Source organism: Chiloscyllium plagiosum, unplaced genomic scaffold, assembly GCF_037043375.1.
Source record: "Chiloscyllium plagiosum isolate Xiang-an unplaced genomic scaffold, Cpla_swu_hap1 HiC_scaffold_20, whole genome shotgun sequence".
NCBI lineage: Eukaryota > Metazoa > Chordata > Chondrichthyes > Orectolobiformes > Hemiscylliidae > Chiloscyllium > Chiloscyllium plagiosum.
In genome coordinates, this window is record NW_028270158.1 from 50,440,864 (window position 1) to 50,729,221 (window position 288,358).

Below are 288,358 nucleotides of genomic sequence, written 5' to 3' on the forward strand. Positions count from 1 at the left end.
CAAGCTCCTATATTACCAAACATATTGGAATGTATTGGTCAAGCAATTGGATGTTAACCTAACTGGATTTTTGAGTAAAGGTCTGTTTCCCAGAGAACACAATCATTCACATAAGATTAAGAAGGGTAATACACACCTGTGTTTCATTATCAAAGAAAGATCGAAGATCACTCAGTGAAATTTGGTTCATATATAATCCCAGATATTGAGCAAACCAGGCAGTGGAGTTCAGGACTGGATCATTCACATCATAGCATTTGGGTTTGGGACCTGTTATGCAAAAAAAAACTCCACATCAACTCTGAGTAAAACGGAGAGCTATACTTTTGAAAACATGCTACAAACTCTTCACCGGTACTGCTGACAATAGAGATTCTCAGCTTTCTCCTCCAGAATCAATGTAAAGTTTAAAACAATCTTTCTTCCTTCCTCATTTTAATGACTCTCAGTGGGGTATAGATCCATAGCTGTCTGCAGCCTCACACCATTCTGTCGTTTATCACGTATGAACCCAAACAGGGTGCACTGGTGGCATCCTGGCTGCTCCTGTAATTCTCTACTCACCATCCATCACCTCAGGTGTAGGTCTCAGTAAAGGTCTCTGGATATTAATAGGCTGCAACAACCCTGGCTGAGTTTTCAATTCCCTTGAATCAGACAAATAATAATCTGCTTATTTCAAAGACATTGAACCAAATGTATGTTCATGTCACCTTGTTGCAGATAAGCTTTGATGCCATTGTAGATTTCCTTCTGCTTGTTTGAGGTAAAATCCCTATAACGAGCACTCAGAGTTCGCACACTAAGGATAAAATACAACAACATTTCAGAATTTCATCTTCAGATAGACTTCAAATCCACAGAGTAACGTTAAAACAATGCATTGGAAAATGGAAGGTCTCATAACTGTACAACAAAAAGCAAGCAGCAACCTACAAGCTTTGTGAATTAAATAAAAAGGAAAGCAAACTTTGTTTAACCCAGGATCCTATGAACCAGCACTCTTGAGAAACCAGCAAAAATTAGATACTTGAAACACCAGAACTTTGGTGTGTTCTTGCAATTTCACAATATCTGGGCAATAATTTCAGGGTGTGAGTGAAAATGATCAGGCCGATAGGTTTAATTTGAGGCAAAGTTGCATTACTATTTGAGTGATTTATGCTGCAAATAAAGTATAACAGAGATGTGCAAACTCCTGCATTACATTTCTACTACTTAGTGTGTCGCTATACATTGATTCTGTAGCTCTCTTTATCAACCAAAGTATGTGGTCAACTGGGAGAAAGTGAGGACTGCAGATGCTGGAGATCAGAGTTCAGAGTGTGGTGCTGGAAAAGCACAGCAGGTCAGACAGCATCCATGGAGCAGGAGAATTGATGTTTCAGGCATAAGCCCATCTTAAGCACATATGTGATCAACTGACACACTTCTGGTCCCACAGGTGCCTGTTAATAAAAGGTTTGCTGTATGTCTAATATTATTCTTTGTGCACTTTAATCTACTATGCCATGGTCTGCATGAAATATAGAGATCAAAAGGAGATTTAGTTCAAGGCTTTTGCATTTTGTCCTGCTCGGATTATGAAGAATGATACAAATCAGTTCTGAATTTAGGAATGGAGGATTAGGTAACTATCCAGAAATCATGCAGTATAATTTACCGGAGTATTTGTTTTCACTTCTACAACATGAGCTCCCTAAAGCCTGATTTTTGAAGTGTTAAAGCTGATGTCTTAGATGATAGTATTAATGCTAATAAAACAAAGAAAACAAGAAGTCTAACATGTTTGTGCAGCTGTGCAAGACCACACATGTGTCTGTGTGTGCATCTGTGTGTCTTCATTCATTTCATAAAGAACAAAAATAATGCAGACTTTGGAAATATGAAAAAAAAACAGAAAATGCTGGAAAAATCAGAAGGTCTGGCAGTATCATCGCAAAGAGAAAGATAGTTAATGTTTCAGTTCAATGAAGTCATCCGTGATATGGTGCTGGACAAGGTGCTGAGGAGGGAAAATTACATGGGAGTATGTTTCATGGAACAGTGCCTTAGCGAGATTACGAACCCATCTGAATCATCTCGCCTTTTTTAAACTATCCCCATTGCCCTCACTCCTTACTGAATGTGGTCCACTGCACTGGACAAATGAGCATCAACGCAAGCTCGAAGAACGTGTTTTGTCATCCAATTGTACACATCACAGCATTCTGCACTCAACACTGAGGCTAAAAACTTTACACCATAGTCTTTAGTCCATTTCTGTTTTGTGTCTTTCTTTCTAGTCGCTTGGCAATTTCTCACATTCTTTCTGCACCAATTTTATTCTGAATTATGCTTCAGTTCTGATGAAAGGACACAGAGCTGAAATGTGAACTCAGCATGTTGTGCTTTCATCTCCCATCCCCTTCATGTCCACAATAGCTGCATGGACATTCAATGGTCTTGGTCATGTCAAGAATGCCATTTCTCAGACTTTCATCTGCAGCACTCTGCTGACATTATGAGCTCTCTAATCCAGGGGAACAAATGACATGGGGCATGATAGAAATTCCCTGCTCTGAGGATATATTCAGAACAAGTTTGACTGAGCTTACATTTTCCTGTAGGAAAGGCAGCCAACTCTCAGCGTGTTGTTGGAAGACAAAAGCCGGGTGGTGATGAATGGAAGATATGGAGATAGTCTGACATTAAGCCATTCATTCTTCTCTGTGTCATTAAGTACAGGAAGGTTGTTGATGAACTGAGGCCACAGACCCTCTATGATGGCAGCTCGATTAGCAGCTGGCAGATTACCCTGCAAAAGGGAAAAGGAAATAAAACTGAATGCTGCAAACACAAGATGTTGTCAAATATTTCCTCATTGTGATTCTACCATTGGATCCAGTCATGAAGATTAGCTTTCCTGAAGTGAAGATTAAGATTGAACACTGCTTACAACCACAATTAGACTTCTGAGGAAAGAAAGGCGTTGCATTCTGATTCTGAAATCAAACAGAAGGTAAATCTAATCACCACACTCTGTGATAGTGGATTCCATAGCATTGGACAAAAGTAATTGTTCTTCTTCTCTGCTGAAAGATCACTACTACTTGGGTTCAAACTATGATCTCTCATTTTAAGTTGCTCCACAAGAGGACACATCTTCTTTTAATTCCCTTATACCTCAATTAGATATCCTCTCAGCCTTCTAAACTCAAGAGGGTACAGATAGAAACTGCTCCCTCTTTCTTCAGATGACATACTCCATATATCTGGAATCAATCCACTGAACCCACTCTGAACTGCCTCCAATGCAAATATATCCTTCGACAAATAAGGGTGGGAAAATTGCATCCAACACATGAGGTGAGGATTCACTCATGCCTTCTACACTTGCAGCAATGTTTCTCTATTTTATGCTCTATTTCTTCCAATATTCCTTTCACAATGAATGCAAACATTCTATTTGGCTTCCTTCTCACCTGCTGTAACTCCACACTAGTTTTCTGCAATATGAGGACACCCTGATTCCTCTGCAATGAAGCACTCAGAAGTTAAACAATGAGTTCCATTTCTATTCTTTCGACTAAAATGGTTAACCTCATACTCAAACAAGTTCATTTCTAACTCCCACCTTTTGGACTATTCACAGAACCTGTCCATATCCACCTGTATATTTCTTATTTCTTTCTTGCAACTTACTCGGGTTTGTCGATTGAATTCATCCACAAAGACAGCCAGGTACTGAATGGGTTGGATACGGAGTAAGAACGCAGTCAGAATATTGTTGTTGTCAATGAAGCCAGGCATACTCAGAACATCAGCCACACCCCTGGGGTCAGTGACATTCAATACCTGAAAAAACAAACACAGTTCATCGTTTCATTCAGATAACCAGGAGCAGGTTGTGCACTGCAATCAAATGCACAAATTAAATCAAACTAAGTTTGCAAAACATTATGGAAAGCCAATAATTTGGAAGCTTGTCTCCTAAATGCTCAGACTCTCTCCACTGTCTCAATAGCACAAGTGAGGGTTGTGAAGGAATACTCTTCACTTCCCTGGATGAGTGCAGCTCCAATATGACACAAGAAACTCAACACAAAGAGGACAAAGCAGCCCACTTGATTGACACGCCATACGCCATCTTCAACAGTTGTTCCCTTCGCAAGGCAGAGTGGCAGCAGTGTGTTCCATCTTCAATATTCACCGCAGCAACTCACCCCACGCTGCTGCGCATGAACCTTTCCAACCCACCAGCTACACCACTTCAAAGGACAAGTGCGGCAGTCACATGGGAGTATAACACCTCAGTGCCACCTTATTCAAATGAAGCTTATAAGTCGCTTTGTCAGGAATATTGCCCACGTTTTACCTTCACTTTTATAACACCCATTGGAAAAAATGGAAACCTTACTTTACTTTTCTCAGTTTGAAACTTTTCATAAACTGACCTTAGACAGCTTCATATGTCTCTCTACATCTCGAAACAGCAGCAAAAAATGACAAAAGGCAAGTTAAAGATAGAATCTATCTGACAACTCCTGCCCTAAGCTGTGCTCAGAAATAAATCAGCTTCTGATCATATGGATTGTCAGCTGGAGGTGGACAAGCCAGCAAGGGTTATTCTGTCATTGAGAATAATTGTACTGCATTCCTTGGAATCTTCAGCAAAAACAGAGAGCCCATCAGTTACACAATGTTCGCTGACATGAGCAGGACTGGGCAGATGGTGGCGCTGTGTGGGCAGTGGGGCTTGGGCTGATATTGACATTGTATGTAATGTGCTATGGCCATTGGCGAGAGGGATTTAGAAAAGTCCCTGACACAGCATAAGCTCCAAGGCTCTACAAACAGGCTCCTCCAGCAGGACCTGACAATTGAAAGTGGTTGCCAGACAGTTATCTTCGCAATTTCAATGAGGTACGACACTCTGTGTATTAAGCCATCCATTACTGTCACGGATTATAGAGCTTTTCTGTTTATTTCATTGATGTACTATATCTAAACTGTTTGCGTTTTCATTAATTAACAAACTATCTTAAATTCCTGAGGAATGATTGACTGCCAAAATACATAACTAAGGGTCCAAATACAAAAATTGTACACCAATTCCTCTCAGGCTTCAAACAAAACAAAGACACACGTTATGACTCTCCAGGTAAATGCGATTACTGTAGTTCGATATTTGTTGGTTTGCATTAACATGGTGGGACAAAGGGCCTGTTTCTATGTTGTCGAACTCTGTAATTGTAATAGAGAAGGATACACTCACACAGCTCTACTGTCAGACTAAACTTGACAGTCATTGTAGCTGCTACTGTCATGTCAGGTAAATAATATTGACCAGGAAACCCAGAGATCCATTTGCATCCCACCCCAGAACAGAAATCACTTTGCTTTTACCTCATCAACACGATTGGAAGGAAGCAGAAAAATTGCTTCTGACAGAGTCAGCAACTCGCGAAATCTTTGGAAGTTGACGTCCAAGTACAGAACAAAACTGTTGTTTTCATAACAGCGAAGTTGGAATTCTGGGAGAAAAACAAAACATATTTGCAAATGTAAATGTCAACTTCTCATCAATTCTAACCAGGTGAGACATAATTACAAATCAGGAGAACACACCTTGAGTTATTTAGCACCAAGTCTCTGGAATCAGAACTTCATTTACTGTTCTGTTGACTCACAACTTGATTTACCTGAAGCGTTGAGGTAACCAAGAATCCAGACTCTCAGCACAGTCGCTCTTGTTCCACGTGGCATATCCCTGAATCCATTGCTCAGGCCTTTGGTGCTGGATGAAGAAACATTTACAACGTTAATTCTGAGATATTAAATCTACTGTTGGCTTCAAACTGTCAAGAGAACAATTTCAGAATTCCTCCCTAACAACAGTCGATGTTCAGCTCTACTGTCAGTCAATCCAAGCTGTTTCCAGTGTCTATATTATAGAAATGAACCTTTCATAATGATCATCACCAAAACAAGTTGATAAATGTCTTCTCGTTAAATGACTACCTCCTTCTCCAGATGGTCTAATTCCTACTGCAGTGCAATTCCATCAGTTATTTTCTCATACCTCAGGTGACTGAGAAAGCTTTGAGAGTTGCAACATTTCAATGAGTTCCAAGATCTTACTGTATTTGTAATTACAATGATAAAACACATGAGTTTCTGTCTAGAAGCATTGACACACTGATAGTCACCATCCCCTGGTCCTGATGTGAGAATGGTTCTTCAGATTCACCACCATGTGATCCTTTAAATCACATGTGCTCCCTTGCCATTTATAGTTAAATAGATTTGCTGTGGGTCATTGTTATAATTAAAAACAAGGAAATAAATTATTGTAATAGAGAAGGATACACTCACACAGCTTGGAAACCATCACAGGTTATGTTCCTCATCAGGAGGCGGTTCAGCACTGACTGGGAAATACCAGCAATGAAAGGCCTCAGTCTCTCTTGGAACCATTTCCTCAGGAAATCTGCATTGGTTAAGTTTTCATTGGTCTTCACAACCTCCCACAGAGCATTCATGAACGTGATCTTTGCCATCAATGGAATCAATGATGTGTTCAGGGTCTGAAACAAGCAATAACATGTGTTTAAGTTTAGTGACCAAGAAGATTCATACCACATTCCAGGAACAGCTTCAAAGCTCAGATGCTACTCAGTAATGCACCAATTCACGGTGTAGGGAAGATCAATGCCTCAAACAACTATTATAGTGCTCGGCAGCAGTTAAGAGCATACAGCTTTAGACTAACAAACAGTAACATGGCACGTGCCGAATCTCGGAAGTGGAGCTTGGCGTGGGAGCAGAGCGAGCCCAAGCTGGCCAGGGGCACGAGTTCCAGAGGTGGATTGTGGGCTGGAGCCTGGTGTGTGGAAGCAGCGAGGCCTCGTGCTCTGACGTCCGGCAGATATGGACTCAGTGAAAAACAACTCGAACATGAGCATTTTTAAAGATACTCTTTATTATCATTCTAGACTTTTAAAACTTTGTATTTCCATGCTTCCCTTTTTTAAAATATTTTAATTCTGTAACAACACTTAAACTATCTGAACGGAGGTACCCTGTACCTAAGATGACACCAAGAGACATTACAAAGCTTTCACTGTACTCACTGTCAAAGGCTATGTCTTTGTAAATAATGGGTGACTGGTGATGGGATGCCAGACTCTAAAGGGTTATTTCACATGTGGGGCAGTGATATCATTCCTATCTCTGAGACAGGGGACCTGGGTTCAGTCCCACCTACTCAACAGCTATATCACAATATTTCTGAACATGTTGATCAGAAAATAGGTGGAAATTTTAAAATCTACATCAAAGCTGAAAAGGCCCAGAATCCATGGGGTTTCCCATCATACTGACTGCACAGCGGTAGGAAGTGGGCTGTAGTTTAGGTTCCTGGGTCACTGGGATGAGCTGTGGAAGACATGGTACCTGTACAAGCCTGATGGGTTGAATCTGACCAGAACTGGGACTGAGTTCCTTGTGCAGCGTTTTGTTGGTGTTGGGTTTTAAACTGACTCAATAGCAGTGGGGCAGCCAGGAGAGAATATTGGCAAGTAACACCAGAGTGCAGAAACTGAGAGAGGTAGATAGCCCGAAAATAGAGAAGAATAAGTTAACAGGTGGTGTCGGAGAAAAGGAGCAGATATGGAAATCCACAACAGCATCGCTCTGCATGTATGAGAAAACAGTGAGTCTATGGTCAATTGGGGAGTTACGGTCAGTTGGGGAGTTACGGTCAATTGGGGAGTTACGGTCATAGATTGTCACATGGGAACAGGAATACTGCAGCAATAACAGCTGGCTGGAGAAACAGGAGGTCTAAGTGTGAAATATAGGAGGTGACAAAGCATTCAGAAAAGATGGGAAAGGAAGAAAGGTAGAGCAATGGGGTTTTTGATTAGGAGAGCATTGCAGCACTGGAGAAAGAGGACATTTTAGAATGTTCAAGGACACAACTGATTTGCCGATGGGAAGGAATGACAGTTACAGAGAGGTGTAAATGCCACCAGCACAATTATACTGGGTGTGGGGGGCTTTAACTCCATGTGTCTTCTCAGGAATAGTGGCAATTTAAGGAACACAGAAGGCAAGCTGTCCGAGATTGTGTTCATAAAAATTTCCCACATCACCATATGTCTAATACAACAAGAAAGGAGGCTGTTTCTCAAGAATACATTGGATCAAGTAGATTGAGTGACAATGGAGGAACTGTTGTGGATTTCCACATGTGGGGGACATAGATTGTTATATTTTTACAGTGCTATAGAGGCCTACTCATTAAGTATATTCAAGATTGTGATAGACACTGCTTTTGAATCAGTGCAGGAATCAAGGGATTTGGGGATGATGCAGGAAAATGGTGTTGAGAATTATGAAATCATCCATTATTTCATTCAACGGCGGAGCAGACTTGATTGGCCAAATAGCCGACCCCTGCACCGACACTGTACAGCAGTACGATCATAGAGGCGCCTGTTTTCAATGTAAAAGCGAACCTGAAACACAGGCCAGCAAGGAAAACCCAAACTCTTAATGAATCCAATAACAGTGCAGGCTGCATGTTACTCAAATCAGGAAGACCCCAAGTTGCAGCTTTGACAGGGCTCAGACACATAGGAAATACTGTAATGAGTCACATATCAACAAAATATTGCAGATGCTGGAAATCTGGAACAAAAACAGAAAATGCTGATCTGAAACTCAATTCTTTTGAACAAGAGTCATACGTGACTCGAAGAATTAACTTTGTTTCTCTCTCCAAAGATGCAGCCAGACCTGTTCATTTTTCCTTGCATTTCCTGTTTGTGTTTTGCATATTTCCACGTCTTTGTACAATACATTTGCTGGAAACGATTTACCTTGTTGTTGAAGTCGTCCAGTGCCTCATTCAAAGTGGCTCTGTTAAGTTTCTGAACAAACACAGTCAGTGCCATTTCATCTGACCTGTTCAGAGCCTTTGGACCAACAAAGCACTCAAATATACTTGTCAAGGCATCACTACTTAAACCTGAACGCAGCAGATCAGTCTGAAAAGAAACACATTAAAAGTAAAGCTTTTATTCATTGTATTTATGATGTTTTACACATACATATAGATATTAATTCACGGCATGTGAGTGTCGCAAGACTTGCCAGCATTTATTGCTCATCCCTAATTGCTAAGAGTTGAGAGTCAACTACTTTGCTGTGGGACTGGAGTCACATGTAGTCCAGACCAGATCAGGATGGCACATGTCCTTCCCAAAAGCACTGCACTGACCAGATGGGGTTCTAAAGACCAATATATCCCAGTGCAAGGGTCGAGATGTTAAGAGAGAGGTGACAACGTAGAATTGGATGTCATCAGGGAACATGGGTGTAAACAGTGTGCAAATCAACTCATTCAATTCAACAAGTCATCAATGTCATCATCATATCGACAAAATTCAGTCTTTGGTGGGAAAAGTTCTGCAATTCATTACTGTATTTGAATGTAAACTGACATAGACATTTCTGTGTAAAATGTGGAACATGACTGAGCTTACCTGAGCGCATGCGTAGTCTTTAATGTTGAAATCGCACAGTTGGGTCTTGTTAACATTAATCAGGAAATTATTCAAAGCAGAACTGCAGAGAAAGAAATAAACCTTCTCTTAGGAATCAAAATACACTCAGGCACAAACAACAGAACAATTGGATTGAGCACTCAGCACGACGCATTATTTAAAACCAATCAAACTTCTGATTTAAGTTTTCACATAAATGCTAAGACATTCACACTGTGTGCTCTGAGTTGTTGCACTGAAAACTGAAGGCATTTATCAGCAGGTTGAGCAGATCACTACAACATGGTCTGATTGGAGGAAAGGTGTTCTCCACAAATTCTCACCTGTTCACAGCTCGGCACAGCGCTGTTTCTGTTTGAAAAGTGAAAAAGACATCTTAATATGTAGGATTGATCTCAGCATGAATAACTGACAAAATTAACAAATTTACAAAAGGTACTCACCATTATCTGTGGTATTACCAGGCTAAGGAGAACAAAGCACAATTTTACTTTAGTACAGAACCATCTTAAACTTGTACTATGAATGCAGCTTGCAAACAATGTATGTATGTAAATACAATTGTAGGTCATAAAACCAATTTAAACCATTTCCCATAACCAATAATACATACAAGTTTAAAAACAAGCACTGTGCAATTTAAATCACAGCAATTCAGACAAAATGTTGGCTTTGCAGACACATGCTCCAGACCCATTTGAAAACAAATTATTGAGTCAGCCTTACCCTATCAGTAGGTCTCGGTTCTGAAAATGAAAGATGATTCTTGTTAAATGGTGTTACAAGTAATTTTCCATCATTATTAGTCAGACATCATTACATTCAATTCGGTGATAAATAATTCACCTGGCCTACAGTTGAATTTACAACTGATCCTGGAAAAAATGAAATCTCTGAAATGTTTACTTTGATCGGCTTCCTTATTTCCAGACTACAACCTACTCATTATTTTACACGTTTTTACAGAACTAATTGGCATAACAGTAAGTGCTGGCCCCTTAAACCATGGATCCCACAGCTTCGCTAAAACTGTTCTAAACGTATTGTGGAGGCTTTCACACACACAGCAAAACGCAACTGGTATTTGTGCAGGGTACCTCCTGACTTCAGTGAGGCCATTACCTGGTGAAATTTCAGGAATTCCGCCTGTCAATCCCAGTCTCCTGACTTCAGACTCAGGGTGTGCGGCCACCCAGACGACCACGACAGTTTCATTTGCGGCACGCTGAAGATCCCCAAGGTTAATTCCAAGCAGGTTAATCAGATCCTGGGAAGTCAGGTTCTGAAACAGAACCAACATGTGACATAATGAATCCGCTGGGAATCACTTACACCCCTTAACCATGGTGACTCACAGTAACTGCAAAGATTAGGGACATATCGTACAACCATCTGAGAATATTCTATTTTATAGTTAATAATGCAAGCCGTCCCAGTAAGTAGCTGTTGGTATTCTGCAGAAAGCCTGGTGGAGTAGAATAGAACCAGAGATAATCTTTACATGTATTTTTAACAGCAGATGTCCACAGGGATTCATATTCATTCGACTTCAGAACAATGAGGAGGGTTTGATTGAGAGATATAAAATGCTCAAGCGCAACGAAAAAAGGTGGATGCTGAACAGATGTTCCCAATTGTCGGACAGTCTCGAACAAGAGATGATAGAAGCAGAGTTAGAGGAGGTAGGTTCAAAACCTGGATGGGGAGAAACGACTTCTCTCAAAGGATTGTGAATCTGTGGACCTCACAGCCCCAGAGTGCAATGCAGGCAGAATCAATCAACAGGTTCAAGAAAGAAATTGATAAATTTTCTATTTTTAACATGCTTGTTAGCATTCAATCACAACTGTATTTGAAGATTGTCGCTGCCAAAGCATATGGTCCTGGGTGACAGCAAGTGCAGCCAGACTGAATGATCTAACAATGGGATCATCAGCTGGATCACAGCAACAGCAGCAATCAGCTGTATCCTTTCTGGCTCAAAGGGATACTGCACAGGAACGAAGATGAGATTTGACGAGACTTAAAAATGGAAATGGAATCACTGCCACACTAAAATATTATCAGAACAATACAAGCGTACCCTGACTTCTTCCGGATTCAACCCGATGAAAGTTTCAAAGTCCATGTTGATGCTGTTATTTGCAAGAAACCTCAGATCATCAGCTGTAGCACCACCTGAAGACAAAGAGACAATTTTTAGTTGCCCGGGGCCCAATGGCATGTTACAAAATTGGGAGAAAATTTCGACAGAGAGACAATTGACAAATGAGGAGAAAATGTAAAAAAATTCAGGAACAGAAGCTGAGGCAATTGCTTGGGATCAGGCCCTAACCGGAATGTGGATGTGTTTCCGATGGATGGGTAACTGCTGTCACTCCCCGTGTTCACGTACAAGTGTGGGAGAGATCACGGGATGCTCCAGGAGTGCAGACACAACACTGCATCATCCTGCTCACTCATTCCACACTTGATGGGTGCTGTATTGGTTTCTGCACTCAGCTTACTACAGTCTACAAAGACTTGGAAAAGTGATGGATTTGCTGCAACAGTGCATCCGGTTCCCTCCTGAAACAGCAGAGATGATTTCAGGCATCCAGAAGATCATAGGAAATAGGAGCAGGAAGACACCATTCAGACATCTGAGCCCACTCCATTATTTACACAGATCATTCCTGATTTCCTGATCTAACACCATTTCCCTGCACTGGCTGCACATCTCTTCACATTATTTCTGTTGATTGCATTCAATGTAAGAGCACTGTAACTAACTGATTCAAGATATAATCAACCCATCACAAACGTGTCAATTGAATGTCTAACCATCTCGGAAAGTTAAATTACAGTCTGACTTCAGTGAGAATGATGCAACATTCAAATAAAGTTCCTGCTGTTTTTGTTCCAATTCGACAAAATTTTCACCAATACATTTTGGTTTATACAATAAATTATTTTCCTCAAATCTCAGTTACAACATTTGACAATTACCAGTAATTAAAGACTGCAATCAATTTGGAGGAAATTATTCAATCTTATCTGCTCAGACAGAAACTGTGTAAACGTGGGTCCTGAAGTTCTGCCAATCTGAGCTCCTGAATTTCAGTGTGTTCCTGTGGTGCCAACAGTGAGCGAGAGTGAACTCCAGATCAGACCAGCAGAAACTCCACCCGTCAAAAGTCAGTGCTGATGAGGTTCCTCCTGAATCATTTTACTCACCAATATAGGCCTTTATCAGCTGGAAGTAGGCGATTGGATTATCTCGCTGAGACCTCAATGTTGAGAATGCTAATTGATAAAGCAAGTCCTTCTTAGACTGGGTGCACAGAGAAAGATCCAGAAATCCTGCATCCCTGTGGGAGGAAGGTTCCAATGTTAGTTTTCTTTCATGCTTCTGCATCGCCACCTGACAGTGCATTCCCAGCCCAAAGATTTACCCAGTCATTTATTGTGGTACAGTGAGGTGGGCCAATTTGGAAATCACATCTTCTGACATGACTCAAGGGGCCCTTGTGGCACTGTGGAAGTGACCCTGCCTCTGAGCCAGTAGGCGTGACTTCAAGTCCCGCCTACTCCAGGGCTGTGTAATAACATCCAGGAATTGGTTGATTAGAAAATATCTCCAAAATAATTCACACTTTTATTACATATTAATCATGTTAGAATGGGCAGATGAAATAATCTAGTGACTTGAGGGAAGAGTTGCTGTTGTGAGGCTTTTCATAGTTTAATAGCCTGTTGATTGGATTGTGCACAAAAGCCCTGTATGCCAGGAAAGGCCAATGACTTCACAACTACATTGCACAAGAGTTGGTTGTTTCAGCAATTTTGATACTGTTCGAATTGATCACATTGTACTCGACAGGAAACCAGCAATGAAAAGGTACAACACTCACGTCAAGTTTGAAATTGTCGACAGCTGCTGTTCATCCAAAGTGCACAAGTTAGCTCCACCAATAGCTTTCACAGAAACTGCATTCAGTTCACCTCCCAACTGGAGATATCGCGTAACAATGGATATGATCTATTGAAAGGTATATCCATAATGCATAGTTACAAAGTAGAACCTACAAACTTAAGGTGCTTGCTCTTCATTGCTCATTTATTCAAATTTAGAACGATGCAATATTCAAATAATGTTCCTGCAGTTTTTGTTCTATTTAGACAAGATTTTCATCAATAAATTTTGGTTTAGACGATGAATTATTTTCCTCAAATCTCAGTTACAACAGTTTGTAATTACCAGTAATTAAAGGCTGCAATCAATTTGGAGGAAATTACTCAATCTTATCTGCTTGGACAGAGGGGTCTTGCTTCAAGAAAGACTGCTATCTTAGACATTTGTGACAGTAACTTTCAGCTATCTTTCACAAGCTCGTTATCATATCTCTACAGATAACAATAACTTAACAGGGATGTTCTCCTCGTTTCAGTACCGTTGTGTTTTCCAGCTGTTGCTTCATTAATGCAGAAAGTGTCCCAACTCGAGTGATATTCCAGCTGCTGACTTCTGTCTCATTAAACACAGTCGATATGTTCCCTAAAAGTTGAATCTGCTTTTCGGGTAGTCCACTGGGATAAATCTGTGTCAAGCAACCAAAAATAATCAGATGTAGACAGTGTTTGAGAAGTTACTTGTAATCATCAAATCCAGACTCAGATTGCATTTCAGGTCAGAAACCTTTAGCAATGGATTGATTTTGTGTTAATCTCACAAAACCTTGACAATGATGTTGCTGAGTGGCAGTGCAGTGCATTTGGGACGAATGGTTTTGTCCTGCTCCTATTTTCTAAGTTTCCAGTGTTTCCACAGTTCAGGTTAAAAATAGGTTGAGACCTAATAATGACTCATTATTCCCTTTCCCTGTTCAAACCACACTGCAGAGACAAAGCTGATGGAAACATTTTTACAATACCATTTGAAGAACTGTTCTCCAGCCACATGCAGTTCATGCCAACACACTTTCTCCATTTGTGACACAAAAATAAAATATGTGGCCACCTTTCTCTGTATTGTAGATGGTCGTGGTCAAGTTCTTCAACTTTATTACATCACAACTTTTCAAAATGTTTGCATTTGCAGTTACACAAAGCACGCGACATATTAAGCGAAAGGGTTATTTTGTCACTGTTTACATCATGGTCACATACCTTTAAGAGTCTCTTTTTCAGAATTTCCAGCTGAGTTGGATCAAAGGCAAGAGCTCCCAGTTGGAGCACATTGTCTTTCAGTACACGGTCACCCAAACAGAGGTCTAACTGGGATGGGGCATAGATTGCAGGGGTCAGGTCATTAATGTCTTCTGCTGCAATTAAGCCCTCGGTGCAGTCTGGAGATACAAACCTCTATTAGATCAAATGGTTCTGTTTGCTGGAAATTTTGCTCTCAAAACATCAAATAGAAATCAGCAGTTTTCTATGGCAAGTCCCAGACTAGAGAAGTGCCATCAGGAAGACATAACAAGCATTACTGACCTGCAGTTAACAAAGAACATTTAAGTATCTCTTGCTAATATGTACAGTGAATAGAAACTACCTTGCTACCTGCAAAGTGATCACTCAACTCATAGTCACATGGAAGCACTCTCTAAGCATTCAGCAGATACCCAACTACAGAACACTGCCAGCACCACACAAATTGCTGCTACATCTTATGTTCTTCTCATGGGTTTGGCTCTGCAACGTTATATTCCAATCTAACACTTCAATGATATTATATCCCACAGACCACAGCATACTGAACTATCAGACAGAATGAAAGGCTTTTGAAAACCTCCCTTTCTATTTCATGCTCATGAACCTAAGCTGTAACACATTGTTCAAGACCAGACTTGTCCACTTCCTGCTGATTTACAAGTACATTTTATTTACACAGACAACATTTTATCAACATACTTGCTGTATTGTTCGATCTTCGCAGATTGAGCTGTTTAATAAAGATCAGGATCTCATATGGAGGTCTCAAACGTTTTGCTTTCTTTACAAATCTTGGAAGAGCTTCAAGAAGGACAACCTGCATTGGACAAAATGGAAACACTGTAGGATTTCTCCAGAAAACTCTCATATCACAGTTCATACTTCTCCAGCATGAACGTTATCAAGAATATATTCTTCAGTGATGAAAACACTTGCCAGAACACACTGAGGGAATGATGGCTGCAGGGTGAGGGGAAGTTCTCATCTCATAAACAAATCAGACTCTCTAATATCCCAAATTAATTTGAATATTCACTTGCTAACTTCAGCAAAAGAAATCTGCAGTGGTTAAAGCAGCTCCACTCTGTTCTGAATGAGCTTCTACAACTTTCACAGATACAATGATTACAAATCCGTAATGGATTCATCTCAAATTATGAATCTTCAAATACAGACCTGAAGAAAAGGATGAAGATCATTGTACAGGATGTTCTGGAGTACTGCGTCCAGTTATAGGAAGGGTATTATTAAGTTGGTGACGGCTCAGGAGAGATTTACCAGGAATACGCCGGGAGTGGAAGGTTTGAGTCATAGGGAGAGGCTGGATTATCTGGGACTTTCTTCACTGGAGCACAGGAAGTTGAAAGGTGGCCTGATACAGGTTTATGAAATCATGAGGGGGAGAGCTAAGGTGAACAAGAGATGTCTTTTCACTTCAATGGGGGATTTCAAGACTAGGGGCCAGATTTTAAAGGTGAGAGGAGAAAGATTCAAAAGAGAAATGAGGCAATCTTTTCACACAGAGAGTGGTTCATGTGTGGAATGAGGAAATGATGGGTGTGGGTATAGTTACAATATTTCAAAGACATCTGGATAAGTCTCACAAATTTAAGTATCTGAATCAACTTTCAACCATATCAACCATACCCTGTTTACTAGAGTCCATGTGACGGGAGTCAATGTCAAAGGAAGGTTTCCGAGATCTTGGATTGTCGATGAAGACCATGATGAAGGAACACTACAGACAAAGAAAAACTGAGTTAAGAAACATGTCACTGAGAGTGCGGAGAGAAATAGGAAGTTCTCAAACAAAAGATGGCCTTCTGCCATCCTGACCATCTCGAGACAAATCCACAACACAAGTGTTGGCGAAATACAGACCTGGATTAGAGATAATCACACAGTCACTGAGCAAATCACTTGGAACCATCAGTAACAGTCACCTTATTTTCCAAAGTGTGCATGTATGTCTGATATTAGAAGGTAATTGTCTGTTATTAATACATTCCATCTGCTTTCACTCGCGTGTGCATGGGGTTTGTTGCAAAGTCAGTATCTGCATTCCCCTTACAAATTCACAGCATTACAAGTGGCAAGAAATGGAGTAACCTGGGTGTCGTCTGTATGGAATTAGGTGAGCATTTCACACTCACCCGTATCTGCTAACTCCTCTCTTTAGGAGACCTTCAATGGCTTTCTTCTGATCGTCTGTATACGAGCGACATGTTTTCAATGGGTCCAAGATGGAAATATCAGATTCTGCGATGACGGATCCCTCAAGGTCACACACCAATTTACCCAGGATTGTCACACTCTCCTCTGTCAGATTCCTGCCAGAAATTCCCTGAATATTTGGAAACATGAGCAATTTCAGTTCAGCAGCATCACAAATAAATAACATTCAGTTCACCTTGAAGACTACAGAAGCTGCAGAAAGTAGCATGATGGTAATTTTCTTCACTTTGCCAGAGAGAGATTTTCCTTTGACTCTGGGGTTCTCTATTTGCAGACACTGTAACCTCAGCAGAATGAACACACACTATACTGATACTGATGAACAGTGGAGTGTTCATTCATGTCCATAACTCAGACTGGATAACTTAGATATAAAACTCACTGGGAAATTCAAGATTATGAGAAACTGATTGAAGATCAGCTGCTCTTTTATTGCAAAATTTGTTTGGCTCTGTCATTGATGTGGCCTTATCGGCGAACATGGGAGCAAATGTACACACGGCCCAGTCGCTCAGAGAGGTAGACAGGGCATCAGGTCGTTGCAGATAAATATCTAAATCCAAAGTGCAGCACCAAGCGTCGGAATGGAATATGTCTTCATTCCCAGAAGCCTTAGTCTCTCAGCTTCCCAGTACATGGGCTACGGCTCACAAACTACAAGAGATCTTCAGGAGCTTATCAGTTAATTGAAAAATTGATAGGTGTTGTCTGTCATGATGGTGTTGTTCACATCCACATCCAGCCAACTGTTTCTACGGTTGCTTAAGTAAGTCTTATTGTTGTCAGCTTCCCTTAACTCTATTGAAGCTACAGATATATTGAAAATGTAATGTGTACAGATATGTTGAAGGTGTATGTACAATCATGTCAGCTGCATCTCAGTTATACTTGGTGACAGTATTTCACTAACATAACAACATAACACCCTGAATGGTTTGTCCTACATTCGAACCAATGCACTGACGCAGAAAACTCAAAGTGAAGACAGACCGGTTTGAAAGGATTTAGCATTAGTAATTAAAGGGAAGAAGGTTCGACCAACCAGCAGAGCTAGTAAAGAGAACAATGTTATCAGTGATTTAATGTAACTATCATTTCGCCTTTAGTTTTGTTGAAGAGTTAGCTCTCAAATGGTCAGGTATTGCATTTGAAATTACATGGTCACAAGGTACAACTGGCTTCTCTTAGCACTTTCTAAGACATATCAGCATGTCATCCTTACCAAACAGGTCCTGGCATCATATAATAGATTCCGTCTTCTGCTTGATTCTTTTCTCAAGATGTCAATGTTTGATTTCCCAACTAATTTGAAGAATGTTTTGCAGTTGGGTGAATTCCTGAACCGTACAGAGCTACAAAGTAAACAGAAGTTTATTCAGGTTACAGTGAGGAGAATGAACTGCATAATCAACAACAACTCCTGTGCTAATTCTCCCAGCTTCAGTCTATTTACAAGTGACAGCACAGACACAAATGCAGATTCTGCCAAATGAACATGCATACACTTCCAGCGCAGAGATTAATAGGGACCGATCTCAGATTTTTTCCAGCATCTCATTCTGAAATGTTAATTGATGGGAAAATATTAAATATAGTCATGAAATATTTCCATTGAAATGTTGCTGGCTCAATCAGTCTTCAACATTATGTCTTGTTCTGGGTTCCTGTCTTGTTTCATTAAAACAGTTCATTCGCAGAGAAATTCATCAAGGATATACCTAAAATTACAAACGCCATATCGAAACAATTGTTGAAAAAGACACCCATACAGGTCACCTCCACATGGACGGCTGAGACTTAGCAGATTTCAATGTCAATGCTGAGTGTTCTCTCATTTGCTGCCACTTTCCAGCTCCTTCCGTAACAATTGTGTCTCACACATGATAATGTAACTTCATCTTTCCCCTCCATTTATTGTCCCAGTGAAATGAAGACACCTATAGAGCAACAAGGGCGCGAGGAAATTTCACAGTTTTGAAAAATGGTCCAAAATCTGCCTCCTCAGATGTTTGATAAATGGACTCTGGTTATATGTCTCTTGAAAGGCAAAAAGATCCTTCTACACCTGGGAAATAAGCATCATCAAAGCATATTCAAAAACCAATCGTGGAACATTGCAATGGAATAGAACATACTTGAAGAATAGAAGAACATCCCCAGGGAGGCTCTCTATGGCTGGTGTGGTTCCATTAGAAGTTAGTCTTGCAGACATGCAGCTCAGCTGAAAAGAGAAACCAGCAAAACATGCTGAGAACAGAAACACAACAAATTGATGAAATTTCTCTCTCCTTACAATTTTGGCTCGATGTTGGATAGGGGAATTCTCTTTGGTTACATTATCGGAACAGAAATCAGGTTATTTGCAACATCCAATATTGTACCGCCACACAAGCCAAACTTTGAATTCAAATCAGCTACTCATAGATTTCGGTCATTGAATATTTGGCTTAATTTCCACTTGAAAGTCCAGTCAGAACTTTTGTTAATATAAGTTAGTCTGACATTAGGCAGGTGACTGGGGAACTCTCATTGACAGCAGCTTATGACACGCAGAAATCACAACTCGTTATTTGGTCATGGCTGCTTGTCATACATTTCCTTCATCCCTTGAAGGAAACATTTCTGATCTAAGTGCTGATCTTTGGGGCAGGACATTCCAATCAGAATTAGTTTGCACAACATGGTCATTTATTTGAGAACAATTAATCCATCTGTAACAATGGCCACTGTATGGTCATACACTCAAACTAGTCTCCAATGTGATTGCTGTGGAACATCTCACCTGACTTTCATCAAACCTGGCCCCTTTTCCCTTCATTGCTTGAACAAGCTGAAGAAATGTTGGAAAATTCAGGTCCTTGACTGCACCACAACTGAAGCCTTGAAGGACGGAAGGTGAGAATCTGAAATAGATCATGGAATCATTCATTAATTTCTAAACACTTCACTTCCATCAAACTAAGGTACTGAGACAATATGAACAGTCAAAACAGACATGGATGGGGAAGAAGGACTTTCAAATTGACATGATTATCTTACTTGTAGGAAGATTTCTATCAGATACATGTTCACAAATGGACAACACATCCTACAAATCATGGTGTAGACAGAAAAATTATCAAGGAAACAGATATATATTCGTCAAGTTAAAAGCTTACTCTTTAAAACTGCTGTTGTTTTTGACCACATTTTCAAAGAACACTGCAGCCTGTGGGAGAAAAGTATTGAGATCATTAATACACACAACCGAGTCTAAATAATCAACCGAACATTTGCTGGGTTAGCCAAAATGAAGTTAGATGAAAATGGAAGGTGAATGAAATGAGAAGGAGAAAGCACACGAAACCTGATGACCAACTAATGATTTTAAAAATGCTTGTGTTAAGGTGGAGAAATGTATGTTTAGACTGAAGCATTGTAACTCAGCAGTAATGGACTGAACTGCTCCAGTAATTCTGGTAAAGCTGATATTTTGTTTAAACACACACAGTGAATCAGATGTGACAATGTGAGTATTTAACAGTTGCGTTTGTGATTGTCATGCTGTGAAAATGCCAAACTGATAACACGATACATACAAGTGATGAACAATGAGGACAAGCTCAAGTTTTACATCAAAAATCATAAAAGGCAAGAGATAAGTGTCTTTGCAAGGAGACATGAGCATGTCCTAATGAGTTGATTGATCAAACAAGTTGTGTGGAAAACATGACAAACTGTGATGTTGACTGTTGTCAAACTGACCATTTGCTGGAGCCTGGTTAGCGTCGAGCGTGCAAATGCAGACATTCTTTGTGAATACAATCTGCTTGACTCACAGTAAATCTTCAACTAGCTTGGAGAGGGGCACTGATCAGTGAGTAGAAGTTCAGACAGAACAGGCTGATCACATATTCTGCTCTGATCTTTGAACAAGTCCATGTGAAAGGGTAAACTTGTGATCGTAAGCATTGTAAGGGCAAGATGTTTACAGTATTTGTTGCTGCATGTTTTGCTTTAATGAAGGACATTGGATATATTCCATTGTTAGAACTTTTGGGGTTATTGAGATCCAGAGCAAACCAAATGGACCAGGCAAAATGGCAATATAATTCGACAGGACTTAAAGGTTTTTGTTAACATTCACACAATCTGACCGAGGGAACGTGCTATATTAATCTTTAAATTAATGTACATTTTTCATTTGCACGGTATCTCTAACTCCCTCAGCATTATTACTGAGTGTCACAGAGTCAAAATGATTACCTGACTGGGAACCCACTGTTTGTTATTGACATCACCGAGGCCTAAGTTTGAGTTTAACAGCACAGGTGGGACCTCTTTGGCTAGAACAGATGGAATGGTCTTCACCGTTTGGACAGGTTCTTCTACGTTCCGCAACACCTGAGTTACAATGAAACAGAACAGGTCTTCAGCCCAGATATACAAAACCCTGTCAGCAATATCGGGAGGTGCAAGCAATCTTTACAGAAGAGAATTAAATTTTAAATAAGTGGACATGGCAGTCAAAAAGAAACTGGATTTTGGACCATTATTACTTCAACTGACTGTATAATTGATATCACTCACCTGCAGAACACATATCGTTTGTATTGGCTGTGGTGCTGTTCCAATATTCTCAACAAATGTTGGATTTGAGATTATGTTGATGAACACTTGAGGATTGATATCTTGGAACACATCACTTGGAATGCCGGACACCAAGCTTCCTAGCCCCAGCAGGTTCTCGGGGTTATTAACCTAGTTAGAAAGCAGCAGTAAATCAAAAGCTGTCAATACACAGTCACAGGGTCAAGCCCGTTTCCTACCTTTCATGTCATTTTACAAAATGTGGAATCCCAAACCATCAATTCCAAACACATCCAGGCTCTCTCACATTTCAGCACAGCAATAAAAATGATTCTGCTCATTTAATAGGGTTTCTCAAATATTCGGGTTTCGGGCTGGGAATAAATCTGTTCTCAGCCACTTTACAGATGTCTTTAAAAGAAAATCAATAAAAGGTGCCAGAAATCCTTAAGTTCTCATCTTTTCCACGTTCTGCTCATATTCCCAGCTGAAATACACAACTTTGTCTTCCCAATCGAGGGAAAACAGATTTGATGAACGTTAACTTGTTTGTTTGATACATTATATCTTAAATATTTGTGGATTGTGGGAGAATATTAAACTGGTGCTCCTTCTATACCACAACCTCAAAAGGGTTTTTACAGAAAATTTCCATCCACCCAAGGACTCGAGATTGTTTCACAAAGGCAACATACTTTAGTTGCCTCTCAATCATTTCAAAAGTCTGACAGCGGAACTGAATCCAAAACAACGGGAAAAAAATTACCTCTAGTCACCAACCAAGAAACTAATCTCCTCTCAAATGTCACAATGATCTGTTTCTCGACATTGATATTCAGCCATTTATGAATATAATGCATTCATTTCAGATTTATCGAGCTCTTACCTGGAGGCCATTTCTGAGTAACCTGATGACAATCACATTGGCCTGGCCCACATTCCAGCCTCTGACTTTACTCAGGCTTGGCAGCGCATTCTGCAGAGTCTCCGCACCAATATTTCCAACCTGTGACACTGACAATCCAACAGCTGTTTGTCCCAGAGTATTCAAAGTGCTCACTGTGAAGTTGTCGATTTTGCTTACGATAGCAATCGAAAGCTGCAAAAAATACAAAAATTGCATTCATCCTCCATGTGTCTCTCTGAGTGTGTACTCAAATATTTTAAAGTGGCGATTCCCCGTGTACCTTCAATTGCTCATCAGTTGGATCTTCCGCCAGTACTGTTCCATTGGTAGTTGCATTCGGAAGCGTATTAAGCCCACAGACTTGGTTTATTCTTACTGTCAGAGACAAGACTTGCTGTGCATCCAACGACTGAAGCAGATTGGTATCAGTAATGAAGCAAAGCAAAGAATCTGGCAGCCTGCAAAAGAACATCAGTCATAAGATGTATTGTCTTTCAAGCCAACGATATTCTGTGCCTTACTGATACAATAAGATTAATTTTGGAGGATTTTTGCAGGGCATCATATTCCATTTTTGAAAGGGTGGAAATGATGATAGTGGTTATATCAACTGCATAATGTGAAACATTTTTGCAGGTCCTGGCATTTTAAAATGATGTACTCTGTCCTGCTTAATTGCTGAATCAACTGAAAGGTGATTTTCAAAGCAATGTCTTCTAAATGCATAGAAAACATGCCAGTGAACTGAATCTTATCAAAATGCCTAATATAGTGGTGTTATGTCTTTACGGCAGAGTTTCTGACACCTGCTTTGCAGATAGAATCTGTCTTCGGAAATTCACCTCTTAGTGTGTTCATGAATTTTCTTCATTCTCATTGGTTAAGTCTTTAATTAAATACATTTTGATTACCATCTACGGTTATTATTTATTGATTAAATTACTCAAAATCTAGCAATTTCATATTCTCCCCAATTACAATAAATCAACAAAAGATTCTACCCAAACATATTCGACAAGAATAAAGACTCTCAATCAAATTCGAAATAAACAAATTCAGTCTAATACTTCCAAAAGAAAATCTAAATTGTATCAATAAATCTCCATAATTGCACTCAACCTACAAATTCTACCAATTACAAGACTACCAAAAGAAATTTTAATAAATCAAATGTACCAGAAATATATCCAATCAAAGTCTGCTAAAAATCAATTCAATTGCAATCTACCATAAATTCCATCTATTCTAATTCCAGGCATATAAAAACGTAACTAACTTACCAACAGACAAATGCTTTTTCCACATACTTCCTCAAAGGGCACAGTACACCTCCATGAGTCTCTGATGATCTTGGAATTCAAGTACACCCAACCCTCCAAACCCCAGCTACATTAACACCCATAGATTTGATGGGCTAGTGTCATAGTCCCATGGTAAATACATAGCATGAGTCCATTCTCAATGTATTGAACAGTAAAGTTGACCATACTTCTCGAGGACCATGGAGCTGCGCTCTCATTAGAGAGTTGAATGCTGGTGGTCCAGGCAAGGGCTGCAATTGCAAAAAGCCACTACATAATTGGAACTCACTTGTGTAGAAATGCACACATATTGTTTGCAATCACTAGACAAATTTGATGTTTGACAAACAACAAAGAAAATCATATCACCAAATCTAGTCCCAACAGTTTTGTTTTCAAAGTATATTGTGTTACCAGTTAATGTTTGTAGTGAATTCATTGTTATCACTCTGAATATTGCAGAAAATAGGCATGTTGTTGAAACCATTCATCTCACTCTCATTAGGACAATTCAAGATAATTCGTGGCAATGTCTCCACCAATATACTTATATAAATACTGAATATTTACGTTTATATTAAATAAATATAAAACAATATTAATTAATTAATATTGTTTTTGTAAACTTTGTTATTTCTTGCAAACTGTCCTGATGAGTACAACATGAAAAACTTATACAAAATGTTTCTTTTCTTCAGCAATGCTTGATTCTTAACTACCAAATGACTATTTGCTATCACTGTGGCACTAAAAATGAGATGAGATACCTGTCTCATAATGCAACACCTAACTATGAGGTGCAAGGAGTTGTTATAAAAATGAGTGAGTTCACATTGCAGTTCACAGCTCAAAGGTGGCAAAAGGAACAGGCAAGACTAGCAGGAAGTCAGGACCACTCATATTTTAATGGATTAATAAGGTACTGCTGGAAGATGAACACTCAATGCTTAAATATTGAAAGAGCAAGAGAAAATTGCAATTAATATTGGCACATGGGCCATTCATAATGCACTTAAAATGATGCATTGCACATGCAGTACATTTTAATACTTGTACACATATCTGAAATACAAATTATTTCTTTTTATTGAATTTTTTCTCATAATGAACAGTAGTCGAAAGGTCCAACAGAAACAGAAAGCAAGAAAAACATCAATCATCTTAGATTACCAGAACAAGCATTTTAATAGAAGCAACCAGTATAAACACAGCCCAATGCCAGATGTAAAGGTAACAAAGAAAGGCTTACAAGTTTAAACAGAACTTACAGTGAGTGAAATTGTACTTCAGATTAACCTTTTGCAGTAAAGGATGCACCTTAGCTTTCCGGACATTTTATGCACACAATCGCCATAAACATATTGTATTTTGCAAGAATTGGTACAGAGGCTTCTTCTCCATTAAAATAAAATGGTGATTATTGACAGAAAAGTTGTACGATCCTCCTGAATGCACTTTGGTAACAGTGTGAACAAGATAATTAACAGTCTGACTGGCTGTGTTATGAACACTCCTTCAATGGCCATGACTGCCATTATTCCAGCCAACAGGACTATCGGTCCTATGTGGTTGTAAGCTTTAATGGGATCCCATATTACATTTTAAGAAAGGGAAGTGACCACATATTCCAAATCCAAGTACTCCACTGGATGTCAATCCAGGATTCGGATCCAGAGCTTTAATAACAATTGCATGTTTTCATTTAGGAGTCTACAGCAGAGAAAAAGGTTGTCCGGCCCAGTGAGTCTGCACCATTCAAAGAAGTCAACACCTAACTATTCCACTTGAGTAGAATTTTTCCCATGGGCCAATAGTTTGTTCTGTGAAGGTAGTGAGAAACGAAAGAAAGACTGCACAGTTCCCCAGCTTAATATCAGCCCCTATTGAAAAATCAAGGCAGAAGGGAGAAAGAGACAGATGTCGTTGCAGTGATAAAAACGAAGAGGTTGAAAAGGCACTCCAATCGAGACCAGTCAAGAACAAAATAAAAGGGTAAGCAAGGCCTGATGGAATAATCTGAATTTGTTGAATTGAAGTGCAACAGCAGGTAATGGAGAAACATACACATGCAAACTATTGACCAACAGAGGGAGATGAAAAATTTTTCAGCTTTCCATATCTTTCCCTTTCGGGAGTAGAAGAGATTGTTTCTGACGCTAACTAATGGGGCAAATTTAAAATGCAGGAATCATTTCATTTACAAGGTTCAGTTACTGAAATAATGTGATCACATAGAAACATGTTTGAGTTTCCTAATGGATTAATCCTTTGAATTAAAATAATTTGATTTTGAATTACTGCTAAACTGCAAATCAGAGAAATTTCAAATCTATCACAGTTTTAGAATTCAGTGTACTTATTTCAGATCCATTTATATAATGAACAAGATCTTTCATTTTACATATTACTCAAAAGCCAAATCATCGGATTCATACCTTGAAGCATTAAAATTTGGATTGTGTTCAACCAGGAAATTAATGTAGACTTTGGAGACTTCATTTATTAACGCTAGGTTTTCCAGAAGAGCCAGGTTTTCTTGATTTGCTGCAAATTCTCGAAGCTGTGCAGGTTTTGAGAGAAATTAGAAACACTTACTTCAACACAAATAATGATGAGTGAAATTTAAACTCGATTTGCCATACCGATAGGCAGCCAGACAGTTAAAGCAGAATGGGTTCATAACCCACTCCATGCCTGACTCATGATTTTTCTGATATAAGATGCTCATAATATATGCATGTGTGTGTGTATGTATATATATATATATATATATATATAGGATTATATATAGGACCATATCATTATCTAAGTCAGAAAAGATTGCTCTGGAAGCTATCGCTGATTATTAAAAAGACATTTAAACTATTATTTGAGGAAACATCTCAGAAGGACTTTCACCATTGACCATCCCAGAAGGCCTTTCACCTGTCCACACACTTACCTGAGGCCTGACAGATTTACTATCACTTCACACTGACTTCCTTTTTTGGACAGAAGTCAGTCATTGGTAAATTACTGAGATACTACTGGACTGGTTAACTATTCAGGGAACCACTTTCACACCACACTTCCCAAATCTCAACTAAAGGTCAGTCATGATTCATTTTTCTATTCACACAAGTGAACTGAATGGTGATTCTAACAACAGAGTAAAATGAAAGTACGTACAACTGCTGCATCGTCAGAGAAAGACTGAAGATCAGTCAATGACATTTGGGCTAAGTATAGTCCCAGATATTCAGCAAACCATGCGGTGGAGTTCAGGACTGGATCATTCACATTAAAGCATTTGGGTTTGGGACCTGTTATACAAAGTAAACAAAACACTGTTACATAAAGGATAGAACATTTTAAAATTCATCTGTAGAAAACTAACCTAAACATGTCTAAACATAAATGCATTTCATCTTTTGCATGCCATGTATTTAGCTATTCATCAAAATGATCCCTGGGGTATTTTTGCAGTGAAAGCAAATAGCTGGTCTGGTTAGAAAATTGGTTGAGCAGCAGAAGGCAAAGAGTAAGGGTAATGGCCAGGTAATCAATTTAACAGAATGTTACGAGTGGTGTCCATCAATAATTTGTTCCAGAACCTCTGCTATTTAATACATATATATAAAACAGATGATGGAATATAAAGATATTTGATTTTCCAATTACAGAAAGAAAGCAATAATAGATGGGTATAAAACATTAAAAAGAGACATTGCTAAATTGATGGGCAAAGTTGTGGTAAACAGATTTCAATATGGGCACAAATAAGGTCATCCACTCTTTACTTCTAGATAGTGAAAGCCTAGAAACAAACTTGTGGCAGATCCAGGATTATTAAAACATCATGGACTTAAATGGAGCAATTCTGCATGTCACATCTTAGGATTGCTGGAGTGTTTGTAATTAAACACAGTATGTTCAATCAATATGATACTTAGAGCTTGTAGATTCAATTACATGGAAAAATTACACAAAGTACATTCGTATTGCTTGAAATTTAGAAGGATTGAAGTCAATTGATTGAAGAGTTCAAGCTATTAAGGGGAACAGACAGGGTAGACGGAAGCTATTTCCAATGGTTAGTGTGTCTGGGGGATATAGTTTAAAAATTAGAGCTAGACCTTAGTGCAATTGTGGAAATAGTAGCTCACTACTTAAATATAAAGAAGTTCCCATTCTTAAGCATTTTAAGCATTCAGTGGTGCTGTTGCAACTGATTCTAAGGTGACTGATCCAAAAGAATGAAAAGAAATCTTATGCTCATATTTATAATTTGGTAACAGTGTTTGCATGTCCCTCGCTTCACTTTACACCTGAATAACAATGCATAGTTCCAAATTGTATTAAATGTAGTCGTAAGTGATCACACAACATAATTACAATCTATAATTGATGGACAAGGTACATATTCTATCCCTCCCATCTCCAAACCCACAAAGATGGACGAGGGAGATTCAGTAGATGTAGTGTACCTGGACTTTCAGAAAGCTTTTGATAAAGTCCCACATAGGAGGTTAGTGAGCAAAATTAGGGTGCATGGTATTGGGGGCAAAGTACTAACTTGGATTGAAAGTTGGTTGGCTGGCAGGAAACAAAGAGTAGTGATAAACGGCTCCATTTCAGAATGGCAGGCAGTGACCAGTGGGGTACCGCAGGGATCAGTACTGGGACCGCAGCCTTTTACAATATATGTTAATGATATAGAAAATGGTATTAGTAATAACATTAGCAAATTTGCTGATGATACTAAGCTGGGTGGCAGGGTGAAATGTGATGGGAATGTTAGGAGATTACAGGGTGACCTGGACAAGTTAGGTGAGTGGGCAGATGCATGGCAGATGCAGTTTAATGTGGATAAATGTATGATTATCCACTTTGGTGGCAAGAACAGGAAGGCAGATTACTACCTCAATGGAATCAATTTAGGTAAAGGGGCAGTACAGAGAGATCTGGGTGTTCTTGTACATCAGTCAATGAAGGTAAGCATGCAGGTATAGCAGGTAGTGAAGAACGCTAATAGCATGCTGGCCTTCATAACAAGAGGGATTGAGTATAGAAGCATAGAGATGCTTCTGCAGCTGTACAGGGCCCTGGTGAGACCACACCTGGAGTACTGTGTGCAGTTCTGGTCTCTAAATTTGAGGAAAGACATTCTGGCTATTGAGGGAGTGCAGCGTAGGTTCACGAGGTCAATTCCTGGAATGGCGAGATTACCTTACACTGAAAGACTGGAGCGACTGGGCTTGTATACCCTTGAGTTTAGAAGACTGAGAGAGGATCTGATTGAGACCTATAAGATTATTAAAGGATTGGACAATCTGGAGGCAAGAAACATGTTTCCGCTGATGGTTGAATGCCAAACCAGAGGACACAGCTTAAAAATACGGGGTAGACCATTTAGGACAGAGATGAGGAGAAACCTCTTCACCCAGAGAGTGGTGGCTATGTGGAATGCTCTGCCCCAGAGGGCAGTGGAGGCCCAGTCTCTGGATTTATTCAAGAAAGAGTTGGATAGAGATCTCAAGGATAGTGGAATCAAGGGTTATGGATATAAGGCAGGAACAGGATGCTAATTAAGGATGATCAGCCATGATCATATTGAATGGTGGTGCAGGCTCGAAGGGCAGAATGGCCTACTCCTGCACCTATTGTCTATTGTCTATAACGTATATTGAAATTGCCAGTGAATTGTAAGGATCTTATTGTATTATTAGAGCTTAGAGGAAGGTTTATAAACATGTCTTGAGCTGAGATGTAATCAACAAAGTTGGTTCCATGATTAGTTGACTAATGTGCTCAATATTGCTAAATCATTAACACTAAAATTTTATTGCTTCATTTCCCTTTCCTAATTCCAATCACAACTGACTGAGCCACAATATTCCTAATGATTTTCAATTGCCATAAAATACAAATACTATTTTTGAATTCCATTAAATATTCCTTTTCTTGTATGATTAATAAAAACTATTCTGTTTATATATAATGCACAGAGTTACATTAAAAGTAACTCAGAAATAACAGATATTCCAGAATTCTTGAGCAAATGAAAATAGAAAGCCTCTAGTTTTGATATTGTTCCTAAAACTTCAAGGGGTAGAGGGACGAAGGAATAGGATCTATTCAATCTAATACAATAACCAGATATAAAACAGTCAGTCAATCATCAACACACTGTGCCTCTTATCAAATTTATTATTCTTTCCCTCCATCAATTTAAACTTTGAACATTAGCTTCGATCATTGCCAGGTGCATCTAATGTTGCAAAGTGCTGGCCAACAGAGAAAAATGATCCAATAAATATGATCACATTCACTTATGTATTTCTGGACTTTGTGTTTAGAGATCTCAGGAAAATTGCTTTGAATTCCATATACTGCAATAGATTAGATTACTTACAGTGTGGAAACTGTGGAAACACTGTTTCCACACTGGTTTTTATTGGTTTTTATTAATAGGTATTTATAGGTTTTTATTGAGCCCATAGCTGCACCCCTTTGATTCACCATTAGGTTCAGGGCAGTACATTTGATTTAGGAGATGAGACGTCTAGGAAAAGCAAGATCAGTATCAAAACAGCAAAACTGACAATGTTTAGTGCCAATTTCAATTATCGCATGATAGTTGTTCACCCTCGCATAGACACGAACATACAGAGAAAGGCTTGCAACAAAAGACTAATCACTTGGACACTAATGCAAGCAACCAAGTGTGACAAAATGTGTTCTGCAACCCAGTTCCATTATAAATATTTGCCACAAGAAATTCAATTCTAAGTGCTTTCAAAGGACGTGTCTCTCTGAGATCTTGACACAGGAAGTAAGATTTGTCGATCAACTCACACCCATCATTGGACATGTTTCCAATTACTTTTCCAATTTTCTCAGCTCCTCAAAGTGATTTGTTTATTTCATATAGTTTATTTGCGATCAGTTGCCCTAATACGTGAGCCTATGTGTCCAATACCAGCAGAATATTCAACTGAACGATGATTCACAATCACGACACATCCTTCACTCACCAGCATCCACTCTTGCAACAATTCCAGCAGAGTTCACTGGATGGTGACCAGCAGAGAAAGCCCTGCCTTCTCCTTTCCCCTTTTATCATTTACGAAGGTAACAGCAAATGTAGTTTTCCCATAACTGAAACTTTCAAAGGTTTACCTTGTTGTAAGTACGTCCTGATCCCCTTGTAGATTTCAGTCCGTTGTTCAGCATTTAAACGTGTGTAGAGGGTGTTCAGTGTATTGACACTAAAAGATTAAATTTAACAAAATTTTAGAATTGAATTTTCATATCTAGTTTAATTTGTGAAGATAATTTTAAAGCAGAATAGAAATGGATATTTATATGAAACTAAAAGCAGAAACACCTAATCCCCCGTTTCCTCTATATGCTGCACTTCCTCTCATTTTCTCACACACACATCGGTTCCAACACACAGAGAGAAAATGAAAGGTGACAGAATAAAGACTGTACAGGCATTACATCACATTGTGTGGCACTATCGCTTTGAACAGATATGGCAATTCAGAACTGGTACGCTTGGCAATCAGCATCAGAACTGTACTTCGACACAATCTACAACTACATGGCCAGGCATATTCCCCATTCTACCAATACCATCAAGACAGCATACAACCCTGGTTCAATGAAGAGTGCAGAAGGGCATGCTAGGAACAGCAACAGGTATACCTAAAAATGACATGTCAACCTGGTTAAGCTACAAAAAAATTGTGTACCAAACTGCAAGGGCAGAATTTGATAAACAAAGCTAAGTGACTCCACAAACAACAGGGATAGGGTCTGCAGTCCTAACACATCCAGTTTTGAATGACAAACTGCCACCTGTGCTTCAGACTTTGCTCTGTGCTGAGCCAAGTTGTTCCAGTACAGCTGCAACACTGGCATCTACTCGACAATGTGGAAAACTGCCCTTGCATAAGAAGCAAGATAAATCCAACCTGATTAATTACTGCCCTATTAGTCTACTGTCAATCATTAGTAATGTGACAGAAGGTGTCATCAATAATGTTATTAAGCAGCATTTGCTTAGTAATAATTTGCTCACTGATGCTCAGTTTGGGTTCTGCCAGGGCCATTCAGTTCCTGAACTTAATATGACCATGGTTCAAATTTGGAGGCTAGGAATCTTGCAAGTGACTCACCTCCTGACTCCCCACAGCCTGTCCACTATCTACAAGGCACACATTAGGAATTTGATGGTACACATCCCACTTTTGTGGATGAGTGTAGATCTAGCAACATTCAAGAAGTTTGACAACACCCAGGAAAAGCAGTCTGCTTGATTGGTATCGTATCCACAAATACTCACTCCCTCCACCACTGTCAGGAGCAGCAGCGCGTACAATCTACAGGATGCACTACAGGATGCACTCTGGGCTGTTTAGACAGCTCTTCCCAAAACCACAACAGCTACCATCCAGAAGGATAAGGGCAGCAGACACATGGGAGCATCACCAACTACAAGTTCCCTTCCAACTAGGGATGGGTCATGAATGCTGGCCCAGCCAACGATACCCACATCCCATGAAAGAATAGAAGTAAGCCATTCCAGGTTTTTCTGAAAAACTTGAAATAAATCAATTTTTTCACAATCCTTCAAGCAATATGAAACATGAAGTGCCTTTGCCACTCTCAGTTCTTCCTCAAATTTAGAGGAATGCCTTTTCAGTGTGTGTGTGTGTGTGAGAGAGAGAACATGACTTGATGTCATGAGGATTTTCATAGAGCATAGAATCAATGTCGAGGATTACCAGGACAACCCCTTCCTAACTATATCACTGCGCTGCCAACTCTAGTGGGTCTGTCCTGTCAGTTGGAGGATATACTCATGAATGGTGATGGTGGTGTCTGGAACATAATCATACTCAGTTATTACACTTTACAGAAATTGCCAAGCTGTTGTTTAGCTAGCCTAGAGGATGAATTTCCCAACTTTAGTACAAGTCTCCAGATGGTGGTAAGGAAGACTTCACAGAACGGTGTTTGCCATTGGCCTTTACAGTGCTTAGGTAAATGCTAGGTGGTCTGTCGAGTTTCATTCACTATTGTTACTTCTGGGTCACAGTCTGGTGAATTAAGTGACTTGCTGAGCCATTTCTGTGGGTATTTGAGAGTCAACCACATTGCTGTGGTTCTGGAATCACATGAAGGCCAGGCTAGGGAAGAATGGCAGGTTGCCTTTGATAAAGCTAAAGAGCATTGCTGAACCAAATGGGTTTTTAATGACTGTCAACAGTGGTTACATGGTCATCAATCAGCTAGCTTGGAATTCCAGCTTTTCCTCAATTCAAATTTCACCATCTGCTATGTGCAACTTAAACACATGTCTCGAGAACATTAGCCTGGATTCCTGGATGACATTGTCACCATATCACCACCTCCCCGAATACTTGAGAATACACTTGGTCAGCCTAACACATTTTGAAAATATTCTCAGTATTATGATGATTCTGAATAAGTGAGGCTTAAGAGGTTGCATCTTGGTCAACACTTTATCAACATAATGAACAGAATATGGCCCAGGTGACTGCCCAGCATTTATATCTGGAAGTGCAGTGGACAAACTCAAAATTAAATGAAATTGGTAGATAACAATGTATAACATATGTATTCTGGTTGTTAGACAGTGGAAACTTGTATCACGCATCTATGCTGCGTATATTGACTGACATATGAAATTATAACTATTTCAATAAGATAAGATTAGGAGTATAGTTACATTTTCCTGTAGGTAAGGCATGGAATTCTGAGAGTGCTGTTGGAAACCAAAAGACGTGTGGTGATAAATGGAAGGTATGGAACCAATCTGGTATTAAGCCATGTATCCACCTCTGCATCACTGAGTTCAGGCAGGTTTTCAGTAAACTGAGGCCACAAACCTGCTATGATAGCAGATAAAATATTGCTCTGAAATGGAAAAGAGAATAGATTTATTTTAAAAGTAAATATCAAATTGATCACTTGAGCACACTAATTCACAGAGCTGTCAAAAATGTGTCTCTACAAATTAGGTACAGGAGTGAACTATTTGAGCATAAAACATTAATGTGGTCAATTATGAGCACAGCCCAGTACAGGTAACAGATCTAGGAATTGGCCGAAAAACTATTTGGAGCAAACTGCCAGTTTTCCAGTCAGCAAATTGACCTGAGGACCATGATGTAGGAGCAGAAGTAGGCCATTCAGCCCACTGAGTCTGCTGCACCACTCACTAAGATCATGGCTAAGCTGATAATCCTCAACTCCACTTTCTTACCTTTTCTCCATAACCCTTGATTTCTTTACTGATTGAAAATCTGTCTATCCTCAGCCTTGAATAAGCTTAATGACTGAGCCTGGACAGCCTTTTGCAATAAAGAATTCCACAGATTCATTACCCTCAGAGAAGAAACTCCTCTTCATCTCCATCGTAACTGGGCACCCCTAATTCTGAGCTTATGTCCTTTGGTCCTAGACTCTTCTGCAAGGGACAACAACCTCTCTGCATCAACACTTGTCAAGTCCTCAATCTTGTATGTTTCAATTAGGTCAATACTCATTCTTCTAAACTCCAATGAATCAAGCCCAATCTACTCAACCTCACCTCATAAGAAAATCCCTCCATAACTAGGATCAGCCTAATAAACACTCTCTGAACTGCCTCCAAACAGTTCACAATAATTCAGAGTAGAGAGTGTTTGCTGGAAAAGCACAGCAGGTCAGGCAGCATCCGAGGAGCAGGAGAATCAACATTTCATGCACAAGCCCTTCAGCAGGAAGGGTTCATTCCTGATGAAGAGCTTTTGCTCAAAACGCCGATCCTCCGGTTCCTCGGATGCTGCCTGACCTGCTGTGCTTTTCCAGCACCACACTCTTGACTCTGATCTCCAGCATCTGCAGTCCTCACTTTTGCCACAATAATTCAGGTATGGTCTTTCTACTGCCTTGCATAGGTTTGGCAAGACTTCCCTATTTCGAGACTCCATTCCCTTTATTTCAGAAGACCAACATTCATTTGTCTTCCCTGTTACTAGCAGAACATCAATGCTAGATTTTAGTAAATCATTTGCAAGGACTCACAAATCTCTCTGTGCTGCAGCTTTCTGCAGTATTTTTCCAGTAGTTACAGATTGCCTTCCTGAAAATGTGTCCTTAATGTCAACTCTTGTGGAAATCCAAATAAGTTACATTCACTGCTTCCCCTTTACAATCCTGCTTGATACCTCCTTAAAAGAATTCTAATAAATTTGTCAGGCATGATTTCCCTTCATGAAGCTATGCTGACTCTGCTTGATCATATTATGCATTTCTAAATGCTTTGCTTTTACATCCAAAAACAGCTAACATTTTCCCAAACAGGCACTAAGGTAACTGACTTAGAGTTACCTTTTTTCAACTCCTTCCCATTTTGAATAGAGGTGTCACATTGACAATCCATTAACACATTTCTAGAATCTAAGGGTTCTGGGAGGATTACTATCAGTGCATCCACTATCTCGGTAGCTCCATTTAATAGCCTGGAATTCCATCAGGTAATCGGTTTTATTGATCTTTAGCCCCATTACTTTCCCTCTAGTATTTAGTTACCTCTTGTCTTTTAGCCCTTTGATTATTTGGTACTTTTGGAATGTTGAACACTAAAGTTTGTCTGTGTTAATTCTTGCAATCCCTAAAGTATAAGTAATATTTTGAGCTCACATCTTGGGTTGCATTGGTGAAAGCATCTATAAATGCAGCCAAATTCTGGATGGGTTTGATATTCAGAAGTACAATGGTTAGAGTCCTGTTGTCATTAATGAATCCAGGTATTCTCAACCGATCAGCCAATTCACTTGGAGCGATGGTACTCAGCACCTGTACAAATACAATAGAGAATTTCAAAACCATGTGCATCAATGACTAACTGTTATTTGCTGGATGGAATAGATGTATGTATATATACCACTGAGCCAAAAATTAATTTGTCCAAGTCAGAACAGATAAAATGCTTGAAAGTTCATTGGGACGCGAATATGAAAGGAATCCATCCGAGTGTAAAATCTTTCTCAAATGCAGATCAGTGATGGGAGAGAATAGGAAATTTCACACCTGCACCTGCATTTGAGCAACAGACCTTGCAACACTCAACAAGGTCATCTGATCTTCTATTTTGACAGTAAACTCCCATTCTCCTTCCATAAGCTTTATTTACACTTCTAGCCTCAAGAAACCTATTTCTTTCTTCGATATATTCAATGTTGTGACCTCCAAAATCCTCTTTTGTGGAAACATTTACAGGTTCCAAATCTACAGACCAAAGCTCCTTCACAGCACCTTAATTCATTTGTAGGATGAGGGTGACATTGGCTAGGCCAGCAATTATTGCGCAATCGTAAGGAAAGCTATGAATCAACCACATTACTGTGGGTCTGGAGTCACGTGACCAAATAAGGATGGCAGTTTCCTTCCCTAAAAGGTTACCATCAAGACTCCTAATTTCAGATTCTTTTACTGAATTCAAATTCTACCATCCACCATTGTAGGATTTGAACCCAGGTTCCCAGAATATTTCATGGCCCTTTAGGTAAATAGTCCAGTGATAGTACAATCGGTCCATCACATCCCCATATCAAACCCACAAACACAACATTACCACAGGATGAAGGAACACCACCTCCAACAAGTTCCCCTCTAAGCCACTCACCAGCCTGTCTTGGAAACACATTATTGTTCCTTCAGTGGGTCCGAAACCAAGAGCTCCCTTCCTAATAGCACATGGGCATACCTAACTTATAGCAAATGGACTACAACCGTTCAAAGAAAGTAGTTCACCATCAGCTTCTCAAAGACAACCAGAATGGTCAACCAGCAAAGCCCACATTCCTGGTGAATAAAAAATAGTTCAATGCCCTTGAATTAAAACATTTCTTCTCATCTCGGTCAAAAATGATCTATCGGGTGTCCTAGGAATGTGACCCCTGGTTTTGGCCCCCAAGCCAGAGGAAACATCCTCCCTGATTCAGCCTGTTCAGCCCCTTCAAACTTTTAAATGATTAAATATGATCCCTTCTCAGTCCTCTCAATTCCTGTGAATACTGGCCAAGTCAACCCACCATCCCCTCATCCAAACATTTTGTCAGCCCAGGAACCAGTTCAATGAATCTTTACTGCACTCACTCCAAGGCGAGCACAGGTTTTCTTGGATAAGGAGGCCAAGACTCCACACCCCTTATTCAAACAGGAGCAAGGCAGACAGTAGAAAACCACTGACTAGTCAGTTTAACGTCTGTCATCGTGAAATTGTTACAAGGCATTATTAAGGAAGTAATACAGGACAATTGGAAAGTTAAAACATAATTGATCCGAGTCAGCATGGTTTTATGAAAAGTAAATCATATTTGATTAATTTGCTAGATTTCTGAAAGTTGTAACGAGTGAAATGGATAATGGGGATCCTGCAGCTACAGTTCATCCTGACTCCAGAAGGCATTTGATAAGGTGCTGCTCATAAGGTTAATATGTAAGCTAAGATCACATGAAGTTAGGGTTGATACATTAGCTTGGGTTCAGGATTCAAAAAGTGTGGCGCTGGAAAAGCACAGCTGGTCAGGCAGCATCCGAGGAGCAGGAGAGTCGACATTTCAAGCATAAGCTCTTCATCATTCAAAACGTCGACTCTCCTGTTCCTCGGACGCTGCCTGACCAGCTGTGTTTTTCCAGCGACTCTAATCTCCAGCATCTATAGTTCTCACTTTCTCCTGAGTTAAGGATTGGTTCACTAATAGAAAGCAGAGAGCTGGAGCAAATGGATATTTTTCTGGTTGGCAAGATGTAATTAGTGGGAATGCCACAGGGTTCAGTCCTCAGGCCTCAGTTACTTACAATCTATATTAAGGATTGAACGCAGGGATAGGAAATACTTTAGTCAAATTGGCAGATGGCGTTAAAACATATGGGAAAGTAAATTGCAATGAAGAGATTTTAAAAAGTGGATAGGAACAGACGAGGTGAATGGGCCAAAATTTGGCAGATAGCGCTTAAAGTAGATAAATGCAGGGTCCTAAGAATAGCAAGGCAGTTTACTATCTAAATGGAGAAAAATGTCACAGTTCTTAGGTGCAGCTTAATCTGGGTGTCATTGTGCATGAATTGCAGAAAACTAGTAAGTAGGTATAGCAGGCAAACATAATCTTAGCAACTATTGCTAAAGGGAAAGAGCATAAAAGTAGGCAAATGTTCCTGCAACTGTACAAGGCATTAGCGAGACCACATTTGGAGTATAGCTTTGGTTCCCCATACTTGAAGGATGTAGTTGCCTTGGAGGCATTTCAGAGGAGGTTCATGAGATTGATTCTAGAGATTGAGGATCTGTTTTATGAAGAGAAACAGCAGCTTAGGGCTGTACTCTATAGGTTCAGAAGAATAAAAGGAGATCTAATTGAAAAATATAAGATATAAGTCCAAAGATGTGCAGGTTAAGCGAATTGGCCATGCTAAATTGCCCACTGTGTTCAGGGATATGTAGTTTAGGTAGGTCAGTCTTGGGAAATGTACAGTAATAGGGGATAAGGGGAATGGATCTGCGTGGATTACTCTTCAGAGGGTCGGTGTGGACTTGTTGGGCCAAATGGCCAGTTACCACACTGTAGGGATGCTCTGATTTTATGATTAAAGGGAATTGACAAAGTAGATGTAGAGCAGATATTTCGTCTTATATGGTAATCTAGAAGGAGCGGTCATAGTTTTAGAATAAGGGGTAGCAGATTTAAAACACATGATGAGGAGGAATTACTTCTTCAAATACCTATAAAGGAAGAGAGAGGTCAAAGTGAACACAGGTCCCTCAGAAAATGAATCTGGGGTGATAGTTACAGGGAAGAACAAAATAGCAAGAGGGGTGAAACAGATATTTTGCGGTGAAAGATATTTCAAAAGTCCAATGAGAACAAAGGACAGAGTATTATTCAAATGGAGAAAGACTGCAGAAAACTGAACACAAAGGGACCTGGGAGAATTTGTGCATCAAACACAGAAAACTAGCACACTGAAGCAGCAGGGAATCAGGAATATTGACCCTTATTTCAAGGGGGTTGGTGGTACAGTGGTTAGCACTGCTGCCTCTCAGCGCCAGAGACCCGGGTTCAATTCCCGCCTCAGGCAACTGTCTTTGTGGAGTTTGCACATTCTCCCTGTGTCTGCTTGGGTTTCCTCCGGGTGCTCCGGTTTCCTCCCACAGTCCAAAGATGTGCAGGTTAGGTGAATTGGTCATGCTAAATTGCCCGTAGTGTTAGGTGAAGGGGTAAATGTAGGGGAATGGGTCTGGGTGGGTTGCTCTTCGGAGGGTTGGTGTGGACTTATTGGGCCGAAGGGCCTGTTTCCAGACTGTAAGTAATCTAATCATAAGAGTAGAGAAGTCTTACCACACCTGTACAAGGTCCTGGTGAGACCACATCTGGAGTATTGTGAGCAGTTTTGATCCCCTAATTTAAGGAAGGATATTATTTCATTGGAGGCCATTCAGAGAAGGTTCACAAAGATGGTGCAGATTGAAATTGGCAGGTATAATGTGTATGTGGTTGCAAGGGGATCAGGACTGGGAACTAAATATCCAAGGATATACATCCTATCAAGAGAGTTGCCTTATTAGTAAGAAATGAAATTAAATCAAAAGCAAGAAACAATGTAGGGTCAGATGATGTAGAATCTGTGTGGATAGAGTTAAGGAACCACAAAGGTGAAAAGTCCATAATGGGAGTTATATACAGGCCTCCAGTAGTCAGGGTGTGGGGCACAAGATACACCAGGAGATTGAAAAGGCGTGTAAGAAAGGCAAGATTACAGTGATCTTGCGGGATTTCAATATGGATTGGGAAAATCAGGTTAGTAGGGGATCACAAGGAACTTGTGGAATGTCTACAAATTGGCTTTTTGGAGCAGTGTGTTGTGGAGCCCACTGGGAGACAGACAATACTGGATTTAGTGTTGTGGAATGTGGCAGACTGGATAAGGGAGCTTAAGGTGAGGGAACACTTAAGTGGCAGTGACCATAACATGATGAATTTATTCTGCAATTTGAGAGGGAGAAGGTGGGAATCAGTGGTAAAGGTAATAGTTGAATAAAGGCAACTAAAGAGGCATGAGGGAGGAGCTGGCCAGAATTGACTTGGAAATGGGCCTAGCAGGAAAGACAGTAGAACAGCCATGGCAGGAGTTTCTGGGAGTAATTCAGGGGACCCAGCAGAGATTCAACGCGAGGAAAAAGAGACATGGTACAGGGAGGATAAGGCAACCATGGCTGACTGGGGAAGTCAGGGATGGCATAAAAACAAAAGAGAAAGCATATAATGTGGCAAAGGGCAGTGGGAAGCCAGAGGATCGGGAAGCCTACAAAGACCAACAGAGGAATACTGAATGGCCTTGACAGAGTGGACGTTGGAAAGATGTTTCTATTAGCATAAGAGACGAGGACCCCAAGGCATAGCCTTCATGTAAAGGGATGAACTTTTAGAATGGTGATAAGGAGAAACTTCTTCAGCCAGAGAGTGGTGAATCTATGGAATTCACTGCCACAGAAGGCTGAGGAGGCCAGGTAATTGAGTATATTTGGGACACCCGGACCAACCAACCCAACCACCCTGTAGCTCAACATTTCAATTCCCCCTCCCACTCCACCAAGGATATACAGGTCTTTGGACTCCTCCATCGTCAGACCACAACAAAACGACGGTTGGAGGAAGAACGCCTCATCTTCCGGCTAGGAACCCTCCAACCACAAGGGATGAACTCGGATTTCACCAGTTTCCTCATTTCCCCTCCCCCCACCCTGTCTCAGTCAAATCCATCAAATTCAGCACCGCCTTCCTAACCTGAGATCTTCTTCCCGACCTCTCCGCCCCCACCCCAGTCTGACCTATCACCCTCACCTTGACCTCTTTCCACCTATCACATTTCCGACACCCCTCCCCCAAGTCCCTCCTCCCTACCTTTTATCTTAGCCTGCTGGACAAACTTTCCTCATTCCTGAAGAAGGGCTTATGCCCGAAACGTCGATTCTCCTGTTCCCTGGATGCTGCCTGACCTGCTGCGCTTTTCCAGCAACACATTTCCAGCTCTGATCTCCAGCATCTGCAGACCTCACTTTCTCTCCAAAGATATGCAGGTTAGGTGAATTGGCCATGCTAAATTGCTAAATAATAGGTGCATTTGTCAGGGGTGTTGCTCTTCGGAGGGTCAGTGTAGACTTGTTGGGCTGAAGGTCCTGTTTCCACACTGTAGGGAATCTAATCTAATCTAAAAAAAAAGATTAAACAGGTGGGGACTCTACTGACAGGAGTCTAGAAGAATGAAAGGTGATCTGTATAAACCAAATAGGATTCTTAAGGAGCTTGACAGGGTAAATGCTGACAGGATATTTCCCCTCATGGAAGGGTCAAGGACCAAAAGGCATAGTGTTGGAATAAAGGGGTGCCAATTTAAGATTAAGATGAGGAGGAATGTCTTCTCTCAGAGAGTTGAGAGTCTTTGGAAGTCCTTGTCACAGATGAGCTGTGGGGGTAGAGTCCTTGTGGACATTTAAGACAGAGATACAAAGGTTGTTAATCAGTTGGGTTATGGGAAAAATGCAGGAGTCCTGATGAAGGGTCCTGCCTGAAACACAACTCTCCTGTACCTCAGGTGCTGCCTGATCTGCTGTGCTTTTGCCAGCGCCACAACTTATCGATTCTGACTCTTCAGCACCTACAGTCCTCACTATCTCCGTGGCTACTCCACCTAACCTAAAGAGCCCTCAACACTACGGGCAATTTAGCATGGCCAATCCACCTAACCTGCAAATCTTTGAACTTTATGTGTATGTTATCTTAAAAAAAATGCCATTTACAAGTTCGCTGATAACACCACCAAAGTCAGTCAAATCTCAGATGGCAATGAAACAGACTACAGATGGGAGATGGAAGACCTGGAAAAATGGTGCACTGAAAACAACCTAGCTCACAATGCCAGCAAAACCAAGGAACTCATTATTGACTTTCAGTGTTGCTCATGCCCCCCTACACATCAACAGCACAGAGGTGGAACGACTGGAGACTATCAAGCTCCTGGGAGTGGTCATCCACAACAAGCTTTCTTGGACTGTTCATGTGGACACACTGGTTACAAAGGCTTAACAACTTCTCTTCCTCCTCAGGCAGCTGAGGAAATTTGGCATAACGGCAAATATCCTCGCCAACTTTTATAGGTGCTACATTGAGAGCATTTTGTCTGGATGTATTACTACGTGGTATGGCAACTGTATCATTCAAGATTGGAGCCACTTACAGAGAGTGGCCCAGACAATCACAAATACCAACCTCCCATCGATAGAATCCATCTACCAGACCTGCTGTCACCAGCATTCTCAAAGATCCATCCCGCCCTGGCTATGCTTTTCTATAATCTCTACCATCGGGGAGAAGGTACAGAAGCCTGAACACACGCACCAGCCAATTTTGAAACAGTTTCTACCCTACTGTTGTTAGAATACTGAATGGACTCACAAACTCTTAACATTCGCCTGTATCTGTGTTTTTGTTTTTGCCGCTGTTTACCTATTATTTACTTATCTATGCTACTTAACTCTGTGATCTGCCTGTATTGCTCACAAACCAATCTTTCCATTGTGCCTCGATACACATGACAATAAATTCAATTCAATTCAATTATAGTAACAAGACTTCAATGTTCCTTCTAGTAATATGTTGCAGAATAATCTGGACGTTTGGATTCCTATTTCCTAGTGAGTTCACTGTGTCACTTAGATCATTGAGGAAGGTGCCAATTGAACACTGTTTATGGTTAAAGTTGATCTGCAAAAAGATAGCCTTCTCCATTCCATTTCACAGATTACTTTCATTTACCTTAGCCACACGGTCAGGAGGAACCAGTAAAGAAACATCCTTCAGTGTTAGAAAGACAATGTAATCTTGAAAATATGTTTCCAGGAAAAGGAGAAAACTGCTGTTGTTATAACAATAAAGAGGGAATGCTGGAAACAAAAACAAAAAATATTCCATTAATTTCAATATTTTTATTCACACAAGAAACATCTTGAGTTGACATGAATAAAGGAAAGCCCAAATCATGCAACAGAATGAAACAGATAATTATTGTGGATTTGTCATCATTACTGTCACAGAAAAGGATCATTAGCCTGGCAACGACTGCTTTTGAACACACTTTAATATATGTTGTCTGTTTGCCAGATTTGTTTTATACAGTGGTCGACATTAAATGGCAAGTATCAAAAAGGAGATGTTTGATTTGAAAGACAATCATGGAAAAATGTCTCCTGGTCTGCTGTAGTCATGTGACCTCTACTATGAGGCGTACATAATTTAGTTCCCTTCACTAACCTTCTCATCCTACTACCACATGATTACGTTGTATACTCAAAACATTATCATACTGCTGCTTGGAGGGATTTGCTGTATGTACACATTGGCTGTTTCATAAATGAATGGTAAGTCTTTCTTTACCTCTGTGTTTGCTGAGGCCACATACGACTATCTTTTGGTTTTCAACTTTGTTTACAAGCTTTGTTTGCAATATGTTAAATGCACATGTGAAATGCAGACCTTTTCCTTTCTGTTTCAGCAACTATTCTCATATCTTGGTGCAGGCAAACTTGATGTTTTTTCTCTCGTGTCTTTTGAGTGTCCAATCTACTTCAATTCATACACTCATCCTTTCCTCCAGAATTTTTCTCTAGCCAAAATGATAAAGCGTTGGATGCTGTAATATGTGGACTATCTGAAAGTTTTTAAACTCCTTTAATAGGGGCAACTCTGCACCAAATAGTCACCAGATTTCTGACAAGGACTGATGCACATGTTAAACTAGCCAAAAGCACCAGTCAAAAAAATGTCTTTATTCTGATTTGAGACATCAGTTGAGGTTTAAATCATATTCTGTTGAGATGTTTCCATTGAGTTGGTTCCTAGATGTGGCTTGATGTTTTTAAATATACATAGGAATAAGGCATTATATATCAATTACCTTCAACTTTTTTCCACAGGATGAGGTGTCACTGGCTAGGCCAGCATTTACTGCCTATCCCTAATTGCCCAGAGGGCAGTTAAGAGTCAACCGCACTACTGTAGATTCAGAGTCACATTAGGCCAGACTAGGTAAGGATGGCAGTTTCTGTCCCTGAAGGACATTAGTGAACCAGATGGGTTTTTACTGATAATTGACAATGAATTCATGCATTAGACTCTTAATTCAAATTCCACCATCTGCTGTGGCAGGATTTGAAACCGAGTCCCCAGAACATTATCTGAGTCTCTGAATTAGTAGTCTAATGATAGTACCACTAGGCCATCACCTCCCTTGTGTTCAGGAAATTTAGAGATCCAGATTTTGGGTCGCAGTTGGATGCGCAGAGACAGAAGAATTCCCAGCTCCTTGAAACTGACCTTTAAAAAGGCAGTCCAGACCTGTGATTGGCCTGGGGTATCGGCCTGGATAAAATGTTGGGACAGGCGACTTCAGAAAAACTCATAGCAGATGGTTGTGGAATCAGTCATGCAATTGTAATCCAATGATGGAAACTGGCAAGCTTAGGTTAACAGACCCTTTCTAAACACTGCAGTCATTACTTTTTCAGAAAAACAATGGTTAGGCCTTTTATGTGGGTTGATGCTTTACGCATCTCCCTTTGACAGCTCCTTCTGACAGTGTTGACATCTGATTTTGATGAGTCTGTCAACTATCAGCTTGACTGTATTGAGTTTATACACTTTTTAAGTACACTTATGCCTTCTTTCAACAATTGCACACAGTCCCTTACTTCCCTAAAAGAACATGTGACCATCCTCAAAGATGTCCCAAGACCAGACTTAGGGCACCATAGCTCTCCAAATAGCTCTTAATTGTACATCCAAAACAAAACACCACAAACTTCAGACTTGCTCTATTCTACAAATTCCAAGTTTCATCTAAAGGGGTGCCAAAATCCAATTTCTATGGAGGCAACTGTTGACTTAATGTGGCCAGTTGCCTCTGCAATCCCCTTCTCTGTTGTGGCGAAAATCTGGGATAAAGTCAACTACATAAGGTAGGACCAAAACGATCAGTAAACCAGATCACGTACGGCTGACAGATCTCCTTTCATGAAAGGCATATTCCACCTCATATCAAAACATTCACCATTAGTTGAGCATGCAGATTTTTAACAAAAACATTAAAGTCCAAATAAACTTTAATTTGAACAATATTTGTTGGAGGCAAGTGGTCTAACCTCATTCAACACATCTCTTACCTTTAGTATCTTCATTGGTCAAAACAGGATTGAAAATGCTGCAAGTTAAACCAAAAGTCTAGAGCAAAGCTTAAGTTGTTAAAGGGGTAAATCTACCCTGCACTGATAGGAGCCAGTTTAAGACTCAAATGGCAAAACCCAGCCTTGTAAGAAGCATATACTCCTCTCTTTAGAGATGCTGGTAGTACGAGCACAAGAGAATATCTCGCAATGTCCTTTAGTTTCTAAAAATAGGTTTGAAATTGCAGGCATGTAAACACAAAATCATTTGAAGCAAAACTGGACAAAAATAAGAAGATTGAATTATTCTGAGATTAGAAAAGTATTAACGAGGACATCATAGATATGAAAATTCACCTATTAATCAAACCACAAGATGATTAAATCACTGAACAGGAACAGCTATGTTTATATAAAAGATCAAATTTTATTTCATTACCTTTATGGTATGTTAATAAGTTTTTATATACAGCCTCTTGATCCCTGATTTTCAGACGACCTTTGAAATAGCTCAGTAAATCAACTCTGTACAGAAGCAAAAGGAACATTTCAGATCTACAGATATCCAGAATTAATGATATCATCTTCACAGAGGAGGGTGAAATTCATTCAAATTGTAATTCTTAAAAAAAAGGCTATAGACTTGTGTGAAAGTCCTGTAAACTATTTCACATTCTATCAACCTGTTAATTTGAAATGAACTCAAATAGTTTAAAATATTCAGGGTGAGAATTCATATAAAGGGTAAGGTTGTTTTTAGCTCCTCTGCATGCACAATCAAACAGCTGGTAAACATGAAGTCACTACTTAAAAGTATTGCGAGAGACCCAGCAACACAGTGACTGTATTGCCCAAGGTTTATCTTCTTTCCTGGAAAGTTAAAATCCCACAGCATTACCACCCTACTCTTCTTACAGATAACTGAGATCTCCTTACAAATTTGTTTCTCAACTTCCCACTGACTATTCTTACTTCTCAGTTCCACCCAAATAACTTCCCTGGACGTACTCCCCAGAATATCCTGCCTAGATACAGCTGTAATGTTTTCCCTTATCAAAAACACCACTCTCCCTCCTCTCGCCCCCTTTTCTATCCTTCCTGTAGAATCTATACCCTGGAACATTAAGCTGCCAGTCCTGAATATCCCTGAGGCGAAAGTGAGGACTGCAATTGATGGAGATTAGAGTCGGGAGTGTGGAAAAGCACAGCAGGTCAGGCAGCATCCGAAAAATGAGCAGGAAAATTGTGTTTTGGGCAAAAGCCCTTCATCAGGAATGAGGCTGGGAGTATCCAGGATGGAGAGATAAATGGGAGGGGGGTGGGGCTTGGGAGAAGGTAGATGAGAGTGTGAAAGGTGGATGGAGGTGGGGCAATGGTGATAGATTGAAGGGGAGGTTGGAGCAGATAGATGGGAAGGAAGATGGGCAGGTAGGACAGGTCATGAGGACAGTGCTGAGCTGGATGTTTAGAACTGGGATAAAGTGGGAGAGGGAAAATGTGGAAACTGGTGAAATCACATTGATGCCATGGGGTTGGAGGGTCCCAAGGCAGAAAATGAGGCGTTCTTCCTCCAAGCATCAGGTGGTAAGGGAGTGGTGATGGAGGAGGCTCAGGAGCTGCATGTCCTCAGCAGAGTGGGAGGGGGAGTTGAAGTGTTCGGCCATGGGGCATTGGGGTTGATTGGTGCAGGTGTCCTGGAGATGTTCCCTAAAACGCTCTGCGAGAAGGCATCCTGTCTCCGCAATGTAGAGGTGACCGCATCAGGAGCAATGACGTGTAGAAGTGCCGATGAAGCTTTGATGGATGTGGAAGGTTCCTTTGGGGCATTGGGCGGAGGTGAGGGGGGAGACGTGGGTGCAGGTTTTGCAATTCCTGCGGGGGAAGGTGCCAGGAGGGGAGAGTGAGTTGTTGGGGGTCTGACGAGGGATTGGCCTTTCCAGAAAGGGTGGGGAGGGAAATATATCTCTGGTGGTGGGGGCCATTTGTCGGTGGCGGAAATAGAGGAGGATAATGGATGGAGGTTGTTAGGGTGGAAGGTGAGGACCAGGGTTTTGTGTCTTTGTTGCGGTTGGAGGGGTTGAGTTCAAGGGTGTAGGTGCGGGAAGTGGATGAGATGCAGTGGAGGGCACCTTCAAGTATGTGGGAGGGGAAATTGCGGTCGTTAAAGGAGGTGGCCATCTGATATGTTCTATGGTGGAACTAGTCCTCCTGGGACCAGACATGGCGGAGGCAGAGGAATTGGGAATAAATATCCCGGTCTCTGTCATGTCTCTATAATTGCTATAATATCCCAGTCCCATATTCCTAACCACGCCCTGAGTTCATCTGCCTTACCTGTTAGGCGTTTTGCACTGAAATAATTGCAGTTTAATTTATCAGTCCTACCTCGTTCTCTGCTTTGTTTCTGCCTACCTTGACTGTTTGACTTGCTCCTTTTCCCAACTGCACCAATCTCAGGTAGTTCTCTTTTCTCACAATCTCCCTGGGTCCCACTCTGCAACCTTACTAGTTTAAATCCTCCCGAATATCTCTAGCAAATCTCCCCACCAGTATATTAATGCTTTTATTGGTCATTCATTGAGAATAAGAGTTGGAGATCATGTTATAGCTGTATAGGACATTGGTTAGGCCACTTTTGGAATAATGCATTAAATTCTGGTCTCCCTGCCATAGGAAGGCTGTTGTGAAACTTGAAAGAGTTCAGAAAAGATTTGCAAGGATGTTGTCAGGATTGGACGGTTTGAGGTACAGGGAGAGGCTGAATAGGCTGGGGCTATTTTCCCTGGAGTGTTGGCAGCTGAGGGGTGACCTTATAGAAGTTTATAAAATCATGAGGGTCATGGAGAGGGTGAAGAGTTAAGGTCTTTTCCATAGGGTAGGGAATTCCAAAACTAGACGGTATAGGTTTAAGGTGAGAGGGGAAAGACTTAAAAGGACATCAGGGGTAACTTTTTCACAGAATGTGGTGCGTGTATGGAGTGAGCTGCCAGAGGAAGTGGTGGAGGCTAGTACAGTTATAACATTTAAAAGGCATCTGGATGGGTACACGAACAGGAAAGGTTTAGAGGAATGTGGGCCAAATGCTGGCAAATGGGATTAGATTAATTTAGGATATCTGGTCAGCGTGGACAAGTTGGACCAAAGGGTGTGTTTCCATGCTGTACAGCTCTATGGCCATATTACACTATCTCTGAATAAATGAGTTGGGGCAATAATTGCAGGGTTGCCGATGGAAACCACTTTCCAACAACAAAAAAGTGTGACGCTATCAGTCCATCAGAAGAATGGACATCATACATTCTTCCCCATATGGTATAATATCCTTTCATAATTAATACCTTCCATAATATCTTCTGGAGATGGTCACCTTATACTTAAAAATGTGCAGAAAGGGGTCAAGAGGCAAACAAGCAGAGCCAAGCAAATAATACTTGTGAGGATAATGATTCATTAGAGCACTATGGCCAGTTTGAGTGGGGAGGTTCAGCTATATATAGAACAGGATGAAAATTGGCAAAGCAGCAAATGACATTGGGTTCAATAGTTGGGGAAACAATGATGAGCTTTTATGTCCCATGGACACGAATAATGTTTGAGGAATGAAAGATTGCTTCTTTAGTGTGAGGCTAATGTTGTTGTCAAATGGCTTTGGAGCTTTTTGAGGAATGAGTTTGAACAACCAGAGGTAATGAATTATGTCAGTTTTCTACATAGGTAGAAACAGGGATAAGCAGACGCTGGAGGAGTAGGAAAGTGACCAACAAGCAGCTCCTTAAATGGTAGCAAGCTCCACATTGGAGGATGGGTGGTTAGCTCAGTTGGCTGGACAGCTGGTCTGTAACGCAGAATAATAGCAACATCAAGGATTCAATTCTAGCACCAGTTGAAGTCACCCTAAAGGGCTCTCTTCCTCAACCTTATAAGATATAGGAGCAGAATTAGCCCATTGAGTCTGCTCTGCTGTTCAATCATGGCTGATATGCTCCTCACCTCTGTTTTCCAGCCTTCTGTCCATATCCCTTCAACCCTTTACCAATGAAAAATCTGTCTAGCTCTTTTTTAAGTTTATTCACTGTCCCAGCACTTTGGGGTAACGAATTCCACAGGTTCACAACCCTTTGGGAGAAGCAGTTTCTCCCCAACTCTTATAAATTTGCTGCCCCTTATCCTAAGACTATGACCTCACGTCCTAGCATGCTTCACAAGAGAAAGCATCCGCTCCATGTCTATTTTATACACACCTTTTATCATCTTGCATACCATAATTTGATCTCCCCTATTCTTCTAAAACCTCTCCCTTACTTGAGGTATGGTGAGCTGCAGGTTAAATCACTACCAGTCAACTCTCTCTCATTAGACAACAGCCCCATGGTCTGGGAAGATTATGGCAACTTTAAGTGACCTTTACTTTAACTTCCACATTACACCCCAGCGTCATTTGACAGTGAGCATCAACTAGAACAAGAGATACATGGCCTGACAGCTAGTGCAGGTAGGAAAGCATTTGACTCACAAGGTATTTGGACTAATTCTAATGGATAGGGACTATAAAGACCAGAGGGGTTACACCTCTACAGAATCAGAGCCAAACATTCTCTTGGGGGAAGGGGAAGGAGGAGAAGGGGGGTTGCAAGTGCTGTTGTACTTTGGCAACAAAAAACAAAATATAGACCAAGAAAACAACTCTGTGTGGGAATGACCTGGGCTGATTTGCTCTTGCCAAGAGCTAGCATGGAAACGGCAGGTTGAATAGCCTCTTTCTCTGCTTCTTCCAAAGCTGCAAAAAGCACCATGCCGGACTCAAAACACTAACTCTGAGTTTTGCTGTCCACAGATGCTGCCGAATCTGCTAAATATCTCCAGCATTCCCCGTTTTTGTTTCAAAATTAACCTTGGGGGTCTTCCAATTTACTCCTCTCATGTCCTACAATCTATGGGGAAGGGGAGAGGGAGGGAAGAGAGATGCAGTTACTTGGCAAAAGCCATCCATGCTAAAACTGTCCATCTGATTCAGAGTGCTACAGTGTCTGGACATTAAGCAGTCCTCATTTAAAAGGCAGATATGGCTCCACTCCAAGAGAGGAAATTTGATCATCTCAGACTGGGATAAAAGAGAACAGTTACTGGCATTATAGTCTTCTTATTCCTAATATTTGTTTATGAGAATGGGAAAAGCTTAAAAAGATTCCCTCACCAATACTTATTAGAGGGTGCATCTCAGTCTACAGCTCATCATAACGGAGACTGTGTGATCACCCAGAGATGTTTCTCACAATATATGTTTAGAAGTGAAGAGAAAAGAAAAAATGGAAACAAATCAAGATGATTGCAACAGTTCTGAGGACCCTTACATATTACATATATGCTCCAGTTCCATGTGATGCGTGTTCTCATTGGACAGAAGTTAATTACAGAGGTGTTCAGCTGAATGGTTACTGAATCATGCATGGAGTAACATGAAATTGTAAGCATTTCAGTTGAAGATGCATTAAATTGTACTTACATTCGTTTGAAGAGAGGACATGGGAATCTCCGGCTGTCATTGGAAGCCAAAACAGTCTTTGTGATTAATGGCAGGGATGGAATCAATGTGTTATTGAGCCATACGTCCACATCTATATCACTGACTCCAGACATACTTCGGTAAAACTCTTTCTGTAACTCTTCTACCACATCATCAAAATATTCACTCTGAAAAACAAAACAAGACTTTTTTTTTTAAAAGACTTAGGTAAAACAAATTCTCTCATCATGCCACATATTGCCTTTCAAATTATCAGACTTATTTATGAAAATCAGTTAACTTAAACCAGAAATAATTCTGAACATTAGTCACAACTAGGAAAAGATTTTGGAAGGATTTAAGTTATCTTCTGGTATTTTATGCGCCAGTTATAATGATAGCCATTACTATACATCCCATCTCCTCTCCTTTCCAACATGGCTCAGTGGTTAGCACTGCTGTCTCACAGCATCAGGGACCTGGGTTTGATTACGACCAGAAAGACTGTCTGTGTGGAGTTTGCACATTCTCCCTCTGTGTGCGTGGGTTACCTCTGTGTGCCCTGGTTTCCCCCCACAATCCAAAGATGTGCAGGTCAGGTGAATTAGCCATGAGAAGTTGCCCATAGTGTTAGGTGCTTTAGTCAAACAGAAATAGGTCTGGGTGGCTTACTCTTCAAAGGATCGGTGTGAGCATGTTGGGCCAAATGGCCTGTTTCCATACTGTAGGGAATCAATCCTAAGAGGCCACTTAGCCCATGGTGTCCATGCTGGTCAACAAGGATCTGACTATATTACATAAAAACAGAAAGAATTGTGCATGCTGGAAATTAGGAATTGATGGAATTCTGAGGAAAGATCATTGAACCCAAAACATTAACTCAGATTTCTCTCCACAGAAGTTGCCAGGCCTGCTGAGCAATTTACATTTTTGTTTCTGACGACACTGCACATTTTACAGCTCTTAGCCCTGGATCCTAGGGCAAGACAAGTGAAGATCTAACCATTGCCAAAATGTTACAAGAGTTTATGACTCAACCACCCTTTCAGATAGTAAGCTCTAGACTCGCATTCTGGATGAATAAAGATTTCTACAACTCTTCTCTTCTTTCACTTGAAATTTATGTCCTTTGGTTATTGACATCTGTACTGATGGAAAAGATGCCTTCACATCCATCTTATGTATGCCTCTGATATTCTTGTACTCTTCTATCTCTTTCCACCTCCTCCTTCAAAAGAAAGCGACCCCAGCCGAGCCATTCTTTCCTTGCAGCTCAGACCCTCCAAGCCCAGGTAGTATCCTGGTCAATCTCCTCTGCACCCTCTCTAGTGCAATCACATCCTTCCAATATATTCCTGGTTGCCTCATCAAAAAAAAAGTCAATCAGGCTTTTCAAACATGACCATCCCTTAACAAATTCATGCTGACTATCCTTGATTAACCTATGTCTCTCTAAGGAGAAAGTGAGGACTGCAGATGCTGGAGATCAGAGCTGAAAATGTGTTGCTGGAAAAGCACAGCAGGTCAGGCAGCATTCTGTGTTCCTGAAGAAGGGCTCATGCCCGAAACGTCGATTCTCCTGTTCCTTGGATGCTGCCTGGCCTGCTGTGCTTTTCCAGCAACACATTTTCAGCTATGTCTCTCTAAGCACAGATAGAATTCTGAGGGACAGGACACTCCTAATAACTTCCCCATCACTGAGGTTAGACTGACTGCAATTTCCTGGTCTATCTCTTCATCCCACTTTTAATAAAATGACCATGTTAGCAGTCTTCCAGTCTTCTGGCACCATACCTGTGGCCAGAGAGGATTTGAAAATACCGCCAGGGTCTGCTACTACCTCCGTTTTCCCTCAATATTAATTGCTTCTCATAGTTCACAATCATTCACTCGTATGCCTGCACCTATATCATTTTTTTCCACCAACGCGATGTACTCATTGAGGACTGTGCCCACCACTTTCAGGTTCACACACAGATAGCCCAACAGGCCTTACTCATTTCTTCACTGGTGTCTTATTCTTCATATATTTTTAAAATCCCTTTGTGTTTTCTTTATTCTACCTACCAATGCTTCTTCATGCATCTCTTTGCTTTCCTAAATTCCCCCCAGCACTTTTTTTATATTCCTCCCAGGACTCTATCCTATTGAGACCCTTTATTTGACACAAGAGTCTCTTTCTTTCTTCACCTTAACATTTATGTCCCTTGACATCCTGTGTTCTCTGGCCTTTATCCCACCCTGTTTGTCTTTACAGGAAAAGCAATTGCCCTGTTCTTTCACTATTTCCTCCTTGATTGCCTCCCACTGCTCTGACACAGTTGCATCTGCAAGTAGCTGTTCCCAGTCCTGAAAACAAAAAAATGCTGGAGATTTGCGAGCAGGGGGATGGTGGTATAGTGGTGAGCATAGCTGCCTTCCAAGCAGTTGACCCGGGTTCGATTCCTGGCTATCACAGTGTTGTGGTTTCTAAACTGATGACACAGTGGTTAGCACTGCTGCCTCACAGAGCCAGACACCTGGGTTCAATTCCCGCCTCAGGTGACTGACTATGTGCAGTTTGCACATTCTCCCCGTGTCTGCGTGGGTTTCCTCCGGGTGCTCTGGTTTCCTCCCATAGTCCAAAAATGTGCAGGTCAGGTGAATTGGCCATGCTAAATTGCCCATAGTATTAGGCAAGGGGTAAATGTAGGGGAATGGGTCTGGGTGGTTTGCGCTTTGGCGGGTCAGTGTGGACTTGTTGGGCCAAAGGGTCTGTTTCCACACTGTAACTAATCTAATCACTGCGGGTCAGGCAGTTTCCATGGAGAGGGAGCAAGCTAAAGTTTTGAGTCTAGATGACTCTTCATCAGAGCTGAAGGGAAGCTCTGATGAAAAGTAATCTAGACTCAAAACGTTAGCTTGTTTTTTTCTCTATGGATGCTGCCATTATGATCTCCAGCATTTTTTGTTTTCAGTACAGATTCCAGCCCCTCAAGTAATTTGCTGCTCCCAGTCCACTTGGGCCAAATTGTGTCTCATCTTAATAAAATTTGCCTTTGCTCCAATTTAGAACTTTCATTTCCTGCCTATCCTTATTCTTTTTCATGAGTATCTTATATTTAATTCAGTTATGGTCACTTTCTCCAAATTGGCTGCCATATTGTTAAATCTTCAACATGTCCAGGCTCACCTTCTGACGTCTATTAGGACCAGAACTGCCTTGTCATTTTTTTGGCCGGCTAAATACTGTCCAAAAATGTTCTCTAGGATGCAATCTTAGAATATTGTTCCCTTCCTACTTTGCACACTGCAATTACCCCAGTAAATATGTCGGAGGTTAAAATTCCCTACTATTGCTGCCTCAATATTCTTACTTTACTCTGAAATTTAACTAAAATTTGATCCTCTATAATTTTTGTTTCTACCCATATGGCCTCATTTGGTGATTCTTCCAAGATATCATTCCTTCTCCCTGCAGTTGTTGATTCCTTGATTAATATTGCCTCATTTCCCCACTCCCAACCACTCCTTTTCTATTCCTCTATCTATCTTGGCCCAATACTCTACAACCAGAAGTGTTGACAGACAAGCCTCAGTCATAGCTATAACATCATACTCCCACTTACCTATCTGTGCTTTCAGCTTGTCTGCCTTCGTTTTCAGTCTCCTTGCATTCAAACAAATTCCATTCAGCCTTGCTAAACTCACGTCTTTCTGAGCTAGTTTACATTTCCTCCACCTTCCAGACTCAATCATATTCTACCTTCTAATTCCAACTCAGTTTCTCACCTCTATCAGTTACTTGCTAGGATCATATCTTCTTGCTGAACTAGTTTAAAATTGCCCAACAGCACTAACAAACCTCCTCGCGAGGATATTGATCCCATTCCTGTAGAGATGCAACTGTCCAACTTGTACAGGTCACCTCACTCCTCAAAAAATAATTGCTATGTCTCCCACGCACTGTCATTGAGTTTTCCTCTCTGAATGTGGCTGTGGATGTGATTATCATTAATGTGGTATATCATAGCCATTATAATTATGGGATCATTGTGGAAGAGAGTTAAAACTGTGCATTAATCAGAAAAAAAGTGAGGGAGTTGCGGATCTGAAACAGGTAGAGAAAGGCAAATTTCCAAACACTTGCGCCCAGCAAAATCTTCCATTTACTCGTGTGCAGGTAACAGATCCATTTGCTTACACTCCAGGTCAATTCGACACTTAGACATCAGGCACATTGCTCTGATGTAGTGGACTCTATTTTGGTAGAACCACTACAGTTTATCTGCATTACATCCTACGATCTCAAAAGTAGAAGTAACATTTGCAACTCACGTCTTGGATGTTTTTGAAAAATTGATCAATAAGTATCACTAATTTATCGACGGATTGGAAGTGGATCAACACCCTGACTAGAATCACACTGCTGTCAATGAACCCAGGCGTGCTCAGCACATCAGCCAAATTTCTTGGGTCAATACTATCCAGGACCTGTAAAACACAACACAGAATTATTCAGCTATATGCATATCTGGAAGCAGACTCCAAAAAACAAATAAATGCAGACCTACCCCTACTGTGTCAAAAATACAGAGATGCTGTGCTGGTTTATCAATATTTAGTTACCAAAGCGCAATAGACACACAAACTCCAGGAGAGATAATGGGGCAAGAAGCATTTAAATCTAAACAGTGCCAGTACTCATTTCAGGGGATAATTTCTCTTCTTCCAATTTCATTCTCTGAATCTCTCTTACTCTGTTTCTCTCTGATCCTGTATCATATCTGTATTCTGCTTTTCTCTTTCGCACCTCCCCAAGAGGTGGCCCTCGACTTTTCAGATGTCCTTTTCCTTCAATTCTCTTTCTCTCTCCTTCCATGTCTCAAGTCCTTGAGCCGGTTCCCTCTCTCTCTGCCCCCTTTACCAGTCACTGTGAAGTCTTCTGCTTCTTTAATCTGAACCCACTCCAATCCATCAAAGTATCTGTTCCTCATGCATTTTCAGTTGCATTATTCACATTAACAGTCCTAAGCATGGCTCTTTTTTTTTAAAGAAAAGGTCACCCTGGTCTTCAAGGTGAATTTATTTTCATATTTATTTTTATTAAAACAGATACAAAACTCAGAATGCATTTGCCAAATAGAATTTTTGTAAAGAACAAGTAAAATGGGTGTGACTCTGAAATCTATAAAGGACTGTCTAAACATGTAAAAACAAAATTACTGATAAGTTATTCGCTTGCTCATCTTTCGTAAATTAAATTCAGATATTGTTTAAAGTTTTCAAAAAAATCTCTATTGCACATCATTCAAGTTGGTGAAGGTATGTCAAAAGTATAATAGCTCAAATTAACTTTTCTTTAGTCTTCAGGAGTTACAAGTGAATCCGAAGAGATGGATATGGATGAGGATGAGAACACTGAAGACATGGCAATGCATTAGTTATCGGTTTACACCTTGCCAGTACTTAGTTCCATTGATTTCAGTATAACTGAATACCAGGCACATTGCTTTATGGGTGGAAAATACAATGCCACAGATATTGTGATCCTGTGCACCCACAATTTAACCAAGGATGCTCTAGGATTAGAAGTGGAATTGTTTTTGATATAAAATTACCAGATTGAATGGGCGGATTCTTCCCATTTTCAGAAAGATGATGGATTTAATGACGAATTTCAGAGAAATACATGTCAGACCAATGGTTCCAAAGATCACGCAGTGCTGAATAAGCACGAACCGAGCGGTGACATGATATGCAGAACAAAGTGTCTATTGTGCTTTAATTGGACACTTTGCCACAGTTTTTCTGGTGGCAACTGAGTTCCCCTCAAAGGTGGCACCTTGTGACTGGCAGGTCTGGGGAATCCACGAGGCTATGTGATTCCCACAGGAACTGCAGCCATCGGTGAGCTACACTTGTAGCCACCTGCCAGCCTGTGGAGGAATTCTACTGCCAGAGGAATGGCCTTGCAGTCATTTCCTTACTCCATTAAATACTTTTACAGAAGGTGCCACAGAACGCTCTTTACTGTCCTCCCTCCAAATATGGCAGCAACCAGCTCAAATACTCAGGCAGCATCCTTTCACGATCTCAGGCTTAAGCCTGTAGCCTCAATCACCCTTATGATGTTCTAACTGGACCTCAGACCTGTCTGGTCTCATAATTGGTCATTGACAAGAAGATTTCCCAGCAGCAAGAGCATGCTCAGAGCTGAAAACTCACTTCTATGGCCGAAGATTCCACTCATTGTTCTAGCAGCAGGTGGCTAAGCAAACAAACTTGGTTTTTAAATACACGTTCACACCCATCTCAGTTGAGCAAACAATTAAATTGCTTTTTACCTCACGTTCACGGCCAGGTGGAACCAGTGAATATGCATCACTTAGAGTGAGAAAGTTGGAAAAACCTTGGAAATAGTCCTTCAGGTACAGAATGAAACTGGTGTTTGCAAAACACATGGCAGTGGACACTGGAGATAAAAAGCAGTAAATGTTCAGTAAGTTTTTTAATAACCATGTTAAAAAAAGTTAGTTACCCATGAACATAGAAAATAGGAGCAGGAATAGGCCATTCGGCCCATCAAGCCTGCTACATATAATCGTGGCTGATCACCAACTCAATAGTCTATTCACGCTTTCCCTCCTATCCCTGATCCCTTTAGCCCCAAGCCAACATCTGTTTGATATCACAAAATGTGTTGGCCAGGTCTGCTTTCTGTGGTAGTTAATTCCACCATTCCTTGGGCGAAGAAAGCTCAAATTGTGCAACAGGATGAAACTAATGGAACTATTTAATAAATGGTTCTTAAATTTCTAACAGCCATTATCAACAAAGTTCAGCTAACCAAAAATATCAGTCAAAAGATTACTTCATTCTATTTCGAGGCCTGAAATGAGGCTAAATGCTTTGGTAATATTTTCTGTTGTATTAGTTGTTAGTAATGTTTCCCATGTTTAAAAATGTGAGTACTGCATGCTGCTTATCCTCAGTTATTTTGAATGTATTAGAAGTCAATCATCAGGCATTACTTTTTTTGTGGGAATGGGCATCCAGTTTAGATAAAGTAGAGTGAGAGCCCCAAGTCCTGTTCCTGAACCTAGTACTCATGAGAGGAAGGGCGGGGGACAGGATTGGAAGAATAGAGTAGATTTTGCATTTTTCATAGAGGGAGCTACAAACTGCAATTGTCTTTTAGCAGATCTGATTTTTATTCATGATGTGCCCTAAATATGACATGAAATCTAAATCTTTGATAAAAAATGGACCACAGAATTATTTGAAGAGGTCTAAAGCTGTCAGACTTATTTGACTACCCTTTTGGATAAGTCCAGATACCCCTTCAGAACAGGTCCATGTAAGACTTTATAAGATGGAAGAGTGCCCCAGTACAACGGTGACAGTCGACATGAATGCGTGTGGAAGTTAGATAGGTTCAGTTAAACTGTCAAATATTTGAGATGTTTAAATTGCTCTTTAGTTTAAAAAGAGTTTACAATTGAAAACAAATCACAGACTTGCTATTTCACTGTCTGTTAACATAAGCCTGGAGTGTTTCAAGGGATGTGAGCAGCATGATTGATTCAACAAACTGTCGTTAGCACAGTGAGGTATCTGGTAGTTCACAGTTAAATTGACAGCTCCAAGTTGTTACAAATTCTTTGCAACAGGGAAATGAATACAAAACCTTATTTTTGAATAGGTAATAAATACTTGAATTAAATATTTACTTTCATAAGGGGTTAAGCAATTGAAAAAAAACATTCTTTATAATGAATGATTTTTTTAAAATAAAGTCACAACTGACACATAGAAGGTTTTTTTTTCATCTCAGCATGTCTCCCAAGGTGGACATTGGATGAAGGGTGTAAAGACAAAAGTTAGCGCATAGGGCCATGGGTTGACATGACTTGAAACCAAGATCTCATAATGACTATGAAGGGACGGAATAAGAGATTAGCTATAGGGCAGTCGAGAGGGGAATAGAGTTGGCATGGCGGGCATGAGAGACCATGATAGAGTGGTGGTGGGGGGGGATGCTTGAAGTGCCATTTGTTGACATGGTTAGGATATGCAGAGTGGTGTGGTTACCAGGGTTTTGGGTAGTGAGAACCAGAGGCCTTTTTGTTTTGTTGCTATGGTTATAAATAGGACCAAATCCTGGATTACCAAGGCCAGCACCTGACATAAACAAACTCCTGATCCAGCAGACTATATGGCTTCCTCTGCACTGTATTTAAAAGGTGGCGGGTCAGACTCCACTTGGCATCCACCCCATTGGAATGAGAATCTGACCATATAGGTGCTTTCTCCGAAGTTAGGCTTTGTGGAGTGGGGACTTACCCTGATACTGCCCTCCCTACTCAAGAGTACAAATTCAGGCCAATGCACGGGGCTACTATAAAATGCAGAAGAGATCAGGTCAGAGTCTGACAGATCCCTTTCTAGAGGAATATTTTATATATGTATCAGAACATTTACAAGTACTTGCTGATGAAGATTATTTTGGACATTCTATTAATGAGTAAAGTTTAGTTGGATGCAGTTGTTGAATGTAAATTATCTACCTTAACTCAACTCACCAAACCGTTGAGCTTTTGATGCGACTCTAATTTATAAGGAGACACAGATTATACTTATAAGAGAGGCCAGTTTTGCTACGCATGAGGGAATGTCTTATGTAGACCAGCATTTTGCTACATTGTTTTTATATGTGATAAGTGTCTTAGCTTAAAGATATTTTAAAGAAAGCAACACTTAAAAACTGATGTTTTTGTTATGGCTGTTCTGATGGAACATAAAAAGTGCTCTTTGGAAGAGTTACGCACATGTTTTGAAAAGCCATTGAACCACAAGGTGTCGTAAACTACTGAACAGAAACAGCTATCAATATTAATGTATTTTAATACCTTTAGCTCTAAGCAATAATTTTCTATATATGAATTCTTGATCACTCTTACTCAGCAGATTTTTGGCATAGCTCAATGTTGAGACACTGTAGAAAATAAACAGAAATACATCAGAAACAGGTTGCTGAAGTTAACCATCAAAACATGCCAAGTTGAAATGGCTCTCAGGTCTACTTCTAAGAATTGTGTAGGAAAGTTGTTGTGTAATTTAACTCTTTAGATACCTGTTAATCCATTTACTCTAAATTAATTTGTGAACTGATCAAAACAACATATGATGAAATTTCAAATATAAGGTCTGTTCAAAAATGAATATTAAGAATGCCTCAGCCACACACAAGCACACTGTAAACAAATCTGAATTTTCTATCCTATACTAGTGGATGTTCAGGGAGAAGGTCTATCCCTCTTTCCCAGGAGAACTGTGGACAAATAGTAAATACAATGCTAGTCACTTCCCAATAACAAATAAAAATTATGCACACATTGATTCATTAAAAAATGAAATATTACATTTTCTCTCATACTGATGTAACATTTCATAACTAACATTTGAATTGTGAAAATTCATCAAACATCTCTAAGATTTTTCAGTATCACTCAATCTATTATTGTCTTGTCAATATCATCCAGTGCAGTTGCCATAGTCTTACCAGACCATAGGGCTACTGTCTCATTAGAGAGAGATGACTGGTGGTGGTTTAACCTCAGGGCCACCATGCCCGAATGATTCTAATGAAAGCACATTCTGAAAAGTTAGAAACATGTGAATTACGACTTTATCTGAAACCTCTTAAGAACAGGAGAGGTGAGTGTCAGCACAAAGTCAACCCTGTACTCTTGACTTGCCCAGTGTTCAACTGCACAGCAATCCTCAGACCAACACAACTTGCAGCCCCACACATTACTCTCTCTGCTTAAAGGCATCTTCTACTCTGCCTTCATTTAATCAGCCAACATTCATTATCACTCCTGTCCATTTATCACATATTGACCTCGAAGAGAAAACACTATTCTGTTACAGGTATTACCTTTTCTCATCTATTTGCCCTCATTCATTCCTAAATGTTCTAACTCTTTGGCTGAATTTCGTTTCCAAAAGGTACAGAGGTCCAACTGAGCATTTTTGATGTAAGTTTATTCACTCAATGTTGACAGGTTATTTGAGAGATCGACTCATGGTAAAATATTAATTTTGAGATATTGAATGTCATTAAGAAATAAATGGAAATATTCTCACTTCATTCCCAAAAATACAATGGGTTAACCGAATTCTTGGATAGTAAACATGAAAATGCCAACTAGTGTCTAAACCAACAACGTATTTGAATATACGAGTAACCTACCACTGTATATGTGTGTGTGTATAATATATATATATAAAAATAAATAAAAACACATATACAGATACATATGTATGCGTGTGGAAAGGGAAATGCAAAAGTTTCTGTGTGAATGTTGTGACCAATATGTATGATCTGATTTCAATGCAGGAATGCAATAGAGGTGATCTTGGAGTGTATGTTGATTGTGAGAGATTTGTACTGTTTAAGATTATTGAATTCAACAACAAATTGTAAGGATTTTAGTTCAACATAGAAATAACTTGCATTTCTCCGAAAGAGGAGCATGGGATTTTCAGGGAAATGTTGGAAGTCAAGACGGTTTCGACGATCAATGGCAAAGATGGAAGTAGTGTTTCATTAAGCCATTCTTTCACATCTATTTCACTGAGTCCAGAGAGGCTTTTCAGAACTTCAGACTGCAGACCGATTATGACAGAAGTTAAGGTATCAATCTGGCAAAGAAGAAGACAGTTTTACTTTACAGCAAAATATTACAATTCTACCATGATAACACAAATTCCCTCAAATTGCCATATGCTTTCCTTCTACTCATTAGATTAATGAGTGATCAGTTTTCCAAAATAGGGAACTTCAATTAAGTACTTGTTATGACCAGTTTTAGGTAATAAAAGGGTTGAAACTACATTTTCTTGATTTTGATGGTGAATTTTAACCATTTTGTCCCACCCACTGCTGTTCCCTTAACAGGACGTGAGTTCAATGCCAACACTATGGAAAAAACAGCTCAGAAAATCACATCATGGATAAGTAAGGGCAAGGTTAGTTTTCACAGGGCAGTTAATAGTTGGAAAAATGATACTTGGAGTCAGCTTTTTTTGGACAGTCCCAAATTTCAGCCAACTTAGGGGCTCGTGCACCTGAAGTGGGTCAAGAATAACAAGATCCCACAATCCTTGAGTACCGAGCAAAATCTTTCATATGTTAGACTATGGGCAACAGATCCATGCCTTTGTCTTCCTTTTAATAAGACACTTAGTCCTCCCAGGTACTCTCGCACTATGCACCCCGTATGCTCAGCTCCAATATAATGGAAATAATTTTGGAAAATACGTTACAATTGATCTGCGAAGTGCCGTGATTTCAAAAGTGAAAAAAAACATTTCCAGCTTACATTTGGTATTTTGGTGATGAATTCTCCTACAAATAAATTCAGATCCTGGATGGAATGGATGTTGATTAAGATATTGGTCAGGATCTCAAAGTCATTGATGAATCCAGGCTTACTCAGTAAATCAGCCAATTCACTGGGACTAATGCTGTTCAACACCTGTAAAATATAACGGGGACATATTCATCTTGAGTATTCAACAGATGAACATTGGGTGCTTCTGGGGCAAATCTTGTTAAATGAGATTTCACATGGAAAAAATACATTTTTCAAATGTAAAAGTACACCAAATGTTCATGGGGTGCAACTTCACTCTGCCTCTCTGCAGGAGCAGGACATTATAGAAGTCAGAAAGAAGTTGGGTAGCTCTCCACATCATTCCAGGTCACCAACGTTTGGACACAGATCAAGAAAAATCCATTCCATGCATTGCACAACAGGCAAAGTAGGGCTGAAATAAAAGTTCAAAGTCACACTCCTTTGCCACCAAGCACAACACATTACACTTCAATTTCAAATTCCAATGCTGTATGCAGTTTTGTACTAGCTTTCAATATTGGTGGGATTGGAGGATTAGTTTTCCAGGAACTCCTGCAGAGCTGAATTTGGAACCGCAAATCACGGAATCACCAGACATTTTGCTATCCCGTTTATGATGTTATTTTATGATTTTATACATGCTTTAGTCAATTTTATTGTTGGTTTGTCTGGACGGGACCAGATGGATGAGAAGTGGCACAGCAATCACCATTACCTGGGCCTGTTTGACAAAAAAATTGCAGAGAGCGCCTCGAACATACAGGGCCCTATCAAAGTGATTAACTTCATAGCCCTAACAAAAGCAGTAACACAGGAGGTCACACTTGCCCAACAGGCTGGTGCAGACTCTAACAACCTTAATACTTCTTCCTCCGATTTCCCTAATCTCTCTCCAGTACCTCTCTCTCATTTACCTAACACATAAAAGCAAAATACTGCTGTCACAGAGAAACTGATGTATAAACTAAGAACAATGGAAATACTCTTCAGGTCTGTCAACTCCTTTTGGTAAAAGAACTGCATTAATGCTTCAGGTCTTTGACCGTACATTTCTTTCTCGCTTCCCCACCAGCCGGCATCCCATTGTTCCTTTGGATAATTGTGTCTGAGGTCCACAGTATCGTTCTATCATTCCTATAGTTCAAGATGGCAGTGGAGTAGATGGGCTAAGCCTGGAGCTGGTCCGCTCCTGTCGGTTTTATCCTTTTGTGTTTAAGCTCTTCCTCTTGTATTTTTCATTTTTCTTTGATTTCTTTGACGTCTGGAGAGCAGCAGGTGAAGGAGGAGGCCTATGGCGTTGCGGAAATGGCACCTACACCAGGACAAGCTGTCACGGCTCCATCCAAGTCCAGGGTTCTCTGGGTTGACTGCCTAGGCCAGGATTCACAGGCCGGGCTAAGGCTCAAAATGCGCGGCTAGGCCCAGGTGTCCTGAAAGAGGAGGAGTGGCGGCCTCAGCACAGTGTGGTAGGTTCCTTGTGGTATGATGTTCTTGTCACCTTGAAGAGGTTTTCTTCTTCTTCAGCTATCTTTGGATTTCCAAAAGATCTTTGATGAGGGCACTTACATAACAGACATTCAGTGTGTGGAGTCAGGAAAAATTATCGAAAAGCTAACAAGCTACCTACAGAGCAGAAAACAGGAGCTACTGAGACTGGCAAAAGATGCAAAACTTGAAAGGGTTCAGAAAAGATTTACAAGGATGTTGCCAGGGTTGGAGGATTTGAACTATAGGGAGAGGCTGAACAGCCTGGGGCTGTTTTCCCTGGAGCGTCGGAGGCTGAAGGGTGACCTTATAGAGGTTTACAAAATTACGAGGGGCATGGATAGGGTAAATAGGCAAACTCTTTTCCCTGGGGTCGGGGAGTCCAGAACTAGAGGGCATAGGTTTAGGGTGAGAGGGGATAGATATAAAAGAGACCTAAGGTGCAACTTTTTCACACAGAGGTTGGTACGGGTATGGAATGACCTGACAAAGGAAGTGGTGTAGGCTGGTACAATTGCAACTTTTAAGAGGCATCTGGATGGGTATATGAATAGGAAGGGTTTGGAGGGATATGGGCCAGGTGCTGGCAGGTGGGACTAGATTGGGTGGGATATCTGGTCAGCATGGATGGGTTGGACCGAAGGGTCTGTTTCCATGCTGTACATCTCTATGACTCTATGGAGGATTTGAACTATAGAGAAAAACTGTAATAGGCTGGGATTGTTTTCCCTGGACTATCCGAGCTGAGTGGTGACGTTATAAAGGTTTATAAAATGATGAGGGGCATGGATAGGATAAATAGACAAGGTCTTTTCCCTGGGTGGAGGAGTCCAGAACTAGAATGCATAGGTTTAGGGTGAGAGGGGAAAAATATAAAAGGGACCTAAGGGGCAACATTTTCACGCAGAGGTTGGTGCCTGTATGGAATGAGCTGCCAGAGGAAGTAAATTACAGCATTTAAAAGGCATCAGGATCGGTAGATGAATAGGTAGGGTTTAGAGAGATATGGGCCAGGTGTTGGCAAATGGGACTAGATTAGGTTAGGAAATCTGGTCGGCATGGATGAGTTGGTCCAAAGAGTCTATTTCCGTGCTGTACATCTCAATTATTCTACGACTCCTATATGGGTAACAGTGAAAGCCAACATAGTTTGCCTTCCAATAGATATTCATGACTACTACCATGAACCCTACTTACTTTAAGGGTTGTGGGAACCCATGAAACACTTCCACTATAATTCCACGGCCAGAAGACTAACCACTCTGGAGAGTGATATAAAGATTGCAAAAACAGCAAACATATGTTAAAAGTGAAGAGTAACAAAATGGTCTGGAAGGTGCACGTGAGTTTGAACTAGTCTATTAAATCTGAAGTACAGATTCCAGGAAGATGCAGAAGAGTAGAAAAGACCCAAGAAATGTGACTGTCTTGTTAATATATAATCATCCACTCTAATTTGTAATAATCACCATAAATGTTGCAATACCCAGTAATGGAGAGTAGTGTGATCTGTACAAATTTGGTTCTAGAGAGTTCAGAGGTGACCTCAGCCATAAACAATGAGCTCCTTTGACACTAAGTAAAAGTTGTAGAGTCATACAGCACGGAAACAGACCCTTTGGTCCAACTTGTCCACACCCACCATAATCCCAAACTAAACTTGTCCAATTCCGTGCTGTAAATCTCTCTCCTCTCACCTTAAAAATATGCCCCCTAGTCTTGAAATCCCCCACTGTAGGGAAAAGACAGGTGCCATTCGCTCGATCTATACCCCTCATGGTCTTTTCACCCTCTATAACATCACCTTTAAACCTCCTACGCTCTGATAAAAAGTGTACCAGTCTTTCAAGTCTCTGCTTGTAGCTCAGACCATCATCCTCGGTAACATCCTGGTAGATATTTTATGAATCCTCGCCAGCTGAACAATAGCCTTCCTTTAACAGTCAAGCAGAACTAGACACAGTATTCCAGAAAAGGCCACAACAAGATCCCCCATACAACCTCAATATAACGTTCCAATTTCTATATTCAAAGGTCTGAACACTGAAGGCAAGTGTGCTAAATGTCTTCTTAACCACCTTATCTATATGTGATGCAAATTTTAAAGCATTATACAGTCAGAGATGTAAAGCATGGAAACAGACCCTTCGGACCAACCTGTCCATGCCGACCAGATATTCCACACAATCTCGTCCCACCTGCCAGCACCCGGCCCATATCCCTCCAAACCCTTCCTATTCATATACCCATCCGGATGCCTCTTAAATGTTGCAATTGTACCAGCCTCCACCACTTCCTCTGGCAGCTCATTCCATACATGTACCACCCTCTGCGTGAAAACGTTGCCCCTTAGGTCTCGTTTATATCTTTCCCCTCTCACCCTAAACCTATGCCCTCTAGTTCTGGACTCCCCGACCCCAGGGAAAAGACTTTGCCTATTTATCCTATCCATGCCCTTCATAATTTTGTAAACCTCTATAAGGTCACCCCTCAGCCTCCGACACTCCAGGGAAAACAGCCCCAGGCTGTTCAGCCTCTCCCTATAGCTCAGATCCTCCAACCCTGGCAACAACCTTGTAAATCTTCTCTGAACCCTTTCAAGTTCCACAACATCTTTCTGATAGGAAGGAGACCAGAATTGCATGCAATATTCCAACAGTGGCTAATCCAATGTCCTGTACAGCCGCAACATGATCTCCCAACTCCTATATTCAATACTCTGACCAATAAAGGAAAGCAAACCAAACGCCTTTTTCACTATCCTATCCACCTGCGACTCTACTTTCAAGGAGCTATGAACCTGCACTTCAAGGTCTTTTTGTTCAGCAACACTCCCTAGGACCTTACCATTAATTGTATAAGTCCTGCTAAGATTTGCTTTCACAAAATGCAGCTCCTCGCATTTATCTGAATTAAACTCCATCTGCCACTTCTCAGCCCATTGGCCCATCTGGTCAAGATCCTTTTGTAATCTGAGGTAACCCTCTCCGCTGTCCACTACACCTCCAATTTTGGTGTCATCTGCAAACTTACTAACTGTACCTCTTATGCTCGCATCCAAATCATTTATGTAAGTGACAAAAAGTAGAGGACCCAGCACCGATCCTTGTAGCACTCCACTGGTCACAGGCCTCCAGTCTGAAAAGCAACCCTCCATCATCACCCTCTGTCTTCTACCTTTGAGCCAGTTCTGCATCCAAATGGCTAGTTCTCCCTGTATTCCATGAGATCTAACCTTGCTAACCAGTCTCCCATGAGGAACCTTGTCGAACGTCTTACTGAAGTCCATATAGATCACATCTACTGCTCTGCCCTCATCAATATTCTTTGTTACTTCTTCAAAAAACTCAATCAAGTTTGTGAGACATGATTTCCCACACACAAAGCCATGCTGATTATCCCTAATCAGTCCTTGCCTTTCCAAATACATGTACATCCTGTCCCTCAGGATTCCGTCCAACAACTTGCCCACCGCCGAGGTCAGGCTCACCGGTCTATAGTTCCCTGGCTTGTCTTTACTGCCCTTCTTAAACAGTGGCACCACGTTTGCCAACCTCCAGTCTTCCAGCACCTCACCTGTGACTATCAATGATACAAATATCTCAGCAAGAGGCCCAGCAATCACTTCTCTAGCTTCCCACAGAGTTCTCGAGTACGCCTGATCAGGTCCTGGGGATTTATCCACCTTTAACCGTTTCAAGACATCCAGCACGTCCTCCTCTGAAATCTGGACATTTTGCAAGATCTCACCATCTATTTCCCTACAGTCTATATCTTCCATATTCTTTTCCACAGTAAATACTGATGCAAAATATTCATTTAGTATCTCCCCCATTTTCTGTGGCTCCACACAAAGGCCTGAAAAATGTGTTGCTGGAAAAGCACAGCAGGTCAGGCAGCATCCAAGGAGCAGAAGAATCGACGTTTCGGGCATAAGCCCTTCTTCAGGCCTTATGCCCGAAACGTCGATTCTCCTGCTCCTTGGATGCTGCCTGACCTGCTGTGCTTTTCCAGCAACACATTTTTCAGCTCTGATGTCCAGCATCTGCAGTCCTCACTTTCTCCACATAAAGGCCGCCTTGCTGATCTTTGAGGGGACCTATTCTCCCCCTAGTTACCCTTTTGTCCTTAATATATTTGTAAAAACCCTTTGGATTCTCCTTAATTCTATTTGCCAAAGCTATCTCATGTCCCCTTTTTGCCCTCCTGATTTCCCTCTTAAGTATACTCCTACTTCCTTTATACTCTTCTAAGGATTCACTCGATCTATTTTGTCTATACCTGACATATGCTTCCTTCTTTTTCTTAACCAAAACCTCAATTTCTTTAGTCATCCAGCATTCCCTATACATACCAGCCTTCCCTTTCATCCTGACAGGAATATACTTTCTCTGGATTCTTGTTATCTCATTTCTGAAGGCTTCCTATTTTCCAGCCATCCCTTTACCTGCGAACATCTGCCCCCAATCAGCTTTCGAAAGTTCTTGCCCAATACCGTCAAAATTGGCCTTTCTCCAAATTAGAACTTCAACTTTTAGATCTGGTCTATCCTTTTCCATCACTATTTTAAAATGAATAGAATTATGGTCGCTGGCCCCAAAGTGCTCCCCCACTGACACCTCAGTCACCTGCCCTGCCTTATTTCCCAAGAGTAGGTCAAGTTTTGCACCTTGGTAAAAACAATGACTGCAGATGCTGGAAACCAGATTCTGGATTAGTGGTGCTGGAAGAGCACAGCAGTTCAGGCAGCATCCGAGGAGCAGTAAAATCGACGTTTCGGGCAAAAGCCCTTCATCGGGAATAAAGGCAGAGATCCTGAAGCGTGGAGAGATAAGCTAGAGGAGGGTGGGGGTGGGGAGAAAGTAGCATAGACTACAATAGGTGAGTGGGGGAGGGGATGAAGGTGATAGGTCAGGGAGGAGGGTGGAGTGGATAGGTGGAAAAGAAGACAGGCAGGTAGCTCAAGTCATGGGACAGTGCTGAGCTGGAAGTTTGGAACTAGGGTGGGGGTGGGGGAAGGGGAAATGAGGAAACTGTTTAAGTCCACATTGATGCCCTGGGGTTGAAGTGTTCCGAGGCGGAAGATGAGGCGTTCTTCCTCGAGGCGTCTGGTGGTGAGGGAGCAGCGGTGAAGGAGGCCCAGGATCTCCATGTCCTCGGCAGAGTGGGAGGGGGAGTTGAAATGCTGGGCCACTGGGCGGTGTGGTTGATTGGTGCGGGTGTCCCGGAGATGTTCCCTAAAACATTCTGCTGGGAGGCGTCCAGCCTCCCCAATGTAGAGGAGGCCGCATCGGGAGCAACGGATGGAGGTGAGGGAGGAGGTGTGGGCGCAGGTTTTGCATTTCCTGCGATGGCAGGGGAAGGTGCCCTCCAACGCATCTTTAAAGATGCCCTCCAACGCATTTCATCCACATTCCGCACCTCCACCCTCAGACCCCACCCCTCCAACCATAACAAGGAAAGAACGCCCCTGGTGCTCACTTTCCACCCTCCCAGCCTTCACATAAACCAAATCATCCGCCGACATTTCCGCCACCTCCAAAAAGACCCCACCACCAGGGATATATTTCCCTCCCCACCCCTTTCCGCAAAGACCGTTCCCTCCGTGACTACCTGGTCAGGTCCACAACCCCCTACAACACACCCTCTCATCCTGGCACCTTCCCCTGCCACCACAGGAACTACAAAACCTGCGCCCACACTTCCTCCCTCACCTCCATCCAAGGCCCTAAAGGAGCCTTACACATCCATCAAAGTTTTACCTGCACATCCACTAATATCATTTATTGTATCTGTTGCTCCCGATACAGTCTCCTCTACATTGGGGAGACTGGACGCCTCCTAGCAAAGCGCTTTAGGGAACATCTCCGGGACACCCACACCAATCAACCACACCGCCTGTGGCCCAACATTTCAACTCCCCCTCCCACTCTGCCGAGGACATGGAGGTCCTGGGCCTCCTTCACCGCTGCTCCCTCACCACCAGACGCCTCGAGGAAGAACGCCTCATCTTCCGCCTCAGAACACTTCAACCCCAGGGCATCAATGTGGACTTCAACAGTTTCCTCATTTCCCCTTCCCCCACCTCACCCTAGTTCCAAACTTCCAGCTCAGCACTGTCCCCATGACTTGTCCTACCTGCCTATCTCCTTTTCCACCTAACCACTCCACCCTCCTCCCTGACCTATCACCTTCATCCCTTCCCCCACTCACCTATTGTAGTCTATGCTACTTTCTCCCCACCCCCACCCTCCTCTAGCTTATGTCTCCACGCTTCAGGCTCTCTGCCTTTATTCCTGATGAAGGGCTTTTGCCCAAAACGTCGATTTTACTGCTCCTCGGATGCTGCCTGAACTGCAAGTTTTGCACCTTCTCTAGTCGGTACATCCACATACTGAATCAGAAAATTATCTTGTACGCACTTCAGAAATTCCTCTCCATCTAAACCCTTAACACTATGGCAGTCCCAGTCGATGTTTGGAAAGTTAACATCCCCTACCATAACCACCCTATTATTCTTACAGATAGATGAGATTTCCTTACAAGTTTGTTTCTCAATTTCCCTCTGACTATTAGGGGGTCTATAATACAATCCTAATAAGGTGATCATCCCTTTCTTATTTCTCAGCTCCACCAAATAACTTCCCTGGATATATTTCCGGAAATATCCTCCCTCAGCACAGCTATAATGCTATCCCTTATCAAAAATGCCACTTCCCCTCCTCCCTTGCCTGCCTTTCTATACTTCCTGTAGCATTTGTATCCTGGAACATTAAGCTGCCAGTCCTGTCCATCCCTGAGCCATGTTTCCGTAATTGCGATGATATCCCAGTCCCATGTTCCTAAAAATGCCCTGAGTTCATCGGCCTTCCCTGTTAGGCCCCTTGCATTGAAATAAATGCAGATTAATTTATTAGTCCTACCTTGTCCCTGCCTGCCCTGACTATTTGACTCTCTTCTGTTCTCAACTGTACCAGTCTCAGATTGATCTCTTTCCTCACTATCTCCCTGGGTCCCACCCCCCCCAAACTTACTAGTTTAAATCCTCCCAAGCAGTTCTCGCAAATTTCCTTGCCAGTGTATTAGTCCCCTTCCAATTTAGGTACAATCCGTCCTTCTTGTACAGGTCACTTCTACCCCAAAAGAGATTCCAATGATCCAAAAATGTGAATCCTTCTCCCATACACCAGCTCCTCAGCCGTGCATTCATCTGCTCTATCCTCCTATTCCTGCCCTCACTAGCTCGTAGCACTGGGAGTAATCCAGATATTACTACCCTTGAGGACCTCCTTTTTAAATTTCTGCCTAACTCTCTGTAATCTCCCTTCAGAATCTCAACCTTTTCCCTTCCTATATCATTGGTTCCAATGTGGGCAATGACCTCTTGCTGGCTCCTCTCCCCCATGAGAACACTCTGCACCCTCTCTGAGACATCCTTGATCCTGGCACCAGGGAAACAACACACCATTCTGCTTTTTCTCTGCTGGCCACAGAAACGTCTGTCTGTACCTCGGACTACAGAATCCCCTAACACAATTGATCTCTTGGAAGCCGATGTACCCCTTGTTGCATTAGAGCCAGTCTCAATACCAGAAACTTGGCTGTTCGTGCTACATTCCCCTGAGAATCCATCACCCCCTACATTTTCCAAAACAGCATATCTATTTGAAATGGGTATATCCACAAAAGACTCCTGCCCTAGGTGCATACCTCTCTTACCCTTCCTGGAGTTAACCCATGTATGTGACTGCATCTGAGACTTCCCCCCCCCCCCCCCCCCTTCCTATAACTGCCTCCATCACATACTGTTGCTGTTGCAAATTCTTCATCGCTTCTATCTGTCTGTCCAACCGATCCATTCGATCTGATAAGATTCGCATCCAACAGCATTTATGGCAGATATAATCCGCAGTAACCCTTAAACTCTCTTTCAACTCCCACATTTTACAAGAAGTACATATCACTGCAAAGGCCATTTTTGCTCCTTCACAATCTACAGACCCAGAAAATAATACCATCTTATTCCTCTACAAAACACTACACCAGGTTAAATTAATAGCTATGGCTTATATTTTAAGTTTAATCAAGAGACTTATCTCCAAAAATATATAATCAAGAAAGAATCCACTGTACTCACTACTGTAGCCTTTCTCTTGGACAGACTTAAAACAACAATTAACTTATCTGATTTTGTGCTGTGAACTTCGCCCAAACCGGTTCCTCCAAGATTAGTTGTGAAATTCACTGTTTGTTCATTTTCCCAGATGCACTCCAATGTCCAGCGACACATGAATTCAAAAACAGCAAAGACGGTAACTGTGCAGGTTCTCTCTCTCTCTCTCCTGCACTGTCCTCATCATGTACCTGAACCCCTAGTTTTCTCTGTTCTACAACATTACCCAAGACCCTACTTTTAATTGTATATAGGTCTTGCTTTTGTTTGTTTTACCAAAATGGAATACCTCATATTCATCCAAATTAAACTCCATCTGCCAGTCATAGAGTCATAGATTCATAGAGGTGTACAGTACTAAAACAGACCGTTTGATCCAATCATCCGTGCCGACCAGATATCCTAACCTAATCTAGTCCCATTTGTCAGCACTTGGCCCATATTCCTCTAAACCCTTCCTATTCATATACCCATATAAATGCCTCTTAAATGTTGCAATTGTACCAGCCTCCACCACTTCCTCTGACAGCTCATTCCATACACACACCACCCTCTGCGTGAAAACGTTGCCCCTTAGGTCTCTTTTATATCTTTCCCCTATCGCCCTCTAGTTCTGGACTCCCCCATCCCATGGAAAAGACTTTATCTATTTATTCTATCCATGCCCCTCATTATTTTGTAAACCTCTAAGAAGTCGCCCCTCAGCCTCTGACGCTTCAGGGAAAACAGCCCCAGCTTATTCAACCTCTCCCCATAGCTCAAATCCTCCAACCCTGGCAACATTCTTACAAATCTTTTCTGAACCCTTTCAAGTTTCACAACATTTTTCCAATAGGAAGGAGACCAGAATTGCACGCAATATTCCAACAGTGGCCTAACCAGTGTCAGTACAGCTGCAACATGACCTCCCAACTCCTGTACTCAATGCTCTGACCAATAAAGGAAAGCATACCAAACACCTTCTTCACTATCCTAGCTACCTGCGACTCTACTTTCAAGGAGCTATGAACCTGCACTCCAAGGTCTCTTTGTTTAGCAACACTCCCTAGGACCTTACCATTAAGTGTATAAGTCCTGCTAAGATTTGCTTTCCCAAAATGCAGCAACCTCGCACTTATCTAAATTAAATACCATCTGCCACTTGACATAACTGATCAAGATCTCTTTGTAATCTTAGATAATCTTCTTCACAGTCTACTATACCAACCATCTTGGTGTTATCTGCAAACTTACTAGCCATGCCTCCTATATTCTCAACTAAATCATTTATACAAGTGACAAACGAAAGTGGAGATAATGAGTAGAACTAGGGTTGATATGTCCTCTTTGTTGATATATTTCACAGGAACCGGAGCAGGTATCTCTTGTGCTATCTTAGAAAATAGCAAATCTGACAGAACACCAAATTTCAGGCAAGACTTTCCTTTTCTTTTTGTGATACTGATTGAATTCTGGGGTTGAAACTAAAATGGATATATTGGAAGTTCCCATCACTGTACTGACTATATCGTGAACAAGAAATAGATGTTCACCCAGAAAGATAGACACTCAGATTCACTTAGTTTCTTAAGAAAAATAATTTTCTTCTTACCTCAGTTAAACGGTCAGGAGGAATAATTGAAAATGCATCCTTCAGAGTTAGGAAGTCAAGGAATGCTTGGAAATAATTCCTCAAATAACTGACAAAACTGTCATTTTTATAACAGTGAAGAGGGAATGCTGGAAAATAATGGAAAATATTATTATTCAACTATCCTATTCATACATAAAATGCTAATTTAGCTTGGGCATTTGAGAGCCCAAAGTTGCAACAGGATGAGATGGATCAAACTATTTATTCATAACTCATTAAAAGTCTAACACAAGTATCAAACTAATCAAAGTTAAAAATCACACAACACCACCTGATGAAGGAGCGTCGCTCCGAAAGCTAGTGTGCTTCCAATTAAACCTGTTGGACTATAACCTGGTGTTGTGTGATTTTTAACTTTGTACACCCCAGTCCAACACCGGCATCTCCAAATCAAAAATAATCAAAAGCATTGCTAACAAAAGTCTTTATTCTGTTTGAGACCTCAGTTTAACTTACAAATAATATGGATATTTTGGTGGGGTTTTATTTGCTGTTTTGTCTCTACTGATGCTTAGAATTTTTAAAAGTCACTTTTGAGATTGCTTTGAGATGTGGATAAGTGGATAGTGTACGTTACATAGATTTAGTTATTTGAAGTGTATTAAGAGTGAAGCCTCTGGGGCTGAATTTTCTTGGCCAAAGGGAGGCATGAAGATCTGGGGGAGAAAACAGGCAAATGGTTTGTTGATCAGCCAATTGACTCATGCCCATCTTCGAGAGATAAAGTCATGGAGCCATACTGCACAGAATCAGGCCCTCCAACTCAACTCGTCCACGCCAGGTTTCTCGAAAGTGAACTAGCTCCATTTGCCTGCGTTGGCCCATATCCCCCAGGGTTTTGCAAGTAGTCAACACAGTAGGGGCAACAAACCCCAGGCAGAGATGAATAATCAATTCAGCCTATCTCTAAACCACTCCAGAAGGCAACTGCACATGTTGTCTGTTGGTGGCAAGCCTGGACCCCTCCCCCAGCTGAGGCTAGAGTCCAATGTTGAGGGGAGGATGCTGCTTGGTTGAAGAACAGCACACTTTTCCCCCAGCATACTGTGATGCGATGGCCGTAGGCTCAGCCACCTCATGAAGGGTCTACACACGTCATGGCCATGCATTGTTTTCAATAACTCCTGTTGATGCAGTAAGGTCCCACTGTTGTTTCTTGCTTGTGTGTGCAGTATCTACATCTCCTGATGAGCGACGCCAAGTGACACCCTGTAGGCCCTACTACTGGGCCTTCCATTGTGCTGCTCTTAATTGTTGTTAATTGGATTGGACTCCCAGAAATAGATGATATTCCATCCTGGCCAACTATAGGTTCCTGACACAGAAGTAGTGTCTACCTCAGGATTATGATCCCAAATATGCGGATAGTGTAGGATTGTAGTCACAAGCAAACCAGTTTGGGTAAAGATAACATGTCCCCTTCCTGTAGGGCAGCTTGCATTTGATGTCAGAAAATCAACATTAATTGCAATAAAGATTTTTTTGGAAAATATTTGGTTGGTAAACCTCAAAAGTTGGATATAAATAGTCTGACCCTTTATAATTGAACATTCCTTTAGCTTAAAGGTGCTCATACAGTCTGCATTTCAGCAATCCTGTCAGGAATGGTGGTGGATAACTAATCTCATTGGATGAGAGGATTCACAAAGTGGGGGGGGGCATCTAGCATATCAATGCAAAAGACCAGGCTTAAACATTTATACCTATCTTCAGAAGAAGTGCCATGCATAACCTCAGTCCAGTTCCAAGGTCACTAGCCTCACAGACACTAGCCATCCATCACTGTGATCCTCTCTTCATGGTACTTAGAAATGGTAGAAGGCACTGGATACTGCAAAGGCTATGGGTCCTGACAATATTCTGGCAATAGTACTGAAAACATGTGGTCTAGCCCTAGCGTGATTACAAGCCAAGCTGTACCAGTACAGTTGTGACAGTGGCATCTACCCAGTAATATGGAAAACTGCACAGGTACGTCCTGCCCATGAGAAGGACAAACACAATTTGACCAAGTACTGACCCAACCCATCCTGACCAGCAGAGTTCAGAACAGGGCAGTCTTCCATTTTACCAGACGTTAAATACATGTAAATAAATTCATGGAAAATCTGGTATCATGTAACAAGGATGGCTTTCACCTTTGCCACTTAGGTAGTGAACTCGCTCAATATCGAGAACAATAGCAAAGTAGTTTCATTGCTGGATGAGTAAATCAGATGCCTGCATCTGAATACAAGACATGTGAGCTCAAATCCGATCACTGGATTTTTTAGGTGTGGGAAAAGAAAAAAAAGTGGTTAAGACTAAAACTGGGCCCTTGAAGACACAAACGGGTGAATTTATTACGGGGAACAAAGAAATGGCAGAAGAGTTGAATTGGTACTTCATTGGGGAAGACACGAGCAATCTCCCAGATGTAATAGCGGCTGAAGGACCTGAACTGAAGGGAATTTATATTAGGCAGGAAATGGTGTTGGAGAGACTGTTAGGTCTGAAGGCTGATAAGTCCCCGGGACCTGATGGTCTACATCCCAGGGTACTGAAGGAGGTGGCTCTAGAAATCGTGGATGCATTTTCCAATGTTCTATAGATTCAGGATCAGTTCCTGCGGATTGGAGGGTAGCTAATGTTGTCCTACTTTTTAAGAAAGGAGGGAGAGAGAAAACAGAGAATTATAGACCAGTTAGTCTGACCTCAGTGGTGGGAAAAATGCTGGAGTCAATTATAAAGGACGAAATTACGACACATCTAAATAGCAGTAACAGGATAGGTCAGGGTCAGCATGGATTTATGAAGGAGAAATCATGCTTGACTAATCTTCTGGAATTTTTTGAGGATATAACTCTGAAGATGGACAAGGGAGATCCAGTGGATGTAGTATACCTGGACTTTCAGAAAGCCTTCGATAAAGTCCCACATCAGAGGTTAGTGAGCAAAATTAGGGAACATGGTATTCGGGGCAAAATACTGACATGGATTGAAAATTGGTTGGCTGATAGGAAACAAAGAGTAGTGCTAAATGGCTCCCTTTCGGAATGGCAGGTGGTGACCAGTGGTGTGCCGCAGGGATCAGTGCTGGGACCGCAGCTTTTTACAATGTACATTAATGATATAGATGAAGGTATTAAAAAGTAATATTAGGAACTTTGCTGATGACACAAAGCTGGGTGGCAAGGTGAAATGTGAGGAGGATGTTGGGAGAATACAGGGTGACCTGGACAGGTTAGGTGAGTGGACGGATGCATGGCAGATGCAGTTTAATGTGGATAAATGTGTGGTTATCCACTTTGGTGGCAAGAACAGGAAGGCAGATTACTACTTAAATGGAGTCAAGTTAGGTAAAGGGACAGTATAAAGAAATCTGGGTGTTCTTGTACGTCAGTCAATGAAAGCAAGATTGCAGGTACAGCAGGTAGTGAAGTCAGCTAATAGCATGCTGGCTTTCATAACAGGAGGAATTGAGTATAGAAGCAAAAAGATGCTTCTGCAGCTGAACAGGGCCCTGAACCTGGAATATTGTGCGCAGTTTTGGTCTCCAAACTTGAGGAAAGACATTCTGGCTATTGAGGGAGTGCAGCGTAGGTTCACGAGGTCAATTCCCAGAATGGTGGGACTATCATATGTTGAAAGACTGGAGCGACTGGGCTTGTATACGCTTGAGTTTAGAAGGCTGACCGGGGATCTGATTGAGACATATAAAATTATTAAAGGATTGGACACTCTGGAGGCAGGAAGCATGTTTCCGCTGATGGGTGAGTCCCGAACCAGAGGACACAGTTTAAAAATAAGGGGTACGCCACTTAGAACAGAGTTGAGGAGAAACTTCTTCACCCAGAGAGTGGTGGGTGTATGGAATGCTCTGCCCCAGAGGGCAGTGGAGGCCAAGTCTCTGGATACTTTCAAGAAAGAGTTGGATAGAGCTCTTAAGGATAGTGGAATCAAGGGTTATGTGGATAAGGCAGGAACAGGATACTGATTGAGGATGATCAGCCATGATCATAATGAATGGTGGTGCTGGCTCGAAGGGCAGAATGGCCTACTTCTGCACCTATTGTCTATTGTCCCTAGGGAATTTTAATTCAGTTAATTAAATATCGCTAAAATAAAAAAGCTAGTATGAGTACCAGTGACTTTGTAACAATTGGATTTTCATTCAAATCCAATTGTTTCCTTAGAAAAGGAAGATTGCCAATTTCACTCCATAGCCTCCTGAGTTTCAGAAATATAGATGAATATTGCCCTCTGAAATAGTCTAGTTGGCTGCTCTTTGTATGTAGGAAGTTAGTTCACATACATCTTCTCAAGCACTAATGGGGATAGACTTGACAATCATTCTCATATTCTGTAAACAGGGAAAAACAGCTAATAGGAGGAAAATAATGTGCGAACTATTTACTTAGGTATGAGGCACAGTGGAGCTTAACATGAGAAAATAAAAGTATAGGACCTGTAATTTTCAGCAAGAAGTTTTGGAACATGTTAGAGGTGTCTTAAACTATAAGACATTCTGAAGAACAGGGAGAAATCATAGAATTCTCACAGTGCAGAAAGAGGCCATTCAGCCCATCAAGTCTGCATTGACCCTCCAAAGAGCATTTCATGCAGAACAAGCTCCCTGCCACCCTGTACCCCTGCATTTACTATGGCTAATCCATCAACCCCGCACATCCCTGGACACTATGGACAATTTAGCACATCTTCAGACTGTGGGAGGAAACCAGAGTGCCCGGAGGAAACACATGCAGACACAGGGAGAATGTGCAAACTCCACACAGACAGTCACTCAAGGGTGAACGGCCTGGGTCCCTGATGCTTTGGGGCAGCAGTGCCAACCAGAAATATATTTATGATAGTGGCTCTGGGACAGGAAAATGAAAAATGGTACTGGGAGCAAATACACATCAGTTTGAAGATCAAATACATGACATGAAGTGAATAGGCAGAAAGTTTTGTTTATATCATTACCTTTGGCATAATGTAACAAATTATCAAAAATAATTTCTTGGTCATCAGTCTTCTGCTGCTGTTTGAATAAACTCAATGCCATAACACTGTGGAAAATAAACAGAGGTTCTTCAGATACACAAACCACTAGAATTAACAATGTCCCCAAGTATTTAGGAACTAAAATGATTCTCAGTGGTATTCTGAGAAATGCCTTCCTGTTTGTGTATAACTTGCTTATACAATATTTCACTTATTTCAGAAGGAATAAGCAATAGTTGCAGCACTGCTAGAGGTATTCACTACCGAAGAATAAATCTAAAAATAACCCACACATTCAACCACCTATCAGAAAATTGTATGTTACATATTACTTATCAAATCAGAAATAACCTTACATAACTAATAGGTCCCATAATAGAGGTGTAATAATTCATCACATATTCCTAAAGGATGTGAAATGCTCTGCCCCCATTGCTACCTTTGTCAACACCATCAAACAACACACATCTCACATACAAATTTAACTAACATATACGTAAGGGTGTTAGATAATCTGAGTATTAAGGGGCATACGCAGGGCTTGGTGCAGCAGTGTATGTAAGATACTGATAACAATAACCCTTTTTTGGTCTTTTTAAAATCACATTAATTCAACTGGTTAATAGGAACACTGAACTGAGTAAAAGCCGAATGAACTGCTGATGCTGTAAATCAGAATCAGACTCGCTCAGCAGATCTGGCACCATCTGTGGAGAGAAATGGACAGTCCTGAAGAAAGGTCACCGGACCTGAAACATTAACTCTGATTTCTCTCCAGAGGGTGGTAAAAAAGGAGGGGGGTGGCGTTGCTAATTAGAAATGGTATAACGGCTGCAGAAAGGCAGTTCGAGGGGGATCTGCCTTTGGAGGTAGTATGGGCTGAAGTCAGAAATAGGAAAGGTGCAGTCACCTTGTTGGGTGTTTATTATAGGCCCCCCAATAGCAGCAGAGATGTGGAGAAACAGATTAGGAAACAGATTTTGGAAAGGTGCAGAAGCCACAGGGTAGTAGTCATGGGCGATTTCAACTTCCCAAATATTGATTGGAAGCTCTTTAGATCAAGTAGATTGGATGGGGCGGTGTTTGCGCAGTGTGTCCAGGAAGCTTTTCTAACTCAGTATGTAGATTGTCCGACCAGAGGAGAGGCCATATTGGATTTGGTACTCGGTAATGAACCGGGACAAGTGATGGGCTTGTTAGTGGGTGAACATTTTGGTGATGGTGACCACAATTCTGTGACTTTCACCTTGGTTATGGAGAGAGCTAGGTGCGTGCAACAGGGTAGGTTTTACAATTGGGGGAAGGGTAATTACTAAGCTGTAAGACAGGATCTGAGGAGCATAAGTTGGGAGCATAGGCTGTCAGGGAAGGATGTCGTGGAAATGTGGAACTTTTTCAAGGAACAGATACGACGTGTCCTTGATATGTATGTACCCGTCAGGCAGGAAAGAAATGGTCGTGTGAGGGAACCTTGGTTGACGAGGGAGGTTGAATGTCTTGTAAAGAGGAAGAAGGAGGCTTACATAAGGTTGAGGAAACAGGGTTCAGACAGAGCAGTGGAGGGATACAGGATAGCCAGAAGGGATCTGAAGAAAGGGATTAGGAGAGCTAAGAGAGGGCATGAAAAATCTTTGGCGGATAGGATCAAGGATAACCCAAAGACATTTTATGCGTATGTGAGAAACATGAGAATGACGAGAACGAGGGTAGGTCCGATCAAGGACAGTAGTGGGAGACTGTGTATTGAGTCGGAAGAGATAGGAGAGGTCTTGAATGAGTACTTTTCTTCAGTATTTACGAACGAGAGGGACCGTATTGTTGAAGAGGAGAGTGTGAAACGGACTGATAAGCTAGAGGAGATACTTGTTAGGAAGGAAGATGTGTTGGACATTTTGAACAACTTGAGGATAGACAAGTCCCCCGGGCCTGACGGGATATATCCTAGGATTATGTGGGAAGCAAGAGAGGAAATTGCAGTACCGTTGGCAATGAAATTTTCGTCTTCACTGTCAACGGGGGTGGTACCAGGGGACTGGAGAGTGGTGAATGTTGTGTCCCTGTTCAAAAAGGGAATAGGGATAACCCCGGGAATTACAGGCCAGTTAGTCTTACTTCGGTGGTAGGCAAAGTAATGGAAAGGGTACTGAGGGATAGGATTTATGAGTATCTGGAAAGACACTGCTTGATTAGGGACAGCCAGCACAGATTTGTGAAGGGTAGGTCTTCACAGGGTAGGCATGTGGATGAGGGTAGAGCAGTGGATGTAGTATACATGGATTTTAGTAAGGCATTTGATAAGGTTCCCCATGGTAGGCTTATGCGGAAAGTCAGGAGGCATGGGATAGAGGGAAATTTGGCCAATTGGATAGAAAACTGGCTAACCGGTCGAAGTCAGAGAGTGGTGATAGATGGCAAATATTCAGCCTGGAGCCCAGTTACAAGTGGAGTTCCGCAGGGATCAGTTCTGGGTCCTCTGCTGTTTGTAATTTTTATTAATGGCTTGGATGAGGGAGTCGAAGGGTGGGTCAGTAAATTTGCAGATGATACGAAGATTGGTGGAGTTGTGGATAGTGAGGAGGGCTGTTGTCGGCTGCAAAGAGACTTAGATATGATGCAGAGCTGGGCTGAGGAGTGGCAGATGGAGTTCAACCCTGCCAAGTGTGAGGTTGTCCATTTTGGAAAGACAAATAAGAATGCGGAATACAGGGTTAACGGTAGGGTTCTTAGTGAGGTGGAGGAACAGAGGGATCTTGGGGTCTATGTTCATAGATCTTTGAAAGTTGCCACTCAGGTGGATAGAGCTTGTAAGAAGGCCTATGGTGTATTAGCGTTCATTAGCAGAGGGATTGAATTCAAGAGTCGTGAAGTGATGTTGCAACTGTACAGGACTTTGTTAGGCCACATTTGGAGTACTGTGTGCAGTTCTGGTCGCCTCACTTTAGGAAAGATGTGGAAGCTTTGGAGAGGGTGCAGAGAAGATTTACCAGGATGTTGCCTGGAATGGAGAATAGGTCGTACGAGGATAGGTTGAGAGTGCTAGGCCTTTTCTCGTTGGAACGGCGAAGGATATGGGGTGACTTGATAGAGGTTTATAAGATGATCAGAGGAATAGATAGAGTAGACAGTCAGAAACTTTTTCCCCGGGTGCAACAGAGTGTTACAAGGGGACATAAATTTAAGGTGAAGGGTGGAAGGTATAGGGGAGATGTCAGGGGTGGGTTCTTTACCCAGAGAGTGGTGGGGGCATGGAATGCGCTGCCTGTGGGAGTGGTAGAGTCAGAATCTTTGGTGACCTTTAAGCGGCAATTGGATAGGTACATGGATGGGTGCTTAAGCTAGGACAAATGTTCGGCACAACATCGTGGGCCGAAGGGCCTGTTCTGTGCTGTATTGTTCTATGTTCTATGTTCTAGATGCTGTCAGACCTGCTCAGCTTTTCTAGCAATTTCTGTTTTAGTTTCACAATCAACTGTGGGACTGACTGATGATTAAAAACTCAGTTTTGCTGCATATGTGGCAGAATGTAAAGTTCAGGAACATACTTGTTCAGTTTGTTCAATCCTAAAACTGCTGCGAATATTGTGTTTGTGAATCATAAAAGTGGAGCAGGAGTTTAAGACGACACATCGTTAGAATGAATGGACTGTGGTCAAGAGACTTCACACCATTTACATTTGAATGAGGTCAGCAAAGACAAAATGGAAACGCAATAAGGCAATGGTGAAAGTTGCATGAATGCTAATGTGAAACATACGTAACCCAGTTTTATCACAATGAATACGATATCTTCCAGTGAGATATAGTCTAATTGCTCTTTAGAATCCCATTTATGATCCTTTTGCACAGAACAATATACATTGCAGTTGAAGATAGAATAGAAAAAAAAACACTTACATCTTTTCAAATGCAAAACATGGAATTTCAATGCTGTTATTGGAATTGAAAACAGTGCTGGTGATCTCAGGCAGAGCTGGAACTAGTACAGTGCTAATCCATTCTTTCACATTTAGATCATCAATTCCAGACAGGCTTCTGGAAAACTCACGCTCCAACCCTTTTATAACATCAGCTAAAAGATCGCTCTGAAAAAGGAAACAGTTGCTAAAATTATGCATTCAAACTTTAAGGTAACACAAATTCCTTCAGCTTGCATTCATGATATTTTTCCACCAACTAGAGTTATGAGGCAAGATTAGGTTCTCAAAATGGGAAACTAGACCTGAGCATTTGCTACACACACATTTGAGAAGGGACTGAGGTTATCATTCTGTGATTCTGACACACCAGTTTAAGTTGCACCTATCTACCACCAACCCACTGTGGATGAGTTCTTATCTGAGTGCAGTCTTGCTATGAGTGCTACAGATAAGATATCTAGTCCAATACAGAGTACAAGAACATGGAGGTTCTGAACTTATGCAAGACACTTGTTAGATTAGGCTTGGCTTCATCTGGAGGCTCACTGAAGATGTTACCTAGTATGGTGACGTAACATCTGAAAATGAACCTTCCAGCTCAGCGAGCAAACCTACATCCACACTTGTTCGATGTCAATCGGAGTACTGTATACAGCTGTATGCGGTTCATTACAGGACAGATGAGAATGCACTGAAGAGAGTGCAGAAACGATTTACAAGAATAGTTCCCAGAATGAGAAACTTCAATTTTGAGAATATACTGAAGAAGTTGAGACTGTTCTCCACGGAGAATTGAATAGTGAGAGTATGGAACACACTGCTGGAAATGTAGTAGAGTTACTTCAATTGAAATATTCAAGAGGGGGATTGGATAATTACTTGGATAGAAATGGTATGCAAGGATATGGAGAAAAGGCAGGACGTTGGCACTCGGTAATAGAATAGGGGTAGGCAACTCGAGCCAAATGGCCTCCTTTTTCACTGTAAAACTACTGTGCTTCTGTGACTGAGTCACCACATAATTTGTGGTGCAAAACATTGAGGTGGCCCAAAAGTTACGACCAGTTGAAGTAACCAAGTGTTACTTGATTTTGCAGAGTTAAGGACACTACATGGTTGGAAGTTTGAACCTTGCAGCTAATTATTGTCAGCCAGCTGGTTTGTGGATCTGAAATGGAGAAAAGAACAATTCTTCCTGCCCACCAGATTATCTGCTTATTTTAATGTGCAAGCAATACATCTACTTGCTTGTTTGTCCTCCTGTTACTGAAGCAGTCAGACTTCAGATAAATGGCACTGCAAAATGTTGGTAAACTGCTCTGATATCATTTTGGGAGACCATTACAGCTACTATACATTTTTTAATGATTTCTTAAAACTATAGGTAACACTTGTAGCTCACATCTTGTGTTTCGATGATGAATTGATCGATAAATGCAGCCAGATTTTTGGTGGGTTCGATGTGGATTAAGACGATGGTCAGTAATCTGTCGTCATTAATGAATCCAGGCCTGCTCAGTGCCTGAGCCATTTCTCTGGGATCAATGCTATTCACCAACTGTAAAATCACAATACAGTTATGTTATAATTTTATCTAAACAGAAGCAGACTGGATGAAACATTGAATGTTAAAGAGACAAAAAATAAACTCTTTATGAGCCTCATTGGTTACTTGCTACAAATCAATATAAAGAGTTTGGAGACACTCTAAAGAAAGAAATCAGGAAGGCAAAGATGGGGTATGAGATAGCATTGACAGATAGGATTAAGGATAATCCAAAGAGATTCTACAAATGCATTAAGTGTAAGAGGGTAACTAGAGAAAGGCCTCTTATAGATCAAGGAAATCATCTTTGTGTTGTATGCCAAGAGGTGGGAGACATACTAAATAAATATTTCATATCAGTTTTACTATGGAGAAAGAAATGGAACCAAGAGAAGGCAGGAAAATAAATATTGATGTTTTTAAAAACAGTTCACATTACAAAAGAGGAAGTTCTGGAGGTCTTAGAGAATATAAAGATGGATGAATCTTCCATACCTGATTGAATGTATTCTAGAACATTGTGGAAAGTTTGGGAGGAAATTGCAAGGCCCTGAAGAAATACTTGCAACATCTGTAACTACAGGTGAAGTGCCTGATAACTGGAGGGTGGCTCATGTTGTACCTTTGATTAAGAATGGTTGTAAGGAGAAACCAGGGAACTATAGACATGTGAGTCTAACTTCAGTTGTGGGCAAATTGTTGGAGATGATTTTAAAAGATAGGATTTATGGACATTTAGAGAGGCAATAATTGATTACAGATAGTCAGCATGGCGAAGAAAATTATGTCTCACAGATTTGATTGAGTTTTTTGAGGAATTTACCAAAAAGATTGATGAAGGCAGAGCAGTAGACATTGTTTACTTGGAATTTAGTAAAACATTTAACAAGGAACCACATGGTCAACTAATTAGTAAAATTAAATCACATGAGATTCAGTGTGAGCTTGCCAATTAGATGCATAATTGGTTTAATGGCAGGAGACAGAGTGGTGGTAGAGCGTTGTTTTTCGGACTGGAGGCTTGTGACCAGCAGTGTTCCACACGGGTCAATTCTGGGCCCTCTTTTGTTTGTCATTTATATAAATGATTTGATGAAAATATAGAAAGCATGGTTAGTAAGTCTGCAGACGACACCAAAATTGGTGACATACTGAACACTGAAGAAGGTTTTCTAACATTATGAAGGGATTTTTGATCAAGTAGGTCAATGGGCTGAGAAATGGCAGATGGAGTTCAATCTGAATAAACGTGAAGTGTTGCATTTTGGTCCAACAAATAGGGGTAGAACTATGCCTAGTTCCAGTTAATGGTAAGACCTTGCGTAGTGTTGCAGAACAGAGGGATCTATGGGTTCAGGTACATAAGTTTGCATCACATATAGACAGGGTGGTTAAAAAGGCTTTTAGCACACTTGCCTTCATTGCTAGACACTTGAATGTAGGAAGTAGGACATTATATTGGCAATGTATAGGACATCATGAGGCCTCTTCTAGAGTACTGTGTCCAGTTCTGGTTGCCCAGTTATAGGAAGGATATTACTAAGCTGGAGAGGATTCTCAAAAGATTTATCAGCATGTTGCCATATACGGAAGGTTTGAGTTATAAAGAAAGGCCTTGTTTACTGGAGTGTAGGAGGTTGAGAGGTTTATAAAATGAGAGATATAAATAGGGTTAATGGTGGGTGTCTTTTCCCTCGGATGGAGGATTTCAAGACTAGGTGGTACATTTGTAAGGTGAGAGGAAAGAGATTTAAAAAGACATGACGGGCAATGTTTTGCACAGAGGGTGGTTCACGTGTGGAATAAACTTCCTAAGGAAGTAGTAGATGTGGGCACATTACAACATTTTGAAAAAACACTTAGATACGTACATGAATAGTAAAGGTTTGGAGGGATATGGCCCAGGTGCAGGCAGGTGGGAGAAGTTAGTTTGGGATTATGTTCAGCATGGACTGGTTGGACCAAAGGGTCAGTTTCCGTGCTGTATACCTCTACAACTCTACCCATCCCAACTCTGCAAAGATGGCATAGTGGGAGGGTGGAACTGGGCAACAGGGACATCAGTTGGCCGGGCTGTTCTTATACCATACTTCCAATCCTGGCAAGGACCCTCATTACAATTATCCTCATTGAAGAAAAGAAGTATTGCCTGAATCATTTGAATATCAATGTCATCCAGACAATGCAGCTTGAATCCTCTCAGTGCGATCTCATTGCACACTAAGAGCTCATAGTATAATGGTCATTTAATGTCTAACAGAAATAATCGCCTTTGAATCATTTTTCATTCTTTTCCACAAAGGTCTTTAAGAAAGTCAATTACTCCAATGAGGTCCTCTCCTAGTAGCTTGCATGGAACTGACTGGTGATAGGGATGGTGGTGCTGATTATAGTAGAAATACTGATGTTAGCCAAACTGCAACTAATAAGACAGTGAATGCAAGCAACAGGCAAAGTGAAATCATGAGTGGAACTCAGAGTGCTAAGAGAACTGAAAATCTCTTTACGTTCAAGTGGTTGCAACTCTTTCCCACAAGGCTGAGGCCAGAATGTGGCTCTACGAAGATGATTAAGGAAATTCCCCGCCGCTGATTTTTCCTTTGCTAGTGCAATACTATCTTGAGTGTTACAATGGTAAAGACGCTCAGGAAATACTGAGATTTGCATTCTCCTGTTCCTCAGGTTCCAGATAGTTCCATTTTGGTTTCTGCTTCAATGTTTAGCGAAGATGTGTTTTCTGTGTGCTTTACTCACATTAATAATCCTCTGCTTGGCTTTATTTAAAAACTGTTGCAGGCATTTCTGAAGGGTATTTGCATATTTATTTTACTTAAATTGATACAGAATCTCTGAAATTTCTTATTTATCAACCCCAGAAAAGCCAATAAAAGGATAGCATAATTTTAGTAACTAAGTATAATTAATAGGACTTTGTGTTAGTTTTTTTATAGTGTCAACTTTTATTCCACTGATATTATTCCTAACTGAGTCATACTCTGACACAACGACAGGAGACTTGGCTCAGAATTCTAGGTGTAATTGTATTCAGCTCATGAAATTATGCTATGGCCACTCACAGGACACTGAAAGATATGGAAAGGAAATATTTCTTTTTGGTTTGTAGCACAGTGACCAAATGCAGAAAGATAACGTCTGGAATGCGAATATAGGCACATTGAAATTTGCTAAATTAATTATAGCGGCTCGAGGTAGATCAAGGAATCAATGTTGAAATGGAATAACTAATCAACAGTTATATCCATCTGATTTACTCAAGAGAAATCATTTTTTAAAACTGTTTTTACCTCATTTACAATGCCAGGAGGAGCCAGATTAAATACATCCTTCAGAGTTAGAAAGCTGGCGAACTTTGGGAATGACTTCTTCAAGAACCGAAGAAAACTGTCTTTGTTGTAACAATTAAGAGAAAACGCTGTGAAAAGCAGAAAGTATTCAGTTACTTTTCAATTATATTTCTTGGGCAAACAAGAATAATTTGTCTTCAACTCCTGACAGCCAAACTAAAGCAAACTAAAAGAGGTAGAGCCATTCATTACCCAATCACTAATTTCCTAACAAATGATGACACGATGGTGAAAATAGCCTGGAGCATCAAACAAGATTTTCTAAAGTTCTGTTTCAAGTTCTCCCCTGAGACTATTGCATTTTGGAGCAACAGGAGTAGGACTTATACAATTAATGGTAGGGCCTTGGGTAATATTGTAGAACAGAGGGACCTATGGGTTCAGGTACATATTCAGAAGCAATGTTGAGGCAATTATTTCAGCTAATTTAGCTGTTTTAATACTTTTTATTAAATTTTACCTTTCTTGGTTGGGATTTGTCGTTCATCTTTAACTATCTTAAAGGACGTTCTGATTCAAGCACGTAAGTCAGCATTTACCCTCCCGAGGAGAGGCAGGTAAGGCAATTTATTGGACAAATCAGCAGCAGGGAGATACCAAACCCTTCACCACCTTAGCAATTAAATTCTGGGTGAGATCTGACTGGACTTTCTGACTGTATTGGCAGGTAACTGCTTTCCAGATGCTCCACTAACTAAGGTTAATGGTTAATATCATTCACATCACCACACGGATTAACTGTGTTGCCAGTAGGTGGCAGCTCTCTGGACAATTAAACAGAGTGAAACATATACAGAAATTGCTGGAGGAACACAGGCATCTATGAAAAGGAAACAGAATTAACATTTTGAGTCCGGTAGGACTCTTCTTCTCTGCCTTTATGAAACAGACTGGCCTCAATCTCCACTATTTTAAGTGCAATTAGGTGCAAAGGTGAGGTGGTCATCGAAACTCTCCAACCATCCTGTGGGCGGCACGGTGGCACAGCAGTTAGCACTGCTGCCTCACAGCGCCAGAGACCCGGGTTCAATTCCCGCCTCAGGTGAATGACTGTGTGGAGTTTGCACATTCTCCCCGTGTCTGCGTGGGTTTCCTCCGGGTGCTCCGGTTTCCTCCCACAGTCCAAAGATGTGCAGGTCAGGTGAATTGGCCATGCTAAATTGCCCATAGTGTTAGGTAAAGGGGTAAATGTAGGGGAATGGGTAGGTTGTGCTTCGGCGGGTCGGTGTGGACTTGTTGGGCCGAAGGGCCTGTTTCCACACTGTAAGTAATCTAATCTATGGTGCTACCCTCCTCCTCTCTCTTAAGTCCCCACCAGCAGCCCCAGCCAGTATAAGAGCCCTGCTACTCACCATAGCAGACAGCATCCGGTTTACCTGCATCTTCAGGAATGGTAAGATAACACTATCCAGGAAGCAATGTACAGAAAACTTGTAGATGAGCATTTGATTCGGTGGGCTGTCTCATTAGTGTTAGAGGGGTGTATCCCACTCAATGATTTCCACCCCCACATTTCAACTCAGCAATAAAAAATTCCCAGCCCCAATGTGGGACTGGGGACACAGTGGAATATGCCATTTAGGACCCATCCCTGGCTTCTTTTTGAAGGAGTGTCACTATATTCAAAGTATTAACTCTGTTTTCTCTCCACAGATGCTGCCAGATTTGCTGAGTTTCAGTTTCTGTTTATTTCAGATCTTCAGCATTCGGAGATCTTTGTTTTACTTGAAGGTACAAGAAGTTATAAGGGGATACTTTTCTTTATTTGAGTGACTGGCCTTAATCTGCTCCAGTCTAAGAGTGAGAGTGGCAAATGGCACAGAGTATCAGAGCTGGGAGGAAACGTTAGAATTACTCTTATTAGTTCTTTAGTCCACAGCTAGAATATTGCATACAGTCCCAGTCACTGCATTACAGGACAGAAGTGATGATATCAGCAAAAAGAGATTTACAAGGACGTTGCCAGGATGTTGTGTGACTTCTGACTTTATAAAATTATGCAGGGCCTAAATTGAATGAATTGGAATGACCTCTTTCTCTGTAGTAGAGGGATCAACAACCAGGTGCAGAGATTGAAAGCAATTGGTAGGAGGATTGAAAATGTGCTGGCAAAGTTGGGGAGGGATAGTATTTTCTCCCAGAAGGTAATTGGGGGTGTGTCTGAAATAGTGGTAGAAAAAGGAAACTCATCACATATATAAAAAAAACTACTTGCACACACACGCAACTTGGAGAGACAGAATGGATAAAATAGAATCCTTCTGGTTTGTGATTTTTCTAATAATATCCTTCAAAATTCTTCTTATAAGAAGATCAAATGACTGTGAGGACTGAGGCCAGTTTGTTTAATATTGAACATACTCATCCTGTATCTTATGCAGTAGAAGCTTTTCAAAATTATGGCTCATTTTGACAACAACTATTGGCACCATGCTCTTTATATACAGTTGACCTTCATACTTACCTGTGGTGTTGAGAAAATTAAGAACCCCCTCTTGCAACACTGTCATTCTTGTTTCTGGTGGCATTTCCCTCAGACCATAACTGAGTCCTTGTACACTAGCGCAGGAAAGAAATATTAAAGTTTTCGATTAGATGTCAAATCTATAGCAATCCTACATTCTTGTAAGCAACCAGTGATGGACACTTTGAAGCTCTGCATAACTTTATTTCAAAACTCCTGTATTTTCAGTTATTGAATTATTCTTCATTTTAGGGCAAAAAGGTTGAATTTTTCAGCAGTATCTGGTAATCTGTTCGCCCGTGAATCGACGTTCTGCATTTCAAAAGTTTCTTTTCAAGGAGGCAAATGACAGACACCCGAGGGTCCTTTCTTACTGAGTGGAGTTTCTTTTATACACAAGCCTCACATTATCATGTAAGGTATTTATCGTAGAACTGAACAAAAACAATCCAAACAACGCTACTGATTTAAATGCCCTCAGAATAGCACTTTAAAATGAAATCATCTGGAATTTAATTTCAATTTACAACTTCTAATTGTTTGAAGCGATTAATTGATTGGCAAAGCCCAAATATTTGAGAAGATTCTCCAGTTCAGAAGACAGCCAGATTTTCCATCATAACCACAATTCTTTAAATGGAAAATCTAGTTGTGTCAACTGGAGCTTTATTTCTTGGATTTATAATATAATGGCAATAACATAATATTAATACAAAGCAAAATAAAGAAGGTATGGAGATAGGGCTCCAATGCTTCAGCTTACATTTCTAAATATAATCTGAATGACCAAGTATTAAAACAATAATATTACAATTATATTGTACATCACTTAATAATAAGTTAAAATGTTACGACATGGTTCTTCTTCCCATTGACTATATTAAGATGAAGTACTGTAATGGAGAATGATACACTTACATAACCTGGAAACCATCACAAGTTATGTTCCTCATCAGAAAGCCGTTCAGCACTGACTGGGAAATACCAGCAATGAAAGGCCTGAGTCTCTCTTGGAACCATTTCCTCAGGAAATCTGCATTGGTTAAGTTTTCATTGGTCTTCACGATCTCCCACAGAGCATTCATGAATGTGATCTTTGTCATCAAAGGAATTGATGATGTGTTCAGGGTCTGAAACAAGCAATAACATGTGTCCAAGTTCTGAGTCAAGAGAGTTCTTTAAAAATTTCAAGACTGATTGGGTTTTTTTATGCATCAGAGGCAATTGGCTTCACTAACATTAGCAATCAAGTACGATCTGCCCTATGATCAACAACAATAACTTGTATTTAACTGCAGAAAAAAACGTCCCAAGGCACTTCACAAAGTTGTGGAAGCTGAGCCAAAGCTGGTGACATTTGGGTAGAGATGATGATACACTTTCATTGGGAGCAGGGTCCCCTGGCTCCTGAATGGTGAAGCCTGAACTAACTTGAATACTGAGGGTCTTGATTCAATGCAGCCAGCAAGCTATGACAGTGAAGAATAATTCAAGATCGTGTGCATGTGTGCCTGTGTCTGAATGCATGCACGTACGTGTAAATGTATGTTTTGTGCTTGTATGTGTGTGTGCATTTACAGATGTTATGCATGTAAATTTGTGTGTTTGTGTGTCTGTGTATATTTGTGTGTGCACATGTGTGAGAGACAGCGAGCTAGTGACAGAATGGGTGCTTAAATAATGGAGGGTGGGATAGGGAAGAAATTGTTCTGGTGTAGCCCTACCTCTATTACCAAAACCTCACATCTAAGAGAAAATGGCAAGGGACAATTAACATCAAGAGTTAAATTCAATAATGTCCTTTATGGAAGAAAATCTGATAACCATATGTGATTTGGACTACATGTGACTCCCTATTCACAGCTATGTGGCTAACTCTTAACCGCTCTCTGGGCAATTAGGTATGAGCAATAAATGTGAGTATAGCCATTGACACCAATATCACGTTGACAAATAACAAAAAAAGTTGATGGCACCAATAGAAATAAATGAATTTTACTTAATAGCTATTGCTGAGACACGTTTGCAGAGAGACTGGGACTGGGAACTCAATATTCAAGTATATCCAATATTTCAGAAAAATGGGCGATAATGGGGATAGTGTTGTTAATGAAGGAAAGTCTCAGTGTGGTGGTGGCTGCTGATATGGATGAAATTAATCACAATGTGGAATCAGTTTTGGTGGAAATAAGGAATGATAAGGGAAAGAAGTCATAGGTATAAGTTGTCCGCAGCCCCCGAAGAGTAGCCTCAATGTGGGACAAAATAAATCAGGAAATAATGCAGGCAGATAAGAAAGGCATTACAATTGTCATGGGTGACTTTAATCTGTATACTGACTGGACATATCAAATGTGCAAAGGGAAAATGGAAGTTCAATTTGTGGAGTGCATCAAGGATTACTTATTTCTTGCACAACTTACACAGGAACAGATTATTCTAAATCTGGTAATGTGTAATGAAACAGGATAAGTAAGAGATCCTCATATTTAAGGATCCATTAGGAGGTAATGAGAAGGACATGGTGGAATTTGAAATTCAGTTTGAGGGAGAGCAAGTCAGTTATAGAGTCATAGAGGCATACAGCACAGAAACAGACCCTTCGGTCCAACCAGCCCATGTCAAACGTAATCCCAAACTAGTTCCACCTGCCTGCTCCTGACCCATATCCCTCCAAACCTTTCCCATTCCTGTACTTATCCAAATTTTTTTTAAAGTTGTAAATGTATCCACATCCACCACTTCCTCAAGATGCTCATTCCACACATGAACCACTCTTTATGTACAAAATTTACCCCTCATGTTTTTTTTAAATCTCTCTCCTCTCACCTTAAAAATGTGCCCTCTAGTCTTGAAATTCCCCACCCTAGGGGAAAGACAGCTAACATTACCTCTATCTATATCCATCATTATTTTATAAACTATTATTATTATTTTAGGGCAGCACGGTGGTTCAGTGGTTAGCACTGCTGCCTCACAGCGCCAGGGACCCAGGTTCGATTCCAGCCTCGGGCGACTGGCTGTGTGGAGTTTGCACATTCTCCCCGTGTCTGCGTTTCCTCCGGGTGTCCTGGTTTCCTCTCACAATCCAAAGATGTGCAGGTTAGGCGAATTGCCCACAGTGTTCAGGAATGTGTAGGCTACGTGCATTAGTCAGGGGTAAACATAGGGGAATGGGACTGGGTGGGTTACTTTTAAAGGGTCAGTGTGGACTTTTCTCTGAAGGGCCTGTTTCCACGCTGTAAGGATTGTAATCCTAAAATAAAATTCTGTAAGGTCCTTCTCAACCTCCTATGCTCCAGTGAAAAACGTCTCGGCCTATCCAGCCTTTCTTTATATGGCAACATCCTGGTAACTCTCTGCTGAACCCTCTCCAGTTCTCAAACCAGTGTCCTCAACTTAAATAAGGACAGTTACAGAGTGTGAAGAAAGAGTTGGCTAAAGCAAACCACAAGAATGGACCACATAGAAATGTCAATAGATGAGCAGAGAGAGACAAGTTAAAATAGGATGTTCAGCAAAAATCATCTGGTCAACAGAGTGGCTTTGATGAAAAGGATAAACAAAGGCAGTAAACGCGAGTTTCCAATCAAAACCTACGGAATACCAAATGGTGAAAACTCGTGATAGGCAAGAGGATTGGCATTCTGTTTTAGAAACCAGCAACAGATGACTGAAAAGCTAATAAAGCGGGAGAAAATTGGTTATGAAAGTAAATTGGTAAGAAATGTAAAAACAAACAGCAAGAGTTTCTATGGGTATATGGTAAGAGAGTAGCTAAACATGACTATAGGACTCTTGGAGGATTAACACTCCAAGATCCTCATCATCACTGGCTCTCTCTGACACATACTGGTTCCAAACTCAGCTTTCTTAAAAGACTGACCTAACTCTTTCGTATACCCATAACAAAAATAGACCGAAACCCATGTACTCCTGATTGAAATCCAAACTCTGAAAAGGTATTTATATACTATCATACATTATATTAGTATAAATAAAATAAATCACATCTTTAATCACATGACTTTTAAAGTTTCTGGCATTTTCTCTAAAAATTCATAACTATAAATTGCAGTTTACAAGTTTACTTTATGTTTAATACTATTCTATTTATCAGTGCAAAAATGCATGTTTAAGCCTCTACTTCATGTATTAATCGATCCCCCATTTACAACTAATACATTTACTTCATATTAGACATTGGCCCCAGCCATTCAGCTCAGAGATGTGTGTTTGGGGTTATATTCACCGGATACAGCACGTGTAACTACTGACATACTGCCAGCAAGCAGGCTGTGTTGCCAAGATGTCTGGGAGTTTAAAACATGTACAACCATGAGTTTGTGCAATGCCAGCGATGCAAAATCATACTCAGTGTATTCGTCAATCCCTGCCTGTTTTTGGTTTCAAAGCTTATCTATCACAAGCTATGCTATGTACAATGCCTTTTCGTTAGCTGCCAAAATATATGGAAACATATCTATCATTTTTAATACTACAACCACCTTTTTGGAGCTAATGATAAAATCCCTTGTTTATTATTTTATTGTGATCATCAATATATGTGGTTTGGCTAATGGGAGTGTTGAAATGCTGCAGCATAACGAAATCAAATTGTCTAGATGTCATTACTTCAGACATACTGTGAAATGTTGATGGGTGTATTCTGTATTTATCAGCACACATTTAACAGATTGGTTTACAGAGCTCACAAGATAAAGAATGCAGGTTCACAATTATAGTCCAACAATACGGATTGTCTCTTTCAGGCAGTTATGAATCTGAATATCTGAGTGGGTGGTGGAGGCAGATTTCCTTTTGGTTTCAAAAGAGAATTGGATTACCATCAGGCGAAAAAAGAAATTTGCAGGGCCAGGCGGGTGAGTGATATGAGATGAATTGCTCCTGCAGAAGCTAGTACAGATGCTAAAGGCCCAATGGCTTCCTTCTGTGCCATACGTTTCTACTTTCAACAAATGAATTGTGAAAATAGCATATTTCAGCAGCAAATTCAGAAATAATACTGACTAAAAAACAGAAATTGATGGAAAATCTTAGCACACTTGGCAGCATCTGTGGAGAGAAATCAGAGTCAACATTTTGAGTCCAGTCTCCTTTTCTCTGAACTCTGCTATGTTAACTCTGATTTCTCTCCACAGATGCTGCCAGATCTGTTGAGCTTTTTCCAACAATTGCTGTTTTTGTTTCTAATTTAAGCATCTGCAGTTATTTCAGTTTTTACAATACTAACTGCACTTAGATGTATAATTTGCAAATGATTAAATACACCATTCAATCCCACTGAGCCTGCTCTGCCATTCACTTAGATCATGGTGAATCTGCACCATATTTCTATTTACTCTTATTGACTCGCAACATATTGAGACTCTTATTAAAAAACAAAAGAAAATGCCTTGAAAACTCTTAAAAGTTCCAGAACATGTAGCCTCAATAGGTGAGGGAGTTGAAACATATTTGTTACCCTCTGTGTGGAAAAAGTGATTCTTAAATTGCTTTCCTAAATAGCCCATGACTAATTTAATGATTACATTCCCTCATTCCTGACTTTGTATGAGGGTGTATGTTTCTGCAGCGATTCCAACAAATATTTTTAACACAGTAAATATTTTGATCAAATGAGTTATAAGGACAAGCTGGAAAAACTCGGGTTGTTTTCTCTGGAGCAGCCGGGACTGACGGGAGACTTGCTAGGAGTCTATAAAATTATGAGATGCATAGATAGGGTTGATGGTCAAAATCTTTTACCCCAGAGTTGAAATGTCTAATACTCGGGTCATGCATTTAAGGTGAGAGGGGGAAGTTCAAAGGAGATGTGAGGAGCAAGTTTTTTACATAGAGAGTGGTAGGAGGCTAGAACATGCTGCCAGGGCTGGTGGTGGAGGCAGATACAACAGGGACATTTAAGGGACTTTTAGATAAGCACATGAATATGCAAGGAATGGAAGGATATGGACCAAGGACAGGCAGAAGGGACTAGTTTAATTTAGTGTCATGTTCGGCACAACATCATGGTCCAAAGGGCCTGTTCCTGTGCTATACAGTTCTATGTTATATAATCGAATCTTCAAAGCTCAAGTGATTAGATATCAAGTTTATGCAAGCAATAATTAGTTACCCTGTTGTTGAACTTGTCAAGTGCTTCGTTCCGTGTGGTTTCCTCAAATTTCTGAAGGAAAATGGTCAGTGCTATTTCATCTGAGGTATTCAGAACCTTTGGGCCAGTGAAGCAGTCAAATATGGAAGATAAAACTTCACTGTCTACCTGTATCTTCAGTAGATCAGTCTGCAAAGTAATCAGATATGAAAATTGAGATGGATTGAGGCATTACATCACAAAAAACAAAATTCTTGATTGGATCCAGCAGTGGCTACAAGGACTGACATCGTTCAAGGACAAAGCTCACTACCTTCTCAAGGGCAATAAGGGCTTTGATAACCAACCACTGCCAATTCCATGATCAAACTTTATAAGAAAAAATTAACAAGTGAACATTAAAAAAAAAGTACTGCTTTATCTACAGTTCATTGAACCTTCTATTTTCTCCTCAAAATAACAGCCTTCATTTTGAGAATTCAGTCAATTCTTGAAATCTGAACATGTTCCAGAATGTAATGGAACACCATAAATTCACTGGGGTTGAAAGTCATTGCCATTTCCAAAGTCTTTCCATTGTAGGTCTAACAGGCTTGTAGTAATAGGGCCACAGACTAATTGAGTACCCAGCTACAATGAATCCTGACATTGCCTGGTGTTTCCTGTGGTCTTTGTTCAGTTCAAGCCTGATGACTTATGCAGATGACAATGGTTTAAGGAGGAACTTCAATCGCTGTGATTTGTAGCTCCTATCTTTGAAGGATCTGGCAAATACCAGATAGTTAGTTTGGCAATTAACATGACAAATCAAGGGACAACTTGTAGAGCACAAGGATGGTATTATAGCCTAACCCTAACTGTGAATGGCGACTTGGACCCTTTTAAAAGAATATTGAAAAGATTCACCTTTTCTTCCTTTCTGATGAAGTTCAACATTTTCCATCCTAAAACTGACTGCAATAGAACAGCCTTCCACTCTCGAAATGTTGGAAACCAGTACTGCCAACATATTATAAATGCTGGTTTCTGTCAGTATCAACTCAGATACCTTGGCTAGATTGTCACCAAGAACCCACTCATCCTGTGTTATTCTACTTATCATTTATTAAAACGAACATTCATGGTAACAGCACATTAATAGTACATTAATGGAGTCATTAGCAGGGTCCTATAATCTATACAAGGGGTTGTCAATTCAACAGATATCATACTGTGATAATATTATGGCTTTAAGACGTGTATTTTGTCCTGTCTTTTTTAACAAAGCAAGTTGAGACAGAGGTCCAGAATGCTCAGAGTCAATAAAGTGAGGCCTTGGGGCTTTCTTTAAAGATGGATGAATAGAAGCAACCTGAATGGGTAGAGAAAGAGGATTTTTAGTTTTAGCTTTCTAGAGTTGTTGGGAGTTTGAAGATGGATGTGGAAGCTTTTATTCCTCTCTCTGTTAGAGCTAACAGCTGGAGATTGTCTTCCTGCTGCTAGAATTGCATGTGAGACAATCTATTTTACTGACTTTGCCTTTGCCAAGGGTGTGCTTATGGGATGTTACTATCTTGGAAGTTAATTGTGATTGTTAATATATATATTGTGTATAGCATTTCTATAGAGTCATAGTTAAGGCAATTATTTTCTTTTATTTTTATTTTGTCTGTATTTTAATTAGAGTTCATGAATAAAGTGTGTTTTGTTTTAAACCTAGTAGTTGTCCAATTAAGTTGCATCTGGAACACAACACCTTACACTTACTTTTAAAATAAGCAAAAATTAGGGTCTAGACTATCTTCTTAATATATTTTGAAGGGGTTTGGTCTGGTCCATAACCCATGCTAATAATGAAACAGGGCTTATTATTTCAATATCGGCACTAAAGTTGTTGCATCAAAATTCAACAGATCATTCTTTTTTACTTAATCATCTCGAAATTGTTGATCACGCTCAAGAACAAATTTATGAATGAATGAAAGACAGCTCACCCTGCCTTTCTGTGTGCATTATTTTTAAACACTGTTAACCCACTACCTTTAACTCATGTCCTTCACAAATTGAAATACATATCCAGATCCTACATTTCCATCTGAACTCTGAATTATGACACATCTTACCTGAGAGCATGCATATTCTACAATGTTAAAATTGCAGATTTGATTCCGTTTAACTTCAATCAGGAAATTATTGACAGCCGAACTATAAGGAGAAAATTAAAAGGATAAACTGAGACTTTTTTTAAAAAACACTACCTCAGAAGTAAAAAGTCTGAACATCTCATTAACAGAATTTCAAGTGAAATGTAGGGATTCCATCTTCAAATAGCTATTTGCATTGTCAGCTCTTTTGGATAAAGTTAAAAATCACACAACACCAGGTTATAGTCCAACAGGTTTATTTAGAAGTAAAAGCTTTTGAAGCACTGTTCCTTTGTGATTAATGAATCGAAACCTACAACTCATTCTACGTGATTAAAGACTTAACAGCAATCTAGGTTTGTTGAAAACATTGTATCAGTTTATAACACTGATTTTTTTACTATAAATTCTGTGTCCTATGACTAGCTACCTGACAAAATAGCAGTGCTCAAAAAGCTAGTACTTCCAAATAAACCTATTGGACAATAACCTGGTGTTGTGTGATTTTTAACTTAGTCCACCTCAGTCCAATACCGGCTCCTCCACATCATAGCTCTTTAGGAGAGAAAGTTCTCCGTGGATACTTGAAGATAAATGATGTTAGGCTCCAGTTTCAGTGACAAAACTTTATTTGATTGGAGCATACGTCGTGGCATATCTGAACAGTGCTATTCTCACTATACCAGTGATTAAGTTACATGAAAATATTTGCACAATTACTATTTTATCTATATCCACAATGACAATCTTTCTGGTACAGTTTTAGTGGCATTATTTTGGCCAATTGCATGGATTGTTCTACAGTGTTGAGGTAGTTGATTTATGACAGCCACTAGACTCTTTTCATTTTGAATCAATATGAGTCATTGAGGACCAAATCAGAAATTGCTGGAAAAGCTCAGCAGGTCTGGTAGCATCTGTGGAGAGAAATTAGAGTTAACATTTCGGGTCAAGTGACCCTTCCTCAGAACCAAATAGTAGCTAGGAAATGTCAGTTTATATGCAGAAGATAGGGTGGGGAAAGGGGATGAGGAGTAAATGATAGGTGGGGATAGAGCCCAAAGAGAGAGAAGAACAGTCAGACAGACAAAGGGGTGGATAATGATCTGGCTAGGAGAGTGAATAGCTATTAAGGGATACTGTCAGTGGCTAATAATGGGTCATGTGTAATAGCAGACTATATGACAACAAGGCCTTGTGTGTGCGGATTGGGGTAAGGACATGGAAGAGCTGAAACCCTAAAGTTATTGAACTCGATATTGAGTCCTCAAGCAGAAAAGGAGTTGTTGTTCTTCCACCTTGCACTGAGCTTCACTGGAGCACTGCAGTAAGCCTGAGACAGAGATGTAAGCCTGAGTGAGAGATGTTGGCCAGAGGACAGGGTAGTGGAAGGCAACTGGAAGCTTTTTGCAGACAGAGTGTAGGTGTTCAGCGAAGCGGTCACCCAGTCTATGCTTCATTTCCACAATGTAGAGGGGGCCACATTGTGAGCAGCAAATGCAGTAGTGTAGACTGTGTGAAGTGCAGGTAAAGCGCTTGCTCCACCTGGAAGGTGTATCTGTAGTCCTGGATAGTGAGGAGGGAAGAAGTAAACAGGACAGGTAAAAGAGTCATAAGAGTAGTAGAGATGTACTGCATGGAAACACACCCTTCGGTCCAACTCGTCCATGCTGACCAGATATTCTAAATTAATCCAGTTCCATTTACCAGCACTTGACACATATCCCTCTAAACTCTTCCTATTCATATACCCATCCAGATGTCTTTTAAATGCTGTAATTTTACCAGCCTCCACCAATTCCTCTGGCAGGTCATTCCATACACGCACGACCCTCTGCGCGAAAAAGTTGTCCCTTAGGTCCCTTTTAAATTTTTCCCCTCTTACCCTAAATCTATGCCCCCACCCCAGGGAAAAGACATTGTATATTTACCCAATCCATGCCCCTCATGATTTTATAAACCTCTATAAAGTATTACACCTTCTGCAGTTGCAGGTATTAGTCATTCAGGACATGTTGGTAGCTTTTGTTAGCACTTGAGTTACCCTAATATAATACTAATCTGCTTCATTGAAAATAAATATGTTCCTTCAGTTTAAGCTCACAGGCAGAGATTGAACAGTCCACAATTTGTGACCACAAAATGTACCTGTGCACATACTCTACCAGCACAAGAGGAGCTAACTTATAAAAAGATACTTAAAAAATGGTGAATATTTAGGAATTTAATGTTGACCAAATTTTTCTCACAAATTATATGCCAAACATCTTCTCATTGGGAATCACTAGCAAACGCATTGACAGTGGGATCGCTGTCTTAGAAGTAAAATAAATTGCCTTAGCGCTTACCTGTCTTTGTCAGCACAGAAAATTGATTCTAAAATATAAAAGAAAACAAAAATGAGATATGCATACTTGTGCTGCTGGAATAAACTGGAAAGATCAAGACATAAAAATAAACAACTGCACTTAGACTAGAAATAATTAAAACAGATTATTTAGGAAAATCTAATAATCATAAAAGAGCATGCAGTCATGTTATTCAAAATAACTTAGAAGCCAAACCTTCACTAATTATTATGGATTGGGATCCCACAGAATATATGTCTATAGTACTTCCTTTTTGTTAAGTAAGACACATACCAAGGGTAGGATCTGGAATTCCTCCAGTCAAACCCAGTTTCTGGACTTCAGATTGTAAGTGTGAGTTCACCCAGACCCTCACTACAGTTTCATTGATTCCACGTTGAAGAGCTGGAAGATTATATCCAAGCAAGTCGATCAGATTCTGGGCACTCAAATTCTGAAATAAGAAAAGTAAACACCTCATTAAAATCAGTCTCCTGATGATAATGTGCAATTGCCATATCTTAGACTAATCTTTGTAAATTCAGCAAATATATTCAAAGGAATAAAATGTTTCCTGGATGCAAATAACAAGAGAATGGGACACTTTAACGTGACAACTGAAGCACGTCTACAAAAATGTCAATTAGCATCAGTTCCAAGTGACAATCTTATGCTATCTAGCAAATCTCCAAACTTGTGTACTGCACAATTTTCTTCGTGTGTTTTATCAGCATCTTCCAGAAATGGATTGTTGCTCTCAACTGGAAACGGGAGGCAACATTAAATTACCCACACAATAGAAATTAAATAGATCAGCAGTTAAAGTGTCTCGAGATAATTTTCCTCTCTGGAACTTCCAGCATCCCATTTTTACAATGTTATCCAACTCTCCTTTTGAATTCCCTTCCTAAAAACACTATCAGACTGTTTGCACCCAAACAACTATAGCCGTTCAAGAAAACCGCTCAGCACTACCTTCTCAAGGCTAATTAGGAATGAACAATAAATGCTGGCTTAGTCAGCAACACTCAGATCCCATTAATGAATAAATAAACCAAAAGGTCCCAATCATATTAATGGAACCCAATTGCAATTATATTTAAGGCCTGGCGAGAGAAGGACAATGAGTTTTCTATCCAGTCAATCCTACAACAGAAGAGGATCAAATCCAGAAGAGGTTAGGAAAGATGCTGATTTTCACTTGGGCACCTTCACCGACCCAGTTTCCAGCATCTCAGTCCCATCACCTAGCTGTGTCAACTATTACTTACTTCCCTCCAAATCTGGCAGAATGGTTAAAATCAGATGGAACTCACAGTGATATTGTCAGTCAGAGAATTAATTTGTCAACACATTTTCCCATAAAAATCTTGCCATTAGTTAAAATACTTTTCAAAACAACCTTGGCAATCAAATCTGAATCGGCAAACTATACCTTTACTTCCTGAGGATTCAGGCTTATGAAGGTTGCAAAATCCATATTGACTGAGTTATTTGCAAGTATCTCAAGATCATCCCGTGGGATACCACCTTAAGTAAAAGAAATACCATTCGTAAGAACATCAGAATGTGACATGAGCTGAAGAAAGCTATTCAGCCCCTTGGGCCTGCTCTACCATTCAATAAAATGAGGCCTGATCCGACTGTGGCTTCAATTCCACTCATAACACTTGCACACTAAAAATGTCTAACTCAGTCTTAATCATATGCAGTGAACCAGCTGACACTGCCCTCTGAGTTGACAAGTTGAATAAGTGGGCAATTGCGTGGAAGATGAGATATAACATGGATAAAATGTAAGGTTATCCACTTTAGTAGCAAAAGCAGGAAGTTAAATTATTATCTGATTGGTGATAGTTTAAGAAAGGCGGAGGTGTACTGAGATACACCAGTCACTAAGAACAAGCATACAGATGCAGTGGGCAATGAAGAAGGTAAATGGTATGTTCGTCTTCACAATGAGAAGGTTCAAATACACAGCAGGGATGCCTTGCTGAAACCACACCTGGAATACTGTGTACAATTCTGATCTCCTTATCTGAGGAAGGATATTCTGGTTATGGAGAGACTGCAACAAAGGCTTGCCAGACTGATTCTTTCAATGGCAGGACTGACGAATAAAGAAAGATTGGATCAGTTATGACTAAGTTCACCGGAGTTTAGAAGAATGAGGTGTGAGCTCATAGAAAGCTAAGGCATTCTAACAGGACTAGACAGGGTAAATGCAGAAAGGAAGGTCCCAATGACTGGGGAGTCCAAAACCAGGGGTCACAGTTTTCGAAGACAAGAAATACATTTAGGACCAATGAGGAGAAAATTCTTTATGCAGAGGATGGTGAGGCTGTGGAATTCGCTGCCACAGAATGTAGTTAAGGCAATACATGGAATGTTTTCAAGAAGGAGTTAGATACAGTTCTTATGACTAAATGAATCAAAGAGTTTGTGGAGAAAGCGGGAACAGGGTAGTGAATTGGACAATCAGCTATGGTTATATTGAATTGCAGAGCAGACTGGAAGGGCTGAATGGTCTACTCCTGCTGATTTTTTTTCCCATGTTCCAATGAAATCACTTGGAAATTGTGGGTTGCAAGCACCAGTGTCCTTGCTTCTGAGGCAGAATCTCTGTCCTACTCCACGACTTGATGGTCAAACAAGGTGCATTCATAACCAGACAAATAGGTTCAGTATTAACTTGCAAATATTTTCAACACAGCATTGGCAGGCAGGAAGAACAAGAGAGATTTCTGGCCAATGATGCGATGGAAAGTATTTGAAGAGTTTTTCATCACTATCCATAGTTCTAGACCATAAATGCATGTGAAAGCATATGTTGCCAAAGCAACTCTGATGCTTTGCAGGGCTGGGTGGCTCAGTTTAGATAGATAAGTAGATTAGATAGATCGATAAGCAAGATTTAGGTGATTTTTTAAAATTTGAAAATGCTATAAATAATCCCTATAGTTTAAGACAATGTCAATATTTGCAAAAAAACTGGAACTTGGACATTGACATTCTTGCCCAAAGGTATTGCATTATATGCTAATATTCACTTCAGGCAAATGACTACTTCTGGTACAACAGAGGAGAAAGGAATGTACCTAAGCATTACGAATTGATGTTGATTGTCATTTCTAAGTTTAAACTTGAATGACACACAAGCATGTGTTCATTTACCTATATATGGACTCAGCAGGTGAAAGTAAGGGATAGGATTGCTTTGCTGAGATCTCAATGCAGAGGATGCTTGATTGTACAGCAGATTTTTCTGTGACTGCATACATGTTGAGAGATCCAGTGCTCCTGCATCCCTGCAAAAGAACATTTACAGCATTAGACTTTATTCTAGGCTCACATGTTTTTAAGCCATGTTCCACATTAAATTCAAACACATTAAGGTACCACTTCCTAAGCAATGTATGGCAAATCAAGGATGACAGATTCAATACAATATATGCCATCCCACCAAATGCCTGCAAAATGGATACATTGATTGTCTGAAGAAGCTAAAACAAAACTGCCCAGAAAAGTGAATGCCCATTATAATTTGGATTAATAAACTTTCCACTCGGTTGAATTGAGGGATATAACGATGATGGTTTTGCTTCTTAAGATGCTTCGTTGCATTGATATTTATCAAGGAGAAAGACGTGGATGATGGTAAGATGAGAAAGGGGTTTGTTAATATTCTAAGGCATGTCACTACGAAGAAGGAGGAAGTATTGGTTATTTTGAAAACATTAAGATCGATATGCCTCCACGACATGATAGGGGAAGGGGCAAGGATTGTGGAGGCCTTAAAAGAAATCTTTGCATCACCTTTAGCCACAGGCCAGGCTTCAGAAGACAGGAGAATAGCCAATGTTCAAGAAAGGCAACAGGAAATTAAAGACTGATAAACCTTACATGAGCATAATTAGAATCCCTACAGTGTGAAAACAGGCCCTTCGGCCCAACAAATCCACACTGACCCTCTGAATAGTAACCCACCCAGACCCATTCCCCTACTCTATCATCCTATATTTATTCCTGACTAATGTCCCTAACCTACATATCCCTGAACACTATGGGCAATTTAGCATGGCCAATTCACCTGACCTGCACATCTTTGTACTGTGGGAGGAAACCAGAGCACACAGGAAACCCACACAGGATACTTGAGGCTGGAATCGAACCCAGAGGTCTCCGGTGCTGCGAGGCAACAATGCTAACTACTGAGCCACTATGCTGCCCCTAGTGATAGGGAAAATATTGGAAAAGATTCTCAGGACAGGGTTTACTTCTATTTGGAGAGGAACAGGCCTATTAGGATAGTCAGCATGGCTATATGCAGGGGAGGTCTTGTCTCACAAACTTGATTGAGGTTTGGAGGAAGTGACGAAGATGATTGACAAGGGTAGGGTAGTGGATGTTGTCTACATGGACTTTACTAAAGCATTTGACAAGGTCTCTCATGGTAAGCTGATCCAGAAAAGACTCCGGGGTGAGATGTGGTAAGTTGGATAGAAAATCAACTATGACATAGAAGATAGAGGGGTCGGGGTGCTTTTCTGACTGGAGGTCTGTGAATAAGGATGTTGCGCATGGATCAGTGCTGGAATCTCTGTTGTTTGTAATATATATAAATTATTGGGATGAAAATGTTAGTGGTCTGATGAGTAAGCCTGCAGATGACATGGAAATTAGTGTAGTTGTGGACAGTGAGGAAGGATATCAAAGGATACAGCAGTATTTAGCTCAGCTAGGAAGCTGAACAGAGAAATGGCAGATGCAGTTAAATTGGACAAGTGTGAGGTGATGCAAGAGGAAGGTACACAGTAAATGGCAGGACCCTTGGGAGTATTGATATCCAGAGAGAACTTGGGGTGCAAGTCCATAGCTCCCTGAAAGTAGCAACACAAGTGGAAAAGGTGTTAAAGGAGACATATGGCACACTTGTCAGTTGGGATATTAAGTTTAAAAGTTAGAAAGTCATGTTGCAACTGTTTAAGACTTTGGTCAGGCCACATTTGAAGTATTGTGCCCAGTTCTGGTCGCCACACTGTAGGAAGGATGTGGAGGACTTGGAGAAGGTGCAGAAGAGGTTTACCAGGATGTTGCCTGGTTTGGAGTGTATTACTGAAAAGGAGATATTGGACAATCTTAGATTGTTTTCTCTAGAGGGTTAGAGGCTGAGGAATGACTTCATAGAAGCATATAAAAGTATGAGCGGCCTGTATAGGATGGACAGTGAAGTTGCTTTCCCAAGGTGGAAAAGTCAAATACAAGGCAGCATAGGATTAAGGTGAGAGAGGAAAAGTTTAGTGGAGATGTGCAAGGAAAATGTTTTTTACATAGAGTCTGGTAAGTGCTTGGAACTCACTGCCAGGGAGGTTGAAGAAGCAGATATGATAACAAAGTTTAGGAATAATTCAGACAGATATATGAACAGGCAGACAATAGAGAGATACAGGCCAATGGGATTAGTTTGCAATAGTATCATGGTTGGCACAGTCATAGTGGGCCAAAGGGTATCCTGGACTGAATTGTTCTGTTTTATGTTTCTTTGTTCTAATACTCAACACTATCAATGTGACTTGCAAACTGCAATTGTGAGAGGCATTTATTGTATAATATGTGGAGCAAGAATTGCATTCCAATGCAAAGGCAGTACGGGCACTGCAACGTGCTGTTGTAAGGAGAAAACGAAATTGTCAAATCTGGATACCCCTTCAGGCAATTACTTGATGCTATTTTTGGGGAACTTAAAATGACCCATTTATCCCAACTCTCTGTTTCCTGTTCATTAGACAACCTTTGCTCATATATAACTGCAATAATATTTATCTTATGCAGAAACATTTTATGAGGAACTTGATCAAGAGTGTTTGGATTTCCAAAAGATATATCTACTGATGCCTTTTTATCCACCCTGCTCATTATGTCTCAGACAATTCTAATACATTTGTTAAACATGGCTTCACTTATATAAAACTATGTTGATTCTATCTGATTGTATTATAATTTTCTAAACAACCTGTAACAATTTGTTAGAATAACTGGTGTAATTTCTTTCTTTCTCCTCCCTTGAACATGGGTGTTACATTGCAGTTTTCCAAACTGCTGACTTCTTTCCAGAATCCCAGTAAGTTTGGAAAATTAAAATCAATTCATCCACTATGCCCTCAGCCACTTCCTTTTATTTCATAAGAAGCCCATCCCAATGGTACAACTCCCTCTTTACACTGTACTGGGTTTCAATTACATTCTCCATCTCAATCATGCATTCAACTTTCTGATCATATTTATTCAACACCAATTTGTTCATGGTTCAAGTGGTGACTCACAGACTGCATGTGGTTCTGCTTTTTAGTACCTGCTCCCTCAGTAGAGCCTCTTTCTTAGTCCTTCCTATGTCTTTGATACCTACATTTACCATGACAACTGGATCCTTCCGATTCCATTCTAGCCTCTTCAGACCTGAGGAGGTAACCTTATCTGTGGCAGTGGGCAGACAACACAACCTTCAGAATTCACGCTCTCAGCTGCAGAAAGCATGATCTGTCCATTCACCGTACTGGCACATTATCCCCTATGACACATCTATTTACTACTTCCACCTTGACTACCACATTGTGCTGTGGTCAGTTTGCATGCTCATCACCCTTACAATCTTTATTCTCATTCGCAAGAACATTGAACCTATTGGGAAACTGCAAGGGCTGAGACTCCGCTGTTATGAGCTTCTGGATGTCCCATTTACAATCACAATTCCTGTCCCTAGCTACAGGCCAAATCCGAAGTACCTGGTTAAGAGAGATGACTGTCTACTGGAACAAGGTGTCCAAGTAACTATGGTGCTCCCTGATGCACTGCAGTTTCTGCAACTCCAGCTCATCTACTGTGAGACGAAGTTCTTTGAACGGCAGTCAGTTGTGGTTGCCATGGAACACACTGGTGTTCACTATTACACACAAGCAACAACTGCCCTGCAGTCTTTATTGTGTTTCATTGAGCTAATTTAGTTGCAATCTGAGAAATTTCGCTCAACTGTTTATTGTAGTTATTCCAAGTGGCTTAACTGATTAAGTATGGATTTCAACTACTGCTCACATCTAGAGGATTAAATCTTTAATTTTCAGCAAACAATCACCGACCAGCTGACTTAATTAGAACCTTTGAACACTTAGTGGCTGAATAAGATTTATGTAAAGTAGAATCTTCTTCCAGTTCTACACCAAATTCCCAGGTTAGCACTTGTACCATGTCACACTCGGGCCTAGTCTCAAACTGTGCTTCCAGGCTCCTTATCTTCAAAAGCCTTCATGGCCTTGTAACTTATAAATTATTTCCAGTCCTACATCCTGTTTCTCATTTTCCATTCTTCTGGTTCAGATCAATTGTGAAATCTCCAAATAAATAATGCACATTGATGGAAATCAGAAATAAAAACAGAATATGCTGGAAAAACTCAGCAGTTCTGCCAGCATCTGTAGGGAGAGAAACCTTTCAAGTCCAATAAGTCTCTATTTCAGAATCTCTTCATCCAGTAATTGTAAGCTCCTCTCCACTTCACTCCACAATCAATGGTAGACTACTTGTCCTCTTATCCCAGTTCTTTCCCTAAACCTCTCCATTTTATCACATCATTTCCTCATCTTAAATGTTTTCTTAATATGCATTTTCTTGATCTAGTCTTTAATTATCACTTTAGTTCCCTCAAACCTCTGCTAGAGTTTGAACCCCAACTGTAAAATAGCTTGTACGATTGCATTCAATGAAATCTGTCCAATAAAATGGAAATAGTTGCTATCAGTAAATTTGCAAAAAAAAATGCAACACTTACGTTAAGTTTGAAATTGTTACCAACAGGCTTTCATTCAGAAGGCATAGGTTGGGCCCACCAATAGCTTGTACAGAAACTGCATTTAGAACTCCACCCAACTGAAGATATCTTTCAATGATGGCTTTCACCTATTGAAAGAAATTTTTAAAATTCAGAAGGCATATTACCAAAAAGATTATTAAGACAGCCAAGGACCAATACCGATCCAAACTAGACATCCAGACAGACACCCGGCGACTATGGCAAGGACTGAAAGACATTACAGGTTCTAAGAAGAGTCAGTGCAAGATAGCAGATGATGACACATTCCTCCCAGATCTCCTCAACACCTTCTATGCACGCTTTAAGTAGAATTTCAGTGGAGAGGTAACACTTATTCCAACAAATCCTGATGAACCTATCCCAACAGTCACTTCATCAGAGGTCAGATCAGTTTTCCTTCGTGTGAATCCAAGGAAAGCAATGGGACCAGATGGAGTACCAGGCCGTGCACTCAAAGCATGCACAGATCAACTGGCAGAGGTCTTCTCAGACATCTTCAACCTCTCCCTGAGCAGACACTGTCCCTGCCTGTTTCAAGAGGGCCAACATCATCCCTGTGCCTAAGGCGGCTCATGCAGCATGCCTCAATGACTATCGCCCAGTAGCCCTAACTTCGGTGGTCATGAAGTGATTTGAAAGGCTGGTCACATTAATCAACTCCAGCCTCCCCACTACTCTTGACCCACTCCAATTTAGCCAAAAGTGAAGACTGCAGATGCTGGAAACCAGAGTTTAGAGAGCTGGAAAATCGACATTTCGGGCAAAAGCCCTTCATCAGGAAGAGAGGCAGGAAGCCTCCAGAACCTCTAGATTTTCCAGCAACTCGGATGCTGTCTGACCTGCTGTGCTTTTCCAGCATCACTCTGATCTAAATCCACTCCAATTTGCCTATCAGACTAACAGATCCACATCAGATGCCATATCACTTGCTCTTCACTCCTCCTTAGAACATCTTGACACCAAAAACAGCTATGTAAGAATCCTACTCATTGAGTACAGTTCAGCCTTCAACACTATTATCTCTCGAGACTGATTACTATACTCAGACTAAGCTCCACTCTCTGCAACTGGATCCTCAGTTTCCTGACCCACATGCCACAGTCAGTGAAGACTGGGGACAATATTTCATCCTCACTAACACTCAACACTGGAGCCCCCAGGGGTGCGTACTCAGCCTCCTACTGTACTCATTGTATACCCATGACTGCGTTGCCAAATATCAGACTAACGCCATTTACAAGTTCGTTGATGTCACCATCATAGTCGGTTGAATCTCAGATGGCGACAAAACAGACTATAGACGGGAGGTGGAAGACCTGGAAAAATGGTGCACGAAGAACAACCTAGCTCTCAATGCCAGCAAAACCAAGGAACTCATTATTGACTTTCGGCGGGATGTTACTCATGCCCTCCTTATACATCAACAGCACAGAGGTGGAACGAGTGGAGTATGTCAAGCTCCACTCTATGCTACTTAACTCTGTGATCTGCCTGTATTGTTCGCAAGACAAAGCTTTTCACTGTGCCTCAGTACACGTGACAATAAATTCAGTTTAGATTCAATTCAATTCAATGTACATCATTTTTTAAGATTGTTGACCTTTCCCAATTATATATGTGAACAAGATTTCAATATATTCCTAAAATTGCATTTTGACTTCAATCTCAATAGAAGTGCTAGAGATGTAAATTGAAGAGATATCAATTTGCTGGCATTCCCACACTTTCGCAAAGTCAAGAACTAACTCATTTTGTTTAGAACTACACACTGACAGAGAAATTAATTCTTCAAAGCTCTGTTTGGGCTCGATTCAAATCCACGTCCAGAGATGAAAGACTTATACAAAATAAAAACAGGAATAGATCAGATGCTCTTTGAGATCACTCTGCTATTCAGTAAGATCACGACTGAACTTTCAAATGTGCTCCACTTTCCCCTCCTTTTCCCATTTGCATGTCTGGCTAAATGTTCTCGTCAGTGTTGCCTTAGTCTTAAAAGAAACCCTCAATGATTGAGCTTTCACAACCAAAAAGATCGAAAATTCCAAACATTCATAACCCTCTAATTGAAGAAATATTTCCTTATCTCATCCCTGAAGTGGCTGACCACCTAACCTAGCAAATTGAGGCTTTATAACTATGACAAAAAGCCTTTCAGCTTTTATCCTGTTAGGAGCTCCTGAAGAATTTTGTACAATTCCATGGAGCATTCTCATTTTTCATTTGCCTGAAACGTTGATTTTCCTGCTCATCGATGCTCCCTGACCTGCTGTGCTTTTCCAGCACGACACTCTCAACTCTAATCTCCAGCATCTGCAGTCCTCACTTTTGCCATCTTATTTCATTAGTCCATTCATGCCACAGAATAATAGAACATTTTTTTATGAATGAAAGTAAATCTTTCCTTAGATAAGAAGATCAAACTGTGCACATTACTCAAAATGTTGTTTCACAAAGCCCTATTTCACTGCTTGAAGCTTCCTTGTTCTTGTATCCCAGCCTCCTTACAACCTGTTTCTGCATTGCTTGCTATTTCAGTCTCTCACTGGGAGTTGGTTAGCTCAGTTGACTGAATAGTTGGATTATGTTGCAAAGTCATACCAATTGAATTGAACCCACACTGGCTGAAGTTACTATAAAGGACTCTGCTTCTCAACCGTTCCCCTTGCTGGAGGTATGGTGACGACCCTCAGGTTAAAAAACCACCAGTCATCCCCCTCTAAAGAGAGAGCAGTTCTCTCGTCTGGTAGGACTATAGCGACTTTACCTTTAGTCTCTCATTCTATTTTCTCCCTCATTATCAATTGGCCATTCTTTGTTGATTTTCAAAATGACCCTAAGTCTCCTGCCTACTACTTTCTCAAACAACACGATAAACACCTACCTGTAATACAATATAGTCTTAAAATGATGCTTATTGTTCCAGTGGGGTATTTACTGCTTAAGGGAATGTATATTCTCTTAGGAATCTGACTTTTTTTTCCTTTAAATAACTGCCACTGTTTTTCCATCACAATAGCTTTTAAATTTGTCACATCAGTCTACACGAACCAATTCACCTTTATTCCTGTGTAATAGGCTTTGAATTTACAAACCTAGTTTCAGATTTAACCATGTAACTCTCAAATGAAATTCTGTCAGATTATGAATCCTCTATCTCAGAGGATCTCTTATGATATAAGATCACAAATTAATCCAGTCTTATTGCACTATAGTTACAGTATGCAAAATACTCAAATCTCACTGCTTTATTGAGTACAGTAAAGTGCTATATTTCTTGGATTATCTCAATGAAGTGAAATGCTGGAGGTTATAACGAGTTTGCAAACTGAGTGCAAACTACAGCTTCGTTATTTTATTATTAACATTGATTTGGTAAACTTTAGAATTAATATCACAATAAAAGAACACTGACGCTGGCAAGGACCGAGTCCAGAAATTGCATATGGTTTACTTCTCCAGCAGATGGGCTGCTAGGCAGGAATGTCTCCTTTTCTGCATTCACCCAAGATTTCAGGGTCTTTACAGGGTCAAGAAGCTGTCCGCTAGAGACACGTAGTCTGTGGGAGAAGCTCATATGATATTCCAATGGGGATGAGAAAAATGGGCCAGTGTGGGCCACATGTCCAACGCCAACCTTTTACTCTGCTCTTGGTCCCATCTTGGTGTTATGTTCTCTAAAGGGCAATGGGAATAGCTGGTATCACAACCCCTATGTCAGTGAAACTTGTGGAATTTCCTAGGATATCTAATGTCCATCACGGTCATCTCCAAAATGACAAAATAGCAGAAGTGAGGGTTCATACCCACTTTCAGGCTTACCCCTTGAGGCCATAAAGGAATGCAATGCCTATTATAAAAATTCTGCTCCAATTCCTTAATGCTTGCCCAAGTTATATTAATTCTGTCCCCAAAACTAGCTGGAGTCAAATTTTCTTTAGAACAAAATTCTCAGTTGAGCCAATGATCATCATTTTACTTAATAATCTCCTGGTTTCTCCTACCATTGGGCTTTCCAGTTTCTGCATCATTAACGCGGAAAGTGTCACAACCTCAGTGATATTCCAAAGACTGACGTCTGCCACACTAAACACAGTTGATATGTTCCCCAGCAGTTGAATCTGGTTTTCCGGTAAGCCATTGGGGTATATCTGTTTCAAGAAATACAAAATAATACATTTCAGCCACTGAGTGAGAGAAGTCCTAAAAAATTAAAACTGGTTTATTTTTTGTTGCATTTATAAAGCTCTGATGCCAGATTTACCTGTTTGTTACGCTATTTGTAAGTACCTTGACAAATGAACAGATATGTAAGAGATGGTGCATTTTTGTTGAAATATTTACTGAGGCACACAACTAAACAAGGAAGCGTGCACTGGGATATTTAATTCAATGTAAATTCATAGATAAAAGATAAACACAATAAAGATGAATTCCACCAAGGAAGACAATGGAATTTGATTCAATACAAATCTGGATGTGCGAATCTGATGATGACCATGAATGTTATGTCAATTGTCAAGAAAACACCATCTGGTTCACTAATGTTCTTTAGGGAAGGAAACTGCCATCCTTACCTGGTCTGGTCTAAACGTGACTCCAGACCCACAGCAATGTGGTTGATTCTTAACTGCCTTCTGGGCAATTAGGGATGGGCAATAAATGCTGGCCCATCCAGCAATGAGTTTGTCCCATGAATTAATAAAACAATTAACGAGTGGAAAACAAGGGAGAAATAAAAGAGACAGAATGTAAATATAGAATATGTAATCATTAATGTAAAAATTCTTCCACGGACAAAAATGAGATGTGATCCTTAACCTTTTGTAAAAACAATAAAGGCTGGGAAACAACAAAGAAAGCATTGGAGACATACTCTAACATAGTGAGAAACACGTGATATTTTAGAAAGTGAGAAATAGAGACAAATGCAGGTGACTTTACAGAAGTTTTGAAAAAAATAAATTAGATTGATATAACAGGCAGGTACAGGGCTGAACATTACACCACAGCATTGCAATTCCAGGCTATGTCTCAGTGAGGAGGAAGATGAAGTTGAGACTGGCTCTTTGCATAATTGCTTCCATTTTGCAAACATGAAAATGGAAGAAAGTTTAGCTTGTAGATGTCTTAATGTTAGAGAGGGAGCTGGAGATGGTGGCAGCATTTGTCACGTTAACAGAGGAAGTGGAGGGAGAGAATTGGATGTCATCGACTTAATACAGGATTCCAGAGAGCAACACTAATAAGGGAAACACAGATGGAACACCAGATACAATAGAAGTGATCATATGGATTGGACCACATCTGCATAGAGAAAATGATAAACAGTGCAATAGATTGCAGTGAGGTAACAGAGTGCAAAGTTTAATGGATACTCTGTAAAAAATAAACATTTTAAAGAGGATAATAATTGACAACCAATCAGTTCGGTTTCTGCCTCTGCCACATCACTGAAAAGCCATTACCAAAGTCACAAAAAGTAATTTGTGACTGTGAATATGACAGTCCCCTCGATCCTCTTCAATATGGTCTTTAGCATAGTTACCAAACCATCCTCCTCTTAATTGCCCACCATTGTCAAAATGGGTGGGACTGTGCTCATCCTGTTATATTCCTATTTATCAAACTATAAATAATCACTTGCAATGGTTTCTCTTTCCACTCTTCTCCATTGCAACCTCTGGATTCCTCGGAAACCCTGCCTGTCCCCTCTTTGATTTCTCACTGTAACACTGTCCCTTCAGTGGCATAATCTGAAAACACATCACATTCCACAACTCTGACAATACTCAACTGTGGCTCCATCTTCCTATTGCCTCCGAATTGTCGGACTGCTTGTCCAACATCCAGCAGTGGATGACTAGAAATTACCTTCAATTAAATATTGGAAAAACTGAAAGCAAACTGCCATTTCTCTCCACGCAAACACTGTTCTCTAATCCCCAAAATAATTCTGCTAACTGGCCACTGTCTGAGACTGAACCAAAACAATTGCAACCTTAGCATCCTGTAGACCCTAAGCTTCACTTTGAACCTTCTCCATCATCAAGACCATCTTCTTCCAACACCATTACTTGGCTTTCCCCATGCCTCAACACTTGATTATTCCTATCTTCTCTGTGTGTTTACCCTCTTGAGGTCACCATAAACTTCATTTCACCTAAGACTCTGCTGTCAGTATCCGAATTGGTTTCAAGTTATATTTATCCATCACCTTATGTTCACTGACCTACAATGACTCTTATTCAAACAATGCCTCAATTTACAAATCATCATTCTTGCCTTCAGTTTCATGGCTCTTATCTCCATCACCTCAGTTAATACAGTTAATGGAGTTAGGGGCCAGAGTAAATAGAGGAAACACTTAAAAATGCATGGAGGTTTCCATTCCATTTTAGTCCTTATCATAACATTTAAATAATTCATACAAACCTTTTCAATAATTGTTTTATTTTAAATCAGTCATTTTGTTTTCTGAAATATGAATTCACCATAATTTATAAAATGATTATGGCCACTTTGCTATGTAAGTGCCATGCCACACTTGTTACCTGTAATAGTCTCTTTTTCAGTATCACCAGCTGAGCAGGTTCAAAGGCAAAAGCTCCCAGTTGGAAGACATTGTCCTCCAGCACTAGGTCACTCAAACATACATCTAACATGGATGCACCATAGAATGCAGGTGTCAGATCATCAATGGCTTCTGCAGATAACATTGTACAGTCTGGAAGCAGAAAGATACAATATTTCAGTTTACTGAATAAACTTAATACGAAATTATATTCCTCAGTGAACAAATTGTTCAGGAACTACAGAAGAAAAAAAGATTTGCATTTATAGTGCTTTTCATGGGACAAGACATCCCAAACACTTTATGACCAATTAATTATTTTTGAAGTATACAGTAATTTGGAAACACAACAGCCACGTGTCAATGACTAATCAATCATTCTTTTTCCCAGATGTTGATTGAACAGTAAGTGATAGTCAAGGCAGCAGTGATAACTCCCTGCTCTTTTTCAAAATATTGTTATGGGATCATTTAGGTCCACCTAAGAAGTTAGATGGGACATTGTTTCATATCTGCACCAAACGTAGTTACTTGATAGGGCTGAGATGCCATGAAATAAATGTAAAATCTTTCCTCCTCCTCTGTACACAAGTTGATATGGGTTTTTGCAAAGAGTGGAAAATTTATGCTGGTCACCATTAATCTCAAAGAAAGCTGTTTACAAAGATGTATTGGGCATTGCAGTAAAGAGTTAATCTTTCCCAACAGTAATGTAATCTGAAAGGTAAGAAAACAACTCTGACAGACAGCTAACCAGGATTATCATTCACCTTCTATTATATTACAATAAGTTGATATTTCTTAAACAAACTTCTAATAAACATGATTATCATTATAATAAAAGGTAGAGAAATTTTTTTATCATAAAATGGAGAAATCTAACAGTCCACAAATGACAAAAATGTAGCTATTCAGGAGTAAGGACATTTTTCAGCAGTGTTATGACTTTGTATACTATTCAAAATCAAATTGTATTTCATTTAGCAAGGCGTAACATTTTCAACAGTTTTGCAGTGGGACTAACAACATAAAACATTCACATCAATTCAGTAATCAGAAATCTGATTAATTTCCATCTGTAACAACTTCAACACATGCCTTTTGGAGGAGCAAGGATCATCGATAACAATCTATATCCTTGCATTTAATCATATGTGTGAGGACAGAAGAAGATATTGTAAGTTTCACACAGTAATGTTGACAGTTTCAGTAATGCTGAAAATTCCAAGCCACTGATAAAAATCCATCCTATGTAACTTGGTTTAGCACAAAGTCCACAAAGCGTAAATAGCCAACAAAATTATTTCAGGTTATAGATTCACTCACAGCACCAAAGAAAACCATTCAGTATATCAATTTTACTTCATCTCGCTTGGAGGAACCCAGTCTGTACCATTTCTTTGTTCTACCCCTATAGCTTTGCAAGCTTAATGCTCATCCAAATTCCTTCCAAAATCTCTGATCGCGTTTTGCTCCGCCACCTTCACCTGTTGTAAGCAGGAGGTCACTAAACTCTTCTTTACCTGTTTTTAGATTAGATTACTTACAGTGTGAAAATAGGCCCTTCGGCCCAACAAGTCCACACCGACCCACCAAAGAGCAACCCACCCAGACCCATTCCCCTACATCTAACACTACGGGCAATTTAGCATGGCCAATTCACCTAACCTGCACATTTTTGGACTGTGGGAGAAAACCAGAGCACCCAGAGGAAACCCACGCAGACACGGGGAGAATGTACAAACTCCACACAGTCAGTTGCCTGAGGTGGGAATTGAATCCGGGTCTCAGGCGCTGTGAGGCAGCAGTGCTAACTGCTATGCTACCGTTTGTCTGCTCTAGCCTTGCACATACAGCTAATGGGAACAGGTTTCCCTTGTCTACTATCCTAAATTTGAAACCTCCTCTCAGACTTTTTGAGCATGGGAAAATAACCACATCTTCAAAGGCTTCAACATTAAAGATAGAACATTTTCCTACCCCCAAAATAATTTCTAATTTCTTACAGCTAGTGCACCTGATGTGTAGCATAAAAATTCCTAATAAATACAATTCACAATGGACTCTACCAGACTGATGTTGACTCATGAATTTAAGATTGACAGCATGGAAATATTGATCCATATGCATGCTTAATCTCTATATAGATAACACCAATTTTTCAATCACTTATACACATGGCCTGATTACGTACTTGCTCCTTTGTCTGAGTCTCTTAAGTTGAGCTGATTTATGAATGCCAGGGTTTCATTGGGTGATATGAATCTCTTCACTTTCTTGATGAATCTTGGGAGAGCTTGTATTAGGATGTCCTGCATGGAGCACAGTAATTGAAAAATGTTCCAGAATTAATACCTAGGCATGGGCACCTCCTGATTAACCAGTGATACAATTTGCTCGGAGCTTTAATGAAAATTGTACCCAAGGTAATGAGCTACTGTTAAACAGTTATTTTTTCCTACTACATACCCAAATAATATCATGGCTTGTGGTGGGGAGCAACAGGGGTGGAAAGGGGTGTGTGGGAAGAGACTTGTTGGAAGATTTTTGGGTTGTCTCACTTAGGGAGTCATGCCAAATGTGGCTCTCTCTAACAAATCCTGCCTAAGCCTTTGCATCTAGCACAGCTTCATACAGAAACTAGCAGATCTTTTATTGCCAAGTAGTAAACTGCCTGGAGGGAGGTACCAGTTTGCCATGGATATTGAAATGAGAGTCAAGCACAGAAATTCCACGCAATTTTCGAAGTTGACACTATCTCACCATCCATGGCATGCTAAACATTTAGTCAAAGTTACTGCTTGTCAGTAAACTGAACCTTTAACAGATTATGTATGTTGACCTTTCATACAGACAGGGAAAGGACCAATGGACTCCATACACTGGGGTCATCCGGCTTCATCCTTCTTAGCTGGTGCAGCTATTACTGTCAGGTTCAAATTAACTATCCACCTAAGGCTCAGATGTGACCTGGAGTCAGGATAGTGACTTGATGTCTTAACATGTGCTGTGGACTTAAAGGGAAACTTAATGTTACTTCAGGAGAAAGGAAATCTGTATGCAGGCCACTCTGTTCAGCAGCCTTACCAGGCTCTTTTCTGGGTGAGAGGAGGGATCAGAGCACAGTTGGAATGCTGGAGGCAGGGAATGATAGTTTGCAGGCTTGTCTGCTTGTGGTCTAGCTGAAGCTGATCCTGCCTCAAAGGTTTTTGGAATTGTGGAAGAGTGAAGGTGTTTTTCAAAAACAGTTTGAAAACAGAGTACAAATCTATATTTTTCTGAACTACCTTTATTCATTGTTCAGCTTTAGCATAATGCTTAATGCACACAAATCAGAAAGGTCTTTCAAATAAAAGCAAAATATTGTTTAATGTTGGAGACATGAAATAAAAGCAAAATGCTGGTGAAACTCACAGGTCTGGCAGCATCTGTGGAGAGAGAAAAACAGAGTTAACATTTCAAGTCTGATTGAAAGAAGACTTGAAACATTAACGCTATTTTTCTCTCTCCATAGATGCTGCCGGACCTGCTGAGTTTCTTCAGCACTTTCTGTTTTTTAGTCCAGAGAAGTCTTTTTCTGATATTAGAATCTCTTTCAATAAAAACCTGACAATGTGTATTCCTAAGTGTGAATCAGTATTATTTTCAGTCTATTTTGTGTTTATAGGCAAAATTAGTGCCTATAAAGCATCAAAAATGACTCAAGGCACTTGAGATGCAAGGAACTCAGAATCTGAGGCAAATGAGAGATTAGAAGTCCAGTAAATTGCAAATGAGCTTCATAGACTCATGAATTTAACTTCTGACTTGATTTTCAACAACCACAGCATACCCTGTTTACTTGATTCCAGATTTCAGTAAAGGCTAAAGGAAGATTTCCAAGATCTTCTATTGTAGATGATGACCAAGATGAAGGAGAGCTGCAGACAAACAACAAGTTCTGAATTAGAGAACACATTTATAGGGGTGGAAGTTTCATATTGAATGCCCTAGTGGAGATATCTACCATAAAAATGGCTCCCTATATAAATTTTCTTGAAATGCTTCTTTCAGAATTGCAGTATTATTCTGGCTCTGTGAAATGACCACAGAACTGTGTCACATAGCCATCTAAATTAATTCAGGAAAAGAGATCACAAGTTGGCGAATAATAACTGAGAACCTGAGGCTACACTATGGCATCACAAGGCACTCATTTTGTTTTGCTCTCTTGATAGCTTGGTAGAAGAATTATGCCCATATTCCATTCTTGCAGTTCACAATATTATTTGAAACAATTAAGGAGGAAAATTGAAATCTTCCATTCAATAACATGCAACTGAAGGATGATGGGAAAGGAAGTCAAATCAATTTCAACTGTGCTTGAAAAATGGTGAGCCATGAGTCTCAAATCAATGGATACCTCAACCCATGTCACTGAGGACCAAGTCGTGCCTGATGCCATATTCTGATGGGGAGTAAATGACTGAGAAACCTACATCCATATGACAGCTAGCAGTCTATTTCTCCAGGTAAGCTAAAACTAATGCCAATTAGTAGCCTGCTTTGTAAAATTAAAGTCAGAACTAGACAGAACTTAGACATTACAAAGTCCATTCAGTTTTCTCGAGGCATGGAGTAAAGCCACCACTGAAGATCAATCAAAAATCTTCAAAAAACTTCACTTTAAGCCGAATTTCTGTTAAGTTGGAGTTCCCTTGTTCACGCCACAAAAGAACTGTGGGCTGCTCTTGACCTCATCTTGCTCCTGTGCCAATCTATTCCCGAATTTGCCTTTCACCCACCCCCAACCAGTAGATCTTCCTCCACTGCAACTCATCAGGCCATGATCAGTAAGCGACATTGGGAGCATTTGGCACACAGACTTCAATTCCAAAGAGATCCAATATACAACTACCCAAATCGATGCTAGGCAGCATAGACCAGGGCAATTACTTTGCTGCCATATTGCCCATTTCAAGGGCAAGCCCAATTTCTTGTCAACGCAGTTTCAAACTCACCCATAGATGCTGGCTCCACTTTGAAGCAGAGTTTCAATGGCTTTTTTCTGACTCCCTTCATACGAGATACAATTCTTCAATGCCTCCAAGATGAATAGATCAGATTCTTTGATGACTGAACCCTCAAGGTCACACACCAATCCACCTAGTATGGCAATACTCTCCTTGGTCAAATTTGTGCCAGTAATTCCCTGCAGTTGATTCAAGAAAATGGAATTAATCCATTGGTGGAAGAGTATTTTTTCCACACAAATGCTTTTGAATTTTATAACACTGAAGAGGACAATATTTGTTTTAAATAAAAAGTCCACTGTTCACTAACGTTAAGAAGATAACAGAAAGCTAAATTTTCAGAGAATGGAAATTATGCTTGCTAGGTTACCACTGAAATTCCAATGATCAAGCTATGTTTCAGTTTTAAAATGATTTATTTTAGGAGTTTGGACATAGGGTTATGGGTAAGGATTCTAGCAAAAAATGAATTGAAACATGGGATTGTGTGACTTATGTTCACTACCAGTCTATATGATACCTAGGCAATTGTCAGATAAATTCTCCAACGTAATTCAATGGACTGAGATTGATGCATAGTAACAAAGGTCAGGTCTTATCAAATTCTAACCAGAAATAGGATGGACAATGTACACTTTGCTTAAATAACTATTGGGTAAACTGTTCTTTTCTCAGAAAGCCAAAATTATCTTCCTCACATCCAGAAGGAAGACTGAGAGAGAGAGAGAGAGTGGGGGAGGGGGGAAGAGAGTGTGGGGGGAAGAGAGAGAGAGAGAGAGAGAGAGAGAGAGAATGCATTTCTATATGTTTGCATTGATGTTTAGGGGATATTGAGAACAAAGTGCATTTATATGAGTTTTGAGAAGATTTGAGGCATTTATACCTCTACATTACTGACTGTGTAGGTTAACCAACTATTCCATCTTAATTGAATAACATTTGTTTTGATAATCAACCAATACTTGTCTTTATTAAGAAACTTGGCTCCTACATTTTGATCTTTAAAACTGGATATAAGGTCATAAAATGTTGGAGCAGAAGGAAAAAACAAACCAAAACCCAACTCTAAGTTCCCTGTAGATTCAGAGTTAAAAGCTGGGTCCAGGAAAGCTGATGCATTTGAGGTAACAGCACCAGATTTAACCTTGGAAGAAGAGCAGTGTCAACCAAATGGTGAATCGATGGAATTAGCAAGAGTTTTTCACTGTAGATGAAGCAGGTTGCACTAGAAAAATTTGAACCCAAGAAAAGAGGACTCCAGTCAGAAAAAAAAAGAACTCTGCAGAGGGAGCAAAAAGAAATGGAACCTTCACTTCAGAGAGAGAAGAGAAATCAAATAGAATTTATGAAGTTAAAAGTAGAATTTAAAACAAGTGAAAAAAAGGTTATAGAATCCCTCCAGTCTGGATGCAGGCCATTCAGCCCATCGACTCCACAGCAACAGCCCAAAGAGCATCCCACTCACACCCACCCATCCTTGTAACCCTGCAATTCACCTAACCCACACATCCCTGAACACTGGGGGCAATTCAGCATGGCAAATCCACCTAACCTGCACAGCCCCAGACACTACAGGCAATTGAGCATGGCCAATCCATCTAACCTGCACATCTTTGAGCTGTGGAAGGAAACCCACATAGACATGGGGTGAATCTGCAAACTCCACACGAATAGTCGCCCAAGGCTGGAGCTCAACCTGGGTCCCTGGCGCTGTGAGGGAACAGTGCTGACCACTGAGCCACTGTGCTCCCCTTAGTTAGCAAGAATACTAACGTTCTGGGGAATGCTCAGACAAAAAAATTTAAAGTCTCATCCGAAACACAGTTGGGAGCTGCTGAAATGGTTGCAAGCCCTCTTAAAAATTGATGAAAGAAACAATGAAATTTTTGAAATTTATTTTAAACAGATAGAGCAAGGGGACAGAGAGGAGGAGGACTTTTATTCCTCTCAGAGAGTAGCGAATCTGTGAATTTCTTTATTGCAAAGAGCTGTAAATGCTGGGTTAGTCAACACATTCAAGGCTGAGACAAACAGATTTTCAATAAGTAAGGGAATCAAGGGTAATGGGGCAGAGGTAAGAAAGGAGAAAGTGAGGACTGCAGATGCTGTGAGATCAGAGTCGAGAATGTGGTGCTGGAAAAGCGCAGCAGGTCAGGCAGCATCCGAGGAGCCGAAGAATTGAAATTTCAGGCATAATACCTTGATCAGGATTCCTGCTGAAGGGCTTATGCCCGAAAAGTTGATTCTCCTGCTCCTCAGAGGTGAGACAATCAAGTGTAGAATTATCAGATCAGCCACAAATTCACTGAATGACAGAAGAATTGAGGGGTTGAATGGCTACTTCTTTCATCGTATGGTGTTACAATCATCTCAGTCTCAGGACATCTCTGCAGGAGTTCATCAGGGTTGTGTATTAGGCCCAAACATCTTCAATTGCTTCATCAATGACCTTCGCCCCACCATAAAGTCAGAAGCAGAGATGTTGACTAATGATTGCACAAAGTTCAGCACCATTCATAACTCCTCAGCTGCTGAAGGAGTCTATTTCCTTATGTTGCAATACCTTGACAATATCCAGGCTTGCACTGACAAATGGCAAGTAACATTCACTCCACACAAGTGCCAGACAATGACCATCTATCTTTGATGTTCAATGGCATTAACACTGCTAAATCCCCCACTATCTACATATAGGGGGTTACGATTGACCAGAAACTGAATGGCACTAGCCTGTATAAATAAATTGGCTACAAGGACAGGTCAGACGTGAAGTGTTTTGCAGTGATTAATTCACTTCTTAACTCTCAAAAGCCTGGTTACTATCCACAAGACAGGAGTGTGATGGAGTACGCTCCATTTGCCTGACTAAGTATAACTCAGCCTCAGGCGACTATCTGTGTGGAATTTGCACATTGTTCCCGTGCCTGCATGGGTTTCCTCCGGGTGCTCCGGCTTCCTCCCACAGTCTAAAGACATGCAGGTTAGATGAGTTGGCCATGCTAATTTTCCCATTGTGTTCTGATATGTGAAGATTAGGTGCATTAGTCAGGGTAAATGTAGAGTAATGGGGTAGGGGAATGGGTCTGGGTGGGTTACTCTTTGGAGGGTTGGTGTGGACATGTTAGTCTGAAGGACCTGTTTCCGCACTGTAGGAATTCTATTCTATTCCAACAACACCTGAGATGCTTAATACAAACCAGAAAATGTAGCATTCCAACCATTACCATCAATATCCACAGGACACAATGTCAGCGGTGTGTGCCATGCACTGCAATAACTAATGAAGGTTCTTTCAACGGCAACTTCTAAACCTGCAAGCTTGACCACCTAATGGTCAAGAACAGTACATGCATGGGAGAGCAGCTGCCTGCAAGTTCCCCTCCAAGCAACACTCCATTATTAGAACATAAGAACATATGAACTAGGAGCAGGAGTAAGTTAAAAGCCCCTCAATCTTGCTCTGCTATTCCATACAATCTTAACTAATTTAACTCAGTCTCAACTCCACTTTCCTGTCTGCTCCCTATAGTCCTTTAAATTATTACTAATTAAATATCTCCCTTACTTAAATGTATTCATCCCCTGCACTGAAGGGTAGTGAATGGCACAGATTCATGACCCTTTGAGAGAAGTAATTCTTTCTCGACTCTGTCTTAAATCTGCCTCCTCAAGGAATTGTACTGCTGTTCCTTCACTATCACGCGGTCAAAATCCTGGAACTTCTTTCCTACAGCACTGTATAACAGCAGTTCATGAAGGTGGTTCACCAGTACCTTTTCCAGGACAATTAGGGAAGGGTATGAAATGCTGGTCTAGTCACGTCCTGTAATGTCATAATAATGGCAATTTGTGACTGACTGGAAGAGTGAAGCTATTATCCATCAGTCACCCAGGATATCAATGCTGTCACTCCTACGTTGTGCCTGCACAGCACATTTTCCTTACCAAACAGATTTTGGCGTCCTCCAATAGATTTTGTCTCCTTAACGATCCTTTCGGTAAGAGATTAATGTTTGATTTTCCAACACCTTTGAAGAATGTCTTGCAATTTCGAGATGTTCTGAAGTTCTTAGAGCTTCATGGTGAAAGATTTGAATTACATTTATTACACATATTCAAAACATTGTTTTTTAAATGTTCGTGACACTCAGAATTACTTTATATCATAATAAGAGGATGTCAATTTAAATTTTTGAAAATTAAAGGTAAAGAAGGTTTCCACAAAAAGGTTTCAAATTCACATATCAGGAACAACTGTAGACTGCTAATTGAATTATACCATCAAGGAAATCTTGACTAGACTGTGAAATAACTTAATATGCATACATTTGTTCCATTTCCTTTGATTTTTGGTTGACAAAAATTTATGAATCTGATTTAAAATTGACGTGGCATCAAATGTCATTTTCAGAAGAGAGATCTAAACTTCTACAGACATTTGTATAAAAGAGGCTTCCTAATTTCAGTTCTAAAAGTTCTGATTGATATTGTTGGCTGTGTCTGCCCTCGTCTTCAGCTCACAGGCCAGTGTACATAGTACAAATTTCTATTTCTGTTTGTACCCTTTGATATCTTGAAAACTTATTTCTGTGCACCTTCTCTGCAGCTGCAGCATTGTGTTCTTCACTCTGATCTATTGCCCTGATGCACTTTGTATAATATGATCTGCCTGTATTGCATGCGAAACAAAGCTTTTCACTGTACCTAGGTGCATGTGACAATAATAAATCAAATCAAATCACAATTAAATCACCCATAATGTTCTGAATGCCATGGAATAAACCCCAGTTTGTTAAATATCTTGTTGTAGCTTATCATTTGGGGTCTTGGTGTTATTCTAAATGTCATTCAAATCTTACTTGCTGTTCCTCCAAGACCAATAGATCCTCTTTCCAGTACAGAAGGACCTCGATTATCCAAACGACACAGACGGACAGTATTTTGCTCGGATAATCGAACGTTTGGCTAATTGAATGCCGGATAACACAGTGTAGTCGAGCATCTTGCAATCTTGTTTGGATAATTCGAAATTCGGATAATCAGTGTTCAGATAATTGAGGTTCCTCTGTATTTAGTTATCATTTCAAAATGGGATCTGCCAGGGCTGAGCTAACCTTTAGAAATCCACGCTAATTGAAAAATCTAAGCTGTCAGTTGCACTCTTCAATATAGACACAAGCAATCTCCTGACAACAAGTGAAGGATAATTTGTCCGTAATTTCCAGGTTTCCCTCCAGAAAATATCAGGGGGATATGGTCAATTTTTAAATCTAAGGAATGGTTCATGAATTAAGAAAATGTTGCAGTATTACAATTCCCACACATCGCACGCTATCCACATAACCTAGTTTTCCACGTTTAACCACATCTAGTTTGCAAGATTTTATTATTTTTCCACACATTCGTGTGCATAACATAATGGACTAAAATTTTAATACATACTCCTCATGTTTCCACTACAAATATTTCAAAGCTAAGATTAATTACTGGCTAAGGTAGGAGAATCAGACTGCAAACAGGATAACCTTGACAAGTCTTTCACCTCCTGGGCAATATGCAAAAATAACAACTTACTTAAAATAAAGCAGAACATCTACAGGCAATGTTTCTATGGCTGGAGGCTTTCCTTTTGAAGTTAGCCGGAAAAACATGCAACTGAGCTGTAAAACAAAATAGGGGGTTAATATTTACCAAAAACACAGTACCGACCAATTAGACCGTCCAACACTGACCCAGCAATCCAACTTGCACCTTCTCCTTATTATATGGAAACCAATGACAAAACTCTTGGCTTCCTGTAACCTAGCTTGCAGGTGATGCTGTTTCAAGCGTTTTGAATGGCAAAGTTGAGAATCAGAACATTTAACAGTGTAACGTAGTTATCTGAGCAGTGATACTGGAAAAATTTGTCAATTTTGCAATTGATCTACTCAAAGCACAATAACATTTTTAAACATTAATAGGGTCTTGTAAAGAAAGCAATTTGGGCTGTTAAAGGCTAATGTAACTTCACTTTAAAGTTACAGAGTCACAAAGTCATACAGCATGGAAACAGACCCTTCTGTCCAACTAGTCCACGCCGACCATGTTCCCAAACTGAATTAGTCCCACCTGCCTGCAATTGGCCTATATCCCTCCATACCCTTCCGATTCATGTACTTGTCAAAATGCCTTTTAAGTGTTGTAACTGTACCCACATCCGTCACTTCTTCAGGAAGTTTATTCCATATGTGAACTCTGTGTAAAAAAGTTGCCCTTCATGTCTTTTTCAAATCTCTCCCCTCTCACCTTAAAAATATGCCCCCCCCAGCTCTGAACTCCCCCACCCTAGGGAAAAGACCCTTATCATTCACCTTATCTACACCCCTCATGATTTTATAAACCTCAAAAAGGTCATGTCTCAACCTCCTACGCTCCAGTGAAAAAAACTCCCAGCCAATCCGTGGAGTGCCACAAGGATCAGTGCTGGGTCCTCTACTTTTTGTCATTTACATAAATGATTTGTATGCGAGCATAAGAAGTACAGTTAGTAGGTTTGCAGATGACACCAAAATTGGAGGTTTAGTGGACAGCGAAGAAGATTACCTCAGATTACAACAGGATCTTGATCAGATGGGCCAATGTGCCGAGAAGTGGCAGACGGAGTTTAATTCAGATGAAAGCAAGGTGCTGCATTTTGGGAAAGCAAATCTTAGCAGGACTTATAAATTAATGTAAGGTCCTAGAGAGTGTTGCTGAACAAAGAGACCTTGGAGTGCAGGTTCATAGCTTCTTGAAAGTGGAGTTGCAGGTAGATAGGATAGTGAAGAAGGTATTTGGTATGTTTTCTTTTATTGGTCAGAGTATTGAGCATGGAGGGGTTGGACCGAAGGGTCTGCTTCCATGCTGTACATCTCTATGATTCTATGACTCTATCCAGCCTATTTTTATAACTGAAACCTTCCATTCCTGGCAACATCCTGCTGCATCTTTTCTGAACCTTTTCCAATTTAATAACATCCTTTCTATTACAGGGTGACCAGAACTGCACACAGTACTCCAGAAGTGGCCTCACTAAAAACCTGTACAACCTCAACATGACATCCCAACTCTATACTCAAAGGACTGAGCAATGAAGACAAGGATGCTAAATGCCTTCTTAACCACCCTGTCAACATGTGATGCAAACTTCAAAGAATTATTTACCTGTACCCTGAGGTCTTCCTGTTCTACAACATTTCCCAGGGCCCTACCATTAATTGTATAAGTCCTGTCCTTGTTGTTTTATCAAAATGCAACAACACACATTTATCCAAATTATCTGCCATTCTTCAGTTCATTGACTCAATTGATCAAGATCTCTGTACTGATCCCTATGGAACACTGCTGATCACAGGCCTCTAGTCCGAAAAACAACCCTCCACCACCATCCTCTGTCTCCTATGCCAAGCAATTTTGTATCCAATTGACAAGCTCATTCTGAATCCCATGTGATCTAACTTACTAATTGGTCCACCATGCAAAGTGTTTCTCCAAGGGATTTCTTACAATGCTCCTAAAGATAATGCTAATTGAGCTATATGTAGGGAGATATTCAACAATTATATATACCTTTTAATCTTCAAACTAGGAACAAAAAGTACTGGAAGACCCTTGCAATTCACAACAATTTACTGGATCGAACTTTTGTCTCAGAGTGTCAATTTGATATTTTGTATTTCATAGGTTTTGGGAATTAAAATTAGATTTTAAAATTGATTGGCAATTGCCTTAATATCATTTGAGCATAATGTTCATACATTTATTGCTAAATTCCAAGAGGTAGGAGGAGATGGGCCTCTAATTGTGATGAACAGACATTCCCAAGTACATTAGTATTTATTGTATGACCAGAAATGACTTCTAATACTGAATATGCCCATTAGTATTTTAATAGAAGTGGCTACACCATCTGACATATTACTTGCAGTCAAAGTCTTAGCAACACTTGCAATCTTCATAATATATTGGAGGGTTTGAGTGCAGAGGAAATGTTAAACACCCACTTTGTTCCAAAAAACTAATAGTAATAAGGGTCAATATTTTATTGTTAAGTATAAGAATATGGCTGTATGGAATTTTCAGTACTGACCAGACTTAGCAGGCTGAATATTGCTAACAATTTACATGCTGCACACACGTCTGTGCTTTCACTAACCCCACCTTTCCAGTTTCCAGGAAAAAATAAGTATTTGCAAGAGAAGGTCATATGGCCCATCAAACCTGTCACTTCATTCAATATGAACATGAGTAATCATCTAATTTAATTCCAGTTGCCTATTCTATCCCCAGATCCATCAAACATACCATTTCATGCCCATGTGCAGATCTCACTTTATTTACTTTTACATTTAAATCAACTCAAAGTTAATGGTCAGTGAATAGGAATAGAATTGAGCTTTTTATGAATAACCTCACCTGACTTTCATCAAGCATAGCCCCTTTCCCCTTCATTGCTTGAACAAGCTGAAGGAAGTTTGTAAAATTCAGGTCTTTGACTGCCCCACAACTGAAGCCTTGCAGAACGGAAGGTGAAAATCTGAAACAGACAAAAACATTGTCAACCTATTTGAATATTTCATTTCCTTCAAACAAGAAACAGCTTGTTTTGTCTTTAGAACACCAGCACTCAAAGTTCGTAACTTAGGAATCTGTTGTCACATTTACTGACTTTTTTTTATTTACTCAGGAGATGTGAGCTTTGCTGACTGAGCTGGCATTCACTGGCCATCCCTCGTTGCTCTTAAGAAGGTGGTGGTGAGCTGTCTTCTTGAACCACAGCAGTCCATCCGGTGTAACTAGATCCACAATGACGTTAGGGCCGGAGTGCCAGGAATTTAACCCAGTGACACTGACGGAATATTAACATATTCCCAAGTCCGGATACTGGGTGCTTTGGAGGAGAACTTGTAGGTAGTGATATTCCCACTGCCCTTGTCCACCTAGATGGTATTGGACATGGGCATGGAAGGTGCTGTCTGAGAAACCTTGATGAATTTCTGCAGTGCATACTGTAGATGGCACACACTCCTGCCACTGTGCATTGCTGGTGGAACAAACAAATGTTTGGACTGGTGCTAATTAAGCGGCTGCTTTGGCCTTGACGGTGTCAAGCTTCACAACAATTGCTGAAGCTGCACCCATCCAGGTAAGTGAAGATTATTCCATCATACTGCTGACTTGTGCTTTGTGGATGGTGGTCAGGGATCAGTTGAGTTATTCACTGCAAGATTCCTAACATCTGACCTGCTCTTGTAGCCATTATACTTGTATGACTAGCCCAATCAATTTCTGTCGTATGGTAACCACCCCCCACCGCAAGATGTTGATAGTGGATGATTCAGCAATGGTAACACCATTGAATGCCAAGGGGCCATTCTCTCTTTTTTGGAGGTGGTCATTGCTTGGCATTTGTGTGTTGCACAAGGCACTTGCCACTTGCCAGTTGAAGTCTACATTTGGGGCATGCACAATTTCAGTGTTCTCACTTTCACATTTTATACATATTACGTGCAATTACACAGACATACAACACAGAAACAGATTTTTATGGCCTAACTTATCAATGTTGATATTAATATGACACACAAGTCTCTTCCTATTCCATCTAACTTACTTCATCCTTGCAATCTCTCTCTCTATTCCATTTTCTTTCATAACTTCCTTTAGAGATATCTAAACCAGGGTTTCCCACATTCTGGGGTCACCGGCTAACTCTTTTGGGGGATTTCAAGCTTTGAGGCAGCAATGTCTGAGCTAATGCCAGCAGATGCACAACAACATTTTAAGAAAATGTTTAACATGACCCAACTGCCCAGTGGAAAAACCATGTGCATGAAGCATTCCTTGCTCCGCTGTGCCTAAAGGACTCTACCCCTACCCACTTGCTCTGCTTTCTCAGTTCTGGGGTGTCAGCAAACTATGGGCAACAACAGGGGGCACAATCAAAAACAGCTTGTGAAATATTAACCTGGCTCAGCAGTAGCACTGCTGGGTAGTACTTCAACAGAATGGAGGATGGTGGGTCAGTGGTTAGCACTGCTGTCTCTTAGTGTCTGGGAACTGGGTTCAATTCCACCTTCGGGTCACTGCCTATGTGGAGTTTGCACATTCTCCCTGTGTCAGCATGGGTTTCCTCCCACAATCCAAAGATGTGCATTTTGGGTGGATTGACAATGCTAAATTGCCCATTGTGTCCAGGGATGTGTAGACTAGGTGACTTAGCAATGGGAAATGTAGGGATAGGGTACTTAGATTAGATTACTTACAGTGTGGAAACAGGCCCTTCGGCCCAACAAGTCCACACCGACCCGCCGAAGCCCAACCAGCCAGACACATTCCCCTACATTTACCTCTTCACCTAACACTACAGGCAATTTAACATGGCCAATTCACCTAACCTGCACATTTTTGGACTGCGGGAGGAAACCGGAGCACCCGGAGGAAACCCACGCAGCCATGGGGAGAATGTGCAAACTCCACACAGTCAGTCGCCTGAGGCAGGAATTGAATCCGGGTCTCTGGCGCTGTGAGGCAGCAGTGCTAACCACTGTGCCACCGTGCCGCCCACTGAGGTGTGTCTGGGTGGGATACTTATTGGAGGTCAGTGTGGACTTGTTGGGCCAAATGGCCTGCTTCCACACTGTAGGAATTCTATTTATTGCGACCATTTCCCATCAAAAGTTCTAACTTCTAACAACTATGGATAAAGAAATTAGATTCATTATTAACTACGTTGGTCTTAATGCCTTTAATTTTGCATTTTCCCAAAAATAGAAACATTCTTTCTGCATCTACCTGTCCAATCTCTTCAAAATGTAACAGTCCTCCATCAGGTCAACTCTACATCATTTCTCTATGAAAGACAAGCCCAACTTTTTAATCATTTTCATAATTTTAATCTCTTGATTTTAATGCTCTTTTAATATCTTTTCTGTCCTTTTATTAATTCTCTAAGTCTTCTTTTTTCAAAGATGGGAGATCAGAACTGTCCACTATTCAAATGTGGCCTGACCTGAGTCCCAAAAATGTAACATAAACATCTATTGCAAGGAAAAGAGTTTAATTAATTTCTCCTCAAAATTGTAGTCTTAATTGCTGGTATCCCTGAACTAACCTCTTCTATACCCTCACCATAACTTTGAAATCTTTCTTAAAGGTGCCCAAAACATTTGGACTGCAACATGACCAATGATTATGTAGATTTAGCATCAGCTCCTTTTTCCTGTACTTTTTAACTCCTATTTACATAAACTACGAAGCCATGATGTTGACTGACATGCAATCTATTAACATGTGTAAATATTACTCACGTGTCATAATTATTACTGCTTTTCACAACACTTTCAAAGAACACGGCAGCCTGAGGGTAAAATCGTAGAAAACATTAAACTGCTACTGATGAACTGCTTTAACACATTAGTACCTTTTGCATGCTGAATACTAAGACATCTTTGAGAGGCAATTTCACTTGATGATTAATTCCATGTTTTGAACATATACATTCCATGCTGCTACACAGATGAAGCCTGTAATGTCAATATCACAACCAAAAGCACTGAAGCTCCTGAGGTCCCATGAGACTGGGGTGACTGAGACAGTGCAAGGGATTTCCTCAGAAGTCTCCACCTGTTCACATAAGTGGAGGTAAATCCATTGGCAGTGCATTAAAGATTTTCCAATAAGTTATCTGCTGTGTCAGCCTGGATCTGTGTCATCTCAGGCTAATGTAGTAGTGGATTAAATTCTCACTCCAGTGACCTGGACACAATCTAAATAAACATAGCAGTAAAATGTTGACTGAGTGCTGCATTCTGTACTGAGGGAGAGTTGTACTTTCTGAAGGATAGATATGAAATTAAACCAAGGCTTTTTCTGTTCTCTAAGATGGACATAGAGGTTGCTACTATCTTGAAGAGGAGCGGATGGGTTTTCATGATGTCCTGGCTAGTATTCAGATCCCAGAAGCAGAAAATCGACATTTTGGGCAAAAGCCCTTCATCAGGCTTTTGCCTGAAACATCGACTCTCCTGCTCCTCGGATGCTGCCTGACCTGCTGTGCTTTTCCAGCACCACACACTCGACTCTAATCTCCAGCATCTGCAGTCCTCACTTTCGCCTAGTATTCAGATCCCAGTCAACTAATTATCTGGTCATTATCTGACTAATGTTTGTGGGATGTTGGTGTGTGGAGTTTGCATATTGCATTTCCTACATTTTAAAAATGGCCACATACTTCAAGAGTATTTAAGGAATAGTAAAGCATTATACAAATACATCGTTCTTCTACTGTTGTGGTATATATAGTCTTCCTTTCTAACTTTGGACACTCTAGCTCAGTCATATCTGCATTGGCCGACTTTTTTAAAAAATTGTTTGTGGGATGTGAGTGTCCCTGGCAAGGCAGCATTTATTGCCAATCCCTACTTGCCCTTGAGAAGATGGTGATGATCTGCATCCTATAACCACTTCAGTTATTGGAATGTGGTGACAAACAGTGCTGTCAGGTAGGGAGTGCTGGGACTTTGCCCCAACAATGTTAAGGGGGACATAAAAAGAAATTGCTGGAAAAAAATCAGTGGGTCTGGAAGCATCTGTGGAGAAATTAGAGTTAACATTTCAGGTTGCTTGACTTATCCTCAGAACTAAGGAGGTATATTTTCAAGCCTAGATGATGAGTGGCTTGCAAGGACACTTGCAAGTGGTGGTGTCCCTATGCAACTGCTGCATTTGTCCTTCTAGGCGACAAAGATCATAGGTCACATTTTTCCACATTACACTCCATTTGCTAGACTTTTGCCAACATGAATCATCATTTTAGCTCAATTTAAAAGTAATTATGTATGTGTATTTCCCTTATGTACTGCCTTTTCTACTTTTAGTGTCCCTATGTCTCTTAAGTGTAGAATTCAGCTCGAGTATTTTTACCCTGATTTTACGCATTAATATGGGATTGGTAACTCATCATTTGGTCTTCCTCTCTTTACTACCTCTTTGTGACTGTTCAGCAGGAATTAGAGTCATAGTGTCATTAAGTCCTACAGCACAGAGACAGGCCCTTTGGCCCAAACCAGTCCATGCCAAACAAAATGTCTATCCACACTAATTCCATTTCCCTGCACTTGGCCCATATCCTTCTCAACCTAAATTGGTAAATTATCTTTGAGGAATTGGCTGAATCTTTAAAATGGAACATACAATTATCAGTTATTTTATTCTTCCAAATCAGCATCATTTCACATTTCAAAGAAAATCATAATTTACCTGACTGGGAACCCACTGTTTGTCATTGACGTCACTGAGGCCTAAGTTTGAGTTTAGCAGCACAGGTGGGACCTCTTTGGCTAGAACAGATGGAATGGTCTTCACCGTTTGGACAGGGTCTCCTACATTCCGCAACACCTGAGTTATAATGAAACAGAACAGAACTTAAATGCAAATACACCACATCTGGTGAGCGACATCTGGAGGTGAAAACATTTTTGACACAAGAGCATCAGCATTTGAAAAACGTATGTTGCAGTAAGAAGAAAATTACATTTTACTGTCCTTTCTGCTATTATGCGTGTTTTGTCAATGCAAATTGTATATAACACGATTGATTAATAGGTGAACACATTGTAAAACGTGAACTTTCACATACATGTGTTGGCTATAACACGATTCCATCCCCAACACATGTTCAGTTGACTCGCATGCCTTGTTATGAAGTACGTTTTGAGAAGTATTCCATAACTTTGTGTTAAGCTAAATACAACTTTTTTCTCGAAATTGAGTAATGTTTTGGTGCTCTGCCCCAACCATAATTTTTCTAGAAGCCCTGTTATTTTTATTGCACGAGTTTCTATAGTGCAAGGTCACACAAGAACACAACTATTGCATTATCGCAGAAAGGACTGCACATTGATTTTGACACATCTAATTATGCGTTCCTTGTCACTCACCTGCAGAACACATATGGTTTGTATCGGCTGTGGTGCTGCTCCAATATTCTCAACAAATGTTGGATTTGAGATTAAATTGATGAACACCCCAGGATTGATACTTTGGAACTCATCACTTGGAATACCAGCCACCAAGCTTCCTAGCTTTAGCAAATTCTCTTTGTCATTGACCTAGTTTTTGAAAATAAAACAAGGAAAACTCAATTCAAAAGGACAGTGGACATTTTTCAACTTGTAATTCCAAACATTTTAAAAAGAGGGCTGATAGAGCCAAAAATGACTATGGATGTAAATTAAGACACTGCCTAGAGACCGAGAACCATAGATTTTCACACAATGGATGTGACAGGAGATTCAAACGACAGATGTTTAAGTGAGGGCTGGGGAAAAGGTGAGTCAAATCAGAATGAACGATGATCTCTTTGGACTACAAATTCAAGGAAAGGCCAATGGACCCCTGCTCTACAGCAAGGCACCCACTGTGGATTACGTCCCACACTGCTGACACACTATATTTTTCCCATTGAAGAATACAAATGGACAAGCGTTAAAAAGCCAGTTTCAACTCTGCTGCTGTGTACATTAGCACACTGTAATTGACAGTTACAATTGAAGAACTATCCCCAAGTTAACCTTATGTTGCAGAACATTCGCTAGCTCTGTTCTGCAAACCAGTTGCAAAGGAAACAGTTTTTCCCACGTTGAATGCTGGAATTCAATCACAGGTGAAAAGAATCAGAATTATAGAATCTCAACCAATCTGAAAAACCAAGTATCTTGAAATCAAGTGGTCAACTTTCCAACATCAATGCTACCAGTAATCTCCACGGCAACAATCACAACAGTCAACTATGTGCTCTTCGTAAACAAATCAAAGACTGATCAGCATTGTTTTTTAAATAAACATTTTATCCTTTAGGATTGACTTGCGTGTGTGTTATAGAGTCCCTACAGTGTGGAAGCAGGCCATTCAGTCCATCAAGTCCACACAGACTCTCCAAAGAGCATCCCACCCAGACCCAACCACCTACCCTATCACCCTGTATTTCCCATGATTAATCCATCTAGACACTATGGGCAATTTACCCATCAAGTCCACACTGAACCTCCAACAAGGATCCTACCCAGACCCACCTTATCCCTATAACCCGGCATTCCCCGTGGCTAAGCCACCCAGCCTGCACATCCCTAGACACTATGGGCAATTTAGCATGGTCGATCCACATAGCCTGCAGATCTTTAGACTGTGGGAGAAAACTGGAGCATCCAGAGGAAATCTATGCAGACACTGCGAGACAGTCATCTGAGGGTAGAATCAAACTGGGGGTCCCTGCACTGAGCCACAATGCCACCCTATTGTGTGTGTGTTTTGCTAGTATTTCTTGTGCATGCAGAAATTAATAAACTCATTCTTTTTGCAATTCAAGAAAGCCTGGTTAAATTGGCTCCTTTTCGAAAACATAAAGTCATTTTGTCTGGGAGGAAGGTATCCACAAGGGAAGGAATCCTTTCTAACGTTCATGCAGCCAATTGAGGGGGTGGGTGAATAAAGAACAATTACACTTCATTCGCCCTCAACAATTACTTTACCAGTTTGGGGTATCCTATCTGGAACCATAACAAATTGAGGAATCTCACCTGGTCTCTGGTCAGAACACTAAACATTAGAACAAGAAGGCATTTTGAACTTGAAAGACAATAAATAATTATAAGATCATCTGAATTGGTTATAAGAGTTTAAGTCTAAAATAACAAGTTGTTTTTACCTTCAACTGGTTGTCCTTATTTTAAATTAGATTCAGGACAGAAAGGTATGATTAGTCTCCAAGTCACATGCTATTTACACAAGTAACCATCAGAAGAAATGGGTTCTAAAGGGCTACTGCAAATACAGTGAAGGGCATTGCCACAAACAAAATAAGACAATGACTGATATTAAGGAAAGGAAATCCTGAGTCTCCAAATAGATGCACAAAACAGTGTCTAAGATTTCATCTCTTAATCAAAGCTGTTTTAAAGCAGTTTTGGAATTAGGAACATTGGATCAGGAGTAATCCATTCAGTCCCTCAAGCCTGGTCCATCGTGATCTGTGGCTGAACTCCAGAAACATGCCTTCGGCCCATATCCTTTAATAAGTTTGTTTAACAAAAATGAATCTATCTCAGTTTTATAATTAACAACTGATCCTGCATCCACTATCACCTGTGCAAGAGAGTTCCATACATCTGCCACCCATTGTATGTAGAAGTGCTTCCCAACATCTCTCCTGAACAGTCTGTTCCCCAATTCTCAGACCAAGCCCCTAGTTCTGGAATTGCTGTCCAAAGGAAATTGTTTTTTTTCTTTATCGACCCTGTCATTTCCTGTCAATACCTTGAAGGATCCAATCTGGTCAATATCTAAATTCCAAAAAAAATCAGCCTAATTGGTAGAATTTTTGTTTAACTCCTGAAGTTCAGGTAACATTCTTGTAAGACTACATTGTACGCTCTTCAAGGCCAAAATATCCTTCCTCAGGTGAGATGTCCCAAGTGTGATCTAACCAGGGTTTTGTACAACTACAGCATAACCTCTTTTCCCTTATACTCCAGTCATCTAAATACAAAGACCAGCATTCCAATAGCTTTCTTAATTACTTTGTGTGTCTGTTTGTGATGTTATAAAGATCTACATACCTGAAATCCACTGTATTTAAATTCATACCATCTAGAAAGTACCCTGATGCGTCCTTTTTTTTTGGTCCAAAACAGATGACCTAACACTTGTACACATCGAACTCCATCTGTCATAATTGTACCCTTTCACTCAGTCTACCAATATCGCTTAGTAATTTTACACTATCATCCAGACTGTCTGTGATGTCACCTAATTTTGCGTCATCAAATTACAAATTAATCTGCAAATTGGATGCTTTTGCAAATGAGCAATAGCGATTGTGATGATGCTGCTTCTTTAACAAGGTTAGGTTGCCCTTGGTTTTTCTTCAGAGGTGTCGTAAAGGCACAGATTCCGAAAATGTCTGTGTTTATCTACTCGAAGAAGCTTTTAAGCTTTCAAACAAACATTTGTACAATGAGGCTGCTAGTTTAAGAAACAGCTCCATGGAAGAAGGTGTTCCACGCTGAATCTCTCCCTCTCCTGTCAGACCTTGTGTTGGATTTTACCTTTTTGCCAAGGGATGTTTATGGGAATTGTTGCATGAATTTGAAACAGCATCATTAAGTTGGGATAGTCTGTTGGGTTTTCAGATAGGTTAAGTTATTCTATATTCTGTTCTCTTCTGTTTGTGTTTCATTCGGTAATCTTGCAAATAAATTCTGCTTTGTTTAAAACTAACTGGTTGGGCCAACTGCGTCACTCCTGGAATAACCATGTTACACCTGCTTAAAACAACCAGCAATGCTAGGGTCTGGGCTACTTTCTTGAAATGTTTTGAGGGAGTCTGGCCTGGTCCACAACACTATTTAGAATATTGTCCCTTATATCCCTTTAAACATTAGACATCTATACGAGGCAGGTACATGTAACAATGAACCAGCCTGGTTACAGACTGAGAATATACTCCAAGTTTCTGCAAACATCACACTATGTGTTATAGCAGTTCCTTGCTGTATGATTACCAATGCTCATGATTCAAGTATTACTTTTCCTGAGAGTTTGTTGCATGTCATTAGTCTGCGGTGAGAAACAAACGCGTCAGATTTCACACAAGGCTTGTTAGTTTCAAACATGTGTCTTCTAATAATCCATTCCAATTCAGTCATAAAGTAATTAATATTGTCATTGGAAGAAAGCACATGCTTTCTGTTTTAAATTTTCGTGGGATAGACCAAGCACTCAGTCAAGCAATAGCAAAACAATTGTATCATGCAAGATTTACACCAACATATTGCAATTGCATTCCCAGATCTGCAGATACTCCTCAAAGTTATGTGCCATCTTTTAGAAGAGGTGATACTTGACTCACTTCTAATACAAACCATGCTGTATGTCACATTGGAGAGGTTCTCACCAGAGGTTTGCTTCAACAAAGGATTTTACACAAACTATTTATTCCTACTGAGACCACCCGAAAGTTTCAAACTCACAGAATGTGCATCAGCAATCTGTTCATTTCCATGCAGTTATATAGAAAAGGTCTTCCTTAGAGACAACTATGTGGTTGTATTATAAATACAATCTCTTTCTATTAATAGCCCCTGCTCTCCTTCCAAATATAGACAACTTGAATTCTTGATGGTGGTGTAAAATGAGTAACTTTCAACCATTCTTAAAAATCCTATCCAGTGAAGGGTCCTTTCCAGTGAAGTCATTGAAAAGGAAAATCAGGCAAGGTGGCAGAGCCAAAGTCATAATTTTTCTGCCATCATTCAAATTTAAAATTACCCCAAGGAGTTATAGCAAAGCAACACGCAATAGATAGCATAATTATATCAGACTCATTATTAGACAACTGGTTATTTTCAGTCATTATTCAGCTCATTATCCAAGCAATATGTTCTCTTCTGTTATTTTCAACCATTACCTGGAAGCCATTTTTAAGTAACTTGGTTATAATTGCTTTAGCTTGGCCCAGATTCCATCCCTTGACTTGACCCAAGTTTGGCAGAGCTTCCTGTAGAATGTTCGCATCAATACCTCTAATCTGGGACAATGACAGCCCGACAGCCGTTTGTCCCAAACTATTCAGAATGCTGAGTGAGAAGTTGTCGAACTTGCTGACCAAGAAGATTGCGAGCTGAAAGAAAGGATGACATTAAGACATGAAGTCTTGCAAGGCAAATTCTGTGAATGGGCTAGCCATATTTATTTCATATTAGTCAACCTTCCGTGACATTGGTCCTAATAAATCGGAGAGGATACTGTTTTATAAGGACATAAAAATATTGCAAATCTGAAGGATAATATGTCTATGTATAACTTTAAGGCTAGTTTTAATTTCTAGGAACTCACAACTTGAAAGGGTAGGGGAGACAAGCACTCAGTTCATTTAAAAAATATACACTTCAAATGCCACAACCTGCAGGGCTACGGACCAAATGCTGAAAAGTGGGATTAGACTGGGTGATTTGACTTTCCCCAGCACATTCACAATGGGCCAAGAGAACTCTAAGTGGACTGTTACATTCTATGCATCTGTTCCAAAATTGTTCAACATTAATTACAGCTCAAGTTACAGTTAGAACTTCTGCACTTGTTGGGTACAATTATAAAATTTATTTTACATCTGGATGGGTACAGGAATAGGAAGGGTTTTGAAGAATATTTGCCAAATACTGGCAAATAGGATTAGATTAATTTAGGATATCTGGTCGGCCTGGATGGTATTTTGCCGAAAAGACTGAATGGTCAAGAAACTTGAATTAAGTAACTGTAAATTAAGAGAAATATAGAGGTGGGTCAGTTCATGTAATTCGACTGTGATGGAGAATGATGCCAATGGTGTGGGCATTGGATGTGATTATTAAAGGAAGTATGTCTTCTTGCCTTACAATCAATGTGGACTGCTGCTAGTCAAGCTACACAACAGCTTTAATGAAGAATGATCCTATGGTTATTTGTGGATGATGGCTGATTACCTAACCAAATTAAGAGGAGTAGGTTTCAGTCTTAGAGAGTTGTTGAAACCCCCAAGAACCAACCATTATAGCAGGAACTGAAGTGGGCAACACCAAATCACCTACTGAATACAATCAAATAGAATATCGAGCAGAGAGTAATGTGTTTTGCCAATTTATATTAGGCATTCTGCAACAATGTCACAGACTAATTTCACTTCTGCAACATTTAACATTGCTTTACAAAGTGACACATGCAATCTTTATCAAACAATTGAATGCTGAGTACTATTACATGATACATAATATGGAGGCCTGGAATTGAGGGTGATTTAGTGGTTTGGATTCGACGTTGGCTAGCTGAAAGAAGACAGACGGTGGTGGTTTATGGGAAATGTTCATCCTGGAGTTCAGTTACTAGTGGTATATCGCAAGGATCTGTTTTGGGTCCACTGTTGTTTGTCATTTTTATAAATGACCTAGATGATGGTGTAGAAGGATGGGTTAGACCATAAGACCATAAGACATAGGAGAGGAAGTAAGGCCATTCAGCCCATCGAGTCCACTCTGCCATTCAATCATGGCTGATGGGCATTTCAACTCCACTTACCTGCATTCTCCCCGTAGCCCTTAATTCCTTGTGACATCAAGAATTTATCAATTTCTGCCTTGAAGACATTTAGCGTCCCAGCCTCCACTGCACTCTGTGGCAATGAATTCCACAGGCCCACCACTCTCTGGCTGAAGAAATGTCTCCGCATTTCTGTTCTGAATTTACCCCCTCTAATTCTAAGGCTATGTCCATGGGTCCTTGTCTCCTCGCCTAACGGAAACAATTTCCTAGCGTCCACCCTTTCCAAGCCATGTATTATCTTGTAAGTTTCTATTAGATCTCCCCTTAATCTTCTAAACTCCAATGAATACAATCCCAGGATCCTCAGCTGTTCCTCATATGTTAGACCTACCATTCCAGGGATCATCCGTGTGAATCTCTGCTGGACATGCTCCAGTGCCAGTATGTCCTTCCTGAGGTGTGGGGACCAAAACTGGACACAGTACTCCAAATGGGGCCTAACCAGAGCTTTATAAAGTCTCAGTAGCACAACAGTGCTTTTAGTAAATTTGTGGATGACACTAAGGTCGGTGGAGTTGTGGATAGTGCTGAAGGATGTTGCAGGTTACGAAGGGGCATAGATAAGCTGCAGAGCTGGGCTGAGGTGGCAAATGGAGTTTAATGCAGAAAAGTGTGAGGTGATTCACTTTGGAAGGAGCAACAGAAATAGAGTACTGGGCTAATGGTAAGAATCTTGGCAGTGTAGATGAGCAGAAAGATCTCGGTGCCACTCAGGCTGATAGGGTTGTTAAGAAGGCATATGGTGTGTTAGCTTTTATTGGTAGAGTAACTGAGTTTTGGAGCCGTGAGCTCATGCTGCAGCTGTACAAAATTCTGATGCGGCCACACTTGGAGTATTGTGTGCAAGTCTGGTCACCGCATTATAGGAAGGATGTGGAAGCTTTGGAAAGGGTGCAGAGGAGATTTACTAGGATGTTGCCTGGTATCGAGGGAAGGTCTTACGAGGAAAGGCTGAGGGACTTGAGGCTGTTTTTGTTCAAGTGAAGAAGGTTGAAATGTGACTTAATTGAGACATATAAGATAATGAGAGGGTTAGATAGGGTGGACAGGGAGAGTCATTTTTTCCTCGTATGGTGATGGCCAGCATGAGGGGACATAGCTTTAAATTGAGAGGTGATAGATATAGGACAGATGTCAGAGGTAGTTCCTTTACTCAGAGAGTAGTACGGGTGTGGAACACCCTGCCTGCAACAGTAGTAGACTCGCCAACTTTAAGGGCATTTAAATAGTCATTGGATAAACATATGAATGAAAATGGATCAATGTCGGTTAGATGGGCTTCAGATTGGTTCCACAGGTCGACACAACATCGAGGGCCGAAGGGCCTGTACTGCGCTGTAATGTTCTATGACCTATAAGAGGCAAATTACTTACACAAAGAGTGGTTCGCGTTGTAATGAACTTCCTGAGGAAGTGATGGATGCAGGCACAATTACAATGTTTAAAAGACATTTGGATAGCTAAATAAATAGGAAAGGTTTGGAGGGATATGGGCCAGGAGCAGGAAAGTGGGACTAGTTTAGTTTGGGATTATATTCGGCATGGACTGGTTGAACCGAAGTGTCTGGTTACATGCTGTATGACATCATAACTCCATGACTTTATGAGAGTCCTTTCAGATGTCTGTATGAATTCATCTGTCAATTCTCTGAAAATAGACCTATTCTCTCCACTCTCCATAGAGAGTGCTTAAGGGCTCCACTGTATATTAGGTAACGGATAAAAATTAGATGTGTTTTCTTTAAGGCAAAGATTCAGCATCTTGTAAGAGAAGCTGAATTTTCTATGACCCTTCTCTGGCTGTGTCTCTCGGTAATCAGGGTTTCTACCACATTGCTGGTAAATTGGAAAAATGTCAAGGGAACTCTTGGTTAAAAACTCTGAATATACGATCAGCCAGAGAGTGGTGAATCTCTGGAAGTCGTTGCCGCAGAATGGCTGCAGAGGCCAGGTCATTAAACATATTTAGGACTGAGATAAATAGGTTCTTGAGTATCAAGGGGATCAAGGATTACGGGGAGAAAGTGGGAGAATGAGGGTGGGAAACGTATCAACCATGATTGAATAGCTGAGCAGGTTCGATGGGCTGAATGGCCTAATTTCTCGCAAACGTCTTATGGTCTTATGATCATATCGGTTATTTCCAAGGACTGAGATTTTTATCAATGACCTAATGGATGGCCATTTGACCTGGTTAATGGATTAGTAGCACTTGCGGTACACTCTTATATATCAGTGCAGACAATCCTTTGAAAAAAGTTGCAGGAATGTGATACTGAAAATCTGGAGGCTGGTTAAGAATACCACATAGTCAGTTTATTCACAGACATCCCAAGTTAAATATTGCGACAAAGTTGACCACAACAGCTTTGAAAATGGTGTCATGGCACCTCAGAACACAAGACAGTTGGTCTCAAGAATTAGGGGTACAACATCAAAACTTATGACCGTCACAAATCTTGGGACGTGGTGAGGGAGAACTGTTACAAAATACAGGAAGTCATGTATAAACTCGCTGAGAGAAAATGAACTTCGATATAAGCTTGAGGAGGTACATGTAGTATTTTAGCAACAGAATAAAGAGGCCAGATAGTTCGTGGAAAACAATCTAAATGAAGCAGAGGACAAACAGATCAGTGATTTTGACTCCCAAATCACAAAAGGTAGCAATGTAGGTTCATAAGGCCATCGAAATGTACAGCTGTGGATACCTTCTTTAAAAGCGATAAAACTGAAAAGCAGAGTTTTGCTAAACATGCATTATTAGACTGTATTGCACACAGTTCTGATCTCTGTGTTATATTGAAAGAAAAGAAGCAATGAAGACAATTTCTGAAATGCAAAACTGATTTATCAGCATGATGCCGGAACTGAAAGGTTATGCCTATCAGGAAATAATGAACAGATTGGGGTTCCTCTTCCAGAAAGGAGGGGGGAGGTTGAGAAGTGACCTGTTTTGGCTTCTTCGTAATTATGCAAGGGCTTGATCAGGTATAGAGAAAATGTCATAATAATGACGGAGTGAAGCTTTCAGGGAAGGCCAGAAACATGGACCTTAACTACAAAACAGTCACAAATAATTTCAAAAGGGGACTCAGGAGAAACTTCTTTACCTAAAATGGCTGTAAAGCTGGTGCTGCAAACACTTAAATGTGATTCTATGACTATATCATGTGGTCACCCTAAATCTTGGGAATGGCTATGAATGACTGAGTATGCAATGTAATAATTTAATAGAAACCACCTCAGTCTGTACTACATTACTGAAGTCACATGTTAATAACATTTAAAATACATTTAAAATAAAGGTTACAACAAAATAACCAAAGGAAAGCTAAAATACTATAATGACAGCATAAAACAAGATTTCAGAGTAGATCTGCTTCAAGCTTAAAAATGGATTTCCAGTTTACAAATGAAGGTCCTTAACCATGGACTATCTTCTATTTTAATATAATACAGGCAGACTCATTCAAATTAATTTTTGCAAAAACTTTTTTTCTAATTTACCTTTCGTTCTTCATCGCTCAGAAAAGATCCATCCCCAGTTTTGTTGAATGGAGAAGTGAGTCTACAGACATCATTGACCTTGCTAATTATAGCCAGAATTTGCTGCACATTCAAGGACTTAAGTGCATCAGTACCAAGAATAAAGCAAACAAGAGAGTCTGGCAAACTGCAAAAGAGATCCATTATAGGTTAGGTTAATTTGTCTTCAAGAACGCTGGTGCACTACATTTCTGACAGAGATATAAAAGACCTGCAGTAAATTTAATCAAGTTTTCAGAAGTCAAAATGTATTGTCTTAAAAGCTGACTTTAGATAGCTCACATCATTTTCTAAGATGAATCTCTCTGATCTCTACCAATCAAATTCTAGAATAGGTGACTAGGTCAATTTTCACATTATACAAGGTAAAGTTTAGGCAAAGATTCCATAGTCCTACCAGACCTTAGAGCTGCTCTCTTATTTGAGAAAGATGACTAATGCTGTCTTATTTGGAGGGTCATCACGCTTCAGAAAAAGGATAAGGTTGAGAAGGTGGGACCTCCAAGGTAATCTCAGCCAGCATGGGAATTGAATCCATTCTGTTGGCAAGACTCTATATTACAGTTGCCATCCAGGCAACTGAGCTAACTAACCCTCACATCTGTCTGTCTGGCTGGCTGGCTAGTTTGCAACACAGTGACAGCAACAGCACAGGTTCAATTCCTGCACCACCTGAGGTTACCATGAAGGCCCTTTCTTCTCAATCTTTCCCCTTGCCTGAGGTGTGGTGACTTTCAGATTAACAAACTCTCTCTCTCTCTCTCTCTGGAAACAGCAACCCTATGGTCCTCTGGTATTATGGCAACTTTACCTGTTACATTCTACAATGTCACCTGTGAGTACTTACTATAACCTTGGAGGCAGGCAATGAGATATTCATGTGAAATGGTGTTACCTGACTCTGAAGGTTAATATTAGTGATAGGATGGTGATCCCTCACAGTTGAATATAAAGAAGTTTAAGACACTTTATAGTGCAAGGAATATAATTTGATGGACTATCCTCCAATTCAACCTCAGTCACTCTCTCATACACATGCATGGTCTCTCACACATGCGTGCGCGCACCCCCTCTCACAGGTATATACCCAGTCACTCTCATGCACATGGTTTTTCAAGCAGGCTAACACACACACACACACACACACACACACACACACACACACACACACACACACACACACACACACACACACACACACACACACACACACACACACACACACACACACACACACACACACACACACACACACACACACACACCTATGGGGTGAATTTGCATTTGCAGATACATTCTATTTTGTTCAAAAAACACACAATCTGTAGGCAGTCAGTCAATGTGATATGTTATAGATTACTACTTTAGAAATAAAACCAGTCTGACTCAACGTTGGGCCACAGATAGACTCTAACTTTACACCTTTAATGCACTGTCTGAACTGAGATGTCACCTTTTTATTATATACTGATAAAACCTTAAGTTATCTCAGGCAGCAACACAAAAGACATTCTGGGATTTACATATTAATCAATTGAAACCTGCATCTAAGTGATTAAAGACTTAATAGCCATCTAGGTTTGTCTAATACATCATATCAGTTTTATGACACTTTGTTTTTTACTTATTAAATTCTGTGTCCTATGTATCCTGCCCCACTAGCTCCCTGATAAAGGAGCATCACTCCGAAAGCTTGTACTTTCAAATAAACCTGTTGGGCTATAACCTGGTTTCGTATGATTTTCAACTTTGTCCACCCCAGTCCAACACCAGCACCTCCATATCATTCCTCTATGAGTTAAGGATGTAATTGCAGTGGTCATATTGATGAGCTTTTCAAAGATTGTGGGGCAAAACTTTATTCACAAATTCCCTTGGGGTAGACATTGCTGGTTTGATCAGGCAAGTAAGAATTCTACCAGATTGTCCAGATTTATTTCAATTGGATCAACTTATCATTCGTCTTCAGGCTCGTTAAATCATTTTCAGGCGTCTTGTAAGACAAGACATTTTAAGATAACTTTTATTAGATTGAGCTAATTTTGTTTTGCTCATTCACAGGATGAGGGCATCGCTGCCCAGGCTAGAATTCATTACCAAGAGGGTAGGTAAGAGGCAACCATTTACTGTGGGTCTGGAGTCACCTGTAGACCAGGTAAGGATGGCAATTTCCCACCTGAAAGGAAATCAGTGAACATTTTTTTCAACAGTTTCATGATCATCTTAGACTGTTAATTCTAGATGTTTATTGAATTCAAATTCTACCATCTACCTCAGTGGGATACAAACCCAGGACATTGTCTGGGTCTCAGTATTAATAGTTCAGCAATAATACCACAAGGCCATTGCCTACTAAGGATTAATCTGCATAGCTTCAGCAAAAACAACAAACTAAAGATAATACAGATACATACAGAATGGTGGCTCAGCAGTTAGCACTGCAGCCTCACAACACCAGGGACCTGGGTTCGATTCCCGCCTTGGGCGACTGTCTGTGTGGAGTTTGCACATTCTCCCCATGTCTGCATGGGTTTCCTCTGGGTGCTCTGGTATCGTCCCACAGTTCAAAGATGTGCAGGTCAGGTGGATTGGCCATGCTAAATTGTCCGTAGTGTTAGGTGCATTAGTGAGAGGAAAATGGGTCAGGGTGGGTTACTCTTCAGAGGGTCAGTGTGGATTTATTGGGCTGAAGGGCCTGTTTCCACACTGTAGGGAATCTAATCCAAGAGGCCTTTCAACCCATTATGCACATATCAGCACTTCGAAAAAGTTATTTAGTTAGTCCCATACCCTCATTCCTCCCCAGAGTCTTGCAATATTTAACTTTATATGCATGTATCCCATTCTATTTTGAAGATTAGCATGGAATCTGCCTCCACTAACATTCAGATTGTAACAATTTACTTAAATTTTAACAAAAATCTGCTTCAAGCTTTGACATTCATCAATATTCTGTGTCTTACATTTACAGATCTTCCTGCCAATGAAAAATTTTCATCTATCAAAGTTGTTCATAATTTAGAACACCCCTATTAAATCTTATCCTGAACCATCTCAGCTATAAGGAGAAAACTCCCAGATTATCTAGTCTCATTGCATTCTATTTCAATAAACCTCCACTGCACCTTGTCTGAGTTGGCTTTACGTCACAGTGTTTTCAAAACATCACTTTATTTTTACTCTGGAAAGTTAGTGCTCAACATACCTTGTAGCATTAACAAGCGAGTTGTTTTTCAACAGCAAGTTAATAAAGAATTTTGTGATTTCAGTGGATAACATCAGTTTCCTAAAAAGCGCCTGGTTTTCAGGGTTTGCCACGAAATCTTGAAGCTGCAGAGTTTAATATAAATGACTTATCAAATAATGCACTATTTACATTCCTTACTGAAACTGATGCTTCAATATTCACTGCGCAACAAAATGTTTTACAGTAGCACTGAACAGAAACCAAGGGTTCAACTTTTGTGGAGTTGGGGAAATGCAGAAGAACTGTAAAAATGGCAAAATGGGAGCCAGATCCAAAGGTCACACTCTCATTCTGGTACCCATCATTTCCAAGGCAAGGGAAAAGGGGGCAGCATGTGAAGAATACCCTGAAAAATGTCAACACCATTACAGCCAGTCACATTTCTAATGGCTGCATCTCTGAATAAAGGGGTTTATAAGACTGAAAACTGAACCTGTCAAAGAAACTTTGATTACTGGTTGGATACATATTATCCAAAACATAGAATCCCTTCAGTGTGGCAGCAGGCCATTTGGCCCATCGGGAGAGAGCTGAGAAACATGAAGAGAAAGATTAGAGGATTTTGTAAATGGCAGATCTCCTAACAGATCATAACAAAAATAACAATAGCCCCCCACCCCAGAAATTCGACTGAAGCAAATAGCTTGGTCTGCACTGAATTAGAACAGGGCTATCAAAGCACAATACCCAAATTATTTTCTTGGTGGCGATCTCTTGATTACCAAGTTCTGGGTTTGAGGCCACCTTTCAGTGATACCTAGACCTGTTTGTAAAAGTTCTTGATTTGACCTAATGCATGTTGGTAAATTTTCATGATTAATGACTTAAAAAATACATTTGTATGATTGTATCATTTAAGCACTGAGGTATGAATACTAAGCTAGCTAATGGTCTCAACAGCAGGCTGGTCACACATTGGCATCTTGTTGCAACTGAGCTCTGACAGCAAATCAATTTTTCCAAGAGTCAGTCACATCTGTGTTTATATTAATAAGCAAATAAAACACTTACCTGTGTCTCATCATCAAAGAAAGACTGAAGATCTGTCAGCGATATTTCATTCATAAACAGTCCCAGGTAGTCAACAAACCAAGCAGTGGAGTTCAGAACTGGATCACTTGCATTGTAGCATTTGGGTTTAGGTTCTGCAATGTAAATATTGTTCGAATAAATACAATCTTTGAGGAGAAAGTGAGGACTGCAGATGCTGGAGATCAGAGCTGAAAATGTGTTGCTGGAAAAGCGCAGCAGGTCAGGCAGCATCAAGGAACAGGAGAATCGACGTTTCGGGCATAAGCACTTCTTCAGGAATGATTCCTGAAGAAGGGCTTATGCCCGAAACGTCGATTCTCCTGTTCCTTGGATGCTGCCTGACCTGCTGCGCTTTTCCAGCAACACATTTTCAGCGAATAAATACAATGCTTTGGATCCATTTTTAGAAAATAAAATAGCATTAACTTAATGCAGTTATGTCACAAAGTTTAAAATACACTTCACGTTTTTCATTTTTGTGTCAAGTCAGCTTCTCATCTTCCCATTGCCTTCAAACTGGCAGCACAGTGGTTAGCACTGCTGCCCTCACAGCACCAGGGACCCGGGTTCAGCCTCAGACAACTGTCTGTGTGTAGTTTGCACATTCTCCCTGTGACTGTGGGGATTTCCTCTGGTTTCCTCCCACTGTCCAGCAACGTGCAGGTTAAGTGCATTAGCCATGGGTGATATAGGGTAGAGGGAGTTGGTTTTGGTGCAAACATATTCTATATAGGTCACAAAGCAATTCAAAGATTATGGTACTTTTATTACATAAATAAAATGCTTTAAAAGTGAAAAAATACTTTCATTACCTTGTTGTAAATAAATTTTGATCCCATTATAGATTTCTCTCTGTTTACTGGAAGTTATGTTACTGTAGAGGGTGTTCAATGTTCTCACACTAAATGTAAAATTTAAGAATATGTTAACATTTAACCTTCTCTTCAGGTATTATTGCAAGTCTTTTTTTTAAAAAGACATTGAACAAAATAAATGATTGTGTAACATGATGAAAGAGAAAAGCAAATTACAATGTGGAACCCTATATTCCCCCAAACTTACACTTCCATATTTTATACATTATTTATAAATACATTAAATATACAAGTGTGAAAAACATAATGATAGATAGAAGATGCATCCCAGATTTTAAAACTTACTGTGCACCATACCCCAATTCCAGGCTTTCTTGGAATTTCAGAACACAATGTTCTTGGCACTATATCAGAGCTACAGATTTATAAAATTTGACATCAAACCTACCAACAACTCTAGATGGGGTACTAATGTGTTTTCATTATTTAGATAAGGATCTGGATTGAACAAGAAAGACAATTTCAGCTCCATTTGTCCAATCTGTAAGGCTATTTTTTACTCTGCAACCAACATAATCAAAGACTCTTCCCATCCCTGGTGCGGCACAGTGGCTCACACTGCTGCCTCACAGTGCCAGAGACCTGGGTTCAATTCCCACTTTGGGCAACTGTCTGTGTGGAGTTTGCACGTTCTCTCCGTGTCTGCGTGAGTTTCTTTCGGGTGTTCCAGTTTCCTCCCACAATCCAAAGATGTGCAGGTCAGGTGAATTGGCCATGCTAAATTGCCCATAGTGTTAGGTGCATCAGTCAGGGGTAAATACAAGGTAGGGGAATGGGTCTGGGTGTGTTACTCTTCGGAGGGTTGTGGTGGACTTATCGAGTTGAAGGGCCTATTTCCATACTGTAGGGAATCTAACCTAATCCAAGTCATTTTAACTTCCATCCTCTTCTGTTGGGCAGAAGATATAAAGATTAGTACTGTATACACATACGAATAGATTCAAGAACAGCTGTTACTAGACTTCTGAATGGATGTCTCAAATTTTATATTTAATGTTGATTAGGTAGATAAAAACAATGACTGCAGATGCTGGAAACCAGATTCTGGATTAGAGTCGTGCTGGAAAAGTACAGCAGTTCAGGCAGTATCCAAGGAGCAGTAAAATCGACATTTCGGGCAAAGGCGTTCATTAGGAAAGAGGGCTTTTGCCCAAAACGTCGATCTCCCTGCTCCTCGGATACTGCCTGAACTGCTGTGCTTTTCCAGCACCACTCTAATCCAGTATTTAATGTTGATCGCATTGTCTGTGCACCATCTCTGCAGCCATAACATTGTATTCCTCGCTCTGTTCTATTACCCTAATGCACTTTGTATGGTATGAACTGCCTGCACTGCAAATAAAATAAAACATTTTACTGTATCTGGGTGCATGTGACAATAATAAGTCAAATCAAATTAAATTAGAAGTCTTTTCGAAATATCTTACAGTTCAATTTAAAAACAAAACAAGTCTCTTCTAGCATTTCCCCACAACTTTAATTTTCTTTCTCTACAAATACAAACAAAAGCAAACTTCGACCCACTTTCTACTCCTTTGCTGAGTCTGACAGTGAAGACATTAGGAAATTTCATGATATTAAATTATGTCACATTGATATTTATGATCCCATTTTCTTTTTCTGGTGCTTACATTGTTATAAGTGCAAGCCAAGAGTCCAAGTGGGTTGCACGCTCTGAGGCAACAAAGGTCACTTGTGGAGCTCTCTGACTAAGTCACCACAGCTGTACAGCTGTGCTCCAACTCAGACAGTTCTCACTGAGGGATCACAACAATTTGCAGGCTTCAAAATGGGGGTCACAGTGGGTAGAAAGTTTAGGAGGCACTGCTTTGGTGCCATTTCCATAAATACCTCAATGTCACATCTACCTTGCCTTGGAGATTCTGTAGTGGGAATGATTTGAAAATCAAAGTGACAGGAATTAAGTTTTTTCTGCACTTTTCACTTCTTTCTTCCTATGACTTTGGTAATTGGTTTTCTGATGGAAATTGTCTAACATAATTATTTTTAGAGAACAAAACACATAGCCAAAGGATAACAAGCTGGTCAAGATATACAGGAATGGGTGCTCTTTTGCACACTGAGTATGGTAGCATAGTGATATGTTACTCATTTAATAATCAAGGGTTCTGAACTAATAATCCTAACCACAATCCTCTTTCTTCTTCCATTAATATCTTTGGACTAAAATACAATGCCTTGCTTTAGCAGAATATTAGTTCCTGTGAGAGCTGAACAATAAGGGTTTATATTAAACAATCTGGAGTTCCAGTTTTATCATTCAAGAGTTACAGCTGAAAAAGAGAAACTCCAAGGAATTTTAGAAATAAGGTTGCTGATTGTAGTGAACTAAAAGGGTATTAGTGCATTAGTATCCCACAGGCATTAGTATCCTTCAGGAAGAAGGGCTCATACCCGAAACGTCGATTCTCCTGCTCCTTGGATGTTGCCTGACCTGCTGCGCTTTTCCAGCAACATTTTCAACTCTGATCTCCAGCATCTGCAGCCCTCACTTTCTCCTTCAGTTATCTGGGTCCTTAGAGCTTGGGAAGGGAGGTGAGATCTATGAGACCCAGAAGCTGAGTGTTGTTTTCTTAAAGAAAACACTTTGTGACCTAGGTAGAGCAGGATGTTCCTTAAGGAAGAATTTGGCCTCCTTCTATAAATCACACCATTTGCCTCACTCTCTCTGACTCACCCACCAAATCTGTCATCTGCAATCATGGACAACAGCCTGTTCCCCAAACTGCAGCCTACTGTCCTTTTGATTTCCTAGAACTATTCTACACAACTTTCTGCTTGTTTATCTGTCCAGCAGCCGACCAGACAGGCAGCTGGCTAGCTGAGAGAGAAAGAATGGAAGGAAACAAGTCAAGTGTGTTTCTGCTGTTAAATTCAGCAAAACATTCACATTTTTGGAGTTTGGGTTTCCTCCATTGTTTTCAACTCCCTGCACATAATAAATAAAAGGAAGACTTTTTTTTTCAGATGAGGGTTATATGAATTTTCCTCAATCAACAGTTCACATAATTGGGGATGATGATTGTATTACTCTTACGTATTTAGCAAGTGGAAACAAATAAATTCCAACTTGAACTAGATACTGTCAATGATAAATGTGATGTAGATGCTGCAGTTCCCAGATACACCTGAAGCAGAAACTGATTACAGTCCAGCGTTGCCTACTTGGAACTGAAGTGAGTTATACATAAACATTCAACAGGAAGTATTGAGGTTGATGCAATATCCAAACTAGTACTGAGCAAGAATCCGGCAAGGAACGTTTCTATATAATTAGAAATTAATGTGGGTGTATTTACATTTTCCTGTAAGGAAAGCACGGAATTTTCAGGGTGATGTTGGAAGCCAAGAGATCAGTTGTGATAAAAAGCAGATAGGGTTGCAGTCTGACATTAAGCCATTCATCCACATCTGTGCCATTGTTTTCAGACAATGCTGTCACAAAGCGGTACCAGAAAACCTCCAGGAGTGCAACTCGATTATCATCTGTCAGACGATTCTGCAAAAGAAAGAGACATTGTTTCGCTTCAAAAAATGAAACACTCTGCTTGCTGTATACAGCTTACTTTATTTCAAAGTGCAACACTTCTAAAAGAAAAAGCATGTGATAACGATTACACTTCAAATTCCAAATAAGATTCAGTGGACCGCATGAAAAATTCAGATTTTCAGTTTATTGTATGAAAATCAAATGCAAGCAGGTTGTTTGCATAGTGTGAAAGGAAGCACTTTCAAATATGCGTAAGTTGTCAAAAACCAGTTCAACCAGATTCTATTCCATCACAAGGCTGGTGTTACTTTCTCATTATCTGCAACAATATAAAATTTGCAGCATGAATTACAACTCAGTTTTGGATTTAATGCACTGTGGAATATGAACGATGCACCTTCTCTCATTTGCTGCAGCAACCCATGGTTATGCCTTTGTTATAGAATTGTAGAGATATACAGCACAAAAACAGATCATTTGGTCCAACTTGTTCATGCCAACCTGTTATCCGAATTTAATAGTCCCATTTGCCAGCATTTGGCTCATATCCCTCTAAACCGTTCCCATTCATATGCCCATTCTGATGTCATTATTGTATCAGTCTCCATCATTTCCTCTGGTAGCTCATTTCTTACACACACCACCCTCTGTGTGAAAAAAATTGTCCCTTAGGTCCCTTCTAAATCTTTCCCCTCTCACCTTAAATCTACACCTTCCAATTTTAGACTCCCTTACCCTTGGCTATTCACCCTATCCATGCCCATCATGATTTTATAAACCTCTATAAGGTCACCCCTCAGTTCTTCACCCTTCCTGTCTTTGTAAACTTGAGACTTTATCTTAGTGCTAAAAGTGCAATATAATTGTTGCAGTTATGTTCTCCATCTTACCAGTGCTGTTACTATCTTATAGTGTCAGTTTAACAGGCAGCTGGTACCCTGCAGAATGTCATGTAGATAGAAAGTAGGTTAGAGCAGAGAAGGTGAAGGTGAGATTTATTCAGGGGGTTCAAATAACTGATTTTAATAGAGTAGGTATAGAGAATCAGTTTCCACTGATAGGAGAGAGTAACCAGAGGACAAATTTAAGATAGTTATCAAAACACAATTATTTTTACATAAATTGTGGTCTGGATTAAACAATGTGAAAGGGTGCTGATGCAGGAACATAGGAACAAGCCATTCAGCCCATCAATACCACTAGTCAATATAATCATGGCTGACCAATCGCTTCAATGCCTTCTGTTCATCCCATACCTATAACTCTGCACACCACAGGTATTGAGAAATCTATCAACTCTATCTTTAATATACTCAAAGCAGATTCAACAGTACCTTTCAAAGTAAGATTATAGATGCAAATAGAAAGGAGAAACTTGGATGACTGTGAGGAAAGAATGCGGGTATGGGATTAAATTGACAGTGCTTTCAAAGAGTATGTAGAGGGATATTGGACCAAACAATCTCCTTCTGCGTTACATGATTTTATAAAGGAAGCAACTTGCATTTAAATAGCTCCTTACACAACCTCAAACATTCCAAAACACTTGACAAGTAATTAAGTATTTGCAGTCTGCAGTTACCTCTGTTGAAGTAAATACATTCACTAATGGGAATACAGTAAGGTTCCAGAAGTAAAAATGAGGTTAACGACCAAGTCATTTGTTTTAATTATGTTGGTGAAGAACATACATTAGACTGGACATCAGTGTACACTCCATGCAACAAAGATTCACAAACTTTATGTATCCCAATTAACCTGTCTACATGTAGTTTTAGATATTTTCTTCATCAACCTGTTCAGAGATGTTATTGCATGCTTCTGGAGCAGATGGGGATTGAACTGGGGTCTCCTGGCCGTAAGGTAGGGATTTACCACTGCACCACAAGAACCCATATGCAATTTTTAAATTCTTTTGTACCTTACACATGTGTTCTTATGCCCAAGTGACTATTTTTTACCCATCACCAAATCACCTTTGGTATTTTGTCTCCATCTATTAAGCACCACCAGTAAATCACCTAGGTTTTCCAATTGATTAACTTACATGTAAAGCCCTTTAAGGGCAATGCAAACAGTGGTTCAGTGGTTAGCACTGCTGCCTCACAGTGTCAGGGACCTAGGTTCAATTCCAGCCTCAGGTCTGTGAGGAGTTTGCACATTCTCCCCCTGTGTGTGAGTTTCCTCCGGGTGCTCCGGTTTCCTCCCACAATCCAAAGATGTGCAGGCCAGGTGAATTGGCCATACAAAACTACCCAAGCAGCAGGGGAATCGAAGTTTCGGGCAAAGGGCTTATGCCCAAAATGTTGATTCTCCTGCTCCTTGGATGCTGCCTGACCTGCTGTGCTTTTCCAGCACCATACTCTCGATTCTGATCTCCAGCAACTGCAGTCCTCACTTTCTCCTCCATGCTAAACTACGCATAGTATCCAGAGCTGTGTAGGTTGGTGGATTAGCCATGGGGGTTGTAGGGACAAGGTGAGGGGTGGTGAGTCTGGGTGGGATGCTCTTCAGAGAGTTGGTGTGGACTTATTGGACCAAATGGCCTGTTTCCACACTGTAGGGATTTTATTCTATAAAAACCAACAAAGGTAGAGAGAGGGCGCTAAATGAAGTTGGAATGGGAGATAAAGCAAAATTCCCACTTTACAGTGTCCACCCCTCTCCAAAGGCTACATGCAGTTAGTGGTGTAGAAGCACCTGTACATATCCGTACCTTGTCCTCCCACTAAGAGGCACTTAAAGCTGCGATCAGAACTTCAGCTTGCACCCAGTATTATAACAGACACTGTATTGAAAGAACTTTTATAACTTGTCTGCACATCATATAATCAGGGACGTAATATTTGAAACTCACATCTTGGACTTTTTGGTTGAAAACATCAATAAATGTAACTAGATTCTGAACTGATCCATAAGTATTTAACACTGTGATCAGAATCTTGTTGTTGTCAATGAATCTCGGCCTGTTCAGAAGATCAGCCAATCCACTGGGATCAATGGTTTTCAACACCTGTAAAAACAAGAGGAAAATTCTCAATTTTATATTAATAGTGTCATTCACTGAAGGCTACTGAAAATTTTAATAAATTTGTAATGACAGCTGCATTTATTTTTACACCTGGGACAATCAAAGTTGGCTCAAAATTTGGTGTTTTCATTTTTTTGTTTGTTTGAAGTTTGGTTTGGTAAGGAGAATTTTGCACGATCATCATCAATATGTTTACTGAGCATGAACGGGGCGGGGGAGGTGAAAGCAAATAGGGGGCTCAGTGTAAGAAAATCAGATACTTCATCCTTGAAATGATCTGTCCAGATCCAGTCATTAAGAAGGTGAATATTGCTGAAAGAAGACATATTGTATCGAAGCTTTGTGTTGTGCACTCATCAGGACATCTCTCAAGAATACCATTGTAAGGGAACAATGATCTTGTGCTGTATGAGAGCAGATAGGTGTTTGATTGGCCGGTGGGGTTGACAGCATCTAACAGGAAGTTGCCATCAAGTCAGAAAGACATTCTGCTTTATCATACAATTGAGTAGTAATGTAATCTATGAATTCTCATTCTTACTCCATTGTTGGGTATATAGGCTATAAGTTACAAAGTCTAGCAGATAAGATCAAAAGTATGTCTCTTCAGCTATTCACAGAAACCAAGCTACTGCCTACATCCATGGTTGCAAAATCAAGACATGGTATCCAACATTAAATATGATTCAGCAATTGAATAGCATTTGCCAGATAATCCAGATTGTGACAAGAATTAGCACAACACTTACTGATAACAACATGCAAACACATGGCAACTGTTCCAACTTTTAAAACAGGCAACAGCCACTCTTTGATTCTTCAGAGTCAGAATCAACTTGCTTCATTTAACTAGTCACAGTTTAGCATTTAACGTCAGTCATTATTAACTGCAACATCTCTATCACCACATCCACATGTCAACCAATCAGCACACATTTTTCACATGGTACTAAATGCTGTTCCCCAGTGCGTTGGCATTCTTGCAAATCACAAAGTTGGCAAAACCAGTTTTATCAAACATTTAAACAACCATTCGGGCAGCACAGTAGCTCAGTGGTTAGCACTGTTGCCTCACAGCACGAGGGGCCTGAGTTTGATTCCAGCCTCAGGCAACTGTCTGTGTGAAGTTTGCACGTTCTCCCCAATTCTGCGTGGGTTTCCTCCAGGTGCTCCGGTTTCCTCCCACAGTCCAAAGGTGTGCAGGTGAGGTGGATTGGCCACGCTAAGTTGTTCATAGTGCCTAGGGATATTCAGGCTAGGTGGGTTAGCCATGAGAAATATAGGGACAGGGTTTGGGTCTGGGTGGGATACTCTTTGGAGGGTTGGTTTGGGCTGAATGACCTGCTTCTACACTGTAGGGATTCTATGATTCTATAATTTTGCCTTGGCCATTGAATAGTTAAAACATGTTGACTAGTCTCTATTAGGAGTCAAAGCATATAATTAGGTTAGATTAGATTCCCTGCAATGTGGAAACAGGCCCTTCGGCCCAACAAGTCCACACTGATCCTCCGGAGAATAACCCACCCAGACTCATTTCTCCCTGAATAATGCACCCAACATCAAGGGCAATTTAGCACAGCCAATTCACCTGACCTGCACATCTCTAGGACTGTGGAAGGAAACCGGAGCTCCCGGAGGAAACCCGCATAGACACTGGGAGAATGTACAAACTCTACACAGACAGTGGCCCGAGGTCACAATCGAACCTGGGTCCCTGGTGTAGTGAGGCAACAGTGCTAACCGCTGAGCCATCATATTGCACTCAATAATAACATGGTGATTTACAAACCTTTTAAATGTGTAATTTCTATACAGAAGTGATTGCTTTCAGGTGCGGATATTTCTCTGTACATGATCTCAAAGAATTGGATAAAGCTTTTCGGTTGTTATCATCTTATTTTAATCAAGACATATTGGTACATTAATGTAAAATGATAATACAAAAGATGCTGGGGATGCAAAATAATAAACAGAAAGAGCTAGAAAACACAACATGTCTGACAGCACCTGGAGAGAGGTGAAGTGTAAATCTTTCAAGTCCAGTAGGACTCTTCTTCAAAACTATTAGTTCATTAATAATTTTTAAATTATCATTTCAGATTATTATAATCCTTTATTATTGGGCTTGAGTGATTGCAATCAATCAATGAGATGACTGAGCATGTTAACTCACTTATAGAATGATGCAATGGTTACAGCACTGAAGGTAGCCATCAAATCCATGCTGGCGCTTTACAGCAATTCATTTAGAGCCATTCCCCCCAAAAAAATTCTTTATAACGCACATCAATCTTAAAGTTTCCTACTTCCCAATAAGCAAGTCTGCCACAGTCCTCTGGAGAATTTTCCTTAGCTCCAGCTATTGGAGGTAAAGCTTCCATTTACCCTCTCTTTATTATAGATGCTTCAAATCCCTTGTTGTGGTTACTTATCCAACACTTTCAAGCTCATTTGTTTGTTGCTTCCTTTGATAGGACATGGAGACATATCTACTCATTCCACCTCAATTTTATCCCTCTGTGTCCTCACCTTAATGAATTTTGGGTACAGCATGACATTGAACCCTTCTTCAGTTGCCTTCACCTCTGTGCCCATTTCTTTGGGTTGCCCAATCCCACAGACCCCTTTGCTCACCTCCAACACTCTCCCTCCACCTGGACCCCTCCCTCTGACCCTTTACCTGCACTTGACCTATGCATTTAGAATTGTCGATGTGATATCGGGTTCTGAGGAAGGGTCACTGGACCCAAAATGTTGGATTTTATTTCTATCCATAGATGCTGCCAGAGCTGCCGAACTTTTCTGTTTTTGTTCCACTCATTTCAGAATAGGCTTGCAGCTATTGTTTCTCACAAAATTCGAGTGGAGATTAAACTTTACCGACCTCCACATGATCAATCATGATGTAAGGGTTTTGCTCTGCTTTCAGCACATTTTATCTTGTTTGAATGTTAGTCAGCTATAAGCCACACCAAGTCCAAACTACAACTAAACATTCTCTCAGGAAACAATGAAATAAACTGAAACTAAAGAAACTTCCGAAGCTCTACCCATCACCATGACAATGTAGCCTCCTCTGAGCTATCCTCAAGCTGACTTTTAAGTTAATTATCCTTCACTTAGAATTTCTTCAACTCCACTTGAAACATCCCATCAGTCCAAAAAGCACCCAACGTTTCCTATCACTCAGTCAGTAAATTTTGGATCCACGCTTTAATTGGTTTTATTCCACAACTTCTAAATTTGCTTACAGGTCTGATGCAACTTTATTGAATGCCCTTTGGAAGTCAAACTAGACCACACCAAAAGCATCTTCCCCATTAACTCTCTGCTAGCTCATCAAAAATCTCAAGCAATTTGTACATGATAATACAGTACTGGTTTTCGTTCATTAACCCACTTTTGACAAGCAACTCTCAACTTTGTCCAAACTGATCGCTTCTAAAACTTCCCCAATACCATGCTCAAACTATAGTTGCTCAGCTTATTTTTCTACACTTTTGAATAAGAATGTAACATTTGCAATTCTTCAACCGCCTGATATGAACCCAGAGTCTAAGGAAGACTAGAAAATTATGGCCAGTGCTTCTGCAATTCCTATTATCATTTCCTTCAGTATTCATGGATGAACTCTACTCCTTGTCCTTGTTTCTAATGAATGTTAAGTGCAGACAGCATATATATGTGGCTGAGTGACTTGCTGTTTCATCGTGACCTAGGTAGCATCTTCTTCCTTAGTAATGGCAGGATTATCTCTTTTTCTTTTAACTTTGTGACAATTCTTACAGAGGATGTGGGCTACACTGGCTAGGCCAACTTTTACTGCCCATCCTAAATCACCCATTCTTGAAGAATGTGGTGGTGAGCTGTCTTCTTGAAATGTTGAATCCTTTGACCATGAGAACCTTTTTCCACGTATGGAGTCAGCTATTACGAGGGGATGGTAGGTATAGGACAGATGTTAGGGCTAGATTCTTTACTCAGCGAGTCGTGAGTTCATGGAATGCCCTGCCAGTAGCAGTGGTAGACTCTCCCTCTTTATGGGCATTTAAACGGCATTAGATAGGCATATGGAGGATAGTGGGCTAGTGTAGGTTAGGTGGGCTAGGATCGGCGCAACATCGAGGGCCAAAGGGCCTGTACTGCGCTGTATTTTTCTATGTTCTATGTTCTAGGTGCAGGTACTCCACAAAGCTGTTAGGAAGGGATTTGCAGAATTGCTTCATCTTAACCGTTATCTTTTACACCATCCGAGGGCTTTGGATTTATTTGTTCCATCTTTCCCCTTTGTGAAAATATACTTTGACAAGGCCAAAACACTCTATTCTTCAAATCAGTCCATTGTTCAGTTACTGTATTGCATGACAATCATTTGTTCCAATTAATCTGGGCCAACTGTTCTTCTTCCCAGTTCATTCATATTTTCTCTGCATTGTTCCTTGGCATTGCCCACAGCCAGATTAAACCTGATGATACAACGTTCACTGCACCATTTTTTTCCCCACTTGGCCTTATGCCCTAAAACCAGTTCTCCTGTATCTGTTCTTTTATGAGGTTAGAAATTAGAGAGGAGAAAGTGAGGACTGCAGATGCTGGAGATCAGAAATGAAAAATCTGTTGCTGGAAAAGCGCAGCAGGTCAGGCAGCATCTAAGGAGCAGGAGAATCGACGTTTCGGGCATAAGCCCTTCTCCAGGAGAGTCATAGAGTCATAGCAATGTACAACACGGAAACAGACCCTTCGGTCCAATACGTCATGTCAACCAAATATCCTAGCCTAATCTAGTCCCATTTGCCAGCACTTGACCCATATTCTTCTAAACCCTTCCTATTCATTTACCTATCCAGATGACTTTTAAATGTTGTAATCGTACCAGCCTCCAACACTTCCTCTAGAAGCTCATTCTATACACGCACCACCCTCTGCATGAAAAAGTTGCCTCTTAGGTCTCTTTTATATCTTCCTCCTCTCACCCTAAACTTTTGCCTTCTAGTTCTGGACTCACCCACTCCAGGGAAAAGATCTTGTCTATTATTGTATCCATGCCCTTTATGATTTTATAAACCCCAGCTGTTTTCTTTTCCCCAGTTAATTCTTCTTTTCTCTGCATTGTTCCTTGGCATTGTCCATAGCCAGAATAAACCTGATGATACAATGCTCACTGTACCATCGTTTTTTCCCCCCACTTGGCCCACCTTATTTCCCCAAAACCAGTTATGCTGTACCTGCTCTTTTACAGGATTAGAAACATGCTACTGCAGAAGTTTCTCCTGAATACATTTAAGGAAATCTTGACTCTTCTGGTGTTGCTATCCCAGTTAATTTATACTGATGATTACGAGCTCCATGAACTACTATTCTTGCACAGCTTTGAGATTTCATTGCAAATTGTTCCTTGACGTCTTTGCTCATATTTGATGGTCTATAGGCTATGCTGAGCAATAAAATTGAACTTTTTCTGTGATTTAGCCTGAGCCAAATAGATTATTTCCTTGGCCCCTTTGGTTATCCTCTCTCTCCACCACTTCAATGTTCTCCCTAATAAATACTGTCACCTTGTAGTAATTGGAACCAGGTGGATGTTATTGGCTACGAGAATCTTGATTGGGGTTGTTAACCTGAGCCAATCAGGAAGTCCTGGCTGAGCAATATAAACTGTGTAATGTACAACTGTCATTGCTGTTGTCTCTTTATAAAACTGGGATTTGAGGTTTGTCCTTATGTCCCTGTAAACTGTTTGAATGGTAGGGTTTGGGGCCTGGCTTTGCTGCTCCTCTCCTGTGTAAAGTTGCTGTCTCTTGTATGCAGCTGTAAATGTAACTGTTTGTTGTAAACTGTTTTTGTAATTTGTTTAATAAAATAATATAAACAGGGGATACTGTGTAATGTACAACTGTCATTGCTGTTGTCTCTTTATATCTTTGCGAAACTGGGATTTGAGGTTTGTTCTCCTATCCCTGTAAACTGTTTGAATGGTAGGGTTTGGGGCCTGGCTTTGCTGCTCTTCTCCCTTGTAAAATTGCTGTCTCTTGTATGCAGCTGTAAATGTAACTGTTTGTTGTAAACTGTTTTTGTAATTTGTTTAATAAAATAATATAAACAGGGGATGGGTGCCGCAGGGAGTGGAGTGCACTATTTCCCCCTCCAACTCTATTTTGATTTAGTCCCTACCCTCCCCCTCACTGTTTTGATCACACAGCACTGTCCTTTGATGTGAAGGGCAGTGTTTGTCACTGGCCACCCGGGTGTTTTCCTATCTTCCTGGTGGTGGAAATTGAATAAAGATTCGTGCACTTTGTGTCTTTCACTGTGTCACACAGCATGGGTGCTGGGGATAAAATAAGCACTACTGCACTTAGGTGGTAGTGTGGGATAAAAAAAAAAGGGACATTAGAGGTGGGCACCGCAGGGAATGGAGTGCATCATTTCTCCCTCCAATTCTATATTAAAAAAAATTTTAAAAAAATAAAAATATATATATAAACAGGGGATGGGTGCCGCAGGGAGTGGAGTGCACTATTTCCCCCTCCAACTCTATTTTGATTTAGTCCCTACCCTCCCCTTCACTGTTTTGATCACACAGCACTGCCCTTTCATGTGAAGGGCAGTGTTTGTCACTGGCCACCCGGGTGTTTTCCTATCTTCCTGGTGGTGGAAATTGAATAAAGATTCGTGCACTTTGTGTCTTCCACTGTGTCTCACACCACACACACACCATGGGTGCTGGGGGAAAAATAAGCACCGCACTTAGGTGGTAGTGTGGGGGTTAAATTTTTTTAAAAAGTAAACCGGAGATTCAGAAAAAAAAATAAACAGGAGGGTCAGAGGTTCTGAAAAAAAAAGAAAAAAATAAATAAACAGGGGATGGGTGCCGCAGGGAGTGGAGTGCACTATTTCCCCCTCCAACTCTATTTTGATTTAGTCCCTACCCTCCCCTTCACTGTTTTGATCACACAGCATTGCCCTTTGATGTGAAGGGCAGTGTTTGTCACTGGCCAACCGGGTGTTTTCCTATCTTCCTGGTGGTGGAAATTGAATAAACATTTGTGCACTTTGTGTCTTTCACTGTGTATCACACCTGCACACACACAAAAGGAAGAGAAAAAAAAACAGGACTGTTCACACCTGCACACACACACACATCATGGGTGCTGGGGAAAAAAAATAAGCACTACCGCAGTTAGGCGGTAGTGTGGGGGTTTAAAAAATAAATAAATAAACAGGGGATGGGTGCCGCAAGGTGTGGAGTGCACTATTTCCCCCTCCAACTCTATTTTGATTTAGTCCCTACCCTCCCCTTCACTGTTTTGATCACACAGCACTGCCCTTTGATTTGAAGGGCACTGCTTGTCACTGGCCACTCAGGTGTTTTCCTATCTTCCTGGTGGTGGAAGTTGAATAAAGATTCGTACACCTTGTGTCTCTCACTGTGTCTGACACCTGCATATACACACTATGGGTGCTGGGGAAAAAAATAAGCACTAAAAAAAAAAGAAATGGAAAAAAGAGAAAAAAAATAAACGTGGGATGGGTGCCGCAGTGAGTGGAGTGCACTATTTCCCCCTCCAACTCTATTTTGATTTAATCCCTGCCCTCCCCTTCACTGTTTGATCACACAGCATTGCCTTTTGTGAAGGGCACTGCTTGTCACTGGCCACTTGGGCATTTTCCTATCTTCCTGGTGGTGGAAATTGAATAAAGATTCATACACCTTGTGTCTCTCACTGTGTCTCACACCTGCACACACACAACATGTGTGCTGGGGAAAAAATAAGCACTACTACAGTTAGGCCGTAGTGTGGGGTAAGAAAAAAAGAAATAAAAGAAAACAAAAAACCAGGAGATTTGGATGCTGGGAAATAAAAAAAAGAAAAAATAAACGGGGAATAAAATTCACTCGGAATAGTTGTCTTTAAGCATTTCTGGAATCATGCATATTGGGAAAAAAAAGAAAAAAATAAATAAATGGGGGAATGAGAAAGGCACTGCTTGTCACTGGCCACTTGTATGTTTTCTTTCTTCCAGTTGGTGGAAATTAAATAAAGATTGATACACCTGTTGTCTTTCATTGTGCCTCACACCTGCACACACACAACATGGGTGCTGGGGGAAAAAAAGCACTACCGCAGTTAGGCAGTAGTGGCAGTTTTCAAAAAAAAGAAAAAAAATGTAAGCAGGAGATGAGAATCTCCTCAGGTCTGGAGACTGATCCCGAGCTGACTGGCCACAGCCAGTGTACTGTGAGAAGGGAGTAGAAGAAGAGGAAAGTTCTCTGAGCTAAGAGACATTTGACTTCTGGTTTTCTTCTTTATTGGTTTTTTGTTTGTTTTCTTTTCACTGGGCTGCAATTGGATTCACAAGCAGTTACTACTATTGCTGCTGCTGCTCCTGTTGCAGCTGGGGCCTGCTCACATTGCTACAGCCTGGGCTGTAAATAAACAGGGGATAGCTATTCATGGAGAGGTGGGCACCACAGGGAGTGAAGTGTTTTATTTCCTCCTCCAACTCTATTTTGATTTAATCCCTGCCCTCCCCTTCACTTTTTTTTATCACACAACATTGCCCTTTGATGAGGAATGCATTGCTTGTCACGGGCCACACAGGTGTTTCCTTTCTCCCTCATGGTGGAATACAAATTAAGATTTGTACACCTGTTGTTCTTCACTGTGTCTGACACCTGCACACACACACACCATGGGTGCTGGGGAAAAATAGGCACTACCGCTGTTTGGCGATAATGTGGGGGTAAGAAAAAAGAAAAATATATAACCAGGAGAAAAAAAACAATATAACCAGCAGATGCAGAATCCCCTCAGCCTAAGGGACTGACTCTGAACTGGCTGGGTCACAGTCAGAGTGTTACTAAAAAAAACAGAAAAAGAAATATAACCAGGAGATTAGAATCTCCTCAGTTGTGAAAAAGAACAAATGTTCATTCACTTTTCTTTGACCACAGAACATTGCCCTTGGATAAGAAGGGCACTCCTTGTCACTGGCCACTCAGGTGTTCCCTTTCTTCCTGGTGATGGAAAATGAATAAAGATTTGTACACCTGTTGTTCTTCACTGTGTCTCACACCTGTGCACACACAACATGGGTGCTGGGGAAAATATAAACACTACCACTGTTTGGTGGTAGTGTGGGGGTCATTTTTTAAAAACAGGAGAAAAGTAGGAAAATATATATATACAAACAGGGGATTTAAGAATCTCCTCAGTTCAGGGGACTGACTCTGAGCTGGCTGACCACAGCCACAGTACTCTGCACAATAAGTAAGGTGTGACTTGGTGACAGGATACCGGCTTTTGTGCAGTTATTTCATGCCTGTTCTGCTTTCCTTCTTTCCCTATCTTTTTTTAACTCCTGGAATATTTAATACTTAGTCCTGCCTTCTTTGATCCAGGTCTCTGGTTTTATCACAAATTATATTTCTGTGTAACTGTATGCAATAGTACCATAACACACCAATTTTATTTAATGCAATCTGTATGTTCAAATACCTGCACAGTAAACCTAGTTGAGGACTTCATTATCCTCCCACTTGTGCTGTACCTATCCAATAACTTACAATTTCTGTTTCTCCAATTATGCTGCAGACTTTGCTGTTTCTCTCTAAATGACCTCCTGGTTTCCACACCCTGTCGAGTTTAGTTTAAAAACTGAAAGAACCGCAGATGCTGGAAATCAGAAACAGAAACAGAAGTTGCTGGAAAGACTCAGCGGGTCTGGCAACATCTGTGGAGAGAAATCAGAGTTAACGGTTTGGGTCTAGTGGCCCTTACTCAGAAGTTTAGTTTAAATTGGGTTTATGCTACCACTTTATATTTTCTGAGTCGCACACAAACACTTTTGAAATTCACTTTGTTTTACCTCAGTAAGTTGACTGCGAGGAATCTGTTGAATTGTATCCTCCAGTGTGAGAAACTCTGAGAAATTTTGGAAACGATTGTTGAGATAATCAACAAAGCTGTTGTTCCCATAGCAACGAAGGGGTGAGACTGTGGGAGAAACAGGAAAATATTTGCTAAGTTTTTCAAAACAGCATTCCTTATACAACAACGGTTCAACTTGCTGGTTAAGTAAAATTCATTCTTCAAATATGCAAGACATGTAAGGCAAATACTCAGCACTGATGACACAATTAAGTTTTTAGCAATCTTACAGTTTTGCATATTTGTGCATGATTCATCAAGGAGAGAAAGATGAGAAAGTCAGATGGGCAATGATGTAGACAAGTGGTCAGCATGACCTTGAAATGACACTGTGATATTAACAAATTAACATTTTGCCTTGATGTACTTTTAACATGTTCCTATCTCCACCCCATTTGCCAGCATTTGGCCCATATCCCTTTAAACCTTTTCTATTTATATACCCATCCAGATGCCTTTTAAAAGCTGTAATTGTGTCAGCCTCCACAACTTCATCTGGCAGCGATTCTATACACATACCTTCCTCTGCCTGAAAAAGTTGCCCCTTTAGTCACTTTTAAATCTTTCCCTGAACCTATGCCATCTAGTTTTGGACTCCCTCACCTTGGGGAAAAGACCTTTAGTATTCACCCTATCCATGCCTCTCATGATTTTATAAACTTCTATAAGGTCACCTCTCAGCTTCTGATTTTCCAGGCAAAATAGCCCAGTCTATTCAACTTCTCACTATGGCTCAAACACTTCAACGCCAGCAACATGGAACCAAAAGTCTTAAGTCAGTAACTACACAAATGTTGACTTACTTTCTAAAAACAAATCTACAATAATCCTTTCATATGAATGCTCAATCTCATAAATCTTCAGATATATAGATGTTAATGAAAATAAAAACAAGGTAGACTAAGATAAATGGCAGTAGCCAATAAATTGTGCAGCTTTAAGGATACCATATAATGTAAAGTCACTCTCACTTACAGTGATTAATCTCAAATATATGATCAAAAAAACCATTAGACCAAACATAAATAAATTGATTTGAAAGTGTATTATATTTATGAAGAGAACGTGTGTCTGTAGTATTTACTTATTATCTTTTAATGTAGGTATCTCCATTGAAAACTTCCAATTCCATCCCCTTGACCCACTACACCATCTCAAGCCCTCTTTTTCCAGGCTACCATTTGCTAAATGAAGTGAGTGACATGTAACTGCTTGATTTATCCTCCCAGCTACACCAACAGAGAGATACCAAGCCTTCAGTTTCCACCTCTCTGAGCAAGATAGCTGGAATCTGGACCTCAGGTGAATTGGCAGCTGAATACATGTCTGTCTATCCCTCTGCACTGTGTGCTACAAGTGTGTGTCAGGTCATCAGAATTAGTCAGACATCAGATAAACAATTAATTTCTGCTTCAAATGCTTGAAGTCAGCTTTCTCTACTAATACACAAGTAAAAGTTAGCAAATAATACAAATCATTGCATCATTACCATTATTGAAAGTTAATATATTTCTGTATATGGCTTCTCGAACAGCGGCATCTAGTTGTTGTTTGATTGAGCTCAATATGGAGATACTACAAAAGATGAACAGATGCATATTAGAGAGACATCACTGCAATTAAAAGTGATGCTTTGTTTAGACCAATGCGACCCAAGAGTGCAAAATTTCACTTTGGAGTCAACTATCACAGCCATTTTCCTGAGTAGCCTCAAACATTTTAATGTGGACGGCACGGTGGCTCACACATTAGCACTGCTGCCTCACAGCGCCAGGGACACCGGTTTGATTCCAGCCTTGGGCAACTGTTTGTGTAGAGTTTGCGCATTCTCCCCATGTCTGCGTGGGTTTCCTCCGGGTACTCCAGTTTCCTCCCACAGTAGAATGATGCGCAGGTTAAGGGAATTGGACATTCCCATTTTCCCACACTGTTCAGGGATCTGTAGGTTAGGTGCATTAGTCACAGAAAATGTAGAGTAATAGGGTTGGGAGATGGGTTTGGGTGGGATACTCTTCAGAGGGTCGGTGTAGACTCGGTCCAAATTGCCTGTTTCCACACAGTAGGGATTCTATGATTCAATGAAAATTTTGGCTGCTGCTTTCAGAATGTGTGAATTTCCTGAAACCAATCTTCCCAAGACACATCCATTCTTCCCCAGGTATTTTCAGGGATTCTCTCCTCTGTCTCTTCATTGAAGATAACATGGAGTTCTATACATTGATCTAAACTTTCACAGAAACTTACATGCATTTCTCCCCTCCCAAAAATACATATCCAATCCTCCCAAAAAAACTCATACAATCCCTACAGTGTGAGAGCAGGCCATTCAGTTCACACCAATCCTCTGAAGAACATCCCATCCACAACCACCCATCCTTGAAACCTTGTGTGCTATGGCTAACCCATATAGCCTGCACATCCCTCGATACAATGGGCAATTTAGCATGGCCAATCCATCTAACCTGCACATCTTTGGACTATGGGAGGAAGCCCATGCAGATTTAGGGAGAATGTGCAAACTCATACAGTCACCTGAGACTGAAATCGAACCGGAGTCCCCAGTGCTATGAAGCAGAAATGCTGACCACTGACCCACCGTGCCACCCTATACATCTGTGTCCCAGCCTTGCCCTGTGGTTTCTTTGCAACATATGCAGGCTCATCCTCATCTGCTCATCTCCCCATTAGTACTGGGGCCCCATGTCGGGAAATGGAAAAGTGAAGATCTACTCAGTGTTAAAAACGGACTCTTTAGATTGACTGCATAATTTTCATTTACCTTCCCAATCTACAGACAGCTGACATCAGCTTGAGTATCTGGCCCATTATTGATATAAACATTGACTTTAAAAAAAGTAACTCAAAACCATTTTTTGATCACAAAGAAAGTGGTGCAGTTCAGTAACGTTTTCAGTATCAATCATCTAACTAGATTAGATTTTTTTAGATTCTCTACAGTGTGGAAACAGTCCCTTCGGCCCAACAAGTCTACACCGCCCCTCCGAAGAGAAACCCACCCCCTACCCTATATCTACCCCTGACTAATGCACCTAACACTGTGGGTAATTTAGCATGGCCAATTCACCTGACCTGCACATCTTTGGATTATAGGAGGAAACCGGAGCACCCAGAGGAAACCCACGCAGACAATGTGCAAACTCCACACAGACAGGCAGGAATCGAACCCAGGACCCTGGTGCTGTGAGGCAGCAGTGCTAACCACTGAGCCACCATTCCGCCCCAACTAAAAACGCTCTTTCTTGTAATCAGTGCAAAAATACAAAGTTTTTTTTATTTCAATGTTGATAATGAACTGAAAAGAAGTCTGTATTAAACTTACATGACTTGAGATCCATTGCAGCTTTCAGTGACAAATAATGAAGGTACCATCGTCTCATTGAGTCCAGGTAGCAGTGCTTGCAGCCTTATCCCGAACCACAAGTAGAGCTCAGAGACATTGCCATTTGAAAGAATCGGTTCAATGAGGTTCAGAACTTCCCTTAGCAAAGCTGTTCGGACGCCAGGAGAGAAAATCACTTTGCTCTGAAAAGGTCAGGGGTAAAACAACTTTCAATACAAAGTCAGGGCAGGAATCACCTCCAAAAAGATTGACACTCTTCCAATGGACAATGAAGGAATGACATGCCAAGCACCTACAAGTCTGGTGGGTGCTGCTCAATGTTCAGGCACGGGACATGGTACCACACAGTTTTTAAAAATATTCAGGAAGAAAAGCAAGGTATAGATTTGGATTTTTGTGGGACAAAGCAAGGCAATATCATTTGGTTTCTGATAAAAGGTTATCAGCCTGAAATGTGAACTCATTCTTTCTCTACAGGTGCTGTCTCAGTGTTACTGAGCATTTCCAGCATTTTTATTTGATTTTTTTTGTACACTTTGTTTTTGTCATTATCCACACATATGGCCCATACAGCATCTGAAATTATTATACAAATTATAATTTGCAATACTTTAACTACCTTTAGGATTTCAAATTTGGAGCATCATGTGAATCATTAATAAAAGTGGGCTTAATAACTTAGAATAGAATTCCTGCAGTATAGAAACAGGCCATTTGGCCCAACAAGTCCACGGTGACTGTCCAAAGAGTACCTCACCCAGACTATTCTCTACTCAATTACTCTACATTTCCCCTTGTTAATGCACCTAATCTACATACCCATGAACACTGGGTGATTTAGCATGGCCTATTCATCCAATCTGCACATCTTTGGGCTGTAGGAGGAAACTGGAGCATCCGTTTGAAACCCACGCAGACACGGGGAAAATGTGCAAACTCCACACGGACAGTCACCAGAGGTTGGAATTGAACCTGAGTCTCTAGCACTATGAGGCAGCAGTGCTAACTACTGAGCTACCATGCCAAAATTAACTTATTTGGCATTAAATTGTTAACAGTAATGATCACTTTGGAAGTGATATCAATTGTCTGGAGAAATTGCTGTGTGGTGGTGTTTATGAACAGAGATTGATCTCAAACAGAGTGATAAGGTTTCCCACCTTGTTAACAGCAGTGCTGAATGCATCAATGAACTCAACAATGGTGCCATTATTGATGATTCTGAAAATTCTCTGCACATCGTTGCTGTTCCTCAGTGTCCCATTACCAGCCAATTCCCCCAGTTGTGAAACAGACAATGATTCCAAGGCATCAGTCTACAAAAAATAAAAAGAAAATGGAAATGTGAATTCTCTTATTAATTTGCGGTCTAACTATTTTGAGAAATATGGTGAATGTAACCTTGTGGAAATATTACAAATTCAAGAACCTGGCTCAGGCAACCAATTCAACAGTCCATATTATTGCGCCTGCAATGGGACATTAGAATACAGTGTTATGATCATGGTTGATGTTACTACTGGACAAGCCAGATTCCAGACCAAAATCTGACTTGATAGATCATGTTTATTTTGGTTTGATTTTGACAATGTGGTCTCTCACCGAAACATAAGCACACAATATTTCAGAATTATCTTTAACAGTAAGAATGAAATTAAAATAGAAAAAGAATTGACTTATAACACAAATTTAATGATTTTGAAATATACAGTGAATTATAAATCCATAAAACATTACTTTACAGATTTCAAAAGACTCTGTAACTGTACTCTCACACAATTACCTCTTTCTCCATCAACTCAATGGATTTAATTTGACTTCAACTTGCAATGTGGAAAATTTAATAGCTCCAGAAAGAAATTGAAAAACAACCTCACTTAAATATTCTCAGCTTCAAATAACTTTTTCAGGGTTTCAGCCAAACACTTCTGGTCTGGAACTATCACTAATTCTTGATTCTAATATAACCTACTGTTTAAAAATCTGTGTTCTCACTTTCTGAGGAGCAATTTTACACATAAAACCTTCTCCAGAACTGCCCAAAACTTAAAAAATGTCTCTGTCTAAGCTCTGGGTGTTTCCCCTAAGCTTAAAAAGTGCAGAAATTTTGAATAGAAATCTTCAAGCATAATTATTTATGTTACTAGGTTGAAAACTCACCTAAGGTAAACAAAGTCCCACTCCCACTCGAGGAAGTGACATTCCTATCTAAATTTTAGCAGTGTTCCATACTTCTGTAAGACTATCCCCACTGAAACCTGACACTTGATGCAAGCATCATTGCAATTCCAAAACAGGGCAAGGGGTCTGCATTACCTGCTGCTGTGACAGTACCTTTGGGAATGAATGTGTGTCTTCTTGTTTCCTTCTATACTGGAGCTGGAACCCAGTAAGTAGGGGAGGTCACTGACACAGCACTCAAGACTATCACCTATTCTGTTTCCCCAGACACGTTGTGGCCTGTTAAATGATGCACAACCTTACCATTATGAGGGGATCACTGGACACTCGATTATATTTGGAATGAAGATGATAACTAATAGATCAAGATGACTAAGATCCTTCATCTGTGCAATAATGTGTGTCTTCTCTCCACTACGTACTCGGCAAATCTAAACTAGTGGTTTGAGGCCTCAACTTGGACAGGAAAATAACTTTGATAACTTTCATCTTTAACTTGAGTAACTCACCCCAATGAAGTTCTTGTTCAGAGCTCGGAGTATGTTGTAGGGGACAAATGAATGGAACCTGCCGAAGTTAATTTGGAGCCAAGCCTTACTTCCGTTAGTACGAGCCGTACATGCAGTTTCTAGTAAAGAAAACAGACAGGTTATATCCATGCTCCTGAAATAAAACAAGCAGCTAGTTATACCTGGTTGCTTCTATATGTACCACTCTCTCAAGTGTACACAATGAGCCTCCAGTCCTGGTTTCCTTCCTCCATAAACTTAACTGAACAGAGAATCAGAAACTTGAGGTCTGGGACAGCCTGGTCAAAAAATGAGCTATATATATGTATAAAATCACTTGCATTTTGTTCCATCAGCTTGCATCAATATAATTATGGGGTACGTCCATTTATTTAGCCATAATCATGATCAAATAACCATTCAATAACTAAACTCAAGTAAAGTCCCACACCTCAGTTTCCCAAAGTGATTGATGATTTAACAGTCAGTTCTGCTTGGAAATTTCAAATCACCTGCTTGATGTGAGAAAGATTTTGCTATTTCTTTGTCCAGAAACATTGGAGAAAGTTTTAACAAGAAAATATAGGCTTTATTCAGGTTGGAGGTTAAAGATTCCTGACTGAAACTAGCCTTCAACCTATTCACTTCTGTCATTGACTAAGGGGGAAGGAGGATGAGCAACCAACTGCACCAAGGAGTTGGTTAGACTTAAATTATATGACAGAAGCACTCTGCCTTTTAATTTTAACTTGGCAAGCCTGAACCTTGCTAGCTATATTTTCAGGTGAGGATTGTCAAATTCATTGTGAATGTCTTTACATCTATCTCATGAGCAGTATACACTCAGAGTCATAGAGGCATACAGCACAGAAACAGTCCCTTCGGTCCAACTCGTCCATGCCAACCAAGTTTCCAAAACTGAACTAATCCGATTTGCCTGCGTTTGGCCCATGTTCCTCTCAACCTTTCTTATCCATGTATCTGTCCAAATGTCTTTTAAATGTAACTATACCTGCATCTACCACTTCATCCGGCAGTTCATTCCACAGATAGAATCAGACTTTACTCTCTGAATCACATGAAAACACGAGAACTTGTTCCATCTGACTGACAGCAGGAAGTGGAGTTGGAAGCCAAGATCAACCATGATTGTATTCTTTTTATTCACTCACAGGGTGTAAGCATCTCTGGCTTTCGCAGCATTTATTGCCCATCCCTTGTTGAGTCAAGAACATTGCTGTGGCTCTCAAATCATGTGTAGGCCAGAATGGGTAAGAACAGCAGATTTCCTTCCATAAAGAACATGAGTGGATTTTTCCAACAATCGACAATGGTTTTATGATCATCACTGAATGACAGAAGAACTCAGTGATCTACTCATGCTCCTATCTCTTGAGTTCTCGAGTGTCTTGAACTAGGGCCATAGCAATTTCACTTCTAATTGTATTTTCATTGAACTTGATATACTCACTTGAGTGTTCGGTACTTCAAAACACAGCTGTGAAACTTAGACGGTTTTTTGGGCCTAGTATCAGGATAAGGCATTGGCCTCTTAGGATTGAGGTGAGGAAAATTTGTTGAAGAAGGAATGGATTTTTTGACATTCTTTACCTGCAGATGTTCGGCTATTCAGAATAGTCAAGGCTAACACTGACATGTTTTGCATCTTTAAGGCAATCAAGTGATATGAAGATTCACTGGGAGAATGGAATTTAGTTTGAAGATCAGCCATATTCTTAATGAATGGGAAAATCATTTAACCCTTCAATGTTCCTTTTTCTGTGTTTTTTTCTAATGTTGGTCTCTTTTGAGTTATGTCTTCTTTCTATCACAGAAGTTCAGGTGAAGATCAACATGATTGCCCTTGTCCTGCTGGAGATGGTTCATATGAAGGAGCGGGGAGCTAATATTTGGAGAAAAACACTCCATTGAAGGAGAAACAGAGTTACCCAACTCGAATTCCAATTCCAATTAGCTAAGGACCTAGAGTAACCTGCACCACTCTATCTCATAAGTTTTTAAAGCAACAGTATCTGTACTCAATGTAACAGGAAAATTGCTGGCAATGAGCAATGCTCAGAAAGCTTATACTTTCAAATTGGACTATAACCTGGTGTTGTGTTATTTTTAACTTTAACGTTAGACAGAAGATTGGATATACATTACCTGTTGAAACAAGTTGGGCAGACAAATAATCAACAATAAAATCAGAAATGTTTCTTTGTTGTTCCAGTGAGAAATCTGAATATAATTTGTCCAGTTCTTTCACTCTGTAAGCAACCAAAACGTGAAATGTTGTGTGATACTGTGTTTAACATTGATTAAACTAAAGATAAATGCTCAACATTAAAAACTAAAAACCGAAAGAACTGCGGATGCTGGAAATCAGAAACAAAAGTAGAAATTGCTGGAAAAGCTCAGCAGCATCTGTGGAGAGAAATCAGAGTTAACGTTTCAGGTCAAGTGATCCTTCCTCAGAACTCAAAAACGAAATATCGTTTATCTGAATTGCTTTCATTTTGCGGAAGGTGGAGGAAGAGATAAATTTTTGTCCTTAGTTAAGACATGTAAATATTAGAAGGGCAGGCTTCTTGGTATTTGATTTTTACATCAGTTGCTTTTAAGTGCTCAAGAGAAAGTATAAACTTTTCATTCGCACTCATTCTTTTAATGCAAGAAAAGGTTGACACTAGTGTGATCTATGCTTACGATGAAGAATGAAGAAACAATGTGGATGACTGCTTCCAGTTGAACAACTTTGTAGATGAGAAGCGCTGTAGGGCATCATCAGACCCGTGGGAGGGGAAATTGCAATCTTTAAAGGAGGAGGCCATCTGTCCCCTATCTGCTTTCCCTCTGCGAATCTCTTGTCAGGTCCATGCCCCCCCCCACCAACTCACCCTCCCCTCCTGCACTTTCCCTTGCCACCGCAGGAATTGCAAAACCTGCGCCCACACCTCCCCCCTCACCTCCATTCAAGGCCCCAAAAGAGCCCTCCACATCCATCAGAGTTTTACCTGCATTTCCAGACCTGTCATTGACTTTATTTATTGTTCTTGATGCAGTCACCTCTACACTGGGGAGACAGGACGCCTACTTGCAGAGCACTTCAGAGAACATCTCCGGGACAGGCACACCAAACAACGCAATCGTCCCGTCGCCGAACACTTCAACTCCCCCTCCCAATCCGCCAAGGATATGCAGGTCCTGGGCCTCCTCCATGGCCACTCCCTAACCACTAGACACCTGGAGGAAGAATGCCTCATCTTCCACCTTGGGAACCTCCAACCTCATGGCATCGATGTGGATTTCACCAGTTTCCTCATCTCCCCTCCCCCCACCTTATCCCAGTTCCAACCTTCTAACTCAGCACTGCCCTCACACCCTGTCCTACCTGTCCATTTTCCTTCCCACCTTTCTGCTCCGCCTTCGTCTGACCTGTCACTATTACCCCCATCTCCATTTACCTATTGCACTCTCAGCTACTCTCCCCGCCCAGCCCCACCCCTCACCCCCCCACATACTTTTATCTCACCATCCCCTCGGCTCATAGCCTCATTCCTGATGAAGGGCTTTTGCCAGAAACATCGATTCTCCTCCTCCTCGGATGTTGTCTGACCTGCTGTGTTTTTCCAGCACTACACTCTCGACTCTAATCTCTAGCATCTGCAATCCACACTTTCGCCCAGCTCAGAGACAATCCCTAGACTGAGGAGAATCCTTGACCCTCCTGTTTATATTTTTTTTTTTACAGACTCAGTTCCCTAAACTGAGGAGACTCTAAATCTCTTTGGTTATATATATATTTTTAGGAGATTCTAAATCCCCTGTTTATATTTTTTTAAATATTTTCCCCTACACTACTGCCTAACAGTAGTAGTGCTTATATTTTCCCCAGCATCTATGATGTGTGTGTGCAGGACCCAACTGTTTTTTTTTCTTCCTTTTTTTTAAGAGCCAGATCTCAGAAGATCTGACATGCCTTTATTTTTTTTTAAATTTACCCCCACACTACCGCCTAACTGCGGTAGTGCTTATTTTTTTCCCCAGCACCCATGCTGTGTGTGTGCAGGTTCCTCCTGTTTATTTTTTAATTTTTTTTTTCTCTTTCTTTTTTTGAAGGGGAGGGCAGGGAGGGAAGGGGAGGGGGAAATAATGCACTTCATTAATCCCCTGATTTTTTTTTTGCTTATTTTTTTTCCCCAGCACCCATGCTGTGTATGCAGGTTCCTCCTGTTTATATCTGTCAGTCAGGGCTCCCTGATTGGCCCAGGTTAACAGTCTCAATTAGGGAACTCATACTCAATGATATCCACATGGCCAAACTCATTCCAGTCACTACAATCACAAAGTAGTTGAATCCCAATTTGCAGAGACAAGGGTTGTGGTGAGGTCTTTAGCCTGCTGGACCCACTTTCCTCATTCCTGAAGAAGGGCTTATGCCCGAAACGTCGATTCTCCTGTTCCTTGGATGCTGCCTGACCTGCTGCGCTTTTCCAGCAACATATTTTCAGCTCTGATCTCCAGCATCTGCAGTCCTCACTTTCTCCTCGGAGGTCTTTCACAATGACAATGAACTGAGTCTTTTCCATTGTGCCACATTAATGCTATGACTCTGTGTTAATATTTAATTCCACATGAGCTCAGGATCATGCCATAAAGTGTTTTTGCTATGTGAAAGGTGCAAATTCTTTCTTTCTTTACTTCAATGATCTTTAAAAGCTTGACCACACAATCACACGAATGAAAACAATATCAGCTACACTGAGTACAAAATCAGAGGTATCACTTACTAACATAGTACAGCTGGGAATTGACACAAAGTCAAAATTTGAACGATATGAATCGCTTGCCATTAAAAATGGCCTTTGACATGAAATCACTACAAAACAATAGGTATATACTCACATAGATTGGTAAGCTTTGCAGGTTATGTTGAAGGGAATGATGTCAAGCTCATTTTTTGTAATACTGGGCAGCAGAAGACATAATTTGGTCTGGAACCAGTCAATATAGTCGATGGTATTAAATGTTGGAAACTGTGGTTCCAGCAGCTTCATGATTCTGCTCAGCATTATGTGCTGCACTCTTGCATTTTCAATAACAGTAATGTTTATCTGAAATGAAGAGAATAATGCATGGACTTACACTTCTGTATCCTTTGAGAATTGCAGTGACGTTTCCACATGAAAAATAAGATGTATTGTCTCAAAATGTGTGGACCTTCCCATATACTCCCACCTTAATCATTAGAATGGCAGGAAAATAGTCAAAGATCTCTATTAATATGCCCCTATTCAATACAGCATCTATGACATCCCTTGGTGACAGAGCCTCAGCTGAGGTCTTCAATGGGACTTTAAGCCTAGGCACACTGGCTCAACCCAATAGTCATTAGAGAGTCCAGGCAAAATTCAAGTCTCAACTCCACAAAATAATTACTTTAATTTAAAACATTTTTACCAGCCAAGGAGTTGAAGTAAAATCTATCTGGAAAGCAGCCATATTCCCATTTCCCATCTTCCTCACCCACTTATACACTAATGTCTAACGTGGATGCAATAGGGGTGCCCTAGAGACATAGTATTTATTAGTGCCAACAAATGAAGGATCTACCCCGTTCTTGGGCATTTTGTCAAATCTAATGCTAAAGGTCCAGAGTGGGAACATCTTGGCACTAATTCAGAGGTACTGAACGTGGGCACACAAAATACTGAATAGTGTGGACCATGGAAGTGAGATCTGGCAGCTCATTATGCCCAAATTAGAGAGTGGCACCATGGTAAGTTTCCTAGCCTTGGCACCTCAACAGAAAGGAGAGGAACACGGCAGAGTGTGATTGCTCGAGTGACCAGCATTGCTGGTACTTTTGGTGCAAACTGCAAGAGCTGGTTAAAAATGTTAATTTTTTACTGGTGCCTATTTAACATGTGCTCTCAGTTAAACCACAAAGAGGATGAAATTGCTCTTGGACAATGATAACAAATAAGAATAATAATGCATCTCTTTACATTCCCAATTTGATTTTGTTTCCATTGCTCCCAATAGGAATTACAGTCCATGACCACTCATTTTGTACCTCTGTCAATTTTGGTCTCAAGGTCCATTCTGTATATGATGAAGTTGAACATAAAAAAATTATGTTGTGGAGGTGCCGGTGTTGGACTAGGGTGAGCAAAGTTCAAAATCACACAACATCAGGTTACAGGCCAACGGTTTATTTGGAAGCACTAGCTTTCGGAGCGCTGCTCCTTCATTAGGTGGTTGTCATAACCACTTAATGAAGGATCAGTTCTCTGAAAGCTAGTGCTTCTAAATAAACCTGTTCGACTATAACCTGGTATTGTGTGATTTTTAACATAAAAAAGTTAAGTTGACAAGTATTACATGATAGAATCATACAAGATCATTTCCACCTTCACAGCCAGTTGCAGACCCAGTACAATTTTCAACTTGTAGAAGCTCACTGAGAGAAAATCAAGCAAGGTCTGTCACTGCAGGCCAAACGTCCCATTTAATCACTGCCCAGAGGGTGAAGATGGGAATAATGCACATGGACACTCAAATAATCTATCTCACCTCTTCGGCTTCTCGATTAAATTGAGTCATGTATTTGTTCAAGTCACTGAAGCGTCTGCTTGCTAGGGTATTGAGTATCTGGTTGATTTTCTCCGTGTCATTCAATGCAGAGGCGAGAGTCAGTTCAGCAAGTTGCTGTGGGCTGAGCAAGTCCAAAACTTCAAACTGAACCAAAAAAAAAGTGCACAAGTTAAGTATTGTTATATCGAAGAGCCGCAAAAGTACAATAAACAGAAAGAGTTTATTGTTGGAGACCAGTGGTAGGAGTTTTACCTTGATTTGAGTATGGGAATAGATGCCATCAGCTACAGAACTCCTGGTTAGCACCATGTCATTCCCCCATGACATTTTTGGGAGACTCAGATCATATATCAGCCAGAGAAGCTTGTTAACGTGTTTAAAAGATCAACTAAAGCCAGTGAGCCAAATACAAACAACATTCAGACACTCCACGATGTGGGAAAACACAGTCCCTTCCTGGTGGTGCACTTTGGGAGGAATGGGGGCAATGCCCCAGGATGATTCCAAGATTCGCCCTTTCTCACCTACCTAACCAGAAGCCAGGTCGGCGGATTTTCTACAACCTTGGTCCATAAACTAGTCATTTTTCCATTCAAATCTTTTGAGTCGGTGTTCCAAATTGAAGGCATTTTCCCCTATCACCCTAACCTGCGAGAGAAGCTGCTGCTTCCTCAGCACTGGAAGACCTCCCATTGGCCCTCCATTTAACAGTCCACCCACCCTTCATAGTTGGAGGGTAAGATGGTCTTCTGACCACTAGTGGGCCAATCCAGGCAGAAACAAGTCAGATCACCGGTCCCACACAGTGCAGAATCAGTACTGCATTTAAGCCCAGTGTTGTTGGGCTCCCAACTGAAAGACTGCCCCAGAAATCAGTCTCTGAAGAGGTGAGTGTAAAAGAGATGCCACAGTTTCAATCACTTACACCAGAGAAGTCCTTGTTTAGTATTATGAAGTCCCTGTATTTAAATTGTGCCATGAATTGGAAGAAGTTCTTTATTATCCATTCACGGGTTCCATTGGTGTTATCAACACAGGCAATACCCAGGGAACCTGCAGGAGAAACACTGATGTTGTCAGCTACTTGGTTTCATTGCACAAGTTATTTATAAATCATAAGACAATAACGCTGCACTTTATTTTATATGAATACTTTAAGTTCTGCATCACTCTATATTATACCCTTGTGTAAAATAGACGTGACTTTTCTTCTGTTGAAACTTTATTGCTGGAACAGCACAGCAGGTCAGGCAGCATCCAGGGAACAGGAGATTCGACGGTTCGGGCACAGGCCCTTCTTCAGGCATTCCTGAAGAAGGGCCTGTGCCCGAAACGTCGAATCTCCTGTTCCCTGGATGCTGCCTGACCTGCTGTGCTGTTCCAGCAATAAAGTTTCAACTTTGATCTCCAGCATCTGCAGACCTCACTTTCTCCTCGTGACTTTTCTTCTGCCTTGCACATTGTTCATAATTCTTCAATGATAGCAGAAAGTTTCCAACTGAGAGAAAATGAGATTAGCTACTCGGTGTTACTGGGCAGTTTACCTTTAACTATGGGACCAGAGCTGTGTTTCGAGCTGCAGTCATTCAGCTCGTAAGGAATAAAGATGATTTTCATGCTCCCCAACCTCACCACACACACACACATACACACATACGCTTACATGCACATGCACACACACAGACACACATGCGCACATGTAGACAGACACACACACACAAAATGGAGTAAAACTTTCAATGCAGTTAGTGGGGCAACAGTGTCACAATTCATGATCTGCACACAACAAAGTGGCTTTTCATGCTGTTTCTCTCTGCTACATGGGCCTGCAGCCTCTGTGCTCTACAGATATGTTTCTGAGCCTGCTCTTCTTACAGATTACTGTGAAAGGAAAGCTGTATAATGGATCCAGTCACTTCTGCAAAATCAACTTAGAAGACTCCAAAACCACAATGGCACAGCATGAAAGGAAAAGCACTCTCAAGTTCAACAAAGTTGATGTGGAAGCTCTCGTGAACAAAGTGAAGTCCAGCAGAGATATTGTGTTGCCCTGGTTCAGTGGGAAGAGGTAGACGGAACACATTGCCGGGGCCAATCTTGATGGGGGTCTAAATGATCTTACAGAAATGAGAGGTGAAGGAAAGGATCTTTAAATCATCCGCTACATCATCAGTCTGTCACTTTGCTCAACATACTTCACCATCACTCCCACCTCCCATTCATATCCTGCACTTGTTAAAAAATGTGACACTAGACAAGCACAGCAGGTCAGGCCGCATCTGAGGTGAAGGAGACTCAATGTTTCAGGCATAAGCTCTTCACCAGGAAGAAACTCATGCTCTCTCACCCTCCATTCCTGATAAAGGGCTTATGTCTGAAATATCGACACTCCTGCTCCTCGGAAGCTGCCTGACCTGCTGAGCTTTTCCACTGTGACTCTCCAGCATCTGCAGTGCTCACTTTCTCCTATATACTGCAGCTGACCAACACACCTTGTAATGCTCTCAGCATCACCTCTACCTGTCACTCCAGAGCTCTCCAGCTGTTTAACTTTGGCTGGCACATAAACTAAATACACTACCACACAGCACTGACACGTCTTCCCTCTCTCTTCTTGGAGAATAATGGAGCACACAATGACCAGACGACCCCAAGAATGGAAGTGGGGAGCACCAAACCCTCATTCCTCTTAGGATCCCGCACCCACAGGTGACACTGCCCTGGCATGTGTTGCCAGAAAGAATAACATTAACTGACTGCTTTATGCCCTTTTCTGAACTCCCTTCTCCCCCTATTCTAAGAGGTGTTACAGTGAAAGCTTCAGGCATTATAACAATAACATTTCCTGCTTTCCTCTCCCACTCTCTTTTCCCGGAACCTAAGGCTCCAGCTCTCCATGAATATTTTCATATTCTCAGGGCCTGTTCCCAACTCTATGGGACGATCACATAGTCTAATATTTGAAGGTACTCCACTGACCTTACAGGCTAGAGTAGAACTGTGGCCTGCAGCTGATGCGTAACCAAGCACAAGTGGGTTGCAGCCAGGCCAGCAGATGGAGAGCTTGTGTGGGGCACAACAACCCATGATGGATTTGCTAATCACTGTCTCAGCTGCTACTTAGCACAGACAGAGTCCTCCTGATCTTTTCTGTATTTGCTCACAGCATGTAGACATAATTTCTTGCCTATCCTAAATTGCCCTGAAGGAGGTAGTAGTGAGCTGCCTTATTTAACCATCTCAGACCTTGCCATGAGATACAGACTCCCTAGTGATTGAAACAATGACTCATTGACTCTGAGATCCTTTAGATTAGATTCCCTACAGTGTGGAAACTGGCCCTTCAACCCAACAAGTCCACACCAGCCCGCCGAAGAGTAACCCACCCAGACCCATTTCCTTCTGACTAATGCACCTAACACTATGGGCAATTGAGCATGGCCAATTCACCCAACCTGCACATCTTTGTGACTGTGGGAGGAAACTGGAGCCCCCGCAGGAAATCCACGCAGACAGGGGGAGAATGTGCAAACTCCACACAGTCACCCAAGGTTGGAATCGAACCTGGGACCCCAGTGCTGTGAGGCAGCAGTGCTAACCACTGAGCCACCGTGCCACTCCTAATGGGGGCTTGACTGGGGCTGTTAACCTGGGCCGATCAGGGAACCCTGGCTGACAGATATAAACAGGAGATTCAGAATCTCCTTTTTGCAGGGACTAGCTCTGAGCAGGCTGGTCACAGCCTATGCACAGTGCACAGGTAAATGAAGGGTGACTTAGTGACTGGATACCAACTCCACACAATGAAGGGATGGCCATAAATCTCCAAGTCAGGATGGTGTGTGGTTTGGGGGGAGCTTGTGATGACGAATCACACTTGTGTGAGTTGTAATGCAGCACACGTCAGGAGATCCATGCTTCCCAGGCAGGGTCGGATTGCTGCCATTGTGGTGACAATTTCAAAACACAATAGTGGCATGCATGCTCTTACCACCGTCTGTTAATGTGTATTTCAACCCACTGTGAAGTTGGATGAGGACTTCAGGAGTTGCAGTGACTCTTTGCTGGATGAATCTGCTCATGTCTCTTGAATTACAGGATCCATCATTTTAGCAATGCCCCTCTGCCACTGATGTTTCTGCCATGTCAGCTGTGCCCCTCTGCCACCACCTATGCCAAGGTGAATACTGGGCCTTCATGGCCTAGAGCCAACAGTGGCATCTTTTGAAGTCTCTCATAGAACAGGCATTAAGTATGAATGAGCTTTGGTGTTTGTAAAATTGGATGCTTTCTTCCATATAAAGGTAGTGTGAAACCTTTTGATGGTGGATTTAATTGCTCAAAGTTGCCATTCTCCAATTCCACTGCTTCCTCTCAGACTCCTCACAGAGCTTCCCTTCTGAGTTTCCTCTATCTCATTTGCAAACCGAGAGGCCCTACAACAACTGCTCCCAGACCTGGATCAGTCTTTGACCTTCCTTGGCTACATTAAAAGCAAATAAGTTCTTCTAAGAAAATATTTTAAAAATCACCTCCCCTGCAAATTGTGGGATGGTCCTTTAGTGAACGCAGGCTCAGGTTATATCTTGCAACTGCACACCTGAGATCTTTGCTGACTGATGCACAGGATTATCCTCATGTTGCCCATGTTTCTAACCCTCCCACAGCACCAAAACGCTTTGCTGTGTAACATCAGGACTGCATCCATTCAAGATTTTGCAATGCACCCAGTGGATGTCACAGTGGCTCAGTGGTTAGCACTTCTGCCTCACAGAACCAGGGATTCAATTCCACCCTTGGGTGGCTGTCTGTGTGGAGTTTGCAGGATCTCCCTGTGTCTGATGTGTTTCCTCTAGGTGCTCCAGTTTCCTCCCACAGCCCAAAGATGTGCAGGTTAGTTGGATTGGCATGTAAATTGCCCATAGTGTCCAGGGATGTGTAAGTTACGTGGATTAGCTACGGGAGGTGCAGGGTTGCAGGGGTAGGGTGGGATGCTCTTTGGAGGGTCAGTGTGGATTTGTTGGGCCGAATGGCCTGTTTCCACACCATAGGGATTCTATGGTACTTATACTAGACAAGTAATCCAGAAGTGAAAAATGTGGCGCTGGAAAAACATAGCAGGTCAGGCAGCATCCAAGGAGCAGGAGAGTTGACGTTTCAGACATAAGCCCTTCTTCCAGTAAAGTCCTGAGGACGTGGGTCTGAATCCCACCACCACAGCAGGTGGACAAATTTGAGTGTGTTCAATTAAAAATAAAGTCTGGAACATAAAGCTAGCGTCAGTGATGGTGTCATAAAACTATCATTGTTTGACTTAAAAACCCATCTGATTCACTGATGTCCTTTCAGGAAACAAATCTGCCATTTTACTTGGTCTGGTCTACATCTGACTGCAGGTCCACAGCAATGACTGATTCTGACACGGTCCAGCAAGCCTTTCATTTCAACGGCAACGGGGGGATGGCAACAATTGTTTGCCATTCGAGTGACACCCACACCCCATGGAAGAACAAAGAAAACAAAATGTCCCACACCTTCAGAGGTCACAAATCACCTTCATTTCTTACAGCAATTATTAAAATGTACCAGTTCCGCATTCCTATCTCATGACAGCTTATTCTGCTAGAAATGAGGGTGAATTGAAAGCTTCTAATCCCCAGTTAATACAGAAACAGGAATGTCTCATCTCCATACTTTGCCCTAATTTGGCTTGTGCTGGAAAGCTTTGTGCAACCCAATTATTAGGCTTTTTGGATTATGCAACTGATTGGGTGAATTACTAAAACCTAGGACTACATTAAGAAACCCTGGACATGCAGGATGACATACTTGGAGGCACAGACCTCTTGTACTGAGTCTCTGCACCCAAATGCTCCCTAGAGCACTCAGGAACTGAATATTTTCTGGTGTAACAATGAGGACAATGAGATACCTTGCAATGTAGAAGAAATCATCAATGCATCCTTCTAGCAGAGACATTTACCTTTAAATATTTTTACCATATCTTATTTTCCTGCAGTACTACAGTACCAAACACATCCATGAAATATCTCACAACATACTCTTGTGAAAATAGTGATGAAATATGGATTATTGATTTTAAAGATTCTATCATCTGATTTTAATATCTGAGACACTCATGTCCACAACATTACATCGAATGGAATGATGCCAAAAACTCTAGCAATTTATTTAATGTAGCATTTATTGGTATAATGAATACATTACCTGATAGACTGAGCTGGAAATTCAGAAACCTTTTACCAAAAGCATAGATTCCATGATTCTGTGACAGTGTAAAGTTTAGGTATAAATTATCCAGTCCTTTCAATCTAGAGAGACAAAAGCAAAAGATTTATGGTTCGAAGCTGAGAACAATATCTGTGTGTTTATCAGTCATCTATGTTTAGTGGCTTTTACAAGAGAGTCTCTCTCTGGTTTGGACCTGAGGCACACATCTCACTGCTGTCCTCTTTGTCACTCAGTCTGCAGAGCTGCTAGCTATAGAAGGACTAAAAGCAATTCATTTAACCCAGCAAAATGAATAATTCACATTCACAAAATCACTACAGTGCACAACCAGGCCATTCAGTCCATTATTTCCAGCCTCGCTCACTGTGAAGGCAGCTCAGTTCACACCAACTCTCCTGCCCTTTCCTCTTTGTCTTCCAACTTGTTTCATTTCAGGTTCTTATCTAATTATCCAATTTCAAAGCCACAATTGAGTTGATCTTCCCTCACACTCTCAAACAGTGCATCATTCAGTTTTAGTCTAATTAAGGCTCTCCAGAAGTAAGTAGCCAGGGATAATAGAAATGTTACTGTAACAAAACCACAGACAATGATACCACACTGTTTACACAAGCTATTTGCCTAATATAACCTTAAAGCATCGCCGGGAGTACAATTACATATTTATCCTTATTATCATAATAGTAGGATGCTTAAAACAGTCTGGTACACGTCATCAACAATTAAGTCGTGGAGAGGTTAAGAATATCAGTTTGTCCCTTTCTGTAGCTGTCTTTACCACAACATGTGCACCATCACACAGTGGCTAGTTTGGGCCTGTATATTTCTGGAGATTTCTCCTTCATGACCCTGTCTGAAATGGGCAGGCATACCATTAAAAATTAGAGAAAATATAGGTGCGAGGCCAATTGTGGGGTATGCAGAATGGAATTTCTTTCACTTGTTTTAGCAGGAACACTGTTGACCTCTTCTTACCCATATAATGGTAAGTGAAGGATCTGAGCATGGTTCCTAAGTGGATTTCCCTCCTGTCCACTCCTGGAGCCATCGTATTGTCAGTCTGTTGCAGGTGTCAAAAGGTAGGTTAAAGGAAAAGAATTAGCAGCTTCTTCTCTCTCCTGTCAAGCACCTAAAGTCATAGATTCATGCAGCATGGAAACAGACCTTTTGATGCAACCACTCCGTGCTGAACAGAATCCCAAACTAAACTAGTCTCACCTGCCTGCGCCTGGCCCCTATCCCTCCAAACCTTTCCTATTTGTGCATGAATCCAAATGTCTTTCAAATGTTGTAATTGTACCACATCCACCATTTCCTCAGGGATTTATTAATTAACCCTGCATAAAAGATTTGCCTCGTGTCTTTTTTAAAATCTCTCTCCTCTCATCTTAAAAATGTGCCCCCTAGTCTTAAACTTCACCATACTATCAACTCTATCTATACCTTTCATTATTTCATAAACCTCTGTCAGGTCACCTCTCAATCTCCTACACTCCACTGAAAAAATGTCCCAGTATCTCCAGCCTTTATAACTCAAGCCTTCCAACATCCTAGCAAATCTCTTCTGACCCCTCTCCAGCTTGAAAATATTGTTCCTGTGCCTGAGCGACTAAAACTGGACACAATATTCCAGCAGAGGCCTCACCAATGTCCTGTACAACCTCTGAATAACTCCGATATTCATAGGACTGAGCAATGAAGGCAAGCGTGCCAAATGCCTTTTTAGCCATTCTGTCCGTATGTTATGCAAACTTTAAAGAATTATGTACCTGCACTCCTATGTCACTCTGTTCTACAACACTACCCAAGGCATTACTGCTAATTGACTAAACCGTACCTTTGCTTCTTGCACCAAAATGCAACATCTCACATCTCTGGGGGCAGCCAAGCAGGAGGAGGCAAAAAAAAACTGTTATCCATGCCATAGCTCCTGTTCCCGTCACCTCCTGCACTGCAATTCTATTGGGCACAAGAGGGGTCAGAACAGCAGCACGCCAATCAATAGCCACTGAAAGGCCTCCTCTTGCTGTTGCTGGGATTTACCTTGAATTAGCCAGGGCTTTCACTGCTCTGACCACATTCCAGCAATGCCTTATTTATTGTCCGCCTATTTCCATCAGAAGACCTTCCAGGTCGTTTGCCATCTCCTCCTTTCTGTTTCTCCTTGTCCATCCCGGTCAACCACCCAGACTCCCTCACCCTCATGAGGTCTGCCATGCCCCAACTCAATTTGTTTCCAGCTCCTCAATGACCCCCCGTCAAAAACTATATATAATCAGAGTCACTGCTCCTCGTTAATGAGCTGACCGCTCTCAGAGATGGGGCATCCTTCTCAGATAGACACCAGTATCTCACCAGGTGGACTGAATGGCACCAGGGCCAGCTGTCTTGCATGGTGATAGTGATGGGAGGGGGGATACATAAGATCCAGCCCAAAATGTTCTAGCAACCTTTTGGTATTTAACACAGTGTAGTCAAAAGGGATATTTTATCCCTTTCAAGTGCCATCAGCATTCCCATTGTATCAATGTTGGAATTTACTGATATCATATGGTGGGTGGAGCCAGATTCAGAGGAAATCATGTCTTTCAGAATTGCCCCCTAAACATTGAGAATCCCTTAATGAACATTCTATCACATAAACACAAACGTTTCTTTGTTTAATTTCAAATGATATAATCTCACATTTACATTATGACTGCCAATATATCTGAGTGGATCAACAGATCCCAAGGTAGCCTAGTATCTTTAGCACCAAGCACACAATACATTGCCACATGGCCAGTTGTACAAAGGGCCGTATCACGTGCTGTCATATCCAACATGGCAAGCAGGCAACAAAGAGCTATTTGATGGCACAGCCTGCCTCCTCTGGAGGTTTCCAGAACATTCCAGCATAACTGTCTGTCCCAATATGGTGAAGGTGTACAGCCAAACCAGATGTTATTGGAAACAGATATCCCAAAATGCCATGTTTATCACTTCCAGGCTGTTCTAGTGCCAAAGCCTGATTTTGCCACTAAGATTCTTTCTGGACCCATAAACTGGATCAGGCCAGCTTTAGTGACTCTGCTGCTCAAAATACATGAGTCAATCCTCAAAGCAGAATTCTAATTATTTTATTCAACGCAAAGACAATGCGATCGATCTTGACCTGCATGACTGATATTAAATCAACATTGTGTTTCACTTCTCTGCTGAGCTTAGAGATTAGATCTGCCCAATGAATGGGTATGGAAGTCACATTTTGAGCAAATTAAAGGGCCTGATAGCTACCAGCTGCTGGCCAAGTCAGGGAGCTAGTTTGCTTTGGTTTTTATGGGGAGACCCTGCTCCCTGTGAAATTAAACTCAAAGTACAATTTACAGTTGCTCAAACTAAGAAGGATGCCTACCAACAAAGCCTGTATAATTTGAATATATACTCACATGGCTCGAAATGATTCACATGATATATTAGTGGGTATAGAGTCCAGTTCCTCGGCTGTGATACTGGGCAGCAGCAATTGTAATCTTTTCTGGAACCACTCAGCATAATCTGTGGTATTAAATCTGACAAACTGGGGTCCCAATAGTCGCATAATCCCATTCAGCAATGCGTCTCTCACTCCTGTTTGTTGAATAGATGTAATGTTCATCTGAAACAAAAGGATAAGTTGATTCATTGATTGCACAGTAACCATTTACATGAAAGTGAAATATACTGGAAATGGATGTTTATCTTCACTATTCAACCTATGAATCAAATCACACGCCTTTTATAATAAATTATTTTCATTCCATTTCATAAAGGTTGAACATTCTGCACTGCCAATTAATCTATAGGTGATAGACATGAAAATTTACATCCATAAGACAAAAATAAATATTCCACTTAGATATTTCTTAAATTGTACCAAAATCTATATCCACACAACTAAACATAGTTACAGGTTTTAATAATCACTTTTTCATTATTCCTGTTAATATTTACAAGTAGGCTAAGGAACAAGAACTTCTTTGTTATGATTAGAATCTCGACAGTGTGACAGCAGGCCATTCAGCCCATCGAATCCACAGCAACCCTCCAAACAGCATCCCACCGAAACCCAGCCCCCTAATCCATCTCTGTAACCCAACACCTACCATGATGAATCTGTCCAGCCTGCACAAACTTGGACTCTGCAGACAATTTAGCATGATCAATCCACCTAACCTGCAATTCTTTGGACTATGGGAGGATACCTGAGCACCCAGAGGAAACCCACGCCAGACACATGGATCCACGCCAGACACATGGAGAATGTGCAAACTTCACACAGACAGATGCCTAAGGCTGGAATCAAACCCTGATCCCTGGCACTGTGAGGCAGCAGTGCTAACCACTGAGCCACTATGCCACCCTATATCTGGGGTTTGTTTTGTGAGGTTAAGCGGGGGCATCAATATTTTTATTATTAACCAGAGGTCCTGTTATTGAAACATATTTCAGTTACCAACACAAACTAGAATAGATCATGAGTTTGGGTAATAATGTAAAGCAGGTAATAGCAATTTGGCAGCCCATTTTACATTCAGCTCATGTTTTTATTTTGTTGGCTTCAATAGGAAATGAAGAGAAATGTGGAAAAGGCTATCACCCACTTTATGCTATTGAACAGAGTCTAATCCTGTCCGACTTATCGTCACTGCTCATACTAACGCTGGTTAAAATGTAAAATGTTCCAGCACCTCATTCTACTAACTGTGATGGAACTCAATTCAGGGAAATGCACAGAGCACCAACTTCTGGATGGCACTGGTACCTTTGCTTAGGCTTCAATAAAATGCCATCAGTGATAGCATTACAAAACTCTAATAATTTCCATGACTTTCCTTGCCTATTATTTTGGTAAGCTTCTGAAAATAAATTTATTTGTGTGCAGATTAGAAAACTTCTGATCTTTTTCTTTCCCCGATTCAAATATTTATTGGTGCATAACAACTTAAATTTGAAAGTATAATAGAATCGTTTTGAAAGGTAACAAGAAAAACAAATGGACAAAGGACAGAAGGAGAAGTATCTTACCTGCCGTGTGTCCTCAATAAATTGGGTAATGTAGGCAATCAAATCTGTGAAGTTTTTGTTTCTGAGGATGTCAATGATCATATTGATGTCAGATGCATTATTCAGTGACTTCACGGTCAATCCAGAGAGCTGTGGTGTACTCAATAAGTCCAGTAGTTCAAACTACAGAAAGCAAAAACTGTTATTAAGTTTTAAAGTTCACAAAAACAATAAGAGCAGGGATTTCCAGACTTATGTTGGCATATGTTTCCAATGGTGCATCTGGAATCTGTATTATACATGGTGAAGGGTAAATTACTTACCACAGAAACGTTCTTGTTCAGATGTAGCAAGTCCGTGAAGGGAATCTGTGACTTGAACTTATAGAAGTTCTTCAGTAGCCAATCGCGGATTCCAGTTGTGTTAGAAGCACATGGCAAACCTATGGCATCAATAGAGCAAAGTTCATTATTGCTACCTGTTCCAATCCACATGAGGTAACTTCCTTACACAATTATCAAACAGTAATGGAACTTGTGATCTGTGATTACAATAGTCAGTGCTCACGTCACATCACAGTGCTCCAACTCGGCACCGCCCTCCTGACCTGACCATCTTCCTTCCCACTTCTCCATTCCACCCTCCTCTCCAAACTAATACCTTCCCCACCCCCTTCCACCCTCATCTACTTATCACATTCCTAGCTATATTCTCTCCAGCCCCATCCTCTCCCATTTGTCTCTCAGCCTCCCTGGCCCACAAGCCTCACTCCTGATGAAGGACTTATTCCCAAAATGTCAATTCTCCGGCTCTTCGGGTGCTACCTGACCTGCTATGCTTTTCCAGCACCACACGCTCGACTCTGATCTCCAGCATCTGCAGTCCGTACTTTCGCCTGCACATCATATATCACAGCATTACGTATTAATGTATTCCAACAGGGGAGCCAGTGAGCACCATACGCACTCACGATTCTACAGAATTCAATGCCATCTCATACTGAAGAAGTCCAGGCCACTTGCAGAAACAATCAGGATTGGGCTAATAGGTTACAACTAACATTCACAGTATATAGATACCTGGCAATGACTACCTTCAGTAAGAATGAATCAAACCATCTCCCTTTGATGTTGAACAGCAGTACTGTTGATGTTGAAGAATTTCAGTGACAGCTGGGGTCACCATCAAGCAGAAACATAATGGGACCAAGTGAGTGATGTGGCTGCAAAAGCAGCTCTAATGATGGGAGGACGTTACATTCTCTCCTGACTGAGGATTTGCACAGAGTTCTTACAACAGAGAAAGAGCCCACTCAGCACATCATGTCAGCAATGACTTTAAGGAGACCAATTCTAACTTCTCCAAACTATCTTCATTATTGAAATTTTTCATCCCTGGATCCATTCTCTGTATAGCTTTTCTGTACTCCTGCACACTCTCACTAAAATGTGGTGTCCAGGACTTAATACAATATTTCAGCTGAGGCAGAGCTAGTGTCCCATACAAGTTCTTGTACCCAAACCATGCCTTAATATAATCTGGGTGTTGTAAGCTTTATTAATTGTTTTCTCAACTTGTCCTGCTATATTAAATGATATAAGCATGTGCAGCAGTTCTGCTAGTGCTGACTCCATGAGCATCCATCTATCCCCGCTGAATAGCTGTATGCCATATACTGTATGGATAAATATTTAGTGTTTGTCCATTCCTGCATATGCTGACTCTGAGCCATTCATTCCCACTTTTCTTTCTGTGCTATCCCTTCCTGTTACGTAGATGCTGAGTTTGTGTCACAGCACCTTGCTCAGCTGAACTCTAATCCATTCAAAACTTTTGAAAAGAACAGAAGTAAGTTGACCGTGCAGCTAAGTCAAAGTCGACCTGCATCCTGATATCAGCTCATCCGCAACTCCCTGGAGGGATTTATGAATAGTGGCGAGTGAGAATGCTGCTCAGTTTTATATCTGCCAGCCTATGGGAATCAGGTAAACTGACACTGAGAATTAATCCTGTAATCCCCTTTTCCTTAAAATGTCTGGTTGCACCTTTTACAGCAACACACGAAATGGAATTTTGTGAAGGAGTCATTCAATATATTCTATGAAGAGCAAGAATGAAAAGCAAAATGAATATGTTACCTGATAAAGTGGGGCGCGAATTCAAAACTTTTTTACAAAACTTGTAGATGTCCTGCCACTGTGAGGGTGTAAAACTTTGATACAAATTATCCAGTCCTTTCAATCTGTAGAGATAAAATAAAATGATCATTTAGATCTGAGAACCGTATCTATGTAATTGTCAATTATCTTCATTTTGTATCATGTGTTTTCCTATACATGTGACATAGAATCATAGAGTCATAGAGATGTACAGCACGGAAACAGACCCTTCGGTCCAACCCGTTAGAAGACCTGCATGTCCTTGGCGGAGTGGGAGGGGGAATTAAAGTGTTCAGCCACCCGCACTAACCAACCCAACCGCCCCGTAGCTGAGCACTTTAATTCATGCAGGTTCTTGGCCTCCTCCATCACCAGACCATGGCAACACGACGCCTGGAGGAAGGGCAACTCATCTTCCGCCTAGGAACCCTCCAACAGCAAGGGATGAATACAGATTTCTCCAGCTTCCTCATTTCCCCTCCCCCCACCTTTTCTCAGTCCCAACCCTCAGTCTCAGCACCGCCTTCTTGACCTGCAATCTTCTTCCCAATCTCTCCGCCCCCCCCACCCCCTCTCCGGCCTATTACCCTCACCTTAACCTCCTTCCACCTATCGCATTCCCAACGCCCCTCCCCCAAGTCCCTCCTCCCTACCTTTTATCTTAGCCTGCTTGGCACACCCTCCTCATTCCTGAAGACGGGCTTATGCCCAAAACGTCGATTCTCCTTCTCCTTTGATTCTGCCTGACCTGCTGCGCTTTTCCAGCAACACATTTTTAAGGTCTGATCCCCAGCATCTGCAGTCCTCACTTTCTCCTTTCTCCAATTTAGAACTTCAACTTTTAGATCTGGTCTATCCTTTTCCATCACTATTTTAAAACAAATAGAATTATGGTCACTGGTCCCAAAGTGCTCCCCCACTGACACCTCAGTCACCTGCCCTGCTGTATTTCCCAAGAGTAGGTCAAGTTTTGCACCTTCTCTAGTAGATACATCCACATACTGAATCATAAGGTTTTCTTGTACACACTTAAGAAATTCCTCTCCATCTAAACCCTTAAAACTATGGCAGTGCCAGTCTATGTTTGAAAAGTTAAAATCCCCTACCATAACCACCCTATTGTTCTTACAGATCGCTGAGATCTCCTTACAAGTTTGTTTCTCAATTTCCCTCTGACTATTGAGGGGTCTATAATACAATCCCAATAAGGTGATCATCCCTTTCTTATTTCTCAGTTCCACCCAAATAACTTCCCTGGATGTATTTCCAGAATATCCTGACTCAGCACAGCTGTATTGCTATCCCTTTTAAAAATACAACTCCCCCTTCTCTCTTGCCTCCCTTTCTATCATTCCTGTAGCATTTGTATCCTGGAACATTAAGCTGCCCATCCCTGAGCCTTGTTTCTGTAATTGTTATGTCATCTGTAATAGAATTTCTCCTGGTCACACCCTCATAGATTTTCTCCTCAATTGTTAAGTCTAGCAAAAGTCAGTGGAGGCAATGTACTTAATGGAAGAGATGGGGATCTTATCTGCCAACAAAGACATTGAGAGAACTGTGTCACCTCTTTAAAATGTGGAGGTGCCTGTTCTAACATCAGCACCTTGATAACCTGTTATGGTCTCTCTACCTTAATTAGTTTGTACAGTTTTGGATTACTTGTAACTTTGGCTAGACCCTTGGCATGTGACTCTTATACTTGACATTGTATTCCAGCTTTTTGGTTTGTTTCCAGCATCACCTTATTTTTAATTTTTTGTTATCATCTCTCTGTCTCAATTAATCAGACTATAGGAGATCCCTTTGCTTGTTATTCAGCTGTTGACACTATGCCCACACCATCTGACACTTTGGATCACACGCACAGACTTATTCGTCAGCCTGACTATTCACACCATTTGTACAATATTTTGATCTCTGCCTATAAATTATGTGTCTGTCTGCTTCTCTTCACTTCACCTGACGAAGGAGCAGCGCTCCAAAACCTTGTGATTTCAAATAAACATGTTGGACTATAACCTGGTGTTGTGTGGCTTCTGACCTCTTTTGAGATTAAGTGTTGCAGTTCCTTTGTACTGATTCTCTTTTTAACAGGTTTGTAGCACTTGGAGTAATACATTTATTCCTTTCTTTACCTGTGTTGCAGGGGTCTTACCGGTGGTTTTTAAAATTGTGACATCAACAGCAGCATACTGGATGTACTCTAATCCACAGCAGCCTAATAATAGCACAGAGACTGCTGCTGGAAGCTCTCTCTTAACTCTTTTTTTTTCTGGATATTCTTGGAAGGGGGAAACACAAAAATGTCTGTAAGAAGTGCCTCTCTGTCAGGAGCTTGGTGGTCTGGGGAAAATGACAGTTTCCTCATTATCCCAAGTTGCTCTCCCCTCTGTTTGAAATTTGTCTAACTCCTTCCATTGACTTCACAAAGCAGTTTTGCCAGTTATCCACATAATTTACAGCAGCAATCAACTGTCTCTGTTGGTGTCCTCTTTCAAAACATACTTTATTGGAATAAAAGGCCAAAAACAAATGTCGGCAACAATATGAAGAGCAAAGGCTAAAAATTCCACAGTAAGCAACTCACCCTTGACTCTCCAAAAGTTTACCTGCCATCAGTAAGGCACAACTCAGGAGTGTGTTGGAATACTCCCCACTTGTCTGGATTAGTGCAACTCCAACAACACTCAAAAAGCTTGACATCATTCAGGACAAAGCAACTCAGTTCATTGACAAATGACAAGCAAACATTGGTACGGGAAATGTCAGCACACACAAATAGTGTATGGGCAGGCGTGCCAGAGAAACCACTGTCGCTGTCAATTCGGCCTCTGCCAGCATATCCCAGAATTGGCTGGCATTGCTTGCACCAGTGCCATCTTTAAAAGGTCACCATGCATTCAGACAAGCGCTGTCAATCCAGAGCTACCCTGCACAATCCTGACATTTGCCTTGACATGGTAGCCATGGGAAGATCAGCACTCCACTCTGTGGGCAAGGTCCATTGAGGTCCTACCACAGTCATCGAAGGCCAACCTTGATCCTGCCTCCCTTTCCTCTTGATCTTCATCCTGCAGCTGAGGTTGTCATCAAAATAGAGTCGAAAAGTGTGGCACTAGAAAAGCACAGCAAGTCAGGCAGCATCTAAGGAGCAGGGGTGTCGACGTTTTGGACATAAGCCCTTCATCAGGAATGTGACAATAGGGTAACAAGCTTCGCAATTTCATGACAGTCTGTCATAGCGAAGCAATGCACTTTACAGGTATGCTGTAATGAGTTTTGGAAGTTTCTCCCTCAGAGATTCCTCAGCCAGCAGAACCACTGCTTGAGAATACCTGTGGCCTGTCCCATGACATTCATGGTCACAGCACTGGTTTCGCAGATGTGTTGTCCAAGTGTGGTTGAGTTGCAGAGCAGTTCTGTGAGTTACATGTGGAGTGTGTATCCTTTGTGTTTGCCAATAAGTCTCTGATTTAAAATGGTAGTAACAGCTGACCGATACGAAATAAACACCTAGTGCGTGCTGTCAAAATCAAGGAAATGCACCAGTATGATCTGCACAATGGCGCATCAACTGTGTGTTCATTGAAATCTCATTGAAATAAGTGAACACAGCCAAGTGTTTTTATTTAATAGCTTTCGACACCATCAGGATTCCTTCTATTCTGGAACTGTCATGTACTTGTTTCTCCCTACTTATGTAGTTCCTCCTCCTGGAGTATAATGCCTCCATGATTTGATTTGATTTGGTTTATTATTATCACATATACCTAGATACAGTGAAAAGTTTTGTATTGCAAATTGTGCAGGCAGTTCAAACCATACAATGATCAGAGGGTGATTGAACAGAGCGAGAAATACAATGTTACAGCTGCAAAAAAAGTGCCCAAAAAGCAGGATCAGCATTAAATTTGAAATTTGGGAGGTCCATTCAGCAGTCTAATAACAGCAGGGAAGAAGCTGTTCTTGTTGGTATGTATGTTTAAGCTTTTGTATCTTCTGCCTGATGGAAGACATTGGAAAAGCTTATAACCGGGCTGGGAGGGGTCTTTGATAATGTTGACTGCCTTTTCACAGCATTGAGAAGTATAGGTGCAGTCTTTGGATAGGTGGTTGTCTTGTGTGATTGACTGGGCTGTGTTCACAACTTTTTGTAGTTTCGTATTGTCTTAGGCAGAGCAGTTGCCACAACAAGCCTGGTGACCCCCTTAATGTCACACTCCATTAAAAAGTGAGAGATAACGAGTAATGCTCCTGGTGCCAGTTTGGAAGGATTTTGAGGCATAGAAATTATTGGGTATTGTGACTTAGATTTCCACTGACAGTACCACCCTCATCTTGCTCTGTGTGTTCAGTTAAGTAATGGACACAATTCAGTGACCAACTCCTTGGTGCGGCACAGGCATCACTGCAGATAAAAGAAGTGCTCTTTGAAGACCTTGGATGGGGAAAACATTAATAGAATCCTTGCAGTTCAGAAAGAGGCCATTCAGCACATCAAGTTTGTATCAACCCTCTGATGAGCATTCTACCCAGACTGACCCACACCCCATCCATGTAACACGACATAGGGTTTTTACCATGGCCAATCCATCTAATCTGCACATCTTTGGACTGTGGGAGGAAACCCACTCGGACACGGGAAGAACATGCAAACTGCACACAGCCAGTCGCCTAAGGCTGGAATTGAACACGGGTCCCTGGAGCTGTAAGGCAGCAGCACTAACCACTGAGCCACTGTCCCTCATTCTGTTGAGAGTGCTGCCCCTAGTCCATGCTCTGCAAACTATTCTCTGTTCCTGTGTTCTCTGCTGCCTTTGCTCCATCTTCCATTCATGTTTTAGCCCAAAAGGGACTGCAGTTATGGTCTCCATGCTAGTGAGCAAGCTATCTGGTTAAAGCCCTTCTGAATTTTCAGTTTGTAAAATACTACTCCCTACTTATTGCAATAACTCCTTTGAGTTCCTCCAACAGCATTGTACTTTCATTCACTGCAACAGCAAGAAGTCAAAAGCAGCTCAACCCGAACGGTTCCTTGAAGGAATCTTTAGAGTATGAGTACAGAGGTAGTTTGGAGGCGAGGTGGGGGCTGGGGGTCAGAGTCCTTGGTGCAACTGAATACATGTTCAGCCATTTTCTGAATTGCAGATCTGGCACTAAATCAGTCTTATTACTTAATGCAATTATCTGCCCACACCACATGCTTCTGGCACATGGGTGGCAATGTAACATTATTGTCTCTCCCAAAATAGGATGGGCACCACCCAGCCACTACCCTGCTAATTCTATCACATCTGGGTGCCTGCATATTGAGCCCAACTCTGCAGCCGAGATTCTTTCCACATAGATAAACCAGATAATGAAATAAAAACAAGATCTAAAAACATTAATTGAATGTGATGCACAAAGAACCACATTCAAACTGGTTTAAACAAACACACTGTGTTGTCTTTTAGTTACCAAACTAAAATAATCCATCAATAAACCTTGTATAATGTACTCACATGGCTCGATACGATTCACATGATATATTAGTGGGTATAGAGGCCAGCTCCTCGGCTGTGATACTGGGCAGCAGCAATTGTAATCTTTTCTGGAACCACTCAACGTAATCTGTGGTATTAAATCTCACAAACTGGGGTCTCAATAGCTGCATAATCCCATTCAGCAATATGTCCCTTATTGCTGTGCTTTTGATGGCTTTAATGTTCATCTGGAACAAAAGAAATGCTGATTAATTAACGACACCATCGCAAGTTAAATGAAAAATATACTGAAAATTGCAGTTCACCTTCAGAGTTCCAGTCAACCACAATTCATTGATTTCACTGAATCAAAGAATGTCTACTGTCAGGAAGGCAGGCTGTTCAGCCCAATGAATCAACACCGACCCTCTGAAGAGAATCCCACCCTCTACCCTATCCCTGTTACCCTGCATTCCCCTTGGCTAATCCACCTCGCCTCCACATTCCTGGACTCTATGAACTTTGGGAGGAAACCCACATGGACACAGGAAGAATGTATAATCTCCAGGCAGCCAGACACCTATGGTTCAAATTGTACCCAGGTCCCTAGCACTCTGTGAGACACTGAGCCATCGTGCCACCCCATAAAGGCTAAACAATCTGTAATTAATCCCATCAGACAAAAAGGATCAATCTGCTTTGATATTTCCAACATTTTAGCAAAGTACATCTTATTTCCATCCCACTAAATATAATTGCAGAATAGGTAAGCTCTTTTTTACTATTCCCATAAGTGTTAACTAGTAAACTAAGAATCAAAACCTGTAAGACTTCCTTGGATAATGGAATTGGGCAACATTCTGTCCTTTCCTTTGTTGCTGTAGGTCCTGCTATTGCTACACAGAGCAGTTACCAACACAAACTAGCATAGGCTTTTAGTAATAATGTAAAGCAAATAACAACAATTTGGCAAGCTATTTTACAACCCTAGCCATTTTTATTTCATGTCTTCAATGGAAATTGAAGAGAGCTGTGAAAATACACACTACCTCACAACCACCCACTTTATACAGTGACAAACTCTGCCCAATGTATGGTCACTGCTCATGCTAATGTTAGTTGCAATGTAAAATGCATTTAATATTCCAAATTAATTCACTATTTTTAAAATACACCACTACTGTGGTGGCACTTGAACCTGAAGTATTAGGCTGATCCTGAGATTGCTGCATCACCAAACCCGGTTCATCCAACACTCAAACACTATTACCTGCAATAGAAGGAGTTTGAAAATGAAAAAGGTAGTCAAAAGGTAGACAAAAGGAAAAGTTTCTTACCACTTGTGTCTCATTCACAAATTGGGTAATAAAGGTGACCAGTTCAGTGAAGCTTCTATTACCAAGGGCATCAATGATCATTTTGATGTGAGATGTGTTATTCAGTGACTTTACAGCCAGTCCAGAGAGTTCAGGTGTATTCAGTAGTTCCAATATTTCATGCTACAGAAAGCAAAAGCCAGTATTTTAAAAACAATAAGTTCACAGAATTGAAAATAATGTGTTGATGTCCTATCTCTGAAAACTGTACAGCGTATGGTAAAGTATAAACAACGTACTACAGACAAGTTCTTGTTCAACTGCAGTAAATCTATGGAGGAAACGTGGGCAATGAATTTATAAAAGTTCTTCTGTAGCCAGTCACGGGTTCCAGCCATGTCGGAAGAACATGGAATTCCTTTGGAACCTACAAGGCAAAAATCAACATTGTTAACGGACAAATCTACAGAAGGAAATCCCTTGAACAATTACAGAACGTAAAGGGAGGATTCTGTAATTCCCTCAATTGAAATGGTTCTCTCAGTGCTACAGATTCAATTTCACATCTGCTTGTTTTAAGACAATCTATGAGGGGATGCCAACCAGCAATCAGCTAAAAAAAATCAGATCAATTACCTTCTCCATTCCTGTTCAACGGGGAATGCAATGCCAATATTTTTGATGAAGGGTGAGATACCTGACAAAATCGGGTCAATAATGTCAGCCCATCATGGCTATCAGACTCAGCACAAGGTCAGAGTCACTGCCACCTACTTGATGGCAATAAATATTATGCCTTTGGTAATGACATTTCGCACAAAAAGAGTAAAAAAAATTGAAAACATTCAAAAAACTAAATAAGTGACCAAAGATAAGTGGTAGTCTAGATTAGAGTGATACTGGAAAAGCACAGCAGGTCAGGCAGCATCCGAGGAGCAGGAAAACCGATGTTTCAGGCAAAAGCACTTCATCAGTAAGTGGTATGCTATCCTTTGTGGGATAGCATCTAACACTATGGGCTATTTAGCATGGCCAATTCACCTAACCTGCACATTTTTGGACTCTGGGAGGAAACCAGAGCACCGGGAGGAATCCCACGCAGACACGGGGAGAATGTGCAAATGCCACACTGACAGTTGCCTGAGGCAGGAATTGAACCCAGGTCTGTGGCACTGTGAGACAGCAGTACTAACCACTGTGCCACCGTGCCACCCATATAATATTACTGAGACAATCTTAGAGGGTTGAAAGTACTTGCCCCATGTCCTTAATCCTGTTTAAAAGTGACATGCATCATTAAATAGAATAGAATATCCTTTACTGTCACATGTACTGAAGTACAGATGTACAGGAGTAAAATGAAAAGTTTATAATGTCGCCTCTAATGGTGCCATCTTAGGTACAAAGTACCTAGGTACAAATTTTAGATACAAAAAGAGGAATTAAAAATAATTTGCATTACCTATGATTCATTTACAATGATTCATAGTAAAAGTTAGAATTAAGACAGAGTTGAACGGATAAACATTACAGTCAGATAAACAAATCACAGATAAACATTACATTGCAGTAGCTCACCACAGGAGCTCCAATGTGTGGTCTGACCTGTCTCTCAAATATTATCACCTATTCTGCAATTGTTTAATTTTTTTTATCACATGCTTCATTTGGTGTTCAAATAGAAAACTCTATTATCATTGAAACGACATGTACATTACCTGCAAAGTTAATCTGAAAGGACAAGAAATTTTTGCTGAAGGTGTAGATCTGTCTCTGCTGTGGCTCAGATAGATTTAGATACAAATCACTCAGACCTTGAATGCTATAAAAATTAAGGAGAAACGAACTTCTGTCATCATTGGTTATCGTACTCAAACATTTAATTTGGCACGTAAACAAAAGTCAAAGAATGCTTGAAATCTGAAGAAAGGTTGCTGGACCAAAATGTTAACTCAGCTTTCTCTCCATAGATGCTGCCAGACCTGCTGAGTTTCTCCAATTACCTCAGTTTTTGAATCAAGTTAGTATGGCTTTGGAGGGACCATTTTCTCAGACTGAAAGCGCTTTAGCAGACCAATGCTACAATTGATTTGTTATCTGATTTTGCCACTGGCTAAGTGGGGACAGGTTTGGCTCTGTGTGATGGTCTACAATTACTGAGAGCAAGTCAGCAGCACATATTACATCCCTCCCAATAACTCCAGTCCCTATCCCTCAGTTCACTCCACTCAGCAAGTTAAAATTGCCCATTAGGTGGAGTCTTTTTTTTGGTCTAATATCACTTTTGCGTTAATTAGTACACGTACATTGGTCGGTGCTACAGATCCCTCGACAGGCTGCTCAATGTGAATGCTGCCACTTTCTTCCCAGTTCCACGCTATTGATTTCCAGCACAAACCCCCCGACCCCCTACCCACCTTCACAGTGGTCATACCCCTTTCTCCACAGCTTCTAGTCTTGAAGAATAACTTGCTGACTCTCTTTCCCGTGCACCTCCCTAAACCCGTTCCCACTGATTACTCTGGACAATGCACTGACTGTGGCTCAATCCCTTGAGAGACCTAACCGGACATCCCCAGATGAGCAATGCCAAGATCCGTGACTGGTGACTGCCATACCTCCCCAGCTGGCTAGCCTTAATGCCCAGACAGGACACGATAGAGCCACAGGACTGGCCGTAACCCTGGAATGGAGGGGCACAGCCCTCTAATTGAGAACATTCTGACCAGGTACATGACTGTGGCCTATCCCCTTGACTGGTTTGAAAAGCTGCCTTACACTGTGCCAGGTCACCCTGGCTGTGCCAGACCTCACCCCACCCCACCCGTATAAACAACACCAGACCCATTGGCCAAATGGCCTTCATCTATGCTTTATAGTCTATTTGATTCTACATCTGGGGCAGCACGGTGGCTCAGTGGTTAGCACTGCTACCTCACAGCACCAGGGTCCCAGGGTCAATTCCAGCCTTGGGCGACTGTCTGCGTGGAGTTTGCACATTCTCCCCGTGTCTGAGTGGGTTTCCTCCGGGTGCTCTGGCTTTCTCCCACAGTCCAAAGATGGTTAGGTGAATTGGCAATTCTAAATTGCCCATAGTGTTAGGTGAATTAGTCAGGGGTAAATGTAGGGGAATGGGTCTGGGTGGGTTGCACTTTGGAGGATCGGTGTAGACTTGTTGGGTCGAAGGGCCTGTTTCCACACTGTAGGGAATCTAATCTTGGGGCAAACATTCCCTGCGACATTTTGTCAAGAGTCGGATCTATGCTATTAAGCATCAGTGGATACTGACAGAGGTAGAATAGATTAGATTAGATTAGATTACTTACAGTGTGGAAACAGGCCCTTCGGCCCAACAAGTCCACACTGCCCCGCCGAAGCGCAACCCACCCATACATTTACCCCTTACCTAACACTATGGGCAATTTGGCATGGCCAATTCACCTGACCTGCACATCTTTGGACTGTGGGAGGAAACCGGAGCACCCAGAGGAAACCCACGCAGACACGGGGAGAATGTGCAAACTCCACACAGTCAGTCGCCTGAGGCAGGAATTGAACCCGGGTCTCTGGCGCTGTGAGGCAGCAGTGCTAACCACTGTGCCACCATGCCACCCAATAATTCAACCTTCTTGTCTGTTCGCAGTCATAGAGTCATAGAGATGTACAGCATGGAAACAAACCCTTAGATCCAACCTGTCCACGCCGACCAGATACCTCAACCCAATCTAGTCCCACCTGTCAGCACCATATCCCTCCAAATGCTTCTTATTTATACACCCATCCAGATGCATTTTAAATGTTCCAATTGTACTAGCCTCCACCACATCCTCTGGCAACTCATTCCATACACGTACCACCCTCTGTGTGAAAAAGGTGCCCATTTGGTCTCATTTATATCTTTCCTCTCTCACCCTAAACCTATGCCCTCTAGTTCTGGACTCCTCCACCCAAGGGAAGAGACTTTGTCTATTTATCCTATCCATGCCCTTCATAATTTTGTAGACCTCTATAAGGTCACCCCTCAGCCTCCGACCCTCCAGGGAAAACAACCCCAGCCTATTCAACCTCTCCCCATTGCTCAAATCCTCCAACCCTGGCAACATCCTTGTAAATCTTTTCTGAACCCTTTCAAGTTTCACAACACCCTTCCAATAGGAAGGAGAACAGAACTGCACCCAATATTCCAACAGTGGCCTAACCAATGTCCTGTACAGCCGCAACATGACCTCCCAACTCCTGTATGCAATACTCTGATCAATAAAGGAAAGCATACAAAACGCCTTCTTCACTATCCTATCCATGTGTGACGCCACTTTCAAGAAGGTATGAACCTGCACTTCAAGGTCTCTTTGTTCACCAACACTCCCTAGGACCTTACCATTAAGTGTATAAGTCCTGCTAAAATTTGCTTTCCCAAAATGCAGCACCTCGCATTTATCTAAGTTAAACTCCATCTGCCACTTCATCTGATCAAGATCCTGTTGTAATCTGAGGTAACCTTCTTTGCTGTCCACTACACCTCTAATTTTGGTGTCATCTGCAAACTTGCTAACTATGTCTCTTATGCTCACATCCAAATTATTAATATAAATGATGAAAAGTAGCGGACCCAGCACTGATCCTTGTGGCACTCCACTGGTCACAGGTCCCCAGTCCGAAAAACAACCCGCCACCACCACCCTCTGTCTTCTACCTTTGAGTCAGTTCTGTATCCAAATGGCTAGTTCTCCCTGTATTCCGTGAGATCTAACCTTGCTAACCAGTCTCCCATGGGGAACCTTGTCGAACGCCTTACTGAAGTCCATATAGATCACGTCCACTGCTTTGCCCTCATCAATCCTCCTTGTTACTTCTTCAAAAAACTCAATCAAGTTTGTGAGACATGATTTTCCATGCACAAAGCCTAATTAGTCCTTGCCTTTCCAAATACATGTACATCCTGCCCCTCAGGATTCCCTCCAACAACTTGCCCACCACCGATGTCAGGCTCACTGGTCTATAGTTCCCTGGTTTGTCTTTACCATCCTTCTTAAACAATGGCACCACGTTAGCCAACCTCCAGTCTTCTGGCACCTCACCTGTGACTATCCATGATACAAATATCTCAGCAAGAGGCCCAGCAATCACTTCCCTAGCTTCTCACAGAGTTCTAGGGTAAACCTGATCAGGTTCTGGGGATTTATCCACTTTTATGTGTTTTAATACATCCAGCACTTCCTCCTCTGTGATATGGACATTTTGCAAGATGTCACCATCTGTTTCCCTACATTCTATATCTTCCATGTCCTTTTCCACTGATGCAAAGTACTCATTTAGTATCTCCCTCATTTTCTGCGGCTCCACATAAAGGTTGCCTTGCTGATCTTTGAGGGCCCCTATTCTCTCCCTAGTTACCCTTTTGTTCTTAATGTATTTGTAAAAAACTTTAGATTCTCTTTAACTCTATTTGCCAAAGCTATCTCACGTCCCCTTTTTGCCCTCCTGATTTCCCTCTCAAGTATACTCCTACTGCCTTTATACTCTAAGGATTCACTCGATCTACCCTGTCTATACCTGACATATGTTTCCTTCTTTTCCTTAACCAAACCCTCAATTTCTTTAGTCATCCAGCATTCCCTATACCTACTAGCCTTTCTTTTCACCCTAACAGAAATATATTGTCTCTTGAGCTCTCGTTATCTCATTTCTGAAGGCTTCCCATTTTCCAGCTGGCCCTTTATCTGCGAATATCTACTCCCAAACAGCTGTTGAAAATTCTTGCCTAATACCGTCAAAATTAGCCATCTTCTAATTTAGAAATTCAACTTTTAGATCTGGTCTATCCATTTCCATCACTACTTTAAATCTAATGGAATGATGGTCGCTGGCCCTAAAGTGCTCCCTCACTGACACCTCAGTCACCTGCCCTGCCTTATTTCCCAAGAGTAGGTCAAGGTTTACACCTTCTCTAGTAGGTACATCCACATACTGAATCAGAAAAATTTTTTGTGCACACTGAACAAATTCCTCTCCATCTAAACTCTTAACACTTTGGCAGTCCCAGTCTATGTTTGCCATTCGGAACATTGTATACTTACATTGCTTGATATGATTCACAGCTTATGTTGGTGGGTATGGTGGCAAGCTCCTTTTCTGTGATACTAGGCAACAGCAGAAATAATTTCCTCTGGAACAAGTCGACGTAGTCGCTGGTGTTAAGCTTTGGAAAGAACGGTTCCAACAACTTCATGATCTTGCTCAGCATCAAGTGTCTTATTGTTCCATTTTGAAACGCTGTAACATTCATCTGAAATGAAAGTGTGGTCAATTGTATTAATTATTTGTGGATTTTTCAGATGGGAAAAAAAACTGAAAAATGTTCAAGCCGGTTTCCTGATAGCTCTCAACCCTATGCAGATTCAGAGCATGTTAGTTACTTAAGGTTATCTGTTGATAGAAAAATTGCTGGAGGTTGTGATGGTTGCAACTTAACCATTGCACGATCACTTTGGCATTACTGGTATGTTGGAATCCAACATCAGCCTTTTTCTTAACGTCCGCACTGAGACCAGGTAACATGTGAGAGTTTGAATATCAATGACCTTGTTTATTGCCGTGCGTTGCAGTGTTAACTCCAGTGGAACGTGGCCGAAGGGATGATAAGTAAGATCCAAAGTTAGCTGTACTAGAAGAATGAGAAACAGCAGCATACTAGAAGGCCCTTCTTTCCTTCTCTGGCATTCGGTAAGATGCATAATTGATTCAATCCCAGGGAGCTGAACAGCTTGTGGCTGTGTACAAGATAAGGAAAAGCCACCAGAACCTACACAGCATCAGGAGCTTTCTCTGGTCTCTGCAGTAAAAACTACTTTAAGCCTGAAGAAAACAGTTTATTTTTCCTTCGACAGTTGCTATAAGCTGTGACATAATATGCTAATGGTTGATACTTGTTTAACTGGAGCTGCAATCAATTTATTTGTAATAAATAGCTACTCTTGTTAAGTACAGAAAGGTACTCTGTCCTTTCTAACAACTGGATCAAAGACAGATAAATTGGGGAATTCTGAATACTTATTAAAAGTTGTACCTATTGTAGTGACTCCTATTTGATTTCCAGCACACTAACCCCGTTATGTTTCACTGGAGTATTCTGTATCCCTGCCAATCCTCAATAATCATTGACTCGATTGTAATAAAGAACCTACCTCCCCTTTCAATGACCTGTCTCCACCAATCTCTCGGAGAGAAGGTTCCTAAAATTCTCTAACATCTGGGACAAAACAAATCCTCTTCAATTCTGATTTAAGTGGGTGATGTTTTATTTTGAACTGTGGCCACTACTTCTTGTCTCTCCCACAAGGGGAAACATCCCTTCATTAGCCAGCCTGTGTAGTCCCCTTGGGATCACATGTGTTTCAATAAGATCACCTCTCTTTATATATACTCCAGTGGATAACAGACCAACCTATCCTCATAAGATAAGAGGGCAGTATCAGACCAGAGACTGGAGTGAGATGAGACACAGTGAGTGCTCAGGGAATTTTGGTGCGAAGTGGGGGAAGGAGGGCTGTAGGTAAGGTTTATTGCAAGAAGTTAAGCCTGCTGAGTGGGTGGCTCAGTGAAAGCAGGAAGGGATGGTCCTTTATGAGCAGTTGCTGTTGTGTGTTGTGTCTCATTGTCATTAAATTTTGGAAAATGTAGTAGTTTAGTAAAAGGAGGAAGAGATGTTCCTTAGTGACCAGTTGCTGTGAAGTACTGTGCTTCATCTGATTTTGAAAAATGTAAGTTTTTAAAACAACCAAACACAAGAAAAATAAGTCAATAGAAAATCACACCAAAGTGGGATTAAGGTACGGAAGGGCAACTCAGTGAAGCAAAATGCTCAATCTGTGGACTATGAGGAATCAACGTCATGCCCATGTGATATAGACCAGTGCATCTTCAGCAGCTGCAGCGGTTTGAGCTCCATGTTTCAGAGCTTGAGCAGTAGCTGATGTCGAGGCCAAGAAATAGCACATTCTGAGAGGTAGTCACACTGCAGCAATGGGCAATAAATGCTGGCCTAACTAGTGACACCCTCACGAATGAGTAATAAAAATAATGAAATTTGTATGTGATTTTAATTCATCAAGCTCCATCTAGTGGCAGATACTGGTCAATGTAGAAAGAACAGCTTGCACAAACCAACTTGAAGCATAGGTGGTTCCCAGGAAATGAATTCCAAATTCAGAATGGCACGAGGCAGAGAAAGCCAACACAGGAAGCAAGACCTTTCAATTTTAAGACTTTCAAACAGAAATTGGGGGATGATGGGATGAAGAGGGACTGAGTGAGGTTCAGCGAGGGAGGTGTGGGAATGGAAGAATGGGGAAAGGCCTTGACAGGAGGCAGGCTCGGAAACAATATCAAAGGAATATGTATCATTATTTTATTAACAATGTTGAAATGAAACAACGTTAGAGTGAATTGATTTTAAATGGGGATATACCGATTCAAGGCCTAGTGCACTCTGGAGGCTAGGTCCCAGCATCAACTGGGTTGGTAGGACTGTTGTTCTGAACGTTTTATTTCTCCATTTTCTTGTTTATTCCCATGATCTGTAAAGCTGGGACTTCTTATTTCTTTATTTGTCCAAATGTTTTTACCCTACAAACTTGCACTGTACTTAAGATTGCGCCATAAGTGGTGACTTGTAAACTTTTCACTGTATTCCTTTCGGAGCACGTGGCAGCAAAGCTAACTCATTCATATACCAGCTTTCTGTTTTAATTGATCTGCCGGTAAAATATTTTGCTATCTTCTTTTCTGCTCCTGGATAGTTTAATTACATAGTTTTACTATGAATTCCTTTCTTTTTAAACTCGTCTCATAATCTCTTCATTCTGTGTATAATCATGCACTCTTCTTCTGTAAACATTGAGATGTGCTGTAAATTTGGGGTCGTAAGCAATGGAAAACGCTCCACTTGCCTGGATGAGTGCAGCCCAACAACACTCTTAAGTTTGGCATCAGCCAGGACAAAACAGCTCATTTGACTGGCACCCACTCACCATTTCAACACTTACTGTCTTATCGTCCAAAGCATAATGGCAACTGAGCGTACCATCAACATAACGCACAGCAGCAACTCACCATGCCTCTTACAAACTCACAATCCAGTGAGTGCCTGGCAATATCACCAACTGCAAGTTGGCCTCTGTGCACTCATCACTTTGTCATGAAATTTTATTGCAATTCCTTCATTCTTACAGGGTCCAAATCCAGAACAACCTCTCTAACAGTAGTGTGTGTGTACCTACATGAGACGGACTGCAGTGGTCCAAGAAGGCAGCTCACCCGCACCTTCTCAATAACTGTCAGGGATGGACAATAAATGCTGGTCTCACCAGCAATGCCCACATCCCATAAATAAGGTTGAAGAGTTTTAAAAGAATAAGTTTTAGAAAACTGTACTATTTTCTAAAACAACCCCAAACAAAATCCCAGCAGATTTCGTAAATTGAGACAAAGGTTTTAAGGCTGTAAGGGAAGTAAATTTGAAAGTTCCAATGGATATTGGAAGCTTCAAAAACAAAAGAAAAGTTATGTTACCTCTTTTGTATCAGCAACAAATTGTGTCAAATACGCAATCAGGTCACTGAAATTTTTGCTGGCAAGTGTGTCAATGATCTGGCTGATTTTGTCCGTGTCATTCAAAGCATCAGAGTGCACAGTCAACCCAGAAAGTATTTGTGGAGTGAGGAGATCCAATATCTCAAACTAAGAAAAAGAAAGTGATGTTATCAATTACATTTTAAAAACATCTGAACAAAAAGAAAAATCTGTCTCCCTTCCAATTAAACTCTTCAGTCTACCATTTTGTCTGACGGTCAATATAGAATCTGCTGTAATTGCAACTTACTCCAGAAAAGTTCAGAGCTAAGAAGCTCTTGAACGACAAGCCTTTTAACGATTGCATAAATTTCCTTTGTGTCCATTCATGGTCTTTTCTCACATCAGCATCACATTCTGAACCTGATGAACCCAGAGAGAAATAATCAGTGTCATGAGCTGTACAAAAAGCAAGACAAGTCCTTTACCCAGCAGAGGGGTTTGTTCTGAAACCTGTGTGAGCTCTGAAATAAAATTGTTCCCAATGCATCATTTGGATAGCAGATTAATCCACCACTCTCCACGCTGCTCTGCATTGACGTTTGCACCATATTTAATTTCCAGCAGATTACACTTATTGCTGCTTCATAACCAAGCAACACTTGGTTGAATAGACTCTACCCTGCCAATCCTGATATTGCGACGGCAACAAAGAGCTGAAGATGGCATAATGGGCGCAATCATTGATGACTCCCGAGATAAATCAGGGAAGCGGGAGGATCCAATGTAGGAAGCTGTTCAAAGAATCATAGAGTCATAGAGCTGTACATCATGGGAACAAACCCTTCGGTCCAACCGCTCCATGCCGACCAGATATCTTAAATTAATCTAGTCCCATTTGGCCCATAACCCTCTAAACCTTTCCTATATATATATATATATATACCCATTCAGATGCCTTTTAAATGTTGTAATTGTACCAGCCTCCACCACTTGCTCTGGCAGCTCATTCCACACATGCACCACTCTCTGCATGAAAATATTGTCCCTTGGGTCCCTTTTAAATCTTTCTCTTCTCACCTTCTAGTTTTGGATTCCCCAAGCCTGGGGAAAATACTTTGGCTATTCACTCTATCCATGCCCCTCATGATTTTACAAACTTCTATAAGGTCACCCCTCAACCTCTAACATTCCAGGGAAAACAGCCCCAGCCTGTTCACAGCCTCTCCCTAAACCCTCCACCAGTCTGGAAGTAATGAATAACTGCATAACAGTAGGCTTCATTACAGCATTGTTAATTCCAAGCCAAAATACTTCACAGAGGTGGAAAATAAAAGCTGTACAATCAAACATCATGCATGCGTTACCTGATAAAATGATATGTTGGGAGAGGATGTTTTTTCCAAATCTGTACAGATCACCAATTTGTGGTAATGTGAAGTTTACCACACTGCTAAATCCTTTCATTCTGTAAAAGGTAAGTATAAGTGGGATGTAAATCCATACAAAATGAATAACTTCGAAGTGAATTTCTCAATATTCAAAGTGAATAATTTGTTTAAAACAAAGACACTGTTTGAAACACAAATGAAAGTTCCTATTTTTTAATGTTCTATACAAAGCTTAAGTCTTCCTTTTAACCAATATTTTCTCAATAATGTCAGACGTCACACAACTCCAGGTTATAGTCCAACAGGTTCAATTAAGATCACAAGCTTTTGGCATGGTGCTCCTTCATCACCTTGTGATTTTAAATAAACCTGTTGGATTATAACCTGGTCTTGTATGGCTACTGACTTTGTCTAACCCAGTCCAACACTGGCATCTCCACATCAATTCTCAATAATGTGAGCAGAAATACTTACATGGCCTGGTAAGATTCACATGTTATGTTTGTGGGTATGCTAGCAAGCTCAAAGCTTGTAATTCTGGATAACAGTACCGGTAGCTTCTTCTCGAACCACTCAGTGAAGTTTTCAGGTTTAAACACTGGAAAGAGGGGTGCCAGGCCACCAAAGATACTATTGAGTAATGAGTCGCCTACTGTCTTGTTTTGAATCACCGTCGTGCTAATCTGAAAGGCAAAGAAAATGGAAGTTGCATTTTTGCTACGAGCTATTATCAACTTTACTCAAAATTTACATGTTGTTTTCCACAGAACTTGTTCAATTGGATACTGCAAGAATATTGGCAAAGGCCTTGTGATTCATTTGGCACAAATATCCATTTGCTATTCATTTGTTTTATCAATGACAAGCAACTAAATTACACTTTATCTTGCACTTTTAGTCTTTCTGTTACCTGAATATAAGCAGCAAATGCCTGGAAACAGGTCATTGTGCCAATTTACTCTTGGCATCCTTGTCCTGGGATATCCAACAGTGTTCTTATAGGAAATTAAGTAGCAAGCCCAGAGTCATTTGCATTTTGGCATAAGGATTTCAGCCAATAGGCCTTGTTCTAAATATTCTCCAAAATATTCTTCAAAATTCCAAGTGGAAGTTAATGGAAGAATTGGCAAAATAGGTCTAACTTCCTTATCCTGTTCTACAACTGGAGAAATTAACATTCCTTAGGGCAAGTAGGTGAACATGCTAAAGAAACTAACGACCATACGAGAACTACTCCGACCCTATGGAGTTAGTTTATTTTTCTCACAGGAAACTCCAGAAGAATTTTTGACTTGTTTTAATCTGAAAGGATTTTCTTCCAATTACTTATCAAATTCAAATCACTGATAAAATTCACAACCAATACGTTTAAGGCATTTCATTAACTTTTCAATTGATTAGTTCAGAGTAACAGAGAAATGCAAATGAACTAATCACCAATCACCTCAAATAACCTGGCATAGAAACAAGCCCTTCGGTCCAACCCGTCCATGCCAACCAGTTATCCCAACCCAATCTAGTCCCACCTGCCAGCACCCGGCCCATATCCCTCCAAACCATTCCTATTCATATACCCGTCCAAATGCCTTTTAAATGTTGCAATCATAGTAGCCTCCACCACTTCCTCTGGCAGCTCATTCCATAAACTTACCACCCTCTGCGTTAAAAAGTTGCCCCTTAGGTCTCTTTTATATCTTTTCCCTCTCACCCTAAACCTATGTCCTCTAATTCTGGACTCCCCACTCCAGGAAAAGACTTTGTCTATTTATCCTATCCAGACTGAAGCGTCTGTTTCCATGCTGTGCATCTCTATGACTCTATGTCTCTAACTGACTGTACATCTACAGCTACTTGCAGTCACTTTTTTAACCTCCAAGTTTTGAAAAGCACTTGATCTCTTAAAGGGACCATGCACTCTGTCCTCCTATCATTTAAACAAACAAACTGCCTTCCATTTCACGAGCACTCTACACAACTTCGTACCACAGCCCTGAGTGAAAATATTCTCAAAAGCTCCATGTGGTGTTTTTAACTGAAACTGAATGTAAATTCCAATTAAATATAGCCAGCCTTTACCAATCCTTTCATTCAGGCTATAATAGATAATTTCCGAATTATAGTCCTTATATCACAAACTTTAGTTGAGATTCTTTAAGATCAAAAGTATTTCTGAACCCCCCTTCCCCAGTTGCTGCCAGCTCTCACATAGTCTTGGGGACTTACTGGGCTGGAGTTTGCTTTCTGCTGAATAAGATTCACCGACTTAATTAGATCATTGAGGAATTCCCAGTTCTTCACCAACCATTCCCCAGACTCGCTCGCATTGGTGATGCAGCTCACACCTGTGTTTAAACATGAAATACATTAGTCACATGATTTGTAATTTATTTCCGCAGGCATTCAGAACCTTATAAATTCATTAAAATTTACCCTTTCCTCAAGATTCTCCATGTGAAATTGGTGCTTGGATTCTCTAATATTGCCTACTTCAAGCCTACATTCACTGATCAATATCACTGATCCACATTAAGATTCCTCTAGCTCCACATCATACAATGTTGGCCACGTCAGAAATCATGTAAATAGGACCCCAAACTATCTGTTCACCGTGCAAGCTTGAGACTCAAATAGGACACAACATAGGGCGTGGCACGGTACCAGGGACCTGGGTTCAATCCCAGCCTTGGTCGACTGTCTGTGTGAAGTTTGCACATTCTCCCTGTGTCTGCGTGAGACTCCTCAGGTGCTCCGATTTCCTCTCACAATCCAAAGATGTGCAGGTTAAGTGGATTGGCTATGAGAAATGCAGGGTTATAGGGTCGGGTGGGATGGTCAGTCTGAACTCGATAGGCTGAATGGCTTGCTCCCACATTGAAAGGATTCTCTCATTCATAGCAGACCTTAGACTGACCATTCCAATCTGTGTTTTTAAAACTCAGAACAGCTGTAAAACCTTGATTGCACTCAGAATTAGGCTAACATACAAACAAGAGGCAGGAGTAGGCTATTTGGCCCCTATACCATCCTGCAGCGTTCAATAAGATCTGATTGTAACCTCAAATTTGAATTGGTCTTCCACAACATTTTCACTCCTTTGCTCAGCAAGAGTATAGCTAGCTCTATTTTAAAATATTCAAGTGCTCTGCTTCTGCGACCTTGTCAGGTAGAAAGCTCCAAAGACTCAACCAGCCTCCGAGAGAACACACTTCACCTCACTCAGTTTTAAAAGGATGACCCCCGATTCTTAAACAGTGAATCCTAGTTCTAGATTCTCCCATAACAGGAAATTTGGCAGAAGATACTGAAGCTTGAACACGCGCACCAACAGGTTCAAGAACAGTTTCTTCCCTGCCTTATTAAACTGCTGAATGGACCTCTCTAACTTCAAATAATGTTGATCTTCCTAATGTTGATCTTGCTTTGTCCCCCTCCCATGCAATGTAATTTGTACGCCTCACTCTATCTAAGCACCCTATGATATGTATGTCCCTGTATGTCCTTATTTGCTATCATCTGTCTGTACTGCTTGCAAAACAAAACTTTTCACTGTACTTGGATACATGTGACTACAATAAATAAAATCAAATTTTCTCTCCACGTCTATCCTATCAAGATCTCTTCAGGAGCTTACAACTGATTTAAGAAGTTTACAAATGGCCAGTCTTCATTCAACACAGAACAAATCAACTGAAAGCAAATTAATGACTTTACTAAACTCTGCCAAACTGTAATTAGGGATATTCTTGAGGTATTCCGCAAGTTAAAATGTTGAGGAACTTTTCAAGTTATACTGATAATCCTAACTCTCTGAGCAAATCTGGAACAAATTGAAATCATCTGTGAAAGAAATCCTATCATTTCAACAAATAAGTGTTGGTATTCCTATCACTTACCTGTGGCATTGATGTAACTAAAGATCCAGTCCTCCAGAGCTGCCTTTGTATCCAATGTCATCTCTGCCAGACCTGTGTTGAATCCTTGTACACTGATTGTCAGTGTTAAACACAAATATAAACATTTAGTTACTTAGAAAATTAGCTAATTGTAGTTAAAATGATTATCAGTTATCAAACTCTTGCCATTTTATTCTTTGTAACCTATAGCCGTCACCAGTTACTGCTGTCTTATCAGGCTATCATTGTTGAATAACAGACCTATTCCAACCATTATTATTTAATTATGACAATTAACATATGCATTTGATGTAAGCATCTAATGCACAATGCAATTATAAATTATTTAAATCACAGAAATAATGAGAACTAGCTCCAATGACTAAAGGATGGATAACCAAAAGATTTAAACTTAAGGTAAAATAAAACAAAGAACTGCAGATGCGGAAGATCTGAAACATATAAAAACTCTTCTCCTGTCAGGCAGAAGTTATAAAAGCTGAAACACATGAATCAACAGGTTCAAGAACAGTTTCTTTCCTGATGTTATTGAACTGCTGAATGGACCTCTCAAATTTCAAATCTAATGCTGATCTTGCTTTTGTACACCTCCCGTGCAACCATAACTTTGTATGTGCTGCTCTATTAACCCTATGGTCTGTATGTCCTTGTGTGTTATTATCTGCCTTTAATGCACGCAAAACAATTTTTTCACTGTACTTAGGTACAGGTGACAACAATAAATCAAATTAACTAAGGTCGCCTCCTGCACTGCAGTGAAAGAAGTCCCCACCTATCTAACCACTCCTTGTATCTCAAATCCTGCAAACAAACAAAGCAAAGACAGATTTGCCTGTCATTCTACCATAAACTATTTGCCTCTTGTTCTGCTGTCTCCCAAACAAAGCGAGAAGGAAAAGAATTTATCAAGAATACAAATTCTTTAACAAAATCCAAGTGTTAAATACAGAAAACCGTTCCTTACAATGCTTTGAAATCATCACATGATACGTTCCAGTATGGAAGAGATTGCAGAATGGGTTTAGAAATGCCAGCAATAAACGGTCTGAGGAGCTGTAGAAAGCTTTTGAGAAATGTTGCATTTTTTAATCTTGTATCGGCTTTATATCTCTCCCATGTGGCACGAAGGATTGTTTCTTTGGCCATCAGTGGAACCAAAAATGTGTCATTAATCTGCAAGAAGTCAAAATGTAAAGTCAATATCCTCAAAGACCAAAGTATAATTTCCCCACAAAGCAGACACAAAGAGAACCGCATCTGCAGGCATCTATGATTGTCAGAGTATAATAATCTGTTACATAGAGTGGTGCGGAGTTGCCAGTGTTGGACTGGGGTGGACAAGGTCAGAAGTTTATTTGAAATCACAAGCTTTCAGAGAATTGCTCCTTTGTCACCTGATGAACGAACAGCACTCTGAAAGCTTGTGATTTCAAATAAACCTGCTGGACTATAACCTGGTGTCACGTGACTTCTGACCTTTACATAGAGGATCCTGAAATTAAGTTCAAACATGTTATTAAATCAGTGTTTACCCTCTTTAATCTCTCTAATGCAATGTTTCCAATAAACCTAAAACTTGTGGTGACTTACATATCGCCAATTAATATACCTAAAAGGTGCCAGCATTGCTAACATAGCCCCTAACTCCTGGACCTCACTGGCAAATGTGATCAAGTTGCAGAATGGCTCAGAAAGCACAAGGGAACTCACAGTATGGTTTTAGGGATGCAAGTTGAGTGAAAACGCTATTTCCTATGGCATATGTACAATGCATTGAAGCAGTTCGCTCCATAGTCAGCAAAATGACTCTTTCCCTTTGCTAGCCAACAGAGAAGGAAAACTTGTCCTGTTGTGTTTATCTAACAGCATTATAAATACATTCAAAAAGAATGTATTTGGGAATTCATAGGCACATTAACGAAAGCATTCTTGTTTTTGAAACGACCTATTTTGAGAAGTCACCCTTCCAGACAGCTGATATTTAAAATGATAACCTTCACAGTAAATTTAATTAATATCTTAGCTAGTTAATAAACTCTTTGTTTCATATCAGAACAAATCAATTTCATTTCCACACCAACTCTTCAAGTACAACTTGATTCTAAACTACTCAAAAGTGAAGCCTTCACCCAGGGAGTTTAAGTCCACTCTGAATTAGTGTCACGTCATGCCAGAGGAAGTGATGGACGCAGATACAGTTACACTGTTTGAAAGACATTTGGATAAGTTCATGAAAAATAAAGTCTGGAGGGGGAAAGGCCAAATGGAGACAAGTGCGACTAAATTAGTTTGGGAACATGGTTGGCGTCATCTAGTTGGACTAAAGGGTTTGTAAGCTGTATGACGCTGTTTCCTGACACTATCTCTAATATCCACAGTTCTTTGTTTCATGGCGAACCTATCTTAAATTCCGTGGGTGGATTCAGTTGCATAGTCAGGTCAAAACATCCAAGCCAACTCCACAGCATAACTTTCATGTATGCTCTCTCTAATCTAGAAATTTTGGAGCTGGAACATTGGCATATTGGGACTTTTGTTCCTAATACCAGTACTGGCAACCTAACAGCAGATTGCAATTTCCAGTCTATGAATATTTTTGTGATGACTTTGCACCATCTAGTGGTGGAGTTTGATTGTACTGGCCTGGAACAAGAATTGGGTAAAAGAAATAACTGCAGATGCTGGAAACCAGATTCTGGATTAGTGGTGCTGGAAGAGCATAGCAGTTCAGGCAGCATCCGAGGAGCAGTAAAATCGATGTTTCGGGCAAAAGCCCTTCATCAGGAATGAATTGTCCAAGAATTACAATTGAATCAAACTTTAGCACATGCAAAGAAGCCATTAATGTCTGAGACTGCCCACCTCCAACTCCAACTGCCATCAAACAAAATTTGTTTCAATCCAATTTGTCCTAGACTTTCTTAGTTTTAAATTCTTTCATTATTTGCCATTTCCAAGAGAGAAGACCTAATACAGTTTATCTTTGTTTTAAGATTACTTACAGTGTGGAAACAGGCCCTTCGGCCCAACAAGCCCACACCAACCCTCCGAAGAGCAACCCACCCAAACCCATTCCCCTACATTTACCACGGGCAATTTAGCATGGCCAATTCACCTAACCTGCACATTTTTGGACTGTGGGAGGAAACCCACGGAGACATGGGGAGAATGTGCAAAACTCCACACAGACAGTTGCCTGAGGTGGGAATTGAACTCGGGTCTCTGGCGCTGTGAGGCAGCAGTGCTAACCACTGTGCCACCGTGCCACCCTCTTCAGCCACAATTCACTTATGTTCCCAGATCAAATGTATCTCTTCCAATAAATTAATGTCCTTTTTAAAATAAGGAGAACAAACTTTTTTAAAATTTTTTTCATTCGTTCATGAAATGTGTGTCCCGTTGCCTAGGCCAGGGTTTATTGCCCATCCCTTGTTGCCGTTAAGAAGTTGATAGCAGGCTGCCTTCTTGAACTACTGCAGTCCATTTGCTCTAGATTGACCCACAATAATGGTAGGGAGGGAGTTTCAGTATTTTGACCCAGTGACACACAAGGAACGCAATATATTTCCAAGTCTGGAAACTGTAATTCCACTGGGGAGCTATATAACTTTTTTAAAAACTTACCTCTCTGGATTTATATGTTATATCTCTTGCCATGCATCTCAATATCCTGTTTGTGTTTTGTTTTAAGTCCTGAAAACTCTGTGGCAATGATTGCAGTGACTGCCCCATTAAAATCCTAAAATTTCTTTTCTGCTCTAGAAAATCCCTCTGCCCAATCTCATAACTTTACACATTCCTATATTTCTGCTATTTCTCTTCCTACTGGTCAAGATCTTTTTGCAGCGATAGTCATTGTTTGCTATTTTGTCAGACTTCCTATATTTCACTCCAATGGGATTTAGCCAGAGCCCAGTCACCTCTGGGAGTCAGCTTGAGGACTTTTACAATGGTTTGAGCCGGTTCCTTCAGAAACTAGAGTTCACAATTTTCAGAGCTAACAGGTGTATCTACCCTGAACACTACTATTCTCCCCAATATGTCCCCTGGAGAATTTGGGGCATATGCTTTTCAATATTCCACCGGAGTATGTGGGGTACATTAATCAATATGGCCATTGCAAAATGGAGGGAGCTTATATGCTCAATATATCCAGTGGAGATTAAGGGCATTTTTATCAATATGCCCCCTGGAGAACAAGGGTAAACTCAATGTGTCCCCTGGATAATAGGGATAAACTCTTCATAATGCCTCTAGAGAATAGGGGTAAACTCCTCAATGTGCCCCTAGGGAATAGGGGTAAATTCCTCAATATTCCCCCTGGAGAATCGGGTTAAACTCAATATTGCCCCTGAAGAATAGGGGCATAACTCCTCAATATGCCCTTGGAGAATAGAAGGAAGCTCCTCAATATGCCCCTGGAGAATAGGGGCATAACTTCTCAATATGCCCCTGTAGGATAGAGGTAAACTCCTCAATATGCCTCCTGGAGAATAGGGGTAAATTACTCAATATGCCCCCTGGAGAATAGGGGTAAACTCCTCAATATGCCCCCTGAAGAATAGGGGTACATTCCTCAATATGTGCCCTGGGGAATAGGGGTACATTCCTCAATATGCCCCCTGGGGAATAGGGGTAAGCCCCTCAATGTGCCCCCTGAAGAATAGGGGTACATTCCTCAATATGCCCCCTGGGGAATAGAGGTAAACTCCTCAATGTGCCCCCTGGAGAATAGGGTAAACTCCTCTCCCCCTGGAGAATAGGGGTAAATTCCTCAATATGTCCCTGAGAGAATAGGGGTAAACTCGTCAATATGCCCAATAAACAATAGACAATAGGTGCAGGAGTAGGCCATTTGGCCCTTCAAGCCTGCACCACCATTCATTGTGATCATGGCTGATCATCCACCATCAGTATCCTGTTCCTGCCTTATCCCCATAATCCTTGACTCCACTATCTTTAAGGGCTCTATCCATCTCTTTCTTGAAAGTATCCAGAGACTTGGCCTCCACCGCCTTCTGGGGCAGAGCATTCCATATATCTGCCACTCTCTTTGGTCAAGAAGTTTCTCTTCAACTCTGTCCTAAATGGCCTACCCCTTATTCTTAAACTGTGTCCTCTGGTTCTGGAATCACCCATCAGCAGAAACATGCTTCCTGCCTCCAGAGTGTCCAATCCTTTAATAATCTTTTACATCTCAATCAGATCCCCTCTCATCCTTCTAAACTCAAGTGTATACAAGCCCAGTCGCTCCAATCTTTCAACATATGATAGTCAAGCCATTCTGGGAATTGAATATGGGTAAACTCTTGGAGAATAAGGGTGAACACCTCAATATGGCCCCCTGAAGAACAGGGGGAACCCCTCAATATGCCCCCTAGAGAATAAGTGTAATATTCTCAATATGCCCCCTGGAGAATAGGGGTAAACTCCTCAATGTGCCCCCTGAAAAATAGGGGTAAACTCCTCAAAATGCCTCCTGAGGAGTAGGGGTAAACACTTCAACATGCCCCCTAGAGAATATGAGTTAATTCCTCAATGTGTCCCTGTAAAATAGGAGCAAACTCCTCAATATGGGTAAATAGGGGTAAACTCGTCAATGCGCCCCCTGGAGAATAGGGGTAAACTCCTCAATATGCTTGCTGCATAATTGGGGTAAACTCTTCAATATCCCCTCTGGAGAATTAGGGTATACTCCTCAACATACTCTCTGGAGAATAGGTGTAAACTCCTTAATATACCCCTTGGAGAATTAGGGTAAACTTCTCAATATATCCACTGGAGAAAATGGGGATTATGGAACAGCGAGCATCTCATTACTATAAAGTGGATTTCCAACCATCTTCCCCATCCTGGATCATTGCTGTCTGCTCCTTTTGGAATTCCTGTTGCCAGTTGCAATCAGTAATAAGGGATCCATCTTCAAATGTATCTTCCAAGCATCTGACTCAAATACTGCCACTTGCTCCTGTTAGCTGTAAGTTCAAGGGAGCAGCAGGAATAGTTTTTGAGGTTATCTCTGCAGCCCTGTATTACGCACGATCTGCCAGTCTCTGTGCTAAGGCCTTCAAAATTGCTGATTTCTCAAGGAATTAGGAGGTCTAAAAGAGGTCATGAAATGTCCTTGGCAAGTAGAATTAAGGAGAATCCCAAAGCATGTTATAAACATTTTAGGAGCAGAAGAGCAGTTAGGGAAGGATTAGATTCACCCGAGGACTAGGAAGAAATTTATGCATTGAGCCAGAGGAATTGGGTGAGGTATTGAATGAGCTCTTTGTATCAGTATTCATCAAGGAGAAGGACATGGATAATCCTAAGGGGAAGGGTGTGTGTCAGGGGTTCTTCTGATCTATTAAATATCCATTTGCCTCTTTTGATTTTGAGTCCTGCTAAGTTTCATCCTTCAGTTTATATTTCATATCTCCAGCATCTGCAATATGTTGCTGTTATTTTGACCTATGAGTTCAAAGCTGGTTACTGATGTCTTCTTGGTATTCTTGGCTACTGATCTTCCTCATGACAGAAATTTCATCAGCAACCTGTCATCTTGTCAATAATGGTCCCTAACTGAGAGAAATCAATCACATTTGGGTCAGATTTAAAAGGATATACTAAAATCTGGCCCTGAACCAGAACTTTACCATATCGAAAGAATGCTATTTACATTTACCCTACCATAATTATTCTGCCATTTACTGATGTTCAATTGTATAAACTGGGCTTTAGTGAAAATTAAAAAGGGACCCAATAGTCTTACTGAGGAATCCGAATTCAGTTTCACCTGAATAAGATCTTATCTTCTAAACAAGGTTGATAAAATTAAGGATAAAATGCACCTATAGTATTAATCAGATTCTGGGCTTGAGCACACAGGTATAACACATTATCATTCTCTAAAAAGGAGATAGTGAAGTCCCTTCTGCATTAAGTTTTCTACCTGACCATTCATTCCTCATGACAAATCTTCAATATTCAAAAGTAGCCAATTGTGCACAGACAATTCAATGCAAAATTTGGATCTTAGAAAAGATTTTTTTGTTATTTCCAAATCAATATCCTTATGGTTTACAGATATGATCTGAAAGGAAATAAATACTTTCTATAGGTAAATAACTTTCATAGATTTCTATTAAAACACTCAGTGAAGTAATAATACTGTTTCCTTTGAATCTCCACACTTCCCATTATTCAAAATGGCTATTCATATTATATATTACCTTCGCATTGACCTTCTCCAGCAACTCCTCAAATTTCGATAGACTGATCTTCTGTATGAATAATATGGTAGCATTGACATCAGAGAGGCTCACAGGCCTCATGACAGCAAAACATTCGAAGATCGAGGCCAAATTGCTGCTGTTTAACTTTGCCAGCAAGTGACACTGAAAGAAAAAAAGACACATGGGAGCATTCACAACTATAATGTACAAGAAAAAGTTACAAAACAATAAAGTTTCATTAAAGGACAGTGAAGGTGCCATGTGAGAATTGCAATGAGGGAAGCACTGGCAATTGGCTCATGGAACGAAACAAACAATCAGAGTCTGGTAGTTTCCACATTTTGAGAATGACAAAATGTGGAAAATATATTCTAAAAGCTTTTGTTGGTGCAGGCCTGCATTAATCTCTTTGAAGGTCTAGTCATGCTGTATTGTAGGAGTGCTTCACCAGAATGTAGCAAGCAGCAGATGCCTCAGGGAAAACAAACATTGAAAGGGCTCCTCAAACAGATTTTGGATATATCTGTATATACAAACCACTAAGGTGGGCACTCTACACTAATTGTTTGCCTTTACCAATCTTGCATACAGCCCACATCTAGGTCATATGATGTGTTTCATTTTTACATTCATAGGATACTAGTGTAATGGGCAGGGGCAGAATTTATTCCCAGTCCCTGGTTGCTCTTCAGGAGATGAGATGCACTATTTCTGTGAACTGCTGCCATCTGTAAGTGTGTATTGCATATTGTTATAGTGATTTTGTCAGAATGAATGGCTCACTGACCATTGCAAAAGGCAGTTAAGATTCAGCACACACTGCTGTGATTCAAATTCACAAACAAAACTGACTGTATTCTTCCTGAAAGGGCATAAGTTTGGGTTTTTTTCAATTAATTCAGAAGATATGATAGTCATTGGTTAGACAAACATTTATTGTTCATCCTTAAGGACAGCAGATTTCCTTCCTTACTGTCCAAATAGGATTTTGCATCAATCAACAACGGCCATTAAGCCAGATTTTAATTGAATTTGAGTGCCACTGTCTGTCTTGGTGGGATTCAAACCCATGGCCCCTGAAATAACTCCACTGAGGCTGGTATGCTGACACCAAAAGTCATCCTTTATTTACCTGCGCACAGTATACAGGCTCTGACCAGCGAACACACAGCCAGAGTGTCCCTAGAATGAGGAGAATCCCTGAGACTCCTGGTTATTTTTTAAAATTTAGTCAAATTTATTTAAATTGTGGTATCTTTAACAATTGAAGTAGTTAGCTTCTCAGTGCTTCCTACAAGTAAGGGAAATAAATTGTCCAATTATGCAATCATTCCTTGAAATCTATAGAATATACAGGGACTAATTCCGTATATCAATTCCTGCTGTTGCATTACAAGTGACACCGACACAGAAAATGTTGGCACCTATAATTTACACATACAGGAATATTAAATCTAATATTTCATTACTGTTAGAAAACTGATCAAGTTATGCTTAAATTAATTGAATTCAATTTTGTACAATGTACAATTCACAATTAAGGACTAAATGATAAATACTAAACAGTCCACAAAGAGGATAGTTACTTACGTATTAGACCAGACAAATAGATGCTTTGAACAACAGATATTTTCCTTATGAAAACTAGTTTAGCTTTTATAATATGAAGTGTAGAGGAAAAAAGATGCGGCAAAAGACAACTGGATAGTAATTACATTAGACAATAACTAAGACCAAATGTACAATGTTACATACTAACTCTGGAGGAAAAAAGGTCTGTTGCAAACTGTGTGGGAGGCAGTTAATAGATCTGAATATTTATTGATGACCAATAACTCAAACAGGAAAAAAAAGCTCATTTCACTTGATTGTGAAACATCTTTCAAACCTACAGACCCTCAGATTTTCTATGAGAAACTAAGATTATCTTCAATTCTTCATAAACAGAAAAACAATATCCATTAGTCAAAGAGATGAACTGCATTCTACTGTTGTCAGTCCTAAATATAGTTATTCTGTTCCTTTGACAACACCAACTAGTGCTGTTTGAAGGGTGCGTCCATGAAGCTTGTACCCTATCTTGGTCACCAGTGCCACTGAACCAGGCTCTTTTCCTTCCACTGGAGTGTGGAAAAGAGCTTCATGTTCACATGGATCAAATCTTGCTCCAAGAGGGTTCAACTTGATGAGACCATGCTTGCAAGGCACTTTCTGAATTTGTCCTTCGGTCATGATTAGACTCTTCAATTGCGGGTTCTGTCCTGAGATCTCTTCTTTCGGCACACTTTCTGTTGCTTTTTCAATAATATCTGCCACCTCCAACAAGTCTTTGCAGAATCCTTGAATACCATATAATTTAGCTTCTTCAACCAGTTTTTGGCTCCTTTGACGTATATTTTCAGCATCTGCTAGTGCTCGTTTATACCTGTCTGTAAGGTCCTTCCGTTGCTCCTCCAGCTTATTCTTTTCCTCCACAAGTATTTTCTCTGCTGGACTGGGTTCTGCTTTGTCTGCATTCTGAATCTGGCTTTGGTCATCATCGTGGCTTTGTCCACCGTTTTTCTGTCGAGTTGCTGTACAGAAAATTCTGTGGACAGCGAAGCTGCTGCCGTTCCAGCCCGACCAGGCTCTGACCGCTGCGGAGAGCACAAGGCCCCTATCCCGGCCCGGGCAGGCTCTAACAGCCACGGAGAGCGCGAGGAGACTCCTGTTTATTTTTTTTTTTAGTGAACAGGATGCCTAACACTCCTGTGCTGGTGCTGCGTGGATAAAATGGAGGTCTGAAGCTGAAGTCATAGGTACACTGAATTTACTCTACAGAGACAGATATCCCGTGCCAAATGGAGAGTCCTCGACACTAATCTAGCTCCCTCAGTGCCAGCTCTCAGGGTGAGCAGAACTTTAACACTCCTGTTTTTTTTCATTTTTTTTTTTAAGGAGAGTCCTTGCACATACACTGGTCCAGCTCCCTCAAGAGTCAGCTCTCAGAGTGAAATGACCCTCTGTCACTCCTGTTTATTTATTTTTTATTTTTTTTATTTCCCATGTTGTGTGTGTGCAGGTGTGAGACATAGTGAGAGACACAAGGTGCACAAATCTTTATTCAGAGACTCCTGTTTATACCCGTCAGGTACCAGACCTGTTTGGTCCAGGTTAACAGCTCAATGCAATCCACGTGGCCAACCTCGCTCCAACCATTACACCCCTAGAACATTGGCCTGTGGTTCTGCATTACTATCCAGCTATGTTACCATCTACCATTATCTCCCTGTCACTGAACAAGATTGTTTTTAAATAAATATCCGATAGTTTCATGATCATGATCACCGTGACTAAGACCAGCTTTTTATTGCAATTTAAATGCCACAGATGTCAAAATTTGAACTCCTAACTCTGGACCTTTAGCCTTGACCTCTGTTTTGTTGATGCAGCAACACAAACATTATGTTACCAAATTCCCTACAAAGGCTGTGCTTCCAGCCATAATATTACAGATATAGTAGGCTGCTGTGTACACATCGTTTAATAACACGATAATCAGAAAGGAGTGCGATAGGCTCTTGAGAAAAGTTTAAAATGTGAAGTCACGGGATGTGTATTTTAGAGCAATGGTTACACATGTTAAAGGAGTCCAATAATTTTGTTGTTCTGGCATTAATTGGCATTTTGCTCACTGTATGTATGGATTTACTTTCCTATTTTAATCCTACCATCTCCTTCTTTGTCTCAGTGTCTGATTAAAGTATTACATAAACACAAGTATCCCTGTTGCTAAATATTTACTCCTCATGATCAATAAGTTTCAACTTGGATGTTTCTGTATTTCCTTATCATTTTAATTTTTTTCTCTACAAAATGGGAGAAAGGGATGAAATTTAGAGAGTCCAAATGTCTAATTCACATTTCTAAATGTTGTCAGATTTCTTTACAATGCAGCCGCAATTGTCTGCCAGGCAATTACTGTCAGCTTCATTAACCAAGACCAAGTTATAAGATTACACATTCCTACTCTTCACTTGTAATGCCCATACCTGAACACACGCATATTGTGAGACGGTGAAGATACAGAAATCACTTAGATTGCCAGAACGTAGTTTGGATTCCAGTGCCATGCTGTAAGGAAATAATTGTTTTAGATAATAATATGTGAATGCAAGATACAACTGTGTATATAATATAGGGTAGATAGTTAGAATTTTAAAAACTGAGGTTAGATTTAATTCATTGCATTTAATGTCATAACTTTTCGCATTATAATTTTCCCATTTGTGACCTAAAGTTCATGTGCTAATTGTAACCTGCATTTTGGTACTTTATTTATTCATTCGCAGGATGAGGGCGTCGCTGGCTAGGAACTGGAATTCTGCAGTTATTAAGGTCAGATTGAGACCAGCATGTGGTAAATTGGATTCCCCAGACAAACATTCAAGGCCCAACTTTAACTCAGGGAAGGATCAGTCAGTTTGTGTCAGGTCCTGGACTACAAGGCCTGGACAGCTTTCCTCACTTGGACTTCACTTAAATATTGAAGTCTGAAGTCTCACACAGAGCTGGGCGACATTGTCAGGTCAGTGGGGAATGCTATTTTGGGCAAGTGACTGTCACAACCAGGTGGCCAGATGAACAGTGCACTGCAGTCAGGTGTAATAGAGGCTGATTTCCATCAGGGATTGAAGGAGAGAAGTATATATAAAGCAAGGACGTCCTTGGGAGCTGGGGAAGTCCAACCTCTTGTGGCCTGAAATTTAAAATGAAACCATAATTTGTACTTCCCGTGCTGGGGCTCAATTGTCTTTTGAGCCAGCTGTCAACAGAGCTGACCTGACATAGAATCCACCAACACTTCAACTAAGGCATTTTTTTTTATTCATTTGTGGGAAGTGGGTGTCACTGGCTGACCAGCATTTATTGCCCATCCCTAGTTGCCCTTGAGAAAGTGGTGGTGAGCTGCTTTCTTGAACCGCTGCAGTCCACATGCTGTGGATTGACCCACAATGCTGTTGGGGAGGATGGAATCAGGAACAAGAGCCAATAATGTCACTGGAAATCAAACTGCATATTTAGTAGCATCCCGACAGTATGGGAACTATTGTCCTTTAAAACTTAGTAGATTAAGATAAAGGCATTGGGTAACCTCCCTTCCCCAGCAGTGGGGCGTTAAAATGTTGGCCAGCTGGTCTAGCCCCAGCCTTTACATATGAAAGTTATGAACAGCCTTACACCCAAACATCAGCATTCTATCAAGGAGAAATGTTGCCCTCATAATGATGGAGTACTGGAGCTTAAAGATCAATTAATGTTATGATAGTTGATCCTTCAACATACCTATTGTTGCCTTCACATATTCGCTGTTCTATAACAGGGAAGTAAAGGGAAAACGATTAATTACAAAATTCTGCAAATCCCCAAAACTGAAACAGTCTTCAAAAATCATATGAAAGTCACTCCCACTTACCATCTGGGAAAAGGCCATTACACTAAGAAGGAACAAGAAAATATTTTAATAATTTGTGACTGTAAGTTTAAATACATGAAGTAGAGAACTTCCCTGGAGCTCTTACAAGTTCTGGCTGTTACTTCAGGAAGAGCACAGCAGAAATTCTCAGAGAAAAGGTGCCAACATTAGATGGCATATTTCCAGCATTCAGCCTATTTTCTGTCAACGTACAGCTACAGATTGTACGAAACCCAGGTAAGTTTGAAATGGAATTATTTAAACCCTGTAAAATCGGTGAACTTTTTGACAAGTTCCACTTAATGGGGCATTGGCATCAGTTTTGGAACCAGGGGGATCTGTACCGTTGGGACGGTCTCCACCTGAACCGATCAGGTACCAATGTTATGGCGAAGAGGATAAATAGGGTGGTCAGTAGGACTTTAAACTTCTGAGTTGGGGGGAAGGGAAAGTGAAAGCGAAAGGGAGTATGGAGTTAAATGAAAAGATAAGCAGCAGGATAGCATGTGTGCAGGCGGATTTAAACTTGAGGCAGACTGGGAATGCAGCAAAAAGGAAGGATAACTTAGGACATCTTATGACTTCCAATATTTCTAATGATAAGAAAGTTAGTATTAAGGCACTTTACCTGAATGCTCGTAGCATTCATAACAAAGCAGATGAACTAATGGCACAGATCTTCGTGAATGATTATGATGTGGTAGGCATCACAGAGACATGGTTGCAGGGGGTTCAGGACTGGCAGTTAAACCTCCAAGGATTTACAACTTATCGAAAAGACAGGGAGGTGGGCAGAGGGGGCAGGTTGCTTTGTTAGTTAAGAACAAAATTAAATCTATGGCACTGAATGACATAGCGTCAGATGATGTGCAATCTGTGTGGGTGGAATTGAGGAACCACAAAGGCAAAAAAACCATAATGGGAGTTATGTACAGACCTCCTAACAGTGGTCAGGACCAGGGGCACAACATGTACCGGGAAATAGAGAAGGCATGTCAGAAAGGCAAGGTCACGGAGATCATGGGAGACTTCAATATGCAGGTGGACTGGGTAAATAATGTTGCCAGTGGATCCAAAGAAAGGGAATTCATGGAATGCTTACAGGATGGCTTTTTGGAACAGCTTGTCATGGAGCCCACAGGGGAGCAGACTATTCTGGACCTAGTGCTATGTAATGAACCAGACTTTATAAAAAATCTTAAAGTAAGGGAACACTTAGGAAGCAGCGATCATAATATGGTAGAGTTCAGTCTGCAGTTTGAAAGAGAGAAGGCAAAATCGGATGTAATGGTGTTACAGTTAAATAAAGGTAATTATGAGGGCATGAGAGAGGAACTGACGAAAATAGACTGGAAGCAGAGCCTAGCGGGGAAGACAGTAGAGCAAAAATGGCAGGAGTTTGTGGGTATAATTGAGGACACTGTACAGAGGTTCATCCCCAAGAAAAGAAAGATTATCCGGGGAGGGATTAGACTGCCATGGCTGACAAAGGAAGTCAGGAAACGTATTAAAGAAAAAGAGAGATCCTATAAAGTGGCCAAGAGCACTGGGAAATCAGAAGATTAGGAAGGCTACAAAAACAAACAGAGGATAACAAAGAGAGAAATAAGGAAGGAGAGGATCAAATATGAAGGTAGGCTAGCCAGTAACATTAGAATGATAGTAAAAGTTTCTTTCACTACATAAGAAACAAACGACAGGCAAAAGTAGACATTGGGCCACTTCAAACTGATGCTGGAAGCCTAGTGATGGGAGATAAGGAAATAGCTGGAGAACTTAATAAGTACTTTGCGTCAGTCTTCACAGTGGAAGACATGAGTAATATCCCAACAATTAAAGGGAGTCAGGGGGCTGAGTTGAGTATGGTTGCCATTACAAAAGAGAAAGTGTTAGAAAAGCTAAAAGGTCTTAAAATTGATAAATCTCCTGGCCCCGATGGGCTACATCCTAGAGTTTTGAGGGTGGTGGCTGAGGAAATAGTGGAGGCGTTGGTTGAGATCTTTCAAAAGTCACTGGAGTCAGGGAAAGTCCCGGATGATTGGAAGATCGCTGTTGTAAACCCCTTGTTCAAGAAAGGATCAAGACAAAAGATGGAAAATTATAGGCCAATTAGCCTAACCTCGGTTGTTGGTAAAATTCTAGAATCCATCATTAAGGATGAGGTTTCTAAATTCTTGGAAGAGCAGGGGCGGATTAGAACAAGTCAACATGGATTTAGTAAAGGGAGGTTGTGCCTGACAAACCTGTTGGAATTCTTTGAAGAGGTGACAAGTAGGTTAGACCAGGGAAACCCAGTGGATGTGGCCTATCTAGACTTCCAAAAGGCTTTTGATAAGGTGCCACACGGGAGGCTGCTGAGCAAGGTGAGGGCCCATGGTGTTTGAGGTGAGCTACTGGTATGGATTGAGGATTGGCTGTCTGACAGAAGGCAGAGAGTTGGGATAAAAGGTTCTTTTTCGGAATGGCAGCCGGTGACAAGCGGTGTCCCACAGGGTTCAGTGTTGGGGCCGCAGCTGCTCACGTTATATATTATTGATCTGGATGAAGGAACTGGGGGCATTCTAGCAAAGTTTGCCGATGATACGAAGTTAGGTAGTACTGAGGAAGTGGGGAAGCTGTAGAAGGATCTAGACAGTTTGGGAGAGTGGTCCAGGAAATGGCTGATGGAATTCAATGTGAGTAAATGCGAGGTCTTGCACTTTGGAAAAAAGAATACAAGCATGGACTACTTTCTAAACGGTGAGAAAATTCATAAAGCCAAAGTAGAGAGGGATCTGGGAGTGCTAGTCGAGGATTCTCTAAAGGTAAACATGCAGGTTGAGTCCGTGATGAAGAAAGCGAATGCAATGTTGTCATTTATCTCAAGAGGGTTGGAATATAAAAGCACCATTGTGCTACTGAGACTTTATAAAGCTCTGGTTAGGCCCCATTTGGAGTATTGTGTCCAGTTTTGGTCCCCACACTTTAGGAAGGACATACTGGCACTGGAGCGTGTCCAGCGAAGATTCACAAGGATGATCCCTGGAATGGAGATCTAACATACGAGGAACGGCTGAGGATCCTGGGATTGTATTCATTGGAGTTTAGAAGAGTAAGGGGAGATCTAATAGAAACTTACAAGATAATACATGACTTGGAAAGGGTGGACGCTAGGAAATTATTACCGTTAGGCGAGGAGACTAGGACCCGTGGACACAGCCTTAGAATTAGAGGGGGTAAATTCAGAACAGACATTTCTTCAGCCAGAGAGTGGTGGGCCTGTGGAATTCATTGCCGCGGAGTGCAGTGGAGGCTGGGACACTAAATGTCTTCAAGGCAGAGATTGATAAATTCTTGATGTCACAAGGAATTAAGGGCTACGGGGAGAATGCAGGTAAGTGGAGTTGAAATGCCCATCAGCCATGATTGAATGGCGGAGTGGACTCGATGGGCCGAATGGCCTTACTTCCACTCCTATGTCTTATGGTCTTATGGTCTTAAGTTCTGACTTACCACTTGAGTGTTCGCAGGTGTGACCAAAAAGGCTGGAAAAAAAGATACCAGAAAAATGCTGTTAAAAGAAGTTCTCTGAAACTTGCAGGCTTTGCTATTCATTAATACAACACGTCTTAGTGAGTTGGTGAAGCAGATTTATATTCCAATTTTTTTCAGGCGTGGGAGCAGCTCACCATCTCTCACTCATTATTATCCTGACTAGACTGAAAGGCTTTTGTAGTGCAGTGATAGTGTCCCTACCTGTTCAAATTCTGCCTGCTCCAGAGATGTAACAAATTCACGAAACAGGTCGATTAGAAAATAATATTCACTAGACTGACTCCCTTTGGATACATTGAAGGTAAGCTCCTGCAGATGTGGGGCAGGCATTTGTTCTGATGTGATGTTAGTTCTAGTACTTGTTGTTCACAAGAACCCACAGAGATTATGCAACACAAGTGACGACCTATACATAATCCTAGTGAAGGTGCTCTTATGGCGCAGTGGTAGTGTCCCTATCTATCAGTCAGAAAGTCTGGGTTCAAGTCTCACTTGCTCCACAGCTATGTCATAACAACTCTGAACAGGTTGGTTAAAAATATCTGCACCACTTAAGTGAGCAAACAGGGTCTAATGCAATGATCTGCATGGTTAACAGGCCTCTCTTTGACTTGGGGTATTGCAGCTGCCCAAAAGACTAAAATGCTACAAGATCAGATGTGGTCACCTACTTCCACTAATTTCTATGTTTTGCATTGCTATCTAATGCAGAACTGTTACTGAGGAACGGTTTTCACACAGATGGATTAGTGACCCAACTATGTTGTAGGAATTTGTGTTGGAAGATGCTGAGGTAAATTATACGCAATAGCGTTTTGACTGTTTCCTCAGACATCTGAGCCAAGTTCCAAATGTTTTGCCCTATTGTTAGTAGGCCTGAACTAGCATGTACATGGCCTGACTTCTGTGTACCTTGTTGTTTGGAGAGAGAGAAATGTACACATAATTTTCCATCCACGTTATGTGTTACTAACCCAGATGGCGTTGATCATCAATTAAGGGTAATATCAGTGAAGGAAATGACAGAAAAGGGAAACATATTATTAAAAATTCACTGATATCTAATCTGAGAATTTATCCATAAATGTCTCTTAGCTTTAGAATGTGGGTGGCACGGTGGCACAGTTCAATTCCCGTTTCAGGCGACTGACTGTGTGGAGTTTGCACGTTCTCCCCGTGTCTGCATGGGTTTCCTCCGGGTGCTCCGGTTTCCTCCCACAGTCCAAAGATGTGCAGGTCAGGTGAATTGGTCATGCTAAATTGCCCGTAGTGTTAGGTAAGGGGTAAATGTAGGGGTATGGGTGGGTTGCGCGTCGGTGTAGACTTGTTGGGCCGAAGGGCCTGTTTCCACACTGTAATGTAATCTAATCATATACATTAAAACAAGCATCAATGGATCAGCACCTCTTTACTGAAGAATACTACTTACACTATTGGCAAAGTAACAGTGATACAAATGGTGTATGCTATTCTTGGCTTATAAAAACTTGTGTCCTCTTACTATTTTCCAGCTTTGTTGCATTACACTTTCCAACAAAGTTTGTTGACAAAATAAACTTACTGATTGCGATGCTGACAAGGATAGTCCAAGGGCAAGGCCATTTTAGAACCATCTTCAGCTGCATTGTTGTGAAATGATTGTCCTTTCCAAATCAAATGCAGCTGTCCATCCTGCAAATAGAATTATTTACAGCTTCAGTTTAACAAATATTGTGGAGGAATACAGGAACAATTGTGATAACATACAAATTACAGCCTATTCAAAAATGTAAGGGATGTAGAGCCTTTTTCTCAATACCTTCTAAAGAATAGGATAATGGAAATTATTGCTTGAGTAGCATTAAATCACAACAATAATTTGCATTTACCTAGAACTTTTAAAATCGTAAACATCCTTATGAAGATTAAACATACAAATCCTGTTTAAGCGATTGTTTAAAAAATCATGCTTGAATTGAAAACCTACATCCATCTAAAATGTTCAATAGTGGTGTCAGTTGACTCTCCAGTTGTCACCTCATCAAATAACTCAATTAAATTTGACAAACATGACCTGTCCTTGACAAAGCCATGTGGACTGTTCAGTATTAAGTTAGCTTTCTTAAGGTGTATCTTTACCTTCTCCCTTTTTACAGCCTCCATCAGTTTTCCCACGATTGATATCAAGCTGACAGGTCTGTAGATTCCTGGGTTATCCTTTCCCCCTTTCTTAAACAATGGTGTCACATTTTCAATCCTCCAGTTCCCTGAGACTAATACTGTATTCAGAGAGGCCTGGGAAATTTCTGTGAATAGCTCCATAATTTGCTGCCTCCCCTCCCTCAGCAATCTAGGATGCATCCCAACCAAGCCTGGTGACTTCTCTACCTGGTGTACTGCCAGCCTTTTTAGCACCTCTTTATTACCTATCACTGAGATGCTCAGTTGCTCAACGCCCACATTTTCAACGACGCCATTGTCACCATTTTCTAATTTGGCAAGGACAGAAGCAAAATATTAATTTAGTTCCTCTGCCATATCCTTTGCTTCAGTGAGCAGCTTACCCTGCTTGGCCCTTATGGGCCCCACTCTGTCCTTCACTATTTCATTCCTATTAATATGTGGAAGAACATTCTACTATGTGTTTTAGCGCAGTTTGGGATCCTTTCCTCATGCTTCCTCCTAGTCTTTCTTATTCCAGCGTTGGCCTCTCTCCTGCATTTGAGCTACTCTTCCTGATTTCTATTGCTATTATTATTCTGGTATGCATCACATGCCGCCTTTCTCTTCTTTATTTTCTCATCAATATTCTTAGTCATCCAGGGTTTTCTAGCTCCAGAAATGTTTGCAACATGAGAAGCATGCCCGAAACAGAATACCTTGGAAAAAAGTACTAATCAGACTAAAGACTGACAAGTCTACTGAACCTGATGGCCTGCAACCTAGGAGCCTTTGAGGCGGCTGCAGGGATAATAAACACAATGGTTATAATCTTCCAAAATTCCTTGGATTCTAGAAAACACTTAGTGAATTGGATAAGGTAACATCTCTATTTCAGAACGGAGGGAGGCAAGAACAAAAGATTACAAGTCCACTTAGCCTAATATTTGTTGTTGGGAAAATTCTGAAATACCATTATTGAAGAAGTGGTACCTGGATATTTAGAAAAATCTTAATACAATCTTGCAGAGACAATATGTAAGGGAAATCATGTTTGAAAGGTTTATCAGTGTTCTCTGGGAATTTAATAAGCAAGTTGGAGAAAAGGGAACCAGGAGATACTGTGTATTTGGATTTTCACAGACATTGATGAGCTGTCATATAATTGGTTATTGCACAAGATAACAGATTGTGTCAGAGATAATCAATTCGCATAAATTGGGTATTTTTCCCATCAAACAAGAAACAGAGACTCAGTGTTGTTGAACAGAGAGACCGCTTCAAGTACATAGTTCCTTGAAAGTTGTGTTGCAGGTTGGTGAAGAAGGCATTTGACACGCTTGCCTTCATTGGTCAGAGTATTGAGTATAGGAGTTGGGACATCATGTTGCAGCTGTGCAAGATATTGATGAGGCCACTTTTGGAGTACTACGTACAGTTCTGACCGCCCTGGTCTAGGAAGGACATTATTCAACTGGAACAGGTAATAGAAAAGATTTGCAAGGATGTTACCAGGACAAGTAGGTTTAGGTTATGAAGAGAGGCTGGATAGGCTGGGACTTTTTCCACTGGAGCATAGGATATTGCGAGGTGACCTTATGATTATATTAGATTCCCTACAGTGTGGAAACAGGCCCTTCAGCCCAACAACTCCACACCAACCCTTCGAAGAGTAATTCACCCAGACCCATTTCCCTCTGGTAAATGCACCTGTAGTGGTTCATAAAATCATGAGAACATACATAAGATGAATGGAAAAGGTTTTTTTTTCCCCAGGGCATCGGAGTTCAAAACTAGAGGACATAGGTTTAAAGTGAGAAGGGAATGATTTAAAATAAACCTGAGTGACAGTCTTTTTATACAGAGCGTGGTGCGTATATGGAACAAACTGCCAGTGGAAGTGGTAAATGCAGGTGCAATTACAACATTTAAAAGACATTTGGACAGGTACATGGATAGGAAAGATTTAGAGAGATATGGGCCAAATGGGACTAGTTTAATTTGGGGAACCTAGTCAGAATAGATGAGTTGAACCGAAGGGTCTATATCCATGCTGTATGATGCTATGACTCTAATAAATGGGCCATTTTCATGTTAGCAAACTGTAAGTATTGATGTGCCATAAGAATTGATAATGTATGTATTGTCAATACATACATTGAGAATATCTATGTATTTCAGGCAATAGGTGAGAAATCACATTGTGAGGAGCATTCAAGGAGTCAGCGAGTAGATAGTTTAAGTCACCTCTGGCAGAGAAGAACATAATATGGGAAAATGTAAAGTAGTCCAACTTTGGCAAGTAGAAAAGGAGATTCTTAAATACAAAGATGGATTCTTAAGGGTTCTGAGAGACATGGACTTTAATGAAAAGCCTATGTTAACTTCTAGAACATTTCTCATCACCTTTAGCTTCTCACTGGCAGCTCAGCGAGATTCACACTAGTGAGTTGACAATTAAGACATATTATTGCATGTTAAATGCCTTGATGATGACCTAACTGGGCTCAATAATGTTCAGCTTCCCATCTGACCAAACTCATCAGGCAAACTCAATGGTGAGAAAACTTGACGTGGAAATCTGAGCAGCTATCTGCCAAATTCAGCTTACCGCTTAGTCCATGTTGCATTCAATGAAACTGTAGCTCAGGACAGTATCCATAGGCACCCTTCTATCTGGGACATTGGCATCCAGCGTCTGCCAACCTATCATGACTTTAATGGCACTTCTCTGATACACTTGCAAGTCACTGAGGAAGAACAGACTCACAATGCAGGGTGCACCAGCAACTACAGCAGGGATACTTTGCACATACAGGTATGGACGCTGCTCAAGCATTGAAGTGGACTGCATCTTAAGGCTGCTAGTTTGCTCTTTCAGTGCTCCTTTACTTAGCACCTACCTGCATGTTCACGGCATCATGCCTACCCCATGTCATGTCTGTTAGCGCACTGGCACATCAGCCAGAGCCAAAAGGCTGTCACTACTGCTGTACTACTTCAGACACATGCAAATTGGCAATTTCTCCATAGGGCAAAGGCAAGTGTTACCAAAGACAGCAGAAGTAAACATGTTGATAGAATTCCTCCTTCCCAACACTAAATGGGAAATCATGAAATGTTAGGCAATGTGTGACTTCTGCAGAAACTTTGCATCAAACATCAGCACAATAGCTGTCCCCCCAATTTATTTATTGCAAAACCTGGCATAGGTAATGTATTCAAAAGTGTTCTGAGGAATTGCTGAGAACTTGATCACAATACTAACCAGCCAATCAGTATTGGGGTGTCCCTGATTTCACTAAACCCTTTTAAAGTGTGATTGATGCTATTGACTTGGTCTGGAGGTGTTTTTATGCAAGTATCTAAAAGAGGCATAGAGAAGCCAGTAGGGTATTTTTCTATGTAACACAATTGGCATCAGAAAAAATATTCTACAGTAGGAAAAGAGCTTGGAGATTGAAATGTTTTAGAACCAAAACAAAGTTGAAATCCATCACATCCACAAATAAATAAACACCAAGGATAAGAGAGACCTTGGAGTGCAGGTTCACAGCTCCTTGAAAGTGGAGTCGCAGGTAGATAGGATAGTGAAGAAAGCATCTGGCATGCTTTCCTTTATTGGTCAGACTACTGAGTACAGAAGTTGGAAGGTCATGTTGCGGCAGTGCAGGACATTGGTTAGGCCCTTGTTGGAATATTGCATGCAATCCTGGTCTCCTTCCTATCAGAAGGATGTTGTGAAACTTGAAAGGGTTCAGAAAAGATTTACAATGATGTTGCCAGGGTTGGAGGATTTGAGCTATAGGGAGAGGCTAAGGGGTGTTTTCCCTGGAGCGTCGAAGGCTGAGGGGTGACCTTATAGAGGTTTACAAAATCATGAGGGGCATGGATAAGAGAAATAGACAAATTCTTTTCCATGAGGTGGGGGAGTCCAGAACTAGAGGGCATAGGTTTAGGGTGAGAGGGGAAAGATATAAAAGAGACCTAAGGGGCAACATTTTTCACGCAGAGAGTGGTACGTGTATGGAATGAACCACCAGAGGAAGTGGTGGAGGCTGGTACAATTGCAACATTTAAAAGGCATCTGGATGGGTATATTATTAGGAAGGGTTCGGAGGGATATGGGCCTGGTGCTGGCAGGTGGGATTAGATTGGGTTGGGATATCTGGTCAGCATGGACAGGTTGGACCGAAGGGTCTGTTTCTGTGCTGTACATCTCTATGACTCTATGGGCGGCACAGTGGCTCAGTGGTTAGCACTGCTGCCTCACAGCACCAGGGACCTGGGTTCAACCCCTGTCTCGGGCAAGTGTATATGTGGAGTTTGCATATTTTCCCCGTGTCTGCGTGGGATTCCTCTGGGTGCTCCGGTTTCTTCCCACAGTCCAAAGATGTGCAGATTAGGTGAATTGGCCATGCTAATTTGCCCGTAGTCTTAGTTGTGGGAGTAAATGCAGGGGAATGGATCTGGGTGGGTTGTTCTTCAGGGGGTCAGTGTGGACTTGTTGGGCTGAAAGGCCTGTTTACACACTGTAGGGAATCTAATCTATAATCCCTTAGTCTTTGTCATAGGGTTTAAGAATCAAAATGTTAGTCTGTCTTGGTAGAGTTTGCTAATTCAGTCATATAACAAAAGATTTTCTATACTTCTGGAAAAGGTAGCACATCAGCAATGATACTATTGAGAAATTAATGGTTGGAATAATTTGGCGATTGAATAGGTTATAAGAAATTGATATGGAAAATAAATAGATGGGAATGGATAACTTAAGTTTTTTAATGTGTATTCATGTTGCATCCATTTTCATGAGTACATCATAATAATGTGCATTTGAAAATGGTATTTTGTTTGCCAAAAGTGAAGGCATGCTTGGAATATATGTTTTTATTTATGAACCATGTGAAAAAGCAAATAATACAGAATTGTTTTGGACACTTCCTGAATCTACAAAAGTTTTTAATCATCTGGTTTCTCGGAAATGAAGTGAAATGACTTGTGGTTGCCTATTGTTTACAGAAAGTGGTGATCTTCGGAAAAAGGTAAGAGCTTTTAGGGAGATATTAGATGAGGTTTATGGTAATTATTTGCTGAATAAACTAGTTTTGAAAACACTATAGGGGTCACTATTCTAATGGTTGCATAGCAACTCCTTTTGGACTTCGTTGCATTTTCACAAACACACGTAGTCATTTGGAAGAAAATTCCAAGAACTGCAAATCTCTCTCCTTTTCTCAGTAAATAATTCTGCAAACCTGATAAAGTTCCAATTCTTGGTATTTCTGACAACCTTATAAACCCAAAATGGTGAACTGTGACCATTTGCCAAAGTTTAGAGAGACTTCGCACATAGCCATAAAACCTTTCCCAATTTGTTTTTACATCCTTGGCTAGTTTTATCTCTCACTTATTTTTCTTTCTTTATAAACCTCTTTGTCATCCTGTGCTGAAATCTAAAAGTCTCACAATCCTCAGGCTTAGCACCCTTTTTAACAAAAATCGCTTCTTTTAATCCAAAATTCTCTGAAAATTCTCCTTTAACTTAGATGGATGACTTTCCCATTACGTTTTTAGCCTTAAAAGAAAATGGAGGAAGAGCGTCCAGGAAGGCGTTGAGCACCTTGAGACTTGCATTGGGAAAAAGCAGAAGCCAGGCGGAAACAGCAAAAGGAGCACGATGCCACTCCAAAACCCCACCCACCTCTTCCCATGACCACCTTCTGTCCCAAGTGTAACCGAGCCTGTGGGAGTCACATTGGTCTGTACAGCCACCTACAGACTCACCCTGAGTGTGGAAGAAAGTCGTCTTTGCGAGGAACCGCCGAAGATGAGAGGGAGACAACTGGTGGTGGTTTAACCCGAGGGTCACCATGCTTCAGGTGAGGGGAGAGTTTGGGGAGGACAGTCCTTCATGCAAATCTCAACTGGTGTGGGAATTGAACTCACATTGTTGGCATCACTTTGCAACGCAAAACAGCCATCCAGCCAACTGAACTAGCATGTACTCAATGTAGGATAAAAGTATACAAAATGAAATATTGTGTCATTGTGATAAAGGAATAGCAATAATTATGGGTAACTTTAACCTATATGTAAACTGGAAACATCAGATTATCATTCTGGAACCGACCAGATAGTTGGTTATATTAGACTTGGTATTGTGTAATGTAATAGGATTTGTTAATGACCTCAGAGTAAAGACACTTTGAAAGGGAGAGTATTGAATTTAAGACTAGTGTTTTAAACATAAATAAACATAAATATGAGCTGAGCTGAGCTGGCTGAAGCGAACCAGCATATTAAGCCAAGGGTTAAAGTCAATAGAGAACAATGCCAGACATTTAAAGTGATATTTCAAAATAATTATACTCCGACTATAATGAGAAATTCTAAAATGGGGAACCCACTATCCATGATCATTTTGGTAAGAAGAACAAGAAACAGAGCATTACTTAAATAGAAAAGGATTGTAGAATTCCGAGGTACAACGGGGCTGAAGTGCATGGGTCACAAAGTGCTAGAATTTAACTAGAAAGTGTAATCAAGAAACCTAGTCAGAGTCTATCCTTTGTTACAAGTGGAATAAATATAAGGATGTTATGCCTCAGGTTGGCCATTGGTGAGACCACATCCAAACTAGAGAGGGCAGTTTTAGTCTCCTTTTTTAAAGAAAGATGTTAACGCATTGGAGGTGGCTGGAAAAGGTTTATTAGATTAATGCCTGGAATGATCAGATTGTCTTCTAAGGATAGGTTGGACAGGTTGGGTTTGGATCGGTTTCACTGGCATTTAGAAGAGAGAGGGTGGCAAGTGAACATGGAAAATACATGATGAGGAGGTGCCGGAGTTGGACTGGGTGGACAAAGTGAAAAATCACACAATACCAGGTTATAGTCCAACAGGTTTATTTGGATGCACTAGCTTTAGGAGCGCTCCAAAAGCTAGTACTTCCAAATAAACCTGTTGGACTATAATCTGGTGTTATGTGACTTTTACATGGGAAATATATTGCCTCTTCCTCTTGATCTCGAGGGAACTATTTTAAAATTAGGGGCTGCCCTTTCAGGACAAACTGAAAATAAATTTTATCTCTTACTAGTTTACAGTCATAGTGCAATAGAGCTACACAACATGGAAACAGACTCTTTGGTCTAACTCTTCCAAGCTGACCAGATATCCTAAATTAATCTCGTATTTGCCAGCATTTGACCCATATCCCTCTAAATCCTGCCTATTCTTATACACATCCAGGTGCCTTTTAGATGTTGTAATTGTACCAGCCTCCAGCACTTCCTCTGGGAGCTCATTCCATATATGCACCACCCTCTGCATGAAAAAGTTGCCTCTCAGGTTCCTCTCCTTATAGCTTGTGTGACTTTGGAACCCTGCCTTAAAGGCATTAGAAGTGAGCTGATTTGATAACATTAAGAGCGATGTGGATAGATTTTTGTTAGGAAATGGATGAAAGATTATTGGGAATAGATGGGTATGTGAAATTTGGAACACAAACAGATCAGGCATTAGCTATTGAAAGGTGGAGTAGTCTCGAGGGATTGAATGGTCTACCTCTGTTAGCATATAAAGATAAAAATACACATGATGATTTTATTGCCATTCCTACAGGTATTTCCTAAATGATCATTTGAGAGATCTATTGCACATTTCTGGAGTTGGTGAGACTTGAACCCAATTTTCCTGGCTCAGAGGTAAGGACACTATCGCTGTATCCACTCGCTCCATCATCAATACTCAATAGCAGAAGTGTACTATCTAAAGTGTGCAGTGCAGAAATTCAGCAAACATCCTTAGACAGCACCTTCCAAACCCACAATCACTTCCATCTAGAAGGATAAGGACAGCTGTTACACTGGGAGACCACCACCTTTAAGTTCCCGTCCAAGACACTCACCATCTTGACTTGGAAATATATCTTTGAGGGTATCGTGGGTCTACTTGCAGCACATGGACTGCAGCAGTTCACCACCACCTTCTCAATGTCAACTGGGGGCAGGCAATATATGCTGGCCCAGCCAGTGATGCCCACATCCCATGAGTGAATAAAAAACACAACAACCCTCATCACCATTGTTGCATGCACTTTTAATTGCCCTAATCATACATGGCTTGATGTGACCACTTTGTTCAGGGAATCTATAAACTACAGCAGCACTCGGTTCAGCACTTTATTGTATCTTAGTTGCAGTCAAACTTATTCCGCATCTTGATTTTCTGAATCAAGATCCTTTCTGTCTCCTGTTCTTTTTATCTAATCCCATTAAAATGGCTAACCACAAATCTCACTTTCTATTTTGGCTAACTTGCTTCCCAATGTTGGGTTTACTGGACAATCTCAGATGGTATGCCAGGGTCATGCAAATCTTATTTAATCCATGAGCAACCATTAAAATCTGAATGGGATTAATTGAAAAGTCGCTCATTCATTAACCTAAAGTCCAACGACCTGAATGTCCCACCAGCAGCAGCTCGAATTCTCACTTCAGGCCCTTACTGCCCTCAGTTTGATTAGCGACAGGTTTCTCTTCACTGAGAATCATAGAATCCGTACACTTGGCCCATTGTCACAACATTGTTATATTTTCCCCAGACCTCATTAGATACTAGTGATCCATTACACTTTGTTCTTTTTTCATCCACTCTGTTTACTTTTACTATACTGATACTCTTGATGTTTCTCTTTCTGTTTTTGAACTTATCCCCTCCTGAAGCAACCCATTCCCATTCATTTTTAGCACAATCAAAATTCTAGCTATTTTAAAAGCTAAAATGTTCCCATTTTAAGTAGTATCAATTCACACAGAAGTGTCTTCCCAGTATTGGTGTCAAATATCACAAATCGAAACTCTTGCCTTTCACGTCATTAATTCAGTCATGCATTTAATATTCTGATTAGTTTGGCCCTGTGCCAACATTTTTGTGATTCAGGAAACAATCCAAAGCCATTGAGGGTCTGCATTTCAATTTGGTCTTAGCTCCTCAATGACTAACTCAACAGAATCCTTTTTTTAATTTCTACCTATGTCATTGGTTATTTCATGGACTGCAGCAACTAAACTTTCCCCCTCCCATCTCAATTTCTTTTTCCACAGTTGTAAGGAAATGTCTTCAGACCCAGCACCAAACAAGCAAATTCCCAGTCATTACAATTCCCACAAACACTATCTACCCTCCCTGTCTGTATCGCTCCCTGTCACCATCACATTCCTTTTAATGCCTTCCTTTGAATACCATAGCGCTCACCCAACCTGGAAACAGTGCCCCCATCCACATCGACAGGCAGGAACCTCACACCTGTTGGACAAGGGCCTCCTCCAACAGTGCACCTGGGTTCCCTTTATTGGCCTAACTTATCAGTCTTTGACCACTAATCAAAAATGCACCACGACCCAACCTATGTTTGTTTGAGTGATCAGATTGTCACAATAAATCTCCCATTTTCTGGTGTCCCAGTGTTTGAACCCTAGACTCCAGGATAGCAACTCTGGTCCTTATATATATATATATATATATATATATTTAACAAATATAGTCATGTTTTCAGTTTCTTTTTACTAATCACTTCATCTGCTTTAAATTACAGGCAAGTTAAATTCAACATTTATAATTACAGGCAAGTTAAATTAAACATCCACCTGTATCTTATCCCTAGTTGCCCTTCAAGGTTGATTGATAAATAAATACTAGCCAGGGCTCTCGGCTATGCTCACCTGCTCTGAAAGCTCCAATATTCAGACACTGCGCAAATAGTTCCCAATAAATTTAGATAAATTGAATGGATTTCTATTGTTAAATTGCAAACATTGCTCACTTCACAATGGAAACAGACCCTTCAGTAATGGTCACAGTTCAAGAGATTTAACACCCTGGAATTCTAAAAGGACGGCAATTCATTAGCGAAGACAGCAGAACCCCTGCTTCCCCACCCGCCATAAAGCTGTTTGGCAGGGGAAAAAGCTCAACTTCACTTTTTTTTTGCCATCTCCTATTTCATCCCAGCCTTTGCAGTAACTTGGATTGGGTTTACACATGGGACTGTTTAGTCAACAGCTGTATATGGTGATAAAACAGTAACGGGTTAGCACCTTTGTTTGCAATTAGAACTTACGCAAATTATAGCCCAAGGCAAGAATTTGGGAGATTGTTTCAAAGCTAGAACGGGGAGGGTGAGCTAAGGAAACTTTACAAAGTTAAGTGTTACAGAATCACAGTGCTATGGAGTTAAGAATTATTTTAAGGTCGGGAGTGGAGGTACCACAGGCGGTTTTAAGAGGAGGTTAAATGGGTTTAATTTTTTTATTTTAAAATTAAAATTGCAGTAAATGTCCATTACATCGCAGGAACCTCAGTCTTAGCTCTTCACATATTCTAACTATAAATCTCAGCCTTGCTATTTGGTACATTTCATCCATAAAGTTCAGCTATACCTATTTGACAAATTCAAACAACATCTCATCCATACCCTTCAATAACTATTAACTAGAAACTTTTATATATCAGTGCATTCCATCCGATTTCTGGTATACGATAAATTATTAGAATTCTCTGTCGTATCTTTCAATATATCCTATGAACCTCAGCCATAACTTGCAGTGTATTTCAGTTATAAGACTCGTTGAATAATATCATTATAAAATCCCGTTGGCCGACTACAACTCATGAAATCGTACTTTATAAACACGTTTACGATTTTGCAAAACATCCGAACACCTGGAAAAACAAACAAATTTTGGGTCCAAATGTGGTCATTTTCTACATCCGAACTGCTGATGTTTAAATTAATTTTAAAATAAAACTTTACAGATTAGGAACAAGCGGATGAAACATCACAAAGGGTCCCGACAACGATTCTGAATGGACTCACCTTCCCTGCTACCTGAGCAGAATATGCAAGTCAGTGATCAGACAAGGACACCGAGCAGTTTCATTTCCAGTTGGGTGGGGTCATGTAACGTCAAAACAAGAAGTTGCAAGGTTGTGAAAGAGAGACAGACAAAGGGAATGCAACCTGAGTTTGTATCGCAGGAGAAAAAAACACAATACTGATTCGCATCGTTTAACTTTATTGACCTTAACACGTCTTTAACCACAATTCATCATAAGAAGGTTTCATCTTTGACTGAATGATGAGGCTATCAGTTTATTTGGACATCTTGCAATACTTTTTTAAAATAAAATTAACTTTTTTTTCATAACTTTTTAACGCTGAAGTCCTTTTTTGCTTTGTTCTGTTCAAACTGAGCAGACCTCCACTTAAAGGGAAAGGTGTTCCTGGTGAGGCAAAAGGAACACGCTCCCAGGTGCGATTGTTCTACCTCAAATAATAAGGTAAAAACAATGACTGCAGATGCTGGAAACTAGATTCTGGATCAGTGGTGCTGGAAGAGCACAGCAGTTCAGGCAGCAGGAGCTGCCTGAATCCTACCTCAAATAATGTTTGCTGCAAACTTTTTTTCTCGCTCACTGGTTGTCTCCGGTGACCCTCCTTCAGATGTCTTACCCTCTCTGGGATATGGTTCCCATTTCTGCTGGGTGCAAGTTAAGTAATTAGATAAGACATGATTTCTAAGGAACCTGTTCAGAGTTGTTATTACACACCTCTAGAGCAGGTGGAAGTTGAACTCTGGCCTCCTGGTCCACAAATATGAACAGCACTGCCCCACAACAGCCCTTAGTAATGAGACATTTTCTGGTGAGCTGAGGGAATCAGAGGTTATTGGGGATAAACCTGAATGTGGAATTCTAAACACATGATCTGCTTCATGTCACAGAGTCATACGCAGGGAGACAGACCCTTCAGTACAACTCGCCAACCAGATATCCTAAATTAATCTAGTCCCATTTGCCAGCATAGCCCTTTAAACCTTCCTATTCATATACCCATCCAGATGTCTTTTAAATGTTGTAATTATACCAGCCTCCACCATTTCCTCTGGCAGCTCATTCCATACACGCACCACCCTCTGCACGAAAGAGTTGCCCCTTAGTTCCCTTTTAAACCTTTCCCCTCTCACCCTAAACCTATGCCCTCTGGTTTTGGACCGCCCTACCTTGGGGAAAAGACCTTGTCTATTTACTCTAAATGTGGTTGATGTGTCACCAGACCATAGGGGCTGCTCTCATTAGAGAAAAGTGACTGGTGGTGATTTAACTTGAGGGCCACCAGACCTCAGGCGAGGAAAGAGGTTGAGAAGGACAGTCCTTCATGGTAATCTCAAACCAGTGATGGGAATTGAACCCACTCCATTGGCATTGCACTGGTCTGTAAACCAACAATCCAGCCAACTGAGCTAAACTGATTCCCTTACTCATGAATGAAGAAACAGGCCTGAAGAACCCAATGACCTACTTCTGCATCTACTTCAAATGTTTGTGATTGGCTGAACCCTTAGTGAAATGTCCACATCTGTTCAACCATGAGGAGAAAATTACAGTCAAGACCAGTTTTCTCAAAATTAATGTGTAGTTACGAATAGCCGAAGGAACTGTACGGATAAAATTAATATACTGTGGATTTACTGATATTTTTGTGAGGAAGTGAGGAAAGGGAAGTCCTCAGTGAAATTTTTTGTAACTTTCCTGATGGATGTAACAAACAGGGCTTTGGTAAAGGGGCCCCAGTAGATGTAGTGAACTTTGAGGTCACTATACAAAATGAGACAGCATTGTGGAATTGGGGGTAAAACAACACATGGATAGAGGATTGGCCAACTAACAGAAAACAGAAAGTTGGGATAAATATGCTGTTTTTAGGCTGGCGAACTGTAAGTACTGGAGTACCACAATGAACTTTGCTGGGGCCTCAATTATTTATGGTCTATTTTATCATTTATTTTACAATTTAAATGAATGGATCAAGAGTCTTATAGTCAAATTTACTGATGACACAGACAGGACGAAATGCAAGTTGGAGGAAGATACAAACAAGCAAAAAAAGCAGATGGATTGTAATTTGGAAATATGTCATGTCAGTCAGTTTTATTAGGGAAACTGGAAAGGCAAAATATTATTTAAATGAAGAGAGACTACAAAATGCTCTGGTACAGAAGAATTTGGGTGTCCTTGTATATGAATCACAAAAAAGTTCACATGCAGGTACAACAAATTATGAGAAAGGCAAATAGAATGGTGGCATATACTACAAGGGGAATAGAATGCAGAAGTGGGAAGAAAAGACTTGCTGCGGCTTTGTTGGTGCTGGAGAGACCACTGTATATGGTTTTAATCTTCTTATTTAAGGAGAAATATGCTTACATTGGAGGTAGATCGGTGAAGGTCCACTAAGCTGATTCCCAAAATGAAAAAGTTGGCATAGAGTCAAAGAGATGTACAGCATGTAAACACACCTTGCAGTCCAACTCATTCAAGCCAACTAGATATCCTAAATTAATCTAATCCCATTTGCCAGCACTTGTCCCATATCCCTCTAAACCCTTCCTATTCATGCATCCATCCAGATGCCTTTTAAATGTTACACCAGCCTCCACCACTTCCTCTGGCAGCTCATTCCATACACGCACCACCCTATGAGTGAAAAGGTTGCCCCTTAGATCCCTTTTAAATCTTGCCCCTCTGATCTTAAACCTATGCCCTCTAGTTCTGCACTCTCCCAACCGAAGAAAAAGACTTTGTCTATTTACCCTGTCCATGCCCCTCATGATTTTATAAACCTCTATAAGGTCACCCCTCAGCCAGGGATGCTCCAGGGAGAAGAGCCCCAGCCTGTTCAGCCTCTCCCTTTAGCTCAAATCCTCCAACACTTGAAAATCTTTTCTGAATCCTTTCAAGTTTCACAACATCCTTCCTGTAGAATTGCACACAATATTCCAAAAGTGGCCTAACCAATGCCCTGTACAGTCGCAACATGACCTCCAAACTCCTCTACCCAATGTGTCTTATGAAGAAAGATAGAGCAGGTTGGGCTTATACTTGTTAGATGTTAGATAAACAAGAACTGATTTTATTGAACCATTTAAGATTCTGAGGGACTCTAACAAGGTGGATACTGGGACAGTGTTTCTCCTCGTTTGAGAATCTAGGACTAGAATGCTTTGTTTCAGAATTAGCCATTGAAGATGGAGCCAAGGAGGGATCCATATCTTCAGAGGATCATGAAACTTGCTACCCAAGACAATTGTTATCATTAAAGGATCAACAGTTATCAGGAACGTGTGGCAAAGTGAAATTGAGACCATGTTCTGATTTGCCATGTTCTTATCAACTGACGCAATAAACTCAGTAAGAAATATATTCTGCTCCTGATCCTGTTTATATGTCATTTACATAACTTCAAATATAACCTGCATCCTAAGAACTGACAAGTTTGACCAACATTTAAGATTGAACCTTCAGGTGAATAAGATATAAAAACAGAAAGAATAGAAAAGATGCAGCCATCAAGGAATTCTAATGCTCCCAGATTTGCTCAGTTTTCCAGCATTTTCTTAATTTCACATTTCCAGCTTTTGTGCTAGATAATATAAAAATGAAGGTAAAATTTTGCTGAAGCTCCTCGGATGCTGCCTGAACTGCTGTGCTCTTCCAGCACCATTGATCCAGAATATAAAAATGAAGACCTGGAGAAATATCCCTAAATACATTCAGTGACTAGAAACAAGTGTAAGATTGAAATCAGGAGAGAGTCTAGCACAATAAGCATTCATGTCAAAGTGTAAGTGAATTACACTCATCTCCACAAAGGATAATGGAAACTCTCCAGCTTCAGTAGGGTCAATCTAGCAGTATCAGAATTACTGGTTTTCTTCAATCCTTCTGGTGGAGATCAGAAGATCTATTCTGTCAACAGGAGTTCCTTGCCAATGAAGTTAAAATTAACTAAATCTCAGTAGAGGATGTATTCTTTAATAATGGTAAGATACTTCATCAGTAGTAGCAGTAACTGTAGCAGTACTTACTATACTGAAGGATGTTTCCGATGACTGGTGAGTCAAGTGCCAGGGATCACAGTCCAAGGATATTGGGGAAACCGTTTAGGACTGAGATGAGGAGAAATATCTTCATCCAAAGAGTGGTGAGCCTATGGAATTCTCTGCCACAGAAAGTGTTTGGGACCAAACTGTTGAATGGTTTCATGAAAGAGTTAAACATAGTTCTCAGGGTTAAAGAGACCAAAACACATGGGGAGAAGTGGGAAACAGGTACTTACTGAGTTGAGTGATTGGCCATGATCATATTGAATGGTGTGCAGGTACTAAGGGCTGAATGGCCTACATTTGCACATATTTTCTAGTTTCTATGTATGTTTTTATGCACATTGAGTTACATTGAGTTACATAGGGAGAAATTAGAAAGAATTCCAAAAGGAATCATATTCTTTTAGCTGGTGGGAGTTACCATCACATGGGACAATCACAAAGAATCTTATAAATGATTCCACATACAACTATCTAAGATGAAAGGATAAAATTGAGTTAATGTCACACTGGAGCACAGGTCAGTTTTGAATAAGAAAAGCTTAGCAAACCTCAGCTTGCTCATCACAAAACAGGGAGAAAAAGCAAAGCATGGAATACTGAATTAAAATTGGGAGGATCGAAGTGAGCAGTTAAAAGGTTTAATTAGGAAAGCATGATTTGGGAAAGACTTTTTTTTACATTTATACCTGAAGTTCATCAGAATGGTAAATTATCCCCTATACTCTATGTGGAAAAATCAAATGAATTGACTTCTGATACCGATTCTTTAACTTAAAATAGAATGAATTTTCTCCTTGAGCAGGTTATAAGTGGCTAACCATCTGGTAGTCTCATAAACAGTTCTGAGGGCCTGGCCTCACTTCCATTAAGAAGATAGGCTGTAGCCAGAAGTCAAGCACTTTGGGGCGGTTCGCTTGTTCTAGAGTGAACATCTGAACAATAGACCAACTAATGTAGAAAACATGCTATCTGGGTCAATTTCAGATATGTATATTTCTTGCATCTGGTTACATACTGGAAGCTGGTGAGTGAGATAAGGATTTGATGAAGGGCTTTTGCCCGAAACGTCAATTTCGCTACTCCTTGGATGCTGCCTGAACTGCTGTGCTCTTCCAGCACCACTAATCCAGAATTTCAGAATTGTAGTTCACGAATCATTGAAGGTCCATAGTGGGAATTGGATATGGATAGGTGCACAGACTATTTGAGCTAGATAGGTAGAAAATGCATTGAGGATGTCATGACAAGTTTCAGAAACATGGTTAAATGAGATATCAGGAAATACTGCCCTTTGTAGAGAGTTGTTGGCCACTTGAGCCTGTTGCCAATTCATATGGTGAATGTGAGCTTGCTACAGGATTTTAGAATCATTCAAAGATTTCTAGCGAGAGGAATAACTTTTCAAGTTATAGAAATAATACATAAATACTGTTGTGGTCACTGGAACCTGTTTCATTACATTTGAGGGAAAACAAGAATGTTTTTGCAAGATTTGTGAAGGTTTGTAGCTCAGGTTGAGGTTTAGGGTGTAGGTTTTGCTCGCTGAGCTGTAGGTTTGATATCCAGACGTTTCATTACCTGGCTAGGTAACATCATCAGTGGTGACCTTTTTAGTTTCAAACTTTTTTTTATAAATAGTCTTAAATAAACATAAATAAGAAAAAGTAATAAATATAAAAGTGAAAAAAGTGGATAAATATTGAAAATAGGAATTTTGGAGAAAAGGCAACAAAATGTGAGTAAATGCAGCTCTTTCAGAAAGTTAGGATCTAAGGTCTTCCTTCTGTTTTATGTGCTCAATTTACATCTATCCACCAGCTGTTTCAGGACAGTTAAGGATCAATTAAATGGCAGCACCACAACTGGAAATGCCTTATGAACCACAGTGACATGATACAACCTAACTGAATCATTTTATGGAGAAGAGAGTGAAGGGAACTGGAAATGTTTACTCAATTTGAGGCCATATAGGAGCTGAAAAGGACAAGGACTAATAATGCACCTCGGCTGCAAGAGGGGCGAGACGGTGGCTCAATGGTTAGCATTGCTGCTTCACAGAGCCAGGGATTCCAACCTCAGCTGACTGTCTGTATGGAGATTGCACATCCTCCCTGTGTCTGCGTGGGTTTCCACCAGGTGCTCTGGTTTCCTCCTACAACCTAAAGATGTACAGGTTAGGTGATTTAGCCATGCTAAATTACCCATAGTGTTCAGGGATGTGTAGGATGTGTTTTAGTCAAGGGTAAATGTAGAATAATAGGGTAGGGGAATGGGTCTGGGTGGGTTACTCTTCAGAGGGTTGGTGTGGACTTGTTGGTTACAAGGGTCTGTTTTCACACTATAGGGATTCTATGATTCTAATGTAAAAATTATTGTTGCTAATTTTAACCACTGCACTATTAGTGCGAAGTCTGTGTGAAATATAGATTGGGGAAATGATGGGAGTGGATAGCAGGGTGCTAGATGTCAATAAGGTATTCAAGGATTTAAGAAAGGAAGTATAGGGGCACATGGCTGCTGAATAACTTGGTGAAAATTTTCAGGTACTTTGCTAATTATTTTCCACTTGCTGGCAATGGCAATTCATCCACGATTTTCCAATAAATCGCCCACAGTAAGAAACCTGCCTCCAAGCACAAAGAGAGGCTTTGCCTAGCTTAACTTATGAAACTATACCCTGAACAATTTGGAGCAGATTGCATTCTTAACTTCTTTTATCTGCAGTCTTGGTTTTCTTTTAACACATACAGTGTCACAGTATGATACTATATGAGTTGAATCTGTGGATTTAGTTGGAGTTCAAAAGGAATGTTTCACAACTATATAATTATTAACAACTTGCAGAAAAAGAAAATCAAAATTGTGAAAGCTTTTTTCTTAAATTCGTACTGAGAACATCTTTGAGGCTGACAGGTGAACAATGAGGAACAAACCAGATTATCAGGTTTGGTCAGATGCACGTAAGCAACCTGAAAAGAATGGAAAATGGAAGTTAGAGGGTGGTGGCAAATAAAGGAATTCTCATAAAGTAGGACTAAAATGTGGCATGCAACATTCATTTGCACTGTAGAGTGCTAATAGTTACCCTTTTAATTTAATCCTATGAAAAGTTTTCATATGCCACGCTCTGAGGAACTGAGATTTCCAAAGAAGTAATTTTATCAGTGGTAATGAACCACAGCATATCATCATAAATTTATGCAGGAACTTTAATGTACAGAGCCATCACAAAGTGCTTCAAGTGAGGTGAGGAAAATTGATGCTTAGCCAAAAGAAAGGGGGATTAGGAGCAGTGAACAGAGATGCCTTGTGAACTGCTGTGACAGGATATAACAGAACCAAACTATTTTCCAGTCACACCCAAGTCTTGGGACCCCGGATTAAATCTCATAGAATCTCTACAGTGTGGGAGCAGGTCATATAGCCTATTGAGTCCATACCAACCCTCTGAAATGTATCCCAACCAGACCCAACCCCCACCCTATCCCTGCATGGTCAATCCACCTAGCGTGCACAATTTAGCATAGCCAATCCATCTAACCTGCACATCTTTGGACCTTGGGAGGAAGCCACAGCATCCAGAGAAAACCCATGCAGACACTGGGAGAACATGCAAACTCCAAACATTACCCAAGGCTGGAATTGAACTAGGGTCCCTGGTGCTGTGAGGCAGAAGTGCTAACCATTTAGCCACCGTGTCACCCAATCCAAATCAGCATAAGAACAATCCATAAAATGTCTCAAATCAGATAAAATCCTGACTGCTCTCTCAGCCTGGCAAATCTGTCAGAGACGGTATTCTGTAATAGAATGTTGGCAGCTTCATCGGTGTTTGCCATATCATTATGAAAACCATTGTTTTGTAGTTGTTTTCATATTGTTTAGGGCTACACTGGAGTTCTCACTCAACCTTGTTATATATGGCCCCTTTCTCTCTTGATATTTACTTTCTCTTCATTTCAGACACAGCAGTAACATCCTCCAAAAAATTTGTGTTTATTCAGCACCATAGGTCAGGGAGAGTTTTTAATGCAACACATTAAAGTTGCTGAGGTGCACTGTCACTCCTTTTAGCCTAATCTTATGAAGATATTAAACAGAAAAGAAACAGTGCAACCATCAGACAATTGTACAATGACTAATAAGAACTTAAGACTCAACATTTGCAGTTTGTTAGCAAGTGTAATTCTTGCCATAAGGCTTTAGATGGGAATATGTGTGTGAAGGTTCATAACAAATTAAGGACAATTACTCTTTTCTAGCACATTGGTCATGGCGTACCATAAATTCACAACCAACAAGGACAAATGCTGCCTTCCTCAATCTGATAACTGGTTTCAATTGTGTCAGACATATAAATACTGGAGCATAAAATCAAGGCAACTGCTAGTTTCATAGTCTACTTGATAAGAAAACTGGTTTTGTTTTGGTTTGTGATGTTATCCGAAGAATGCATGTTCAAGTCATGCTGCAATCACTTTTGGGGACTCTTGTGCCATAGTGATAATGTTGCTACCTCTGGGCCAGGAAGCCCAGGTTCAAGTCCCACCGCTCCAGAGTTATGGAGTAACATCTCTGAACAAGTTGATCTAAAAAAATTCTAAAATCTAGGTAGACACTGGAGAGAACCATTGATCTACATTGTTGCACACACCATCTTTCAGATGAAATGTGAAACTGAGGTTACCTTCCCTCTCAAGCTGGAGTGGAAAACTTGCACTATTTCAAAAAAGAGCAGAAAAGGGGCCTGACACAAAATTCTTTCCTCAACTAGCATCAAAAATAAACAAGTTATCAAATTATTGCTTTGAAAATGGCTTTTGGCCACGATGTATAGCATTGGAACCAGTATTCAACTGCACTTCAGTGTCCAGAGTTATTAAGGCTGCTATCTATAGGCAACTTCTTCTTTTGTTGCAGTTAGTCAGTTGCCTCACCTGATTCTTTTCTAATGGTTGTGAGTAGCCTGGGCTCCAAGCAAGACACTACTTCCATATGAAAATATGAAGGGTGTTGGAGTTGTGGATAGTGTGGAGGGCTGTTTAAGGTTGTAACAGGACATTGACAGGATGCAGAGCTGGGCTGAGAAGTGGCAGATGAAGTTCAACCGGAAAAGTGTAAAGTGATTCATTTTGGAATGTCAAATTTGAATGCAAATTACAGGGTTAAAGGTAGGATTCTTGGCAGTGTGAAGGAACAGAGGGATCTTGGGGTCCACATCCATAGATCCCTCAAAGCTGCCACCCAAGTTGATAGGGTTGTTAAGAAAGCACTTGGTGTGGTGGCTTTCATTAGCAAGGGGATTGAGTTTAAGAGCCATGAGGTTGTGCTGCAGCTCTATAAAGCTCTGTTTAGATCACACTTGGAATATTGTGTTCAGTTCTGGTCGCTTTATTATAGGAATGATGTGGAAGCTTCAGACAGGGTTCAGAAGAGATTTACTAGGATACTGCCTGAACTGGAGGGCATGTGTTATGAAGAAAGGTTGGGGGAGTTCAGGCTTTTCTCATTGGAGTGAAGAAGGATGAGAAGTGACATGATAGAGGTGTACAAGCTGATCAGAGGCATAGATCGAGCAAATAGTCAGAGACTTTTTCCCAGAGCGGAAATGGCTATCATGAGGTGGCATAATTTTAAGGTGATTGGAGAAAGGTTTAGGGGAGATGTCAGAGGTAGGTTCTTTGCACAGAGATTGGTGGATGCGTGGAATGCAATGCCAGCAGTGGTAATAGAGTCAGATACATTAGGAACATTTAAGTGGCTCTTGGATCAACACATGGATGATAGTAAAATGAAGGGTATGTAGGTTAGTCTGATCTTAAGATAAAAGGTTGGCACAAGGGGCCGTAGTACTGTACTGTTCATGTTCGATGAAAAGTGCAATTAACGCCTTAGAGCAGAATCCCTGTTTCCTAAGCACATCCATTCCTCTGACATATTCCAAGTCAGGAATTTTTACAGTTCACTCTTTGCTACATCTTACCATGTTCTTCCCTGTGTCTGTGAAGGGAGTTGCTTCTTTGATGTGACATATATCAGCTGTCATGACTCATGGCCATGTGTCAGGATGATTGATTAGTAATAGATGCTATCCACTACAGGAAAAGGCTTTCATATGGATTGCAATACTCTTAAACATGGGTGTCACTATCCTTGAAGATCCTTACTCTAGAAATCAAAGGCATGAAACAATTTCTATATATGTAGCAATCCTTTATTAACTCCCCAAGCGATAACTTTTTAAAAAAATAACATTCATGAGCAATTTCATATTTGATGCGGATATTGTAACTGGGATGGTATTCCTTGCCTATCCCTAACTGCCTAAACAGCAGAAAAAGTCAACCACATTACTCTGGAGCTGGAGCCAAATCAGGTAAGGATGACAGCTTTCTTTCCCTAAGGGACATTAGTGAACCACCCAAGCTTTTTAACAACAATCAATAGCATTGCGCGAGAATTCAAAACTTTAATTTCACCATCTGCCGTGGTGGGATTTAAACCCATTTCTCCTGGAACATTAGCCTGACGTTCTGCATTGCTCGTCCAATGACATTATGCTATCACCTCCCCAACTGTTTTGTATCTACCAGTGCTTATTTAAATCTGGCATTTAAGATTCTGATTTGTATTTGTATAAAAACAAAGAAAGAACTTAGGATAAATAATCATGATTTGGAGATGCCGGTGTTGGACTGGGGTGTACAAAGTTAAAAATCACACAACACCAGGTTATAGTCCAACAGGTTTAATTGGAAGCACACTAGCTTTTGGAGCGACGCTCCTTCACCGGGTGGTAGTGGAGGACTCAATCCTAACACACAGAATTTATAGCAAAAATTTACAGTGTAATGTAAGTGAAATTATACATTGAAAGATTGATTGTCTGTTAAGCCTTTCATCTGTTAGAATACAGTGATAGTTTCACTTCTTTCATGTGTAAATCACAAAACCTTTTTTTAAAAAAGTTGCATTCTTGGGTTAGCTGTTAACAATGGTGATAGCTAGACAATATGTTGAAGGTGTTGGCCCCCTGTGTTCTCTGTCTATGCCATGATGTTTAGATTGATTCTAATCTAAAAAGTGAGAATACGGAGTTTTACATAAATTCATGCAGTTTTTGAGCTGACAGGGTAGGCGCTGCAAGACGTGTCAGTGTGGAGATAGATACCACCATTACGCGTGGGGACACCTCCCACCTTGTACATGGTAGGTACTCATGTGACTCAGCCAACGTTGTCTGCCTTATACATTGGAAGCAAGGATGCCCGGAGGCATGGTTCATTGGGGAAACTGAGCAAAGGCTACAACAACGGATGAATGGGCTCCGCACAACAATCAACAGACAGGAGGGTTCCCTCCCAGTTGAGGAACACTTCAGTGGTCCAGGACATTCAGCCTCGGACCTTTGGGTGACCATCCTCCAAGGTGGACTTCGGGACAGGCAGCAGAGAAAAGTGGCCGAGCAGAGGCTGATAGTTAAGTTCGGTACCCATAGGGAGGGCCTCAACCGGGACCTTGGGTTCATGTCACACACACAGATACTCCTACACACACACACTCTCTCATACACACACGCGCACTCCTATGCACACATACACACGGACACACATACACACAGACGCGCACACAGACTCCCACACACACCCTTACAGACACACACACTCCCACACTCACACATGCACCTCCTCACTCTGCACTCACTACACACACACACACACATACACTTTCTCGCACTCACAACCCTCAACACAGACAGACACATACACAGTGACAGACAAAGACTCACATGCACACATATATTTTGTGGGGTGAATTTGTACTTGCAGGGTTACATTGTACTTTGCTCAAAAACTGCATGCATTCATGTAGAACTCTGAGCTCAAAAACTGCATGAATTTATCTCACTTTTTAGATTAGAATCAATCTAAACATCATGGCATAGACAGAGAACACAGGGGGCCAACACCTTCAACATATTGTCTAGCTATCACCATTGTTAACAGCTAACCCAAGAATGCAACTTTTTAAAGAAAAGGTTTTGTGATTTACACATGAAAGAAGTGAAACTATCACTGTATTCTAACAGATGAAAGGCTTAACAGACAATCAATCTTTCAATGTATAATTTCAGTTACACACACAGATACTCCTACACACACACACTCTCTCATACACACACGCGCACTCCTATGCACACATACACACGGACACACATACACACAGACGCGCACACAGACTCCCACACACACCCTTACACACTGTAAAGTTTTGCTATAAATTCTGTGTGTTAGGATTGAGCCCTCCACTACCACCCGGTGAAGGAGCGTCGCTCCAAAAGCTAGTGTGCTTCCAATTTAACCTGTTGGACTATAACCTGGTGTTGTGTGATTTTTAACTAGGATAAGTAAGGTGGAATGGTGTCTCAGTGGTTAACACTGCTGCCTCACAGTGCCAGAAACCCAGGTTCAATTCCATCCATGGGTGTGTGGAGTTTGCACATTCTCACTGTGTCTGTGTGGATTTCCTTTGGGTGCTTTGGTTTCCTCCCGCAGTCCAAAAATGTGCAGGTCAGATGGATTGGCCATGCTAAGTTGCCGATAGTGTCCAGCAATGTGTAGATTAGGAGTAGCCATGGGAAATCTGGGGGTGAATCTGGGTGGGATACTCTTCAGAGTGTTGGTATGGACTTGATGGGTGAAATGGCTTGCTTCTACACAGTAGGGATTGTATGGATAAAAGAAAACAGAAAAAGGCCTTACAGAAGTACACAAAATATTAAGTGGCTTTTAGCATTTTGTAGTCAATGTTGCATTGATAGCTCCTTATACCTGTCACAGGGAACCCTGCTAGCCTGTAAGATTCCACTGGGGAGAATAGGAATTGTGCAGCCTATACGCTGATCATACCAATGAGCTTTGTGATGCTAACATTTGAATAATGCCCATAAACAAGAACCAGGATCACAGTATAATTACCCTATGAACAACAATATATGCAGTGGGTGGGCACTCATAGAGACAGCAGATGATTTGGAGATTGGCACAGGCTCCTGGCATCATTAAAGCTTTCATTTTTGTTTTGAGAATTACTAATGTTGCATTAGCTGTCCACAATCGAATAAATATAAGAGGTGTAGCTGATCGTCTGCGACAGCAAAGGTCCCAGGTTTCCCTGAGGTGAGCTTGAGTTAAAGATAGGTAGAATCTCTTAAAGCAAGGCAGTGTTTCTGAAAGGGGAAAAGCATTCTGCTGCAGAACCGGTTGGAAGTAGCTGGGAGACACTCCATGATCAGAACAAAAGCTCAAAAATGGAGCACGAGGCCAGAGGCAGCACTTGCTGGTTCTCGAGTGTCATTTGGAGGCCTTATTACAGGAAAAGGGGTAAGAGCACATCTCTCAGTGTAGGTCAGGATGCCTTCCAGTGATTCACTGCCAATGGAATGGGATTCTGTGCAAGGGATCTGGTCTGGGAGTGTCAAAAATGGTTCACTTACATCACAGAATTGGTCTAGGTCAGTAAACACATCTTGAAAGACAATGCAACAAATATAAATTCCATAATCTAAAAAAGGGGGCAGACAAAAAAAAGCAGGACGGTCAGCTTAACATCTGTAATTGGGAAAATGTTAAGAGTCTATTACAAAGAATGTATTGGCAAAATATTTAGAAATGCATAATATTTTTTCTCTACAGTGTGGAAACAGGCCCTTCGGCTCAACAAGTCCACATTAACCTTCCAAAGAGTAAGCCACCCAGACTCATTTTCCTTTGACTAATGTACCTAACACCATGGGCAATTTAGCATGGCCAATTCATCCGATCTGCACAACTTTAGACTGTAGGAGGAAACCAGAGCACCCAGAGGAAACCCATACAAACACAGGGAGAATGTGCAAACTCCACACAGACAGTTGACTGAGGGTGGGATTGAACTAGGGACCCTGCTGCTGTGAGGCAGCAGTGCTAACCACTGAGCCACCATGCCATAGCCTGATGAAGGAGAAATCACATTGATGAATTTATTAGAACTGTTTGAAGCAAGAACAAGTAGGATTGATAAAGTGTAAGTAATAAACGTAATATATTTGGATTTCCAAGAGGCTTTTAATAAGGCCACCTCAATAGATAAAAGCCCATGGTGTGTGGTATGGTATAGTAGCGTGGATAGTGGATTGGCTAACTAATAGAAAACAAAGAGTTGGGTTGGGGGGTGGGGGGTTCAACTGGAAACTAGAACCTAAATGTGAGACGGATCGATGCTAAGGCCACAATCATTTGCAATACATATTAATATCTTAGATGAGGGAAGTGAATGTGCTACACCCAAGTTTGCATAATAATGCAAAATAGATCAGAAGAGAAGTGGTGAGGATGACACAGAATCTACAAAGGGATATAGACAGGTTAAGTGAGCGAACAAAAACCTGAAGGATGAAATATAATAGAGGAAAATGTGAGCTTATGCACTTTGAAAGGAAGAATAGAGGAGTAAAATATTGGTTACAAGGAGAAAGACTACAGAAAGCAGTCCTTGACGATCCTTGTGCATGAATCACAAAGGGCTAGTATCCGAGTTCAGCAGACCTAATAGGGAAGGCAAATGGAATGCTGTCCTTTATTGCAAAAGGAAGTGGTTATAAACTAGGGATATCTTGTGAAAACTATAGAAGGTACTATTCAGGCCATGTCAGAATACTGTGAATAGGCTTGGTACCTTTATCTAAAGAAAGATATACTGACATTGGAGCCAGTTCAGAAAAGGTTCTCTAGGTTGATCCAAGGTATGGAGGGATTTATTTATGAGGAGAGGTTGGGTAGGTTGCGTCTGTACTCATTGGAATTTAGAAAAATGAGAGGCTACCTCAATATGATTCTTACGGAGTTTGACAGGAGAAATGCTAAAAGGTTGTTTTTCCTTTGTGGGAGAGTATACGATTATGAACTCAGAATAAGGACACCCATTTAAGACAGAGATGAAGAGGGATTTCTTCTTTAAGTGGATAGTGAATCTGTGGGAGCTGTGAGAGCCACAAAAGCTGTGTCAGTAAGTATATTCAAGGCAGAGATACGCAGGTTTTCAAAAAGTAAAGGAATCAGGCGTTATGGAGAAAAGGCAGGAAAGTGGGACTACGGATTATCAGGCATGATCTCATTCAATGACAAAGCAGACTCGATGGGCTGAATGACCTACTTCTGCATCTACATCTTGTGGTCTTAATTGCCATCTGCTGATTGTATGATCAAACTCAAAAGTTATGGAATGGATTCACCCTCATCACGAACATAACAGCAATCTCTAGCAATCAGATCACATGCCTGACATTCATACTTGCCACCTCACCTTACCTTACATATTTATCATTTTGACATGGTTCACCCACATCTCACAACTTCAACGTATTGCCAGGTATTCAGCCAAGATAAATGCGTCACCCTGTCACAATCAAGTGAGGAAGAGTGATTTATGTTCTCAACTCTTCTTTTAACTCCGTCAGTCTCCGATGCGGTCTCCTCTACATTGGGGAGACTGCAAACCTCCTAGCAGAGCGCTTTAGGGAACATTTCTGGGGCACCAACCCTATGACCCAACATTTCAACTCCGCCTCCCACTCAGCTGAGGACATGGAGGTCCTGGGCCTCCTTCACCACCGCTCCCTCACCACCAGACGCCTGGAGGTAAGAATGCCTCATCTTCCACCTCGGAACACTTCAACCCAGGGCATCAATGTGGACTTCAACAGTTTCCTCATTTCCCCTTCCCCACCTCACCCCAGTTCCAAACTTCCAGCTCAGCACTATCCCCATGACTTGTCCTACCTGCCTATCTTCTTTTCCACTTATCCACTCCACCCTCCTTCCTGACCTATCACCTTCATCCTCTCCCCAACTCACCTATTGTACTCTATGCTACTTTCTCCCCACCCCCACCCTCCTCTCATTTATCTCTCCACCATTCAGGCACTCTGCCTGTATTCCTGATGAAGGGCTTTTGCCCAAAATGTCGATTTTACTACTCCTTCGATGCTGCCTGAACTGCTGTGCTTTTCTAGCACCACTAATCCAGAACCAGTCTACCCTGACCATAATCCCAAACTAAACTAGTCCCACTTGCCTGTGCTTGGCCTATATTCCTCCAAACATTTCCTATTCATGTACTTAACCAAATGTCTTTTCAACATTGTAACTGTACCTACATCCATCACTTCCTCTGGAAGTTCATTCCATAAGAACCACTCTCTATGTAAAGAAAATTGCCTCTCGTGTCTTTTTAAAATCTTTCTCCTTTCACCTTCAAACTATGCCCCATGGTCTTGAACTCTCCCACCATAGGGAAAAGAAAACCCTGCCAATCACCTTATCTATGTCCCTCATTATGTTATAAACATCTATAAGATCACCTCTCAATTCATACGCGCCAGTGAAAGAAGTCCCAGCTTATACAGCCTGTACTGAAACACAAACTCTCCATTCCCAGCAACATCCTGGTAAATCTCTTCTGAACTCTGTCCAGCTTAATAATGTCCTTCCTATAACAGGGCAACCAGAACTGACACAGCACTCCAGATGAGGAGGAATTTCTTCTTTCAGGGTTATTAGTCAAATCTTTGGAATTCCCTACCCCAGAGAGCAATGAAAGTTGTGTCTTAAATATAGCCAGGTCAGAGTTAGACAGCAGTTTTACAATGAAAACTGGACAACAGTCTTGAACATCGTAGGTCACTTGGGTCACAATTGTAATGAAATATGAATGATCAATATCGATGATCAACGTTTGACTTTCTGTTTTTTTTTACATCTGTTTTTTTTTGACATCTGGTTTTAATGTCTGGAATTTTCAGAGTGAGATGATTTTAAAAAGGAAATCACTGACTTAAAAAAGACTGCAGTGACATCTGACCACACGTTGAGACAGTCTGTTCTCTGACTCTGAGGGAGGTCTCTGACTCTGGGGTCCTTGATCAGGGGCATTGGGTCAATGTTGCCCCATAAAGTGCCTAAATGTTACAAGGTGTAACAGACTTTCTCAAAAAGGAGTATGTGGGAGTCTTGCTGACTCTCCTAACTATGCCACAAGATTCTGCCTGTAGTGATTATATTGAGGTCAGCCAGGTGGACCTCATGGAAGTTGAGTTCCCTGACTGGGGCTGATAGATGAGAACAGGAGTGTCAGATGTTCTATTCACTCTGAGAGCTGGCTCTGAGGGAGCTGGACCACTGTCAAGTACTATGCACTCGTAAATGAAGAGTGACTTGTTGACGGGATGCCGGCCTCTGTGGAGTTATTGCATCACCCACCACAATTTTTCCCTCCACAGATCTCTTCATAGAATATTTCCAGAATTTACTGTTTTCCTTCAAGATCTCAGCATTGACAGTATTTTTCTGTGGTACAGGAGGTAATAGCTGATGAGTGTTGATATCTGATGCATTGACAGGCATGCCAGAGACTCTGGCTTCAGCTTGGCCCACAACTGTCTGCAGAGCCTGGATCCTATTCTTACTAGAATGAAGATTCCCAACATTATAATAGTGACCACATTTTAGAAGTGGTTTGTTCGCTATAAAGCAGCTAAGGTAGCCAGTTCTGAAGGAGGGTCACCAGACCTGAAACGTTAATTTTGATTTCTCTTCACCGACACTGCCAGACCTGCTGAGCTTTTTCAGAAACTTTTGTTTTTGTTTCTGACCTACACCATCCACTGTTCTTTGGGTTTTTATGAGGTATCCAGTGGTTGTGAAACAAACTTTAGAAACACAAGGTTTTCCTTTGTTTATCTTTGTCACACAAACCACTGCATAATGTGAGACATGCGTAATAATTACTGGAGAGATCTTTCCAAATGATCCAGATAGTATAACTATAATTGCATGCACTACAATCATAGAGTCATAGAGTCATACAGCATGAAAACAGACCCTTTGGTCCAACTGGTCCATTCCGACCATAATCCTAAACTAAACTGGTCCCACCTGCCTGCTCCTGATCCATATCCCTCCAAACATTTTTTATTCATTTATTTATCTAAATGTCTTTTAAAAGAATCAAAAATGAATCAAAATAAAAATCTTACATTACTAAAATGTAATACCGTATACACTCGAATAATATTCGATCTCATGTAAAGGTCGACTCCTTATTTTTGGCAAAATAACCTGGAATTTTCCATATATCTCATGTAAAATTTGGCCCTAGTTCTTCACAGATAACAGATCAACATTTATGAGTCAGTGTGCTGGCTGTCACGTCCCGCTCCAGAACTTCCAGTCCATTGGCTGTTGTGTGCTGCTCCAGGTTTTCAGAATTACCATAATTTGTTTTTTTTTTACTTGTTTACAGATCGATTGGGCTTCTGCTAATGATTTGGTATGAATTTTGACAGGCATGAATTTCAGCCCCTCAAAACTAGCATACATGTAATAGTCGACCCCATAAATGTAACCTTAAAAGATAGTGACTATTACTCGAGTACATATGTATTAACATGTCAGAAATCTAGAAGTAAATCTAGAAATAAACCTGATCTCCACACCACTCTCAGTCTACCAGGTAAAAGAGGTGAATTGGCTTCCCCTTTCCAACTTCCACATTTGGCCACAGCGAGTCCAAGTAAAAAGGCCAGCAGCTCTTCTATACTCAGTGCCACAGGGCAGGTGGTGACTGCCACCAGTACCACTTTCAGCCAAAGCCTTGGATCAAGGAAGAACCCAGGCACTAATGAGCGATCAGGTTGGGAGCCATGGGGAGAGGATTAACAAAAGGTCAGGAGTGGCGCTCAGTAGATCTCCCCTTTCCCAATGCTGTGTTCAGCCCTGAGTATCTCTGAATGTGGTGACCTCCATGTTGTCACCCGGCAAGCAAAGACTCCAGAGTTTACTTCTTGTGCTTTTGGCATTGCAACCCCCATCCCTGCTGTGGGTTTTATAGCAGCAACAGTGGGACAGGCCCCTATGTGGAATTCATTGTTCATGTCAAGGCATCAATCAGTAGTGGTGTGGAAAGGCCAAACTTGGATCTTCCCATCACAGATTTAGCCATGGAGGTGTGGACTGAAAGAGCATCTGAAATTCTCCTGCCTGATGAAATGTCCCCCACTCATTTTCACCGCCCAACTCAACGTGGAGGTGTGCACAAGACTCTCCTCAATGTCTCAGGTTTGTATTCTTTCATTAGACTAGACCCTGTTCCATCAAATTCTTTATCAGAACCGTCTGTAGCTCATGCCAAGTTACAGGATTAGGGTGAAGCAGAATTTGACACAATCTATTAGGCAGGAATGTCCTCTTAACCTGGATGGTTTCAGTGACGTTAGTTGCTGTTGCCTCAATGGTGGCAAAACTGTGGAGCATCGTCTCTATCATTGCGATGATTAAATGCACTCATACCTATCCTCCGTCCATCTCTCTTCTGAGATCCTACCCTTATTCTGCAGAAGGGAATATGTTGTAATATAATGAAGTTGTATCAGTAATGGTTACATATGGAATATCAATATTCAACTTTCATCGTCTGATTTGAATACCCAAGACCTTCACAGATTAAAATGAGTTTTTTTAAGAGGACAAATGCGAATGAAATGACTGCAGTGATCACCTGTCCACAGACTGAGGAAGACACAGAACACTAATGTGAAACAATCAAAACTAGCTGCGCTGAATTTACCATTTTATTGTAGGACATTGAAACCAGGTAACTGGTAAGTGTCAACAAGTTCACCTCTCCTATTTAGTTCACAGTTGTATGCACATATTGGAAATGACAGTGTTATCCATAATTATTTAACTTGGAAAGACAATGGAGCGTGAGTCAGGAATATATACTGAACCATATTTCAGTGCCTGTTTTGACCAACAGAGCAGACAGAACATATATTCACAAAAGCAGAACTTGGAGAGCTTTCGCTCTTCCTCTCCCTGTTTCTCATCACTCTGAAAGACACCATCTGTTAATTACAAATTAAGAAAATAACCATTCACCACTTACTCAGAGATCTGCCAATTCTGCTACTCCTGAAGACTCTAGTCAACGGTTGAACAATTGTGATTTCAGGTTTCCAAAAGAAAAAAATGATATCTGAAGGACTCTAAGCACTTTTAAGCAGCACAGTCTTTGTTCTCGCTCTCTGTACTACTCTCTGTTTTAACTCTGTGCATCTGCTAAGCTCATCACAGCATGCCTTTGCTGCCAGGGTTAATGATTGTCTTCTATTCCAGATGTGAAGAACATCTATCACAAAATCACAGAAGTGTTACAATGCAGAAGGAGGCCCTTCATCCCACTATGTCTGCACTGGCTCTCTGAATATGTAATGAAGTTCCAATCTGCTACCTATTCCCCGATAATTCTGAACATCATTTCATTTCAAATAATCATCCAATGCCCTCTTCATTATCTCCAATGATTTTTGCCTCCACCACACTCCATGCCAGATCAAAAACGTGCAAAATGTTTCCTCTATAAACTTATCTCCATTTCCTCTACAAATGTATTTCCATTTGACTTCCTGTGCTGGGGCATTAGAATCCCTACAGTGTGGAAGCAGACCATTTGTACCATTGAGTCCATACTGACACTTTGAAGAGCATCCCACCCAAACCCTGCAATTCCCATGGCTAATCAACCAGCAGTAGGGTCCCTGGTTCGATTCCAGCCTTCGGCGACTGTCTGTGTGGAGTTTGCACATTCTCCCTGTGTCTGCGTGGGTTTCCTCTGGGTGCTCCGGTTTACTCCCACAGTCCAAAGATGTGCAGGTTAGGTGAATTGGCCATGCTAAATTGTCCGTAGTGTTAGGTGCAGCATTCAGAGGGAAATGGGTCTGGGTGGATTACTCTTCTGGGTCGGTGTGGACTGGGTGGGCCGAAGGGCCTGTTTCTACAATGTAGGGAGTCTAATCTAACCTGCAGATCTTTGGACTGTGGAATGAGCAATTCATCAACTTCACCAACATATTCCATCCTGACCTTAAATTTACCTGGACCATCTCTGACACCTCCCTCCCCTTCCTGGACCTCTCCATCTCCATTAATGATGACTGACTTGACACCGACATTTTTTACAAACCCACCGACTCCCACAGCTACCTGGATTACACCTCTTCCCACCCTACCTCCTGCAAAAATGCCATCCCGTGTTCCCAATTCCTCCGCCTCCGCCGTATCTGCTCCCAGGAGGACCAGTTCCACCACAGAACACACCAGATGGCCTCCTTCTTTAGAGACCGCAATTTCCCTTCCCACGTGGTTAAAGATTCCCACCAATGCATCTCATCCACATCCCGCACCTCCGCCCTCAGACCCCACCCCTTCAACTGTAACAAGGACAGAACGCCCCTGGTGCTCACCTTCCCCCCTACCAACCTTTGCAAAAACCCAATCATCCGCCGACATTTCCACCACCTCCAAACGGACCCCACCACCAGGGATATATTTCCCTCCCCACCCCTTTCCGCCTTCCACAAAGACCGTTCCCTCCGTGACTACCTGGTCAGGTCCACGCCCCCCTACAACTCACCCTCCCGTCCTGTCACCTTCCCCAGCCACCACAGGAATTGCAAAACCTGCGCCCACACCTCCGCCCTCACCTCCATCCAAGGCCCTAAAGGAGCCTTCCACATCCATCAAAGTTTTATCTGCACATCCACCAATATCATTTATTGTATCCGTTGCTCCCGATGCGGTCTCCTCTACATTGGGGAGACTGGATGCCTCCTAGCAGAGCACTTTAGGACACCCACACCAATCAACCACACCGCCCTGTGGCCCAACATTTCAACTCCCCCTCCCACTCTGCCGAGGACATAGAGGTCCTGGGCCTCCTTCACCGCCGCTCCCTCACCACCTGGAGGTAAGAACACCTCATCTTCCGCCTCGGAACACTTCAACCCCAGGGCATCAATGTGGACTTCAACGGTTTCCTCATTTCCCCTTCCCCATGCTTTCACTCTCTGAGGATTGTTCATATTCCAGCAAATATTTCATTTCTTGCAGCCCACCATAGAATCATCAGAGGAATATTTCAAGTTAAGCACAAATTACCTTTCACATGTTGACTGTGCCTTATCTCATGCATTTTAAAGCTATAACCTCCTTAATAAAGGAGTCCAACAATTTCCCAATAGCAGATTGTTAAAAACAGTTTAGCTTTTACTGTGTCTTTGTTGAATTAGCTGTAAGATGGATACCTGTACTCTGTGCCTCCTAGTAGAAGTAACGTACTTCAAGTCAGCAGGCACGTTAGTGCTATACTGTATTTCTATCCCAAACTTTCTCCTTTCCACACAAAAGAAATGCAAGCATTCATTCTCATTCACATTGTGGATAACTTGATTAATTCACAATGTCCTCATGCATTAGCTGCCCATTACACTCCTCAATCTCTGGGCATGCATTGCATACAAACCGTATACCTGTAAATTGCACCAGTCAATTAATAGAATGTTTGAAAACGTTGCGACTGTGGATCCAAAGTTGTTGAATGAAGGCACAATACTGCAGATGCTGAAAATCTGAAACAAACACAGAGAATGCTGAAAAAAATTGTAATGTTAATTAACTATAGCCCAGAAACTGTAGTTTCTCTAGCATTCTCTAATTTTGTTTCTGAGCTTGTGAACTTGATTTTGAGTTCAAAAGGTTGTGAACACTCATCGAATGATAAGCTGCTCTCTGAACTCAGAAAGTTCAGAGTGGGAGTGGAATGCTTAATTAAAATGGCATGTGACATGGATGCTTGTGATAATTGTAGATCATTATGATGCTTGTAGATAAATTGGAGCCATTCAGCGAAGTAATCATTCAAAGCATGCTTGTTGTGCCCAATGTGCTGTAAATTTGCATCTTGCAAGTTGTGGACGGCACGGTGGCACAGTGGTTAGCACTGTTGCCTCACAGCCCCAGAGACCCGGGTTCAATTCCCGCCTCAGGCGACTCTCTGTGTGGAGTTTGCACATTCTCCCCGTGTCTGCGTGGGTTTCCTCCCACAATCCAAAAATGTGCAGGTTAGGTGAATTGGCCATGCTAAATTGCCCGTAGTGTTAGGTGAAGGGGTAAATGTAGGAGTATGGGTATGGGTCTGGGTGGTATACGCTTCGGCGGGTTGATGTGGACTTGTTGGGCCGAAGGGCCTATTTCCACACTGTAAGTAATCTTAATCTACTTCTGTTAATGCAACAATGTGCAGTGAAAATATAGTAATTGCGCACAAGTAACTCATAAAAGCAATGCCACCACTTGGTTAATGGCAGGAACATGAGACTCACAATCTTCACAGCAGTTCACACTCTCACTGGCATCAATTCAAATTCTCTGCCACAGGCTACGCACAGTACCACACCATGAGAGGGCTTGAAAAGGCAAAAGTAAACCCCATCAGACCTTGCCCATTGACTGGTGGAACATCAGCTATTGCCTGTAACTCCCTCCTCTGTGTGAGTTCATTGCTCATTGCCAGAAGCTCCTGTCACTCGTGAATTGAGTGCCATATTGGTGATGCCTGGTTGCCTGTTGGGTAGAGGCAGTCTACAAAAGGAGGGACAGCTTCCAAACACTAGAAAATTAAATGATCTGGAATCATTTTACTTCTAAAATCTCATGCCTCTCTTCTTGCCCCCAGAGGACGCAGATGCTGAGTGGGCTGACCCTGATCCCAGGGTTTGATGTAGCACATGGGTTTAATTGAACACAAGTGGTGGGTTCAATGAACATAGATATCTGTGGAGATTTAAACCTAGACATTTCAGCCATTGGAACACTGGAACAATCCCAGTTTAGGGAAATACCTGGACAAGTTCAGACAAATGAGGACATCTGGTCACCCTAGAGCAATTGAAATCAAGTTATCTGTAGGAGTCATTAAGCTTATAATTGATGGTAGGGCTCTAAGTGGTATCTCTGAGACCTGAGGCCTGGGTTTATGCCCCATCTGCTCCAGAATAACATCTCTTAACAGGTTGTTCCGAAAATATCTATAAGAGATGCTGTTTGATAGCATTTCTCCAGGAGTAAAGTGGAAAGAATTCAATCAGAGTGTATGGAAAGTTGGTGGTGGTGTGTGCGAAGGAAATAAAGGAACAGAAACTTGAAGAGGAGGCAATAGCCTAGTGGTATTGTCACTAGACTGTTAATCCAGAGACCCAGATAATGTTCTGGGGAATCCAGGTTTGAATCCCATCAAGGCAGATGGTGGAATTTGAATTTAGTAAATATCTGGAATTAAGAGTCCAATGATGACCATGAATCTGTTGTCAAGAAAGACCCATCTGGTTCACTAATGCTCTTTAGGGAAGGAAACTACCATCCTTACCTGGTCTGGTCATCGTGTGACTCCAGACCCACTGCAATGTGGATGTTTCTTAACTGCCCTCTGGGCAGTAATGGATGGGCAGTTAATGCTGGTCTAGCCAGTGACACCCTCATCCCATGAATGAATTTTAAAAAAGCAAAATTTTTGAAATGCTCCAGTTTGGGTCAGAAGCATGAAGTGGCAAAAATACATGAATAGCTGGGTAGGTATCGTTGTGTGTGTGTATAGGAAGACTGGAATAAAAGCCTGTCATTACTCTTCATGATTTCAGGACATTCCCAAGTGCTTGAAAGCCAATTAAGATCTGTTGAAGTGTTGGCATTATTTTAATGTAGACAACAAAACAACCAATTTTCTCACAACAGGTTTTCACAAATCCAGTCTGATTATGATTAGATAATGTTGTAGGTCTTAGTTACGGATTGGAACTTAGCCAGGATAATGAGGAGGTCTTCCAGAATGCAATGAGATTGAAGACATCTACTTGACAGAGCAGAGAGAGTCTGGCTTTAACATTGCATTCAAACGACTGCCCTATACAGTGCAACTGAAAGGATGCTTTGATTCTAAAAAGACAGAAAAAGGTGGAAATGGAAAATCAGCAAAGTATAACTAAAGGATATATGATCCTGCATGGTGGTTCAGTGGTTAGCACTGCTGCCTCACAGCACCAGGGTCCTAGGTTCAATTCCAGCCTTGGGCAACTGTCTGTGTGGAGTTTGCACATTTTCCCTGTTTCTGTGTGGGTTTCCTCTGGGTGCTCCGGTTTCCTCCCACAGTCCAAAGATGTGCAGGTCAGGTGAATTGGCCATGCTAAATTGCCTGTAGTGTTAGGTGCATTAGTCAGAGGGGAAATGGGATTGGGTGGGTTACTTTTCAGAGGGTCAGTGTGGACTTTTTGGGCCGAAGGGCCTGTTTCCACACTGTAGGTAATCTAACCTAATCTAATTTTATCACCCGAGAGAAACACAGAAGGAAAGTAGACCAAGAGAGTACAAAGTCTCACATTTCTATCATTTTATAACAAGTTCAGTAGACCACTAAGAAAGGTGGCTGATTCCAGAATATTAGATTCACTTAAGAAATCTTTAGCTGGTCTTTGGGAGGTATTGCATTGCTGATGTTCTGCAGGAGAAAGTTAAATGGACTTCTACCAAATCTATTAAGATTATTATAAATTCAGCTCTTGGTATGTTTCCTGGATGGTCTCTATCATGCCCAGAATTACTTACATCAACCTTCAATTTTGTCAACAAGGTTGATACTCATACCGTTGGTATGGAGAAATCATCTGAGGACCTGCCCTTACTATCACATCATTATCTTTATCATGACTGCACATCAGTGGTTTACAAAGAGCTCATCCACAACACGAGCACTGTCACGATATACAAACAGGCCCAGCAGGTGAAGCAGGTTAGAATGGGTATGTACTAATTAGAGGAGTGGTAGAGATTGCATTTATAGGAATTAAAGTGGCAAAACAGCCTAGTTGCAGCACTGAAATTACTGATCTGATTGAGGCTTACACACCATACACTTTATTCCCCATTTTCTTATGTCACTATAAAGTACTTGTTCAACCTGTAGAGGTAGGGGTGACTGAACAAAAGGTGACTGAACAAATAGGGTATGGCACAAGGTAAATACGCTAAATATGGCACCTCAAGACAAATAACTTTGTTTCATTTTCTTCATTACCACTCCCTTCTGCTTTTACTAGCATTGCTTTGTCATTTAATCTCTTTTGTTCTCAAACATGAAACTGGATAGGCTAAGACATTTATCACTGGAGCATAGGAGGTTGAGAGGCGACCTTATAGATATTTATAAAATAATGAGGGGTATAGATACGGTTAATGGTAGTTGTCTTTTCTCTAAGAAGGGGAATTTCAACACGAGAGGGCATAACTTTAAAGTGAGAGGAGAAAGATTTATAAAAGATAATTTTTTTATACAGAGGGTGGTTCACATGTGGATTGGACTTCCTTAGGAAGAGTGGATGGGGGCACAGCTACAACGTTTAAAAGACATTTGTATAATTAGTGAATAGGAAAGGTCTGGGGGGGGTATGGGCCAGGGGCAAGCAAGTGGGACTAATGTAGTATGGGATTATGGTCGGCATGGACTAGTTGGGCCAAAAGGTCTGTTTATGACTCCATAACTCTACATCTGTTAACACCAATTTGTAATTTATTCCAGTTTTGATGAAAAGCTAGTCAGTTTAAATGTTAACTCCACTCATTCTCCTGGCTTACTCCATATTTCCAGCACTTGGAAACAGATTTTTTTCAAAGTCACAAACTGCAAAAACAATAGCGAGACCTACTGCTGCATTGAATCTCTCAGCATATTTGGTTACATACTCACCATATTGTTTTTTTCATACTAAGCAGGCACACCCATTTACAAAGATCAGTGAATTTATATTCCCCCATACCAAATCCCTGAATCATGCGATTTGGTTGAAGAGAACATGGAACTGAAGCCAAATGTCCAATGGTGGCCAGAGTAATAAGCAGTGCTTGGAGTTAGTCTGCATGATGTTCTGGTATATAGACTGGAACAAGATGAGTATCAGGTGAAAGCGGGAGAACATTTTAGTGGTAGTATGACAATAAAGGTACATTTAGTGTAGTTATGGACAGGATAAAGATAGACAAAGAAAAGTTTTCTGTTGGGGAAAGGCCAGTTTTATTGAGCTGAATTGTTTGAAACACCAATTTGAAGATATATGAGGATCAGAGGAACAGGGGGCATTCAATGACGGGCTAAAATGATTCTGGAATCCCAAAGAAAAAGTGAGTACTCACAAGTCAGGAAGCATCATACCACAACCTCGCCCAAGATGGCAATGTCTGTACAGAGTTGGATAAGGTAAAACTGGGAAGCATATGTCAGATGCCAAAAGCTCAAAGTTCAAGACACTATTGTTTCCGTTGCTGCAATATGTCCTGATGGATCAGTACTCTCCCATATTTAACACTACTTGGAAGAAGCTCTGAAGGTAAAAAGGCGCAAAGTGTACTGCATGGGGTGTCGACGTCCATCATGAAGGGTGGCTTGGCAGAGTTCTGAAAGATATATTTGCTGGGTCAGGCATGTGGAAGATGATGATGAATCAACAAGAGAGAAAATCCTATTCGATCTCGCTCTGTGCAATTTATTTTCAGAAAGAGATATTAAGGATAACATTTTAAGAAATGCATAACATGACTGCTTATACAAAATGCAAGCTAAATAATTTGCTTCCAATGCCTACCATACCTAGTGAACACTATTCATTACGTTTACAACTGGAGTTAAGATATCTCATACTCATTACATATCAAACAGACGGCCCAATGAATGTTTTGGTTGCAGCACCTGGGTGTACTATGTCTGAAGGTCCTTGGACCAGGCCTTTCCCCACTGTGCCATTTGGGTAAGTGCCCCAAACTGTAGTGCAATCTTTGCCAAGTTGTTGCATTAAAAGACTGATCGGTTTCAGGTAGCCCAGAGAGTGTCTTTTACCAGATTAATGGTTCTTTCGCTGCTGTCAATGTTTGTGTAGCATGGTTGAGCAGAGAAAGGCATATTTGGAAAGATGATGCATTACAAATGCTGCAGAAGTCATTGACCATTTAAATTCTATGTCTTGATTTGTAATCTGGGAGCATGTGACTGCAGTCCTCCACAACCTCAATTTTGTAGTCAAGTTATCCTGCATCTGAAGACATTGTAGATGTCAACACAGCCTCTTGAACCTTATTAAATTACTTTGTGTTGGAAGAAAACACTTTTTTTTAACAGAAATATATTCTATTCGTAAAGTTTATCAAAGTACATTACAACATTGTGATTTGAAAATTGAAACATGTTCAATCAAATTCAACTTGTCTCCATTCTTAGGAGCATTCTTAGTGCTTTTGATATTCACAATATACACTTATTGTTAGACATACAGCTCTCATCCATCATAAATGATGACCACTGAGCAATATCTGTGGAGTTGCCCCATCACTCTGAGGATAACCTCCACCCTGCTCTGTAACATAAACTAAAGTTGCCACAGTTCTACCAGACCATGGTAGTTTAACCTGAGGGCCACCATACCTCAGGTTAACACAGAGGTTGAGAACACAGAGGTAATCTCAGCCAGTGTGAGAATTGAATCTGTGTTGAAGGCGTCACTCTGTATTGCAAACCATCTATCCAGCCAACCAAGCTAATCAATCACCTGAAAAGTGATGGGAGATGTCACCGACGTAAGTAACCTGCTCACCGATACTCTACCTGGGCTCCACCTGGGATTACACCGATAATGGGTCTCATTACCTCTATATACAAATCCTTCAATTTCTTTCTCCTTCATACAGTTATCCAGCTTCACGTCATTATGTCTACACTATTTACTTCAACAACTTTACGTGATGCTGAGTTTTGCATTCTAGACTCTCATTTTTTTCTTTTCCTAACTTCCCTGTTCAATTGATTCTTCTGCGAGTCCCTCAAAGCAAGGAGGCTGATTGCTATGGAATGCAACCAATGGCAGAAACATGTGCGTGGAGTCTTTTTAATCGGGGGGAGACTGTTATGCTGCAGTTGACTGGGGGTCTGTCACACTGGTAACATCCATGAAGGCATATTGGAAGAACAGGTAGGTTGGTTACCAACCTATTTGGCCAGGTCTTCACCATTACTTCTGTGATCATCATCCCATGGAGTGGGAGTTGAACCCAGAGCTTCAAGCTCAGAAGCAGGGACACTATGCATTGTGACACCAGGTTAATTTTTAATCATCATCTTTCATGTGTTTTTATTTAAGGTAATAAAGATAGACAAAAAAAAACAGCATCCCATTGATTTGCAAAAACTTGGTGCTCCTTCATATTTTATGTGAAACTTCAATTCGCCAAAACAAATCAGTGAAGTTGAGAACGAATAGTTTATATGATAATGACAGTCAGATTATACATATGTCCTCCATGATGTTAATCAAAGGCCAGACTGTCCATTTGGATGCACCTGGATGTAACAATATAGCTTCAAAGATGCCATTTAACAATGAGATCAGTGTGATCTTATAAATGTGTGAACGTAATGTCCTCTGTTAGGCGGATACAGAATGTTCATGTACTCTGGGGATTTGGCATCGTTGTCCTTACACCTGGAAATTGCACAATCAAACATAAATCAATTGAAGCAACAAATACTTCTTCTTGTACTTTTATTCTCCCTTAGTCTATGGTCAAGATCGAGTGAAATAGGAAATTTGGTGTACTGGCCCAGTATTTGTTAACTAAAGCTCAATGCGATAGCAATCACATGACAATTAATTGATCATTCGTCATAACATTGATCAAAGCAGAATCCCGATAGAATCTTCTGGGGTAGAAGTGACCTGTACAAGAAGGACGGATTGCACCTAAATTGGAAGGGGACTAATATACTGGCAGGGAGATTTGCTAGAGCTGCTTGGGAGGATTTAAACGAGTAAGGTGGTGGGGGGGAACCCAGGGAGATAGTGAGGAAAGAGATCAATCTGAGACTGGTACAATTGAGAAAAGAAGCAAATCAAACAGCCAGGACAGGCAAGGACAAAGCAGATAACAAGGTAGGACTGATAAATTAAACTGCATTTATTTCAATGCAAGGGGCCTAACAGGGAAGGTAGATGAACTGAGGGCATGGTTGGGAAAATGGGACTTGGATGTCATAGCAATTATAGAAACATGGCTCAGGGATGGACAGAACTGGCAGCTTAATGTTCCAGGATACAATTCTACATGAAGGACAGAAAGGGAGGCAAGAGAGGAGGGGGGAGTAGAGTTTTTGACAAGGGATAACATTACAGCTGTACTGAGGGAGGATATTCCCGGAAATACATCCAGGGAAGTTATTTGGGTGTAACTGAGAAATAAGACAGGATGATCACCTTATTGGGATTGTATTATAAGACCCCCTAACAGTCAGAGGGAAATTGAGAAACAAGTTTGTAAGGAGATCTCAGCTATTTTGGGAAGCAAACTATAATGTCAACGGAAGAGCATTGGGGAAAGTTGATGAGCAGACAGGTCTGGGAGTTCACTTCATTGTACCCTGAAGGTGGCTGCACAGGTGGACAGAGTAGTCAAGAAGGCATATGATATGCTTGCCTTCATCGGACAGGTAATTGAGTAAAAGAGCTGGCAGGTCACGTTAAAATTGTACAAGACTTTGGTTCGGCCGCATTTAGAAGACTGTGTACAGTTCTGGTCGCCACATTACCAAAAGAATGTGGATGCTTTGGAGAGGGTGCAGAGAAGGTTTACAACAATGTTTCCTGGTATGGAAGGTGCTAGCTATGAAGAGAGGTTGAATAGGTTAGGATTGTTTTCATTAGAAAAAAGGAGATTGAGGGGGAACCTGATTGAGGTCTACAAAATGATGAAGGATATAGACAGAGTGGATAGAGATAAGCCTTTTCCCAGGGTGAGAGATTCAATAATGAGAGGTCATGTGTTCAAGGTGAGAGGTGAAAAGTTTAAGGGGGATACACGCAGCAGGTGGTAGATGGTAGGTGCCCGGAACCCGTTGCCAGCAGAGGTAGTAGAGGCAGGCACGGTAGATTCATTTAAGGTGTGTCCGGACAGATACATGAGTAGGTGGGGAGCAGAGGGATATGGATGTTTAGGAATTGGGCGATAGGTTGAGACAGTGGATTTGGATCAGCTCAGGCTTGGAAGGCTGAAGGGCCTGTTCCTGAGCTTTAATTCTCCTTGTTCTTTGTTCTTATCTATAAGAATAATAGGGTGGTATTGATAGGGGATTTTAACTTTCCAAACATAGATTGGGACTGCCATAGTGTTAAGGGTTTAGATGGAGAGGAATTTATTAAGTGTGTACAAGAACATTTTCTGATTCACCTACGAGAGAAGGTGCAAAACTTGACCTACTCTTGGGAAATAAGGCAGGGCAGGTGACTGAGGAGTCAGTGGGGTAACACTTTGGGGCCAGTGACCATAATTCTATTAGTTTTTAAATAATGATGGAAAAAGACAAACCAGATTTAAAAGTTGAAGTTCTAAATTGGAGAAAGGCCAATTTTGATGGTATTAGGCAAGAACTTTCGAAAGCTGATTGGAGGCAGATGTCCGCAGGTAAAGGGATAGCTGGAAAATGGGAAGCCTTCAGAAATGAGATAATGAGAGTGCAGAGACAGTATGTTAGGGTGAAAGGAAAGGCTGATAGGCATAGAGAACGCTGGGTAAATAAAGAAATTGAGAGTTTGGTTAAGAAAAAGAAGGAAGCATATGTCAGGTATAGACAGGATAGATCAAGTGAATCCTTAGAAGAGTATAAAGGGAGTAGGCATAAACTTAAGAGGGAAATTGGAGGGAAACCAGGAGGCAAAAAGGGGACATGAGGTAGCTTTGGCAAAGAGAGTTACAGGTGTAAATAGAATCCAAAGGATTTTTGACAAATATGTCAAGTACAAAAGAGTAACTAGGGAGAGAATAGGGTCCCTCAAAGATCAGCAAGGCGGTCTTTGTGTGGAGCCGCAGGAGGAGACACTAAATGAGTATTTTGCATCAGTGTTTACTGTGGAAAAGGACATGGAAGATATAGACTGTAGGGAAATTGATGGTGACATCTTAAAAAATGTCCATATTACAGAGGAGGAAGTGTTGAATGTCTTGAAATGCATAAAAGTCGATAAATCCCCAGGACCTTATCAGGTGTACCCTAGAACTCTGTGGGAAGCTAGGGAAGTGATTGCTGGGCCCCTTGCTGAGATATTGTTGTCATCAATAATCACAGGTGAGGTGCCAGAAGACTGGAGGTTGGCTAACGTGGTGCCACTGTTTAAAAAGGATGGTAAGGACAAGCCAGGGAACGATAGACCAGTGAGCCTGACGTCGGTAGTGGGCACGTGGGTAGTGGACAGGATGTACATGTATTTGGAAAGGCAAGGACTGATTAGGGATATGGCTTTGTGCGTGGGAAATCGTGTCTCTCAAACTTGATTGAGTTTTTTGAAGAAATAACAAAGAGGATTGATGAGGGCAGAGCGGTAGTTGTGATCTATATGGACTTCAGCAAGGCATTCAACAAGGCGTTCGACAAAGTTCCCCATGGAAGACTGATTAGCAAGGTTAGATGTCATGGAATACAGGGATAAGTAGCCATTTGGATACACAACTGGCTCAAAGGTAAAAGACAGAGGGTGGTGGTGGAGAGTTGTTTTTCAGACTGGAGGCCTGTGACCAGTGGAGTGCCACAAGGATCGGTGCTAGGCCCTCTACGTTTTGTCATTTACATAAATGATTTGGATGCGAGCATAAGAGGTACAGTTGTAAATTTGCAGATGACACCAAAATTGGAGGTGTAGTGGACAGCGAAGAGGGTTACCTCAGATTACAACAGGATCTGGACCAGATGGGCCAATGGGGTGCAAAGTGGCAGATGGAGTTTAATTCAGATAAATGCGAGGTGCTGCATTTTGGGAAAGCAAATCTTAGCAGGACTTATACATTTATTGGTCTAGGGAGTGTTACTGAACAAACAGACCTTGGAGTGCAGGTTCATAGCTCCTTGAAAGCTGAGTTGTAGGTAGATAGGATAGTGAAGAAAGCGTTTGGCATGCTTTTCTTTATTGGTCAGAGTATCGAGTATAGGAGTTCGGAGGTCAGGTTGCGGCTATACAGGACATTGGTTAAACCACTGTTGGAATATTGCATGCAATTCTGGTCTCCTTCCTATCGGAAGGATGTTGTGAAACTTGAAAGGGTTCAGAAAAGATTTACAAGGATGTTGCCAGGGTTGGAGGATCTGAGCTACAGGGAGAGGCTGAACAGGCTGGGGCTGTTTTCCCTGGAGCGTCAGAGGCTGAGGGGTGACCTTATAGAGGTTTACAAAATTATGAGGGGCATGGATAGGATAAATAGACAAAGTCTTTTCCCTGGGGAGTCCAGAACTAGAGGGCATAGGTTTAGGGTGAGAGGGGAAAGATATAAAAGAGACCTAAGGGGCAACGTTTTCATGCAGAGGGTAGTACATGTATGGAATGAGATGCCAGAGGATGTGGAGGAGGCTGGTACAGTTGCAACATTTAAGAGGCATTTGGATGTGTATATGAATAGGAAGGGTTTGGAGGGATATGTGCCGGGTGCTGGGAGGTGGGACTAGATTGGGTTGGGATATCTGGTCAGCATGGATGGGTTGGACCGAAGGGTCTGTTTCCATGCTGTACATCTCTATGACTCTATTCTGGGACCTGGCAAATCACATAACTAGGGCAATGAAGAGGGCTTTAAACTTAAAAGGAGGCCTTGTCAGGAAGAAGTGAAACTAATAGCAAGAAGTAACAGTGTCAGAAGGCATGATCCTGAGTGAGCAGAGTTCAACTACTACAAAGAAATACCTTGATGGGAGTTGTGTACAAACCTCCTGGCAGCAATCAGGATTTGGGGATGAAAATAAATCAGGAGAATGAAAATACATGTAAGAAAATACAACAATCATGAGAGTCTTCAACATACAGGTGTACTGGGAAAATCAGGCTAGTAGCAGAGCTCTAGGAAAGGTATTTGTGGAACATGTAGGAGAATGGAGCGATTTGTGGTTGAGCCCATGAGGGAACAGGCAATTCTGGATTTGATGATGTGTAATGAGGCAGTTTAAGGTGAAGGAACTGCTTGGTTTTTTTGGGGGGAGATGGGTGGGTGGCAGTAATGATAACATGATAGAATTCACCCTGCAGTTTGAGATGGAGAAGATTGAATCAGATGAAACAATATTAGAATTCAGCAACAGTAACAACAAAGACATGAAGGAGGAGCTGTTCAGAATAGACTGGGGAAGGGAAGCTGAGCAGGGAAGATAGCACAGCAGCAATGGAGGAGTTTCTGGGGGTAATTCAGGAGGCACAGCAGAAATTCATCTTAAGGAAGCAGCAGCATATTAAGGGCTTGATGAGGTAACTATGGCTGGCAAGGATAATAATGGACAGCAGAGAAGCATACAATGTGGTGAAAATGAGTAGGAAGTTTTAAAACCGAGCAAAGGATTACTACAAAGACAATGGGACAGGGGCGGGGGGGGAAGAGAGGAATGAAAGGAGAATAAGTTGACTAATATTACAAAAGAGTATTTTTAGATATCTGAAAGATAAGAGAGGCATGAGTCAACATTAGGCTGCCAGAAAACTAGGCTGCTGCAATAGTAATGGGGAGCAAAGAAATGGCAAAGAAATTGAATTAGTGCTTTGCATAGTTTCATAGTGGAGGATACCTGTAGCACACTGGAATTTCAAGAACGTCAGATGGGCAGATGTGAGTATAGTGGACATCACTAAGAGAAGGTAATGGGAAGCTGAAAATGGTCTGAAGATGGATAAATCACCTGGACCAGTTTTGAAGAGTTTTGAAGGAGATAGCTGAGGAGATTGCAGAGATACTAGTCCAAGAGTCATAGATGTACAGTACAGAAACAGACCCTTTGGTCCAGCTCATTCATGCTGACTAGATGCCCTAAATTAATCCACTCCTACTTGCCAGAACTTGGCCCATTTCCCTCTAAACCCTCCCTATTCACATACCCATCCAGGTATCTTTTAAATGCTCTCATTGTACCATTCTCCACCACTTCCTCTGGCAGCTCATTCCATACTCTGCATAAAAACGTTGCCCTTTCGACTCTTAAATCTTTCCCCTCTCACCTCAAACCAATGCCTTCTAGTTCTGGACTCCCCCAGCCAAGGGAAAAAGACCTTGTCTATTTACCCTATCCACGCCCTTCTGATTTTATAAACTTCTATAAAGGTCACTACTCAGCCTCTGATGCTCCAGGGAAAACAGCCCCAGCCTATTCAGCCTCTCCCTATAGCTCAAATCCTCCAACCCTGGCAACATCCTTGAAAGGATTCAGAAAAGATTTAAAAGGGTCTCAACATTTTTCTTATAACAAGGAGATCAGAATTGCATACAATATTCTAAAAAGTGACCTTACCAATGTCCTGTACAGCCGCAACATGACCTCCCAACTCCTATACTCAATGCTCTGAACAACAAAGTATACCAAACGCTGTCTTCACTATCCTGTTTACCTGCACTTTCAAGGAAATAGGAACCTGCACTCCAGGGTCTCTTTGTTCAGAAACATTCCCCAGGACCTTACCTTCAGTGTATAAGTCTTGCCCTGATTTGCCTTTCCAAAATGCAACACCTACATTTATCTAAATTACACCCCTGGTGATCTTTCAGGAATCACTGGACTCAGGGAGGGTCTTAGAGAACTGGAAAATGGCTAATGTAACACTCCCATTTAAGAGGGAGGGAGGGAGGCAAAAGACAGAAAACTACAGGCAGGTTGGCTGGACCTCAGTCGTTGCTAAGTATTGAGGGTGAGATTGTGGAGTACTTGAAAGTGCATGGCAAGAGTTGAATCAGCAAGGCTTCATCAAGGGAAGGTCATGTCTGACACATGTTAAAATTCTTTGAGGTGGTAATGAGCAAGTTAGACAAAGGATCGCCAGTGAATGTGATAATATTTAGATTTCCAGAAGGCCTTTGACAAGGTGCCACACAGGAAACTGCACAATAAAATACAGCCCATGTTGTTGGAGGGAAGGTACTGGATAGAGGAACATCTGACGGCCATAAGACAAAGGCGGGATAAAAGGGATCTTTTTCAGAATGGCAACCAGTGACTAGTGGAGTGAACAGAGGTCAGTGTTAGGACCACAACTCCTCACGTTATACATTAATGTTAAGGACAAAGAAACTGAGTGCATTGTTGCTAAGTTTGCAAATGACACAAAGGTTGATGGAGGGACAGGCCTACAGAAAGACAGGCTAGAAGAGTGAACAAAAAGTGGCAGATGGAATACAAATGTGGGAAAGTATGAGGTTATGCGTTTTAGCAGAAAGGATAGAGTCAGTGACTATTTTTTTTAATGAGGAAAGGCTTCAGAAATCTGAAGCACAAAAGGGACTTCAGATTCCAAGTTCAGGACTCTCTTAAGGCTAACATGCAGGCTCTTTGGTGTGTAGAAAACCTAATACAATGTCAGCATTCATTTCAAGAGGCCAAAATACAAGAGCAATTTTATACTACTGAGGCTGTACAAGGCTCAGCTCAGACCCCATTTGGAATACTGAGCAGTTTGGGCCTCATATCTAAGGAAGGAATTTGCTGGCATGCGAGGGGGTCCAGAGAATAATCCTTGGCATGAAGAGATTGTCATATGAGCAGCAGTTGAGGACTTTGGGTCTGTACTCAATGGAGTTTGGATGAGTGGGGGTGGGTGGGTCAGAGAACATTGAAACTTACTGAATACGGAGGAGCCCAAATAGAATGGACACAGAGAAGACATTTCCACTCAAAGAGACTTGGACCTGAGGGAACAGTCTCAGAGTGAAGGGACAAATCTTTAGAACTGAGATGAGGAGGAATTTCTTCAGCCAAAAGGTGGCTAATCTATGGAATGCATTGCCACAGAGAGCTGTGGAGGCCAAGTGATTGAGTGTATTTAAGACAGAGATGGATAGGTTTTTGACTGGTGGGAGGATCAAGGGTTATGGGGAGAAGAAAGAAAAATATTCTTGAGAAACATATCAGCCATGATGGAATAGCAGAGCAGCCTCGATGGGCTGAATTGCCTAATTCTACCCAGATATCTTATGGAAAGATTGGGTGAAAAATATATTGATTCCCAATGCTAGGAATTTTCATCTTTCTGACTCTTAAGAGTTTAGTTACACATCATAAAGGCAAAACGACTTATAATAAATGATACAGGTTTCAAGAAAAACAGACGGATATGACTCTACTTGGCTAGCTTCTACAAAAGAATCTGGAAAGATTGGCTTACGTATTGCTGTTGATGATCCAGGGCCTGTACATCAGAATCAGACAGAAATACAACAATACACAAGAAGGAGAGATAAAGCCACAGAGGAAGAAAATATAGATTAGAACAAGGACTACCATATATACTCATATATAGGTCAAATTTTGAAGACAGTTTTTTTTAAGCTAAAATTAGAGGGTCGACTAATACACGGGCACAAGTTTTGAGGGGCTGAAATTCATGTTGCACTTTTTAATAATATTAACTTTTGAATGTGTAGTGAACAAAGTGTGATAAGATTTAGTAACGGTCTGAATGAAAGAATGAATCAAAACGCTCTGTTAGTAAACCAAGTGCGATAAATATGAATGAATGGAGATGTGAGATAATAAAGAGCAATGAATAGAATTACCAGTATGAATGAAAGAATGCAATTTAATGCGATATAGTAGGGTCGACTTATATACGAGATATGGAAAATACAAGATTTTTTGACCAAAATCAGGGGTTTTCTTATACACGAGATCGACCTATACATGAGTATATATGGTAGTTTGTTAGAATCTTGTGATTCCTTCAGGAGACATCAAGTAACTGACTGTTAATGGGTTCCCATAAAAATTTATTGGTTTAACATCGATAATCCCATGAAACTAGTTGAAAAGGAGCAAAAGGTTATCCTGGATAGTATTCTTTCGCCGAGACCCCAAAGCTTTAAAACAGCTGCAGAATTTGCTGATTTGACTAAAATAACTACATGTCCAGAGTTCTGAAATATCAATAATTATCATGCTTTACAAATCCAAGTGTTGACTCCAAGCAATGCTTTATTGTATTCATACGTTACTTTATCAAGGTTGGTCAATTTTAACAAAAATACAAATGAAAACTTATGATCCCAAGGAAAAGTGGCACCAAGTTTTACAACATCAGACAGGAAAATAAAAAGGTAAGCAGCAGGTTAGCATGTGTGCAGGAGGGTTTAAGTTCAAGGCAGACTATGAAAGGAAGGAATAACTCAGGAGATATTATTAGAGATGGTGGAAATCATGAGGGTAAGAAATCTAGTATAAAGGTGAGATATTAAAGGGTTACATTGCTCTGCGGACCCGCAGGAAATGGGATGCCCCAGGGGTAGGGCGGTATGCCTCTGTCTTAGGGTGGTATGTCTGTCTTCCAGGTGGTGGTGGAGGGTTGTTTTTCAGATTGGAGGCCTGTGACCAGTGGTGTGCCGAAAGGTTCAGTGCTGGGTCCACTATTTTTCGTCATTTATATTAATGATTAGGATGTAAGCTTACGAGGTATAGTTAGTAAATTTGCAGATGACACTTAAATTGGACAGCGAAGAAGGTTACCTCGGATTACAATGGGATCTTGGTCAGATGAGCTAATGGGCTGAGAGGTGGCAGATGGAGTTTAATTTAGGTAAGTGCGAGGTGCGGTATTTTGGGAAAGCAAATCTTCGGAGGACTTATACATTTAAGGGTAAGATCCGAGGGAGTGTTGCTGAACAAAGAGACCTTGGAGTACAGGTTCATAGCTCCTTGAAAATAGAGTTGCAGGTAGATAAGATAGTGAAGAAGGCATTTGGTATGCTTTCCGTTATTGGTCAGAGTACAGGAGTTGGGAGGTCATGTTGTGGCTGTACAGGCATTGGTTCGTCTGCTTTTGGAATATTGCGTGCAATTCTGGTCTCCTTCCTATCGGAGGGATGTTATGAAACTTGAAAGGGTTCAGAACAAATTTACAAGAATGTTGTCAGGGTTGGAGGATTCGAACTATAGGGAGAGGTTGAATAGGTTGGGGTTGTTTTCCCTGGAGCGTTGGAGGGTGAGGGGTGACCTTATAGAGGTTTATAAAATCATGAGGGGCATAGATAGGGTAAATAGATAAGGTCTTTTCCCTGGGGAGTCCAGAACTAGAGGGTATAGGTTTAGGGTGAGAGGGGAAAGATATAAAAGAGACCTAAGGGGCAACTTTTTCACACAGAGAATGGTGCATGTGTGGAATGGGCTACTGGAGGAAGTGGTGGAGGCTGGTACAATTGCAACATTTAAAAGGCATCTGAATGGGTATATGAACAGGAAGGGTTGGGAGGGATTTAGGACCAGGTGCTGGCAGGTGGGACTAGATTGGGTTGGGCTATCTGGTCGGTATGGACGAGTTAGACTGAAGGCTCTGTTTCCGTGCTGTATATCTCTATAACTCTATGACTCTAAATGCAAAAATGATCATTTGAGCCACTGACGTTACAGCAGACGATTAAGAGATTTCACAGGGAAAATCTACCCAATTTCTGCTGTTTTTAACTGAAACAACATTCTTCTGTTTCAGCTATATTTCTTTTGCACCATTACTGCCTCATCGGCTGAGTGTAACCAGTAATCTGGGGAGATGGTGATGTACCTCAAAAGAGGTGCAACAAACTAATTCCTGGATGGTGGGATTATTCCCTGTGGAAAGGTTAGATAGACAGGTTCATATTCTCTGGAGAAATGATAGATGATTTATTTACCCAGAGTGGGGTGGTGAATCTTTGGAATTGAGGAGGCTCAGTCATTAAGTGTGTTCAAAACTCAAATTGATAGATTTCTACATGTTATAAACATGGAGAGGTACAGGGATGGAGCAGGAAAATGTTGCTGTAGGGGAAGATCAGCCATGATCTCAATTAATGGCCAAGTTGGTTTGAAGGGCTGAATAGCCTACTCCTTAATTCTATGTCAGAATCACTAGGAATCTCTGCATTGGTTTCCCATTCCCAGTCACCCTTGAACTCAGTGGCTTGTTAGACCACTTCAGATTGAAATACATTTGCTTTGGGTCTGGATTCACATGAAGGTCAGACCACACAAGATGTTTCCTTTCCTAAGGTCATTACTGAACCAGATGGAATTTTAAAGCTAGTTTTCCACGGTTCCCAACACTAAGACTAGCTTCCGATTCCAGATCTTTTAAAAACTGAATTGAAACTCCATCAGCTGCAATGGCGGAATGTGAACACATGTCTACAACATTAGTCTGGATCACTAGTGGCATTACTATTACACCACTTAAAGCAATATGTCCATGTCTTGTAGCTGGCTTTTGCTGTTGACTTGGAATGCGATCTGTATTATGATCGAACGTACACAATCAAAGGGTTTCACATTTGCAAGTGATGTAACACAACTTAACTGCTTGATTCATGACCACACCCATTGAAAATGTGAGGCAACTTTGGCACAGGTCTGTCAGATTGCACAAAACATCAAATCAACTTCTGTCCTCTCAGAAGAAAGCAAGAGAATAGCTAAAGACTCTGGATATATTACAGTGAGCTGTAGAGCTCTTCTGACCGGCTGCTTCCTGGTTATGGGATCGGCCACGGACCGAAGAAATACCATGTGTTCAACTAATGTTTGTAATACATAAAAGAAGGGAGCTGGAGAAGTGCCAAAGCCACCCATTGCTGCATATCCTCAGAACCTGGTGTCACAGGCCCTCAGATTGGTAGGACAATACTTGAAACTCCACAGGGTTATGAATCTATGGAATTCCCTGCTCAGTGAAGTGATTGAAGCTTCCTCAGTAAATGTTTTTAAAGCTAAGATAGATCATTTTTAAACAGTAAAGGAATTAAGGATAATGTTGTGGGTAAATGGAGCTGAGACCACGAAAAGATCAGCCATGATCATATTGAATGGTGGAGTGGACTCTAAGGGCCAGATGACCTACTCCTATCCTGGTTCTTATGTTCTTATGAAACCTTGAGTTCTGAATTCCATGACTCTGAAGCCATGGTCAGCCGTTTCTTGGAATCTGGGATTCCTCATCTTGCTTCCCACTCCTCCAGCTTCCCCATTGTCTATAAAAAACCCGGTGTCAAATGTTCAACCACTTTACCCAGAATTCCTCTATCCCAATTGTTTCTGTGTTAAATCTTTGTGATTAACAATTAAGAAGGCGTCCAGTCAAGTCAGGTGACTGTCAATTCACTGGAGCAGGCATTGTTAGAGTCGTAGAGACACACAGCATGGAAACAGACCCTTCGGTCCAACTTGTTTATGCTGACCAGATATCCTAAATTAATCTAGTCCCATATGCCACCATTTGGCCCATATCCCTCTAAACCCTTCCTGTTCATGTTCCCATCTAGATGTCTTTTAAATGTTGTAATTGTATCAGCCTCCACCACTTCCTCTGGCAGCTCATTCTGTACATGAACCACTCTTTGTGTGAAAAAGGTGGCTCTTAGGTCCCTTTTAAATCTTTCCCTTCTCATTTTAAATCTATGCCCTATAGATTTGGGCTCCCCTGCCCTGGGGAAAAGACCTTGACTATTCATCCTAACCACGCCTCTCATGATTTTATAAACCAGAAGGTCACCCCTCAGCCTCCAATGGTCCAGGGAAAATAGCCCCAGATATTCAGCCCCTCCCTTTTGTGCAAACCCTCCAACCTTGGCAACATCCTTGTAAATCTCTTCTGAACCCAAAGCAGGGTGACCAGAATTGAATGTTCTTTACATTTGCTCTTCTGGTCTGCCCCTACAGTAGTAAACCAGAACTGGATTTGTAAAGGCTGCATTCCACCTTTTACTCAACCCAGCATGTTTTTCTCATTCCACAAAGCTTTGTGCTAATGAGTGGGCAGCCTCAAAGATGAGGATTTAGTAACCATGGGAAAGAAGAGGTTTTTTTGTTTGAAAATTGTGTGGAGAAAATGAATAGAAACTCTGTTCAACATTTTGCACTGATGTGAACTAGAAATCTCTGCTGATATATTTATACCTGTTACTATCTTTGCAGCTCATTTGCAAATCTGCTTTAGTAGTGGAGGTATTTACTTCGCATTCTAGCTCAGGTTAGATCCCCTAAAGTATGGAAACAGGCCCTTCAGCCCAACAGGTCCACACTGCCCTCCGAAGAGTAACTCACCCAGACCCACTCCCTTACCCTATATTTACCCCTGACTAATGCACCTAACATTATAGGCAATTTAGCTTAGCCAATTCAACTAACCTGCACATCTTTGGATTGTGGGAGGAAACCGGAGCACCAGGAGGAAACCCACGCAGACACAGGGAGAATGTGCAAACTCCACAAAGACAGTTGCCCAAGGCGGGAATTGAACCCGGGTTCCTGGTGCTGTGAGGCAGCAGTGCTAACCACTGAGCCAGATATTCCAAAGATTAGAAAACTGTTGGAGTAATGTGGCCTGGAGTCCTGTGCTGGGACCATGTGGAATCCCCAACCAAGCAGACCCCGTGGGAATTCCATGGGAAGTTGTAATTTCCGAAGAGCAACAATTTGCCTGAAGCCCAATGGATCCATAAAAAGGAATCCCATTCCAACACTGAAACAGATGACACCATCACTGGCAAGGGAAGCGAAGGCTTGTTGCATTCTCAAAGCAGAAATGGTTATTGGAATTTGAAATTTTAACATTCAACGCATCCTTCTGAGGGTAAAAATTCATGTGTGTCCTATTTGGCCTTAAAGTGAGCCAGGATTTGTTCCAAAAGAAAAATAGACAAGAGGATGAAAAGGAGCAATTGGTATACATAATATCCAGGTACATAGTGTCAAAGTAAAATATAATATTAATTTATTGCAACAGGTATTTGTGAAAATAGGGTACAAAGTGTCAAGTCACCATTGGCTAGTGCCATTTTAATTACATCAATTATAAAAATAAATTAATCACACAAAGTTAGGACAAATTACATCTTTTGTCCCATCCGCAGCTTCTCGATTTCCTAAGGGAATATGGGACACCGCCACATTTTGCAACCGCCAAACCATTCCCTGAGGACACATCACCAAGTAGGAACCACGCTGAAGAAGCCCCTGCTTCAGTTGACTGCACCCAGAATGTCACCTCTCCAAAAGCCACCTCATCACCGCCAATAATTGAGCCACAGTCATAGCCAGGAAACTATCCCAACTCTCCAGCACAGAGGTCCATCTCAACCGACCACCTGACTGAACTCCTGAGGACCAAGAGATCATTCATTCAAGAGATCAGTCAGTCTGCTACCATTGCAGGCGCCCCATTGAGGAAAAGAAAGGGCCCTAATACATTGACGCTGGAACAGTAGCTCAAGCCATGATCGCCATTACCATGAGGAATGGACTGGATCCGCTGCTCAACAGTCCTCAGCAACCTCTCTCCGCCACCGCAGCCGCAGAAAGAAGAAAAAAATGAATTTGATTCAAAAGTTAATTATTTTTTAAAAATAACACTTTAAAAAGAAAGATGCGGTTGGTCAGGCAAGAGGGACGAGCTTGCCAGGAGCCCGAACACCTCCTCCCCTGCCACTTCCACCATCGTCACAAAAAGCATGACAGCGATTGTCCTATTTATAATCTAAGCATTGACGTTCACATCTTTAGGAGAAAAAAAATCCCCACTCCCACCAGTGAAAAAGCCTGTAGAATCAAGTGTTAATTGGGCACATAAGTCGTGCCCTAGTGACCCTCTGATAGAACAATAGAGCACAGGAACAGGCCCTTCACCCCAATGTCTGTGCTGACCATGCTGCCATTCTCAACTAATCCCATCTGCCTGCACATAGCCTATATCCCTCTATTCCCTGCCTGTTAATGTGTCTGTCTAAATGCCTCTTGAACACTGCCGTCATTTCTGTTTGAACTACCTCCCCTGACACAGTCCCCAGAACAGTGATATCCTGCCCAGTCTGAAGATGTTAGCTGGTCAGAGCCAGCCAGCTAATGCGAGAAGCAGCAACTCCATAATTCATTGTGGAGAATGATCACTGTCCAGTAGAGGCCAGTGATTTCGGGAGTACCACTCCTTGCAGGAAAAGCCCAAGCATTGTTCTATTAACCTGTTAAACTGGAACCAAATATTCCGGCACAGATATTGTGCAATGACTATTAAACTGTTCAAGGACAGCCTCATTTTAATTTTACAGCAGAATGTAATAATAGCTCAATTACAAAGCATTTTGGAAACACTCCAGCATACTTAGCTGACAGGTTCAGGTACTAACTATGGAACTAATTCAGCTCAGATTCAACTCTTCCAGCATTTTAATTTTCATTGAGAAAGATTACCCCAGTGAGTCATAGTTTGTTGATGACTGCTCCTTCCCAGTTCTGTTCCTTCAGCCACTAATAAGCCTTTGCCTCATTCTCCACAGTCCTCTATGACCGTGCCTCTGGTCACTCTCCAACTGAGCTTCCTCCTCTTTGAAAGTTTTAATTCCTCATTGACCGATCAAAGGCATTTTGTTTTTGTGAGGGCTTAATATTAAAATTTTTTTCCTTGTTTTCAAATGCTTCATTCCATCTCTTTCAATGCGGTCTCCTTCAACCCCACAACAATCTGAGACATCTACACTCATCTAAACCCAACTCCTTCTTGAGTATCTCAAATTTAATCACTCTACCGTTGCTGGTTGTGCTTTCAGATGCTTGGGCCCAAAGACCCAGAATTTCTTCCCTAAACGTCTCCATCACTCTCCCGCACTTAACTCCTTTAAGGTGCTCCTTAAAACCTACTCCCTTAGGCAAGGTTTTGGTCATTTTCCTGAATATCTCCCTAAGAGTCTTGCCATCGTATGAAGGCTGATAAATCACCAGATCCTGATAATCTACATCCCACAGTCCTTAAGGAAGTGGCCCTAGAAATAATGGATGCATTGGGGGGGGGGGGTTATCTTCCAAGATTCTTTAGACAGTGGAACAGTCCCTACAGACTGGAGAATAGCTAATATAAACCCACTATTTAAAAAGTGTGATGGAGCAAAAACAGAGAACTTTAGGCTAGTGAGTCTAATGTCAGTAGTGGGACAGATTCTAGAGTCCATCAACAAGAAATTTATAAGGGAGCACTTAGAAAACAGTAGCAGAATCATACACAGTCAGCATGGATTTACAAAAGTGAAAACATTCTTGACAAATCTATTGGAATGCTTCAAGGATGTAATTAGTGGAATTGATTAGGAAGCCATTGAATGTGGTTGATTTGGACTTTGAGAATGCTTTCAACAAAGTTCCACATAAGAGATTAATGTGTAAAATTAAAGTGCATGGAATTGGGGTCATTAATTGAGATGGATGGAAAATTGGGTTGCAGGCAGGAAATAAAGAGTAGGAATAAATATGCCTTTTTCTGAATGGAAGTCAGTGACTAGTGGGGTACTACAGGGATCAAAAGAGGGGAACCCAATTATTCATAATATGTAATATCGTAAAATTTGCAGATGATACAAAGCTGGGTGGAGACTGAGCTGTGAGGAGGATGCAGAGATGTTGCAGTGTGATTTGGATAGGCTGAGTGGTTGAGTGAATGCATGACAGATGTGGATAAATGTGAGGTTATTATTTGAATGCCTGTAAACTGAGAGAGGGGAATATTCAATGGGACCTGGGGTGTCCTCATGCACACGTCACTGGAAGTAAGTGTGCAGGTGCAGCAGGCAGTAAAGAAGGCAGACTGTATGTTGGCCTTCATAGCAAGAGGATTCAAGTACAGGAACAAGGATGTCTTCCAACAATTATACAGAGCATTGGTGAGGCCACACTTGGAATATTGCATGTAGTTTTGGTCTCCTTATCTGAGAAAGGATGTTCTTGCTTCCTCTATAACAAGAACATCCTTTCTCAGATAAGGAGACCAAAACTGCACACAATATTGCAAGTGTGGCCTCACCAATGCCCTGTGTAATTGTTGCAAAGATTTACCAAATTGATTCCTAGGATGGCAGGATTGACAAAGCGAGATTGAGTTGGTTGGGATTACATTCAACAGTGTTTGAAAGAATGAGGGGGGATCACATAGAAACCTATAAAATTGTAAGAGGACTAAACAGATTAGATACAGGAAGAATATTTCCTGTGGTGGGTGAGTCCAGAACCAAGGTAAAGAGTAAACCTTTTACGACTTAGATGAGGAGAATTTCTTCACCCAGAGAGCAATGGGCCAGTAGAATGCACTCCCACAGAAAGTGGTTGGGGCCAAAATATTATATATTTTCAAGAAGGGGGTAGATTTAGCTCTTGTGGCTAAAGGTGTCAAGGGATATGGAGGGATGGTAGGTTAGGGTATTGATCTCGATTTCCTGCCTGCAACCCAATTTTCTGTCCATCTCCATACAGTAGCCCCAATTCCAGGCACCTTAATTTTACACATTAATTTCTTGTGTGGAACTTTATTGAAAGCCATCTGAAAGTCCAAATAAACTAGATCATATTGACTGACAAAGCAGGCTAAGGGGAACAAATGGCATATTCCTGCTCCTCTCATCTATGTTTCTATATTTTAGAATGCACTTGTGAAGTAGTAGATGTTTTAATGTGTTAT

At 41.0% G+C, this 288,358-nt stretch overlaps 2 protein-coding genes and 1 pseudogene across 2 annotated transcripts; all 3 read right to left on the minus strand.

The window, feature by feature from the left end:
• Nucleotides 1-2,593: 2,593 nt before the first annotated feature.
• On the minus strand, nucleotides 2,594-11,712 carry LOC148146619 (uncharacterized). Its single transcript, XM_087997929.1, has 12 exons — nucleotides 11,638-11,712; nucleotides 10,677-10,836; nucleotides 10,281-10,300; nucleotides 9,998-10,019; nucleotides 9,878-9,905; nucleotides 9,534-9,615; nucleotides 8,868-9,035; nucleotides 6,358-6,569; nucleotides 5,685-5,779; nucleotides 5,389-5,516; nucleotides 3,685-3,837; nucleotides 2,594-2,797 (listed from the first exon to the last, which is right to left on the minus strand). The coding sequence occupies exons 1-12, from the start codon at nucleotides 11,680-11,682 to the stop codon at nucleotides 2,594-2,596; spliced, it is 1,317 nt and encodes a 438-aa protein (XP_087854055.1). The 5' UTR covers nucleotides 11,683-11,712.
• Nucleotides 11,713-12,762: 1,050 nt separating this feature from the next.
• LOC122560427 (uncharacterized) lies at nucleotides 12,763-230,514 on the minus strand. The gene is made up of 92 exons (XM_087998070.1): nucleotides 230,403-230,514; nucleotides 228,800-228,831; nucleotides 225,308-225,329; nucleotides 225,178-225,205; nucleotides 223,884-223,965; nucleotides 219,850-220,014; nucleotides 213,597-213,805; nucleotides 212,612-212,703; nucleotides 210,942-211,060; nucleotides 209,193-209,401; nucleotides 208,695-208,795; nucleotides 207,638-207,750; nucleotides 207,328-207,495; nucleotides 203,835-204,043; nucleotides 199,476-199,579; nucleotides 198,057-198,184; nucleotides 197,779-197,940; nucleotides 196,481-196,689; nucleotides 190,953-191,056; nucleotides 189,138-189,256; nucleotides 188,836-188,997; nucleotides 187,218-187,426; nucleotides 183,766-183,869; nucleotides 178,463-178,590; nucleotides 177,517-177,681; nucleotides 175,846-176,054; nucleotides 173,104-173,207; nucleotides 170,938-171,056; nucleotides 169,408-169,563; nucleotides 168,227-168,429; nucleotides 166,376-166,461; nucleotides 164,825-164,952; nucleotides 154,778-154,933; nucleotides 151,730-151,929; nucleotides 148,347-148,435; nucleotides 147,514-147,647; nucleotides 146,461-146,585; nucleotides 143,217-143,382; nucleotides 138,040-138,252; nucleotides 133,514-133,684; nucleotides 132,834-132,971; nucleotides 130,883-130,932; nucleotides 127,989-128,109; nucleotides 125,127-125,212; nucleotides 123,498-123,627; nucleotides 119,541-119,731; nucleotides 118,373-118,460; nucleotides 116,735-116,852; nucleotides 114,521-114,693; nucleotides 111,971-112,117; nucleotides 107,925-108,052; nucleotides 103,277-103,410; nucleotides 101,538-101,632; nucleotides 100,397-100,556; nucleotides 100,103-100,130; nucleotides 97,734-97,815; nucleotides 95,653-95,820; nucleotides 90,432-90,643; nucleotides 89,514-89,608; nucleotides 86,990-87,117; nucleotides 83,541-83,696; nucleotides 82,116-82,303; nucleotides 78,201-78,286; nucleotides 73,194-73,321; nucleotides 61,909-62,064; nucleotides 61,041-61,228; nucleotides 59,431-59,516; nucleotides 56,866-56,993; nucleotides 54,857-55,012; nucleotides 50,540-50,727; nucleotides 45,476-45,561; nucleotides 42,635-42,762; nucleotides 35,460-35,615; nucleotides 33,502-33,689; nucleotides 30,921-31,009; nucleotides 26,928-27,061; nucleotides 26,195-26,319; nucleotides 22,739-22,916; nucleotides 22,438-22,650; nucleotides 21,552-21,722; nucleotides 21,228-21,365; nucleotides 20,141-20,190; nucleotides 19,765-19,885; nucleotides 19,118-19,203; nucleotides 18,205-18,334; nucleotides 16,901-17,091; nucleotides 16,395-16,485; nucleotides 15,447-15,564; nucleotides 14,703-14,881; nucleotides 13,988-14,134; nucleotides 13,448-13,575; nucleotides 12,763-12,904 (listed from the first exon to the last, which is right to left on the minus strand). Exons 1-92 carry the CDS (start codon nucleotides 230,464-230,466, stop codon nucleotides 12,763-12,765), a joined length of 12,387 nt encoding a protein of 4,128 aa, XP_087854196.1. The 5' UTR covers nucleotides 230,467-230,514.
• LOC122560373 (grpE protein homolog 1, mitochondrial pseudogene) lies at nucleotides 221,094-223,825 on the minus strand (annotated as a pseudogene).
• Nucleotides 230,515-288,358: the final 57,844 nt, after the last annotated feature.

Excerpts from the sequence above, each read along its gene's own strand:
- LOC148146619 (XM_087997929.1), bottom strand. The coding sequence starts at position 11,682 with ATGGACTTTGAAACTTTCATCGGGTTGAATCCGGAAGAAGTCAGG. Across the intron at positions 6,570-8,867 it reads TGGACGACTTCAACAACAAG|ACCCTGAACACATCATTGAT; the intron begins GTAAATCGTTTC and ends TGCTTGTTTCAG. Across the intron at positions 2,798-3,684 it reads AATTCAATCGACAAACCCGA|GGTAATCTGCCAGCTGCTAA; the intron begins GTAAGTTGCAAG and ends TCCCTTTTGCAG.
- LOC122560427 (XM_087998070.1), bottom strand. The coding sequence starts at position 230,466 with ATGCAGCTGAAGATGGTTCTAAAATGGCCTTGCCCTTGGACTATCCTT. Across the intron at positions 87,118-89,513 it reads TAATTTTCTCAACACCACAG|CGTTTTCTCTTAATTGTTAC; the intron begins GTAAGTATGAAG and ends TGCTTTTCACAG. Across the intron at positions 73,322-78,200 it reads TTTGTTACATTATGCCAAAG|CATTCCCTCTTCACTGTTAT; the intron begins GTAATGATATAA and ends ATTATTTTCCAG.